We start from the raw sequence: 214321 nt of genomic DNA, 5'->3' as shown, positions 1-214321 counted from the left end.
TTTTTCTTGTGTTACATATTTTCTGTATGTTGTAAAGAAAATTAAACAAACATAATGGATGCAGTTTGCAAATGCATTACACAAAATCAGTGAGTTAAACAGTCAAATGTTAACATATTTAGTCTTTTTGGGGTTTTTTTCATTTGCTTGAAACAGGTAGATAAATGATGATACGTACAAGTTGTGATAATATTGATGATTATACAAAGCCAATTAAGGTAAGTATGCAGGTGCAGCAGGCAGTAAAGAAGGCTAATGGTATGTTGGCCTTCATTGCAAGAGGTTTCGAGTATAGAAGCAGGGATGTGTTGCTGCAATTATATAGGGACTTGGTGAGGCCACACTTGGAGTATTATGTGCAGTTTTGGTCTCCTCTGGGGAAGGATGTTCTTGCTCTCGAGGGAATGCAGCGAAGATTTATCAGACTGATTCCAGTCATGGCGGGACGGTCATCTGAGGAGAGATTGACTAGGTTAGGATGGTCTCGCTGGAGTTCAGAAGAATGAGGGGGGGATCTCACAGAGACTTATAAAAGTCTAACAGGGCAGCACAGTGGCGCAGTGGGTTAGCCCTGTTGCCTCACGGCGCCGGGGTCCCAGGTTCGATCCCGGCTCTGGGTCACTGTCCGTGTGGAGTTTGCACATTCTCCCCGTGTTTGCGTGGGTTTCACCCCCACTACCCAAAGATGTGCAGTGTAGGTGGATTGGCCACAATAAATAAATTGCCCCTTAATTGGAAAAAATTAATTGGGTACTCTAAATTTAAAAAAAAATTAAAAAGTCTAACAGGACTAGACAGGGTAGATGTTACCAATGATGGGTGTGTCCAGAACCAGGGTCACAGCCTGAGGATTCAGGGTAAACCATTTCGGATAGAGACAAGGAGACACTTCTTCACACAATGAGTGGTGAGCCTGTGGAATTCATTTCCACAGGAAGGAGTTGATGCTAAAACTGAATGTATTCAAGAGGCGGCTGGATATAGCACTTGGGGAGAATGGGATCAAAGGCTATGGAGACAAAGCAGGATTAGGCTACTGAGTCGGATGATTAGCCATGGTCGTGATGAATGGCGGAGCAGGCTCGAAGGGCCAAAAGGCCTCCTCCTGCTCCTATCTTCTATGTATCTATGTATTCTCTGCCCGGCTCCCGGCCTGCCAATCACTCCCGCCCCGCCCCCCCCAATCACTTCCCGCCCGCGGGCTCAACATGCCAATTACTCACAGCCAAGCCCCCAGACTGCCAATCACTCCCACCCTGCCCCCGGCCTGCCACTCTCTCAGCCCTGCCCACAGCCTGCCAATCTCCCACCGTGCCCCCAGCCTGTCCCTCACTCAGCCCCGCCCCATGCCAGCCAAACACCCCCGCCCCACCAGCCGGATGTCAGATTTATCAATGGCTGCTTCCCGCCCCCTCCCCAAGCAGGCGCTCACAATACCAGCTCTGTCATTTCCTCAAAAAAATCAATTAAGGCCAGCCAAGCGAGATAGTTCCTTTTGAAACCTATACTATTGCTCACCATATTGTTCATTTTTGGATGTTTTTCTATCATCTACTTAGTAAAGATTCCGTTATCCCTTCACCACCCATGTTAATATAATTCTCTGGACAGGTTCTTTCTCCCTTCTTAAATATAGGAATTACATTAGCTATCTGCCAGTTTGCTTGCATTCCACCTACCCATTACATTTGCCTAGAAATACCAAAGCAAACTAATTATGAAATGAAAAATGAAATGAAAATCGCTTGTCACAAGTAGGCTTCAAATGAAGTTACTGTGAAAAGCCCCTAGTCACCACTCCAGCGCCTGTTCGGGAATTGAACCGAGCTGCTGGCCTGCTTTAAAAGCCAGCTCTTTAGCCCTGTGCTAAACCAGCCCCAGCTCCTACAGAAATTAAGATTTCTGCCAACTCTGTTGCTACCTATACTATTGCTCACCATATTGTTCATTTCACAGCACGGTAGCCTTGTGGATAGCACAATTGCTTTACAGCTCCATGGTCCCAGGTTCAATTCCGGCTTGGGTCACTGTCTGTGTGGAGTCTGCACGTTCTCCCAGTGTGTGCGTGGGTTTCCTCCGGGTGCTCCGGTTTCCTCCCACAGTCCAAAGATGTGCAGGTTAGGTGGATTGGCCATGGTAAATTGCCCTTAGTGACCAAAATTGCCCTTAATGTTGGGTGGAGTTACTGGGTTATGGGGATAAGGTGGAGATGTTGACCTTGGATAGGGTGCTCTTTCCAAGAGCCGGTGCAGTCTTGATGGGCCGAATGGCCTCCTTCTGCACTGTAAATTCTATGATATCTATGATACCTGTGTGATTGTCTTATCGCTTGATGGTTGATTCCATTCCCATCTGCCTGGCAATGATGAATAAGTAATAAATTTCAACTTTGCCTGCAACGCCCACAACATCAGGAATAAATTGGACCCAAGTCCAATTGTTTAAATTTGGAAATGAAACACAAAATTTTGGATTGGACAGGCAGCTAAAGAGCGGCACAGTGATGCAGTGGCTAGCACAGCTGCCTTGCGGCACCGAGGTCCCAGGTTCAATCCCAGCTCCAGGTCACTGTCCGTGTGGAGTTCGCAGTCTCCCCGTGTCTGCGTGGGTCTAACCCCCACAACCCAAAGATGTGCAGGGTAGGTGGATTGGCCACACTAAATGGTCCCTTAATTGTAAAAAAAATAATTGGGTACTCTAAATTTATTTGAAAAAAAGGATATATAGGCAGCTGAAATTAATCTAACACAGAATGTGATGTATATAGAGTAATATGGAATCTTGCGCAATAGTTAGAATAATGCTATGCAGGACAGCACGGTGGCTCAGTGGGTTAGCCCTGTTGCCTCACGGCGCTGAGGTCCCAGGTTCGATCCCGGCTCTCGGTCACTGTCCGTGTGGAGTTTGCACATTCTCTCCGTGTTTGCGTGGGTTTCGCCCCACAACTCAAAGATGTGCAGGGTAGGTTGATTGAACACACTAAATTGCCCCATAATTGGAAAAAAATGAATTGGGTACTCTAAAAAAATTTTTTTAAATAGTGCTATGCTCAGAAACTAAAGTTTGATACACTGATTTTTCCCCCCAGATATGATCAAACATTTTGAACCACAAGTGATCTGGACACGTCTTTTATTTAATACAGCTGAGTAATAGCAGTCTACATAGTCAAAAATACAGTGACAGTTTTTCATCACCATCCAGTTAGTCAACATTTCCACTCGTACATAATGAACAGATCCAGTTCTCAATCCCAACCTCAAAGAGCATCATAGAAACAGTGAGTGATGGGCAAGCACAAGTGCTCGTTCCCTTTGTAATCAAGTCACTTGTCACTGCAAGGTGAACAAATTCTTCCACCATTTATGAGTTACCACAACCAGGGACGCATTAATTTCTTGGATAATTTCCATTCAGTTCATTAACATGTTTGTAATTATTTTTCAATTTTCCCTTCTCCTGAGCAATGTGTACACCAGGACAAAAATGTTGATAACATTCTCCAGTGTAAGCAATTTGGAAAACTCACATTACATTACTTTATCACATTACTCAATGTCAAACAGCTCAGTTATTTAATTCTACTGTTAAAATAAAACAAAAATAGCCACATTATAGAATTATACAACCATGTAAATAAGGGGGTAAAATCCTAGGATCGCAAATTTGGAAACAGAGGACAAGATTCCAAATTACAAATAAAATACTTGCTGAGCAACAGCCTGAAAATTCATAAATAAATAAAAATCTAATGTTCAAGTGAGCACCTCCAAGGAGTTGCTTCGTCACACAGAAAGACCCCAGATCTGTGCCAAGTCAACTGGCCAATTGGACAAGGTACAAGACGGCAACCAGCGCCTATAGAATCGAAGCAGCAAGCTTGAGGAAATGGCAAAAATCGGCACAATAAACATTGATGGCTGCTGGACAATTCACACAAAGTATCATTTAGGAATGATGTATCCTTTTTGATTTTATTGCCATTAGATCATGCCTCAGATTTTAATAGGGATTTATAAAAAATACATTTTAAAATGAAACGTCACAGTGCTTGCCTGTGACTTCTGCATCTAAGTGATATATTCTTATTCAATGGTGCACATCTCTCTGATAATGGTGCATAAATAACTTGGGATAGGCATCATCTAACAGAATAAAATTTTGTTCACCCTGATGAGATGCTATTAACAGTAGATACAAACATGTCATAATATGACAAAACAAATGACAAAGTAGATAATTAGACACTGAGATGCTACAAGACAATTTCATTTGTCCATTATCTTGTTTCCCAGAGATATCCTTTAAAAATGTATGAATTTCACAATTTTTTCATTTCTTTTACATCTGATCTACAACTGAGGTATTTGGATTTTTTTTAAAAGTATACCAGAGATCTGAAAGAACATCTTAGTGTAGTGGCATCACAGGATTAAACAAGCTTTTAAAAAAAAAAAGACCTGTAGATACTTCATCTATCATTCATAATTAACAAACAACCCTGAGCAGAAATGAACTCAAGTCCTTTGCTGCTGGTGTTCTGTGGGGTCTGATACAAAAGGGAATTTAAAAAGTGCTAACAAAATTTTACGTATCTTAAAATAATGGTGGTGTTAAAGCTAGACAAATTAAAAAATACACCTAGTGCAACAAAAATATGGCTATTAACAGGCAAAAGCCATGAACACTTTTTCCTCCCTGAACTTCTGCTGCTTCAACCGAAGCACATTTAGAATCTGCCCCAGTGTGTGAATACGCTCTGTGCTTTAAACTGCACTGATATTAGAGTTAGCTCTAAATTGAACTACAGTCATTAAAGTGGGAAAAAAGCAAGGTCACTTGATAATCCTTGGAACCCCTAAGCCTCCTCCTGTTTAACTACCTATAATAAAGAAGCAACAGCTTCAATGCATCTCTCATTTATCAGTGAATCTGCCCCTACACATCCAAAGACATTCTACATGCTTAGGTTTAATACAGTCTTCATGAGCTCAGACCAACCACTCTACGTTCTTTGCTGTTTAGTTACAGCATAAAGTGCAGGAACTGATTTAAGTTCAATCACATGTGCACTGAAGATGATTCCCGTTTGGCAAAGATCACTGTGGAACAACTTCTTTCAATGATGCTAATGCAGTATGAATGCGCACATGAAGACGGTTTTCAAAATCATAACCAGCAAACTCTTCCTGCAGAGGAAGAAAATGAGAATTAACTGCCACGGACAAAATGTATTCTCAATCACCAACATCCACAAAAGATTACTTGTATTCAATCATGATACTGATAATAATGGGATTAAATTTAATATCAAGCATTTTCACCCACCAATGCAATATCCACAAGTAGAAAATAAAACATAATTGAAAATACACCATTGAATAATAATAATCGCTTATTGTCACAAGTAGGCTTCAATGAAGTTACTGTAAAAGCCCCTAATCCCAAAAATATTGCTTCCCTCTAACATTTACACAGTCAGTATTTATTGTGTAAAGTTGCTTCAGGATTTTTTGAAAAATACAATTAAACAGAGGGGTAATATACCGTAAATGGCAAAACTCTTTTAGAAAGTCAGAGAGATCTGGATGTAAGGTACACAGATCTTTGAAAGTGGCAACATAAGTGGACAAGATAGTCAAGAAAGCATACAAAATGCTGGCCTTCATTGGACGGGGCATCGAGTATAAAAATTGGCAAGTGATGCTGCAGTTGTATAGAACCTTGGTAAGACTGCACTTGGAATATTGCGCACAATTCTGGTCGCCACACTATCAAAAGGATGTGGAGGTTTTGGAAAGGCTACAGAGGAGGTTTACCAGTATGTTGCCTGTTCAGGAGGGTGGTTTAGCTCACAAGGCTAAATCGCTGGCTTATAAAGCAGACCAAGCATGCCAGCAGCACGGTTCGATTCCCGTACCAGCCTCCCCGGACAGGCGCCGGAATGTGGCGACTAGGGACTTTTCACAGTAACTTCATTGAAGCCTACTCGTGACAATAAGCGATTTTCATTTTCGGTTAGCTATGCGGAGAGCCTAATGAAAACACTGTTTTCATTAGAACGACGGAGGTTGAGGGGTGTCCTGATAAGAGGTCTACAAGATTATGAGGGGCATGGGTAGAGTGGATGAACAGGTACTCTTTCCCAGGGTGGACAGCTCAGTCACCAGGGGGCATAGGTTCACGGTCCATGGGGCAAAGTTTAGAGGAGATGTGTGAGGCAGGTTTTTTTACGCAGAGGGTGGCGAGTGCCTGGACTGCGTTGCCCGGGGAGGTTGTGGAAGCAGATACATTAACGGTGTTCAAAAAGCATCTTGACAAATATATGGTAGGACGGGTACAGAGGGATATGGCACCAGGAAGTGCTGAGGGTTTGGGCCTAGGTTAGTATCATGACCAGTACAGGCTTGGAGGGTCGAAGGGCTTGTTCCTGTGCTGTATTGTTCTTTGTTCAGCAGCTTCTAGGTGTATCATATCTCGGGAACGGAACTTGGAGTGGGGACTGACAGCATTGTCCAAAATCTACCATGTAGAAGGACAAGACAGAAATCACATAGGAACACCATCACCAGCATGCTCTCCTCCAAGCCACACACCATCCCGGTTTGGGGATATATCGCCATTCCTTCGCTGTCACTAAGTCAAAACCCTGGAACTCCCTCCCTAACAGCACAGTGGGTGTATCCACACCGCATGGATGCAGTGTTTCAAGGCACCTTCTCAGGGGCAATTAGGGATGGACACTAAATGTTAGCCTAGCCAACCATGTCCACATCCCGTGAAAGAGTTTAAACAAAACTATCCATCCAGATTGGAGTGCATCAAGTGCGTTTAACATGACAAATATTTTGTCAACAAGTAATACATTTTGCAAGGGTAGATGGATGTTTGCTTACGGTATTGACATACATGAATTTCACCGGTCAAAAATATCGTAACTAAAACAAATATTCTTATTGGGCATGGGTTATCCAACTTACCTTGGCTTGGCACAGTAAAGTTCTGCCTTTATTCAAAGTCTATCACAAAAAAAAACACATTATCAATATTTCCTTCGACCAAATAGTTCTGTTAGAGTGCAACCAAAGGTACACTTAAAAGATTATCAATTACTTTTAAAAATTCATGGACTTTGCATGGGAGAAAGGAAGAGGTTCGATGAAAAACAGAAAAATGCCATTCAGCCCTTCAAGCACGTTGCCCCATTCAATCAGAACCTCCTAATTTATACCCTAACCCCACGCCTGGAGCGCAATTTTCAGCTTTCAAAACATATCATTTCTTTTGCATCACCAAGCTTTCTTAACATTTTGACCATGAGTAAAAGCTACGAAATCGGTGGGATAGACAAATAAAAATAAATCCTGGAACAAAGCTCAGAAAATCAATGTGACTCTCAAAACATTGCATAACATTATAAGCAGTTCTTTCAAATCCAGAAACATACAACCATAGTTACTACAGGTGGTAAAATTATTTTAAAAAAGCAATTCAGGACTTCTGGTGGCGGCCATGAGGGGAACAGTTGCACATGAGATGGCTCCCACCTGGGGATTTGTTTTTTTTTTGGCCCTTTCTGCCCAGTTGCTGCAATTATACAGGGCCTTGGTGAGGCCACACCTGGAGTATTGTGGGCAGTTTTGGTTTCCTTATCTGAGGAAGGATGCTCTAGCTATGGAGGGAGTGCAGCGAAGGTTTACCAGGCTGATTCCTGGGATGGCAGGACTGACGTATGAGAGATTGAATCGGTTAGGATTGTATTCGCTGGAGTTCAGAAGAATGGTGGGGGGGGGGGGGGGGGGGGGGGGGGGAGATCTCATAGAAACCTGTAAAATTCTAACAGGACTGGACAGTGTAGATGCAGGAAGGATGTTTCTGATGGTGGGTGTGTCCAGTACCAGGGGGCACAGTCTGAGGATATGGGGTAGACCATTTAGGACAGAGATTAGGTGAAATTTCATCACCCAGAGAATGAGTCTCTGAAATTCATTGCCACAGGAAATAGTTGAGTCCAAAACACTGTGTGGTTTCAAGAGGCAGTTTGATAGAGCACTTCAGGCGAAGGGGATCAAAGGATATGGGGGAAAACGGGATTAGTTATTCAGTTGGATGATCAGCCATATCATAATGAAAGGCGGACTGGCTTGAAGGGCCGAATGGTCTCCTTCTTCTCCTATGTTTTATGTTTCTAATTAATGGGTGATTTTTGGGAATGAAGACACCTGGGTTGGCCACTTCCCGATTCTATAATGGAGATCCACTAAGAATGCAGGGAAATTCAGTCAGGCACAGAAAAACAAGCAGGTGCAAAGTTTCCTGTGTATTAGGACTTGCAGAAACCCAGACAGAACCGAAACCAAAAACCATCTGCATATTAATGAGCGATCCCCGGGAACAATTGGATACATTAAAGTAATCGAGACCAAACCAGACTCCTCGGCGCCAGCAGGAGCCAAGACAAAGGAAGGTCAACGGACACTTAGGAACCACCCAGCGATCAGGGAACAGCTTCAGTATTGGAGAAATCGATAGAAGCGATTGGAACTTAGTCCAATCAATTGGAACCAAGTCCAGCGTCCGCCCAAAAGGGCGCGAAGCCCCGGGGGACTATAAAATAGAATCCCCAAGTTCAATTCGTCCTTCTTGGCAGGGTCTCTCAGCAGCTCGAAACAACTCTTGACCGTGACTCTCAACACAGAGAGACCTGCCTAGCAGCTGCACCAAGTAAGTGTCCAGTCAACGCACGCTACGAGATAGACTCTCCTAGCCACTAGTCCATACCAGCTTGAAGCCTGCAGACTCAGAATCGAACGAAAGGCCATTGTTCTCTGACCTGGTGGGCCTTTCCAAAGCTAAGTATTGGCCTTTTAGTGTTAGAGATAGTCTAGTATGCAGTGTTTTATGCATGAGTAGCGATTGACTGTGTATATAATAAATGTGTTTTGATTTGAACCTTACTAACTGGTGTATTGAGTTATTGATCAGCACTTGAACTTGAACCTCGTGGCGGTATCATAAAGATACCTGGCGACTCTAGAGCAAGGTGATTAAACAGAGCAAATTAAGTAAAAGCACAATGAGCAACAGGAAGACATTGCTACAGTTCAACAGAAATAGATCCCCTTGGTGAGTGATGTCTGGGGGGGTACAACACAAGGCATAAAGTTGGGCAAGGCATCTTCATACGATTCAGAAGTCCCTCGAGCCTCAGAAGACGAGAAAATGGCAGAGGTCTCAGGACGTCAAGGACCCCTCAGTGGATGACCGAGAGGTTGGTGGACTTCTTGTCCATTGAATTTATGAAGTAATGACAAACGGTTGCTGAGGATCTGATGAAGATGATTGAGGGGGCCGTGGCACCCAATTGTGTGTCTTTGAACAGGTTGGATCATCGGGTGGAGGTAGAGGGCATGACAAGAAGGTAGAGGAGGCGCTCAATGGACACAGCGATCGAGTGTCTCTTTGGAGGCAGAGCTGGCACTGTTGGTGGAGGAGCAGGAGGCATTAATGGCCAAGATCTGAAAATCGCTCCAGACGATAAGAATTGTTGGGCTGCCTGAGTGGAGGTCCAAGCAACACTCGTTATGTTTCTAAGATGTTTAGGAGGTTGATGAGGGGAGTGGGTCTTCTTGACCACTCGAGTTGGATCGGGCCCATCAATCTCGGAGACAGAAGTCCAGATCAGGGGAGCCAAAACGGGCAATTATTGTCCGATTTCATAGGTACCTGGATAAGGAGTGGGTCCTGAGATGGGCGAAGGACAATAGAGAGTGTAGATGGGAAGGCCATGCCATCTGAATGTATCAAGGTGTTGGGGCAGAGTTGGCAAGATGGTGTGCGGCGTATAACAAAACCAAGGCGGCCCTCTACAAGGGAAAAATGGGTTTTGGAATGGTATACCCGGCTCATCTTCCGGTTATCTTCAGAGACAGCTATTTCAACGTACTGGAGGGAGCAAATTACTTTGTTAAGAAACATGGATTGGGGGGGGGGGGCAGGATGGTGGGGGGGACTGAAGGGTTTGAGGACTATGATCTTTTTTGTTTGGCCATTCTGGATTTGTATTTTTGTGTGAGCTGGTTGTAAAATGGGGGAGTTTGTTGTTATGGGGTTTGTGTGTGGCTCTCTTGTTTTCTTCCCATGATATTTGGTATTAAAGTTGGGTATGGGTTAAGGGGCTGTTTAATGATTCATTATGTGAAAGACTTTGATTTTTACCCTAGATGGATTCACCCTGCTAGCGGTTTTGCTAGTTAATGAGAGCGGAGTGGTGGAGGTGGCTGCAGCTGGTTACCTATGGAGGGTGGGGGGAGGTTTCTTTGGCAGAGAAGGATATTACAGATGGACTTTGAGTTGTTGGAGATAATGGGGGTGCTCAGGAAGTTTGGTTCCTTTTCAGGGTATGTAAACCTGGGCAAGAGTGGATTTTTTGTGGTGAATCCTCCGGGACGGGTGCTGATGTGGTGAGGACACAGTTTCACCCGGCAGGACTAGTTTCCGGTATCTGGGAATTCGGGTGGCTCATGACTGGGCCCCGTTCCATAAACCTGACTTGGCCAGCCTGGTTGATGGGGCGAAGGCTGATTTGAAGAGGTGGGATGCCCTTCCCTTGACTTTGGCAGGTAGAGTCCAGACCATGAAGATTAATATTCTCCCAAGGATTTTGTTTCTGCTCCAGTGGCTTTTACTGAGGATTTTTTTGGTAGGATCAATAATTCAATATTTATTTGGTGGACCTGGTGGAATATCTGCACCTGGAGACGATAAATTATGCTATGAATGGTCGGGTTTTACTCAAGGTGGCAACTGTTCATTATCCTTTTTAATGAGTTGGTTACCGTCAGCTGTTTTGGGGGCGGGGGGGGGGGGGGGGGGGTGTTGGTCAGTAGGGTTCTCGTTTGGGGCGGGGGCAGAAGAGAGTCCTGGTACGAATTTGGGTGAGGATGGGTGGCGTTGTGTCAAGGACATTTTCTTCTAAAAATGAAAAGTTTGTTTGTATAGTCTGAATATTTTGTCTGTTACAAATGAAAATTCTTAAATAATTTTTTGTTTAAAAAGCAATTCAGCAAAACAAACAGGATGTTACATTTAGCTAAGTTAGAAACTTGCAGTTTTGACTCATGTTGGACATAGATAAAGCAGCTCCCCATACCTCTGGACTCTCTAACAACAGACATCCAAGCTCATAACAAGCATACGGCTGTATATATGCATTGTTCTGACGACTCAATTCATCTTTTATAGCTAGCTGGAAGAACTGCAAGAAGAAAAAGTTACAATGTGAAAACCATGTCACACATGTTGGTGAGTATATCATATATAGTATATGTGGGGATATGGTATATTATAACAAACTTTATTACTAATACAGTATTAAAATATCTTTTAACATCACACAAGAAAAATAATTACATTGACCCCATAAACAATACTAATGAGTGGTGACACAGTAACCCTTAACTGCTATCTTTATTCCCACTCAAACAACAAAATCACCTCAGCTCTCAATCCGCTTTCAAATACAGTTAGCACCCAGGAGTATCTGTGTACAGAGTTATATGGATATTCTACATGGAGATCTTCCGACACTGTTTTAAAGAAAGAGACCTGACCCTGTCAGAACAATGCAGGATCCCCAGCTGAAGTCTTCAGAAACTGTCCTTACATATGTTTACAGCGTGAAAACAGGCCCTTCGGTCCAGCTTGTCCATGCTGCCCAGTTTCTATCTCTAAGCGAGTCCCATATGCCTGCATTTGGCCCATATCCCTCTATACCTACCCTGCCCATGTAACTGTCTAACTGCTTTTTAAAGGAAAAAATTGTACCCGTCTCTACCACTGCCTCTGGCAGCTCGTTCCAGATGCTCACCACTCTGTGAAAAGATTTCCCCTCTGGTTTCTTTTGTATCTCTCCCCTCTCACCTTAAACCAATGCCCTCTAGTTCTAGACTCCTCTACCTTTGGGAAAAGATGTTGACTATCTTTGAACTGTGGGAGGAAACCGGAGCACCCGGAGGAAACCCATGCAGTCACAGGGAGAAAATGCAGACTCCACACAGAAAGTGAATTGAACCTGGGACCCTGGAGCTGTGAGGCAGCATTGCTGATCACTGTGCCGCCCCATAGCCCCATCTAACCTGCACATACCTGGATAATAAAGGACAATTTATCAAGGCCAATCCACTTAACTCGCCCTTCTTTGGACTGTGGAAGGAAACCTGAGTACCAGGTAGTAAATGCACGCAGACACGGGGAGAAAGGGCAAACTCCACATGCACACACACTCACCAAGGCTGAAATTAGTTTGACTTCCATCTCCAAAACTGAAACAAGCCTGCATTTCTGCAAAATGCCTGGTATGCTAGCTCCTCTCACTTATTTCATCATCTCACCAAGCAGAAACACAATGGGCGGGATTCTCCGACACCCCGCCGGGTCGGAGAATCGGCGGGGGAGGGGGGGGGTGGCGTGAATCCCGACCCCGCTGGCTTCACCGGCGGCGGAGATTCGGCGAGGGTGGGAATCGCTCCGTGCCGGTCGCTTGCCCCCCCCCCCCCCCCCCCCCCCCCCCCGCGCTATTCTCCGGCCTGTGATGGGCCGAAGTCCTGCTCGTTCCATGCAGGTCCCGCCGGCGTAAATTGAACTAGGTCTCTTACCGACGGGACCTGGTGGCGCGGGCGGGCTCCGGGGTCCTGGGGGGGGGGGGGGGGGGGGGGGGGGAGGCAGCGTGGGACGATCTGGCCCCGGGGGGGTGCCCCCACGGTGGCCTGGCCTGCGATCGGGACCCACTGATCCGCAGACGGGCCTGTGCATGGGAGCACTCTTTTCTTACGCGACAGCCGTGTGGTCCTCCGTGATGGCCGGCGTGAAGGTGAATGAAGGACATCAGCAGCCACTGACGCTCCTGCGCAGACTCGTGCCGGCCGGCGGAGTCCCTTCGGCCCCAGCTGGCGCGGCGCCAAAGGCCTTCCACATCGGCTGGCGAGGCGCAAACCACTCCGGCGCCGGCCGAGCCCCTGAAGGTGCAGAGGATTCCGCACATTTGGGGCGGCTCATGCCACTCCGGCCCGCCGGGACCTCCCGCCCTGCCTGCGCCGGAATTGGCCAGAATCCTGCCCAATGTCTAATTTTTTTTTTTTATAAATGTTTTTATTCAGTTTTCGTATTTTATATTGAACAAATTACAAATTGTTAGGAGAGAGAAACAAAAAAAAACAAACAAAAACAAACACGCAAAAATTAACATACATATTTACAGGTAAGCATCTTCGTAGTAGTAACTGCGCCCCCCCCCCCCCCCCCCCCTCAACATGTTTATTTAGCTTGGTTTTGGGCCTTAGCTAGCCATCGAACCCCCGTAACGAACCTGTAGCCCCCCCCCCCTCCCGCTACCTTCCCCCGACTATTCTTCCTCTTGTACATTGGCCACAAATAGGTCCCGGAACAGTTGCATGAATGGCTCCCACGTTCTGTGGAAGCCGTCGTCCGACCCTCGGATGGCAAATTTGATTTTCTCCATTTGGAGAGATTCCGAGAGGTCGGACAGCCAGTCCGCAGCTCTGGGCGGTGCTGCTGACCGCCAGCCAAACAGGATTCTACGGCGGGCGATCAGGGAGGCAAAGGCAAGGGCGTCCGCCCTCCTCCCCAGGAATAGATCTGGCTGTTCTGAAACCCCGAAGACCGCCACTATCGGGCATGGCTCCACCCTCACTCCCACCACTTTGGACATTACCTCGAAGAAGGCTGTCCAGTACTCCACGAGTCTGGGGCAAGACCAGAACATGTGGGCGTGGTTGGCCGGGCCTCTTTGGCACCGTTCACATCTGTCTTCCACCTCCGGGAAGAACCTACTCATACGGGTTCTTGTTAAGTGGGCTCTATGTACCACTTTTAGTTGCGTCAGGCTGAGCCTTGCGCACGTGGAGGTGGAGTTGACCCTATGCAGTGCTTCGCTCCAGAGTCCCCACCCGATCTCCATCCCCAGGTCGTCCTCCCATTTCCTCCTTGTTGCGTCCAGTACGGTGTCGTCCCTATCTACCAGTCGGTCATACATGTCACTACAGTTCCCTTTCTCTAGGATACTTGCGTCCAGTAGGTCTTCCAGTAGTGTCTGTCGTGGCGGTTGTGGGTACGTCCTTGTCTCCTTTCGTAGGAAGGCCCAATGTCTAATTAACTCTACAAGGAACCCCCTTAATACCCCCAAAGGATAGAGGAGGGAAACTGTGCATAGAGCAGGAGGAAATGGGTGTGGTATTAAATGAGTACTTTGTATCAGTATTCATCAAAGAGAAGAACTTGGTGGATGATGAGTCTGGGGAAGGGTGTGTAGAAAGTCTGGGACATGTCAATATCAAAAAGGAGGTGGTGTTTGGCATCTTCAAAAGCAAAAGGTACCCCAGGGCCTGAAGGGATCTACCCAGAGTACTGAGGAAGGAAATTGCTGTGGCCTGAACAGAAATCTTTGTATCCTCATTGACTACGGGTAAGGTGCCAGAGGACAGAAGAATAGCCTGTAAATGTACCTTTGTTTAAAAAGCGCAACAGGGATAATCCAGGAAATTATAGGCCGGCAAGCTTTATGTCAGTGGTAGGAAATTATCAGAGAAGGTTCTTAGGGACAGGATTTACTCACATTTGGAAGCAAATGGAGTTATTAGCGAGAGGCAGCTAGGTTTTGAGAAGGGAGGTTGTTTTGCACTATCTTAATAAGTTTTTTGAGGAGGATGATTAATGAAGGAAGAGGGGTGGAAGTTGTGTACATGGACTTCAGTAAGGCCTTTGACAAGGCCCCGCATGGCAGACTGGTGCAAAAGGTGAAATCACATAGGGTGAGAGGTGAGCTGGCAAGATGGATATAGAACTAGCTTGGTCAGAGAAGATAGAGAGTAGCGGTGGAAGGGTGATTTTCTGAATGGAAGGCTGTGATTAGTGGCTGGAATAGGGGCTAGTTTAGCTCACTGGGCTAAATCGTCGGCTTTTAAAGCAAACCAAGGCAGGTCAGCAGCACGGTTCAGTTCCCGTACCAGCCTCCCCAAACAGGCGCCGGAATGTGGCGACTAGGGGCTTTTCACAATAACTTCATTAAAGCCTACTCGTGACAATAAGCGATTTTCATTTTCATTCATTTCAGTGGTGTGCCGCAAAGATCAGTGCTGGGACCTTTTTGTCATAGTATATATAAATGATTTGGAGGAAATTGTAGCTGGTCTGATTAGTAAGTTTGCAGATAATTTGGGCAGCACGGTAGCATTGTGGATAGCACAATTGCTTCATAGCTCCAGGGTCCCAGGTTCGATTCCGGCTTGGATCACTGTCTGTGTGGAGTCTGCACATCCTCCCGGTGTGTGCGTGGGTTTCCTCCGGGTGCTCCGGTTTCCTCCCATAGTCCAAAGATGTGCAGGTTAGGTGGATTGGACATGATAAATTGCCCTTAGTGTCCAAAATTGCCCTTAGTGTTGGGTGGGGTTACTGGGTTATGGGGATACGGTGGAGGTGTTGACCTTGGGTAGGGCGCTCTTTCCAAGAGCCGGTGCAGACTCGATGGGCCGAATGGCCTCCTTCTGCACTGCAAATTCTATGATAGTGAAGAGGATTGTCAGGGGATACAACAGGATATAGATAGGTTGGAGACTTGGGCGGAGAAATGGCAGACGGAGTTTAATCCGTGAGGTAATGCGTTTTGGAAGGTCTAATACAGGTGGGAATAATACAGTAAATGGCAGAATCTTTAGGAATATTGACAGGCAGAGAGATCTGGGAGTACAGTATCACTGAAAGTGGCAACACAGGTGGAGAAGGTAATCAAGAAGGTAAACGGCATGCTTGCCTTCATTGGTTGGGGCACTGAGTATAAAAATTGGCAAGTCATGCTGCAGCTGTACAGAACCTTAATTTGGCTACATTTGAAATACTGCGTATAATTCTGGTCACAACACTACCAGTAGGATGTGGACACTTTGGAGAGGGTACAGAAAAGGTTTACCAGGATGTTGCTTGGTCTGGAGAGTATTAGCTATGAGGAGAGGTTGGATAAACTTTGTTCTCACTGGAACAATGGAGGTTGAGGGGCATAGAGGTTTCGAAAATTATGAGGGGCAATGACAGAGTGGACCATTAGATGCTTTTTCCCAGGGTGGAAAAGTAAATTATTTGGGGACATAAGCGAGGGGAAATGTTTAGAGGAGATGTGCTAGACAAGTCTTTTTACACAAAGACTGCCAGCAACACGCTTCCAAGTAAGCTGATAGAAGCAGATACGATAGCGCGTCAAAAGGCATCTTGACGAATACATGAATAGGATGTAAATAGAGGGATACAACCCCGGAAGTACAGAAGGTTTTAGTTTAGACAGGCATCATGATCGGCACAGGCTTGGATGGCTGAAGGACCTGTTCCTGTGCTGTACTGATCTTTGTTCTTGTTAATCCAAACAAAACTGCATTAGCCCAAGCTTTTACAATGCCTTAATTGCACCTCTGGCTACCAAAATCTTTCAAACCACGATCCTTTAAAAACACCACTGCACTAGTCATATACAGGCTAACCCAGGCATTTAACCCTTAGTGCACCAAATATCTCTAATACAATATATCTGAAATTCCTACATTCATCACTAATGTAACACCATTGCACCTATAAGGGTGGGGGGAGGGAGGAAATGGGATGAGGCTTTAAAAGCTGAGCTGTCCAATACTGTGATAAGTAATAACTTCCTAACAATGTTATTATTCTAAATGAGTGTAAATTGGTGAAGTTCCTGGTTTTAAAATGCATTTTTCTTTACATGTGAATTACGAAACACACTGAGAAAACCAGAATGAATGTAAGCTGATTTTATTTAAACCGTAAAGCAGTAACTGAGCTGCTGGCTGCCTGCGTAATTCCAGGCATCTACAAAAATACTTTTTTACTTAAAAGTTTTAGTTTCACAATCCATTATTACAATGCAGAATTGTAGATATATTTTAACCAGACGCTCCATATTGCAATTAATGTTATTGTTTGCTTTGATGCTCAATTTAAAAAGCCAACTCTTATTCAAAGGGCTACAGTTTCTTTATACAACACAAGTAGGATTGTTAAAGGCAAACTATACTATACACACCTGAATAGCACCATCTGAATTTCCTAGACATTTGTGTATTGCACCAAGGAGTAGGTGTTTTAACCCAATTGTTAATGGCTCATGCATTTCCTGACAAGCTGAATAAAAGAGCACACATTAGATTGTCTACTGTAAACATAGTCTATGCGGATTTGAGACTCAGAATCAGCAATCATTATAGGAAAAATAAATAGGAAAGGTAAATATTGTGACAAAGTACCATTTTCAAAAACTATAGCAGCTTTATTCTACATGTATTTATTGCATTAATATTTCAGATTATATTAGTGTAAAATTACAAGCACCGAATATACAGCATCAGGTTAATATTATTAAAGATTAAATATTCTCTTCCTGATAATCTCATTGCTTCATTAATTTTGTAAGGATGAGTATCAGGACAGAATTCTTAATGTACTAATCTTTCCACAGAAAGGGTTAGGTAGAGGATTGTGCTTAAATGCAAGAGGAATTCTTTCTACATACAGTAATATAACTCAGAGAGCTGGTTAAATGTTAATGTTTTACAGTCATTGAAGTTGTTTCCACAAATACATGCAATTACTCAATAATTAATAGCACCTTATACCAGCGTGTTGGAGCCCCGAACAGGCGCCGGAATGTGGCAACTAGGGGCTTTTCACAGTAACTTCATTTGAAGCCTACTTGTGACAATAAGCAATTTTCATTTCATTGTTAGTGCTGAACTCTCAACAGGTGGGTGAAAGAGGTTGCATTTTCTTTTACCCATTCTTGGGATGCGGGCATCGGTGGCTGGGTCAGCATTTGTTGCTATTCCCAATTGCCCTCGAACTAAGTCCAAAGATGTGCAGGTTAGGTGAATTGGCCATGATACAATTGCCCTTAGTGTCCAAAATTGCCCTTAGTGTTGGGTGGGGTTACTGGGTTATGGGGATAGGGGGAGGTGTTGACCTTGGGTAGGATGCGCTTTCCAAGAGCCGGTGCAGACTCGATGGGCCAAATGGCCTCCTTCTGCACTGCAAATTGTGTGTGTGACAAAAATTGTGTGTGTAAGTGGCTCACTAGACCATTTCAGAGGAGGACAGTAAAGTGTCAACCGCATGTCCTGGCCAGACTATAGATGAGTACAGTTCAGTGGCTGGGAATTCTGTTACTGTCCTCCACTCAATGCATTTTGCTGGAGGAATAATCCTGCTCAATCAGGAAAATGCTGTAGTTTCGGTCATACGTAGAGTTTGCAGTAACTGGGAGAGTGTGTTTTCAAATAGGCTCTGTTTGTTGAGAGCCCTGCCTGACCTCCAGCTGACCTAGTGGTGCCAATATGCACTCAGGTAAGGACATGAATAGAAGAGTTTGCCAAAAGTAAAGAGAAAGTGCAGGGATGGAGGGAATTATAGACTTTCTATAATGCAGAAGGAGGCCACTCAGCCCATCCAGTCCACACCGACCCTTCAAAAGAGCACCCTGCCTGGACCCAATCCCCTGCTCCAGCTGCATAATCCCACCCAACCTTTGGACACTGAGGGGCAATTTAGCATGGCCAATCCAACTAACCTGCACATCTTTGGACTATGGGAGGAAACTGGAGCACCCGGAGGAAACCCACGCAGACACGGGTAGAAAGTGCAACCTCCACATAGTCACCTAAGGCCGGAATTGAGCCCGGATCCCTGACACTGTGAGGCAGTAGTTCTAACCCCTGTGCCACCATGCCATCCGCTGTTCATCATTGTGCCTCAGCTTGCAGAGAACCCTGTGCTAATTGAACAAAATGAATCCAATGATGACTGTGTTTTTAAGGGTCACACAACAATTCACAATTTGTATTCATCTCTTATCAAATATCTTAGCCCACTCTCAAAATTATTGGAGTAGCACATGTGGGAGTAAGTATGAAAAGTACCAGTTTAGATGGGACAGATTATCTATTGTTTAGTTACATATCGGGTGGTACAAAGGTACTCCAGATTATTTATGAGACCAAACAGCATCAGAAGAATATTGAGCACAATGCTCGACTTTGTAACATGTAAATAAACCAGGATAAGCTAACTGAAACATAGTTTTAAACAGAGGGCTATCTTTGTGTAAATGAATATATTCTGAACACATATATACACAACTCAGGCATTACTCAGTTGCAAATAAATTCTATGATGTGAAACCATTAACAGAGAATTTCTTTATGAAAGTACTGTGGTATACAGGAATAAATTGTTTAATTACGCACACGCACAGACAGACGGAATACAATTACTACAGTTTCTCTAATGGATCGTGGAAAAGTATAGATTTCAATACATTTGGTGTGTGATAAGAACTATTGGGAACAGATCCGATACATGTTCTTCCAGTGAACCACTGAATTCATTCTGTAGCAATATATTGAATTGTGAACGGAGTTTAGACCGTCACAAGATTGGTTAGTTTTATCGTGCTAATGCCTGAAAACTTACTCTTAACTGTTTACCTGCCATCTTCTGGCCTTACCTGTCACTCACACTCAGGCAGATTGGGGCAGGAACGGGGGCCAGGACACAGGCAGAGGTACAGACCTGAGCAGAGGCAGGGGTGGGGACACGGGCAACGGACTAAAGTCGCCGTTGGAATTGGAAGAACATAAGAACTAGAAAGCAGAAGTAAACCATATCACCTCTAAAGTCCAGTAAGAAGTCTTACAACACCAGGTTAAAGTCCAACAGATTTGTTTCAAACACAAGCTTTCGGAGCGCAGCTCCTTCCTCAGGTGAATGGAGAGGTATGTCTCCACAAGGAGCTGCGCTCCGAAAGCTCGTGTTTGAAACAAACCTGTTGGACTTTAACCTGGTGTTATAAGACTTCTTACTGTGCTCACCCCAGTCCAACGCCGGCATCTCCACATCACCTCTAAAGTCTGCTGGAGAAATCATACGACCATAGTTGAAGTTCTACAGCAACTTCACTTTCTCACCTTACCCCCATATCCCTTGGCTGTTAGTGCCCAAAAGTCTATCAATCTTGTATCTATGACTGAATAGACAGAGTTCAGTAATTGAACATCCATAGTCCTCTTGGGTAAACAGCTCCCCGAATGAAAATATTATTTTTTAAAAGGCAAGAGACCAATAAATGTTGGAATGGAGAAAAAATGGAGGCCATTGTACAGAAAATACAGAATGACTTGCAGGCACAGCAAGCAATTAGGGAGGTGAATGGAGTGTCAGCATTATTCTGAAGGACTGGATTATAAGAGTAATGAGGTTTGCTGCAGTATGTATGTCTTTGCTGAGACCCATCTGCAGCACTGTACAGATTTGGGCCAGGATGATCCATGAAATCGGCAAAGTCCAACACTGAAATCAGTGTTTAATTCGCCAATAACAATAGAACTGTGAACCTTTTGGTATTCTCTACTCTAGAGAACTCTGCAAAGTCAGCCATAGAGAATATTCAAGATAGAGATTGATAGATTTTTGGCCACTAACAGAACTGAGGAATATGGTGGATATGGTGAGAAAGTGGAGTTGCTGTAAGTTCAGCTATGATCGTGTCCCCTTTTTGTTCGTGGGTAAAATACAATCTCATTATGATTTATTATGGACTTAGCAAAGGAGCCATTATCATTTAGTCAGCCTTCAAACCAATTTGGATGGCGCATTATCCAAGTGAATAGCAGCCCCTATTATATTGACATGAAAGATCTCAATTCACTTGCAACAATGGAAAGGACAAGCCACAAGACACGCCGGCCAAGATATTTATGTATGGAAAACTTTGGAAAATGTAAAAACCGCGTCCTTCTTCAGGAAAACTGGTATGGAGGAGGTGAGCTGGAATGGTGCCAGGTATGAGGGAGGACCTCAATTTCATAGAGAGCAGGGACAATGTGGAAGTGGCTAACACATGGAGTGGTTGCGGCTAATAGCAAAGATGTGCTGAAGGGGAAGCTAGATAACACAGGAACAGAAGTTAATGCTGATAGGGTGCTATGAAGAAGGGTGGGAATAAATTTGTGTCGACTCTAAATACTGGAATCGACCACTAGACCCAAAGGGACTGTTTTTGTGCTGAATGTAATATGAACAGATCCATGTGAAGTAGTAAGTTACCTTGATTCATTCGTTGTAGGTTTGAAGGTGAGCAATTGGCAAGTGCTTTCCACAAATACAACACTTCAATGGCAGCAAGGACACATAATTCTTTGGTGGGCTTCTCCTTCTGAAATCTTTCAGCCTGTACAGAAATGAACAAACAGTACTTCAAAAAAACTTTATTCCAGTTTCACCATACATACAGCAGGCCCATACAAACAAGAACCAAAATTGCTGGAAATACTCCACTGTGCTGGCAGCTTCTGTGAGGAGAGAAACAGAGTTAACGTTTCAGATCAATGTTCTTTCAAATATCATCACCCTGAACATTAACTCTGTTTCTAACTATGTTTATCTCCACAGATGCAGAGTATTTCCAGCATTTTCTGTTTTTATTTCAAAATTTAAATTGGCGTTTATATATCCAAGAACATCCTTTGCAAACAGTAGGGCCAGCTGGACTGACATGAAGGCAAATGTGGGTAGAGAGAGAGAGCTTTCTTGTGAACCTCCTCTGGACTCTTTCCAAGGCCAGCACATCCTTCCTTAGATACGTTCCCCAAAACTGCTCACAATACTCCATGATGTGGAGTATACAAGAATAAAGTATTCTTGGACTTTAACCTGGTGTTGTAAGACTTCTTACAATACTCCAAACAAGGTCTGACCAGTGCCTCATACAGCCTCAGAAGTACATCACAGGTCTTGTATTCTAGCCCTCTTGACATGAATGCTAACATTGCATTTGCCTTCTTAACTGCCGACTGAACCTGCACGTTAACATAGAACATATAGAACAGAGAATTGTACAGCCAAACTAGTCTGAAACTAAGATCAAATCAACCTACTCCCAATCTTAAGAGAATCGTGAACAAGGACTCCCAAGTCCCTTTGTGCTTCTGATTTCTTTATTTTCTAAATGGGGAGATGCTTAAGAATCTATGCCCCTATTTCTCTTTCCAAAGTGCATAACCTCACACTTTTCCGCATTGTATTCCATCTGCCACTTTTTTGCCCACTCTCTGCCTATCCAAATCCTTCTGCAGCCCCCTTGCTTCCTCAATACTACCTGCCCCTCTACAGATTTTATATCATCTGCAAACTTAACAACAGTGCCTTCATGTCCTTCTTCCAGGTCATTAATGTATATTGTGAAAAGTTGTGGTTCCAGCACCGACCCGAGGCACACCACTAATCACCGGCTGCCATCCTGAAAAAGACCCTTTATCCCCACTCTCTGCCTTCTGCCAGTCAGCCAATCCTTATTTTGCGATATTTACACAATTACTTTTTCGAAGAATCTAAATGATTTCATATCATCCTGAGGACACTGCGTTCAATGGCACATTATGTCCGGTGACACCACCTTAGTTGCCAAAGAAATAATTACAATGAGACAAAGGTTTGATGCCATAACATCTTAATTGTGTGTATAAATTTGTATATCATATGGTCAAAATAATTAATCATTTCGATAGAAGGAGGGAAACTATTTCTTTTGGCAGCAGGGCAGGGTGTGGGCAGTAACAGAGAATCAGAAATGAATCAGAGTGGGCAAGATGCCGAGGTCAGGGGTATACAAGTGAGCTTTTAAAAGGCAGTTTCCTTTATCTGCAAAGTGATGCTGGAAAAAGGGACTGAAGCGGTTTTAATAGTAACTTTCAAAAGGGGAAATCGGATAAATAATTTAAGGGGAATAACTTGCAGGGATATGGAGGAACAGCAGGGGAGTAGGACTCAGTTGCACAGATCATTCAAAGGGCCAGCACAGGCACAATGGGCCAAACAGCCTCTTTTTGTGCCCTTTGGTTCTAAACTAGTGAGTGGCGTAGCCATCACATGCTGCCATGCTCGAACTGTGTACAAAAGTACCATCAATATTACTGCCAGCTGGATCATGGAACCAGTAGAAACAGTTAAAAAATGGAGCGGAGTTGGGTTTAGGCTGCACCGCCATTCAATAAGATCACAGCTCAACCTATTGTGTCTCACCTCCACTTTCCTGCCTGACCCCTAAAATTCTTGTAGATCAAAATTCTGTCCAACCCTGACTTAAATATATTAAATGGCCCAGCCTCAACTCCTCTCTTGGGTAGAGACTTTCAAAGACAGAGAAGAAATTCCTCCTCATCTCATTCTTAAATGCAAGATCCCTTATTCCCCGAACTGCAGCAAACAGTTCCCAGAGCTTCTCTGAGCTGTAAACCTCGCAAGGTCCCAACTGTAACGCACAGCTTCATCAAATAGCTCCCAGGGCTTCTTAGATCCAACCTGCCTGGAGCCTGCTAACAGCAGAATCTTTTCGGTATCAAACCTCATTCCCTGCTTACAATACACGGCTGAATTTAAACCAGGGAACCTTTTTAAGTTCCGCCCATTTCCAAGGTGACATCGCCGATTCTGGTACTGAATACTTTTAAACTAATTTAGCTTCAACTCCCAACCCAAAATATTTCTCTGGGCTGCACTTCTTTGCAATCAATTTATACATCACATCCACGATCTACTGACATCATCGCACCCAACTCTGGATGCAACAACACAATTTGCGCAATTTGCATAATCAAGTGTCAGGCTCACTTGAATATGATCTCGTTGGATTTACCCAAGGTGCTGGATCGAACCCCCGCCTCTCAGAGATCTCTAGCAAGCACCATTTAGCACTGGTGTCCAACAATGTGGACCAGGCAGACCTGCACTGAGGGGTGGGGCTGGGGTACCCCTGGCGATTTAGGGCCCCTGAGGTCTCCCAGGCGATTGGGGGCCCCTGGGTGCTCAAGGGCCGAGAGATGGGGGTGCCATTTTCCCGCACTGGTGAGTGGAGCTCGTTAGTGCAGGAAATGGGACAATGTGCAGCCTCGACACGGCATTCCTCACCGACATCCCGAAATGAAGCAGGCTTCCATTTCATACCCGGGTCGTTCTCGATGCCATCAGAACCAGGAAACACCCAGCAAAACATGCTCGACACGGGACTCTTTCATTTCCGGAAAATCGCACCCCACATCTCTTGATCTCCAGCTAATACGTTTTATGGCTCCACCTCTTCTATTCAACCTTCTGAACTTCCATTTTCTGTTAAATATTCTGGCAATCTCTAAAGCTCAGCATTTTATTTGCCTTACCATCACAACAATCTGGTTTAACACAGTGGGCTAAACAGCTGGCTTGTAACGTAGAACAAGGCCATCAGCGCGGGTTCAATTACCGTACTGGCCTCCCCGAACAGGTGCCAGAATGTGGCGACTAGGGACTTTTCACAGTAGGTTCGTTGAAGCCTACTTGTGACAATAAGTGATTATCTGCCCAGAAAAAAAACATCTTTGAAACATTGACATGAATCAGATATTCGTTACACACATACTAAGTGCCATGGTCAGTTATCTCGGCAGCACGGTAGCATGTTGGTTAACACAATTGCTTCACAGCTCCAGGGTCCCAGGTTCGATTCCCGGCTTGGGTCACTGTCTGTGCGGAGTCTGCACGTTCTCCCTGTGTGTGCGTGGGTTTCCTCCGGGTGCTCCGGTTTACTCCCACAGTCCAAAGATGTGCAGGTTAGGTGGGTTGGCCATGCTAAATTGCTCTTGGTGTCCAAAATTGTCCTTGGTGCTGGGTGGGGTTACTGGGTTATGGGGATAGGGTGGAGGTGTGGGCCTGGGTAGGGTGCACTTTCCAAGAGTCGGTGCAGACTCGATGGACCGAATGGCCTCCTTCTGCACGTAAATTCTATGATCTCTAAATTTAAGGATTGCACCGATTCAAGGTTGTGAGTTTCTGTTATGGCTCTTCATGGGACTGAACAGACCAATTCTTGATCCACACATCTTTGAGCACATGGCACGGGATGTTCCAGAAGGGATCCGGATTTGCTTCCTTTTCTTTCCTTCACTGCTGCCACTCTGCCTCATCATCGAGGTACTAGGACTCAAAGCACAATGTAGCTTGATGGACACGTTGTCGCTATTTTATTAAATGATGGTGGTAAGCTTCCCCCAGTCATTAATGCCAACGATGCCAAGCTTCACCGAGACATTCAGAGTGCCTCTGAAGGGTTTGCTTTGCCCTCCCTGGAACACTGAGAAAACAGGATCTGATGGGGGAGATGCTTTCCTGCTATCTGGTCACAGTGTCCATTAAAGTTGATTTTGCAGGAGTTTTCCCGAAATGTTTGTGGAACGGGCATCAAGAAGGACATTAGCAATTGGTCAATGGTCTTCCCATTGAATCCAGAGATACAGCAGATGCATTGTTGTCTTCTAGTTCTCTTATGTTTAGTTGATACACAGTCCAGGTCTCACTGCACTCAGGAGTGCGGTGACACCAACTGCTCTGTACACTATGAGACCATAAGACATAGGAGCAGAATAAGGCCACTTGCCCATCGAGTCTGCTCCGCCATTCAATCATGGCTGATATTTTCTCATCCCTATTCTCCTGCCTTCTCCCCATAACCCCTGATCCCCTTATTAATCAAGAACCTATCTATCTCTGTCTTAAAGACACTCAGTGATTTGGCCTCCACAGCCTTCTGCGGCAAAGAGTTCCACAGATTCACTATCCTCTGGCTGAAGAAATTCCTCCTCAACTCGGTTTTAAAGGATTGTTCCTTTAATCTGAGATGGTGTCCTCTGGTTCTAGTTTTTCCTACAAGTGGAAACATCCTCTCCACATCCACTCTATCCAGGCCTCGCAGTATCTTGTACGTTTCAATAAGATCCCCTCTCATCCTTCTAAACTCCAACGAGTACAGACCCAGAGTCCTCAACCGTTCCTCATACGACAAGTTCTTAATTCCAGGGATCATTCTTGTGAACCTCCTCTGGACCCTTTCCAAGGCCAGCCCATCCTTCCTTAGATATAGGGCCCAAAATTGCTCACTGTACTCCAAGTGGGGTCTGACCAGAGCCTTATCCAGCCTCAGAAGTACATCCCTGGTCTTGTATTCTAGCCCTCTTGACATGAATGCTAACATTGCATTTGCCTTCTTAACTGCCGACTGAACCTGCACATTAACGTTAAGAGAATTGTGAACAAGGATTCCCAAGTCCCTTTGTGCTTCTGCTTTCCTAAGCATTTCCTCATTTAGAAAATAGTCTATGCCTAGATTCCCCCTTCCAAAGTGCATAACCTCAGTTGTTCTGCAGCCCCCTTGCTTCCTCAGTACTACCTGTCCCTCTACAGATCTTTGTATCATCTGCAAACTTAGCAACAGTGCCTTCAGTACCTTCTTCCAGATCATTAATGTATATTGCGAAAAGTTGTGATCCCAGCACAGACCCCTGAGGCACACCACTAGTCACAGGCTGCCATCCTGAAAAAGACCTCCTTTTCCCTACAAGGACTCTTGTTGACTTGAGGAGGTCTTTGTTGTCAAATACTCACTCCCGTAGTTTGTAGAAGGCTGAGCTGGTGCAGCTGATCCAGTGTTTAATATCCTTATCAATGATGGCCTTTGGGAACTGTCAGCCAAGGTATGGGGAGTGCTCAACATACTTGTGTCCCCTTGTAACTGACCCTTCAACTAAAGGGAACAGCTGTTCCCTATCCACGCCGCTCATTATCTTGTACACCTCGATCAGATCGCCCCTCAGACTTCTCCGCTCCAGTGAAAACAACCCAAGCCGATCTAACTTCTCTCCATAACTGAAATGTTCCATCCCAGGCAACATCCTGGTGAATCTGCTCTGCACCTCCTCCAGTGCAATCACATCCTTCCTGTAATGTGGCGACCATAGATGTACAGAGTACTCCAGCTGTGGCCTCACCACAGTTCTATATAATTCCAACATGACTGCCAGAAAGCAGCGGTAGAGGGAGCTTTACTTCCCAAATGTGTGCATGGAATCTAAAATTGAACAAGGCACCACAACTTTGTTAATCTCAGCTGGAAGACTGGCTTTCTTTTTTCAAAAAAAATATTTTTATTGGTGTTTGGAGTTAGGTACAAAAATCGTTTTGCCTGTAAAAGACAATGTAACAACATTAATAACAAAAAATAGAAACAACAATATTTGATCGCCATGCTGTCACCATGATCAGCCATGATCGTAATGAATGGCAAAACGGGCTTGAAGGGCCGAACGTCCTCCTCCTACTCCTATTTTTGCTTTCTATGTTTCTACCATAACCATAACAGGGGCTCCAATACTCTGTTGAATCACTGTAAAAAACAAACACTAAAGTTACTCTTTTTAAAATTCATTTGATTGCTTGTTGCAGCTCTTCCATCAGAGGTGGTTCACCCATGCATTCATGATTGACAAGGTGTTAAAAATGTTCTTTTGCATCATCATCTTTAAAAAGAAACACACCATCCGATGAGCTAGCTCTATAGATGACCCTGGTAGCTTCAAAAGAATCTTTGCATGTCATTGTTGGTGAACATATTGTTGGATCTCGCGTGCTTTCTCTTCCCACCACACGTCCTTTGTCTTCTGGATTTGTCTTTGGCTGTCAGCCTTGTTTTGTTGGAAGGCTGTCTCCCTGACTTGTGACACTGGGTTTTTCGGCCAGACACTGAAGGCTGCTCATTTGTGTTTTATTGCAGCATTGTTTTCGTTCAACCAGACCTGGTGATGACGATGCTCAAATCCAATGGTCTGGGCACAGGTGGTGTAGTGCAGCTGACATCATTGATCCCACTGTTCTGGGATGGAGCTGGATGTGTGAGGACTTTCCAGATTTGTCATGAATGCAGCCCCTTCAGCCAGGCTGCTTTGGGACTGTGACATTGATCACTCTTTTGGACGGTTAGGCCTCGACTCAAACAATCACATACTCCAGGAGATACCAGTGCTTGGAGATGCTTGGATGCCTCTATTTGGTTTTGTACTTGTCCTTCTGGCAGACGAGGATGTGAATTATAATGAGGCTATGCTGAGCACAGTTTGCCAACAGTATGGCACAATTTTCATCGGCATTTCCCAGCCCTATGTTCCCCAACAGTTCCTCACCAGGCATTGGAACCACAGCTAATCTGCCATTCTACCAGAAGGATGATCGTATCTTCTTTTGGGATGACGGCGATGACCTCATCATTAGACTATTGATCCCAGATTTATAATGAATCCAAATGTCACCATCTGCCCTGGTGGGATTCAAGCCCGAGTTCCCAGATCTTGCTCTCAGTCTTTGGATTACTGGCCCAGCGACAATACAACTGCACCACCGCCTACATGAGGGTTGAGACACTTTGGAATTCTCTTCTTCAATATGTGCTTGAGAGAGAGACCTTCAATATCTTTAAGGCAGGAGTAGATAGATTCACCCCCAAGTACCGTTCCCCAAGGAAACACAGTATGAGGGGAGCGTGGTGAATTTAAAGCATATATTTTCCAAGATCATAATGTACAGGACAATTTTGAAAATTATGATACAATTTTGCTGCAATACTGGCCCAGTTCTTATTTTTTTTTAATAAACATTTTATTGAGGTATTTTTGGTTTTACAACAACAACAAAATAAACAATGTGCATGAATCTATAAATATAGTGCAAAAGCAGTCTCCCTCCCTTACAGGTGCCACCTTTATTAAGCCCCTACTCTAAGCTAAACTAACCCCCCCCCCCCTCCACCCTTCTGCTGACGATCAATTTTCTGCGAAGAAGTTGACGAACGGCTGCCACCTCCGGGTGAACCCTAACATTGACCCTCTCAAGGCGAACTTGATTTTCTCCAAACAGAGAAAGATAGCCATGTCCGATAGCCAGGTCTCCGACTTCGGGGCTTTGAGTCCCTCCAAGCTAATAGTATCCGTCTCTGGGCACCCCGGGAAGCAAAGGCCAGAACGTCTGCCTCTTTCTCCTCCTGGATTCCCGGGCCTTCCGACACGCTGAAAATCGCCACCTCTGGACCCTTGTTTTTAACACCGTGGACATGACATCTGCAAACCCCTGCCAGAATCCCCTAAGCTTTGGACATGTCCATAACATGTGGCCATGGTTCGCTGGTCCTCCCGCACATTTGCACGCCTATCTACCCCAAAGAACCTGCTCATCCGGGCCACTGTCATGTGAGCCCGGTGAACGACCTTGAATTGTATCAGGCTGAGCCTGGCGCATGTTGTGGACGCGTTGACTCTACTCAACGCATCCGCCCAGAGACCATCCTCTATCTCTCCTCCTCCCACTTACGCTTCAGCTCCTCAGTCTACGTATCCTCTGACCCCATGAGTTCCTTATATATAGAAGAAAGAAAATTACAGCACAGGAACAGGCGCTTCGGCCCTCCCAGCCAGCGCCGATCCAGATCCTTTATCTAGACCTGTCACCTATTTTCCAAGGATCTACTTCCCTTTGTTCCCCGCCCGTTCATGTCTAGATGCATCTCTCTAAATGCATCTTAAATGATGCTATCGTGCTCACCTCTACCACCTCCGCTGGCAAAGCGTTCCAGGCACCCACCACCCTCTGCGTAAAAAACGTTCCACGCACATCTCTCTTAAACTTTCCCCCTCTCACCTTGAAATCATGACCCCTTGTAATTGTCACCCCCACTCTTGGAAAAAGCTTGTTGCTATCCACCCTGTCCAAACCTCTCATAATTTTGTAGACCTCAACAGGTCCCCCCTCAACCTCTGTCTTTCCAACGAAAACAATCCTAATCTACTCAACCTTTCTTCATAGCTAGCACCCTCCATACCAGGCAACATCCTGGTGAACCTCTGCACCCTCTCTAAAGCATCCACATCCTTCTGGTAATGTGGCGACCAGAACTGCACACGGTATTCCAAATGTGGCCAAACCAAAGTCCTATACAACTGTAACATGACCTGCCGACTCTTGTACTCAAAATCCCGTCCAATGAAGGCAAGCATGCTGTATGCCTTCTTGACCACTCTTATCAACCTGCGTTGCCACCTTCAGGGTACAATGGACCTGAACTCCCAGATCACTCTGTACATCAGTTTTCCCCAGGACTCTTCCATTGAATTTGATCTTCCAAAATGCATCACCTCGCATTTGCCTGGATTGAACTCCATCTGCCATTTCTCTGCCCAACTCTCCAATCTATCTATATTTTGCTGTATTCTCCGACAGTCCCCCTCGCTATCTGCAACTCCATCAGTCTTACTATCATCTGCAAATTTGCTAATCAGACCACATATACCTTCGTCCAGATCATTTATGTATATCACTAACAACAGTGGTCCGACCACGGATCCCTGTGAAACACCACTAGGCACCCTTCTCCATTTTGAGACACTCCCTTCCACCACTACTCTCTCTCTCCTGTTGCCCAGCCAGTTCTTTATCCATCTAGCTAGTACACCCTGAACCCCATGCGACTTCACTTTTTCCAACAACCTGCCATGGGAAACATTATCAAACACCTTACTGAAGTCCATGTATATGACATCTACAGCCCTTCTCTCATCAATTAACTTTGTCACTTCCTCAAAGAATTCTATTAGGTTTGTGAGACATGACCTTCCCTGCACAAAACCATGCTGCCTATCACTGATAAGTCTATTTTCTTCCAAATGTGAATAGATCCTATCCCTCAGTATCTGCTCCAACAGTTTGCCTACCACTGACATCAAGCTCACAGGTCTATAATTCCCTGGATTATCCCTGCTACCCTTCTTAAACAAAGGGACAACATTAGCAATTCTCCAGTCCTCCGGTACCTCACCCGTGCTCAAGGATGCTGCAAAGATATCTGTTAAGGCCCCAGCTATTTCGTCCCTCGCTTCCCTCAGTAACCTGGGATAGATCCCATCCGGACCTGTGAACTTGTCCACCTTAATGCCTTTAGAATACCCAAAACTTCCCCCTTCCTTCTGCCGACTTAACCTAGAGTATTTAAACATCCATCCCTAACCTCAATATCCGTTAGCACACTGGGCTAAATCGCTGGCTTTTAAAGCAGACCAAGGCAAGCCAGCATCACGGTTCAATTCCCGAACCATCCTCCCCGAACAGGTGCCGGAATGTGGCGACTAGGAGGCTTTTCACAGTAACTTCATTTGAAGCCTACTTGTGACAATAAGCGATTTTCATTTCATTTTCATGTCCCTCTCCTTGGTGAATACCGACGCAAAGTACTCATTAAGAATCTCACCCATTTCCTCTGAGTCCACGCATAAATTCCCTCTTTTGCCTTTGAGTGGGCTAATCCTTTCTCTAGTTACCCTCTTGCTCCTTATATACGAATAAAAGGCTTTGGGATTTTCCTTAACCCTGTTAGCCAACGATATTTCATGACCCCTTTTAGCCCTCTTTATTGCGCGTTTGAGATTTGTCCTACTTTCCCGATATTCCTCCAAACCTTCATCAATTTTAAGTCGCCTAGATCTTATGTATGCTTCCTTTTTCATTTTAGCAAGTCTCATAATTCCACCCGTCAACCACGTTTTCCTAATCTTGCCATTTCTCGCCCTCATTTTCACAGGGACATGTCTGTCCTGCACTCTAATCAACCTTTCCTTAAAAGACGCCCACATTTCAAATGTGGATTTACCCTTAAACAGTTGCTCCCAATCCACATTCCCTAGCTCCTGCCAAATTTTGTTATACTTGGCCTTTCCCCAATTTAACACTCTTCCTTCAGGACCACGCGTGTCTTTGTCCATGAGTATTCTAAAACTTACGGAAATATATTCTCTTTTTGCACCAGGTTGATGTTCACTCTAGTTTGTTTCGTTATTATGGTTACTGCTGTTCTATGATGAAAAATTCTGCAAAACCTTAATAAAAATACTTTTTTTTAAAAAAAAGAAAAAAACTTACGGAATTGTGATCGCTATTCCCAAAGTAATCACCGACTGAAACTTCAACCGCCTGGCCGAGATCATTCCCCAATACCAGGTCCAGTATGGCCCCTTCCCAAGTTGGACTATTTACGTACTGCTCTAAAAAACTCTCCTGGATGTTCCAAATTCTGCTCCATTTACACCTGCAACACTACACGAGTCCTATTCAATGTCGGGGAAGTTAAAATCTCCCATCACGACCACCCTATAGCTCCTACATTTTTCTATCATCTGTCTACATATTTGTACCTCTACTTCACACTCGCTTTTGGGAGGCCTGTAGTAAAGTCCCAACAATGTTACTACACCCTTCCTATTTCTTAGCTCTACCCATATTGTCTCAGTACTCAAATCCTCCATAGTGTCCTCCTTAATCACAGCTGTGATATCATCTCTGACCAGTAATGCAACTCCTCCACTCCTTTTACCTCCCTCTCTATCCCTCCTGAAGCATCTATACCCTGGGATATTTAGTTGCCAATCTTGCCCTTCCCTCAACCACGTCTCAGTAATACCAATAACATTATATTCCCAGGTACTAATCCAAGCCCTAAGTTATATATGTCAGAGACCTTCCCTTCACCCACCCACACTCTGGAAACTACCCTGTCCTGTACCCCCCTGGTGGTAGGAGTGGGAAGGTTGAGACCTGCCTACGTAGGAAGTCCCGCACCTGCAGGTACCTAAATTAGTTTCCCCTCACCAATCCAAATTTCTCCTCCAGCTCCCTCAAGCTAGGAAAGCTCCCCTCTATAAACATATCCCCCATCCTCTCAATCTTTGGATAAGTGTGAGGTTATTCATTTTGGAAGCAAAAACAGAAAGGCAGATTACTACCTGAATGGTTGTAAATTGGGAGAGGGGTGTGCGCAGCGGGACCTGGGTGTCCTCGTGCACCATTTGCTGAAGGTAAGCATGCAGGTTGCGCAGGCGGTAAAGATGGTATGTTGGCCTTCATTGCGAGAGGTTTCAAGTATGGAAGCAGGGATGTGTTGCTGCAATTGTACACGGCCTTGGTGAGGCCACACTTGGACTATTGTGTGCAGTTTTGGTCTTCTTCTCGGAGGAAGGATGTTCTTGCTCTCGAGGGAGTGCTCGCGGGACTGTCAAATGAGGAGAGATTGACTAGGTTGGGATTGTTCCCGCTGGAGTTCAGAAGAATGAGGGGTGATCTCATAGAGACTTATAAAATTCTAACTGGACTAGACAGAGTAGATGCGGGGAAAATGTTACCAATGATGAACTTCCCAAGGAAGTTGACCATCCCCAGGAAGCGGAGGACCGCCTTCTTGTCCTCCGGTGTCTTCATAGCATTGATCACCGACACCTTATCTGCATCTGGCTGCACACCGAACTGCGAAATGTGGTCGCCGAGGAACTTTATTTCTGCTTGACCGAACGAGCATTTGGCTTTGTTGAGTCAGAGGCCATGCTCGTGGATCCTCTGGACCACTCGCTTGAGGCGATCGATGTGTTCCTGCAGAGTCGTGGACCAGACAATGATGTCATCAACGTACACTCGCATCTCCTCGATGCCCTCCATCATTTGCTCCATTATTCGGTGGAACACCTCAGAGGCGGAGATGATGCCAAAGGGCATCCGGTTGTAACAATACCAGCCAAACGGGGTGTTAAATGTGCAGAGCTTTCGACTGGATACGTCCAGTTGTATCTGCCAAAACCCCTTGGAGGCATCCAGCTTCGTGAAAAACTTGGCGTGAGCCATTTCACTGGTGAGCTCTTCACGCTTAGGGATAGGGTAGTGTTCCCTCATGATGTTACGGTTCAAATCCTTGGAGTCGGTACAAATGCGCAGTTCCTCTGATGGTTTTTTGACACAAACAATGAAGTTAACCTAGTCCGTGGGTTCCGTGACCTTAGAAATGACGTCCTGGTCCTGGAGGTCTTGCAGCTGCTGCTTGACGCGGTCCTTAAGGGGCACCGGCACCCGACGGGGTGCATGAACCACAGGTGTGGCATTTGGTTTTAGAAGAATCTTGTATGTGTAGGGGAATGTGCCCATACCCTCGAAGACGCTGTGGTATCGTGCTATGATGTCATTTAATTGGATTTGGAAGTTCACATCTGGCGAGGCTGATGCCTCAGCGGGCGAGATGGAGTGAACCCGCTGTATGAGATTCAGGATCTTGCAGGCCTGAGCACCGAGCAAGGAAGCTTTGTTGGACCCTACAATTTCGAAACGCAGGGTGGCTCTTAAAGAACGATGCAATACCACAAGCTGGCATTAGCCGCTGGCAGCAATGGCATTGCCATTGTAGTCGAGAAGCTGGCAGGCCGATGGAAGAATGTTCGGCTTGACGTGGATGGTATCCAGGTCAGACTGTGAAATGAGGTTCGCTGAAGCGCCGGTGTCCAGCCTGAAGCGTATGCGAGATTTGTTGACCATAAGGGTGGCACACCACTCGTCGTCCGGATCAATGCTCATTACTGGGAGTGGTTTAGCCTTTTTTGAGGAAAGCATCGTATGCTTGGTGATGATGCCCACCCGGAATGGGGATGTGAGATCCTCGATGTCGGGATCTGGAACCATGTCGGAGTCGGAGTCTGCAATGTGTTGCTGCACTGACCGGACGTTCCTGCGCTGCTGCTGGGATCGATGTGTGGTGGGCAGTTGAGCAGATCTGCACAGGGCTGCGTAGTGGCCAAGCTCGCCACACTGGAGACAGCGTCAAGATTTTGCGGGATATTGCCGCTTTAAGTGGGAGGAGCCACAGTTGTTGCACATCATGGTGCCGACATCAGGACGCTCCGTGCGCCATCGGCCTTGTTGTCCCCTCGGTCGTTGCGCGCATGCGCAGGAGTCCGGGAAAAGCGCGCAAAATGGCTGCCCTCATCCAGACTCAGGCCCTGGAACTGTTTTACGGCCTGCACCCGCTCCGCATCGTGGGGGCCTTGCCGCGCCGTCTCTGCCGCCTTGATATGGGAGTACCAGTTAGTAGCGTGCTCATGTAGGCCGCAGGTCTTGATGGCGAGGGTAAGCTGCTTCACTTTAAGGAGCTGCTGGCGAAGGGGGTCGGAGTGGACCCCGAAAACGATCTGGTCGCGGATCATGGAGTCGGAAGTGGAGCCGTAGTTAAGGATTGCGCGAGGATATGGAGATGGGTTAAAAAGGACTAAAAAGGTTCATCCTTACTCTGAAGCCTCTGCTGGAACACACAGTGTTCAAAGCTCTCGTTGACTTCGATGTCACAGTGGCTATCAAACTTCAGCAGGACTGTTTTGAACCTGGTCTTGTCCTCACCTTCAGCAAAGGTGAGGGAGTTAAAAATGTGGATAGCATGGTCCCCGGCTGTAGAGAGGAAGAGAGCAATCTTTCTGGCATCCGATGTGGCTTCGAAGTCAGTGGCTTCAAGATACAGCTGACACTTCTGCTTAAAAATCTTCCAGTTTGCACCGAGGTTGCCGGCGATGCGGAGCGGCGGGGGAGGGTGGACGCTGCCCATGTTACCGGATGGCTGATCGCTGGTCAAAGGCAGATTATCTCAAGGTAGGTCCGTCAAACTCTAACATCACGCACTGGTACCATGATGTGTTGGGTATGCTGGGTCTGCGAGGACTGCGTTTACCATAGCAGTGAGAGAGACAGGCTTCCAACACTCGGAGAAATGCAACTCTATTTTATTGAACTGTTAACTATTAAACATACTTTAACTGTGGGTTGACACTATGCTGAGTTGACTGGAGACCTAAGGCTAACCTGACTAGACTATTTTATTACCACATGGTGGATGCTCGAGTTGTCGCTCACGGGCTCTGACTGTCTCAGAGGCTGCATCCCAAGAGAGCGGGAAAACAAGTGCCCTCTGGCTTTATAGTGGCCGTGTCCTGTCTAGTGATTGGCTGCTGTGTTCTGTGTGTTCATTGGTCATCCTGTGTGTCAATCAATGTCTGTCTGTGCACCATCATATACTTGTGTGTATATTATGACAACACCGACCCTCCCCCCACCACCCACTTCCTGATCATGTCTATATTCGCAGCCCAATAGGAGTTACTGAAGTTTGGCAGCTCTTTACTCGCGGGGTCTTGCCCGCCCATACAAAGCCAGTGATCACTTTGTTGACCCATTTAATAAAGGGCCGCGGAATAAGATGGGGAGACACTGAAACACAAACAGGAATCTCAGGAGGACCGTGATCTTCACCGTCTGCATCCTCCCAGCTAGTGACAACGGGAGCACGTCCCACATGAATCATAGAATTTACAGTGCAGAAGGAGGCCATTCAGCCCATCGAGTCTGCACCGGCTCTTTGAAAGAGTACCCTACCCAAGCCCACATCTCCACCCTATCCCCATAACCCAGTAACCCCACCCAACACTAAGGGCAATTTTGAACACTACGGCCAAGTTAGCATAGCCAATCCACCTAACCTGCACATCTTTGGACTGTGGGAGGAAACCGGAGCACCCGGAGGAAACCCACACAGACAGGGAGAACATGCAGACTCCGCACAGACAGTGAACCAAGCCAGGAATCGAACCTGGGACCCTGGAGCTGTGAAGCAATTGTGCTAACCACTATTAGAAATCGTCCTTCATTTGGTCTACCAGTCGGGCCAGATTTAGCTTGTGCAGCCGTTCCCATTCCCGCGCACTTGGATGCTCAGATACCGAAAGCTTTCCCCTACCACTCTAAACGGCAGTTCTCCCAGTCGCCTCTCCTGTCCCCTCGCCTGGACCGCAAACATCTCACTTTTCCCCATATTTACTTTATACCCCGAAAATCGGCAAAATTCCCCCAGAAACCTCATGATTTCGTCCATCCCCTCTGCTGGGTCCGATACATACAGGAGCAGGTCATCTGCGTAAAGTGAGGCTGTGTGTTCCACTCCCCCCCCCCCCCCCCCCCCCCCCCGAGACCAGCCTCTTCCAGCCCCTTGAAGCTCTCAGTGCAATTGCCAGCGGCTCTACAGTCCGATGTTATCCTATTCGTCCGTACGCTCGCCACAGGAGCCTGATACAGCAACCTGACCCAGTCAATAAAGCCCCGCCCAAATCCGAAACGTCCCAGTACCTCCCACAGATATCCCCATTCTACTGATCAAAGGCCTTCTCTGCGTCCATTGCGACCACTCCCTCCACCTCCCTACCTTCCGGGGGCATCATGATCACGTTTAACAGCCTTCTTACAGTGGCCACCAACTGCCTTCCCTTAACAAACCCCATCAGGTCCTCCACAATAACGTCCCGAACACAATCCTCAATCCGAGAGGACAAAGTTTTGGCCAGCAATTTGGCGTTCACATTCAATAGGGATATCGGCCTGTCGGACCCACACAGCACCGGGTCCTTGTCCCGCTTCAGGATCAGCGAAATCATGGCCTGTGACATCGTCGGGGGAAGCACCCCTCTCTCCCTTGCCTCATTGAACATCCTCAACAACAGCAGCCCCAATATCCCAGCAAACTGTTTATAGGACTGGGTACCCGTCCGCCCCGGGGCTTTAATGGCCTTCAGCCCCTCCGCCATCTCTTCGATCCCGATCGGGGCCCCCAGCCTTTCTACTAGCTCCCCGTCCACCTTCGGGAAATTCAGCCCCCCTAGGAAGTGCCTCATCCCCTCCGGCCCCATAGAGGGTTACGACCTATACAGCCTACTGTAGAAATCCCTAAACGCCTTATTCACCCCTGCTGAATCTCCAACCAGGTTCCCGTCTCCATCCTTTACTTTCCCTATCTCCCTGGCTGCCTCCCTCTTTCCGAGCTGCTGAGTAAGCATTCTGCTGGCCTTCTCTCCATGCTCCTAAATTGCCCCCCTCGCCTTTCTCAGCTGCTCTACCGCGCTCCCTGTGGTTAACAAGCCGAACTCCGCCTGCAGCCTCCGCCGTTCCCTTAAAAGCCCAGCCACTGGGGGTCTCTGCATACCTGCCAACACAATTGCCCGACAGAGAAAAAAAACCCCGCGAAACAAGAAAAGATCAAGCAAAAGAACCGGCATCTAGACAAACACACCTACATCCCCCAACAGTGCAAATGTAAACTTACTCACTCAGCTCTGCAACTGACCCCAAATCAACACAGAAGGCATTACAAATAACGTGCGCAAAACGAAAAACTATTTTAAACATGAACGTTGCAGCAAATCAAAGTTCTCAGTCTGCCACCAGTCCTTTCCTTTTTGCGAAGTCCAGCGCTTCTTCAGGCGACTCGAAATAAAAATGTTGCTCCTCGTACGTGACCCAGAGACGGGCCGGATACAGCAGTCCGAACTTCACCTTTTTCTTAAAAAGGGTCGACCTTATCTGGTTGAACCCTGCTCTTCTCCTGGCCATCTCCACACTCAGGTCCTGATATATCCACAGGATACTGTTGTCCCATTTACAGCTCAGTGTCTGCTTGGCCCACTGTAAAATACTCTCCTTATCCAAATACCTATGGAATCTCACCACCATTACCCTCGGGGAGTCTCCTATTCGCGGTTTCCTCGCGAGCGCTGTGTGAGCCCTGTCGTCCTCCAAGGGTCGGGAGAATGCACAATCCCCCAGCAGCTTCTCGAACATGCCCACTATGTATGCCCCAGCGTCCGTTCCTTCAAACCCCGCCGGGAGGCCGGCCCAGTTATTATTATTAGATCATCTTACTTACAAGGAAAATATTTATAAAATGAGTAAGTCATAAAAGTTATAAAATCTAATTGTTACAAATGATTTGAAAATATTTAAAAGGCAAATCCAACAAAGTAAATGTTTATATTCCAGATATTACCACCAAAATTTCAAACCAGAAATCAAACTTGGTATTAGCAAATCAAATCCACCAGCTTGTAAGTTTGTTAGGAAAACAAAGGTAGTTATAAGAGATTTATATTTCTATTGGGAAACATTAGAAACAAGGTACAGTGGAAGGAAGGGCAAACCTATAGTTCGATTTATGCTGGACAAAGGGTATATGTGTAGGAGTTTGCTCAATTCAAACTGTGCTTTTATTGTGCTTAGAGAGGATCACAGCGTGAAAAGTAAATAAACTGACAGAAGCATGTGACTGTTGCTTAGTAACTGGGAGCATTTAAGATAAAAAGGCTTGTGAGATTCCTTGTTAGCTGAATTTATCGGCAGTTGGAGACATGGCATCGGGGACTGACCATCTCTCAACCCTGCCAAGAGAAACTGGACAGGGCAAAGGAGCTGCAAAGAGGCAAATTTCCCAAAGAACCAGATACAGTCCAGATAACCAGGGAATTGGGACATAAAGAATGTTTTAGGTTGCCTGAAGGTAAGAGAATAGAAGCCAGAATTTGAATACAGTACTGTTCAGAGGAGAATTCAAGGGAAAAGCAATGATGTTTACTGAGTGAAAGAGACAGTTGCAGTAACCAGAGCTAAAGTGGGAAAGCAGAGTTCAGAGGTAAATCAAAAGTTGAGAAAGAGTCTGGGAATCGAGGGTTAAAGCAATTGTGAATATTTTGTACAATGTAAAGAGAAAGAAATCCAGAAGGAGGCGGTGTAAAACCTGGATGCTCAACTCTTTATTAAAAGTAGAGCGGAAGCCTTGCTGGAAAGAGTAATTTGGAAAATCTGGACTGGATTTTGGAATGCAAACTGCTGCTAGAAAGCATTGTTATGAATGAAGATTTTCAACCTTGTTTTTTTGGGACTTGAGTTTGGAAACTCTCATGTGACAATCATAGAACATAGAACATAGAACAGTACAGCACAGAACAGGCCCTTCGGCCCTCGATGTTGTGCCGAACAATGATCACCCTACTTTAAACCCACGTAACCCGTATACCCGTAACCCAACAATCCCCCCATTAACCTTACACTACGGGCAATTTAGCATGGCCAATCCACCTAACCCGCACATCTTTGGACTGTGGGAGGAAACCGGAGCACCCGGAGGAAACCCACGCACACACAGGGAGGATGTGCAGACTCCACACAGACAGTGACCCAGCCGGGAATCGAACCTGGGACCCTGGAGCTGTGAAGCATTGATGCTAACCACCATGCTACCGTGAGGCCCACTGAATTATGATGAGATTATGAGAATAATATGAATCATCTGGGGAGATTTTGAGCAAAAGTTCACAGACCCCAACTTGGGTTCAGAGCAGAGTGTGTGTATTTGACCACAGCCAGCTAGTGTGTTTAAAAGTGATTGGCAAATTAAGATATACTTTGTAACCATGGTAACCTTAAAATCTATGTATATGTGTGTAGCTAAGTGGGGAGTAAAGGAGCATTGCATCATAATTCAAGTTTTCATGTTTAATTAAAGTTTTAGTTCTTGTTATTAAAACCAATGAGCGGTCCTTTGACTCAGTTCTTCTGCGTTTTATAAAAACAAAGTAAAAGTTATGGTCTTTTGAGCCAAGGTTCCATCTGGGATCTCTCCGTCCAGTTATAACACCAACCGGGATCAAAACTAAACAAAAAGTCCCTTTTAATCTCAGCCAAGTTAGAAGATTGTGGACATAAACCACCATGGCAGATCTCAGGTTATAATTTATGCTCAGTCCAGTATCGAGGAAGCGCAGTGGTGTCAGAAATGCTGTTTTTAAAAAAAAAAAATCAAGGCTTAAACCGTGGTCCCATTCTGCCTCATGAATCTATCTTTTAAATGTTCAAATTATATTAGTGCTATTCAATTCCTTTGGCAATTGTGAGTGCAATTTTCATTGCTTTTGAGGCACTTTAGGAAAACAATTGGCTGGATTTGTTCCAAGCATTTCATTGATGTTTTTTTCCTCTCTTGTCTTGTCAAAATTGAAATACAGAAACATACTCTGTGCAGCGTTGCGACTGTTGAAAATATCCCTCAATGGCATCACCGGTGTTGCAATTTTCAAAGCCCCATCTATAGTATGACATGCATATAAATTTAAAATTTTCATTCCAGTATCTTATTAAAGGCGTTTATTTCACCAACAATTTGGCAAATTAAAAAACTGACCCCATCAGCCTACCTTGCGGAAGGAAAACTGCTCGATTTGATTATTCTTCCTTCTGAACAGCTTCTGGACTTCGATGAATACGTCTTGTGCCTCGTCAGTCTCACCTGTTGCTCCCTGGCATGCTTGATTAAAAATGAAACAAGACTTTTGTAATTCTATCAACTCAAAATTTCAATATGCATCAATGCAGCAAGTAAAGCAACAGTGAGACAGATGTGAAAAGGCAATCGGAAATGATGGACCATGCCCTAACTATCCACATTTTGTTTATTCATTGATGGGATGTGGCAACGCTGGCTACCAGCGTTTATGATCCACCCCCAATTGCCTCGCAAATGTGATGGTGAGCTGCCTTTCATGTGATGTAGGCACACCCACCAAGGGAAGCAGGAGTTTGACCCAGCAACAGTGGGCCACCTCTTTCCATATCAGAATGGTTTGTTTAATATACAGTAAAGTAAGTTTCAACGGTTGTTAATCTCTCACTTGTTGCAAATATCCAATGTTATGCTTCATCGGCTTTAGGAATATAAATTTTAGGTGGAGTATTGAAATTTTTTAAATGCAAGGTTTGAAAAGCTGGAAGCAGACCTAAACTAATTGCAAATAAAAAGGGTGTTTGTTTGGTTTATAAGTTCATATTGGGAAGTATTGCAAACTAAACAATGGGTTGACCCTCTAAGAGTCTTGGTGGACACGGGGCTGAATTCTCCAATTCTGAGACAAAAAAATGGTGCAAAACGGCCATCAATCCCCTGTCTCGTGGGGGGCTAGCAGACACGCAGCGTAGAGCCCCTAATTGCCGATATGGCCGGAGAATTGCCGGGTCCGCAGCTGTGCATGCACATGGCATTGGCCGTGCACGGACTCGGCCTGCCAAATAGTGCTTCCCTTTGGCCAGGCGTGCCACCACCAGACCACTCCCCACCAGTGCCCCCAGCCACTGCCGAAGCTACACCTGCCCGCGGATCGGACCCCTCCCGACTGTGGCAGCGCTGGACTAAGTCCACAGCCACCACGCCGAGTTCCCGACAAATAATAGCATGGGAGACCCACGCTGTCAGGAACTCGGCCCGTCGGGGGCGGAGCATCAGGGGAAGGGCCTCAGGTAACGTTCTGACGCCGTCCATACGCGTACGCTGTTTTGGAGGGGACGGAGCATCGCAAAATCAGCAACGCCCCTGATTTCGGCGCCAACGTGGATTCCCCAGACGATCACAGAACTGGTCAGAATAATCAGTATGAAATGAAAATCGCTTATTGTCACGAGTAGGCTTCAATGAAGATACTGTGAAAAGCCCCTAGTCGCCACATTCCGGCGCCTGTCCGGGGAGGCTGATACGGGAATCGAACCGTGCTGCTGGCCTGCTTGGTCTGCTTTAAAAGCCAGCGATTTAGCCCAGTGAGCTAAATCAGCCCCTTATAAATCTCTATCTGGGATATCTCAGGTGAGTGCTGTATGGCTAGATTTCAGGAGAGTTTTTTTTTTGATTTGGGATTTTACCTGGGTGGTTTCTCACAGAAACAGGGGGCGGGATTCTCCGACCCCCGCCGGATCGGAGAATCGCCAAGGGCCGGCGTCAATCCCGCCCCCACCGCGTCCCGAAGTCTCCGGCACACTGGAGATTCGGCGGGGGCGCCCCCCCCCCCCCCCGGCGATTCTCCGGCCTGCGATGGGCTGAAGTCCCGCTGCAGTCATGACGGTCCTGCTGGCGTGGATCAAACCACCTACCTTACCGGCAGGACCAGGCGGCGCGAGCAGGCTCCGGGGTCCTGAGGGGGGGGGGGGGGGGGGGGGGGGCGCGTTCTGGCCCCGGGGGGTGCCCCCACGGTGGCCTGGCCCGCGATCGGGGCCCACCGATCGGCCGGCGGGCCTGTGCTGTGGGGGCACTCTTTTCCTTCCGCCTCCGCCATGTGGCGCCAAAGGCCGTTCCCGCCAGCCGGCGGAGCATCAACCACTGCGGCGCGGGCCTAGCCGCTCAATGTTAGGGCTTGGCTCCTAAAGGTGCGGAGACTTCCGCACCTTTGGGGCGGCCCGAAGCCGGAGTGGTTCACGCCACTCCACCACGCCGGGACCCCCCGCCCCGCCGGGTAGGGGAGAATCCCGGCCAGGCTGTTGGAGACTGGGTCTGGAGCAGTTTCGTGGAGGTAGAGGGAGAATCTGTCAGGACAAGAGGGCCAGTAACAGAGAGCTATCAGAAACCAAGAGTGTTTTCTGATTTGAAGTCAATATGATTGCAGGAGGTCCATGCTTGGTGAAAGCCAAACTGAACATCAGGTCAGTGAGCAGGTTATTGCCAGATTTATTTTGGGTTTTCTTTTGTGTGCAAAACATACCTGGGCAATTTTCTGCATTTACAGGTAAATGCCAGTGTTGTAGTTGTACTGGAACAGCTAAGAGGCACAGCAAGTTCTGGAACACAAGTCACCAGTACTATTGTTGGAATAGTGTCAGGACCCATAGCTGCTGCAGTATCCAGTGCCTTCAGCTGCTTCTTGGTATCAAATTTGTTAAAGATACTAGAGACCTCCATAGGAGACAGAGATGGATCATTCAATTGGCATTTCTGGCTGAAAATGTGCTGGACTTCCCCATCAAGGATTGGGATGTTTGTGGAGTCTCTTCCTCCAGTGAATTGTTTAACTGTCCACCACCTTTCACAGCTGGACGTGGCAGGACTGCAGAGCTTAGATCCGATCCGCTGGCTGTGGAATGGCTTAGCTCTGTATCGCACTTGCTGCTTATGCTGTTTGTCAAACAAGTAGTTCTGTGCTGTAGCTTCACCAAGTTTGTTTGTTAGTTTGTTTTTATTTGCAACAAAGGAGGCCATTCGGCCCATCATATCTGCACCGTTTTCCGAGACAGCTACCCAGCTAGTCCGATTCCCCAGCCCTATCTCCGTAGCCCTCTAATTTCATCACTTTCAAATATATATCCAGCTCTCTTTTGAAACCTCCTATGGAATCCATCTCCACCACTCTCCCAGGCAGAGTATTCCAAACCCCAATAACTGAGTATAGAGGTTTCTCCTCGTCTCACCATCTTGCTGACCATCTTGAAATTGTGACCCTCTAGTCACGGACATACTAACCAGTGGAAACAGAATACCCTTCTTTACTCTGTCAAAATTGTTCAGATGTGGAGGTGCCGGCGTTGGACTGGGGTGAGCACAGTAAGAAGTCTTACAACGCCAGTTAAAGTCCAACATGTTTGTTTCAAACACTAGCTTTTGGAGCACTGCTCCTTCCTCAGGTGAATGAAGAGGTGGGTTCCAGAAACATATATATAGACAAATTCAAAGATACCAGACAATGCTTAGAATGCGAGCATTTGCAGGTAATTGAGTCTTTACAGATCCAGAGATAGGGGTAACCCCAGGTTAAAGAGGTGTGAATTGTCTGAAGCCAGGACAGTTTGTAGGATTTTGCAAGCCCAGGCCAGATGGTGGAGGATGAATGTAATGCGACATGAATCCCAGGTCCCGGTTGAGGCCGCACTTGCGTGTGCGGAACTTGGCTATAGGTTTCTGCTCGCCAATTCTGCGTTATCCTCGGATCTCAACTGTTTACAATAGATTTAAATGATCTGCAAGCAGGGACAGTGTGTAACATAGAAAAATTTGTGGATAATACTATAATATATGGGAAAGGAGGCAGAGAAGAGGAGATGAAGGCTGGGATTCTCTGATCCCGCGCCGGGTCGGAGAATCGGCGGGAGTGCGCGCAAATCCCACCACGCCGCTCCAACGCTGGGCCGCTGATTCTCTGGCTGCCAGAGAATCCGCGCCAATCACGCCGGAGCAGTCGCCGCGGCGCTGGTCGTTGAAAGCGCCCCCCCCCCCCCCCCCCCCCCCCCCCCCCCCGGTGATTCTCCGCACTCGACGGATCGAGTTGCTCTCTGATAACAGCGCAGTTTCGCGAATAATCAATTTCCTCAAATATTTAAAGACTCTGGAGGTTTGGTGGTGGTGGTGGGCTGGGGTGGGGGGAGGAACGAGAGAGCATAAATTCACTTCTTTAAAACTCATAACACACCTGTCGCTGAACAGACCTTGATCTGATCTTCAATTCTGAACTATGGAACCCATCGGTAGCCTGTATTTATCACTCTACAACACAGGATATTATTGTGGAATGCATTTCCCTTAAGAAAATAAATAAAATGTACCAAATTGGAACTAACCTGCAGTCAAATAGGCATAATAGCATTGAGACCACCTGGACTCATTTTTAAGTCGTGCAAAAGACTTGTGTGCATCCTTAAAATTCATTTCTATCATGCTACACCAACCTGAAAGCAGGAACAAAGCTCAAGTTAAATACAAACAAGCATAAACTGGGTCAATAACAGGTATCTTAATGTCACCTGAGGTTTTACTCTTTAAGCTAACTAATATATTGTAAAGATGCATCTATTGTATGTATGTACTTCCATGCAACGTAACAAAGTCATACTCCATTCCCAAATTCCAATCCCATTTCCCCCATCCAGCACCATTCTCCAAAAATTGTTAATTTCATGCAATGCTTCAAAATTGCGAGTCACCAGATTTCAACCAATGTACTCTTTTCAAGTATGACTCTGCTCCTCCAGTGCTGATATTTAAAAAGAACATTTTCCCTTTTCACTTCGGTCCACATTTTAGGTCCCATTCTCATCCAGTGGGCTGATGAGAATGCCTGAACTAAAAATCACAGCTAGGAAGGAGTTCAGTGAGCTGTAACGGACAGTAATTTTGGTACATCTTTGTCCTGATGGTGTACATTTAGAGGTAAATCACAGAGGACACACAAACCTTTTACAGGCTGACTAGTCCATTCTTTTAGAATATGATCTTGTCCTCCAACTCCTCAGCATGTGTGCAGGAAGTGTCTCCAGTTACAGCTCCTGGAAGCTCGAATTTCAGAGCGGCGGCTGGAGACACTGTGGAGCATCCGCAAGTCGGAGAGTATCGTGGATAGCGCTTATAGAGAGGTTGTCACACCGCAGGCTCAGACTCCGCAGGCGGGAAGGGAATGGGTGACCACCAGACAGAGCAAGTGAGCGAGGTAGGTAGTGCAGGAATCTCCGTGGCCATTCCCCTGCAGAACAGATCTACCGTTTTGGATACTGTTGAGGGGAATGGCCTCTCAGGGGAAAACAGCAACAGCCAAACTTGTGGCACCAAGGTTGGTTCTGCTGTAGAGGGGAGGAGTAATAAGTGTGACAGTGCAATAGTTATAGGGGATTCAATTGTAAGGGGAATAGACAGGCGTTTCTGTGGCCGCAAACGAGACTCCAGGATGGTATGTTGCCTCCCCGGTGCTAGGGTCAAGGATGTCTCGGAGCAGGTACAGGACATTCTGAAGGGGGAGGGTGAACGGCCAGTGGTCCTGGTACACATCGGTACAAACGACATAGGTTAAAAAAAGGGATGAGGTCCTAAAAGCAGAATACAGTGAGCTAGGAAGGAAGTTAAGAAATCGAACCTCAAAAGGTAGTGATCTCAGGATTACTACCGGTGCCACGTGCTAGTCAGGGTAGAAATGACAGGATATACAGGATGAATATGTGGCTGAAGAGATGGTGTCAGGGGGAGGGTTTCATATTCCTGAGGCATTAGGACCGGTTCTGGGGGAGGTGGGACCTGTACAAACTGGACGGGTTACACCTGGGCAGGACTGGAACTGATGTCCTAGGGGGGATATTTGCTAGAGTGGTTGGGGAGGGTAAACTAATATGCTAGGGGGATGGCAACCTACGCAAGGAGTCAGAGAAAGGGAGCAAGGACAAATGCAAACGGTAGAAAAGTGAATAAGAAAAGTGATAGGTGGAGAAACCAAGGACAAAATTCAAACAGGGCAGTAGAGAAAAATATTGGGAGCAAGACAAGCATTGTGAAAAAGCCAAACTTAAAGGCTCTGTGCCTTAATGCACGGAGCATTTGCAATAAAGTGGATGAACTAATCGTGCAGATAGATATAAATAGGTATGATATAATTGGGATTACGGAGACATGGCTGCAGGGTGAACAGGGATGGGAACTGAATGTCCCAGGGTTCTCAGTTAAAGAGGAAATTAACACAATAGTGAGAAAGGATATTAGCTCTGACAATGTGGAATCTGTATGGGTAGAGTTGAGAAATACCAAGGGATGAAAAACATTAGTGGATGTCATATACAGACCCCCAAACTGCACTGGTGATGTTGGGAATGGCACTAAACAAGAAATTAGTGATGTATGTAACAAGGGAATATCAAGGTGATTATGGGTGATTTTAATCTTCACATAGATTGGGCAAATTAAATTAGCCACAATGCCGTAGAGGAGGAATTCCTGAAGTGTATACGGGATGGTTTTCTTGACAAATATGTGGAGGAACCAACTAGAGATCAGGCCATCTTAGACTGGGACGAAGGGATTGATTAAGAAAGGGAAAGTACAGTACGAAAGGAAGCTTGCAGGGAACATAAAGACTGACATGAAGAGTTTCTACAGATATGTGAAGAGAAAGGGATTGGTAAAGAGAAATGTAGGCCCCCTACAGACAGAAACAGGGGAATGCATAATAAGGGACAAAGAAATGGCTGAGCAATTGAATACATACTTTGGTTCTGTCTTCACAATGAGGACACGAATCAGATCCCAGAAATGTTGGAGAATGAAAGGTTTAGTGAGAGGGAAGAACTGAGGGAGATCAACATTAGTAAATAAATGGTGCTGGGAAAACTGATGGGATTGAAGGCAGATAAATCCCCAGGGCCGGAGAATCTGCATCCCAGAGTGCTTAAGGAGGTGGCTGTGGAAATAGTGGATGCATTGGTGATCATCTTCCGGGATTCTATAGACTCTGAACTGACACTGCAGATTGGAGGGAAGCTAATGTCACTCCAATATTCAGAAAGGGAGGTAGAAAGAAAGCAGGGAATTATAGACCAGTAAGTCTAACATCAGTAGTGGGGAAAATGCTTGAATCAGAGTAGGGATTAATGGCAAATTTTCAAATTGGCAGTCAGTAACCAGTGGGGTACCACAGGGATTGGTGCTGGGACCACAGATATTCACAATATGTATTAATGATTTAGAAGAGGGAACAAAATGTAACATCTCAAAGTTTGCAGATGATACCAAATTAAGTGGGAGGGTGAATTGTGACGAGGATGCAGGGATCGTACAGCAAGATCTGGACGGCTTGGGCGAGTGGGCAAACCAATGGCAGATGCAGTATAATTTGGATAAGTGTGAGGTTATTCATTTTGGAAGCAAAAACAGGAAGGCAGATTACTACCTGAATAGTTGTAAATTGGGAGAGGGGAGTGTGCAGTGGTACCTGGGTGTCCATGTGCACCATTCGCTGAAGGTAAGCATGCAGGTACAGCAGGCGGTAAAGAAGGCTCATGGTATGTTGGCCTTCATTGCGAGAGGTTTTGAATATAGAAGCAGGGACGCGTTGCTGCAATTGAACAGTGCCTTGGTGAGACCACACTTGGAGTATTGTGTGCAATTTTGGTCTCCTTCTCTGAGGAAAGATGTTCTTCCTCTCGAGGGAGTGCAGCGAAGGTTTACCAGACTGATTCCAGGGATGGCGGGACTGTCATATGAGAAGAGATTGACCAGGTTGGGATTGTTCTCGCTGGACTTCAGAAGAATGACGGGGGGATCTCATAGAGACTTATAAAATTCTAACAGGACTAGACAGAGTAGATGCAGGGAAGATGTTACTAATGATGGGTGTGTCCAGAACCAGGGGTCACAGTCTGAGGATTCAGGGTAAACCATTTTGGACAGAGATGTGGAGACATTTCTTCACACAAAGAGTGGTGATCCTGTGGAATTCATTACCACAGGAAGTAGTTGCTGCTAAAACTTTGAATATATTCACGAGGCGGCTGGATATAGCACGGGGAGAATGGGATCAAAGGCGATGGGGAGAAAGCAGGATTAGGCTATTGAGTTGGATGATCAGCCATGATCGTGATGAATGGAGGAGCAGGCTTGAAGGGCCAAAAAGCCTCCTCCTGTGCCTATCTACTATGTATCCTCCTCTGAGCCCAGGACTGCTTGCACTCTCTCCAATGCTACAGCAGAGATGATTCAGATGAGCGTAAACTTCCTTCAACCAAAATATCCCTCCTTTAACTTTTACAACCATCTAGTTGCCTGTAGACTAGAATTCCATCAAACTCCATGGTGGCCACCCTCAGACTAATATGTTTGCCCAAAATGAAAATGTAGTCAGTTCCTCTTCGCCAAGCTCCGGGTGCATAGGTGATCGTTCGCAAATCCTAGGCTTTGGCACCCTCAAAAGGACACCAAAACTGCACAGCTCATCAACACCAGCTAATTAATGATCTTTATCTTAATTGTCACAAGTAGACTTACGTTAACACGGCAATGAAGTTCATGTCAAAATCCTTCAGTCGCCACATTCCGGCGCCTGTTCAGGTACACAGAGGGAGAATTCACGATATCCAATTCACCTTACGGCACGTCTTTGCAGACTTGTAGAAGCGGGGGTGGGGGGGGGGGGGGGGGGGGGGGGGGGGGGTAGAATAGCAAACTAATGGCATTAAGAACACAAAGGGCCTAAAAAAGATCTGGTCAGCAAGCTGAATTCCAGATTATTAGAATTAAAAATACATCTCGCAAATGAAATGAGTAGACCAGTATGTTAGTAGTCTCTCAGGTCTGGAGGAGAAACAAAACATTGAAGTGTTATTATGTCCAAGATAGGAAAAGGGGTAGGAAACGTCCTGCCTGTAGTGGCAGATCGTGTCTCAGGTTCCATTAGTGACCGGGCAAGCTGATAAATAACAGACCACTAGAGGTTGCAGACCTACCCGGTGAATGTACAAGATTACTGATTTGAACCATAGCTGGTTGACTTAATTCCAAACTTCCATCACCAGGCATGCCACTTCTGAGCCACCTAAAATCAAAAAAGACCTCACTCACTTACCTTTTATTATTCCTCCTTTTTTCCTTCCCCTTCCACTAAACTCACGGCAAGTGGCCATTGAATCTCTCTGGGCATGAGCACTACAGAAATGCAAGTTAAATGCTAGTACATACCCTGGATAAATTGCACATAATATGACCTCACTTCAGCTTATGCAGAGAAACACTGTGCAGGTACTAATTCATTCAAATTAAAACCGCTACTTTTAAACCCCAAATAAACCTCAACCCATGGAAATGAAACACTTACCTATCTCATACAGGCATACATGTTGGATTTCACGCTGATCTATAGCGAGTTCCAATGCAGTTTGGAATGACGCCAAGGCACTGTTAATTTTACACTAGAGAAAAGCAATGAGTGATTTTAAATCCATGCCCAATAGAAACATTTCCAACATATAAAAGGAGATATTTTGCTATTTCTGTTCCATAATGTAGCTGCATTTATATTGTTTTCAGCTGTCAGCATCCCAGGTGTATGAGTTATGCAATCAGTGGCAACAAGACAACAACATTTATATCTGTCCTAATGTGGCTAGGTGTCCAATTTCATTGATTATACTTGTGCGAAGTGCCTTGGGATATTGTACGACATTAAAATGATATATAGGAAAATAGGAGCAGGAGAAGGTCATTTGTCCCCTCGAGCCAGCTCCACTATTTAACTCGATCATGGTTCATTCTTGACTTCAGTTCCATTTCCGAAACAATCCCCATATCGTTTGATGTGTTTACTCTCTAAAATTCTTTCAATCTCCTCTTGAATATAGTCAATGCCAGAGCCTCCACAGCCCTGTGGGGAGAGGATTGCAACGGTTCACCACACGCGAGAGTGACAGAATTCCTCCTCATCTCAATCCCATATTTTGAGACTTTGTTCCCTGGTTCTAGACACGCTAACCAGGAGAAACATTTTTCCTGCATTTACCTTGTTGAGTCCTGGAAGGATTTTCCATGTTTCAATGAGATCATCTCTCATTCTTCTAAATTCTAAGAGATTAGAGTTCAAGTCTCCACAATCTCTCCTCATAGGAGTATACCGCCATCCCAGAAATCAGTTTTTTCCTAATTTAATTTATTATTTCACAGATGTGGGGTCTCTGTTTATTCCAGTATTTACCGGTCATTCCCAATTGCCACTTGAAGAGGTAGTGGGTGCCACCTTCTTGAACCTCTGCAGGTACATCCTGCAGTGCTGTTAGGGAGAGCATTCCAGGAATTTGACCCAGTGACAGTGAAGAAATGCAATAAAGTTCCACGACAGGATGAATTGTGGCTTGGAGAGGAACATGCAAGTGGAAGAAGTGTTTCCATGCATTTTGCGCCATTGTTCTTATATGGTAGAGGTCATGGTTTGGAGGGAGCTGTCAAAGGAGTCTTGATGAGTTGCTGTGGTGCATCTTGCAGATGGTACACACTGTTACCGAGCATCGGTGGTGGAGAGAGTGAACATGGAAGATGGTTAGTGGGGTGCCAATCAAGCAGGCTGCTTTGTCCTGGATGGTGTTGAGCTTCGAGAATGTTGTTGGAGCTGCACTCATCCAAGCAAGTGGAGAGTATTTGATCACATTCCTGATTCGTGTCTTGAAGGTGGTGAACAGATTTCAGGGTATCAGGAGGTGAGTTACTCACAACAGAATTCCCAGCCTCTGCTACACTTCTAGCCACAGTATTTATGCAGCTAGTCCTGTGTAATTTCTGGTCAATTTTAACCCCTCGGATTTTGATAACAGGTTATTCATCAATGGGAAGGTCATTGAACGCCATGGGAGGATGGCTTCATTCTCTCTTCTTGGAAATGGTTATTGTTTGGCACTTGCGTGGCATGAATATTAGTTCCCACTTATCATCCTAAGCCTGAATGTTATCCAGGTCTTGCTGCATATGGACACTGACTGCTTCAATATCTGTCAGAGACTGTCCAGCATTTTCTGTTTTTATTTCAGATTCCAGCCTCTGCAGTAATTTGCTTTTATCAGTATCTGAGGAGTTACTGAATATTGTGCAATGGGAAAAACATACTTGACCTCATTCTCACCAACCTGCCTGCTGCAGAGGCATCTGTCCATGACAGTATCGGTAGAAGTGACCAACGCACAGTCCTTGTGGAGACAAAGTCCTGTCTTCACATTGAGGATGCACTCCACCGTGCAAAATGGGATAGGTTTCAAACAGATCTAGCAACACAAGACTGGGCATCCATGAGGCGCTGTGTGCCATCAGCTGCAGCAGAACTGTATTCAACCACAATCTGTAACCTCATGGCCCAGCATGTCCCCCACTCTACCATTACCACCAACCAACCCTGGTTCAATGACAAGTGCAGGGCAGCATGCCAGGCATATCTAAAAATGAGATGTCAACCCGATGAAGCCACAACACAGGACTACTTGTGTGCCAAACAAGTAATAGACAGAGCTAAGTAATTCCACAACAAGCACATCAAGATCTAAGCTGTGCATTGCTGCCTCATCCAGCCTTGGGCGGCACAATGTCACACTGCAGCCTCACAGCGCCAGGCACCAGGTTCGATTACGACCTTGGGTCACTGTCTGTGTGGCGTCTGCACGTTCTCCCCTGTGTGCGTGGGTTTCCTCCAGGTGCTCGGGTTTCCTCCCACAGTCCAAAAATGTGCAGGTTAGGTGGATTGGATTTGCTGAATTGCCCCCAAGTGGGGTTTCAGGGATAGGGTGGGGGCGGGGCCTAGTTAAGTACAAAAGGGCCTATACTTTCTCAGGAAACTAAGGAAAATTGGCATTCCACATTGACTGAAAAACAGGTAACAGGTCATCTGTGTACATGGCTAAAGAACTTTCTGGATGCTGGAAGAAATTGGATAAAAAGGGAGAAGTTAGCAGCCTCAGCTGTGAGGCCTGCGAGACCAACCATCAAGACTGCCGAGTTTGGGACCCAGACAGAAGAAGACCAGTCACCTCACCCTGCAACCAGTAATATCTGAGCCCAAACCAGGAGTCTTGTGGTCCATTGTAACAAGTAATCTGTGCTTCAACCAATAGAATAAAGAGCAGTCCAGTGTTTATCTAGCATTTTAAATAGTAATAAAGAGTCAGTTGTACAAAATTACTTGTGGGAGTGTTTTTGTCTGCCACGTCAGCTGATACCTCAGTCCGAGGGCAACATTTGGCATCCCTGGGTGGGCACAAACCACCAGCCTTTGGGGCTAACGGTCAACTTGTATGAATTGAAATGGATTCACCAGCACTACTGTTATCTCCGAGGGGCTTGTTGGGCGGCATGGTAGCTGAGCCCCGTAGTTACGGAGACAGTGATGATCCCTGGGATGATCCAAATGCGGTGAGTATGCAGAGGAGCTGTCAGCCCCACTTGCACCCACGGCAATAAACCCAATCACAATGAGCCATCAGTAATAAAGCAAACAACGCATGATTGGAAAAAGCTAACTAACAATCCAGACAGAGTTTGAATTACTACATGCTGAATATACATTTGAAACACAAGGTCAGAGCTGGAGGCGGAGTTGATAATGAAAACTTGTGTTTGAGTAACCTTCTGGCTGTGAGATTATTTGCCCCCTTTGATTGAGAGTCTTGCATCTCGTGCCTGTGGCACTAAATTGGATCAGTTAACCCCCTGTGAACTGATACTGTTAGGTGTATTAAAGTTGCTTGTTTAATATGTATTTTGAATTAGGTTAAATGAGGAGAAGGTTAAGTTGTGATGAAATGATAGAGGAATTGCCTTACACTTCTCTTTAACTTTGGTTTAACGTCAAAGGCTGTCTGTGGCTGTGAAAGATTATTGTTAAACTTAGAATGTTTATAATTTATTGAGATTTTGTCTTGTTCTTTGAGTTTTAATTACAGTTTTGATGAAAGAATAACAGCTATCATCTTAACCTATTTCCCTTGTTTTCTTTGAATATTGTAACGGCCTTTCTATTGCTTCCTTTATTTCTCATTTATTTAACTTTGCCGTTATCATTTTGATCCACGGATTCTTAATGGACAAATATCTTTAAGTTGAATAGAGGAAGTGGGAATGTCAAAAGTTACAAAAGAGTACACTGTGCTCGCCTTCGGATAGCAGAACTCAGACTTTTTGGCGCCCGAGAGGTTGGAGGGCCTCAGTTCAATTGGTCCACTGGTGGCCAATGAATTGTCCAAAAAGCTGTATTCTGCCAGGTAACAGACGGTGATTGCCTGAGTCGGATGATTTTTTTTAGAGAACTAAAGAAAGCATAGTCGGGTATGAACACTGAGAGGAAAGGAGCTGCTCTCTCTCTCTCTTTTCTTTTATCCAGAAAAGTTGCATAGCGGATGTATTTCTGAAACTGCAGAGACCTGAATGGATCTACAGTGAAAATTCATTACAGAGAGAAAGCAGAAACTTCAAACTGAAAGTCTACATTAAAGGAAATGGTGCTTGAAGACAACCTTCAGAAACAAAGACACATACTTTTTACTTACTATTTTTACATCCCTCTTTTCTCCTGTGTTTGTTTGTCGTGTGTGTGTATGTGTGCGTGGTCGTGTGTGTGTGTGTGTGTGTGTGTGTGTGTGTGGTCGTGTGTGTTTGTGGTGTGTGTGTGTGTGTGTGTGTGGTCATGTGTGTGTGTGTGTGTGTGTGTGTGTGTGTGGTCGTGTATGTGCTTGATACGATGGGTGAGGGTGACTTAAGGGGGGGGGGGTTAGGAAGTAGATAATACTTAACCTATTATATTTCCTGCATATTTGATTATAGTTATTGTTATTAATTAAATTAATTGTGTTCATCCTTACAAGCCTGGTGACTAGTTATTGGGCAGCCAAGGGCCAAAAACTTTGGGTGTTTTTCAAGAATTATTTATTAATTTCAATGCGACTCCAGGTCAAGTGGGGCTGGAATGATTTTACAAGGAACTGCAGGGAAATTCTCAAATTCTTGAACTGGAACAAGGTTTGCAGTAGCTTTGAGAATTTGAGCATTTGTTTGCCGATTTTCAATATCACCGTAAAAGCTATAGACTAAAGACATATTTTTAAGAAATTTGTCATCCCAGACTGCTCAATTATGGGAAATCTTTGAAATATGATGTAATCACCTTGATCAATGAATATCCGACTTTAAAAAAAAACACCACCAAGCATGGCTACAAGAAATTCAAGGTGATGAATTTGTTTTAATTCATACAAGTTGGTATTCTTAAAAGAAAACAAATTGGGGGTCAAAAAACTGACTTTTAAAGGAATTCTAAGTAAACAATGAAAACAAATATCGTCTAGGTGGATTCTACAGACACAAATTTATTTCAAACAGGAGATAATCTTCATAATAATCTTTATTCGTGTCACAAGTAGGCTTACATTAACACTGCATTGAAGTTACTGTGAAAATCCCCTAGTCGCCACATTCCAGCGCCTCTTCGGGTTCACGGAGGGAGAATTCAGAATATCCAATTCACCTAAAAGCACGGGCGCGATTCTCCGCCCCCCACGCCGGGTGGGAGAATAGCGGGAGGGCCTCCCGACATTTTTCACGCCCTCCCGCTATTCTCCCGTCCCCCCCCCACGCCACGAATCGCCGCTCGCCATTTTTTACGGCGAGCGGCGATTCTCCAGGACCGATGGGCCAAGCGGCCGGGCCTTCACGCCCGTTTCAACACTGCAGCAAACACACCTGCTCGCTGCCGTCGTGAAACGGGCGCCAGATGCCCGTTTGGGGCCTCTGGGGGCCCGATTGGCACGGCAGTACCACGGCCGCACTTTTTTCCCTCCGCCGCCCCGCAAAATCAAGCTGCCACGTCTTGTGGGGCGGCTGAGGGAAAAGACACCAACTGCGCATGCGCGGCTGACGTCATCGGCCGCGTCAGCCGGTGTGACGCTTGCTGTGCGGCCTTGACGACCGTGGGCCGTGCTCCTAGACCCACCCGGGGGGGGAGAATCGGCCTCGGAAGTGGGCGTGAAGGCTGCCGTGGGTCACACCCTGTCCCACGGCAGCCTTTACGATAATCTCGCCCCACGTCTTTCAGGACTTGTGGGAGGAAACCAGAGCACCCGGAGGAAACCCATGCAGACACGGGGAGAACGTGCAGACTCCGCACAGACAGTGACCCGAGCCGGGAATCAAAGCCGGGTTCTTGGCGCTGTGAAGCAGCACTGCTAACCATTGTGCTACTGTGAGAATAAATTAACATTAATAGAAATCTGTCAGCCCAACACCACTGTATGAATTCGGGACAATTCTGGAGATGTGAAAAGTGTGCTGTAATTTAGCAAGTTACTTTTAAAAATAATGATGTCCTGTAAGATAAAGACCAAGCAATCAAAACACGTTGCTGCCTGGAATCAAATAGAAAGGTTTTATTTCTGCTTTACAGATACGAGTTTGGACTGCATAATCTCTCCAGTGATTGGGATAGGATAATAAACCGTGTGATACATCAAAATAGATAGGATTAAGTAATTCAGGATAGAAAATAGAAACTGGAAATAAAGGGTAAATAATTTGGATTTGAACAATTAAGGGCCTGGTAGCAAGTAAACACAGTGAAGAGTAGCCACAAAATGGGTACTGATGAATGGAGAACTAGAGAATATTTTAAGTTGTTATTAAGAATTATTAGTCTGTTGCCTAATTTCAGAACAGTTAACTGTAATTGGACATCAATTAGTTCAGATCAGGTGTATGCTTTGCTTTTGTTTAAACATTGTAAAACTAAAATGGAACGGAAGTTAGAAATGGAATTGACATGAACAAATTATACATATAACTAAATGTAACATGGCATGTACTTGAATATCTCTTGCGCAGGGTGGGGTATGAACAGGATTCCTTTGTGATCCAGTTTGCTAATGCTAAATGGATCAATGGGGGCGGGATAGTAGTCATATGGCCAACAGCTAAATGTCTGCGAAACATGATGGGAAAAATAGCCAACCTTACAACTGTTTCTGTAAGCAAGTGAGATAACATGTACACAATATGAAGTTGCTGCAGTTGCTAAGAATGCTAAAACAGAGACAGATAAAGAAAGCAAGGTCAACACATGCGTTGCTGTTTTTGCAAGCCAGAAAAATGGGTACAGGTCATCCGCGTACATGACTAAAGAACTTTTTCAATGCTGGGCGAAATTGGATAAAAACGGGCAAGTTGGCAGCGAGGCCTGAGGAACCAATCATCATGTGGGAAGAATGCCCTAAGTGCGAATACAGAAGACCAGACCACAGTGCAAGTGAAGAAGTGAGATTGGTCACCTCACCTTGCAATGGTAATATCTGAGTCAAGATGGTCTCAATCCACTGCAGTTCGCCTTACCGCGGCAACCAATCCACAGCAAATGCTATCTCTCTGGCCCTACAATCAACTCTCGAACATCTCAACAAGAACACTTGGGTCAGACTGCTGTTCATAGACTACAGCGCCACCTTCAACACCACTATCCCAACAAGACTAATAACTAAATTCTGCAACCTTGAACTTGACTCCTACCTGTGTAGCTGGATCCTTGACTTCCTCACCAACAGACCGCAATCTGTCAGGATCGGCTACAACATCTCCTCCACAGTAGGCAACACCGGGGCACCCCGAGGTTGTGTGCACAGTCCTCTACTGTACTCCCTGTACACACACGACTGGGTGGCGAGATTCAACTCCAATTCAATCTATAAGTTTGCAGATGATACGACTGTGGTAGGTCGTATCTCAAACAACGACGAATCAGACCACAGGAGGGAGATAGATCACTTGGTTGCATGGTGTACTGAAAACAACCTCTCCCTAAATGTTGGAAAGACCAAGGACCTGATCATCGGCTTCAGGAAGCGTAGCACGACACCCACCCCTCGTCTACATCAATGGCTCCGAAGTAGAGATGGTCGATAGCTTTAAGTTCCTTGGGTCACCATTACCAACAGTCTGTCCTGGTCCACTCACGTTGATGCAACAGTCAAGAAAGCCCAACAACATCACTACATCCTACGGAAGCTAAAGAAATTCGGCATGTCTGCATCGACTCTCACAAACTTCTACAGATGTGCCATAGAGAGCATCCTATCCAGCTGCATTACAGCCTGGTATGGCAACTGCTCGGCCCAAGATCGCAAGAAACTACAGAGTGTGGTGAACTCAGTCCAATGCATCACACAAGCTTGCCACCCTCCCATTGATTCTGTCTACACCTCCCGCTGCCTCAGAAAGACAGACAGCATTGTCAGAGACCCCTCCCACCCAGGCTTTGCCCTCTTCCAACCTTTCCATCAGGCAGAAGATACAGAGGTCTGAAGACTCGCACATCCAGACATAGGAACAGCTTCTTCCCCAGTTACTGGACTCCTCAATGACTCCCCCTAGGACAGATCTGCTCCCTGTAAGATCGCTATTCACAACGCCCTATGCTGCTCTTGTTTGGCCTTGTTCCGCACTGTAACCAATCACTGTTTGTCGATGTACCACTGTCAATGTACTCTGTCGATTATTCTTTTGTCTACTATGTACGTACTGTATACGTTCCCTTGGCTGCAGAAAAATACTTTTCACTGAACTTCGGTACACGTGACAATAAATATCAATCAATCAAGCCATGTGTCTTGTGGCTCATTGTAGCAAGTAATCAGTACTTCAACTAGTAGAATAAAAAGCAGTTCACAGTGTTTAATGAGTGCTTTAAACAGTAATGAAGATGTGGTTATTTCCAAATATCTTGTGTGAATGTTTCTTTGTCTGCCACATCAGTTGATACCTCAGTCTGAGGGCAACAGACATTAGTGAGTCAGATGGTTTTTTAGTTTCATGGTCACCATGATGGAGGCTAGCTTTCAATTCTAGATTTTTAAAAATTCATTGAATTGGGATTTGAATCCCTTGTCCCCAAGGCATTAGCCTGGGCCGCTGGATTACTGGCCCAAACGATCGTGTCCAAAGTCCCCGAGAGAGCGCGTTTCGGCGAGTGTTTCCCAGCATTCGCAGTGCTGAGAAACACATGACTATTCAACGCAACATGCTTTGAATCAGGGGTCTGAATGGGGAACGCGCTGTCGAAGCCGCCCATAGCCCCGAAGGGGCTCCACTCGCCGGAACGTCCCATTGTAAAAAACGGAAACAATCCCCGACTTCAATATGGGAGGGTCCCCTACCCCACCCCCTCCAAATACCCACGCCGGGCAATCCCAGCCCCATAGAGCATAAAAGAATGCCAGCATGGCATCTTGACAGTGCCCAGGGACCACCCTGCCAAAGGGCATGCAGCTGGGGGCCTCCGATCATCTTGGAGACTCCCCCACGGGTGCCATTCCGTCCAGTTCCTGTTTGTGGGGACCAGTACCAAACGGCACTCGCCCAAGGTATCTGAGGCGAATGGGTTGAATCCCAAATCTGCACATTAGAGTACTGCCTCGCTCTAATATGCAGATTTGCAAAAAAGTGGTCCTGCCCCTTGTGGGCGGGATTCATCTTGCAACGTCTCCCGAGATCGCGTTGAATCTCGCGAGGCGTTACGGGCCGGGAGCAGGGTCTCCCGGCTTTCAATGGCCACGCTGTACCACAGCGAGCTGCTTTTTTGGTGCAGTATGGCCGTAGAATTACATCCATTATTACTACAACACCAAATGGTCAATGGTGAAAGGTTTAAACTCTAGTTAAAACTAGAAAGTTATGCCACATTTGTTTATTTTTATATTAATCAAAAAATACTTGTGAAATCATTTACCATCCAGGCATTTGAAATAAGACAGGGCACATAGATTCAAGGGTATTGGCTAAATTTCTGTGGACAGAATAGATGGAAAGAAAATGGCATGAGGCAGGTCAAGTAGGGCGAGTTCCATCAACAGATTCAACTATCTTCTGTTTCTAAACATTCAAAGTTCTTTTCTATTTCTGCTCATCATAAACATTTAAAGTCTCTAAATACAAACAGAACTGTACCTCCAATCGTTGAACTCTCCCCTTGAAAAACAGAAACAATGAAGAGTCTGGATAAATGGCTTCCTTTGTCTGTAGGATTTCTTTTGCCTCCCTCAACCCAGCTTGCGCATCCACGCCGTCCAAAGCAAAGAAAGGACGCACCACGGTATGGTACCATAGCAAGGCTAATCTAAAAGATAAAGCAGCAGAGGTTTATCATTTGTGCATGCCTTAAATACGACAACTTGTTTTACGTGAGAGTGCTGCTTTCTGCAGACAAGTGCATGGTCCCAGGACCAAAATTGGATAATAAACTGAAAGCACAATCTTGCAAGCTTGAGTGAACAATCAACCGTTGATATGCTGACTGTAAATGAATGTGGGGCATTTACTGGATTCTCCACGTGATGGACAGGCACCCTCCTAATAGCTGAAAACCCACGGTGATACCATGTATGAAACATGTTTATCAAACTCGAGAACTCCTTGTGAGCTTCTCTGTCATATCACCTAGCAAGCTTTTGTTCACTTCTCCTAATAGCTCGTGTGTATCATGTCAATTTGTGTCTCTAGTGAAATATTTTACGATATTTTACTACACGAAAGACGATATATAATATAATAATCTTTATTGTCACGAGTAGGTTTACATTAACACTGCAATGAAGTTTCTGTGAAAAGCCCCCAGTTGCCACATTCCGGCACCATTTTGGGTACACGCAGATGAATTCAGAATGCCAAATTACCTAACTGCACGTCTTTCGGTTATTATAGGAGGAAACCGGAGCACCCGGAGGAAACCCACGCAGACACAGGGAGAACGTGCAGATTCCGCACAGACAGTGACCCAAGCCGGGAATCGAACCCGGGATGCCGGTGCTGTGAAGCAACAGTGCTAATCACTGTGCTACCGTACCACATACAAATCCAAGACATTGCATTGGTCCCTTCAGAAGATACTTCTGATGTAACAGTCATAGGCAATGGAAACAACTTCCGGGACAGCAGAAGGCCAGTCACATGATTGCAATAAATAGGTCTACAGTTCGACAAGGCCATGGAGAGGTTTGTCAGAAGAAGGAACTTCCACTGCCAATCAATAAGAAATGAAATGAAAATCGCTTATTGTCACAAGTAGGCTTCAATGAAGTTACTGTGAAAAGCCCCTAGTCGCTACATTCCAGCGCCTGTTCGGGGAGGCTGGTACGGGAATTGAACTGTGCTGCTGGCCTGCCTCGGTCTGCTTTCAAAGCCAGCGATTTAGCCCAGTGTGCTAAACCAGCCCCTGATCATGGCTGCTCTCATGCAGGCTCCATTTTTTCACCAACTTACTCAGCCTCATCCCAGGACCAGTCTAGTGAACCTGCACTGCACAGTCTCCAATAAATATGGAGGCCAACATTTATTCCAGATTTGGTCTCACGAAAGCCCTGCACAATTGGAACAAGTATTCCTTATTCTTATATTCCAATCCCTTTGCAATAAAAGATGACGGTGCCATTTGCTTTCCGAACTGCTTGCTGTACCTCTTGTACAAGTACACCAAAAGTTTCCTGAACATCAACATTTAAAAATTGCATGTCTTTTAAAAAGCATTCTGTTTTCCTAAATGTACTAATCAAAGTGAATGACCTCACTTCCCCACATTACATTCTATCAGCCACCTTGTTACTCCCACTCACTTAAACTTTGAAGGCTCTTTGTGTCCTGCTCATAGCTTACATTCCCACCTAACTTTATATCAGCAGAAAACTGGGATACATTATTCTCAGCCTCTTTATCCAAGTCATTAAGAGAGATTGTGAATAGCGGAGACCCCAGCACTGATCCTTGCAGCACTCCACTTTTTTCACCTGCCAAATGAGAACAAGGGTTTTAAACTGATTTAGTTGCAAAATATAGAACATCCAGATCTGTAAAAAATAAAGGTGATGAACTATGTGATCTTAAAAATAGATAGTATATGGAGTTTGCAAATTAATTTTAATCATGCCATCTGGTTCAACACAAATTAGTCAAGAAAGGGGATAGAGTTCAGAGAAAGTCAACAGAAGAGAAGTAGTAAGAGGAGGAGGAGGTGGCTTAGTAGTATTGTCACTGGACTAGTATTCCAGAGACCTAGGATAATACTCTGGGGACCCGGGTTCAAATCCCACCAAGGCAGATGGTGGAATTTGAATTAAATAGAAACCTGGAATGATGACCATGAAACCATTGTCGATTGACATAAAAACATCTGGGGCGGAATTCTCTGCTCCCCACGTGGCGTGGGAGAATCGTGGGAGGGCCTCCTGACATTTTTTATCCCCCCCCCCTCGGAAAAATCACCGCTCGTCGTTTTTCACGGCGAACGGCGATTCTCCGAGCCCGATGGGCCGAGCGGCCGGCCCTTCACGCCCGTTTCACCACGGCAGCAACCACACCTGGTCGCTGCATTCGTGAAACGGGTGCCGGATGCCCGTTTGGGGCATCCAGGGGCCTGATTGGGACGGGAGCACCGCGACTGTGCTCCGGAGGGGACAGGCCCGCGATTGGTGCCCACCGATCGTCGGGCCTGCGTCCAAAACGGACGCACTCTTTCCCCTCCGCCGCCCGGCAAGATCAAGCCGCCACGTCTTGCTGGGCGGCGGTGGAGAAAGACGGCACCGCGGGTTCGTCATCTGCGCGCTGATGTCATCCGCGAAGCGCCGTTCGGGTCTCATTTCCGGCAGCCAAGGTCGCGGCCGGGAACGACGGGGGCCCGCTCCTAGCCCGACGGGGGCCCGCTCCTAGCGCCCCGGGTGGGGATGAATTAGGTGCGGGGAGCGGGCCCCGAGGCCGTCGTGAACCTCGGCCGAGTTTACGACGGCCTCCATGATTTTGGCCACCAGCGGAGAATTCCGCCCCTGGTTCCCCAATGTCATTTAGCGAAGGAAATCTGCCGTCCTTACCTGGTCTGGCCTACATGTGACTCCAGATCCACAGCAATGTGTTTGACTCTTAAATGCCCTTTGAAATGGCAACCCCACCAAGGTTGGTTCTATTCTCATAGATCATAGAATTTACAGTGCGGAAGGAGGCCTTTCAGCCCATTGAGTCTGCACCAGCTCTTGGAAAGAGCACCCCACATAAGCCCACACCTCCACCCTATCCCCATAAACCAGTAACCCCACTTAACCGAAGGGCAATTTAGCAGGGCCAATCGACCTAACCTGCACATCTTTGGATTGTGGGAGAAAACCGAAGAATCCGGGGGAAACCCAAGCAGACACGGGGAGAATGTGCAGACTCCGCATAGACAGTGACCCAAGCCGGGAATCGAACCTGGGATCCTGGAGCTGTGAAGCAACTGTGCTATCCAATGTGCTACCATGCTGCCTTCACAAGGAGTAGTTTCTTTAACAAATTCTGGAATAAAGCCAGTTTTGTCAGGGCATTTAAGAATATTAGTACAAATTTGTTGAAGGCAAATCACAGTGATTTTTAATTTGATTTGTGTTTTTTAATGAGGTAACAGACGGGAGGGTAATGCAGCTGATGTGATGCAACGAAGTAAAACGGACACTAGCAACATGGATATGACATGATAAAACATTTGTTTGGCTTCTGCTGGAATATTATGTTCAATTCTGTGCACCATAGGAAGAATGTACGGCTTTAGAGACGGTGGTGAAAGATTTAGAACAATGATTCTGTGGATGAGGGATTTCAGTTCCATGCATGAATTGGAGAAGTTGGGATCATTTTCCTTCGAGAAGGTTGAGGGACCATTTGATGGAGCTGGTAAAATCATGAGGGATCTGGACAGAGTAGATAGAGACAAACTGTTTTCATTGGCGGAGGGGTTGAAAACAAGAGAATATTGATTTAAGGTCATTGGCAAAAGAACAAAAAAAGACAACTTGCTGTTTTAAGCAGTAAGTGGTTAGGATCTGGAACGCACTGACCAAGAACGTGGTGGAGGCAGATTCAATCGCGGATTTCACAAGAGAATGGAATAGGCACCTGCAGAGAAAATAATTTGCAGGCCACTGGGAAAGGGGGAGTTGAACTCGCTCAGTTGTTCTTGCAGAGAGCTGGCAAGGATGTTTCGATTATAACCATTCTGTACTCCATAACAACAGGTTTTCCATAGAATCCACAGAATGCAGGAGGTCATTCGGCCAACTGGGTCTGTACTGACCCTCCAAAGGAGCACTCTATCCAGACTCACTTCCCCCCACCTTAACTCGCACATTGATCATGCCAATACACCTAAACTGCACATCTTTGGACTGTGGGAGGAAACTGGAGCGCCCAAAGGGAACCCATGGACACAGTCACCCAAGGCCGGAGTCGAACCTAGGTCACTAGCGCTGTGATTCAGCAGTGCTAACCACTGTGCCACCCAAGTGTGGCGTGTGAAAGAATATAAAAGCACATTTTTTCAAACAATATTGGCATTCCCAAACATGAATTACTTGCGCCAACATAAAATCAGACCATATCAAAGACGATAAATAAGCTGAACCGTCTCAATTTTATTCATCGTGTTCTTTCCCCTGAAACACTGCATTAACATTCATAAGGTAAACAGGAAATATGTTCTAAGTACTATGACAGCGAGAGGTACATTTACTCAAATAGGTCATGCCATCAGTGCAGTATAAACATTTTTAAAAAACAGAATCTTAATACACCTACTCACGTAGCTAATGGAGCCTTCATGTCCTTACTTTCACTTGCATACGTTAGGGAAGATAATCCTTGCAGACGGTCTCCGGGAAACCCCAGTAAGTTGATGATTTTCAGCAGGTTAGGAGGTACCATTGATATACAAAGATGGAAAAGCCCGTAGCCAAAGCTGACAGCACCTTTCAGTCTACTTAGTGACTCTTCTTGTAGAGTTACAGCAGGAATATGGTTATCATTAGCCCGGTCAGATGTCAGCGATTCCTGAGACCTCTTTTGATGCATCATCTGTAGAGCATCAATTTCAGCATAACACTTATTGTAAATTTTCCATGCTTTTCGGAGGATCCACCCACCTTTAATATATGCTTTAATTTGGGAGGAGAGAAAAAAAAACATTTGTCAACCTTTGAGAAGCAACACTTTCTTTTAAACCCCTGCAACTGTGGCAATGTTAAACTAAATAATCAAATACACCAAAAAGCAGGGTAAAAACCAAAGCAGCCCTGTGAAAGAATAACTGAGTGCGGTCTAAACTGCTTCTTTTCACCAATGCCAAGCTATAAACAGATTCACAATCTATACATGTATACCTCAAACAAACTGGTCAACAGTACACTAAGGAGCTGAGCGCAGGCAGCAATATAAAAAGTATTGAAAAGGAATACTGAATATAGGCTCAAATATTTCCTTTCAAACACACTGGTGAGAATTATTATAAACAGAAATTTTCTGAAGGAAATCCAAGCCACTTTCAACACAATAAAATTAAAATTAAAATGTTCACCTGAACTCATAACATACCAGAGAGCTCCTGCTTCACAAAGGAAAGTACAGCAAGATAGACTTGACAGTCTGCAATGATGATTTGTCTTTGGAGTCTATCAACATCCAATGCACTGGGCTTCTGCATATCAACCTATTAAACAAAAGGAAAAGAACAGCTCAAAAAGCTCAATTATTGCCAGCTTTCTTTGGTATCAAGAGGAACACAAACTGAACCCTGTGAAATGCAGTAATATAGAGAGATCAAGGGTATATCAAGGAGAGAGTCACTCAACCCCAAGACACCGTGATGTTAATTCTCTTGCCTTGCAACTATCTTGCGCTGGGTACTCATGGTAGACTAATTTTCGAATAGAATTGTGTCCTTAATAATGGAGAGGATCAGTATTTATCTTACTGTCTGGTGCAGGAGAATACAACTTGAAGTATCCACCCTGCTGCGACAAATCCACATCCAGGCCTTAGTTAAAAGGTCTAGGATACAAAGAATATAGTATAATTTGGCAAACTCTGAAAAGACAAAACTTGCCAAGAAACAGCTCATCTGTTTCCTCCCTGTAATCAAACATAGGTTTTACAATCACAGTGCCAAACGGTTAAATGCTATGCTGGAACTGAAGGCGTTGACTACAACCTAGTTCAAAGTTGTGCAAAATACTGTACTCCTTGGATCAGTAAATACATCAGAACTTGCACAATAAATGGTTTTCTCAACAGATACGGAGTTTTAAAGTTTTATATCAAAGTGATCAGTAATGATCCAAATGAATTTTATAGGTCCTCAAATTATACAAATAAGTTATCCGAATTTCCCAGCACAGATTTCAACAGCAATCTGCAATTATATAATGCCTGTAGTCTAGTAAACCATGCCAAGACACTTCAGGGAGTGTTAACAAATGACAGGGCCAGTGCAAGAGTTTAAGCTTTATTCCTAAACGCTGAGACAAAGAGCTGAGTTTCAAAGAGAATGTCTCCAATGAGGAGAGAGTAGCAGAGAGGCAGATGTTTAAGAAGGAAATTCCAGAGTTAAGGAGCTAAGTCTGGATGTCGTGTGGCTTGGAGGGAGCTTGTAGGTTTCTTTATTCTTTCATGGGATGTGGATATCACAGGCAAGGCCAGCATTTGTTGTCAATCCCTAATTCCCCTCGAACTGAGTGGCCAAATTGTTGTGGATCTGGAGTCACATGCAGGTGAGGAGGCAGATTTCCTTTCCCAAAGGATATTAGCGATCCAGATGGGTTTTACAACAATTGTTTCATGGTCGCCATGAGACTTTTAATGCCAGATTTTTATTGAATTCAAATTTCACCATCTCCTGTGCTGGCATTCGAACCCAGGTCCCATGAGCATTATCCTGGGTGACAATACCACTAGGCCACCACCTCCTTGGTGGTAATGTTCCCAAGGTGCCTCCAAAGGAGTTTTAGTGAGTTGCTGCAGTGCATCTTGTAGATGGTACACACGGCTGCCACTGTGCAACAGTCATGGGGGGATTGAATGCTTAAGGTGGTTGATGGGATGCAAGTCAGTGGGCTTGTTCATCCTGGATGGTGTCGAGCTTCTCGAGTGCTGTTGGAGTTGCACTGTTCAGGCAAGTAGAGAATATTCCATCACACTCCTGACTTGTACCTTGTAGATGGTGGCAGGCTTCAGAGAGTCAGAAGGTGAGTTACTCGCTACAGAATTCCAATCCTCTGACCTGCTCTTGTAACCACAGTATTAATATGGCTAGTTCAGTTCTGCTTCTGATCAATAGCAACCATTGAGTGAGGCATTCGGTGATGGTAATGCTACTGTGCATCAAGGGAAGGGGATTATATACTCTCTTGTTGGAGATGGTCATTGCCTGACACTTGTGTGGCACAAATGCTATTTTCCCTCATCAGTCCAAGCCTAAATGTTGTCTCGGTCTCGCTGTATATGGACATAGACTGTAGATGGTATCAGCAAATTAACGGAGGCAAGGGGTGTTTATTTAAAGAAATCAGATCTTACATTTCACAAATCTGAATGAAAGGAATGGTAATGTCCGTTCATGTATAGTCTCTGCAATTCTAAATTGTATCTGACAATAAAATGAAATGTCACTATTGCCCAGAGGCTGCTCTCCCCTTTGTGAGCCGACTGATGGTGATTTTACTTCAGGGTCACCACAAGGTGAGGAGCCTTGTTGAATAACCTCAGCCGGTACGAGAATTGAACCCACGCTGTTGCCGTCATTCTGCATCACAAACCCGCCGTCCAGCCAACCGAGCTAACTGAACCCTCTTTTATCTGGTAATACAACCACTTAATTCAAAAGGCAGGAAATGCAGAAAAACAACCTTGAATCACTGTACATATCACTAGATGACAGCTTGAGAAGCATGTTCAGTTCTGGGTGCCCTTCGTCACGAAGGATGCTGCAGCGGGTAAAGAGATTTAGTAAAAATGATGCACGAGATAAGAGGCTTAGAACACACTTGAGAAGTTGAATTCTTTTCACTAGGGCATTGAAGGTTAAGGCTTTGATGAAGTAATTAGGAAAAACTATTTTCACTGGTTGGTGTGAGCAGAGACTTAAAGATCAGCACAAAGGAGCTGACACAAGAAATTAAGATGACTTTTACATATTAATAAAAGGTAATGCTATTCAGGCAGTATCATGAAGCAGAATTCATAATAGCTTTTCAAAGGAATAAGCAAATGACTGAAATGTTCAGAGCCAGCAGAGGCATGAAGGGCAGTACTAAACGTTCTTGAGATTTTATATTTCAAGGTGCCTGTGGCGCAATTCTCCCCTCCCCCCCCCGGCTCAGAAGAATCGCTGCTCGCCGTTTTTCACGGCGACCGGCGATTCTCCGACCTGGATGGGCCGAGAAGCCTGCCGCTCGCGACCGTTTCACGACGGCGGCAACCACACCTGGTCGCTGTTGTGAAACGGGTGTGGAGATGCCCGTTTGGGGCTTGTAGGGGGCCTGGTGGGGAATGAGCAGCACGACTGTGCTCGGGAGGGGACAGGCCCGCGATTGGTGCCCACTGTCGGGCCGGCGTCTCAATCGGACGCACTATTTCCCCTCCGCCGCCGGCTGAGAGGAAAGACGGCCACTGCGCATGCGCGGGTTTGAGCTGTCAGCGTTGTGACGCAGCCGCGCATGCGCGGGTTGGAGCCGGCCAACCTGCGCATGCGCGGCTGACGTCACATAGGCGGCGCCATTGCGTCATTCTTGGCGCGACGCCCCCGCGGCCGAGAATAACGGAGCGCCGCTCCTAGATCCCCGAGTGGGGGTGAATTCGGTGCGAGGAGCGGGCTCCGAGGCCGTCGTGAGACTCGGCCGAGTTCACGACGGCCTTCACGATTTTCCGCGGGAGCGGAGAATCGCGCCCCTGATTTATATATAACGAAATTGTATACCCATAATGCCGTGGAGTGTGTCTAGGCTTAGTGGTAGTATTTCCATCTCCAGTGTCCAAACATAATGGCCGGGCTTCTCCAATGGCCACACCGAAGCCGGGCCGGTGACCGGAGAATCAGCGAAAATCATGCCTGCCACCGCGCTGGTGAGGGGCCATTGAAAGCGGCCCCCGCGGTGATTCTCCGCGCTCGACGGGCCGAGTTCTGCCAGCTTGGGTTACGTATGATCACACCTGGCGGGACCTCGGAGTTCTGGTTGCGGGGGCCGTCCTGGTGGGAGGGCAGGGGGATCAGACTCGGGAGGGGATGGGGACCTCCACGGTGACCAGGCCCGCAATCGGGGCCTACCGATCGCCGGACGGGCTGATTCCGGGAGGGGGGGGGCTATGATCCTCCGCGCCGGGCCCCTGTAGGGCTACACCATATTGCCCGGGGTACAGTGCGTTGACGGCAGCCCACAAGCAAGCGCGGACCCACGCCGGCCGTGGCGCGCATGCATGGACCCGCGCTGGCTTTTGAGCGCACAGCACTCCGGCGCCGTACTAGCCCCTGAAGAAGGGGTGAATGCCTGGGCCTGGAGTCCCGTTGACGACGGCGTCGCTCGCGGCGGTTTTGACGCCGGCATCAACACTTGGCTGGGATTTCTGAGAATCCCGTCCAGTGGGTTGGACAGCAGTAAGAGAGCCTCACTGAGGATTAGGTTGCCATCCAGTGAGATACTTGCATCTAATCAAAGAGGAGTGGTACCTTCCCCACCAATCGGAATATGACGTACCATTCAATTAGTTGTGACAGGGATTCTGTCATTCGCTGACTCTTCCAGTGGGTCCATTTAATAAATTTCCATTTTACTTAAATACAAATTTTCTCTCCCTTCTTTGCTTACCTCTACCGGGTAATCGTGAACTTCAAGAGTGAAGGGGTTGTATTTAGTTGCATCTTTGTCAGATGTTGGGAGAGATGGGCTTGGGGAGTTAACAGTGAGGCTAGATGGTCTTTTCTCACTTTTCTTATGATCTCAGGAAGCACATACCATCCTGTTTACCCTGAGAATTCTTTTTAAATAAAAAGAAAAGTTGAATGCTATGTTTAAATTCACACAAGTATGGATTTAATTTGTATCTCCAGTATTTTTGGATTCTGTTCAGTGCTAACTTGGTTTCATTTTAAATCTACTTTAATTAAGGTAGAATGATAATATCCAATCCTATACAAGTATATTCTTACAGCTATGCCAATATGAGACACATTCAGTAGTCTCAAGTTGCTCCCATCATCTTTAAACAACTGTATAATCATTGCTCGTTTTATTCCTTTCAAATTCAGCTTTTATGTGTGTTTTGCCTTTAGTGGCTTATACAATATACTACATAAAACACGGTCAGTTGTTGGCTTGTCATCACCAACACACTGTTCCGCCAAAAAGACAAGTTAAAGACTTCCTGGAGATAGCCACGATCAAAGCACTGACACATGATCAACTTCGTCATTGTCTGATGCAGAGATCCAAACGATGCTCTCATCACCAAAGCGATGACTAGTGCAGATGACTGCTGGACAGGCCACCAGCTCATCCACTTCTCTATGTCCACCAAACTCCACCAGAAGCAGCGGAAGATAAAGAAACAGCTCAGAAAAAGATCAACGCTTAACGGCTTAGCCAATCATGCTAGTGAACGTCCAACAATGTCTTCACCAAAATCGCTGTGTCCATTCTAATGGAATGGAGGAAAACTGGAAAGAGCTGAAGTCAGCCATCATCTCAAAACTGTGAAGAAACCATCGGCTACAAGGTCAGGAAACACCAAGACTGGTTTGACGAGAACGACCACACCATCCAAGACCTCATCAACAAGAGGAAAGCTCTCTGTGCCTGGCAAAACAACATAACCAGAAAAGCAAAGAAAAGAGCTCATCAATCAGCCACGGCAGAGATACCAAGAACAACTACGGAAATCAAGAACCAATGGTGGGCTAAGAAAGCTAAGGAGCTGCAACTCCTCAATGATAAGCATGACACCTCACCCGGGGCTTCTTCACTGCCAAGGCAATATATGGACCCAATAACCTTAGGCCTATAACATGTGCGGAGTAAGGATAGAATCTTCGAGATTCAGAGAAAACATCGACCTTCGATCGAGAGAACACTTCAAAGAACTCCTAAACCTTGATACAACCATAGATGAGATGAGATGAGAAAATCCCAAGCCCCATCAGAGACGATCTTGGACTCCCACAAAGCGTGGGCGAAGTAGAAGCCACCATTAAACACATGAAGAGTGCACGGGATCCCAGCAGAGCTTTTCAAACTTGGGAGGAGGAGAGGTCACCCATTAGCTGCTCCTGAAAATCTGGGACAGAGAAGAAATTCCTGCTGACCTTAGGGATGCTATCATCGCCACCATATTCAAGAAAGGAGACAACGTGGACTGTGGGAACTACCAAGGAATCTCCCTACTCTCCAACGAATGGAAGATTATCACCCAAATCCTCGCTGGCCGCCTTCTCCCAGTGGATTTTGTTCAAACAGCGGGCATGATTTTCACTGCTCTGCAACCCTCCTTTTCAAATTGGTTGAAATCCAAGAAGAAAATGACATGGACATCGCTCGTGGAACTTCAATATGTAGATGACATCACCAGTCTCTCAGAAGGGAATTGCATAGTCATGCTTGAAACCTTCACAGACGCATACAAAATAATTGGTCTTCATCTCAACCTCAAGAAGATGTAAGTCGTTTATCAACCCGCCCCAGGGTAATACCCACTCTCTCCCTCCATCAAAATCAATGGCGAAACCCGACCAAACGTGGAACATTTCTCAAACCTGCAGAGCCACCTCTCCTCTAAGGCTGACATCGATGAGGAGATCCAAAATCATATCCAATCCACGAGTACCTCCTTCAGATGCCTAAGAACCAGAGTCTTAGCTGACCGTGACATCCGTGCTGACACGGAGATTCTTGTGTACCAGACTGTCGTCCTCCCGTCCATGCCATCTGTAACAGATTCTCCGCGGCAGCTGCGAGGGCAGGCATGCTCAAGTCAGTGCCTTGGAAGGAGCCAGGAGCACCAGCATCAAGGCCATGATCATCCAAAACCAACTCCGCTGAGCTGACCATGTGCTTCGGATGTCAGAGCCCCGACTTTCAAAGCAAATCTTCCACCAGCTCAAGGAAGGCTCCAAATAAGAGGAGGGACAATGGAAGGTCTTCGAAGACTCCCTGAAGGCTTACCTCAAGAAGTGCAACATAGATATCAACGCCTGAGAGACTCTTGCCAAGAAGAAACTGACTTGGAGGAACCTCCTGATTGAAGGGGCACAATTCTTCGAGAATACCCATAAGCAAGGAGAGGCCAGAAAAGGAGCCTGAGAAAGGAATACCAGCGATCTAGAATCCAAGGATCGATCCCATCTCCCGGAAACGCCTGCAAAGTGTGTGGTCGAAGTTGCAGCTCTAGGATCGGGCTCATCGGCCATGCAAAAACCTACAGAACCCATGACCAGTAACACTGAGTTTCTTAGGTGGACAATCATACTCATTAGAAGTGATCGGCGAAGAAGAATCATTGCTTGTTTTATTCCTTACAAACTCAGCTTTTGTGCATGGTTTTGCCCACACTATCTAAAATATGATCAGTTGTGGACGATTTACTTTGATGGCTTGTCATCTCCTGCCTTAATATAGATGCGGATAATCTGGTCAAATAGAATGCCAAACTGTTGACAGTCTCAACTGAACTGATCTCATCAGATTACCAATACATAAATAGTATAACTAAGCTTCCCACTGACAGGGCGGGGGGGGGGGGGGGGGGGGGGGGGGGGGGGGGGGAGAAAAGAGAGAGCGAGAGAAAGGAGGGCAATAATGTCAGTGTTCTTCGCAAGTCATGGAGTTTTTGATGTGCAATCACTATTATTTATATAGGTGACAGTTATCCAAGTGTTGTCCATCAGTGGTTTTTACCATTACTGAAGCGTCCATCTGCAGCGCGACCTGGACAACATTCAGACTTGAGCTGGTAATTGGCAAGTAACATTCACGCCACACAAGTGCCAGACAATGATGAATTCCACCAAGAGAGTGATGGAGAGGGGGCAAACGAGCGAGCGAGAGTGGGGGCTGGCGAGAGAGAGAGTAGAGAGAGAGAGAGAGTGGGGGAGAGCAAGAGAGTGGGAGAGAGCGAGAGAGAGAGTGAGGGAGAGCGAGAGAGAGAGTGAGAGAGCGCGAGGGGGGGTGGGGTGGGGGGGGAGCAAGAATATCAGTGTGCCCACCCATGCAGGCGTCTCCTCCTGTGCTGCGTGTAGTGACCATATGCTTGTGCGTGTGTGTACATGCCTCCGCCCGCTCATGCGTGTCTGCCCATCGTGTGAATCTAGCTCTCCAGCAGCATCCTTGATACTACGGGCGAGGTTCTCTGGCCACGTTTATTTTGTGCGAGAGAACAACGCAGCCGGAGAATCCCGGGTGTTTCGGAACTCCGCACAAAAGGGGCGTGACCAAACAGCACTCCCGGAAGTAGATCTTAAACCTGCTTAGGACCTGCTCACCCGGGATACACCAGCCTCACTCAATTCTCAACCTCACAGAGACACAAGCACATGGGCCAGGTGGACCGCACCCAGTAGGTCGCCCGGGCTATTCGTGACCCCTGGGTGGCTAGGGATAGTGCACAGTGGCTCCCTGGCCCTCCTCCTGGATCGTGGGCACCTGGGCACTGCCACCATGGCACTGCCAAGGGTCAGTGCTCGAGGGTTGCCATGCACATAAAAGGAGGGTGGGTGGGGAGTTTGAAGGTTGTGGGTGTGCAGGGCAGGTAAGTAGCGGCCTACAGGATGTTGGGGATGAGCGGGGGTGACAGACCCAGAAGTTCACTTCGAGATCGGGGCACCCTTTCAAAATGACGGCCCGATCTTGGAGTTCACCTCTCCAGCGCTAAACAAAATCCCATGTATAAGGTAAACCGCTGAGAAACTCCCCAGGGCCCAAAGAAGTGACTAAATGTCATTGAACAGAGGTGGGAAACTCCCTGAACAACCCGCCACAAATGAACTGAGAAATGTTTTGGGAGAACGTGCTTTAAATGAATTTCTGAGCAAAAGGAGCATCATCACACCTCCCATTTAAAATGACAAAAAGACTTAAGTATTTTGTTGAATAACAGTGCTTCCTAATTATAATATATCTATACATGCAAGTAGAAAAGACATATGTAATTCTTTTTATTGCGCAAAAACAATTGAACATCGTAATCTTGAGAGGTCAAAACAGTTCCATGGTCGGGAAAGTATGGGAATCCTGCAATAAGATTACCGTCTTCTATTCTCCAGTGGGTACATGCCCAACCTGTTCAAACATTTCTCATAAGATAGCACGGCAGCGCAAGTGGATAGCACTATGGCTTCACAGCGCCAGGGTCCCATGTTCGTTCCCTGCTGGGTCACTGTCTGTGTGGAGTTTGCATGTTCTCTCCGCGTCTGCGTGGGTTTGCTCTGGGTGCTCTGGTTTCCGCCCACAGTCTAAAAACGTGCAGGATAGGTAGATTGGCCATGATAAATTGTCCTTAGTGACCAAAAAGGTTAGGAGGGGTTTTTGGGTTACGGGGATAGGGTGGAAGTGAGGGCTTAAGTGGGTCGGTGCAGATTCGATGGGCCGAATGGCCTCCTTCTGCACTGTATGTTCTATGTCAACACTTAGACTCAGGAAGGGAGAATCCAGTCCCATATCTACCTATTATGCTACCGTCACCGATCATGTTAATTGACTCCAAGGATGAGTGGACTATGAACATAGAACATACAATGCAGGAGGAGGCCATTCGGCCCATCGAATCTGCAGAGGGATAAATATTGTCTTGGGCACCATCCCATGCTCCTCTTCGAAACAGTGCGATGAGACATTCCACATTTACCCAAGAGGTGGAACATTCCATCCCAAAAACATCATCACACAGAGTGAAGCACTAAATGAATACTGAACATCTGTTATATTGTTGGAGAGGACAGTGTGAAACAGACAGGTAAGCTAGAGGAGATACTTGTTAGGAAGGAAGATGTGTTGGGCATTTTGAAAAACTTGAGGATAGACAAGTCGCCCGGGCCTGACGGGATATATCCAAGGATTCTATGGGAAGCAAGAGATGAAATTGCAGAGCCGTTGGCAATGATCTTTTCGTCCTCACTGTCAACAGGGGTGGTACCAGGGGATTGGAGAGTGGCGAATGTCGTGCCCCTGTTCAAAAAAGGGAATAGGGATAATCCTGGGAATTACAGGCCAGTTAGTCTTAATTCGGTGATTTATGAGGGGTAGGTCTTGCCTTACAAGTCTTATTGAATTATTTGAGGAGGTGACCAAGCATGTGGATGAAGGTAAAGCAGTGGATGTAGTGTACATGGATTTTAGTAAGGCATTTGATAAGATTCCCCATGGTAGACTTATGCAGAAAGTAAGGAGGCATGGCAGAGGGGAGAACAGCCCCGGACCTCCCCGGACAGGCGCCGGAATGTGGCGACTAGGGGCTTTTCACAGTAACTTCATTGAAGCCTACTCGTGACAATAAGCGATTTTCATTTCATTTAGTGGGAAATTTGGCCAGTTGGATAATGAACTGGCTAACCGATTGAAGTCAGAGAATGGTGGTGGATGGCAAATATTCAGCCTGGAGGCTAGTTACCAGTGGCATACCGCAGGGATCAGTTCTGGGTCCTCTGCTGTTTGTGATTTAAATTAATGACTTGGATGAGGGAGTTGAAGGGTGGGTCAGTAAATTTGCAGACGATACGAAAATTGGTGGAGTTGTGCATAGTGAGGAGGGCTGTTGTCAGCTGCAAAGCGACATAGATAGGATGCAGAGCTGGGCTGAGAAGTGGCAGATGGAGTTTAACCCTGAAAAGTGTGAGGTTGTCCATTTTGGAAGGACAAATATGAATGCGGAATACAGGGTTAACGGTAGGGTTCTTGGCAATGTGGAGGAGCAGAGAGATCTTGGGGTCTATGTTCATAGATCTTTGAAAATTGCCACTCAAGTGGATAGTGCTGTGAAGAAGGCCTACGGTGTGCTAGCGTTCATTAGCAGAGGGATTGAATTTAAGAGTTGTGAGGTGATGATGCAGCTGTACAAAACCTTGGTCAGGCCACATTTGGAGTACTGTGTGCAGTTCTGGTCGCCTCATTTTCCGAAGGGTGTGGAAGCTTTGGAAAAGGTGCAAAGGAGATTTACCAGGATGTTGCCTGGAATGGAGAGTAGGTCTTACGAGGAAAGGTTGAGGGTGCTCGGCCTTTTCTCATCAGAACGGAGAAGGATGAGGGGTGACTTGATAGCGGTTTATAAGATGATTAGGGGAATAGATAGAGTAGACAGTCAGGCTTTTCCCCCGGGTGGAACAAACCATTACAAGGGGACATAAATTTAAGGTGAAAGGTGGAAGATATAGGGGGGATGTCAGAGGTAGGTTCTTTACCCAGAGAGTAGTGGGTTCATGGAATGCACTGCCTGTGGAAGTAGTTGAGTCGGAAACATTAGGGACCTTCAAGCGACTATTGGATAGGTACATGGATTACGGTAGAATGATGGGGAGCAGATTAATTTGTTCTTAATCTGGGACAAAAGTTCGGCACAACATCATGGGCTGAAGGGCCTGTTCTGTGCTGTATTTTTCTATGTTCTATGAACAAATATGTTGGGCATGATTATATGCTCGAATCTTTGAGTTGCACCAAGGTTTACTGACTCCCAGCTGAGAGTGCCACAGCTGACACCATGGGCAAGGGTGATCAGAAAGCAACAAAAGTTCTGTTTGAACTTTCTTTTTTAATTCTGCAAAGCAGTTTGTGACAATCTCATTAGCAGTGCAAAACATGGCAACAGGAAACTGAATTTGTAGAAGAAAATATACAAATGTATTTTGAGTGGCAATAAAAATGTACAAAATTCACTCCATTCAGAATACAGTGGAGCAAAATAGAAGTACTTTACGATGCACTGAAACTACTTCTTTCGGTTCAAACTATAAAAAACTCTCCCTTTCAAATCGGAGGGGGAAAAAATGCTGCATTTATATAGCACCAACGTCCCAGGATGGCCCAACATGCTTGACAACCAATTAAGTACTTTTGAAATTCACTGCTGCATTAGATTTTTGGGGCACTGAGGGAATTTACGAAATGGAGGTAGTGTGGGACAGTGCAGCTGAGTTAGAACATCAGCCATGGTCATATGAGAAACACAGATAATAGGAGAGGAATAGGCTATTCAGCCCTTTGTGTCTGCTTCACCATTCAATATTATCACAGCTAATACTCTATCCTACTACAAAACTCCAGCGCTGTACCAATACCCCTTGCTGCTTTTAGAGTCTAGAAATCTAATTCCTCCTTAAGTGTATTCAGGGACTTGGCCTCCACAGCCTAGTCAACCCAATGTCTCCTCATATGACATAACCTCACACTTTTCCACATTGTATTCTATCTGCCACTCCATTGCCCACTCTCCTAGCCTGTCTAAGTTTTTCTGCAGCCCCTCTGCTTCCTCAATACTACCTGTACTTGTCCCTCTACATATCTTTGTCTAATCAGTGACTTCAGTTCCTTCTTCCAGATCGTTAATGTATATTGTGACAAGTTATGACCCCAACGCCTACCCCCGAGGCACACCACTAGTCACTGGCTACCATCCTGAAAAAGACCCCTTTATCCCCACTCTCTGCCTTCTGCCAATCAGCCAATCCTCCATCCATGCCAGGATCTTACCCTTAACACCATCGGCTCTTAACTTATTTAACAGTCTCCTGTGCGGCACCTTGTCAAAGGCCTTCTGGAAATCTAAATAAATCATGTCCACTGGTTCTCCTTTGTCTAATAGATTTGTCAGACATGACCTCCCCTTGACGAAGCCGTGCTGACTCAGTCCTATTTAATCATGCACTTCCAAGTACTCCGCAATGTCACCTTTAATAATGAAATCTTACCAATGACCAAAGTCAGACTAACTGGCCGATAATTACCTGTCTTCTTCCTCCCTCCCTTCGCAAACAGGGATGATACATTAGCCATTTTCCAGTCCTCTGGGAACCTCCCTGCCTCCAATGATTGCTGAAAGATCATTACCAATGCCGCCACAAACTCCTCAGCTATCACTTTTAGAACCCTGGCGTGTATTCCATCCGGTCTGGGTGATTTATCCATCTTCAGACCTATCAGTTTCCCCAGAACCTTCTTAGTGATGGCCACTACACTCACCACTGTCCCCTGATTCTCCTGAAATTTTGGTATCTTCCTTCGTGAAGACTGATGCAAAGTAACTATTCAGTTGCTCTGCCATTTCTTGATTTCCTATTACCACTTCTTGCCTCTCTCTTATCATTTATATATTGAGAAAAAAAACTCTGGCTATCTTCTTTTATATTACTAACTCGCTTGCACTCATATTTCATCTTCTGCCACCCCCCCCCCCCCCCCCCCCCCCCCCCCCCGACTTTTTGCTTTTTTAGTTGTCCTCTGCTCACTTTTAAAGACTTGCAAATCCTCTGGCTTCCACTATCCTTGCCATCTTGAAAGCTTTTTCTTTTATGCTGTCCTTGGCTTCCTTGTCAGCCACAGATTCCTTGTCCTCCCCTTTGCATGGCAGATTCACCAGGATGTTGCCTGGGATGGAGCATTTTAGCTATGAAGAGAGGCTGGATAAGCTTGGGTTGTTTTCCTTGGAGCAGAGAAGGCTGAGGGGGGACCTGATTGAGGTGTATTAGATAACAAGGGGCATGGACAGGGTAGATGGAAGGCAGCTGTTCCCCTAAATTGAAGGATCCTTAACAAGGGGGCACAATTGTAAATTGAGGCAGGAGGTTCAGAGGGAATTTGAGCAAACATCTGTTCACCCAGAGGGTGATGGAATGCACTGTCTGGGAGGGTATTTGAAGCAGGAAACCTCACAATCAAAGATATTTGGATGAGCACTTAAAATGTCATAAGATTCAAGGCTATGGGTCAAGTGCTGGAAAATGGGATTATAATAATCTTTATTGGTGTCGCAAGTAGGTTTACATTAACACTGCAATGAAGTTACTGTGAAAAGCCCCTCGCTGCCACACTTCGGCGCCTGTTCAGGTACACAGAGGGAGAATTCAGAATGTCCAATTCACCTAACAGCACGTCTTTCGGGACTTGTGGAAGGAAACCGGAGCACCCGGAGGAAACCCACGCAGACAGTGCAGACTCCACACAGGCAGTGACCCAAGCTCGAACCCGGAAGTGTAGATTAGAGTCATTTTTTTTTCAATGCGGGCTTCATCGACCAACGGGTTTCTTCTAAACTCTGATTCGATTAAATCTTATGAAAGGTCATCTTTTCTCTCTCCACTGCTGATGCCTGAAACTGTTGAATACTTCACACATTTTCTGTTTTTATTTCAGATTTTAAGAAGTGTCTTGAAGGAAGGAACATAGAGACAGAGAGGGAAAGTGTTGATAAAGTTTAGATCAAGATAATTGAAAGCACTGCTGCCACTAAAGGAGTGATTATAAATCAAGATGTTATTGCTTCTGGCCTTTTGGTGAAAATCAAGCCCAAGATCAGGTACAAAGCCTTTTCTGGTCAACTTGGATCTTGTATGTCTCTCTCTTGTGGGGACCATGCATTGGATTCAATTGAATTGGAATTGGTTTTTGGAGCAAGGAGATAGATTCAGGGCTTGCCCTGTCCACTCCGCACACTGGCTTTGCAACTCTGAGAAAGGAATAAAAAAACATTTTTTAACCTGAAAAATCGGGATGTTCATGGGGCTTGGATTGGAGGAGGAGAGACTCAGAACGTTGTAGGGCTGGAAGAGGATACCGATATGTGGAGGGGTTGGAACTGACTACACGAAGGTTGGCCCCAATACAAACAATCCAATGATTTTTATTCTCTGGTGCCCTAACTGCCTGTCCCATCGAGTGGCCAGTCCATATTCTAATATTATCTATCCATGCCAACCTGGGTCTTCCTTGTATGCATTGTCGAGGCATTTTGCCTCACATCACCTCTTTTCGCAAACACAACCCTCTTGTTAGCATCACAGGCCCAAAATGTGAGCTTCCATGATATCACCTCCTCAAACAAGTTGCTCTCCACACCAGCGTTCTCGAATACCCAAGTGTTTGTCCACTTGAACATTATATCTATCTAAACCCCTTCATTTCTAATGCTCTCATTCTAGCCTCATCACTCTTCTTGGATGGTGCAGATTTCTCAGCCACACATTGTCACCAGCCAACCAGGAGCTTTAAGAAGACAAATTTTCCTTTTAGTCCAGATGTTATGGCTACCCCATACTCTCACAATCCAAGACCCTCGTTGAGTCTAGCCCGAATATCTTTGGTAGACTTTTCACCCCCCGCCCCCAACGAGCAACTCCTCAAACACAGCCACGTACATCCCCCAAGTTGCCTCGAAGCCCTCCGCTGAACCCCTTAATTAATATTTGATTTTATTCTAGCCGAAGAAACCTGACACAAAGGCCACCTGAAGCCCCTTTACCTATCAGTGTCAGTTATTGGATACTTAACATAAATGAGACAACTAATTGGAATGTCTCTTAACCCATTACTTAACAGTCTCCCCTTCCTTGGAGGAAGAAAAATAATTAGGTGAAACAAAGTTATAAGAAACTCAAAAACACACACGCAATTTCCCCCCTTCTTTTTTTTTCATTTTTGGAAGAAAATGAAAGCGCCCTTCATTAACAATATCCCAAAGTTTCTGTGAGCTAGCCCCTCTTTGTAAAACAGTCTGACAATTGATAGCTACTGTCAACCCATTTAATTTTGGCTATCTCCCTTCTGTCCAACATCTGCTTCAAACTTGCAATGTCTATCCTTAACCTTTCTTCATTGACACTTTTTGTAGCGTGCACATTTTCCCACAGGGATTTATTGTCAATGTGACAGTCAATAGCCAAATCCCCTAATCCCAAAATTTCTGTCAATATCTGAGATATATAAAAGGCCATATCCACCGCCTCTACAAGGCTCAACATCTCAGCAGCCAAAGTGCTTTTGACCTTATTTTCTTTGTTTCCCATACAAGAGGGCAACATTTACCATTGTTCCTCAAAACGAAAATTATAAAACCTCCTGCGCTTGAAACCCCATCACATAAATTTGCATAGGACACATCACTATGAACCATGAGTTTCAAGTGCCTACGGTCACCTAAAACTGGGAACATCAAAACACACACCTGCATTTTTAGTTTGACCAACACTTTATTTGCTCTTATTATGTCTTTCACTTTGGAATCATTCATTTTTGTACTCAACTCTAAAGAAATCAAAACTCACGTCTGGTCTAGTCTGTCTACCTAACCCATTCAGTTGCCCAATTAAACTTCGCAGTTGCTCTTTTTCCATCTTTGAAACCATTGCGTGTTTTTGTGAAACCCGGCCACGACTAATTGCTATTGGGCTGATGCTCTCCAAATAAGATTGGTGACGTAAAGTTGCCCCTAACTTAGTCTGTCCGATTTCCAGTCCAATATATTTAAATGCACCGGAAGCCTGACATCCAACCCTGAATTCTTTCCTCAAACCAGAGATTACAATAGCTTCAAAATCACTAGTCCCACCCCACAAAAAATCATCGACATGCATCATAAAGATGCCAGAACGATTTCCTTTATAGTGCCAGTAAAACATTGCCGGATCTGCTTTCAACTGGCAACAGCCTAACTTTAACAAAACTTCCCTTACCGAAAAGTACCAGACTCTAGAATGCATCATTCAATCCATATACATATTTGTTCAACTTCCAGAGTACTCCTTCTGTGTTAGCTGCCTCTTTCGGAGGACGGAGAAAAATGTTGCTTTGGAGCTGATGCCCCTGCAAAAAGGCAGCTTTTATTTCTATAGATTTGCATTCCCATGCCTTTGTAGCTAATAGAGCCAAGATCTTTGAAATAAAACTTTTCCTGGCGTAGGTGAATCTACCCTTAAATCCTGACCTTCTAAGTTTTCTTCAAATTTCCTTGCCACAAACCTGGCCTTTGCTTTATAAGTTCCACCCAGAAGAACCTTTTCCGTGCAAATCCATCTGTGGGATAGAGCTTTTGGTCCCCTATCCGGTACTTCCGTGTATACCCCAAATTCACTCCAACTATGCAGTTCTTGCTGTTTGGCATCTTTGACAACTTTTTCATCTAATTTATTTGAAGCCACCAAAATCTCACGTGCATGTAGGCTTCTACGCCTATTAATATTCGTAGTCTTACTCATGTTCCGAGGTGTTGATAAACTACGTCCCCTCTCCCGCCTGGTATCTCGTTCTGTACTGCTACTGCTTGATCTTTCCCTTCTGTTGTGGGATGTCCTTTCGATAGTTCTCGACCTTTTCCTGCGAACCTGTTCACTATCCGATGTACTATCTGAACTGGCACTGCCTTTCTCTGCCCTCCATTTTTGAACTTTGTTTTCCCAATCCGTTGTCTTGACTCCCTCTCCTGAATGCTGTACATTTAACCAATGTTTATACTTTCCAGTGGCCTTCCCTGCTCTACTAATAACAGTTGCATCCTTTCATTGACTAGACCCTTCAGGCAAGTATGACACTTTTGTACCAACTTTTGGCAGTTGCCCTGTCGGAAAAATGGCCTGTTCTAATTCATCAGAAGTGTTGTGTTCCTCGACAGAAACCCTGTCTATATCAGTTAACTGGTCCTCATAGTTCTGTAACACATGCGTACCAGATGACTCTGGTTCCTCATCATGTCTGCCTGCTCTGTCTAAATCTGAAAAATTGTAATCTGTACCGATTATCCTTGATGAATGTGCCCTAACATTTTGATTACCATGTTGCAAAATAATTGTTTTTCCATCCATGCCTATGATCTTCCCTGGGCCTTTCCATTCATTAGAATTGTCTCTCTTGTAGTATACCATGTCTCGTGGTTGGACCAGGACAGATTGTTGTTGATGTGCACACCTAGGAATTTGAAGCTGTCAACCATCTCCACCTCGGCCCCATTGATGCAGACAGGAGTGTGTACAATGGCTTCTGCTTCAGAGACCTGTGTGCTCTGTCCACCCCCGGGGCCTAATCCCGCACTCCCTCCGCCATCATCCTCGAAATGTACCTCGTGGCACTCATACCTTCCACTCCTTCAGGCAGGCCAGCTATTTGCCGATTCTGCCTTCTTGGCCCATTTTCCTGCTCCTCCACCTTTGCTCGCAGCGTCTTGCAAAGGTCGACTAAGATCCCCATCTCAGACTCCAGTGCCACCACGATCGCTGTGCTCCGACATCTCAATCTCTCGAATCTGCAACCCTAGTGCCTCCAGACATTTGAGGAGTTGGAGAGATTTTTAATTCGCAATGGATTGAAATCATAGAATCATAGAATTTACAGTGCAGGAAGCCATTCGGCCCATCGCGTCTGCACCGGCTCTTTTGAAAGAGCACCCTACTCTCCACCCTATCCCCATAACCCAGTAACCCCACCCAACACCAAGGGCAATTTTGAACACTAAGGGCAATTTATCATGGCCAATCCACCTAACCTGCACATCTTTGGACTGTGGGAGGAAACCCACGCACACACGGGGAGAATGTGCAGACTCCGCACAGAGTGACCCAGCCAGGAATCGAACCTGGGACCCTGGAGCTGTGAAGCAATTGTGCTAACCACCATGCTACCGTGCTGCCCATAGGGTAGTGGCAAGGTTGTGGAGAACAGGCAGGACGGTGGAGTTGAGGCCATGTTGAGATCAGCCATGATTGTATTTAACGGTGGAGCAGGCTCGAGAGGCTAAATTGCCAATTCATAGTTCTTATGTTTTGGTCTGTAGGTAATAGCACCTCAAGCACAAATTTGCCGTTCTTGATTAAGAAGGGTGTTTCTTTATTAACATGGGGATCAGGCGTTATGGAGAGAAGGCAGGAGAATGGGGATGAGGAACATACTGTCCTTGATCGACTGGGGGAGCAAACTAAATGGGCCGAATGGCCGAATTTTATGGTCAATCACGTTGACATTTATTAGGAGACTTTTTTATGGTTAACTTAATCAAGGCAATCCACCAACTCCTGTAGGTCAGACCAAGCAGAACAAGGGGATTAGGGGTTACGGGGAGAAGGCAGGAGAATGGGGGTGAGAAAATATCAGCCATGATTGAATGGCGAAGCAGACTCGATGGGCCAAGTGGCCTAATTCTGCTCCTATGTCTTACGGTCTAATGTCATTACATATTGAAGATTCGAAGCACATCGCCCACCAATCGGTATTCCACCTTTTTATTTACCAAGCGTCTTTTGCACTTTGTACTTTACACCTCTACTATCAAAGCCAAGTATCCCATTTATCTTTTTAACAGCCTTCTAAACTTGTCCTGCAATATATGTACATTCACAGGTCCCTGTTCTGGCACTCTCTTTAACACTGTACCATTTCGTTTTTGTTGTCTCTGCTCATACTTCCAACAAAATGGATCACAGAATCACAGAAAAGTGCAGTGCAGAAAAGGCCCTTTGGCCCAAAGAGTCTGTACCGCCGCATGAATGTTATGATGTGCCAAGTGCTCATCCAGGTATTTTGTAAAGAATATCACCACCCACTGGGTAAAAATGTTTTCCCTCAAATCCCCCCCAAACCTCCTGCCCCTCTCCTTTAGCTTGTGGCCCCCACATAACCAACCCTTCCAACTAAGGGGAAACAGCTGTTCCCTATCCACGCCCCTCATAACCTTGTACACCTCGATCCGGTTTCACCCGCACCCCTCCCCAAAAGTCTTTGCTCCAGCGAAAACAACCCAAGCCTATCAAACCTTTCTTCATTAACTTAAATGTTCCATCCCAGGCAACATCCTGGTGAATCTTCTCTGCACCCCCTCCAGCACAATCATATCCTTCCTATAATGTGGCGACCAGAATTGCACACACTACTCCAGCTGTGGCCTCACCAATGTTGCATACAACTTCAACATGGCTTCCTTGCTTTTGTAATCTATGCCTCGATTGATAAAGGCAAGTGTCCCATAGGCCTTTTTCACCACCCTATTAAGCTGCCCTTCTGCCTTCAGGGATCTATTTACAAATGCGCCATGGTCTCTTTGTTCCTCAGGACTTCCAAGTGTGGTGCCATTCATTGAATATTTATTTGTCAAATTACTCCTTCCAAAGGGCAACACCTCACACTTTTCAGGATTAAATTACATTTGCCACTTTTCTTCCTATTAGACCATCCCGTCTATATCTTCCTGTAACTTCCTGTGCGCGGTAGCACTGTGGCTAACACTATGGCTTCACAGCGCCAGGGTCCCAGGTTCGATTCCCCGCTGGGTCACTGTCTGTGCGAAGTCTGTGCGTTCTCCCCGTGTCTGTGTAGGTTTCCTCCGGGTGCTCCGGTTTTCTCCCACAGTCCAAAGACGTACCGGTTAGGTGGATTGGCCATGATAAATTGCCCTTTGTGTCCAAAAAGGTTAGAAGGGGCTATTGGGTTACGGGGATAGGGTGGAAGTGGGGGCTTAAGTAGGTTGGTGCCAACTCGATGGGCCGAATGGCCTCCTTCTGCACCGTATGTTCTATGTTACCACCCGGCTTATCTTTGTGTCATCCGCAAACCTAGTGATCCCCCCCCCCCCCCAAACATAGTCATCTATGTCACCACCTTGTCAAGCTCCCCTGTATCCCATGTGCATTTGCCTTCTTAAACAGTCATATAAACTACATCAACTGCACTACCCTCATCTACACACCTGGTCACATGCACAAAAAATTCAATCAAATTTGTTAGGCCTGGCCTCCCTCTGACAAAGTCATGCTGACTATTCCTGATCAAACCTTGCCTCTCCAAGTGAAGATAGATTCTCACCTTCAGAATTTTCTCCATTAGTTTCCCTACCCCAGTCATGAGATTCAGTGGCCTGTAGTCCCCTGGCTTATCCATGCAGCCTTTCTTAAACAGTGGGACCACACTTCCCATTTTTCTGCACTAAATGTCATCCTCATGAATCTGCCCCTTTCATCCATTTGCCTATGTTTCCCTGAAGTCTTGCTACTATCTTCCCTATTGTTTACTACATTTCGGAGTTTAGTGTTATCAGCAAATTTTGGAATTATGCCAAAGTATACATAATTCCATTTCTTCAATACATCGGGAAAAAATGCATTGCCCCTGAGGGACATGATTGGACACTTCCCTCCAGTCTAAAAAAACAGTTATTCACATTACTCCCTGCTTTGCCCCGTAGCCAATTTTATATCCATACAGCCCCTTTAATCCCACGGGCTGCAGTTTTGCAAACAAGTCTATTATGTGGTGCTTTTGTTTATTAATTCATGAGATGTGAACATTACTGACAAGGTCACCTTTACTGCCAAGCTCTAGTTGCCGTTGAGAAGGTGATAAGAGCTGCCTTCTTGAATCTCTGCAACCCATGTTGTGTAGGTACAGTATTATTAGTGAGGGAGTTCCTTTTGAAAGTCTACATACACATCAATTTCACTACCCCAACCTATCCTCTCTATTTCAACAAAGAACATAATCTCATTAGTCAAATGCAATTTGCCTTCAACAAATGTGCTTTAAAAAATTGTTAACCATTTTCTCCAAGTTTCAATTAATTTTGTCCCAATAATTGTCCCTGAAAGCTGACATTAGTCTGAATAGCGTTTAATTGCCAATTTTGTCCCTCTTCCCTTTTATAAATGCAATGCCACATTTGCAAACCTCCAGCTCTTCTCATATTGGATTGGAAAATTGTGGCAACAGCCTCTGCAACTTCCAACTTACCTTCCTCAGCAACCTAGGTTGCTTTCCATCTGGACTGGGTGACTCTTCTACAGTATTGCAAACTTTTTAAAATTATCTCTCCTTTAGGGTTCCCATTTGAGTTCTCTGCCACCCCTTCTTTAGAAACAGTATCACTGTAAAGGAGGAGTATGTTGCCAAAGTACTCATTTAGCGCCTCAGCCTTTTAGTACCGCAGATCCTTTTTTCGGTCCCATATTGGCTCAATCCTTTCTTTGACCATCTATCGGATTCGATTTATTTGTTTATTGTCACGTGTACCGAGGTACAGTGAAAAGTATTTTTCTGCAAGCAGTTCAAACAGATCATTAAGTACATGAAAGAAAATAAAATACATAATAGGGCAACACAAGGTACACAATGTAAATACATAGACACCGGCATTGGGTGAAGCATACAGGGTGTAGTATTAGTCAGGTCAGTCCATAGGAGGGTCGTTTAGGAGTCTGGTAGCAGCGGGGAAGAAGCTGTTTTTGAGTCTGTTCGTGTGTGTTCTCAGACTTCTGTATCACCTGCCCGATCGAAGAAGTTGGAAGAGTGAGTAAGCCGGTTGGGAGGAGTCTTTGATTATGCTGCTCGCTTTCCCCAGGCAGCGGGCGGTGTAGATGGAGTCAGTGGATGGGAGGCAGATTTGTGTGATGGACTGGGCTGTGTTCACGACACTCTGAAGTTTCTTGCGGTCTTGGACTGAGCAGTTGCCATACCAGGCTGTGATGCAGTCAGATAGGATCCTTTCTATGGTGCATCTGTCGAAATTGGAAAGAGTCAGTGTGGACATGCGAATTTCTTTAGTGTCCCAAGGATGTAAAGGAGCTGTTGTGCTTTCTTGGTGGTAACGTCGACGTGGGTGGACCAGGACAGATTGTTGCTGATGTGCACACCTAGGAATTTGCAGCTGTTAACCATCTGCACCTCGGCCCCGTTGATGTTGACAGGGGTGTGTACAGTACTTTGCTTCCTGAAGTATCCTGTTGGAACTGAGGCCCACTGAAAGTGAGAACTGAAAGTGAAACCTCGGAAGGCGACGGGCCCGGACGGGATCCCTGGTCGTGCACTCAGAGTCTGCGCGGACCAGCTGGCAGAGGTATTCAAACACCTTTAACTTGTCCCTACTCCACTTTGAGGTCCCCACCTGCTTCAAGACCACCATCATACCGGTACCAAAGAAGAACCAGGCAACGTGCCTCAATGACTACCGTCCGGTGGCCCTGACTTCAGTCATAATGAAGTGCTTCAAGAGGTTGATCATAAAGCGCATCACCTCCACACTCCCAGAACGCCTTGATCCACTGCAATTCGCATACCTTTGCAACCGGTCCACATCAGGCGCCATTTCCCTGGCCCTACACTCATCCCTAGAGTATCTCGAAAACAAGGACTCCTACATCAGACTCCTATTTATTGACTACAGCTCCGCCTTCAACACCATAATCCCAGCCAAGCTCATATCAAAGCTCCAAAACCTAGGACTTGGCTCCTCACTCTGCCACTGCATCCTCGTTTTTCTGACCAACAGACCACAATCAGTAAGAACGAACAACAACACCTCCTCCACAATAGTCCTCAATACCAGGGGCCCACAAGGCTGCGTACTTAGCTCCCTACTCTACTCCTTGTACATACACGACTGCGTGGCAAAACGTGGTTCCAACTCCATCTACACGTTTGCTGACGATACGACCATAGTGGGCCGGATCTCGAATAACGACGAGTCAGAATACAGGAGGGAGATAGAGAACCTAGTGGAGTGGTGGAGCGACAACAATCTCTCCCTCAATGCCAGCAAAACTAAAGAGCTGGTCATTGACTTCAGGAAGCAAAGTACTGTACACACCCCTGTCAGCATCAATGGGGCCGAGGTGGAGATGGTTAGAAGTTTCAAATTCCTAGGGGGGCACATCACCAAAAATCTGTCCTGGTCCACCCACGTCGACGCTACCATCAAAAGCACAACAGCGCCTATACTTCCTCAGGAAACTAAGGAATTTCGGCATGTCCACATTAATCCATACCAACTTTTACAGATGAACCATAGAAAGCATCCTATCGGGCTGCATCACAGCCTGGTATGGCAACTGCTCGGCCCAGGACCGCAAGAAACTTCAGAGAGTCGTGAACACCGCCCCAGTCCATCACACAAACCTGCCTCCCATCCATTGACTCCATCTACACATCCCGCTACCTGGGCAAAGCGGGCAGCATAATCAAAGATCCCTCCCACCCGACTTACTCACTCTTCCAACTTATTCCATCGGGCAGGAGATACAGAAGTCTGAGAACACGCACGAACAGACTCAAAAACAGCTTCTTCCCCACTGTCACCAGACTCCTAAATGACCCTCGTATGGACTGACCTCATTGACACTACACCCTGTATGCTTCATCCGATGCCAGTGCTTATGTAGTTACGCTGTATATCTTGTGTTGCCCTATTATGTATTTTCTTTTATTCCCTTTTCTTCCCATGTACTTAATGATCTGTTGAGCTGCTCACAGAAAAATACTTTTCACTGTACCTCGGTACACGTGATAATAAACAAATCTAATCCAATCCAATCCAATAGTAAACGCTAGCTACTTTCACAATTCTAATACATTTCAATGGTGCAACAATAGCAGATGGCTGGCTACTTTCTATATGCATGAGTAGAGAGGAATGTTGACAATGTGTCACTTGTTCTTTCACACAATACAGACTCCACTTTTAACGCACCAGGAAGTCCTCAGGCGGTGAAGTGCAAAGCTGGAGTTAGTGACTGAAACAGACAATACCTTTAAAAAATTCAGAACAGGTTAAACACGTGGTTGAAGGGGATAAAAAGGGATTTGGCAACAGAGCGAATTAGGATACTGCTGGTGTGGAGGATAAACATCAGAATGTTTCTAAGCGGTAAAGTTCATGTAGTTCTACACATAAGATTGGAATGCAGGCCCATCTGTTTGGTCTGGTAACAAGAATCAGAATTGTGAAGTCTGTTTTGTATGAAAAGGCAGGTGACACACTGTCAGCATTTGTACTTCCTCAGTAACGTACACACTTGATGTCACTACTCAGATATAGGAAACGGCCATCTGGTACCATTGTGTCCTTGAATTGGTTTTATTTGTGTAAATATCTTGACATTTACGATTAGGATGGGATTCATATAACCCAAACTGTAATCCCTATTTTACATGTATTAGTTATCTTGCTAAATTGTTGTTTTGTCATACTTTACCAATGCACTCCACTGTACAATTGGAAGCAGTTATCAGGGATACTTTACATACAAAGGAGGGGGAGAGAGTTAACATTTTGGTTGATGACCTTTCATCACAAATGTTAGAAATATAATAAATTATAAATGAAAGGGATGAGGATGGTATAATTTTTTTTTAAATGGAATGTCTGTGAAAGGGTGGAAGGTAGGAGAGGTTATAAACGACAAAAGAGTCAGTGATGCAAGGCTAAAGGGAATGGTAATGGGACAATGGGGGACAAGGCTTAGACTAGTGGAATGTCACAGGGTAAATGCTAAGGCCTCAGCTATTTACAAATCTATATTAAAGACTTGAATAAAGAGACAAAGAATAATTTACCTAAGTTTGCTGACAATACAAAGTTAGGTGGGAATGCCACAGGACACATAGGCAGGTGGCAAAGTAGTACGGAACTACAAGTAGGTCTTGTTAATGGAGAGGATATGGGGTTGGAACTTCAGCTCAGGATCAAACAAGTCTTCCCGATAATTAACTAGAGGAAATTCTGCTTGTCCCGGACCGGCACAGGGCTGATCAAGAAAGGTCATCAGCAGACATGAAGAAACTGAAATTGTGTTTTTGGATGATGTCGCCAAGAAGAACAACAATGAGTCAGAATACAGGAGGGAGATAGAGAAACTGGTGGAGTGGTGTAACGACAACAATCTCTCCCTCAATGACAGCAAAACTAAAGAGCCGGTCATTGACTTCAGGAAGCAAAGTATCGTACACACGCCTGTCAGCATCAGCGGGGCCGGGGTGGATATGGTTGACAGCTTCAAATTCCTAGGTGTGCACATCACCAAAAATCTGTCCTGGTCCACCCACATCGACACTATAACCAAGAAAGCACAAGAGCACCTGTACCTCCTCAGGAAACTAAGGAAATTCAGCATGTCCACATTGACTCTTACCAGTTTTTACAGATACACCATAGAAAGCACCCTAGCTGGCTGCATCACAGCCTGGTATGGCAACTGCTCAGTCCAAGACCACAAGAAACTACAGAAAGGCTCATGGAGAGGAGGACGGCCAATGTCTTGGCCTTCGCCTCTCTGACTGCATGGTGGTGAATTTTGCTGGAGTGGCGGTCGGCATCGCCACCAAGGGTAGCGGCTTGGTTGGGTGACCTGTATGACTTCCTGTATTAGAGAAGATAAAGTATGAATTAAGGGGCTCTTCAGAGGGATTTGAGGAAAGGTGGGGGATGTTTGTGACCATGTTTGAGGGGCTGTTCGTCGCCGGGGGGGGTGAAAAAGAAGACAAATCTGTACAGACTGTACAGTTGATTGTTGGGAAGCATGTTTCCCGGGGTGTTTGTTCGCTGTAACCTGTTTTGATACATGTTTGTAATAAAATACATTTTTTTAAAAAAGAAACTACAGAGAGTCGTGAACACAGCTCAGTCAATCACGAGAACCTGCCTCCCATCCACTGACTCTGTCTACACCTCCCGCTGCCGGGGGAAAGCAGGCAGCATAATCAAAGACCCCTCCCAACCGGCTTACTCACTCTTTCAACTTCTTCCATCGGGCAGGAGATACAAACGTCTGAGAACACGTACTAACACTAACACGCACTAGGGGCTGATTTAGCTCACTGGGCTAAATCGCTGGCTTTTAAAGCAGACCAAGCAGGCCAGCAGCACGGTTCGATTCCCGTATCAGCCTCCCCGGACAGGCGCCAGAATGTGGCGACTAGGGGCTTTTCACAGTAACTTCATTGAAGCCTACTCGTGACAATAAGCGGTTTTCATTTTCATTTTCAACAGATTCAAAAACAGCTTCTTTCCTGCTGTTACCAGATTCCTGAATGACTCTCTTTTCAACTGATCTGATTTCTTCACACATCTTCTCTGCTAATTAGTACTACACTCCTGTATGCTTCACCTGATGCCTGTGTCTATGTATTTACATTGTGTATTTATATATGCCCTATGTTTTTTGGTGTGTGTGTGTGTGTGTGTGTGTATATTTATGCATACGCTGTTTATTTTGATGTGCGGAATGATCTGTCTGGACTGTACGTGAACATTATGTTTCACTGTACCTCGGTACACGTGACAATAAAACAAGTACAAATCCAAATCCAAATCGAAGAAGTGAATCAATGCAAAACAGGAGGGGACAAATAACAGATCCTTGGAGACACCAGATTCAAGGGGCGAGCTGAGAAGCCGCTGCAAGAGATTCTCCCATTATGACTGGGCAAGAGTGGAACAAAGCAAGGGTATCAACTGGAATAGGGTCAAGAAAACAATGTCTCTTGAACAAGATGAGCTCAAAGAGAGCATGAACAATGAACAAAAGGAATGTTATGGAATGTGTTGAAGAGTGAACTCAGGAAATTAGAACTCCTCCATTTAGCCTGAATAAAGAGCTAAGGCACACAGTATGCTCTCCAGTACTTTCAGAAGCTCATTATGAATACAGTTAAATGTTTTCTTTCCAACTGTATAATTTGTAATTTGTGTAAGCATATGCCTACATATTGTAAGATTGAAGAAAATGTTCACCCCATTATTTGTTGTTAGATATTGAATAGAACTATCACAGCAGAGTGTACTCACATTCTTTTTAATTTTATTTCTGATTGTTTCAATGACTCCTGCTTCACTACTTTCACACAGCTTCTCCGTGCTTTTCAAATCGTCACAAGCCAACTGCATCTTTTCATCTTCAAAGGTCATCATGGCATTCTGGGAAATGAAGTTTGAATTAACAATATCCATTTTGACATGGTTAGTGATAAGTACAACTGAAATAATCATGTCTATTTTTCAAATAAGCTCACATTGGTAACAAGCATGTTCAATAAATATACTTTAAATCAGCATTAAATTACGCAGTATCTGGAACTATCACTTAACTACAGTAATTCAATGTTGTAAAACTATAAGCTAATGACTTGTCCATTTCTTATGTTAATCACAAAAAATATCCAGACACAATTCACCTCATTCTGTAGAACAATGCTTCCAGAGAAAATGGGCTGGATTCTCACTTTCTGAGTCTAGTGTTGACGCCAACGGAGAATCTGTGGAGTTTCACATCAGAAAAATCGGCGCTGCACCTGTACAGATTCCGCTACCGGTCAGGGGCTAGCACCACCACTCACACACACACACACACACCCCCCCCCCACCCCCCCCCCCCCCCCCCACCCCGCTCACGGCCAAAAAGGTGGGGCAGATTGTGCTGGAGCGCCCATGCAGCTGATGGGTCAGCTGGGGCCAGAGGGCACCCAGGGCACCGGGTTTAAAGCGGGCTGTCAGCGGCATGCGCAGCCCCATGGCTGCCTTGCCAGCTGCGGTAATGGTGTTGCGTACCCGTTCACCCCAACCCACAGGCCATCTCTTTTTTTAAAATAAATTTAGAGCACCCAATTCATTTTTTCCAATTAAGGGGCAATTTAGCGAGTCCAATCCACCTACCCTGCGCATCTTTGGGTTGTGGGAGCGAAACCCACGCAAACACGGGGAGAATGTGCAAACTCCACACGGACAGTGACCCACAGCCGGGGTCAAACCTGGGACCTCGGTGCGTGAGGCCGCAGTGCTAACTCACTGCGCCACCATGCTGCCCACAGGCCATCTTGGCCACACCCCAGTACTCACCCCGGCCCTGGCAGAAGCCCCGCCAGCCAGCGGCACGGTACAGCTGTCAGCGAAGTATGGCGGTACTTGACATTGTCCAAACCCCCTCTCAGCAGCTACCACGCCAGGCTCACGATCTGTAAGAGCACATGTGGACTGCGCCGTCGGGAACTCGGCCCATCGTAGGCAGAGCATCGCAGGTGGGCCCACTAATGAGATGCGAACGGGGTTTCAACTATGCATGGCGGGTCGCATTGACGCTGTTTTCGAGGAGGCGGAGTATTGCGATTCGGCATCAAACTAGCGCCTGCCGTGATTTTGGTGCCAGGAGCTAATCTCCGCCTAATCGCACGCCCAGATTTTGGCCAATGGAGAATCACGGCCAATGCCTTTACTTTCTTTATACATAAATAGGATGGGTATAGGGGAATATGGCACTAGGAAGTACTAAGGATTTTGGCCAAGGGTGGTATCATGACTGGTACAGGCTTGGAGGGCCGAAGGGCCTGTTTCTGTGCTGTATTGTTCTTTGTTCTTTCTATATATTGAAATCTCAAACCAAAAAGATAATTCCTGCAAACCCACAAAGGCAGAATTACCCTCACCTTCAGTTTGCAGAACCTGTGAGGTGAGAGAGACTGCCCTGGGGCAAGTGTCAAGGAGCCCGCGCAAAACCAGAATCAATGGAAATCAGGAGGAAAAACCTTGCCGGTCGGTCATTCCTAGCACAAAGGAAGGTGGTTGAGGTTGTTGGAGGTCAGTCACCTCTGCTCCTGGACATCACTGCAGAAATTCCTCAGGATACTGTCCTCGGTCCAGCTGCTTCATCTTTGACCTTCCTTCCATCATAAGGTCAGAAGTGGGGATGTTCACTACTGATTGCACAATGCTCAGCACCACTTGTGGATGACTCGGATGAAAGCAGTCCATGTCCAAATCCTAACAAGTCCTGGATAATATCCAGGTTTGGGCTGGCAAGTGGAAAGTTACATTCATACCACACAAAAGCCAGGCAATGACCATCTCCAACAAGAAACAACCATCGCCCTATGACATTCAGTGGTATTACTATCCTGGAGTTACTATTGACCAGAAACTCAACTGGACTAGCCATATGAATACTGTGACTACGATAGCAGGTTAGCGATTAGGAATCCTGCAGTGAATAACTCACCTCCTGACTCCCAAAGCTTGTCCACAATCTACAAGGCACAAGTCAGGAGTGTGATGAAAAATGCTTCCTTTTCCTGGATAAGTGCAGCTCGAACAAGACTCACGAAGCTTGACACCCTCTAGGACACAGCAGCCCACTGATTGGCACTCCGTCCACAAACATAGACCTCTTCCACCACCAATGTACAGTTGGCAGCAGCGTGTACCATCTGCACTGCAGCAAATCACCAAGGCTCCTTGGACAGAAACTTCCAAATCCACAGCAAGCACAACCCAGAAAGACACATTCAGCAGATGCGTAGGAACACCACCACGTGGAAGCTCCCACCCAAACCGTTCGCCATTCTTTCAATGTCTCTGATAAAACCCTCCAAACTCACCTCCTAACAGCGCTGGTGTAGCTAGACCACATGGACTGCAGTAGCTCAAGAAGGCAGCACACCAACATCTTCTCATAGGAAATTAGGGGTGGACAATAAATGTTGACCTAGCCAATGAAGCCCACATTCCGTGAATGAAAAGACAGGTATATTTAAATAAAAGGATGGTTTAATTTTGGTGTATAAAAGGAGGAAAGTCCCAAGGCAGCATAGGTATTCAAATCTTCTGACTTGGGAAGGAATAGACGGACTGATAATTAAAGGCCTTGTATAGTAATCTTTTTAGAAGACTTTTACAATTAGGCAATCCTCCCTATTTCAGAGTCAAGCCTGGAGAGTGAACTTTCCCTGCTATTCTCATATTTATTCCAGAATCTCTTTATGGAAAGCAGCCACTTCCAAGTCGAATCTAAAAATTCTGAGATTTTATTTGGAACAACAACCGAATGCTAGATTGACAATTTTTACAGGGAATCAGAGAGAATGGGTCTTGAAGGTGAGAGTCAATTATTGGCCCCCCCTAATGCCAAAGTCAAATGTAGCAATCCAGCTGACCCAAGCCTAACATGCAACCTTCCAATCTGCATGTTTTACAGAATCACAGAATAGTTACAGCACAGAAGGAGGCTATTCAGCCAACTGTGGTTTTGCTGACTTTGCAAAGGAGCAGTCACCTCATGTCACTTGCCCTGCTCTCTCCCGCAGCCATTTTCGGATAGGAATCCAAATTCCTCTTGAATGTTTTGACTGAACCTGCCTCTGCCACGCTCAAGCAGTGCATTTGTACCGGCGAGAGCAGGAATAGAATGCCTGTGTCTATGTATTTACATTCAGTATTTTATGTTTGCCCTATTATGTATTTTCTTTTCATGTATGGAATGATCTATTGAGCTGCTTGCAGAAAAATACTTTTCACTGTACCTCGGTACACGTGACAATAAACCAATCCAATCTAATCCAATAAATGCGTGGCTGGAGAGATAGTGTAGGAAGGAGGGATTTGGATTCCTGAGGCATTGGGATCTGTCTAAGCTGAACAGAGTTGCATCATAATAGGACCAGGACCACTATCCTCACAGGGGTAATTGTCAGTGCTGCTAGAATTCCTATAGTGCAGAAGGAAGCCATTCGGCCCATTGAGCCTCACCAACCCTCTGAAAGAGCACCCAACCTAGGCTGACTCACCTCCCTATCCCCATAACCTGATAACCCCACCAAGGGGCAATTTTAGCACGGCCAATTTACATAACTCGCCCATCTTTGGACTGTGGGAGGAAATCGCAGCACCTGGAGGAGACCCACGTAGACACGGGGACAAGGTACAAACTCCACACAGTCACCCAAGGCCGGAATTGAACCGGAACCCTGCTGCTGTGATGCAGCATTGCTAACCACTGTGCCTCCATGTCGCCCTGCTGGGGAGGATTTAAACTAGAGTGGCAGGGGGATGGGAACCTGAGTTGGTGGATACAAAAGAAGGAAACAAAGAAAGAAATAAAAGACAGAAAAGTAGAAAGTAAAAGTGGGAGGCTGAGGAAACAGCGGCTCGCAGCAAATATAGCCATAGTACAAAATACCAGGTGTAAAGATGTTAAAAAGGCAAATCTAAATGCACTGTATCTGAATGTGCGGCGTATTGTGGATAGCACAACTGCTTCACAGCTCCAGGGTCCCAGGTTCGATTCCGGCTTGGGTCACTGTCTGTGCGGAGTCTGCACATCCTCCCCGTGTGTGCGTGGGTTTCCTCCCACAGTCTAAAGATGTGCAGGTTAAGTGGATTGGCCATGCTACATTGCCCTTAGTGACCAAAATTGCCCTTAGTGTTGGGTGGGGTTACTGGGTTACGGGGATAGGGTGGAGGTGTTGACCTTGGGTAGGTTGCTCTTTCCAAGAGCCGGTGCAGACTTGATGGGCCGAATGGCCTCCTTCTGCACTGTAAATTCTATGAAATTAAGGTTGCTGTTTCTTCTTGCAATCTTTCCCAGCTACAGTGTAATACCTAACACACTCCCTCTCTTTAGAGGAAGAGCCGCCAAATGGACGCATAATGATAATACTGTTTTCTCTCCTTACAGATGCTGCCAGATCTGCTGAAGCATTCTCTGTTCTTGTGTCAAATTTCAGTATCTGCAGTATTTTACTTATTTTATGAAATACAGAGGCCTTGCTGTCTCAAGTTCCTTTAATTCCTTTTATGAATTGCAAAAAGTTGGTTTGCAGGTGCAGCAGGTGATTAACAAGGCAAATGGAATTTTGTCCTTCATTGTTAGAGGGATGGAGTTTAAAAAGGGAGGTTATGTTGCAGCTGTATAGGGTGCTGGTGGGGCCACACCTGGAGTACTGTGTACAGTTTTGTTCTCCTTACGTGAGAAAGGATGGACTGGCACTGGAGGGGGTGCAGAGGAGATTCACTAGGTTTATTCCAGAGTTGAGAGGATTGGCTTATGAGGAGAGACTGAGTAGACTGGGGCTATAGTCTTTGGTATTTAGAAGAATGAGGGGCGGGGGGGAATCTGATAGAAACATATAAATTATGAAGGGAATAGTTAAGATAGAAGCAGGGAGGTTGTTTCCACTGGCGGGTGAAACTAGAACTGGGGGGCTTAGCCTCAAAATAAGGGGGAGCAGATTTAGGACTGAGTTGAGGAGGAACTTCTTCACCAAAAGGGTTGTGAATCTATGGAATCCCTGCCCATTGAAGCAGTTGAGACTGCCTTGTTAAATGTTTTTAAGGCAAAGATATATAGATTTTTGAACAGTGAAGGAATTAAGGATTGTGGTGAGCGGGCGGATAAGTGGAGCTGAGTCCACAAAAAAATCAGCCATGCTCTTATTGAATGGTGGAGGAGGCTTGAGGGGCCAGATAGCCGACTCCTGCTCCTTGTTCTTCTGTTATATCAAGTCTTTTGGCCAAATAATGCCATAAAATACATCACTCTCTAAATCCAAAAGAGCAATGTGCAATGATAGCTACTCCTGGGCATTTCTTAAGTGAGAAAATGTACTATTAAAAAATACATTGTCCTTGTTGGAGATGATGGTTTCATTGAGTCAGCAAGGTTATACTATCAATGCGTTCAATCTTTCTGCATAAACTAAATTTACAAATGGTCTTGCAAAGCCCAGTGTACAAATGTGATCAATTAGCCAAAGTTATCGCATGTCACAGCTGTGAAATGGCACTTTGAGAAGTGTCTCTCTTCCCTTCCCTTCCCTCTCCCCCATCCCCCAATCACCACTTTCCCTAAATTTAAAGGATTAAGGTGACCCAGTAAAAAGGCAGGATAATATAGTTCTCTTCTCCATGTGACTCCTGCTTAGATAGAGTATGTTAAGATTTGGTCAAACACAATCAACATATTCTCCACAACCATATTTGGTGTCATATTCAAATTCTCATATTGTGATCAATATGCAATAGTCACTGCAGAAAAATGTGGATTTAAGCCCATTTAATTAATACGTTTTCAGCAAATGATCTAATAATCAACTGCTAATTCTTATTTGTGACTATGATTGATAAAAGACATACATACACATTACTGGCATGGTTACTCACCAAGAAACTAACAAAACTTGCTCCGAAGCTCATCAGAGGACTGTTGTTCCTACAAAGGATACATGAAAATTATACAATTAAAAACCACAACAGCACTTCTATATTCTACCCACACGTTATACTACACCAAATGAAACACAAAATCTATCTTGTTGTCCTTTTACCAAATTTGAATAATTGGTATCCAATGTCACTTATTAACACTACTATCAAAGCCTAACATCACTACCATACATTTAATCAACTCATTTCCACAACCAAAGGCCGCACAATATATGGATCGCCATGGAATTAACCATTTAACTCGAAGTGCCAGTTTTGTACAGCACACTTTCATCCTGATTAGGTAATTTAGCTCACACTCTTGCCATCATTCGGGAGGGGATGGTGCAGTGGTAGCAGTCACTAGACTAACAATCCAGAGGAAAACACTAACACGCTGGGGACACAGATTTGAATATGGTAGCTGGTGGAATTTAAATTCAATTAATAAATCTGCTCTCAGCAATGGTGACCATGAAGCCACGGTCGATTGTCGTACAAGTCCATCCGGTTCATTAACGTCCTTTAAGGAAGGAAATCTGCTGTCCCAATTTAGTCTGGCCCACATGCGAATCTAGACTCACTGCACAATGCAGTGAACTCTGAACATCCCCTGAAATGGCCCTAGCAAGCCTCTTCCACTACAAATACTAAAAGGACTGAAACTGACCGCTCAACATCAAACTCGGCACCGGAAACAAATGGCAAACCCAGCCCTGTCGACTTTGCAAAGTCGTCTTTGCTAACATCTGGGAGCTTGTGTCAAAATTGGGAGAACTGTCCCACAGACTAATCAAGCAACAGCCTGACATAGTCATACTCTCAGAAATCATACCTTACAGACAAATGTCCCAGACAGCGGTACCATGGTACACAAAGAGAGGGAGTTTCCCTCTCCAGACCCCATGAAGTCTCACTGCTTCAGGTCAAACATGGGCAAGGAATCATCCTTTTGGATACCACCTACCACACCACCCCACAGCTGATGAATCAGAAATCCAGTTTGAACACTGTTTGGAAGAAGCACCAAGGGTGGAAAGAGCACAGAATGCATACTGGGTATGGGAGTTCAATGTCCATATGCCAAGAGCGACATGGCAACACCACGACTCAATGAGCTGGCCAAGTCCTGAATGACATAGCTGTCAGACTGTGTCTGTGACAGGTGGTGAGAAAGCCAACAAATGGGGAAACCTAGTTGACCTCATCCTCACCAATCTACCCCTCACAGATAAATCTGTGCATGACGGTATTGGTGGGAATGACCACTGCACAGGCCTTGTGGAGACAAAGTCCCGTTTCCACATTGAGAACACCCTCCATCTTCCTTATTGCGTGGCACTACTACCATGATAGATTTCAAACAGATTTAGCAATGCAAAACTGGGCATCCATGAGGTGCTGTGGGCCATTAGCACAGCAGCACTGTACACAACCACAATCTGTAACCTCGTGGTCCACGAATAGAGTGCAAGTGCTGATTGGATAATCAGGGGCTTCTTCCTTGCAGGTGCCTATCTGCAGCCAATTCAATTCTCTCCAGGATATTGGATTGGATTAGAAATGGCTGAAGACACTGGATACTGCAATGGCTACAAGCCCTCCCAATATTTCAGCAATAGTACTGAAACAAATGTTCCAGAGCTTGCCATGCCCCTTGCCAGGATATCCCAGTACAGTTACAACATTGGCATCTATCCAGCAATGAGGAAAATTGCACAGCTATGTCCTGCCCACAAAAGGCAGGACAAATCCAACTGGGATCTTTCAGTTCAAAACTTTTCGGCCTTTTGGCGAAGCTCAAGCGTGAGATCAGGTGTAATGCCTGTTCTTGTCAGCTTGGATCTGGTATGTCTCTCTTATGGAGACTATGAATTAGATTCAATTTGAATTTGAATTGGTTTTTGGAGCAAGAAAGGAGATATATTAAGTGTTTGCCTCTCACTACTAGAACATAGAACATAGAACAGTACAGCACAGAACAGGCCCTTCGGCCCTCGATGTTGTGCCGAGCAATGATCACCCTACTTAAACCCACAACCCAACAATCCCCCCATTAACCTTACACTACGGGCAATTTAGCATGGCCAATCCACCTAACCCGCACATCTTTGGACTGTGGGAGGAAACCGGAGCACCCGAGGAAACCCACGCACACACGGGGAGGACGTGCAGACTCCACACAGACAGTAACCCAGCCGGGAATCGAACCTGGGACCCTGGAGCTGTGAAGCATTGATGCTAACCACCATGCTACCGTGAGGCCCGTGAGCTACTCTGCGCTTTGGCTTTGTAACTCTGAGAAAGGAATACAAAAAAGTTAAAAAGTAGGGAAGTTCGCAGATGATTACACAATGTTCAGCACCATTTGGGACTCTTCAGATGCTGAAGCAGTCTGTGCCCATATACAGCAAGACCTGGACGATAAGTGGTAAGTAATGTTCGGCCACACAAGTTTTTTTTCTTCGTTCTTTCAAGGCTGTGGACGTCGCTGGCAAAGTCAGGATTTGTTGCCTATCCCTAATTGCCCTTGAACTGAACATCCCAGAGCATAATTGTGAGTCAATCACATTGCTGTGGGTCTGGAGTCACATGTAGGCCAGACCAGGTAAGAATGGCTGATTTCCCTCCCTAAAGTGGCATCAGTGAACCGGATGGGTTTTCACAACAATCGATGATAGCAGTCATCATTCCTGAGTTTTTTTTAAATTGCATTTAACTTCAACAAGTTAGTGCTGTGCTGGGCAATGCTCATCTCCAACAGGAGAGAATCCAATTATCTACGTTGTTTAATGGCATTCCCATCATTGAATCCCCCACTATCAACAGCCTGCAAGTTGCCACTGACCAGAAGCTGAACTGGACTAATACCTTAGCTGGAACAACAGAGCATTGGAACCCTGCGGCGAGTAACTCACCTCCCGTCTCCCCAAAGCTTGTCCATTATCTAAAAGGCACAAGTCAGGAGTGTGATGGAATACTCTCCACTTGCCTGGATGAGTGCAGCTCCAACAACACTCATGAAGTGCGACACCATCCAGGACAAAGCAGCCCCACTTGAGAGCTCCCCCCTTCCACAAATATTCAAACCCTCCACCACCAACGCCCGATGGCAATGTGTAACATCTACAAGATGCACTGCAGGAACTCCTTCAACAGCAATTCCAAATTCATGACCTTTACAAGCTAGACGACCAGTGGCAGCAGACATATGGGAACACCAACATCTTCAGGTTCCCCTCTAAGCCACAAACCATCCTTACTTGGGACCATACCGCCATTCCTTCACTGTCACTGGGTCAAAATCCTGGAATTCCCTCTCTAACACCATTTTCCGCATTATTATCCACCACCTAGCAAATTACTCAACAATATATTCCTACAACAATGTTTTGTCATGTCAGCACTTCAATCTGATCGTTTACGTTAAATTTCCTTTTGTGGGGCAGCATGGTGGCGCACTGGGTCAGCCTTGCAGCCTCACGGTGCCGAGGTCCCAGGTTCGATCCCGGCTCTGGGTCACTGTCCATTTGGAGTTTGCACATTCTCCCTGTGTTTGCGTGGGTTTCGCCCCCACAACCCAAAAATGTGCAGGCTAGGTGGATTGGCTACACTAAATTGCCCCTTAATTGGAAAAAAAATGAATTGGGTACACTAAATTTATGAAAAATGTTTTCCTTTTGTGGGTAAATAAAGCTGTATTGTACCTAGGTGTTCAGAGAATTAGCTCGAGGCAAAGTGAGTTGCCTAATATGAGGGAGGTAGTGAGATAAATGCTTGCAGTGTGCAGCACAGTTTATTTAATTCAGACTATATCAGGAACCCTACCTTATCTTGCAGGCACCAAAATAAATAAGAGTCAGACATTCTGTGAAATAACGGCTACCCAGATATACCTTGCTGTATATCTGGCAGACTCAGGAATGGGCCCTGAAAATTACCCAGTCTATCTCCGATTACTCAAGGATAAGGTGCTGCATTCTCCATTATTGGGACTATGTCCCCATACCGGCGTCAAAACGGTAAGAGTTTTACTCCTGAAAATCCGGGATTAAAGGGACACAAATTCCCAGGGACCCGGAATAAATCTCTCAGCTTTTGCTGCAGTTACGGGCCCCTGCACCTCCGGATCAGAGGCCGCGCATGCACAGGCTGTGGCCTCCAGCGGCCGCACCGTGCTTCATGGCGGACTCAGACCGCGGAGGTAGACCCACAAAGGAGGACCCCCCCCCCCCCCCCCCCCCCCCGGATCGGCTGCGAGCCCGACCCTCAACCCCGCACGAACATTCCCCGGCCACCTACAAGGCCCCCACTGGCCTCCAATCCGCCCGTCCCCCACCAGGGCAGCCGCGGACCGAGTCCGCAGCCGCCTCGCAAATATCCAGACCAGCTGTAGCACATTAGTTCCATGCCGTCGGGACTTTGGCCGATCGCAGGCGGAGGATGTCGGTGCAGGCCTCAGGCGGCACGGCGTACTCCCCGGTGACGGTCCCGATTTCTTGCGGGTACATCGATTCTCCGCCCCGCGCCGGCCACGATTTCGGTGCGAGGATGCAGAGAATCCAGCCCAAGGTTTCTCACAAATCTGAGCAACTGGTGAAGGTAGAAATTTCACACTGCTGTACAGTAGCAACATGAACAAGGCATCGGCTTCAACCAAAAAGACGATCTGCCTATCACACAAATAAGCAAAAGGATATATAAATTTCAGTGTCAGTGTGATGCCAGTTATGTAGGCCTTACGTCCAACTGACTGGCAGATTGTATCAAACAGCACGTCACTTCAGTCATTCACAACAAAGTATAGACTGTGTCAAACCAGTTCGTTTTTGCAAAACACAAAACGTAGTGCCCAACATTAGATGTGCTTCCATGATTGGACATTTACTAAGCAATCCTGATTGCGCTAAGAATTACAATCAATTTAAGGTTATCAGTGAATATCAATGTACTTAATATCAGTAATATCCCCCTCAAGTCTCTCACCATCCTGACTTGGAACTAAATTGCAGTTCCTTCACTGACACCGAGTCAAAATCCTGGAACTCCCTCCCTAACAGCACCGTGAGTGTAACTATACCACATGGACTGCAGTGGTTGAAATGGGCTCACCAGAACCTTCTCAAGGGCAATTAGGGATGGGCAATAAAGAAAATGCTGGGCTAGGCAATGATACTCATCCCATAAAAGAATTAAAAAATCGGCCTACAAGATTCAAAGTGTCACACCTCATATACTACATGAGGATGTTGATGGCAAACTTGGCATCGTCTTCATAGAATCAGAGAATTTACAGTGAAGGAAGCCATTCGGCCCAACGAATCTGCACCGAGCCTTGGAAAGAGCACCCCACCTAAGCCCATGCTTCCACCCTATCCCCGCAACCCAGTCACCCCACCTAACATTTTTGGTGACTCCACCTAACCTGCACATCTTTGGAGTGTGGGAGGAAACTGGAGCATCCGGAGGAAACCCACGCAGACATGGGGAGAACGGGCAGACTCCACACAGACCGTGACCCAAGCCGGGAATCGAACCTGGAACCCTGTAGCTGTGAAGCAACTGTGCTAACCACTATGTCTTCGATGGGACTTTAATGCAGGGAGATTTATAACCCACTTGACTCTTTTTTTCTTCTTGTGCTACCTAACTTTTAAAAATGGTTCTTTCAAGATAGTCCCTCTCAAAGCAGCTTTTGCAACTGAAGGCGGGGAAATCCATTTAGGAATTCAGAAGAAATTACCCAGAGTGATGAAAATGTGGAACTGACTACCAGATTATAGTTGAGGTGAACAGCAAGGATGAATTGAAGGGGAAGTTACTTAACTACACGGGCAGAATGGAATAACGTTGATCGGACAACGCACAGAGGGGAGGATACTTGTGTGTGACATAGATCTGTTGGTCTCTCCTGGAGGGGAAAGGATGGTGGTTTGACGATAATGTCACTGACCCAGGGGACATGGGTTCAAATCCCACCATGGCAGCTGGATATATATATTAGTATATACATGGAATATAAAGCTGGCCTCAGAAATGGTGACCATGACACCATCGCCAATTGTCATAAAAATGCATCAGATTCACTAATGCCCTTTCAGGAAGGAAATCTGCTGTCCTTGCCTGGTCTGGCCTACATGTGACTCCAGACCCACAGCAACGTGGTTGACTCTTAATTGCCCCTCTGAAATGGCCGAGTAAGCCCCTCAGTTGGCGGATAAAATATTCTGAACTTGTCAGCAATGCCACATTCGGCGAAAGAGTTCTGTTTCTGTGTTGTATATTCTATATAACTGTATCTAAATTAGCTTCTGTACCGTTGACAATATTTGAAGCACATCAGAAAGCAGCTCAAACTAATACACTTCACTCCTCTGTGATTAATAAAAGGTAAAATCAGCAAATGTTGAAAATCAAATAAAAATACAAAATACAGGAAACACAACAGCGATCAGTCAGCATTTGTTAAAGGGAAAGCCAGCTTTGAACTCTTCTGATGTAACCTTTCATCAGATGAGAAAACGGACACAAATAGGTATTCTTTCAGAGGATGTGAGTGTCACTGCCAAGGCCAGCATTTCTTACCCCATCCCTAATTGCCTTGAACTGAGGGTTTTGCTAGGCTATTTCTCAGGATGGTTAGGAGTTAATCACACTGCTGTGGGTCTGGAGTCATATGTCAGCCAGACCCGGCAAGGACAGCAGATTTCCTTCCCTAAAGGACATTAGTGAACCAGATGGTTTTATTGAGACTAGCTTTATTATTCCAAATTTATTTACGTTCCAAAAACAGATGAATTTCTCAACAGTATCTGGCAAGGGAACATGCTCACATTTGATTACACAACATATTAAAGAACAAGCAAATAGAAGTGATTACCCAGAAACTACTACATTTGAAATAATAAGTAATCGACATTCCAATTCTCTTTGGGGTTTAAGTAGAGGAGAGATTTGAGGTGACTTATTTATAAATAATGGGCGCGAGTCTCCGCTCCCCACGTCAGGTGGGAGAATTGCGGGAGGGCCGGGCGACTCACGACACGCCCCCCCTGGCGATTCTCCGGCCTGGATGGGCCGAGTGGCCTGCCGTTCCCGACCGGTTCACGACGGCGGCAACCACACCTGGTAGCTGCCGTCGTGAACATGGGCGCCAAATGCTCGTTTGTGGCAGGTGGGGGGGCGGAGAGGGGAGTGAGCACCACGGCCGTGCTCAGGAGGGGACTGGCCCGCGATCGGTGCCCACCGATCGTCGGGCCGGCGTCTCAAAGCGACGCACTCTTTCCCCTCCACCCCCCCGCAAGATCAAGCCGCCACGTCTTGCGGTGCAGCGGAGGGGAAGATGGCAACCGCGCATGCGTGGGTTGGAGCCGTCGTGACGTCAGCCGCGCATGCGCGGGTTAGAGCCGGCCAACCTGCGCATGCGCGGCTGACGTCACTTAGGCGCCGCCGTCACGTCATTCTCGGCGCGCCACCTTGACGCTTGCGGCCGAGAATAACGGAGCGCCACTCCTGGGTGGAGGTGAATAAGGTACGAGGAGCGGCCTCAGAGGCCGTCGTGAAACTCGACCGAGTTCACGACAGCCTTCCCAATTCATTGCGGGAGCGGAGAATTCCGCCCAATGTGTTTACACTAAATGTTTATGCTTACACTGTATTTCCACACACTTTACAGAAAAGGTATGTGCACTGGGACAGCACTGTGGAAGTTCCAGCAATTTGTTGGGTACTGCTCAAAGTTCTAAACAGCTAGTGGGCATAACCAATAAAGTACTTTTGATGTGTAGTCTGTGCAATTCAGAAAGCTGATCAGCCCATTTGCACAGTGGGAGCTCCCAGAAACAGCAGTGAAATAAATCTCAACCATGTTGTGAGCTCTTTCAAATCCACCCGAAAGGGCAGGCATACACTCAGACCGCTTTGGAGTTCAGCAACTCAAGTAAGTGCCAGTTTAAATTAAGTGCTCAAGACTCTGAAGTGGGGATTGAAAACCCCCGTGCGGAGTGTGGAGCACGGACGGACATTAAAGCTGGATTACCCACCCCTCCCCACAATGTGGGATTCTGGACGAGGTGTCAACAGGTATTTAAACTTACATTTTTGATATTGACCAGCCAACAATTAGTTTTTAATATTTTAATGCAAAGTAAATGCCTAATGTCATGCAGTGCTTATCTACAGAGATGCTTGCTGAATGTTGACCATAAATTATGAATGAAACCCTGAGAGAGATGCAGTTTCCAGTCTATGGCATCTTGAACTTTTCCTCCTCAAAACTATTACAAAGCCTGCTTATCTCAAATATTGATTTTTAATTCAACTGGATTGAGGAATTGAATTTTGAAAAAGACTGGGTTTTTTTGAAACAGACTAAAGTGATCCCAACTTGTATCAAGAGGGTCAAATTTTTATTTTCATATTTATTCCATATTCCAATTTTTCGTGAAATCTATGGAAATCACCTACCTACAGTATCCAAAAGTTGAAGATGAACCATTCAGAGGTTAATTGCTTGGCATGGGGGATGAAAAAAATATCAGCCATGATTGAATGTTGGAGCAGACTCAATGGGCCGAGTGGCCTAATTCTACTCCTATGTCTTATGGTCTAATCAAAACCTTGATTTTTAAGGTAGCTATGGCAGATGGGCGAATGAGTTATCATTGGAATATACAATTATGCTCGAATTATTGGCAGTAGATGGCATGACCAGCCAAGTCTTTTGCGTGGCTTTAAACACATGGGTTTCTCAGCAGAATGGAACTAGCAGTTGAGCCAAGTGGAACTCTCACCTCATCTCTCGAACAAGTTTCTCCCCTGTCTCATTCTGCAGTTGACAGAGATTTTAAAGAAAGGACTCCACTCGACAGCTGTGCCTCCAGGAGAACAATCAACTCGTGTCTACATCTTATTCTGAAGCCTGAAGGTAGTAGAGACTCCAAGCTATGCATTGTAAACTTATTTGACAGCGTGTAAATAGTCAGATACTCACTGAATTGGCAAGTATAACCATTATTTTACACAAAAATTCTGTTACAGTCAAACGAGAAGAGGGAAGAGAGGGAATCCATTTGATCCCTTCTCAAATGGTTGTAACACCATATATAAAAATGTTATTGCCACAATTCCATTCATATGCTGGCACAGATTAAAGGAGAAGGAGCCATCCGTCGGAACCTGTAAAGATTAATTACCTGCAAAGACTCACATTCAAAGTATCGTCTTGCATCTTTGACTTTGTCTCTATACAGATGTTTCTGGAACCCACCTCTTCATAATAATATTGAAGGCTGTTGGCCTTGTTCTGCATTACAAGCCAGCTGTTTAGCCCACTATGCTAAACCAGCCCCTCTTTATTCACCCGAGGAAGGAGCAGAGGTCCAAAAGCTAATGATTTGAAACAAACATGTGAGACTTTAACCTGGTGTTGTAAGACTTCTTACTGTGCTCACCCCAGTCCAACACCAGCATTTCCACATCATAAGGGAATGAGGCTGGGGTGCCCCATGTCCCCCCTCCTCTTTGCACTGCCAATAGAGCCCTCTGCCATAGCACTGAGGTGCTCAGATAAACATAAGGAGATAGTACGGGGTGGGGGCTGTCTGCTGATGATCTGTTGTTCTACATGTCCAACCCGGGCTTTTCGGTGGGGGATATAATGGGGCTGCTTTGGAGATTTGGGGCTTTTTCAGGCGACAAGTTAAATCTGGAAAAGGGGTGTTTTGTGGTGTCTGCTCCGGAGGCAGGGGAAGGTTTGGGTGGTGGTTGCAATTTCAGGTGAAATAAGAGCATAAGAACATAAGAACTAGGAGCAGAAGGCGGCCATCTGGCCCCTCGAGCCTGCTCCGCCATTCAATGAGATCATGGCTGATCTTTTGTGGACTCAGCTCCACTTTCCGGCCCGAACACCATAACCCTTAATCCCTTTATTCTTCAAAAAACTATCTATCTTTATCTTAAAAACGTGTAATGAAGGAGCCTCAACTTCTTCACTGGGCAAGGAATTCCATAGATTCACAACCCTTTGGGTGAAGAAGTTCCTCCTAAACTCAGTCCTAAATCTACTTCCCCTTATTTTGAGGCTATGCCCCCTAGTTCTGCTTTCACCCGCCAGTGGAAACAACCTGCCCACATCTATCCTATCTATTCCCTTCATAATTTTATATGTTTCTATAAGATCCCCCCTCATCCTTCTAAATTCCAACGAGTACAGTCCCAGTCTACTCAACCTCTCCTCGTAATCCAACCCCTTCAGCTTTGGGATTAACCGAGTGAATCTTCTCTGCACACCCTCCAGCGCCAGTACGTCCTTTCTCAGGTAAGGAGACCAAAACTGAACACAATACTCCAGGTGTGGCCTCACTAACACCTTATACAATTGCAGCATAACCTCCCTAGTCCTAAACTCCATCCCTCTAGCAATGAAGGACAAAACTCTATTTGCCTTCTTAATCACCTGTTGCACTTGTAAACCAACTTTTTGCGACTCATGCACTAGCACACCCAGGTCTCTCTGCACAGCAGCATGTTTTAATATTTTATCATTTAAATAATAATCCCTTTTGCTGTTATTCCTACCAAATAGATAACCTCACATTTGTCAACATTGTATTCCATCTGCCAGACTCTAGCCCATTCACTTAACCTATCCAAATCCCTCTGCAGACTTCCGGTATCCTCTGCACTTTTTGCTTTACCACTCACCTTAGTGTCATCTGCAGATTTGGACACATTGCACGGTCCCCAACTCCAAATCATCTATGTAAATTGTGAACAATTGTGGGCCCAACACTGATCCCTGAGGGACACCACTAGCTACTGATTGCCAACCAGAGAAACACCCATTAATCCCCACCCTTTGCTTTCTATTAATTAACCCATCCTCTATCTATGCTACTACTTTACCTTTAATGCCATGCATCTTTATCTTATGCAGCAACCTTTTGTGTGGCACCTTGTCAAAGGCTTTCTGGAAATCCAGATATACCACATCCATTGGCTACCCATTATCTACCGCACTGGTAATGTCCTCAAAAAATTCCACTAAATTAGTTAGGCACGACCTGCCCTTTATGAACCCATGCTGCTTCTGCCCAATGGGACAATTTCCATCCAGATGCCTCGCTATTTCTTCCTTGATGATAAATTCCAGCATCTTCCCTACTACCGAAGTTAAGCTCACTGGCCTATAATTACCCGCTTTCTGCCTACCTCCTTTTTTAAACAGTGATGTCACGTTTGCCAATTTCCAATCCGCCGGGACCACCCCAGAGTCTAGTGAATTTTGGTAAATTATCACGAGTGCATTTGCAATTTCCCTCCCCATCTCGTTTAGTACTCTGGGATGCATTCCATCAGGACCAGGTGACTTGTCTACCTTTAGCCCCATTAGCTTGCCCATCATTACCTCCTTCGTGACAGCAATCATCTCAAGGTCCTCACCTGTCACACGAAGAAGTCTTACAACACCAGGTTAAAGTCCAACAGATTTATTTCAAACACTAGCTTTCGGAGCACTGCTCCTTCCCCAGGTGAATGAGGAATTTTCTTTGTCGTTGAACCCATATCTTCATGTAACAAACTGCCACATTGCTTACCATTTACGTTTTTACTTCCCGTTTTCTTCCTTTTAGTATTACTAAGCCTATTCACTGAGCTCCCTCAGTCACTGTACCTTGTACTGTCACCCTTTTTGACTTTTGACTATGGCTTCTCTGCCTTACACTTTCCCCCTTACTGCCTTTCGTTTCTGTCCCTGTTTTCATAGAATTTACGATGCAGAAGGCAGCCACTCGGCCCATCGAGTCCGCACCGGCTCCCGGAAAGAGCACCCCACCCAAGGTCAACACCTCCACCCCATCCCCACAATCCAGTAACCCCACCTAACACTAAGGGCAATTTTGGACACTAAGGGCAATTTATCATGGCCAATCCACCTAACCTGCACATCTTTGGACTGTGGGAGGAAACCGGAGCACCCGGAGGAAACCCACGCACACACGGGGAGGATGTGCAGACTCCGCACAGACAGTGACCCAAGCCACAATCGAACCTGGGACCCTGGAGCTGTGAAGCAATTGTGCTATCCACAATACTACCTTCCAACTTCCTGCATTGTTTCCCATCCCCCTGCCACATTAGGTGTCCACTTTTTGGAAGTGCAGGTGACTCGGGATTGGGCCTAGCTCCGTAAATTGAATTTTACGAGCCTGGTAACTAGGGTCAAGGCGGATTTGTTAAGATAGGACAGCCTTCCACTACTTTTGGCAGGCCGGGTGCAGGCTGTAAGGATGAATATTTTGCCTCTGGTTTTTATTTATATTTCAATGCCTTTTTGCCGAAAACATTTTTTATGGGGGTTGAATGGTTGATTTTGTCGTTTGTGTGGGCAGGAGAGGTGGCAAAGATTCAGAGGACAGTACTTCAGAGAAAGTGACAGTCACGGGGCCTGGCCCTTCCAAACCTGATGTGTTATTATTGGGCGGCGAATGTGCAGAAGGTTCAGGGTTGGAGTAAGGCTTTGTGGGTGAGGATGGAGGCAGGCTCTTGTGAGGGGCCGGGGTTGCGGGCGCTGGCAACAGCGCCATTTCCGTTTACCCCAAGGGAAACCTTTGGGGAGTCTGGTGTGGTGGCCACATTGACAATATAGAGGCAAATTCAGCAACACTTTAGGTTAGGGGGAAGTCAAAGTGGATGCCTATCCAAGAGAGCCGCGGGTTTGAGCCAGCGAGGATGGATGCCAGGTTTCTGGGATGGGTGGAGCGAGGGCTGATGGAAATGAAGAACCTTTTGTAGAAGGGCAGTTTGCGAACTTGGAGGAGTTGGGGAGAGAAGTTTGGGATCCTGCGGGGTGAGGTTTCCATGTATATGCAGGTGCAGGATTTTGCGAAAATAGTCTTTCTCAGTTTTCCCTCCTCGTTGTTGGAAGGAGTGCCGTTGGGGATGGAGCTGGAGGGGTGCGGAAGTCATCTCGGAGATCTATGGGAGGATTTTGGAGGATGATATGGCGTCTCCGGAGGGGGTTTCACGAAGTGGGAGGAGATGGGGATGGCGTTGGAGGAGTAGTTGTGGTGTGTGGTGCTGAAGAGGGTGAATACCTCGACCTTGCGAGGCTGGGGTTGATACAGCTAAAGGTAGTGCACAGAGCGCACCTGACGAGGTTAAGAATGAGCCGGTTGTTTGAAGGTGTGGAGGATACTTGTGAGCGGTTTGGGAGAGGCCTGGCTAATTACAGCAATGTTCTAGTCCTGCCCTAAACTGGGGAAAGTTTGGAGGTCGTGCTTCAGCACCATGTCAGCGGATTTGGAGACCAGTCCCCTGGGAGCTACATTCAGGGTGTCGGACTTGCTGGGGCTGCAGATGGGAGCGGGGGCAGATGTTTTAGCCTTCGCCTCGCTGATCGTTCACAGGCGGGTGCTGTTGGGAGTGAGGGTCAGCTTCCCCACCCTGTGGCTCGGTGCGGCTGGGGATCTAATGGAGCTTTTGTATCTGGGAAAAGTTTGCTTCTTTTGGGGGGGGGGGCGATTGAGGGATTCCACAAGAGATGGGGTTTGTTTGTACTACATTTCAAGGAGCTGGTCACCATCAACAATTAAACAGGGGGGTGTGATTTGTGGGTTGGTGCTGTTTTTTCTTTACTATGTTGTGTGTTTAAAGTGTTAAAATATCAAAAACAGACCACTTATTTTGAAATATCCTTTTCTACAGAAACATTAACAAGCAGCTTGCCACAGGAAATGTCACAGTCTGTATTGGCAATGTCGCCTCTTACAGTAATGCAGTCAATACTGTATTGTCAGTGATATCAGGCCATAGCTAATTGAAAGTAATTAAAGTGCATTTTGAAGTTAGCCTCAACTTAAAAAAATTCCTTCATATACCATTCAAATGCAGGACAGAGAAGGAAGCCAAAGGTAATGCTGCCTACGAATATAGCATGGAGAGGCGCCAAGGCAGCCACAATGGGACAAGTGGCCTCTTTTGGAACCATGAATGTTCTGCAACCCTATGATCCGTCTCCTCATAAACCCTCGCTAATGAAGAAATACTTCACTCTATGATGAATTTTGAATAGAGAAAGTCATGCACACAAATCTGTGGCACAAGACGGTAATTCACCAAAGCACTTATTTTTTAGAGTCATAGAATTTACAGTGCAGAATGAGGCCATTCGGCCCATTGGGTCTACACCGCCCCTGAAAGAGCATCCTACCGAAGCCCGCACCTCCATCCCATCCACGCAACCCAGCAACCCCACCTAACGTTTGGACACTACCGGGCAATTTAGCGTGACCAATCAACCTAACCCGCACATCTTTGGACTGTGGGAGGAAGCCGGAGCACCCGGAGGAAACCCACGCAGACACGGAAGAAAGTGCAAATTCCATACAGGTAATCACCCGAGGCCACAATTGAACCCGGGTCCCTAGAGCTGTGATAACCACTGTGCGACCTTGTACCCATGTGTTTTTTAACCAAACCTCCAAGATGAATCAGAAATCACTTTCATATGGAAAACTAGGTCAAATTAGAGAAAGGAAGTGAATCCAAATATTTTAACTTCACACCCTAGGAAAAACCTTAGAGAAAGTAAAATTTTTAATTTTGTTGCAGAATTGCCCACGCTATCTTAAGACTGCACTTTCGTGCGACACAGAATGAGCTCCAGAGAGTCTTCTTTAGATTACTGCAGGGATAACGGAGCAGAGAACTGATTTTCAATCTTGTGGAATCAGACCAGAAATAGAAACAGGATTTTCTTTAATTTACAGAAGAAAGCTTTCATCTTTGACTTACTTCTCACCAGCTACACTTAAACAAGAAACAGATGGCTCTGCTCTTTTGTGATCTGATGTAGTTTTTTTTCTTTATTCTTTCACGGGATATGGCCAGCATTTGATACCCATCCCCAATTGCTCTTAAACTGAGTGGCTTAAGTCAAGTCATGAATCCACAATAATCAGAGCGCAGGTGAATAGGCTTTGCACATCACGTCACAAAGTCCAGTCACTTCTACAATAAACAGGGAGAAAGGCAAATTGTTTTTAATATGTCTATGTGGGAAGATACAAGACTTAGTTTAAGTTTTGTAAGATGAAGTGTTGCTCATAGTTAAATTTTGTTAACTTTGCCTTTGTACCATTTGCAAAATGAATAAAGCCACTGAAGACTCGTGGAGCAGGATCTTCTTTGCTCTGGCGAAGAACATTTGTGGAGATTTGCTTATTTAAATCAATGGAAAAACTAGACTGCGTGCACGGGCACAGATTAATTGATTTAAATACATTAGGAAGAACAAGTCTAAATTACGTAAGCAAGTAACGAGGTTAGAAGTCATGAGTTTCTGCTTTTTTACAAACATTTAGAATAAGTTGTTTGCTTGTGCTGTGGTTGCAAATCAGCTGGAAACATTCAAAAGGGAACCGGATGAGCTTGTGGAGGAAGTTAATGCTGTTGTACAAAAAAATGGGTGGGATGTTGAGTGATGTGCCTCGTGGTTGCTTATTTCCTGAAAAACATCTTTGATCACATTTGGGGCACTAGAACCAATAGCAATCAAGATCAGTCAAATGTAAATAATAAAACGTCTACCCCAACATTGGGATTTTAGAACATCATCTATAAGTGTAGCGTGAATTATTCCCCACATTCTGCACAATCATTGCAGTGAGATTGCAAAATTGTGAATTGCCCCGCAAGGTTGGAATTACATTAAAGGTGTTTGTGCTTTACGAAAGCACATCAGAACGGTTCTCCTGTTTTGACTATACCTCAATACTGAGAACTGCAGAGAGCCCATGCGATTCTTCCTTTCCACACTCTGACATTAATAAAAACTTCTACTGTTGACCTAAGATGCTACGCAAGTTAGCTTTCATATATCTTTTTACACCCAATTATTTTCTTTCCCCATCCGTTTACTACTTTCTATAGCTGGATTTCCACTTCTCCTTCATGCGTACAAGACTTTTTTGCTTGGAGTGGAGTCTTCACCTTTAAGGGCAATGTTTTGGTTTGATACATATCAATTATTCAAACACTTCCCACTATTTCTCGGCAGATTTACTCATTTAAACCCAGTTCATTGTGGTCAATTCGTTTCTCAACCCACTGAATTCTCAGCCTGTCTCCATCATGTTAGGGGAAGGCTTGTTTCAGGCATGTCAACCACTGGTCAACTTTGCTTCAGGGGTGGGCCGGGGACGACAATCCCCCTCCCCCCCCCCCCCACGTGCATCCACCCCTAAAATTTTCCACATCTGCCAGAGTGCGGAAATGAGGCCTCAATTTAATGACAAATCAAAAAACATAGTACCTCTGACAGTACAGCCCTCCCTCAGTACTGTACTTTCTGGCAATGTAGCCTTCCCCAAGTACTGCATTGGATGTTCTGAGGTAGATCTTAAATCCACAACCCTCCGGCACAGAGTGGGAGCGCTACTTACCAACCAAGTCACAATGAGTCTTACATTCTTTGCAGTCCCCTAACATTCCCCATGGTATTTTCACTGTGTGATAACCCATTCTTTCTATTGTCGTTACTGTGCCTTTCTCAATATTGCTTCTCTCTCTCCTCTCTCCCCCGCCCACCCCTCCTCCCAACCGTCCCAATTTCCCTTTCTTTTCTTGAAGTTCCTAGCAGCTGGAATATTGAATTTAGGTTGTCGCCAGCTCTCTGCAACTGCTACTACTACAGGGGCTGGATTAGCACGGTGGGATAAACAGCTGGCTTGTAATGCAGAACAATGCTAGCAGCGTGGGTTCAATTCCCGTACCAGCCTCCCCGAACAGGCGCTGGAATGTGGTGACTAGGGATTTTTCACAGTAACTTCAGTGAAGCCTACTTGTGACAATAAGTAATTATTATCATATCTGTTGGACAATTTGTTGCAATTCACTGTTTTATATCTTCCCTTGTGTAACACATGGTTCTCTACAAAAATCCTACCTGAGCAACAGCTGCATCTGGATCTCTGTGCCTTGCGGCTCTTATCTTTTTAATGTGGTAACAGGTGTCACTGGCCATGCCAGCATTTATTACCCACTCTTATTGACCTCGGGGAGGAGGTGGTGAGCCAGCTTCTTGGCCCACTACAGTCCATGTGGTGTGGGTACAAGCACAGTGCTGTTAGGGAGGGAGTTACAGGATTTTGACTCAGTGACCGTGAAGCCACAACGATATATTTCCAAGTTGAGATGATGTGTAACTTTAGGAGAACTTGCTGGTGGTTGTGTTCCCATGTGTCTGCCATCACAGTCCTTCTAGATGGTAGAGGTCACTCTAGGTGGTTGAGACCTGGGGAGACGGCTAGACGCTGTGGAAGCCAAGAGGGGAAGTCTTGTTCCTCCGAGGGTCTAAGAGGGTCAGCTATACGACAGCCAGTGCTGCCTGGGACGAGGTGGCGGCAACTGTGAGTGCCGCGACTATGACCAGGAGGACAGGCCGCCAGCGCAAGAAAACGGTCATTGACCTATACTGGGCAGCACGAGTGAGTAGGCACCAACAAGGGCAGCGCGGTCGCCAACGCAGAGGCTGGCAGACGCTGCAGAGGTGAGGAACCACCAGGCTCCACATGGAGGACCTGTCACACACGAGCTGTTATTGCCTTACTGACTGACCCATCCCTCCCACTGACCACATGCCCATTCTCCCACAGGTCCTCCAGCCGACGGCCCAATCCATGTGGAACCCCTTCCAGTCTTCTATGAGACCACCTCGGAGAGCACCGAGGATGCCACCATAATAGTCGTGTCACAACAGTCATCCCCACCCTCCACCAACTCAGATAACCACACCTCAGTGGGAAATGTTAGTCATCAGGCTTCAGGGGCACAATCTGGTGAGCACCAGACTGCTGATGATGTACATCAGGTGGAGGCAGGAACCCCCAGGTGAGACAGCAGTCGGAGGTCTGCTGGATCTCAGGACCCAGCTAGGTCCCAGCACCATGCTGAGCTTGAGGAAGAGTTCATCCCGGAGCTGATGGTGATATTAGGGAATAGCCAAAAATTGAGAGAGAGATGTCAGCATCGCCCCAGCAGATCTGTTGCTGACAATGAGTGGCATCGAGGCCAACACTGCTAGGGTGACGACCACAGTGGAGAGCCTGGTGCACAAGTGAAGGTGTCTAAGGCGTTTCAAAGTCAGTGACGGCCATGGCTGAGGGTCTCGAGAGAATGTCCACCTCGCTGGGGGATGTCACCCAGTAACAGGCTGACCTTGATACGGTTCTGCAGGACATGTCCTGCTCTCAGATGGGAATGGCCGAGGCGCTTGTCTCAGTCGCAGGGGGGGGCACTACCAAGGCGCTGCAGAGCATGGCCCAATCACTGAGGAGCATCGCCGAGGGCGTCGACATGATGGTGCTGACCATGGGGAACCGGCAGGGCTCGCAGAGCCAGATGATGCAGGGGCAGCTGGGGCTCGAACCAGCTGCCCCTCCGTCCCAAGGTGAACCTAGTGCTCTCTGAGCACCGAGCGAGAGAATGGGTCGCTGTTTGCCTACCCAGACCCCTCCAATGGAGTGGCGATGGTGGCCACCAGCTCCCCAGAGTTCCACCCCTCTGATGAAGCCGCTTCTCACACCCAGCACACGGAGCAAAGTGGCAAGGTTATACATGTATTTTGCCGACAAGTGACCCGGTCTGGCCTCAAGAGCCCCCATAAGACGCCCCCGAGGGATATCGAAGGTCACGGATGAGGTCATCTGGCTGCCTCCACCTCAGATGCACAACCTAGTTCTACCACCTAGACGTAGTGGTAGAGCTAGGAGATCCAAGCACATTGAGGATCACTGAGGGCACCGGGGGAGGGGGGGTAGGTAGGGAGTGAGGGGGCTGGGGAAGGGACAGCACCATCGTGGGCGTGGGCAATTGTAAAACAAAAACACCTTTGTGCACCACTAGTATGATGCCTCTGTCACTTTCTTCCACAATGCAGGCCGACCTCCGAACCCTTAGCCCATCTCTCCAGGCAGCCCCCCCCCCCCCCCCCCCCCCCCCCCTCACCATCACCACCACCGCCCCGTGGCAGTTACCCACTCTCCAGCCATGGACACGTTCCTGGAGCTGTGTCCCATCCCCTGGGTGTTCAGATGTTGGCTGTTGCGTGTGGCATTGCCTCCTGCAGTGTTCAAGCATCAAGGTGTGATTAGGATGCTAGGAAATGACTCTCACATGCTACATGACCCACGCACCCACGGGAATCCACTTGGGTTGTGTAATGTGCTTACACAGTTTCCACAGTTTCCAATTCCCTATCCGCAATAGCCTTCAGATGCATGGCCAGATGCCTTCGCAGACAATGGGGGTTATGAGTGGCCGGTGGGGCAGACAGACAGGGACAGGTACACACGATCCAGGGACTGGCTTGATGGTGCCGCGTGCGGTTACCTCCTTGTTGCCCCCTACCTCCCGCCACCATGGCAGCCCACCCTTGCAGAGGGTCCCCCACCCCCAGCTGGGTTCCCGACCGAGCAGTGGGGTGGCAAGTCCAGCACCCCCGGGCTCTTTGCCTGTGAGCAAAGATGGCTAATCGCCTCCTCGGCTCCCCACAGAAGCCCTTCCACCAGGTTCACATTTTTCAAAATGAGTACTGATCAGCGCCAGGGTGAGCACCTGGCTGGGGAGGCCGCTGAATGATGGGAGGCCGTTGGATATGGGGTGGCTCTCATTAATTGTATGGAAATAGGGCTTAAGTGGTTTCTCGCCACACTACAGCAGGAATGGGCAAGTTGCATCGCAAACTGTTTGGTGCCTGGCGCGGTTCTCGTTTTATGCCTCTCCCACTATTCACTGGCCTCGCTTCGCTTGAGCAAGAGCGCAATGAGGCCGGAGAATCACGCCTTTAGTAAAAATGGTTTTGTTTGGATTAACTAATTTTCAAGTATTAATAAAACTGCACTGGTTACCCTTCCCAGCACTAAGGGCAGCACGGTAGCATTGTGGATAGCACAATTGCTTCACAGCTTCAGGGTCCCAGGTTCGATTCCGGCTTGGGTCACTGTCTGTGCGGAGTCTGCACATCCTCCCCGTGTGTGCGTGGGTTTCCTCCGGGTGCTCCGGTTTCCTCCCACAGTCCAAAGATGTGCAGGTTAGGTAAATTGGCCATGATAAATTGCCGTTAGTGTCCAAAATTGCCCTTAGTGTTGGGTGGGGTTACTGGGTTATGGGGATAGGGTGGAGGTGTTAACCTTGGGTAGGGTGCTCTTTCCAGGAGTCGGTGCAGACTCGATGGGCCGAATGGCCTCCTTCTGCACTGTAAATTCTATGTAAATCATGGAATATTTTTTATGATAAAAGAAATAGGAACAGGAGTAGGCCATTCAGCCCTTCGAGCCTGCTCCTCTATTTAATCAGATGATCTACCAATCACTAAGTCCACTCTCCTGCCTTACCTCCATAACCCTTAATTCTGCCATTGATTAAAATCTTATGTGAGCCTTAAACAATCCAGGATTCAACCTCCGCAGCTTCCTGGAAAAGGAATACCCAAGATTCACCACTCTTTCAGAACTGCCTCCAAATTATACTACATCTTTCCTTAAACAAGGGGACCAAACCTATACACGGTATTTTTAAATGTGGCCTCACTAGTACCTTGTACAGTTGCAGCAACACCTCTTTACATTTATACTCCAGCCTCCTTGAAATAAAAGCCAGAATTCCATTTGTCTTCCCTATTTCCTTCTGCACCGGTGTACCAGCTTCCTGGGTTTCATGAACATGGACCCCCAAGCCCTTTGTGCTACAGCTTTCTGCACTCTCACTCCATTTAAATAACAATCCACCTTCTCATTCTTTCTTCCAGAATGAACAATCTCACAATTTCTCACATTAAATTTCCCAATTTTCAGCCCACTGATTTGACCTGTCAATATCTCTGTAAACTATTTATATCCGCCTTACAGCCTACCATCCCTCCCACTTTCGTACTGTGGCCAAATTTGCAGATGGTGCACTCTGTTTCTTCTTTGAAATCATTAACATAAAAATAGGATTCTGTTCTATTACTCTGCCCGATTCTGCTGGCTCAGACAATTTTATGTTTGTGATTTTGCAAATGCATTTCTGCAGAAACTGGACTTAACCAGTGCAATCTACGCTGTGTCCTCAGTGAAAACTCTACATTTTTATTTTTTACCCATCTTGTTTTGAAAGTCTCCGGCATATAACTTTAACCTTCCTTTAATATTCCACCCAGCTGTGACCTGCTGAATTTGTTTTGTCTATTTTTGTTACTCCAATTACGTAGTTTAAAAATAAATTTTCCGAAGCAAGTCACACTGCAATCCAATCTTCAGGCTGTGAACATGTTTCACAAATAAAATCACATTATTAATATTTGTTCTACACGCCCTGACATTATTATAAGCTAAAAGCCATCAATTAGAAGTCAGACTAATAACATATGGAAATATTTTGGTATTTCTTGCCATTTGTGGGCAATTCAATGCAGTGTCACAGAATCACAGCAATGGATACTGAAACCACATTCAAAATAAAGGACAGCCATCCATCCAGAAACTAAAATAAAAGCAGAGTATTGGAAAACCTCAGCAGGTCGGATAGCATCTGTAGAGAGAGAAACAGAGTTAACATTTTGAGTCCAATACAAGTCTTTTTGCAACTGGAAAGGTTGGAATGTGATGGGTTTTGAGCTGCTGAAAAAGTGTTCCAACCTATCAGCCGGATAGATTGGAGGGTAGGGATGTTAATTGACAAAGATGTCATGGAACAAAAGGCAAAGGAAGTGAACAAGGCAGTGGTAAAGAAATAACCTTCCCCTTTGCCTGAAGTGTGGTGATCCTCAGGTTAAATCACCACAAGTCAGTTCATAGATCATAGAATTTACAGTGCAGAAGGCCATTTGGCCCATCGAGTCTGCACCAGCCCTTGGAAAGAGCACCCTACTTAAGCCCATGCCTCCACCCTAGCCCTGTGACTCACTAGTCCCTCCTGATTGGACCTTAAGGGGCAATTTAGCATGACCAATCCATCTAACCTGCACATCTTTGGACTGTGGGAGGAAATCGGAGCACCCGGAGGAAACCCACACAGACACGGGGAGAACGTGCACTCGACACAGACAGGGACCCAAGCCAGGAGTGGAACCAGGAACCCTGGAGCTGTGAATCAACAGTGCTGTCTCCCCCTCAAAGCGAAAAGCAGCCTATGGTATTTGGGACTATGGCAACTTTACCTTTAGTAAACAAAGCATTGGTATAGATTAGATGTTAGTAGCAAAATAAAGATCAATGTGGTCTGAAAGTAAAAACATCAGAACAAGATACAGACTGGCACTTGGGAGGTATAAAATACAAAATGGAGGACAGAGTTCATGGCCTGAAGTACTTGAACTCAATGTTGAGTGCCTAATCGTAAGATGGGTGCCGTCCTTCCAGCTTGTGTTGGGCTTCACTGGAACATTGCAGCAGGCCAAGGACAGAGATGTGAGAACGAGAGCGAGCTGGTGAACTGAAATGGCAAGCGGCAGGAAAGTTGAGGTCACGCTTCTGAATTGAGCCACGGTGTTCCGCAAAGTGGTCACCCAGGCTACACTGGGTCTCCTCAGTGCCGAGGGGAATGCATTGAGAGTAACAACAACAGTAGACTAAATTGTAAGTCCAAGTAAATTTCTGCTTCACTTGGAAGGAATGTTTGGATCCTTGAGCAGTGAGGCGGGGAGAGATGAAAGGACAGGTTTTTTTATTCGTTCTTGGGGTGTGGGCATTGCTGGCTGGGCCAGGGTTGTTGCCCATCCATAATTGACCATGAACTGAGTGGCCTTGCTCGGCCATTTCAGTGGGGGGCAATTAAGAGTCAACCACATTGCTGTGGGTCTGGAGTCACATGTAGGCCAGACCGGGTAAGGACGGCAGATTTTCTTCCCTAAAGGACATTAGTGAACCAGATGGGTTTTTATGACAATGGTCATCATTAGACTTCCATTGAATTCAAAATTCACCATCTGCCATGGTGGGATTCGAACCTGGGACGCCAGAGCATTACCCTGGGTTTCTGGATTACTAGTCAGTATGTGTTACACCTCTTGCGATTGCATGGGAAGGTGCCATGGGAAGTGGATGAGTTGTAGGTACTTAGGGTGGATCAGATTGTCACGGAGGGAGCGGTTTCTCCGGATTTCTGAAGTTGTGTTTGGTGATGGCAGAATGCTGGGATTGGCTGATATGGCATGATGATCCTTTGAATGTGGTGAGTGACAGGTGAAGACAAGGTGAGGAACCTTACCGTGGTCCTGTGTTGGAGGGGTATGGGGTGAGGGCAAAAGTGCGGGAGACAGGTCAGACATAGCTGACGGCCCTGTCAACCACAGGGGTGGAACCTTCAGTTGAAGAAAAAAAGACATACAGATGAGCCATTATGGAAGGTAGCAACATCGGAACAGATGTGATGGAGACGGAGAAACTGGGAGAATATATAGAGTCCTTTATGGAGTAGGGCGAGAGGAGTTGGCTATGGGGGTCGATGGGCTTGAATATAAGCAGACTATCTATCTATCCTCAGAAATGGAAATGGAGAAGTCAAGGAAGGGATGGGAAGTGTCAGAGATAGACTATGTGAAAGTGAGAGAGGGGTGGAAAATTGATGACTTTTCCCAGTTTGAGGTGAGAGCCAGAAGCTTCACCAATATAGCCAGCAGGCTAACTTTCACAACAATCTGGGTTAGAATATTATTTTGTAAATATAACCAAACTCAGAACTGACAATCTGGGATTGGCAGAACATAAACCGGAATAAAATGAATGACAGCGAAGGCTCTCCCGTTTTGTTTTCAGTTACTAAGATGGATAACAAAGACACTGAGTTTTTGAAAGAAAATCATCTTCATACATCTCCACTGTCCAAATCCTAAAAAACTACTTTTCCAATGAACTTTTTAAAGGGAAAGTATTCCACGACTTTTGAGACTTCATAGAGTTATGGAATAGAATCATAGAATCTCTGCAGTGCAGAAGGAGGCCATTCAGTCCATCAAGTCTGCAATGACCCTCTGAAAGAGCACCCTGCCTTGGCCTACTCCCCCACCTCATCCCCGCAACCCCACCCAATCTTTGGACACTAAGGGGAAATTCAGCTTGGGGCAAATCTACTTAACCTGCAGATCTTTGTGGACTGTGGGAGGAAACTGGAGCACCCGGAGGAAACCCACGCAGACACGGGGAGAATGTACAAACTCCACACAGATAGACAGTCACCCGAGATTGGAATCGAACCCGGGTCACTGGCGCTGTGATGCAACAGCGCTAATCACTGTGCCACACCTGCAGTCAATTGTAAGAACATGCAGTTTGTGACATCACAGCAATTTCCAGTCACCACCCGAGTTACAATTCAGTAAGTGGTAAAGAGGCAAATAGCAGCAATCAAAGATGTTACTCAAACTGCAACTTTAAGACAACGTACCATTCTTGGAGAAAAATTGCAGGTGATATAATTTAGACTTGAGCTACATATAGCCACGTAGTCTTCAAATACTTGGATTTATTTAATTAGACAAGACAACCTCCATGAGTCATACTAAAACAAAAACAGACACTGCTAAATGTCAGTTAATATAGACTCACCCCCAAATGGGTCGTATTGAAATTTTCCATGTTTCAGAATTACTCTTAATTGAGCAAACTTTAGTACCTGCACAATACACTTGGGCAAAAATTGGTGACTGCAATTCCTTTTAAAATCAATAGACGGTGGCACAGTGGTTAGCACTGTTGCTGCACAGCGCCAGGGACCCGGGTTCAATTCCCGGCTTGGGTCACTGTCTGTGCAGAGTCTGCACGTTCTCCCTGTGTCTCCGGATGTTCCGGTTTCTTCCCACAAGTCCCGAAAGACGTGCTTGTTAGGTGAATTGGACGTTCTGAATTCTCCCCGAACAGGCCCGGAATGTGGCGACTAGAGGATTTTCACAGTAACTTCACTAAAGTGTTAATGTAAGCCTACTTGTGACACTAATAAAGATTATTATTTTGGATGTGTATACAAATTCCTCACCAAGAAAATCCAAATCCAGTTAATATACAATTCACACAAGCAGTTTCTGGAAGTGCAATACGGAATATTTTGGGGGAGCTGAGCATCGCTGGCTCGGCCAGCATTTATTGTGCTTGAGAACCTTCCTGTGGAGACACAGTCAAAGCTAAAAAGCTCGCCTATAGTCAGGCTCAAAGTAAGGCTTAAGACCATAAGACATGGGAGCAGAATTAGGCCGTTCGGCCCATTGAGACTGCCCCACATTCTATCATGGTTTATATTTTTTTTTCTTTATGCATTCATGGGATGTGAGCGTCACTGGCCAGGCCAGCATTTGAAGAGTCAGCCACATTGCTGTGGGTTTGCAGTCACACGTAGACCAGACCGGGTAAGAATGACAGATTTCCTTCCGTAAAGGACATTAATGAAACAGATGGTTATTTACAATCGGCAATGGTTTCATTGTCATCACGGCTTTCAATTCCAGATTTTTATTGAATTCACATTTCACCATCTGCCCTCGAGGGATTCGAACCCATGTACCCAGAGCATTATCCTGGGTCTCTGGATTACTAATCCAGTGACAATATCTCTGCGCCACTGCCTCCCCATTCTCCTCCCTCCTCCCCAAAACCCCTGATCCCTTTATTAATCAAGAACCTTTCTATCTCAGTCTTAAAGACACTCAGTGGCTTGCGTACACCGACTTCTGCGGCAAAGAGTTCCACAGATTCACCACCCTCTGGCTGAAGAAATTCCTCCTCATCTCTGATTTAAAGGATTGTCCCTTCAGTCTGAAGTTGTGCCCTCGGGTTCTAGTTTCTGCGATCACCATTGCAGATGTCAGAGCAGCCTTCCCGAAGGTCAACCCTCGGAAAGCCACTGGCCCGGATGGGGTACCCGGACAAGCACTCAAGTCTTGCACAGATCAGCTGGCGGGGATATTCGCAGACATCTTCAACCTCTCTTTACAACAATCTGAGGTCTCTATCTGCTTCAAGAAGACGACCATCATCCCTGGACCATAGAAAAGCCAAGCAGCGTGCCTTAATGGCTATCGTCCAGTGGCTCTGACATCCATCATTATGAAGTGCTTCGAAAGGTTAGTCATGTCATGAATCAACTCCAGCCTGGATTACCTTGATCCACTACAGTTCGCCTACCGCTACAACAGGTCCACAGCAGACGCCATCTCCATGGGCCTGCACTCTACCCTGGAGCACCTAGATAACAAAAATACCTGTGCCAGACTCCTATTTATTGACTGCAGCTCAACCTTCAACACCATTATTCCTACGAAATTCATCTCCAAACTCCATGGCCTAGGTCTCGGCTCCTCCCTCGGCGACTGGATCCTGAACCCACACACCACAATCAGTAAGGATAGGCTCGACACCTCCTCCACGATCATCCGCAACACCGGTGCCCTACAAGGCTGTATCCTCAGCTCCCTACTACACTCCTTACACACCCTATACTCCTTATCCACCTATGACCGTGTGGACAAATTCCCCTCCAACTAGATTTTCGAATTTGCTGATGACACCACCGTAGTGGGTTGGACTTCAACAATGACGAGGCAGAGCACAGGAATGAGATAGAATCTGGTGAATTGCTGCGAAGACAATAATCTCTCCCTCAATGTCAACAAAACAAAGGAGATTGTCATCGACTTCAGGAAGCGTAGAGGAAAACATGCCCCTGTCTACATCAATGGGAACGAAGTAGAAAGGGTCGAGAGCTTCAAGTGTTTAGGTGTCCACATTACCAACAACCTGTCCTGGTCCCCCATGCCGACGCTATAGTTAAGAAACTCCACCAACAACTCTACATTCTCAGAAGACTAAGGAAATTTGACATGTCAGTTATGACTCTCACCAACTTTTACAGATGCACCATTGAAAGTATTCTTTGTGGTTATATCACAGCTTGGTATGGAGCCTGCTCTGCCCAAGACCGCAGGAAACTACAGAAGGTCATGAATGTAGCGCAGTCCATCATGCAACTCAGCCTCCCATCCATGGACTCTGTCCACAATTCCCACTCCCATCTATAATTTCCGCTGCCTCGGAAAGGTAGCCAGCATAATTAAGGACCCCACGCACCCCGGACATACTCTCTTCCACCTTCTTCCGTCAGGAAAAAGACCAACAGTTTGACAACAGGATAATATTCTGCAGTCTCTCCTTCCTTCCTTATGTACTGTATGCTTTGTCTGTACAGCATGCAAGAAACAATACTTTTCACTGTATACTAATACATGTGACAATAATAAATCAAATCAAATAGTTTCTCCTACTAGCGGAAATATCCTCTCCACGTTTCCTCTATCTCGGCCTCTTGTATTCTTTAAGTTTCAATGTGATCCCTCCCCTCATCCTTCTAAACTCCATCGAGTACAAACCTAGTGTCCTCAACCACTCCTCATATCACAAATCCTTCATTCCGGGGATTGTTCTTGGCAACTTCCTCTGGACCCTCTAGGTATTTTGGGATTTAACCAGAACCACAATTTACCATGTGTTCACTGAGTGTCAGCAGTGGGTCAGTTGGTATTCTTTCTTGTTGTATCACACCTTGGTATGGCTCCTGCTCTGCCCAAGATCACAGGAAATTGCAAAAGGTCGTGAATGTAGCCCAGTCCATCACGCAAACCAGCCTCCAATCCATGGACTCTGTCTACAATTCCCACTGCCTCGGAAAAACAGCCAGCATAATTAAGGACCCCACACATCTCAGATATGCTCTCTTCCACCTTCTCCCGTCAGGAAAAGGATACAAACGTTTGAGGTCGCGAACCAACCGACTCAAGAACAGCTTCGTCCCTACTGCCATCAGACTTTTGAATGGACCTACCTCGGATTAAGTTGATCTTTTCTCTACACCCTTGCTATAACTTTAACATTATATTCTGCAGTCTCTCCTTCCTTCCCTATGTACGGTATGCATTGTTTGTACAGCATGCAAGAAACAATACTTTTCACTGTATACTAATACATGTGACAATAATAAATCAAATCAAAGACATCACTGTCCATTCCAAATCAGAATGTTTTAGGTTCAAGTCACTCTCAAGAACTTGAGCACAAAAGCAAATCGAGTTTGACACTCAAATTGAATGTTTTGGGAATGCCGCACTGTCAGAGATGATGGGCTGGATTCTCCATTCCTGAGGCCGTGCCGACGGCAACGGAGGATCCATGGACTCCCACAATGGAAAACAAAATCGGCACATCGCACTAATTCCGCTACCGGTGAGGGGCTAGCACCGTGCCACGTGAAACTCCCGTGGAACACATCGACAACGGTGGGAGAATTGTTGCATCCGTGCTGGACACGCGCACGGCTGACAAGCTGCAGTCGCGCATTCACTTACAACCCCTACATACGCACAGATAGTGGCCGGTTGTGCTGGACCGTTCCATCCACCCCGACCACGCAGTCCACCTCCTAGCCACCCCCAGCGCTGGCAGAAGTCCCCCGGCCAGTGCCACGATGGTCGGCGACATACGCCGGTGCTGGACACTGTCCGTACGCCCTCTCCCCGCAGCCACCACGTCAGGCTCACAACCGTTGAGACCACGTCAGGAACTCGGCCCATCGAAGGCAGAGCATCGTGGATAGGCCCGATAACGCAATGACACCAATTTGGAGGGGCAGAGCATCGCGATTCGGCACCAGACCGGGGCCTGCCGCGATTTTTGTTTAATTGTACATGTTTGCAGGCTTATTCCAGTTAATCCACCGATGATTCAGCTTCACAATGCCGTATCACAATCTCCCTTCACAGCAGCTCGCAATTGCTGTGAAGAGGCTTCAAATACCATATTGAAGCACAACACTTTTGGATTGGATTTGATTTATTGTCATGTGAAAAGTATTTTTCTGCGTACAGTCCAGACAGATCGTTCCACACGTAAAAAAACATAAGACAGATATAAATACACAATGTAAATACATAGACACAGGCATCGGGTGAAGCAAACGGAGTAATAATAATCTTTATTGTCACATGTAGGCTTACATTGACACTGCAATGAAGTTACTGTCATTGCAGTCACCACATAGTACTACGCAGTAGAGATGTGTGAAGCGATCAGTTCAGTCCATAAGAGGGTCATTCAGGAATCTGGTAACAGTGGATAAGAAGCTGTTTTTGAACCTGTTAGTGCGTATTCTCAGACTTTTGTATCGCCTGTCCGATGGAAGAGGTTGGAGAGAAAATAAGCCGGGTGGAAGGGGTCTTTGATTATGCTGCCCGCTTTCCCAAGGCAGCGGGAGGTGTAGACAGAGTCAGTGGATGGGAGATCATGATAGACTAGGTTGTGTTCACGACTCTCTGAAGTTTCTTAAGGTCTTGGGCCGAGCAGCTGCCATACCAGGCTGTGATGCAGCCAAATAGGACACTTTCTGTGGTGCATCTGTAAAAATTGGTCAGAGTTAATGTGGACATGCCGAATTTCCTCAGTTTTCTGAGGAAGTATAGGCACTGTTGTGCTTTTTTGGTCATAGCGCAATGTGAGAAGATCAGGACAGATTGTTGGTGATGTACACACCTCGGAATTTGAAGCTGACAACCATCTCTACCTCGGCCCCGTTGATGCACTTCCACTTGGTAACTTAATAAATCTCTTTCCCAACGGGTACTTTGACAGGATCCTGTTTAATAGCTAACAGAGCCTAGTTCGGCTTTTTGAAACACTGCGTGGTAGTTCATCTTCACTTGTGATTTTGCACTTACAAGGTTCTCACAATAAAATGCTTTTGTTTCAGTCCAGCTTTTCAATGTAAAATGGTGGCCATTAAAAGGGAAGTAGAGATGAAAATCAGTCCAGAACATTTGTGCAATCTCTCTTTTGCAAGTCTGGCCTGAAATGATATAGCCAGTCACAACCTGCTTCCTCATCGAAATGCAAGAACTGCATAAAAAGGTGCCCCAAATGTGCCAAAAATGGACATCATCATAAGCACCAAGGTCATGAGCGAGAGGAGCAGGGCCGCAGGATTGCTGAGCAAATTGCTATCACAGAGGAACAGAAGAGGATACCTGTAACTTCTAGCTTTAACCAGCCTACCATGCCCTCAATTGGCTTTGTCACCTGCCAGACAGTGACTGCTTCCTTCAGCATCAATAATGTGGCCCTGAAAACAACTGCAGTCAAGTTATCAGAAGATGAGAACGACATGAAACCTGCAACTAATGGCGAGTCTCTAGTCAATGGGAGCTGAAGTGTTTTGTGCTTATACCAACATCCAAAAGCAATTAATTTTGCTTTCTATAATATACAATATAATATATATATGACACAAATTTGTATATATGTGTGTGCATATTATGTTATGTATTTTTTTAAAGAACAATATGGGGGCATCAAATTCCTGCGGACTTTTTTGATACTACAAAAGCCCTCCTGCATTAACCATTTTGACAAATAAAATTAATTTTAGTCGGATAACTAATTTAAATTCCAATGAACCTTGGAATTTGGAAATCATTCTACTTAATGCTTTAAAGTAGCTTTTTCTGAGTCTATTGTGAGCCAGTGCAGTAACTTAGCCATTCTTATTCACAATGGTGAATGTAGAACGTAAACAACTCAGTTGTTGACCAGCAGAGCCTTGCAGCAACACACCTGGTGAAAGCTAACCATGACTTTACCTCCTCTTCTGTTTCTTTTATATATTTTTGTGTACAATTCACAAAACTGTAAGAAAATAATGGCTTGGAAAACTGTATTTTCGAGCTGTGATGGTAACATTTAGTTTCATGGCATTGTTGCATTTTTATAGGAAACTTGTTTTGTTAAATGGTGGAAGGAGCATACTTTTAACTTTTTAAAAACAAAATGCATAATAGAGTTTCAAAATACAGTTTCCAACAGCCTCCATAAACTGTGATAACACTGAACAATTAATATCCCTAGCTAAGTCTTTTTAAATGTACAAAGCAAACATTAAACAGGATGGAGTTGCTAAAATATTGCCACACAGCCACTTATCTGCCTAGGTGTGCCTCTGAACAGAGATGAAAGTATCCTGCAAGATTAACCAATGGTCAATGGGGCTGGTTTAGCACAGTGGACTAAACAGCTGGCTTGTAATGCAGAACAAGGCCAGCAGCACGGTTCAATTCCTGTACCGGCCTCCCCGAACAGGCGCCGGAATGTGGCGACTAGGGGCTTTTCACAGTAACTTAATTGAAGCCTACTTGTGACAATAAGCTATTATTATTATTATTAAATTAACATCCAGCTGAGGAAAGGGAAAGTGTAACAGTGGGACAAGACTGCAGAAAGATTGGGGGAAAGTACAAAAGTTTTATTCTGCAGGGAATTGTCATGTTTTTTGTTGAAGGATGCTCTTCTCCTGGCTCTTGCAACAGTTGCCTCAGTCTGTGGTTGTGTTCTTCTCGTGTAGTTCCCCAGACTGGCACATTGTTGATATAGGTTCCCGTACCCTCTAACCCTCCAAACAGCTATTTCACTGCTCTGTGGAACATCTCAGGAGCGGAATTAATACCACAATGTAAGCATTAAAACCTATAGCGCCCAAATGGTGTGACGGCACAGAGATAGAAGCTGCGTTCATCCAGGTTGGCCTGTCAGAAGCCTGAACTCACACCAGGACTGAATAGTATTTAGCATCCGCTGGCTTATGTGTGATCTATTCCACTGTGGGCAACGGAGAATGCTCTCTTTGTACTACCTGGTTTACATCTAGACAGATAGTAGATTCCCATCTGATTTTTCGCCTGCAAGGGCCTTTTCTGTTGATTCCCTTATTTCCTACTTTGTCATTTTGATCCATGGATATTTACTGGACATATACCTTTAAGTCAAGCAGAGGAAGTGAGCAACTCAAAGTTGCAAAATGGTACATTGTGCTATGGAGGTTTAGCTTCTGAACAGAAAAACTCAAGACTTTTCGACACCCAAGAGATCAGAGGGATTTGGTTTGATTCGCTGGCTGGTGGCCACAGTCATTATTCTGCCTGGCGACAGGCAGTGATTGAGTCCTACCAGAGTGAGATGGCTTTCAGAGGTCGCAGGAAAGGACAGTCAGATCCTGGGAGGAGCAGCTATGAGTGTTTGTCTGTCTTTCCCACTCTCCAGAAATACTGCCTATCTGTTTTTCTGAACCAGAGAATTCTTGAAACCTGGATGAATCTAGTGAAAACCATGACAGACTGAATGAAAAAACTCCACCTGAAGGCCGAGATGGAAGAAAAGATGTCCATCTGAAACAAGGGCTCATAGCTTTTTACTTTCATCATTATTTTACACCTCTGTTTCCCCTGTGTTTGTCTGTCATGGGTATGTGCACAGGGTGGGGCGAGTTAAAGGGAAGGATTAGTAATTAGATAGTTAACCAGTTGTATTTGTTACATATTTAATCATAGTTATTAATAAGTGTTTAATTTTACAAACCTGGTGATGTAGTTATTGGGCAGCCAAAGACCAGAGATTTTGGGTATTTTCTGAGAATTAATTGCTAGTTTCAATTATGTTGCTACTCTGCGTCAAGTGGGCTGGAATTAACCGCGCACTAGCCCAGGTGTCTAACACTACAATTACAGCTGGCATTAAATCACTTTGTCAGATCTTCAATTTTCTTGACGTTTTTCAATTCTGTCTAGCTCTGCTTTCAGCATTACTGGTACTTTGCTGGGCCGATGTATTTTGGGTGACAGTTTTGTCAATCTTGATGGTGTGCTTTCCCATTAGGTAACCAATCCCCTTGAACACATCTTTGTACTCACTCAGGATGTCATCAGTGATTACAGTCATTATGCTCTTGATTAACTTCAGATTTTCACAAGCTTTGATTCCAAGAATGGGTGTCGTATCATTTTTCACTACAAATGGAAGTGCTCAAGGCTGTTTTTTGTAATTCACTCTCAGTTTTTCACCTGTATAAGTAGACAGTTTTCCTTGTCTTTTGGTTAGCTGTTTTCTTTTACTTATCTTACGATACAGGCTTGGGAATGCCATTTGCTTATGCACCTATGTCAAGCTTGAAATTCACCAGCATGTTGGCAAATTATTAAATCAACTTTCCATTAGTCATCTTTCGAATTTGCTGTTACTGCACCAATGAAATGTTCAGATTCTAGGACTGCATCATCACCTGCAATTATGTGCACTTAGAATTACACATGGCAAAGTGATTTAAGTTTTCCACAAGTTGGGCAACTATGTAGTAAATGCTCTGTTCCACATCAACTGCATTTAAAGGTTTCCTTCAGGCTGTCAATTTGTTTTTCCCTGGCGCTGTTTCTGTTCAATTGCATCAGATGGGGCGGCATGGTGGCATAGTGATTAGCACTGCTGCCTCATAGTTCCAGGGATCCGGATTAAATTTCGGCCTCGGGTGACCATCAATGTGAAGTTTGCACTTTCTTCCCGTGTCTGCGTGGGTTTCCTCCGGATGTTCCAGTTTCCTCCCCAGTCCAAAGATGTGCAGGTTAGGATGATTGGTCGTGCTAAATTGCCCCTTACTGTCCACAAGGTTAAGTCGGGTTACTGGATTTACGGGAATAGTGTGGAGGCATGAGCTTAAGTAGGATGCTCTTTCCAAGGGCTGGTGAAGACTCGATGGACCAAATGGCCTCCATCGACACTGTAAATTATATTATTCATTGATAGATGCTTGACTGTGTCAGGCATCCCCGTCATAACCTAAAAATCAAAGCTTGGGTGTCAAGGGTGATGTCAAGAAGCACTTGTTCACACAAAGGATAGTGGAAATTTGTGATACAGAGTTTTTCTAATCATGGTAAGGGTATTAAAGGCTGTGGAAGCAGGAGTAGGTTTAATGGATTGGAGATGCACATATTCCTAATGAATGGCAGAACAGGTTTGAGGGGCTGACTCTGCCCCCCCAGCCCTCCTTCCTGTGGTTGGGGAGTGGGTTTAATCTTTGAAGGAAGCAACTACAACAGTCTAATTCTTTACATAGAGAATGGAGAGTATGTGGAACATGGTACCACTTGAGAGTTTGAGATAAATAATAAATAATACATATATTTAAGGGGATGTCAGATAACTGCATGAGGAAGAAGGGAATAAATGGATACACTAGATGAAATAGAGTGGAATGATGCTTGTATGGTGCATAAACAGACAGGGTAAGATGCATGCAGCACAAAAACAGGCCAGACTCTTGAGCACACTGTTACAATCCCAATTGGTGCATAACAGGACAGGGCTCAAAGACCGTAACTATTTTAAAAATAAAATGTGGAAAAAGAGAGTCACAAGACTGCCAAGTACTTTTTAACAAGAAAAAATATTTATATTAAACAATAAAAGTTTGACTCCTTCACTGGCATGTATTTTCATGAAGGTACTCAGAATTCAAGGATAGCACTCCACTTGGAAATTTAGTGGCAGATGCTACTCATCTATCTCCTGTCGGTGTCTCCTCAAATTCCCCCAGATGATTGTCACACAAATGTTTCTCTACTCTCAAAAAGACAGGCTTTAAAATCTTCTTTCAAACAATGCCTTCCCTCAGCCGTTTCCACTAAGGATCTGCCTCCAGGCTTTCCAACTCTCCTTTGACTATTTTCTTTGTCTTGATCTGCCACAGTAGCCAAATTTCTGCATCAAAACTCAGGTACTCAGTCCCAAACAGAAAATTATCGTTTTTCTCGACTGGAAATAAGGACACCAAACTTATGACTGCTTCCAATCTCTTGTTTTTCCTCTAGCCAATTCCACCCACATTTGCAATTCCAGCTCTGTCTTAATATAAGAACATAAGAACTAGGAGCAGGAGTAGGCCATCTGGCCCTTCGAGCCGGCTCCGCCATTCAATGAGATCATGGCTGATCTTTTGTGGACTCAGCTGCACTTTCCCGCCCAAATACCATAACCCTTTATTCCTTAAAAAAAACGATCTATCTTTATCTTGAAAGCATTTAATGAAGGAGCCTCAACTGCTTCACTGGGCAGGGAATACCATAGATTCACAACCCTTTGGGTGAAGATGTTTCTCCTAAACTCAGTCCTAAATCTACTTCCCCTTATTTTGAGGCTATGCCCCTTAGTTCTGCTTTCACCCGTCAGTGGAAACAATCTGCCCGCATCTATCCTATCTGTTCCCTTCATAATTTTATATGATTCAAGATAATTGAAATTCCAACGTGTACAGTCCCAGTCTACTCAACCTCTCTTCGTAATCCATCCCCTTAACTCTGGGATTAACCTAGTGAATCTCCTCTGTACACCCTCCAGCGCCAGTACGCCCTTTCTCAGGTAAGTACTGAACACAATACTCCAGGTGTGGCCTCACTAACACCGTATACAGTTGCAGCATAACCTCCCTAGTCTTAAACTCCATCCCTCTAGCAATGAAGGATAAAACTCCATTCGCCTTCTTAATCACCTGTTGCACCTGTAAACCAACTTCATATACTAGCACACCCAGGTCCCTCTGCACAGCAGCATGTTTTAATATTTTATCATTTAAATAATAATCCCTTTTGCTGTTATTCCGACCAAAATGGATAACCTAACGTTTGGCAACATTGTATTCCATCTGCCAGACCCTTGCCCATTCACTTGACCTATCCAAATCCCTCTGCAGACTTCCAGTATCCTCTGCACTTTTTGCTTTACCACTCATCTTAGTGTCGTCTGCAAACTTGGACACATTGCCCTTGGTCCCCAACTCCAAATCATCTATGTAAATTGTGAACAATTGTGGGCCCAACACTGACCCCTGAGGGACACCACGAGCTACTGATTGCCAACCAGAGAAACACCCATTAATCCCCACTCTTTGCTTTCTATTAATTAGCCAATCCTCTATCCATGCTACTAATTTACCCTTAACGCCATGCATCTTTATCTTATGCAGCAATCTTTAGTGAGGCACCACGTCAAAAGCTTTCTGGAAATCCAGATATACCACATCCATTGGCTCCCCATTATCTACCGCACTGGTAATGTCCTCAAAAAATTCCACTAAATTAGTTAGGCACGACCCGCCCTTTATGAACCCATGCTGCGTCTGCCCAATGGGACAATTTCCATCCAGATGCCTTCACTACTACTGAAGTTAAGCTAACTGACGTATCATTACCCGCTTTCTGCCTTCCTCCTTTTTTAAACAGTGGTGTCATGTTTGCTAATTTCCAATCCACCAGGAGCACCCCAGAGTCTAGTGAATTTTGGTAAATCATCATGAGTGCATTTGCAATTTCCTTAGCCATCTCTTTTAGTATTCTGGGATGCAATCCATCAGGGCCAGGAGACTTGTCTACCTTTAGCCCCATTAGCTTGCCCATCACTACCTCCTTCGTGATAACAATCGTCTCAAGGTCCTCACCTGTCATAGCCTCATTTCCATCAGTCGCTGACATGTTATTTGTGTCTTCCACTGTGAAGACTAACCCAAAAAAACCTGTTCAGTTCCCTTCTCATCCTCTAAAGGACCAATATTTACCTTAGCCACTCTTTTTTTGTTTCATATATTTGTAGAAACATTTACTATCTGATTTTATATTCTGAGCAAGTTTACTCTCATAATCTATCTTACTCTTCTTTATAGCTTTTTTAGTAGCTTTCTGTTGCCCCCTAAAGATTTCCCAGTCCTCTAGTCTCCCACTAATCTTTGCCACTTTGTATGCTTTTTCCTTCAATTTGATACTCTCCCTCATTTCCTTAGATATCAACGGTCGATTTTCCCTCTTTCTACCGTCCTTCCTTTTTGTTGGTATAAACTTTTGCTGAGCATTGTGAAAAATCACTTGGAAGGTTCCCTACTGTTCCTCAATTGTTTCACCATAAAGTCTTTGCTGCCAGTTTACCTTAACCAGCTCTTCTCTCATCCCATTGTAATCTCCTTTGTTTAAGCACAAAACACTAGTGTTTGATTTTACCCTCCATCTGTATTTTAAATTCCACCATATTGTGATCACTCCTTCCGAGAGGATCCCTAACTCTGCGATCATTAATCAATCCGTTCTCATTACACAGTACCAGTTTCAGAGATCAGCAAGTACCCTGTTCTAATGGCAGTTTCGTCTGTTCCTTCAACTTCAGACTTTCTGGAAACTTCTAGTTTCTTGAATTAACTGTTCTTTAACTTCTGTGGAGCTTGCTTCAGTGCCCATTACTCTGCTTCTAGCAGAGTGTTGGCGTCTATTGTTTGCGATGCAGGGAACTTTATTTCAAAAATATCATCTGTAGTTGAAGAAACGCTCAGAGGGGCTATAGGGGAAATTGAGTGGAGGGTGCTGGATCAACAACCGCCAAAGATTTCCTGTGTGGGGTAGCCACTGCTAATATTGGCATAGTTTTTTTCTTTTTAATTTGTTCATGGGATGTGGGACGCCCACATCCCATGAACAAATTAAAAAGAAAAAAACTATGCCAATATTAGCAGTGGGCCAGCATTTATTACCCATCACTGAGTGCCGTTTTAAGAGTCAACCACATTGCTGTGGATCTGGAGTCACATGTCGGCCAGACCAGATGAGGGAACCAGATGGTTTCAGGGTCATCACTTTTTATTACAGATTTTTATTGAATTCAAATTTCACATTCTGCCATGGCGGGCTTCGAACACAGGTCCCCAGAGCATGACACAGGGTCTCTGGCTTACTAGCCCAGCGACAATACCACTGCGCCACTGCCTCCCCGAGTGTCATTATGACCTGTTAGTCTAATTTCCAGAGGTATAAATTGACCCAAAGGAAAACAATGCAAGATTTAACTGTAATCTACAGTAGAAGTAATACAATGCCAAGTCAAGTACAGAAATTACTCAAATTGGCGATGTAAATTGAGATTTCTATCCATCTTCCATTGCATGTAAGAAAACCAGTTTCTAAACATTTGGACAGACTTTGGATAAAAGCCAGAGAAATTGTAATAAATCTGGAAATATTCAACTCAAATTTAATAAATTTATTAACTGTGCCAGGCACAATTAGATGCAGCGACTATTAATACATAACACTCACAAAGAACTTAGTAGATGTCAATCTGACTAGTTCTTTGTTTGACACAAGCGGAGAGATTTTACAAGCACCTGACATTGTTTCCATCTTATGACTGGTTGTTGATTGCATCATGCAAACTACTCTCTAGGTCCCTCCTGTGTTGTAACACTCTTCTGAACGCAAGCCTACTCACGACCACACTTCTGCATTTTCATATTGCTGCAATGCATTTTCAACCCGTGTGCATGTTTGACCATTCAGGAAGAAGAAACACAACCAGAAGGTCACCAGTAAAATGTCCCTTACCAACATTACAAACCCCGAATGCGACAGTCATAACTATTGCATTCATTCATGTTCAGAAGTGCAAATACCCCGAAAAATCAGAATTGGCTATTTCGAGACATGCCTTGTATAATTTATTGCCTACTCTGTATTCTGCAACATTCAGTTAAATCAAAATCTCTTTAAGACTCGCAGGCTTGTAAAACAACCGCAGCAGAAGCAGTGCAACAGACCAAATGATTTGAAGAGAGCGACATACACAATTAACCTCAGAATTAAAACATTCTGCAAGAACCTAATACATGCCTCAAATACTGCCCTGACTCACACCCCAAAAACCCAATAAAAAGATAAAGGAGACACAAATTTTGATATAAAGTCACTTTGTTCCTTCAAGCCAAGGCACGTGACAGAATGACGCTCAACATTAGAACAACTTCTCAAAAAAAAAACACTCTTAAGAACAGAAAATGAAAAGCCTACCTGGGGACAGGAATGCCACATTCAATAAAAGAACTGTGACGCCAGACAATTCACTTTAATGCATGGGTATTCGCCAAACACTTCAGTGAATCATTACAAACTGGCTTCAATTTAAAAATCTCAATGCAAGAGTGGTTTGAAATCACAAAGAAACAGCAAGGTGCATCATCCTTAGTAAGAAGTCTTACAATACCAGGTTAAAGTCCCACATGTTTGTTTCAAACACTAGCTTTCGGAGCACTGCTCCTTCCTCTGACCTCTCCAAAAGCTAGTGTTTGAAACAAACATGTGGGACTTTAACCTGGTGTTGGAAGACTTCTTACTGTGCTCACCCCAGTCCAACGCCGGCATCTCCACATCATGGCCAGCATCCTTAGGTGTGCTTAAAACAAAATGTTTCTCTCGATGGTTGCAACCTCAAGTGCTTTATGCCAATTTCCTCCAACCTATTTGACACGAAGTATGACTTTAACTGTTTAACTTAATTGTCCAACCAAGCACCTGTTCGTCCTTCATTACGCAACTGGCCTATTTACCATTACAACATCACAGACTCACAGGAACTCATTTCCTTCACAGTAACATTCTTCTGTGGACTGAAATGGACAGTTGCAATGGTACAAGTTGGAAAGCTTCCATGATCAGCTTACATCTTAAAACACTAGAATAAACTAAACATGTTTAACCAAAACCAACATTCATTTAAACAAGAAAGAAGTCGGCCCTTTAGGTTTTAGCTGGAATTTCGGGAGTCATACTTTAGGAAGGATGTTCAAGAGGACTAACAAAAGGAGATTGATTAGAATGGTATTAGGCTGAGAGACTTTTCATTAATGTGGGAAGACTGAAGAAAGTGGGATTGTTCTTCGGAGAGCAGAGAAGGTTAAGGAGAGTTTGACAGAGATGTTCAAAAGTATGAAGGGTAGATTATGAGAGAAGTTATGAGCGTAAATAAGGAGAGATTGCCCAGTGGCTGCAGGGTCAAAACCCAGGTATTAACAATAATAATCTTTATTATTGTCGCAAGTAGGCTTATATTAACACTGCAATGAAGTTACTGTGAAAATCACCGAGACGCCACATTCCGGCGCCTGTTCGGGTACACAGAGGGAGAATTCAGAATGTCCAAATTACCTAACAAGCACGTCGTTGAGGACTTGTGGGAGGAAATCGGAGCACCTGGAAGAAACCCACGCAGACACGGAGAGAGTGTGCAGACGCCGCACAGTGACCTAAGCCAGGAATCGAGCACGGGTTTCTGGTGCCGTGAAGCAACAGTGCTAACCACTCTGCCACCGTGTCACCCTATACATATGTGGGGAGAGCTGGCTACAGTTGAATGGGTAAATAGATTGAAAGGTATTGGCAGCGATTAAACATTAAATGGGGCTGGTTTAGCTCACCAGGCTAAATCGCTGGCTTTTAAAAAGCAGACCAAGCAGGCCAGCAGCACGGTTCGATTCCCGTACCAGCCTCCCCGGACAGGCGCCGGAATGTGGCGACTAGGGGCTTTTCACAGTAACTTCATTGAAGCCTACTCGTGACAATAAGCGATTTTCATTTCATTTCATTTCAACAGTATGAAACATACAAAGAAACAACTTGAAATGTTAAAAAAAATACATTCCATTGAAAAAACAAAATTTAATGAGAAATATCCAACCCTGGCTTACAAACGAGGATAATAATAGTATCAGATTAATAGGAGAGGCTTATAATGTGCGTAATATAGAACGTCTGAGGATTACAGTGTTTTAGAAACCAACAAAGGGCCACCAAAAAGTTGATGAAAGGGGGAAAATAGAACGAGTAAACTAGACATGAATATAAAAACAGATCATCAGGTCTTTTAGAAGTATATAGCAAGGAAGAGAGTAGCTAAAGTAAACATCAGTCTCTTAGAAACAGGGACAGGAGAAATTATGATGGGAAATGAGGAAATTGCAGGGACATTGAACTAATATTTTGTGTCAGTCTTCACAGTAGAAGACACAAGTTACATACCAGAAATACAAGGCAACTTAGAGTGAGGAACTTAATGTGATTAATATCAGCAGAGATAAAGTACTGGAGAAACTCAAGGAACTAAAATACAACAAATCCCTTGATGGCCTACATTTCAAAATTCTAAAAGAGATAACTGCGGAATTAGTCGACGCGCTTTAAATGATTGTCCAAAATTCCAAGGTTTCCAGATTGCCCCAACAGGTTAGAAGTTAGCAAATCTAACAATATTATTCAAGAAAGGAGGGAGAGAGAAAACAGGAAACTACAGACAATTTAGACTGACATTAGTCACCGGGAAAGTGCTGGAATATATTATTAAGGAAGTATTAACAATGTACTTTAAAAAATCATAGTATGATTAGAACAAGTCTACATGGTTTTATGCAAGGGGAATTGTGTTTGAGAAATTTATTTGGAGTTTTTTGTGGATGTAAGCAGTGGGGTAGATAAAGGGGAATCAATAGATGTGGTATACCTGGATTTCCAAAGGGCATTTGATAAGGTGCCGCATAAAAGGTTAATAGGCAAGAGAAGGGCTCATGGAGTTGGGAGAATATAGTAACACGGTCAGAAGACTGGGAACATACAGGCAACAAAGAGTAGGCATAAATGGGACATTCTCAGGTTGGCAGGCTGTGACTCGTGGAGCACCACACGAAGCAGTGCTGAGGTCTCAGCTATTTACAACACATATTAATGACTTAGACAAAGAGACAGAGTAATGCATCAAAGTTTCCTGATGGTAAAAAACTAGCTGGAAATAAAAGTTGTGAGGAAGACATAAGCGAGGCTGCAAAGAGATATAGGCAGGTTAAATATCTGGGCAACAGATGGAGTATAATGCACGGAAGTGAGAGATTATTCAGCTTGGTTGTAAGAACAGAGAAACAGAATATTCCCTAAAAGGTGTGAAACTCGCAAATATTGACGTTCAGAGCCACTGGAGTATGCTCATAAAAGAACCCAGGAAGTTACATGTAGGTATAGCAAACGATTAGGAAGGCAAATGGCATCTTGGCCTTATCATATGGGGGTTGGAGTATAAGAGTAAGAAACCTTGCCACAGTTGTTCAGAGATTTGGAGAGCCCATGTCTGGAATACTGCGTGCAATTTGGTTTCCATATTTGCATTTCAATCTGTCCAGTAAAAGTTCCTTAGATTGGCTCCTGACATGACAGGTTGGTCTATGATGCGAGGCTGAATAAACTGGGCCTATATTCTCCAGAGTTTAGAAGAATGAGGAGATCTCATTGAAACACAAAAGATGCTGAAGGGGCTTCACGGGGTGGGTACTGAGAGGATGTTTCCGTGGATCAGGCAATCAAAGACAAAGACTTAGGATAGAGGGCCACTCACTTTGGACCGAGATGAGGAGAAATTAATTCACAACCCAACGGTTATGAATCTTTGGAATTCTCTACCCCAGAGCATTGTGGATGCTCCATCATTGAATATATTTAAGGCCGGGATGAGAGACTCTGGTCTCTGAGGGAATCAAGGGATATGAGCAGCAAGCGGAGAAATGGAGCTGAAGACTAAGATCAGCCATGATCGTGTTGAATGTTTAAGCAGGCTCAACAGACCAGCTACTTCCGCCCCCATTTCGTGTATCTTTATATTGATGGTAAGAAACTGCTGTTAGGGAAGATCTTTAAATTGCTGTAAATTTGGAAAGTGTAATCTTTTTAAAGAAGTAGTTATACTGGAATGTAACTGAGAAGACCAGGAATAAGGGAAAGTCAGGGCCAATATAATAAAATAATCTAAAGTAGAATAAAGTGAACATAAGGGAAGTAAATTTAAGGCATAGCAGGGCAACTCAGTTAAGTGGAATGCATGGCATGTAATTGGTGGGAGGTATGGGCGCTACTGGTGTCAGACAGCCATGTATGCAGGACGTGCTGCCAGCTGCAGAAACTTGGGTTCTGGGTTTTAGGGCTCGAGTGGTAGCTGGAGTCACTGTGGCAGATCCACGATGCTGAGAGCTACATGGATAGCACGTTCAGAGAGGTGATCAAAAAAAAAACATTACTGGGGAATACCAGGGTGCGCAAAATACTGAGAGATAAAGACAGAACTAGGATAGAGGATAATAAGGCAATCATAGAATTTACAGTGCAGAAGGTGGCCATCAGCCCATCGGGTCTAGAAGGCAAGGTTGGAGTAAGATGAGAAATTAATGAAGGCTAAATCAGGGTTACTGTCCATGTCAGTGAATGCACGGAGTATACTAAATAAGATTGGTGAGTCACAGCACAAACTGCACTGTTGAAATATGATGTTGTGATGATAACAGAGACCTCGAGGAAGGGCAGGACTGGGTGTTAAATATTCCCGGGTACAAGGTGTCCAGAAAAGTTAGGAAAGGGGGAGGGGTGGTGATATTGGTTAGGGAGAGCATTGCAGTGCCGGAGAAAGAGGATGTCATAAGAACATAAGAACTAGGAGCAGGAGTAGGCCATCTGGCCCCTCGAGCCTGCTCCGCCATTCAATGAGATCATGGCTGATCTTTTGTGGACTCAGCTCCACTTTCCGGCCCGAACACCATAAACCTTAATCCCTTTATTCTTCAAAAAACTATCTATCTTTACCTTAAAAACATGTAATGAAGGAGCCTCAACTGTTTCACTGGGCAAGGAATTCCAGAGATTCACGACCCTTTGGGTGAAGAAGTTCCTCCTAAACTCAGTCCTAAATCTACTTCCCCTTATTTTGAGGCTATGTCCCCTAGTTCTGCTTTCACCCGCCAGTGGATATAACCTCCCCGCATCTATCCTATCTATTCCCTTCATAATTTTAAATGTTTCTATAAGATCCCCCCTCATCCTTCTAAATTCCAACGAGTACAGTCCCAGTCTACTCAACCTCTCCTCATAATCCAACCCCTTCAGCTCTGGGATTAACCCAGTGAATCTCCTCTGCACACCCTCCAGTGCCAGTATGTCCTTTCTCAAGTAAGGAGACCAAAACTGAACACAATACTCCAGGTGTGGCCTCACTAACACCTTATACAATTACAACATAACCTCCCTAGTCTTAAACTCCATCCCTCTAGCAATGTCCCAGAGGATTCAAGGACAGAATCAATTTGGCTCGAGCTAAGGAACAAAAAGCGTGAATGACAATGCTCAGTTTAGTCTATAGATCACCAACTAGTGGGGAGGATGGAGAAAGGTCGCACAGTGGTCAGGGACCTGGGTTCAATTTCGGCCTTGAGCGACTTTCTGTATGGAGTTTGCACTTTCTCCCAGTGTCTGCGTTGGTTTTCTCTGGGTGTTCCAGTTTCCTCCCACATTCCAAAGATGTGCAAGTTAGGTGGATTGGCCATGCTGTTGAATAGACTGCAGGTACTGACGGTTGACACGGCACGGGGACCAGATGAGATGTACCCAAGGATATTGAAGAAAGCGAAAGTGGAAATTGCAGGGGCACTGGCCATAATTTTGCAATCTTACAGGTGAGGTGCCAGAGGACTGGAGAATAAAAAAGGCTAAGGATGAACCAAGCAATTACAGACCAGTCATTTTAACATAAGGGGAAGCTTCTAGAAAAAAATATTCAGGTTAGAATCAGTAGTCACAGTGAAAAATGTGGGGTAATTACTTAAGAGCCAGAATGGACTTCGAAAGGGGAAATTGTGTTGAACTAAATTGCTGGAATTTTTTGAAGTAGCCAAAAGGGTCAATGAGGGTAATGCTGTTGATGTGGTATACATGGACTTTCAAAAGACATTTGATACAGTGCCACACAACAGACTTGGTTTAGCACAGGGCTAAATCACTGTCTTTGAAAGCAGAACAAGGCAGGCCAGCAGCATGGCTCAATTCCCGTACCAGCCTCCCCGAACAGGCGCTGGAATATGGCCACTAGGGGCTTTTCACAGTAACTTCATTTGAAGCCTACTTGTGACTATAAGCGATTTTCATTTCATTGAGAGACGAATTATAGCTCGTTGGAAAATTTGAATAATAGGCAGCAGAGACCAACTGTTAATGGATATTTTAAGGCTGTGGGAAGGTTCTCCAGGGGTCAGTGGGCCTTTGCTTTTCCTGATATATTTTTATAATCTCGGCATTGGGTGTGCAGGAGACATGTCCAAAGTCTACTGATGGCACAAAACTTGGGAGTATTGTGAAGAAGACAGTGTAGAACTGCAAAAGGACATATACAAGTTAATGGAGTGGGCAAATAGGTGGCAGATGAAGTTCAATGCAGAGAAGTGTGAGGTGATACATTTTGGTAGGAAGAAAATAGAGAGACAATATAAAATAAGGGGTAAAACTCTTAAAGGGGTGGAGGAGCAGAGCGACCTGGGTGCATATGTGCATAGATCGTTGAAGGTGGCAGGACAATGAAGAGGGCAGTTCATAAAACACATAGTATTCTGGGCTTTATTAACAAGGGCACAGAGTACAAGAGCCAGGTTATGCTGAATTTATACACAATGCTATTCAGACCTCAGCTGGAATACAGTGCACAGACCTGGGTGCTACACCAATGGAAGGACGTGAATGCATTGGTGAGAGCACTGAAGAGGTTTTAAGAATGGTTGCAGGGAAGAGAAACTTCAGTTATGAGGATAGATTGGGACTGTTCTCCTTGGAGAGAAGATTTGATTGAGATGTTCAAAATCACGAGGGCACTGGACAGAGTAGATAGGGAAAGACTGTTCCTGTTCATAAAAGGATCAAGAATGAGAGGGGACAGATTTAAAGTGCTTTGCAGAAAAAGTAAATGTGATGTGAAAAACAAAAGTGCAGCAGAGGCAGGTTCAATCAAGGCATTCCAGGGGTCATTAGATGATGACCTGGCCTCCTTCTGCACCATAACAATTCTGTCAATTTGGGAAATTATTTTAACGATGTGAGTTGTGGTCTGGAATGTGCTGCCTGAAAGGACGGTGTAATAGGAACTTTCAAAAAGGAGAAACCTTAATAATAATCTTTGTCACAAGTAGGCTTTCATTAACATTGCAATGAAGTTACTGTGAAAAGCCCCTAGTCGCCACACTCCGGCACCTGTTCAGGTACACAGAGGGGGAATTCAGAATGTCCAATTCACCTAACAGCACGTCTTTCGAGACTTGTGGGAGAAAACCGGAGCACGCGGAGGAAATCCATGCAGACATGGGGAAAACGTGCAGGGCGATGGGGAGACAGCAAGGGGAGAGGGACTGACTGAAAGAACCGGCACTGATTCAATGAGCCATATGTCCTCGTTCTGTAACAGAACAGAAAATGCTGGGAAACCTCAGCAGCTCCGGCAGCCTCTGTGGGGAGAGAAACAAGAACTCCTGCTCAGAGTCTGTGTGACTGAAGAGAGGGAAAAATGTGATGAGATGAGATTCTGTACCGGTTTCAGAGGGTCGGGGTGAGTTGGGAGCTCAGGGAGAAGTGGCCTCTTCCTATGCCTCATTAAAGCAGGGAAGGAGGAGAAGCAGAGGCAAAAGAAGCAGTGAGTGGAGAGAGGCCAGAGAAAGAGAGTGGCCACAGAGAGGGAGAGGAGGCAGCCCCGGGGGGGAGAGGAGGCAGCCCCGGGGGGGAGAGGAGGCAGCCCCGGGGGGGAGAGGAGGCAGCCCCGGGGGGGGGGGGGGAGAGGAGGCAGCCCCGGGGGGGGGGGGGAGAGGAGGCAGCCCCGGGGGGGGGGGGGGGGGAGAGGAGGCAGCCCCGGGGGGGGGGAGAGGAGGCAGCCCCGGGGGGGGGGAGAGGAGGCAGCCCCGGGGGGGGGGGGAGAGGAGGCAGCCCCGGGGGGGGGGGGGGGGGGGAGAGAAGGCAGCCCCGGGGGGGGGGGGGGGGGGGGGGGAGAGGGGGCAGCCCCGGGGGGGGGGGGGGGGGGAGAGGAGGCAGCCCCGGGGGGGGGGGGGGAGAGGGCAGCCCCGGGGGGGGGGGGGGGGGGGGGGAGAGGAGGCAGCCCCGGGGGGGGGGGGGGGGGGGGAGAGGAGGCAGCCCCGGGGGGGGGGGGGGGGGGAGAGGAGGCAGCCCCGGGGGGGGGGGGGGGGGAGAGGAGGCAGCCCCGGGGGGGGGGGGGGGGAGAGGAGGCAGCCCGGGGGGGGGGGGGGGAGAGGAGGCAGCCCCGGGGGGGGGGGGGGGGAGAGGAGGCAGCCCCGGGGGGGGGGGGGGGGAGAGGAGGCAGCCCCGGGGGGGGGGGGGGGGGAGAGAGGAGGCAGCCCCGGGGGGGAAGAGGAGGCAGCCCCGGGGGGGGGGGGAGAGGAGGCAGCCCCGGGGGGGGGGGAGAGGAGGCAGCCCCGGGGGGGGGAGAGGAGGCAGCCCCGGGGGGGGGGGAGAGAGGAGGCAGCCCCGGGGGGGGGGGGGGGGAGAGAGGAGGCAGCCCCGGGGGGGGGGGGGGGGAAGAGGAGGCAGCCCCGGGGGGGGGGGGGGGGGGGGAGAGGAGGCAGCCGCGGGGGGGGGGGGGGGGGAGAGGAGGCAGTCCCGGGGGGGGGGGGGGGGGGGGGAAGAGAGGAGGCAGCCCCGGGGGGGGGGGGGGGAGAGGAGGCAGCCCCGGGGGGGGGGGGGGGGGGAGAGGAGGCAGCCCCGGGGGGGGGGGGGGGAGAGGAGGCAGTCCGGGGGGGGGGGGGGGGGAGAGGAGGCAGTCCCGGGGGGGGGGGGGGGGGGGAGAGGAGGCAGTCCCGGGGGGGGGGGGAGAGGAGGCAGTCCCGGGGGGGGGGGGGGGGGGAGAGGAGGCAGCCCCGGGGGGGGGGGGGGGGGGAGAGGAGGCAGTCCCGGGGGGGGGGGGGGGGGAGCCCAGTGGATCCCAGTGGATCTCAGGTCCGGGCGCGCGATCTCAGTGGATCCCGGATCCCCGCAGCCACGCGTTCCCAGTGGATCCCAATCCTGCTGAGTGGATCCCCAATCCTGCCGAGTGGATCCCGGATCCCCGCAGCCGGTGGTCCCAGTGGATCCCGGATCCACGCAGCCGGTGGTCCCAGTGGATCCCTGCAGCCGGCGGTCCCAGTGGATCCCGGATCCACGCAGCCGGTGGTCCCAGTGGATCCCGGACCCCCGCCGCCCCAGTGGATCCCCGCAGTCGGCGGTCCCAGTGGATCCCGGACCCCCGCAGTGGATCCCGGACCCCCGCAGCCCCAGTGGATCCCTGCAGCCGGCGGTCCCAGTGGATCCCGGACCCCCGCCGCCCCAGTGGATCCCTGCAGCCGGCGGTCCCAGTGGATCCCGGACCCCCGCAGTCGGCGGTCCCAGTGGATCCCGGACCCCCGCAGCCCCAGTGGATCCCTGCAGCCGGCGGTCCCAGTGGATCCCGGACCCCCGCAGCCCCAGTGGATCCCTGCAGCCGGCTGTCCCAGTGGATCCCAGATCCCAGTTTACCGGTATTTTTTGAAGAGCTGGTCTGATTGGCGGAAGCCGTTGTTGAGCAGCATGTTAATCCCGGCCAGCGCTAACTCCGCATCGTCCAGGGGCAGCGGGGGGCCTCCCGCCGCCGGCCCCGAGCCCGAAGCCTCCCCGCGGCGGCGATCCATCCAGCTGGGGCCCGGCCCTGCCCCGGGGCCCGCTCCGCACTGTCTCCGCGGCCGTTCGGGTCTCCCCGGCTCCGGTCACTCCGCTCGGGTCACTCCGCCTCTCCGGTGCCTCCGCTCCACTCGGGTCTCTCCGGCCGGCCGGCTTCTCCAACGCGCACCTCGCAACGCGCACGCGGTGACATGGCAACGGTGACCCTTCCCTCCGCCCGTTCAGCCAATCAGCCGCAGGCTCCTCCCGGAACCGCCCCCTTCCTCCAGGGTTACCAACCCCTCCCGGATTGCCCGGGACATCCCTGCCAGTTGCCAACCCTCCCGGATTGCCCGGGACATCCCTGCCTGTTGCCAACCCCTCCCGGATTGCCCGGGACATCCCTGCCTGTTGCCAACCCCTCCCGGATTGCCCGGGACATCCCTACCTGTTGCCAACCCTCCCGGATTGCCCGGGATATCCCTGCCTGTTTCCAACCCCTCCCGGATTGCCCGGGACATCCCTACCTGTTGCCAACCCTCCCGGATTGCCCGGGATATCCCTGCCTGTTTCCAACCCCTCCCGGATTGCCCGGGACATCCCTACCTGTTGCCAACCCCTCCCGGATTGCCCGGGACATCCCTGCCTGTTGCCAACCCCTCCCGGATTGCCCGGGACATCCCTGCCTGTTGCCAACCCCTCCCGGATTGCCCGGGACATCCCTGCCTGTTGCCAACCCCTCCCGGATTGCCCGGGATATCCCTGCCTGTTGCCAACCCTCCCGGATTTGATTTGATTTATTATTGTCACGTAGTAGACAGTGAAAGTATTGTTTCTTGCATGCTATACAGACAATGCATACCGTACATCGGGAAGGAAGGAGAGACTGCAGAATATAATGTTACAGTTATAGCAAGGGTGTAGAGAAAAGATCAACTTAATACGAGGTAGGTCCATTCAAAATTCTGATGGCAGCAAGGAAGAAGCTGTTCTTGAGTCGGTTGGTACGTGACCTCAAACTTTGGTATCTCGTTCCTGACGGAAGGAGGTGGAAGAGAGTATGTCCGGGGTGCGTGGGGTCCTTAATTATGCTGGCTGCCTTTCGAAGGCAGCGGGAATTATAGACAGAGTCGATGGATGGGAGGCTGGTTTGCCTGATGGACTGGGCTATATTCATGACCTTTTGTAGTTTCCTGCGGTCTTGGGCAGAGCAGGATCCATACCAAGCTGTGATTGCCAGGGACACACTCCTCATAGAATTTAAAGTGCAGACAAAGGCCATTTGGCCCATCGAGTCTGCACAGGCCCCTGAAAGAGTCCAAAGACGTGCAGGTTAGGTGCTTTAGCGCTGATAATTTGCCCTTAGTGACCAAAAAAATTTAGGAGGGGTTATTGGGCTACGGAGTGGAAATGAGGGCTTAAGTGGGTTGGTGCAGACTCAATGGGCCGAATTGCCTCCTTCTGCACTGTATGTTCTATGTTCTTACCTAAGCCTGCACCTCCACCCTATCCCTGTAACCCAACAACCCCACGTAACTTTTAGACACTACAGGGCAATTTAATAATAATCTTTATTTAGCTTCTCCAATTCACTAACAGCACGCCTTTGCGGACTTGTGGGAGGAAACCCGAGCACCCGGAGGAAACCCACGCAGACACGGGGAGAGCATGTAGATTCCGTACAGACAGTGACCCAAGCCGGGAATCGAACCTGGAACCCTGGAGCTGTGAGGCAACAGAGAAACAGTGCTAACCACTCTGCTACCGTGCTGCCCTGGTGCATTCCCACCGTTGGGTTTCTCATCTCCCGCTGTCAGCGCCGCTCCCCCCCCCCCCCCCCCCCCCCCCCCCCCCCCCCTCCGGTTGCCTGCAGCAGCCTGGGGTGGTTAAAGGGAAATCCCATTGACAAGCAGAGGGAATAGGGAATCCCTCCATCAGCGAGCAGCTCGCCACTGAGAAACTCATGGATGGGGGACCGGAGAATCCTGTCCGTTATTTCCCTACACACGTTCCCACCAGTTACCAATTCTCCTGGAATCTTGATCCATTCAGGATCAAGTCCTCTCAGGATCTTGATTGTTTCAATAAGATCAACTCTTATGTTCTAAATTCCGATATTTACAGGCCCAACCTCTCCTCGGGAGATGATCCCTGCCCCCGTTCCAGGAATCAGTCAATCTCTGGACTGCTTCATTCAAAGCATGGTGGCGGCATGGTAGCACAGTGGTTAGCACTGCTGCTTCACAGCACCAGGGTCCAGTGTTTGATTCCTGGCTTGGGTCACTGTCTGTGCGGAGTCTGCACGTTCTCCCCGTGTCTGTGCGGGTTTCCTACGGGTGCTCCGGTTTCCTCCCACAAGTCTCGAAAGACGTGCTGTTCGGTGAATTGGACATTCTGAATTCTCCCTCCCGAACAGGCGCCGGAATGTGGCGACTAGGGGCTTTTCACAGTAACTTTGTTGCAGTGTTAATGTAAGCCTACTTGTGACAACAAAGATTATTATTATTATATCCATTCTGAAATAAGAAAAGAAAACTGTCCACAGTACATATGGCCTCACCAATGCCTTCTCAGCTCCAGTAAAACTTCCCTACTTTATATTCCATTCCCTTAGCAACAAATAATATGATGGAACCATCAATTCAGTGAACACGTGTAGTTGGATCTGAACAGAGGCTTTAATATACTTACAACAGAGCCAGCCTATTCATCGTTGAATCTCCAGAGCACTGGCAGGCTGGCTCTAAGGCACTGATCTTTATACATCGGTCCCAGGGGGAGGAGTCCTGGGCGGAGCCAAGGAAGGAGCCCTGTACAAACTCTTGCGTACTCCCAGAGTGACTCCCCCCTGGTGGTCAGATAGTGCAACTGCACTTACAATGGTGGATAGTGAACATATACACGGAGTTATATTGGCAACTATATACAGCATTGATCTTACAACGGGTAGATAACAAACATATATACATGGAGTGATATTGGCAACTATATATAGTGTGAATCACATTCACCACATAATAATATCCCATTTGTCTTGTAATGTTTGATTTGAGACTAAATGCAAACTGGGTGACTGCTTTGTTCAGTCTGCAAACATAAGGCGAACCTTCCTGGCGTTTGCCATTTCAACTCAGTGTCTTGTTCTCATGTCCATCCTTGATCGGCTACAATGCTCCAGTGAAGCCCCACGCAAGCGGGAGGAGCACTATTTCACCTTTGGATGAGGCACATTACAGACTTCGGCACTCAATTTTGAGTCAACAACTTTGGACTGTGAGCCTTCTCCTCTGTGGTGATCACAAGTTAACCAGATGCAACACAACAGAGCAACCACTAGAGGGAGCACGGGAGAGCCATATAAATAGATCAGGACAGGAAGTGAGGACACACTTCACTAAGGGCAGAACTTGGAGCAACACAGATACAACACTCCACAGCAGGCGGGCTGGTAAGCAGGACACACACAGCAAGCAAAGCTGGTAGTTAGCACTGGAAGGTCGTTCTAGGTCGAGCTCTGGAAACTGAACGAACTCACAATAAAGCATCTTCTCCACACTTGAGACTACGAGCTTTATTAAGACACGAGTAACAACACATCCTCCATCTTGACCCTGTCTTTATCTTATCCCAAATATTTTTGACCTAACAAACTCCACCCCCCCCACCCCCCCCCCCCACCCCCACCCCCCCTCTCCCACTGAACTATCTGTCACTTATTCTTTAGTATTTGTTTCCCTGAGTAAACCTTCGCTGCACTCCCTCCATAGCAAGAATATCCTTCCTCAGGAAGCATAGTACTGTACACACCCCTGTCAGCATCAACGGAGCCGAGGTAGAGATGGTTAGCAGTTTCAAATTCCTAGGGGTGCACATCACCAAAAATCTATCCTGGTCCACTCATGTCGACGCTATCACCAAGAAAGCACAACAGCGCCTTTACTTCCTCAGGAAACTAAGGAAATTTGGCATGTCCACATTAACCCTTACCAACTTTTACAGATGCACTATAGAGAGCATCCTCTCAGGCTGCATCACAGCCTGGTATGGCAACTGCTCGGCCCAGGACCGCAAGGAACTTCAGAGAGTCGTGAATACCGCCCAGTCCATCACACGAACCTGCCTCCCATCCATTGATTCCATCTACACCTCCCGCTGCCGGGGGAAAGCAGGCAGCATAATCAAGGATCCCTCCCACCCGGCTTACTCACTTTTCCAACTTCTTCCATCGGGCAGGAGGTTCAGAAGTCTGAGAACACGGACGAACAGACTCAAAAACAGCTTCTTCCCCACTGTCACCAGATTCCTAAATGACCCTTTTATGGACTGTCCTCATTAACACTACACCCTGTCTGCTTCATCCGATGCCAATGCTTATGTAGTTACATTGTATATCTTGTGTTGCCCTATTATGTATTCTCATGTATTTTCTTGAATTCTGTTCAATTCCCTTTTCTTCCCATGTACTGAATGATCTGTTGAGCTGCTTGCAGAAAAATACTTTTCACTGTACCTCGGTACACGTGACAATAAACAAATCCAATCCAATCCAATAATGACACCAAGACTGCACACGATACTCCATGGTCTGGATTTTCATTTTCTGGGAGGCCGCCGCAGAATTCGTGGACGTTCACGACAGATGTGGCCTCACTAATGCCCCATACAATTGCAGTAAAATATGTCTATTCCTATACTCAAATCGCTATGAAGACCAACATACCATTTGCCTTCTTTACTGCCTGCTGTACCTGCGCGCTTACTTTTAGAGACTGATACACGAGAGCACCGAGGTCTCGCTGAATATCCACCTCTCAATTTATGCCCATTCCAATAATCTGCCTTTCTATTTTTGCCACCAAAATGGATAACCTCACATTTATCCGCATTATCTTGCATCTGACATGCATGTAACCACTCACTCAGCCTGTCCAAATCGCACTGAAGCATGTCCACATCCTCTTCACAGCCCCCCCTCCCACTCAGCTTTGTATCGTCTGCAAATTTAGAGATAAATAATTGTGTTCCCTCGTCCAAATAATTAATATATGGCTAAAGGGGTGAAAGGATGTGGGGACAGGTTATTGAGTTGGATGATCGTTCATGGTCATAATGAATGTTGGATCAGACTCGAATGACCTCCTCCTGCTCCTGTTTTATATGTTTTATAATCCATCACATTTTTCCCTCTCTGTAGCTCTGTAGAAGATTCATACGGATTCTAAATGGTAACTGTTTCTGCACAGATGCTGCCACACTGAGTTTTTCCAGCAATTTCTGTTTTTATATCCGTTTGCAGACTCCCTGTGTCTTCTTCACAGCTTACCCTCCTGCATGTGTTTGTGTTATCAGCAAATTTACCCACCATGTATTTACTGAGCACTGACCTTTTCTCTCCCATCAACACATTCTGCGATCTTTCCTTCATGTTGCAATCTCCCCCAGCTCTCACCTAACACTGACCTTCTTCTCCTCTGTTCCAGCCGCTCTGCCCCCTCTTATGCAGTTTCCTTATCTGAGGAAGGATGTTCTTGCTGTAGAGAGAGTGCAGCGCAGCTTTACCAGCCTGATTCCTGGGATGGCGGCACTGACATCTGAGCAGAGATTGAGCCGGTTAGGATTGTACTTGCTCGACTTTGGGAGAATGAGGGGGGATCTCATAGAAACCTTTAAAATTCTAACAGGATGACACCGAGATTGGTGGTGTGGCAGATAGTGTTGAGGATTGTCAGAATATACAGCAGGACACAGATAGAACATAGAACATTACAGCGCAGTACAGGCCCTTCAACCCGCGATGTTGTGCCGACCTATGAAACCACTCTAAAGCCCATCTACACTATTCCCTTATCGTCCATATGTTTATCCAATGACCATTTAAATGCCCTTAATGTTGGCGAGTCCACTACTGTTGCAAGCAGGGCATTCCACCCCCTTACTACTCTCTGAATAAAGAACCTACCTCTGACATCTGTCCTATATCTATCTCCCCTCAATTTAAAGCTATGTCCCCTCGTGCTGGACATCACCATCCGAGGAAAAAGGCTCTCACTGTCCACCCTATCTAATCCTCTGATCATCTTGTCTGCCTCTATTAAATCATCTCTTAACCTTCTTCTCTCTAACGAAAACAGCCTCAAGTCCCTCAGCCTTTCCTCATAAGATCTTTCCTCCATACCAGGCAACATCCTGGTTGGAGATAGGTTGGAGACTTGGGCAGAGAACTGGCAAATGGAGTTTAATCCGGACAAATGTGAGGCAATGCATTTTGATAGGTCTAACATAGAGGGGAAATATACCGTAAATGGCAAAACTCTTAGGAATAGAGAAAGTCAGAACGATCTAGGCGTGCTGGTCCTTAGATCTTTGAAGGTGGCAACACAAGTGGACAAGGTAGTCAAGAAAGCATACGGAATGCTTGCCTTCAATGGACGGGGCATCGAGTATAAAAACTGGCAAGTCATGCTACAGTTGTATAGAACCTTGGTAAGGTCCCACTTGGAATATTGTGCACAATTCTCGTCGCCACACTACCAGAAGGATGTGGAGACTTTAGAGAGGGTGCAGAGGGGGTTTACCAGGATGTTGCCTGGTCTGGAGGGTGTTAGCTATGTGGAGAGGCTGAATAGACTCAGACTGTTTTCATTAGAAAGACGGAGGTTGAGGGCTGACCTGATAGAGGTCTACAAGATTATGAGGGGCATGGATAGAGTGGATGGGAAGGCACTCTTTCCCAGGGTGGAGGGGTCAGTCACCAGGGGGCATAGGTTTACGGTCCGTGGGGCAAAGTTTAGAGGAGATGTGCGAGGCAGGGTTTTTACACAGAGGGTGGTGAGTGTCTGGAACACGTTGCCAGGGGAGTTTGTGGAAACAGGTACATTAACGGCGTTGAAAAGGCACCTTGACAAACACATGGATAGGACGGGTATAGAGGGATACGGCACAAGGAGGTGCTGAAGGTTTTGGCAAAGGTTGGTATCATGACCAGTACAGGCTTAGAGGGCCGAAGGGCCTGTTCCTGTGCTGTATTGCTTTTTGTTCTTTGTTAGTACTCGACTGGGTAGATGCAGGAAGGATATTCCCGATGATAGGGGTGTCCAGAACCAAGGGGCCCAGTCTGAGGATACAGGGTCGGCCATTTAGATCAGTAATGAAGGGAAGTTTCTTCACCCTGTGGGTGTTGAGCCTGTGGAATTTGTTAGCTCAGAAAGTTAGTTGAGGCCAAAATATTGTATGGTGCCAAGAGGCAGTTAGATGCAACTGTTTACGGAGTAATTGTAAACTATTTTCTGGTGTAATGTTGAAGATATTTTAATACTGTGTCAGTAATAAAGTTTGTTTTAATCGACCTTTTCCCCTATTTTGTGTGAAATCACTCCGGAAGCGAGGAATCCTTTCCTCACATTCTTACAAAATTAAAATATCGGGGTTTCTGTCCGTATCCCAGAACCTGTTGGGATCAGAATAATTTAAGTTGTAAATAGTTGAGGATCCCTGTGATACTCCACTCATCAGATCTTGTCAACCCAAATATAGCCTGTTGACATTTTCCAGCGTTTTGAGTTTTTATTTTTCTTATCATCTGGTCTGGCAGGGGTCCTGCTCACGCTCTCTCCATCTGTCTTCATGCAGGACAAGCTGGCACACTAACAAAAGGGATTCCCAGTCGGATGAGGAGCCTCTGGGCCCTCTGGGGCTCTGGAGCTGTAAAGACAAACCTTGGACATCTCAGGAAGTGATCTCTGCCACACTCCTCATTGCAGACTCGATGGAGGAGTCTGTCTGCCTTCACTCTGAAGTGAAAGTGGCAACACACCGAGGCCAACACTGGTAGGGTGGCAGCCGCAGACTTTGGTCCAGGACACCAGTTTGGCACCAATGCGGGGGCTGCACTCCATCACTCAGACATCTATCAGTGTCAATGCCATGGGGGAGGCTTCTCAAACTCACTCCAGCTGCCCCTCCCTCTCAAAGTGGCAGCCAGGGAACCTCAGGCACTCGTGAGGAGGAGGAGGAGCAGCTGCTGCATTTCCCGGGGTCATCCACCCAGGTGACATTAGGAGTGTGCGGCCCATCTGAACCCCCTCTCCCTGTGAACCATTTAGCTCCAGCTCGACAGGCCGAGAAAGGTGGCACTGCCACTTAGCATGACCCCGAAACCCAGGTCTCAGCCCTTCAGAGGACACCCACAAAATTCAACCCCAACAACAAGCCATGGCAGCCAACAGGTTGCCTCCACCTCTGCTGTGGATGTTGGAGATGCACCAAGACATAGTGGCAGGGTTAGAACGGTCAAGAAGGTGTAGTTGATGGGTGGCATGTGACACGGAGGTTAGCATTGCTGCTTCACTGCATTGAGGATGCTGGTTCGAAACCCGACCCTGGGTCACTTTCCGTGTGAAGTTTGCACATTCTCCCAGTGTCTGCGTGGGTCTCACCCCAACAACCCAAAGATGTGCAGGTAGGTGGATTAGCCATGTTAAATTGCCCCTTAATTGGAAAAAATGAATTGGGTACTCTAAATTTATTTTAAAAAGGTGTAGTTGCACAGTGTGAGTACGGGTGTTAATCATTGGTACACAGGGTTTCAATGAAGTTACTCACACGCAACCACGATGGGTGGGAGAATAGCGGGAGGTTTTAGCTGTCCAACCCACGCATGCGCGGCTGACGTCATTAGGCGCCGCCGCGGCATCATTCTTGGCGCGCGGGCCTTGAAGCCAGGGACAATGCCCGGCGGCCGAGTTTCCCAGTATGGCCCTCCTATCCCCCCGGGGAGGGGAGAATAGGGGGCCGGGAGAGGCTTCCGACGCCGTCGTGAACCTCTCCGGGTTTCACAATGGCGTCGGGCCTTGCGGAGAATTCCGCCCATAATGTTAATTAGTGTCAAGGGACATGGGCGCTGCTCTCTTCGCCAGTATTGATTGCCCATCAGCTGAGTGGCTAGTGGCTTGCTAGAGCATTTAAGAGTCAACCACATTGTTGTGGATCTGGAGTCACATATAGGCCAGACCGAGTCAGAACGGCAGATTTCCCTTCCTAAAGGACATTCAGACATTTTCGACAATGGTTTGAAGATCATCCAGATTTTTATTGAATTTGAATTTCTGCCATGGTGGGATTCGAACCCAGATCTCCAGAGCATTACCCCTGGGTTTCTGGATTACTGGTGCAGTGACAATACCGCTCTGCCACCGCCTCCCCTGTCACCCTGTCTATGGCTCCTGCCTGTCTACGGGAAAGCTTGGTTCCTGCACAAGACAAAGATTGGTGTGTCAGTCCAGGGCCTCCTCAGTGTGCTGGGTGCAATCTTCCCAGCACACCGATGGTGCATCTTCACTGTCACTGGACACATCAGTCATGCCTGCATCTCAATGGGACTTATCGCTACTGCCAGAATATCCTGGGCTGGTGTTACAGAGTTATGTCATTCTCCTCGTGGCTCTCAGCACCTCAGAGGTGTGGCTGGTCACCAATCTCATCAACTTCTGTCTCCGGTGACCCTGCATCCGTGAAGGGTTCAACTCACACAGCATGTCGCGGGTTAAGGAGAAGTTTCCCAGCTGCATCCCCCCCATGCTATGACCCTGTTTATTGAGAGTAAGCGAGCTGACATCAGCCAGGCAGGAGTCAGACATAATAATAATAATACTCTTTACAGTGTCACAAGTAGGCTTGTGTCACACACGGCAATGAAGTTACTGTCAAAATCTTCTAGTTGCCACATGTGTTTGAGTACACAGAGGGAGAATTCAGAATGTACAATTCACCTAACAGCACGTCTTTCGGGACTTGTGGGAGGAAACCGGAGCACCCGGAGGAAACCCACGCAGACACAGGGAGAACGCGCAGACTCCGCACCGACAGGAACCCAAACCAGGAATTGAACCTGGGACTCTGGCTTTGTAAAGCAATAGTGCTAACTACTGTGCTACCGTGCTGCCCCAACTGAGGGGGCGGGGCACCCCTTTCTACATCCTGTACAAAACCAGAGGGCTATGAACTGTGAGCTGGCTCCTGTAGTAGAGTAACTGCTCTGTACTCTTGTTCTGTTGCATTAACTCTTTTTCCTATGACTCAACCTATTTGGCTTGGTGTGGACTGCTCTCCGGACCCGATAACGCCGGAGTTCCCTCACCTCCCTTCTCCTCCTGCAGCGTTCCGCATGCCCCGGAGTTCCCTCACCTCCCTTCTCCTCCTGCAGTGTTCCCCATCCCGGGGTTCCCTCACCTCCCTTCTCCTCCTGCAGAGTTCACCATCCCGGGGTTCCCTCACCTCCCTTCTCCTCCGGCAGTGTTCCCCATCCCGGGGATCCCTCACCTCCCTTCGTCCCTGCAGCGTTCCGCATGCCCCGGAGTTCCCTCACCTCCCTTCTCCTCCTGCAGTGTTCCCCATCCCGGGGTTCCCTCACCTCCCTTCTCCTCCTGCAGAGTTCCCCATCCCGGGGTTCCCTCACCTCCCTTCTCCTCCTGCAGAGTTCCCCATCCCGGGGTTCCCTCACCTCCCTTCGTCCCTGCAGAGTTCTGCATGCCCTGGGGTTCCCTCACCTCCCTTCGTCCCTGCAGCGTTCCGCATGCCCCGGAGTTCCCTCACCTCCCTTCTCCTCCTGCAGCGTTCCGCATGCCCCGGGGTTCCCTCACCTCCCTTCGTCCCTGCAGTGTTCCCCATCCCGGGGTTCCCTCACCTCCCTTCTCCTCCTGCAGTGTTCCCCATCCCGGGGTTCCCTCACCTCCCTTCGCCCCTGCAGCGTTCCCCATCCCGGGGTTCCCTCACCTCCCTTCTCCTCCTGCAGCGTTCCACATGCCCCGGGGTTCCCTCACCTCCCTTCTCCTCCTGCAGTGTTCCCCATCCCGGGGTTCCCTCACCTCCCTTCTCCTCCTGCAGTGTTCCCCATCCCGGGGTTCCCTCACCTCCCTTCTCCTCCTGCAGTGTTCCCCATCCCGGGGTTCCCTTACCTCCCTTCTCCTCCTGCAGCGTTCCGCATGCCCCGGGGTTCCCTCACCTCCCTTTTCCTCCTGCAGCGTTCCGCATGCCCCGGGGTTCCCTCACCTCCCTTCTCCTCCTGCAGTGTTCCCCATCCCGGGGTTCCCTCACCTCCCTTCTCCTCCTGCAGAGTTCCCCATCCCGGGGTTCCCTCACCTCCCTTCGCCCCTGCAGAGTTCCCCATCCCGGGGTTCCCTCACCTCCCTTCTCCTCCTGCAGCGTTCCGCATGCCCCGGGGTTCCCTCACCTCCCTTCGTCCCTGCAGAGTTCCCCATCCCGGGGTTCCCTCACCTCCCTTCTCCTCCTGCAGTGTTCCCCATCCCGGGGTTCCCTCACCTCCCTTCTCCTCCTGCAGCGTTCCGCATGCCCCGGGGTTCCCTCACCTCCCTTCGTCCCTGCAGCGTTCCGCATGCCCCGGGGTTCCCTCACCTCCCTTCTCCTCCTGCAGCGTTCCCCATCCCGGGGTTCCCTCACCTCCCTTCTCCTCCTGCAGAGTTCCCCATCCCGGTGTTCCCTCACCTCCCTTCGTCCCTGCAGCGTTCCGCATGCCCCGGGGTTCCCCCACCTCCCTTCTCCTCCTGCAGCGTTCCGCATGCCCCGGGGTTCCCTCACCTCCCTTCTCCTCCTGCGGCGTTCCGCATGCCCCGGGGTTCCCTCACCTCCCTTCTCATCCTGCAGCGTTCCGCATGCCCCGGGGTTCCCTCACCTCCCGTCGTCCCTGCAGTGTTCCCCATCCCGGGGTTCCCTCCCCTCCCTTCTCCTCCTGCAGAGTTCCGCATGCCCCGGGGTTCCCTCACCTCCCTTCTCCTCCTGCAGTGTTCCCCACCCCGGGGTTCCCTCACCTCCCTTCTCCTCCTGCAGTGTTCCCTATTCCGGGGTTCCCTCACCTCCCTTCTCCTCCTGCAGTGTTCCCCATCCCGGGGTTCCCTCACCTCCCTTCTCCTCCTGCAGAGTTCCCCATCCCGGGGTTCCCTCACCTCCCTTCGCCCCTGCAGAGTTCCCCATCCCGGGGTTCCCTCACCTCCCTTCTCCTCCTGCAGTGTTTCCCATCCCGGGGTTCCCTCACCTCCCTTCTCCTCCTGCAGTGTTCCCCATCCCGGGGTTCCCTCACCTCCCTTCGTCCCTGCAGCGTTCCGCATGCCCCGGGGTTCCCTCACCTCCCTTCTCCTCCTGCAGCGTTCCGCATGCCCCGGGGTTCCCTCACCTCCCTTTGTCCCTGCAGAGTTCCCCATCCCGGGGTTCCCTCACCTCCCTTCTCCTCCTGCAGTGTTCCCCATCCCGGGGTTCCCTCACCTCCCTTCTCCTCCTGCAGCGTTCCCCATCCCGGGGTTCCCTCACCTCCCTTCTCCTCCTGCAGAGTTCCCCATCCCGGGGTTCCCTCACCTCCCTTCGTCCCTGCAGCGTTCCGCATGCCCCGGGGTTCCCCCACCTCCCTTCTCCTCCTGCAGCGTTCCGCATGCCCCGGGGTTCCCCCACCTCCCTTCTCCTCCTGCAGTGTTCCCCATCCCGGGGTTCCCTCACCTCCCTTCTCCTCCTGCAGAGTTCCCCATCCCGGGGTTCCCTCACCTCCCTTCGCCCCTGCAGAGTTCCCCATCCCGGGGTTCCCTCACCTCCCTTCTCCTCCTGCAGTGTTTCCCATCCCGGGGTTCCCTCACCTCCCTTCTCCTCCTGCAGTGTTCCCCATCCCGGGGTTCCCTCACCTCCCTTCTCCTCCTGCAGCGTTCCGCATGCCCCGGGGTTCCCTCACCTCCCTTCGTCCCTGCAGCGTTCCGCATGCCCCGGGGTTCCCTCACCTCCCTTCTCCTCCTGCAGCGTTCCGCATGCCCCGGGGTTCCCTCACCTCCCTTTGTCCCTGCAGAGTTCCCCATCCCGGGGTTCCCTCACCTCCCTTCTCCTCCTGCAGTGTTCCCCATCCCGGGGTTCCCTCACCTCCCTTCTCCTCCTGCAGCGTTCCCCATCCCGGGGTTCCCTCACCTCCCTTCTCCTCCTGCAGAGTTCCCCATCCCGGGGTTCCCTCACCTCCCTTCGTCCCTGCAGCGTTCCGCATGCCCCGGGGTTCCCTCACCTCCCTTCTCCTCCTGCGGCGTTCCGCATGCCCCGGGGTTCCCTCACCTCCCTTCTCATCCTGCAGCGTTCCGCATGCCCCGGGGTTCCCTCACCTCCCGTCGTCCCTGCAGTGTTCCACATCCCGGGATTCCCTCACCTCCCTTCTCCTCCTGCAGTGTTCCCCATCCCGGGGTTCCCTCACCTCCCTTCTCCTCCTGCAGAGTTCCGCATGCCCCGGGGTTCCCTCACCTCCCTTCTCCTCCTGCAGTGTTCCCCACCCAGGGGTTCCCTCACCTCCCTTCTCCTCCTGCAGTGTTCCCTATCCCGGGGTTCCCTCACCTCCCTTCTCCTCCTGCAGTGTTCCCCATCCCGGGGTTCCCTCACCTCCCTTCTCCTCCTGCAGTGTTCCCCATCCCGGGGTTCCCTCACCTCCCTTCTCCTCCTGCAGTGTTCCCCATCCCGGGGTTCCCTCACCTCCCTTCTCCTCCTGCAGCGTTCCGCATGCCCCAGGGTTCCCTCACCTCCCTTTTCCTCCTGCAGCGTTCCGCATGCCCCGGGGTTCCCTCACCTCCCTTCTCCTCCTGCAGTGTTCCCCATCCCGGGGTTCCCTCACCTCCCTTCTCCTCCTGCAGAGTTCCCCATCCCGGGGTTCCCTCACCTCCCTTCGCCCCTGCAGAGTTCCCCATCCCGGGGTTCCCTCACCTCCCTTCTCCTCCTGCAGCGTTCCGCATGCCCCGGGGTTCCCTCACCTCCCTTCGTCCCTGCAGAGTTCCCCATCCCGGGGTTCCCTCACCTCCCTTCTCCTCCTGCAGTGTTCCCCATCCCGGGGTTCCCTCACCTCCCTTCTCCTCCTGCAGCGTTCCGCATGCCCCGGGGTTCCCTCACCTCCCTTCGTCCCTGCAGCGTTCCGCATGCCCCGGGGTTCCCTCACCTCCCTTCTCCTCCTGCAGCGTTCCGCATGCCCCGGGGTTCCCTCACCTCTCTTCGTCCCTGCAGAGTTCCCCATCCCGGGGTTCCCTCACCTCCCTTCTCCTCCTGCAGTGTTCCCCATCCCGGGGTTCCCTCACCTCCCTTCTCCTCCTGCAGCGTTCCCCATCCCGGGGTTCCCTCACCTCCCTTCTCCTCCTGCAGAGTTCCCCATCCCGGGGTTCCCTCACCTCCCTTCGTCCCTGCAGCGTTCCGCATGCCCCGGGGTTCCCTCACCTCCCTTCTCCTCCTGCAACGTTCCGCATGCCCCGGGGTTCCCTCACCTCCCTTCTCCTCCTGCGGCGTTCCGCATGCCCCGGGGTTCCCTCACTTCCCTTCTCCTCCTGCAGCGTTCTGCATGCCCCGGGGTTCCCTCACCTCCCGTCGTCCCTGCAGTGTTCCCCATCCCGGGGTTCCCTCACCTCCCTTCTCCTCCTGCAGTGTTCCCCATCCCGGGGTTCCCTCACCTCCCTTCTCCTCCTGCAGAGTTCCGCATGCCCCGGGGTTCCCTCACCTCCCTTCTCCTCCTGCAGTGTTCCCCATCCCGGGGTTCCCTCGCCTCCCTTCTCCTCCTGCAGTGTTCCCCATCCCGGGGTTCCCTCACCTCCCTTCGTCCCTGCAGAGTTCCCCATCCCGGTGTTCCCTCACCTCCCTTCTCCTCCTGCAGTGTTCCCCATCCCGGGGTTCCCTCACCTCCCTTCGCCCCTGCAGCGTTCCCCATCCCGGGGTTCCCTCACCTCCCTTCTCCTCCTGCAGCGTTCCGCATGCCCCGGGGTTCCCTCACCTCCCGTCGTCCCTGCAGTGTTCCCCATCCCGGGGTTCCCTCACCTCCCTTCTCCTCCTGCAGTGTTCCCCATCCCGGGATTCCCTCACCTCCCTTCTCCTCCTGCAGAGTTCCGCATGCCCCGGGGTTCCCTCACCTCCCTTCTCCTCCTGCAGTGTTCCCCATCCCGGGGTTCCCTCACCTCCCTTCTCCTCCTGCAGTGTTCCCCATCCCGGGGTTCCCTCACCTCCCTTCTCCTCCTGCAGTGTTCCCTATCCCGGGGTTCCCTCACCTCCCTTCTCCTCCTGCAGTGTTCCCCATCCCGGGGTTCCCTCACCTCCCTTCTCCTCCTGCAGTGTTCCCCATCCCGGGGTTCCCTCACCTCCCTTCTCCTCCTGCAGTGTTCCCCATCCCGGGGTTCCCTCACCTCCCTTCTCCTCCTGCAGGGTTCCGCATGCCCCAGGGTTCCCTCACCTCCCTTTTCCTCCTGCAGCGTTCCGCATGCCCCGGGGTTCCCTCACCTCCCTTCTCCTCCTGCAGTGTTCCCCATCCTGGGGTTCCCTCACCTCCCTTCTCCTCCTGCAGAGTTCCCCATCCCGGGGTTCCCTCACCTCCCTTCGCCCCTGCAGAGTTCCCCATCCCGGGGTTCCCTCACCTCCCTTCTCCTCCTGCAGCGTTCCGCATGCCCCGGGGTTCCCTCACCTCCCTTCGTCCCTGCAGAGTTCCCCATCCCGGGGTTCCCTCACCTCCCTTCTCCTCCTGCAGTGTTCCCCATCCCGGGGTTCCCTCACCTCCCTTCTCCTCCTATAGCGTTCCGCATGCCCCGGGGTTCCCTCACCTCCCTTCGTCCCTGCAGCGTTCCGCATGCCCCGGGGTTCCCTCACCTCCCTTCTCCTCCTGCAGCGTTCCGCATGCCCCGGGGTTCCCTCACCTCTCTTCGTCCCTGCAGAGTTCCCCATCCCGGGGTTCCCTCACCTCCCTTCTCCTCCTGCAGTGTTCCCCATCCCGGGGTTCCCTCACCTCCCTTCTCCTCCTGCAGCGTTCCCCATCCCGGGGTTCCCTCACCTCCCTTCTCCTCCTGCAGAGTTCCCCATCCCGGGGTTCCCTCACCTCCCTTCGTCCCTGCAGCGTTCCGCATGCCCCGGGGTTCCCTCACCTCCCTTCTCCTCCTGCAACGTTCCGCATGCCCCGGGGTTCCCTCACCTCCCTTCTCCTCCTGCGGCGTTCCGCATGCCCCGGGGTTCCCTCACCTCCCTTCTCCTCCTGCAGCGTTCTGCATGCCCCGGGGTTCCCTCACCTCCCGTCGTCCCTGCAGTGTTCCGCATCGCGGGGTTCCCTCACCTCCCTTCTCCTCCTGCAGTGTTCCCCATCCCGGGGTTCCCTCACCTCCCTTCTCCTCCTGCAGAGTTCCGCATGCCCCGGGGTTCCCTCACCTCCCTTCTCCTCCTGCAGTGTTCCCCATCCCGGGGTTCCCTCACCTCCCTTCTCCTCCTGCAGTGTTCCCCATCCCGGGGTTCCCTCACCTCCCTTCGTCCCTACAGAGTTCCCCATCCCGGGGTTCCCTCACCTCCCTTCTCCTCCTGCAGTGTTCCCCATCCCGGGGTTCCCTCACCTCCCTTCTCCTCCTGCAGCGTTCCGCATGCCCCTGGGTTCCCTCACCTCCCTTCTCCTCCTGCAGCGTTCCGCATGCCCCGGGGTTCCCTCACCTCCCTTCTCCTCCTGCAGAGTTCCGATTGCATCCTCGTGCTTGGGCAGATGCCCAATGGTTCTGCCTGTGTTCATTCTCATTTTTTAAATATAAATTTAGAGTACCCAATTCATTTTCCAATTAAGGGGCAATTTAGCGTGGCCAATTCATCTACCCTGCACATTTTTGGGTTGTGGGGGCGAAACCCACACAAACACGGGGAGAATGTGCAAACTCCACATGGACAGTGACCCAGAGCCGGGATCGAACCTGGGACCTTGGCGCAGTGAGGCAGCAGTGCTAACCCACTGCGCCACCGTCATGCCCCATGTTCATTCTCATTTAATCTGGTTTAGCACAGCGGGCTAAGACAGCTGGCTTGTAATGCAGAACAAGGCCAGCAGCGCTGTTCCAGCCTCCCTGAACAGGCGCCGGAATGTGGCGACTAGGGGCTTTTCACAGTAACTTCATTGAAACCACTTGTGACAATAAGCGATTATTATGATTATTAATCTGCCGGGTAGTGTGCCTCAGGCCTTCAGGTGATATTATCTCACTGAACTGGTCGGCCCCGATTGGGCACGCCATTGATCTCGACGGAAAGTAAAATTGGATGGGGGTATAAAATCACATTGACGCCCAATCCTATCACTGGAAGGTTGGGTTAAAATCCCCCCAATAGAACAGGTTCTAAAAACAGTATTCTGCTGAACCTGTGGGTCCCCACCCAGCGAGTTAAAATCCTCACTCAGAGGTGAGAGTCCAACCCACTCGTTATCTGTTCACCTTCAATTAAAATAAAGTGTAGACACATATGACAAAAAACAATCAGCTGAAATAACATACTTTTTATTGCATAAATGAGAGAAATGATACAAGTTACCAGCATCAGCAAAACATGGATAAATGAAGATGCAAACACACCTTGAGGTTTCACATTGGTGTCATTTTCACAGCTCAAAACCAAAATCCAAACTAACCGTCCACTTAAAAGTTAGTTTGTAGATGTAATGGATTAATAAAATGTTATAAATAAAAGGGGTGTATGACACTCTTCTGGCTGATATTTTAATGAAGGATATACCACATTGAAAACAAAAGGGTTAACAATTGCATTGCAGCAGCAGAACAGGTTAAAGCTTCCATGTTTCCACAATTCACCAAGTGGTTTGAAATCAAAGTTTGGGTTAATTTGAATCATCTGGAGGCAGCTCGGGGAGGTTCATTTTAATTCGTGAATAATGTGGGACTTCCATATCATTACAGTTAAGAACAAAACCCAAACCACTATTGATCTGCATTCCTCAGAAAAAAAAATCATTATGAATTCTAAATAAAAAAACGAACTAGAATATGTTTTTTAAATTTATTACCCTGAAAAGTGTGATATTTTGTCAATGAAGTTTTGACGGTTTTCTAATTAAGCAATAATATTGGAGCAGTTGTATATCAAGTAGAGAGTAACTTGAGTTGCGATGCACCTTTGGACATGAAAGGGGTTAAATATATGAAATTTCTATCTTCAGGCATTTGACTAAAACAGAGAATATAATTAGAGATGACTTTAGTCCAGATTGCGTTTGCCGCCAGTAGATTTCAGCACTTGGCAGAGGCAGAACTAGGATAGTCACAGCAATTTTAATAAATTTAAAGTATCCAATTCTTTATTTTTTCCCATTTAAGAGACAATTTAGCGTGGCCAATCCACCTACCCTGCACATCTTTGGGTTGTGGGGGTGAAACCCACGCAGACACGGGGAGAATGTGCAAACTCCACACGGACAGTGACCTCGGCGCTGTGAGGCAGCAGTGCCAACCACTGCACCACCGTGCCGCCCCTTAGCCACAGCAATTTTAACCAATGGGCTTTGCTTCATCGATGTCAGTTCATTTCCCACCTGGAACAAGCCTGAAGAAGGCGGAGAGCTGATGTCAGCAGGCAAAGATTAGGTGGCTAAACTGGAGTTGAGGAGATAGGATGAGTGAGGTTTCAGAGAAGGCTGTGACTTTCACAGTGGGGTCTGGAGGTTTGCTAAAGCTTTCACCTGAGGGGACTTGATGGGATCAATGCTGATAGAACGTTTCCCCTTGTGGGAGAGACTAGAACTAGGGAACACAGTTTAAAAAGGGGATCTCCCATTTAAGACGGAGATGAGAAGAAATGCTCTCTCTCTCAGAGGGTTACGAATCTTTGGAACTCACTTCCAAGGGGTTGAGGGGTTGGGGAATGGCCAACGAATATTTTTAAGGCAGAGGTAGATAGATTCTTGATAAAGAATCCCTTGGTTATCAAGAATCTATCTACCTCTGCCTTAAATTCAATGGTTATCGGGGGTAGCCAGAATGTGAAGTTGAAGACTCAAACAGATCAGCCATGACTTTAATGAATGACAGAGCAAGCTCAAGGGGCCAATGACCTACACCTTCTCCTGGTTCATATATTGGTATGTTCACACACAGGTCCTGGAGAAAATTGTGCAAGCGTCCCAATTTGCATTGATTTACGTGACTTTAGCCATATGCCTCATTTCCCCTCTCCTCCTTAACATCTCAAACAGTCAGGATCTAACTGGTGAAGTATCCTGATCATTTTTAATTGTTGGATGGCTGGGATTAAAATCGATCCGTAATGTTAACCCACTCCTTTCCAATATGTTGCATGCATTGCCATTAGATCATGGGCTCATCAATGTTCTTATTTATATTTTTTAATAGTTTATTTTCTGTTTCTGTATCTGATCCTCCAGACCCCGATGCAGCAGCATGAGCAGCGAACAGAGCAATGAACACGTTGGAAACATTCACATCGGGAGTATTTCATGGTTATGAAATGAGCCAGATTTGAACCCTGTAAATGAATGGATTTTGAGCGAGCTAAAACCTCGCCCAACGATTCTTGCAAGTTGTTATGCCAGGAAAACTGCGGCCTGTTTGTGTGTACAGCAAAATCCCACAGAATGCAATGTGACAGTCAGATCATACAGTCATGTAAATTACATTTCTGTGGTTATAGTTTGGTGTGATCATGTGAATCCCTCCATATTTCCTATCACAGATGTGATATCGCGATGTGAGATCTGGCATTCTAATGATGTAAACACCAGGCAAGGACCCAGTGACAGATCATGCAATCAAAACTATATAAACATAAAAATATTCGAGGAGATGGTGGAAATGAATTTAAACTAAAGTGTTCTCCAAGAGTAAGAACTTGCATACAAGTATGTTGCTCTTTTTGTTGATTTGGATCAACACGCTTCATTGTAATCATGTTCACATAACGGGGAATCATTTTAATCTTACTTGTCAGGTGGAATGGTGGCACTACATCCCGTCCAATATTGACATTAATGGAGAGTGAAACCAGCATTGCTCCCAATCCTTACAGTTTCCTTTTTTTTTAAATTAAGAGCACCCAATACTTTTTTTCCAATTAAAGGGCAATTTAGTGTGGCCAACTCACCTACCCTGCACATCTTTTTGGGTTGTGGGGGTGAGACCCATCAAACACGGGGAGAATGTGCAAACTCCACATAGACTGTGACCCAGGGCCAGGATTGAACCTGGGTCCTCGGCGCCGTGAGGTAGCAGTGCTAACTACTGCGCCACCGTGCTGCCCTCTCTGACAGTTTACTGATGGATGGGTCAGGGTAAGAGTTTCCCCCAGTGTCCCCACCTGAATATTAGTCTGTCGTTTCTCGTCAGATCCCGACATCTATTCCAGGCATCTTGTTTTCTTTTTAAAAACAGTAAGTTCCATTTACATATAATTACAAAGTGTACACAACACAACAGGCCATTCAGCCCAAGTCGTCTCTGCTGGTGTTCAGCCTACATCTCATTTAATCTCAACCTATCGACATGGCCTTTTAATTCCTTTCTCCCTCATATGCTTCTCTATTTTTCTTTTAAACGCATCCACACTATTCACTTCAAATACCCAGGGCTGGATTCTCCGTCCCACCGCAACCCTGGGATTCTCCATCTCGCCAGCCGGTCAATGGGGTTTCCCATTGTTGGAAGCCCCATACCATTGGCAAACTACCGGGCTGCCAGCGCAACGGAGAATCCGGACAGCGGGGAATCCAGCCGCCAACGTGGTACCAAGTTCCACACACTCATTGCTTTCAGCAAAGCCACTTCTCCTGAATTCCAAAATTCTTAACGGGAGTTTGACAGTGTTATGTTGAAAGGTGTTTTCCTTGGTTGGAGAACCCAGGGCCATAACCTCAGGATAAGGGATCGGCCATTTAAGGCTATGCAGAGACGATATTTCTTCACTCACAGGGTTGTGAATCTTTGGAATTCTCTTCCACAGAAGGAATGCTCCATCTTAAGTAGATTCAAGACCGAGGCTGATAAATACTTTTCTACTCGAGGAATCGTGGAATATGTGGAAAAAGCAGGAAAGTGGAGTTGAGGGAATAGATCAGCCATGGCCTTACTGACTGGTGGAGGAGCAGAGCTCGAGGAGCAAATGGCTCCTTCTTCAGGTCTTAATTTGTTGGCCTCTCATTTTGGCAGAGATTTCATGGGGCCACGAATGTATGGTGCCAGAGTTACAAATCCCAGGCTCTGGCTTGCTCCATGAACCATATTGATGTTCTGAGGAAGAGACATCATCTATACTGCGTCTGCATTCCATGTTCCCTACCTGGCAGAGCGGGCGGGGGGGGGGGGGGGGGGGGGGGGGCAAACATTCCCTTGTTAGAAGATTGTGTACTCTCATCCAAAAAATAATTTAAAAAGGCTTTTAATAATAATGTTTGAATCTTATTTATTTTAGAAATATGTTTAGCATATTAATTATTCAAGTATAAAAATATAAAATAGCAGCAAAATTTAGTAATGTATTTGGCCCCTGGAATATAGCACCAGTTAGGAAGTAAAGTATTGGCACCACAAAGTTAGTGGGTCATTTTTCATTTAATAGTAAAGGATTGCCACTATGTTATACCAAACATAAATGTCAAATTGAATTGACTGAAATGAAAAGAATACAAAGTCCAAGTTACAATAAATTAAACGTTTTTGCATTTTGGCAGAGGTTCAGTTGTCCGTTGCAATCAGGTGCGGGAAGGTTGAAATATCTTTGCAGTTACAGGGAGTAGACGGGGTTTACATGACGGGGCACCGAGTCACACTAACAGCACCATGGACAGCCACTGCTTTCTTTAACGGCATTGGCTTCGCATTGATCAGTACATTCCCCATGCAGCCGGTGAATGGATTACGAGTTGGGAAATGAGGTAACTGTACAGTATCTGAAAGTTCAAAAAGATCAACAGGTTTCAGAACAAAACAACATATAATATGCAAAATACCTCAATCAAAACCCTGTATGAACGGTTTGAGCCAACAACTGTTCCATTACTAAAATACATTCGGGTGATATATCCTTCCATTATTACGGTTATGGGATCTCTTTTTTTTAAATTTCATGCTTTGTGGAATACAGCACTATTTAAAGAAGAAAAGGGCGTTTTCCCTGGTACGCTCACCAATATTTATCACTCTCACATTATCTGGTCATTATCACTTTGCTGTTTATGGGATCTGTCTGTGTGCAAATTAGCTGTCATATTTCCTATATTACAACAGAGACTACACTTCAAAAGTTACCCTATGGCTGTAAAATGCTTTAGTGAGGAAAGGAGTATGAATATTCAGCTATTTCTTTGACATCAGTGACTTTTGTGTCCCCTTTATTGTGATTACGTAAAATCACCCTAGTCCCAGATGACCATAGGCTGCTTTCCCCTTTGAGGGGGGAGAGCTGACTGGGGGTGATTTAACCTGAGGATCACCACACCTCAGGCGAGGGACGAGGTTGAGAAGGCGGGGTCTTTATAAGTAACCTCAGCCAGTACGGAAATTGAACCGGCGCTGCTGACCTCGCTCTGCATCGCCAACCAGCTGTCCAACCAACTGAACTAAACCAACCTTTATTGTACATATCCTCCAAACCACATTCCCTTCTCCAGCCTCAGAAGGGACTCTTTAACGTCAGTTGCTCATTGAGGCACTAACCTCCATGTCTCAACCTGTTTTTTTTCCTTTATTCGTTCATGGGCTGAGCCAGGTTTATTGCCCATCCCTGAGGGCATAAAAGAGTCAACCAACTCGTCTGGAGTCACATGTAGGCCAGACCAGGTAAGGATGATAGATTTCCTTCCCTAAAGGACATTAGTGAACCAGATGTGTTTTTAAGACAATTGACAATGGTTTCATGGCCATCATTAGACTTTTAATTCCAGATTTTTATTGACTTCTACCCTGGTGGGATTGGAACCTGGGCCCCCGAGCATTTCCCTGGGTCTCTGGTCCGACATTACCAGTATAGCCACAATACCACTTTGCCATTGCTTCACGTTTTCCGCTATGAGTTTAATGATTGAGCAGTATTGACAGTGGGTTGTGCAAGAATTGCCTCAGAACTCCGAGGATGTTATGGCGAGGTGGGGGGGGGGGGGGGGGGGGGGGGGGGGGGGTTGTTGAATGGGGCACCAGCTCAAATGTTTGCTGTGCTTATTATCACTGAGAATTCTCCATTTTCTTGCACAGCTTTTGCCATATACAGCAAGCCCCACTATCTTATGCGCTTTGAGACTTTGACTACATTAATGGGTGTTTCTCTGGTTGGAAATCAGTAGCTAGTGGGTCCCTCAGGGATCAGTGTTGGGCCCACAATTGTTCACAATTTACATAGATGATTTGGAGTTGGGGACCAAGGGCAATGTGTCCATGTTTGCAGATGACACTAAAATGAGTGGTAAAGCAAAAAGTGCAGAGGGTACTGGAAGTCTGCAGAGGGATTTGGATAGTTTTAAGTGAATGGGCTAGGGTCTGGCAGATGGAATACAATGTTGACAAATGTGAGGTTATCCATTTTGGTAAGAATAACAGCAAAAGGGATCATTATTTAAATGATAAAATATTAAAACATGCTGCGGTGCAGAGAGACCTGGGTGTGCTAGTGCATGAGTCGCAAAAAGTTGGTTTACAGGTGCAACAGGTGATTAAGAAGGCAAATGGAGTTTTGTCCTTCATTACTAGAGGGATGGAGTATAAGACTAGGGAGGTTATGCTGCAATTGTACAAGGTGTTAGTGAGGCCACACCTGGAGTATTGTGTTCAGTTTTGGTCTTCTTACCTGAGAAAGGTCGCACTGGTGCTGGAGGGTGTGCAAAGGAGATTCACTAGGTTAATCCCAGAGTTGAGGGGTTGGATTACGAGGAGAGGTTGAGTAGACTGGAACTGTACTCGTCGGAATTTAGAAGGATAAGGGGTGGATCTTATGGAAACATATAAAATAATGAAGGGAATAGATAGGATAGATGCAGGGAGGTTGTTTCCACTGGCGGGTGAAAGCAGAACTAGGGGGCATAGCCTCAAAATAAGGGGAAGTAGATTTAGGACTGAGTTTAGGAGGAACTTCTCCACACAAAGGGCTGTGAATCTATAGAATTCCCTGCCCAGTGAAGCAGTTGAGGCTCCTTCATTAAATGTTTTTAAGATAAAGATGGGTAGTTTTTTGAAGAATAAAGGGATTAAGGGTTATGGTGTTCGGGCCGGAAAGGGGAGCTGAGTCCACAAAAGATCAGCCATGATCTCATTGAATGGTGGAGCAGGCTCGAGGGGCCTGATGGCCGACTCCTGCTCCTAGTTCTTATGAACATGAATAATTACAAAATGTGCTCGTAAATAGCAAAGAAATGTTGATCGTGGGTCAGATATATTGAAAATACTGAAGTGAAACAGGCCATTCAGCCCAAGGGGTATGTGTTGGTATTTATACAGTCCACAGTCTTTTCTTATTCCAATCTACCTCATGCCATTTTTACTTTGACGTAACATTTTGTTTCAATGACACTTCTCTGTGAAATGTCTTTGGATGTTTTACTCCATCAAAGGTGTCATAGAAATGCACAATGTTGCTGCAATTGGAACGTATGCCATTATTTGAGAGAAACAGGTGGAAATTAAAATGACCAGGGCAAATCTCAAAATGATCATTTTTTCTCCCTCTAACAAGCTTCTTACCTGGGATGCCTCCAACATAGAGAGGGTCAGCAGTGTCAGTGGAGAGCGAAGCAGAAGGTCCTACAACATGATCGCGTTCTGCATCCACATCAAGTTGCACCACATTATTTCTTTTAATTACTATTAGAGTAAAAAACACGCAACAATTGTTACACTTCAAAGAAGCATTTCATTGGCTGTAAAAACATTTATTTTCTTGCGGGATCTTAGAATCTCTACAAGGAGGCCATTCAGCCCATTGACCCTGTACCTGCCCTCCGAAAGAGCACACTATCTCGGCCCAGTCCCACACCCTTTCCCATACCCCGTGCATTGCCCATGGCCAATCCATCTTTGGACTTCCTTCTAATCAGTGGCGACCATTCTAGAATCTTGTCAATTGAAACTGAGGCCTGGGTTTTCCAGTCCCATCAATGGCAGGAACCGGCATGGCCAGGACCGGAGAATTTGGTGAGCAGCCAAAAGCCCATTGACTTTAGGCGGGATTTACCTGTGGAGAGTGGAAAATCCCACCCTGAGTTCAAAGGTTTTTTGTTGAGTAAGGATATTAATGGTTCTGGAACCAATGTGGCTAAATGAATTTTGGAAACGGATTAACCGTAGTCTAATTGAATGAGTGGCTTCCTCCAGTTCTTGATTTTCCTAATGTGCTTCGACACATCCAGAAGTTGTGAAAGATGAATAAACGCACGGCTTTCTTTTATATATTTGGGAAAGCTATAACTATTTCGGTACATGTTCATTTTTATCAGCATTAAAATAGATAATGATTTAATATTTAATTTCTCCATTGCCTTCAGCCAATTTTTATCATTCTGCCAACATAACAAAAACAGATTATCTAGTCATTATGGACATTTCTATTTATGGCATCTTGCTGTGCACAAATTGGCTTATGTGGTTTCACCAGAACACAAGAATTAAGAAGAGGAATATACCATTCGGCACCTCCAGCCTGCTCTGCATTCAATAAGATTGGATTCAGCGGCCTCGACACCTGGTGACACTTGGGCCGCGATTCTCCCAACGGGAGACTGAGTGCCAACGCCGGAGTGAAACCCGGAGTGTTTCACTCCGGCGTCGGAGGCCGCTCCTCACCCCTATTCTCCCCCCCCCTCCCCCCCCCCCAGGGGGCTAGGAGTGGCGTGAATCTCAAACGCCCGGCCTTGATGCTTGCGTCAAAGCGGCGCGCCTGGAATGACGTGGCCGGCAACGCCGAAGTGACGTCAGCCGCGCATGCACAGGTTGGCCGGCTCCAACCCGCGCATGCGCGGTTGCCGTCTTCCCCTCCGCTGCCCCGCAAGACATGACGGCTTGATTTTGCGGGGCGGCGGAGGGAAAAGAGTGTGTCGTTTACAGACGCCAGCCCAATGATCGGTGGGTACCGATCGCGGGCCAGACATCTGCTGAGCACTCCTGTGGTGCTCGATCCTTCCTCCGCCCACCACAGGCCCCACACTCACCTGCCGCGCGCTGTTCACGCCGGCAGCAACCTGGTGTGGTTGGCGCCAGTGTGAACTGGTCGGGTTCGGCAGGCCGCTCGGCCCATCCGGTCCGGAGAATCGCCGGTCGCCGTGAGAAACGGCGAGCGGCGATTCTCCGAGCGGCGTGTTGAAAAACGCGACACGCCATTTTGGGGCGGGGGGGTGGGAGAATCGCGGGTGGTGCCAGGGCGGCGTGGCGTGATTCGCCCGGCCCTCCCGCAATTCTCCCACCCGGCGTGGGGAGCGGAGAATCGCGCCCTTGGTGTCAGGATGAGGCCATTGAATCCCACTAGAGGACTGCATCGGGATTCCTGAGGCTCGAGAAATCTAGTGAGATTTAACGGAATCTCGGGGCGCGTCACAATCTGGATCTCGCTGGGCAAGATCCAGGCACTTACATTTAAATAAGTCATTGGGCTCATTTAACATGTGCTCACCAAAATTCACCTCGGGCCAGGGGTTCAAAATCCTAATTCAGTCTTGAGAGCGAGATTCTCCGCAAATGCGGAGAATCGTAAAGGCTGCCATGGGACAGGCCGTGACCCACGGCAGCCTTCACGCCCACTTCCCGGGCCGATTCTCCCCACCCCGGGCGGGGCTAGGAGCGCGGCCCCGTGAGTCACGGCTGCGCGGCCTTGACGATGGTTGTCAAGGCCGCATGCCAAGCGTCACGCCGGCTGACGCGGCCGATGACGTCAGCCGCGCATGCGCAGGTTGGACAACGCCAACCCGCGCATGCGCAGTTGACGTCTTTTCCCTCAGCCGCCCCGTAAGATGTGGCTGCTTGATCGTGCGTGGCGCCGGAGGGAAAAGAGTGCGTCCGTTACGGACGCACGGCCCGCGATCGGTGGGCACCGATCGCGGGCCTATGCTCCCGTTTCACGACGGCAGCAAGCAGGTGTGTTTGCTGCCGTGTTGAAACGGGCATGAAGGCCCGGCCGCTCGGCCCATCGGCCTCAGAGAATCGTCGCTCGCCGTTTTTTACGCCGAGCGGTGATTCGTGGTGTGGGTCGGGCGTGGGGGGGGGGGGGGAGAGAATAGCGGGAGGGCGTGAAAATGTCGGGAGGCCCTCCCGCTATTCTCCCACCCGGCCTCCATTGCTATCTGGGGAAGAGAATTCCACAGGATCTGAGGGAGAAAGAAATTCTCCTCATCTCAGTCTTAAATAGGACAGCCTTCATTTTTAAACTATATCCGCTAGTTCTAAAGTCCCAAACAAGGGGAAACATCCTCTTGGCATCGGTCTCCTACACTGCAACAACAAGTGCACTGCTGTAAAGTGCTTTGGAGGGTCCTGTAAGGTGCTATATAAATGCAACTGTGTCTTCCTTTCTATCTCTTGTGCCTTTCTAAGACAAAAGCTATGATTTCTGCAACAAACACAAAGCAATCTTGGAACTTTTGTTTTCGGGGTTATTTATTTATTTTTCATTTTTCCCAGGAAGTGGCAATGTAGTGCGGCCAATCCACCTACCCTGCATGTCTTTTGTTTGTGGGGGTGAGACCTACGCAGACAGGGGGGAAACGTGCAAACTCTACGTGGACGGTGACCCGGGGCCGGGATTGAACCCGGGTCCTCGATGTCACGAAGCAGCAGTGCTAATCACTGCGCCGCTGTGCCACTCCTGTTTTCGAGGTTATGATGCAAACGCTGTGATTTTTTAAAAGTAGACCTTTGTGTGCGGCGAGTGCAGAAATATTACTCTCACTAGAACATCACTGGATAATTGTTTTTGTTTGTTTGAACTTTCTATGGGCATCAGCCCAGTCTTCCCATAAATCTGTACTTTCATTTGCAATTTCTATACATTTATTTGATGGAACGAAAAAAAAAATTCTGAAAAAAGACATGGTTCAGAGAATAGCACAGAAGGAAACCATTCTACCCATCGTGCTGGCCCCATGACAGACCAATCCAATTTGTCCCATTTCCCCGCATATTAGAGCTCCCTCTGATCTCAGAGGAATCTTTGATCCTGGAAAATTCCTCATGATTTGAGACGGTTGGGAACCCTTATCCCCCAAACCCTCACCCGACTACAGCTTCAGGACATATGGCTCATCTCACTTCTTTCCAAAGTTTTTTATCCCCCAATGAACATTGCTAAGGGACGGGGCTGTTTAGCACAGGGCTAAATTGCTGGCTTTGGAAGCAGACCATGCAAGCCAGCAGCACGGTTTGATTCCCGTAACAGCCTTCCCGAACAGGCGCCGGAATGTGGCGACTAGGGGCTTTTCACAGTAACTTCATTGAAGTCTACTCGTGACAATAAGCGATTTTCATTTTTCATTTCATTTCATTTAAGGTGACCATCATTGAGTTCTGGCTGAGCTGATTCTCCAAAATCAGCTATTGCCAAACCTATCAGATCTCGACCGACTGTACTGCTGGATAATATATCTGCTTTCATCCTTGTAAAATAAATATTGATTTTAAAAAATGCTTTCTGATAAATATTGTGGTAGATATTCCATTTGATTCCTAAATTGCCTGCATTAAAGATATTCCTTGGCTGTTTGTTACTGCAGTTAAGAAAGACTTAGAACTAACTTAAAAGATTCTCACCTGATATTTTGTGCAACTGTCCATCACACAGTGATTGAGGTGTGACTGATGTGTTGAAATCACCAGCTCCATTGTTTACATGGACAGTAACCTGAGAATAAAAATTAGAACGTGTTCCATTACTTATAGAACATATTTGGATTTTCCTTTATTTTACCCACCAGTGCTTTCTCATGCCCCCTCTTCGCTCTCCTAATCTCTTTCTTCAGTAACCCCCCTGCACTTTTTATATTTCTCGAGGGCTTCTGCTGCTTTGAGTCCTCGATATCTGCCACAAGCTTCCCTTTTTTCCTTATCCAAGCCTTATCCTATGGGAGCTACGATTGCTACAAGACACCTGAATCCTATCTGGATTATTAGCATCTGTCTGAGAATTCAATGTACCCAGATTACTTTGCCAAGCGAGTGCAGGAACAAACTGCAACTCCAGTGTGGGCGAAAGAGGTGAAGCAACTGCTTCAGGAGGAAGTGACTGATCATCCTGGGAATGAGGCTCTGTCCCTTGCTCATAAGCAGGGTATCCTTCCTCCACCGCAACACTGTCACAAGACTCTGTGAACGCCCAGCGGCAGAACCGAAAGCGGTAGAAAAGAATGGTCCCAGGGTTGTAAACAGCAGATTATTCATCAAGAGAGCTGATGTCGACACAGTTTTGAAATATTTCTGTAAACATATTGAAGTCTAATAAACAGCTGAAAAGAAAAGAAAAATCTTGTCTAACTCAGCCTGGAATGATTCAGTAACCCAGCCTCTGCTGGTTTCTGGGTAAGAGAATTCCACAGACAGATGACCCTCGGAGATAAAAATAAATTTTCCATCATAAAATGGAGCCCTCTTATTCTTAAACTGTGGCCACCTCCACCAGAGGAAATGTCTCCCGATATCCTTCGTATCTGAAACCTTGTATCTTATCTATCTTTTATATTTCAATAGGATCATTCTTCTAAATTTCAGTGGATGCAGGCCCAATCGGTTCAACCTTTCTTAGGATAAGCTCTTCATCCCAGAAATGAGTTGAATGAACCTTCTCTGAACTCCTTCTATTGCATTTATAGCCGTTTGCAAATAACGAGAGCACCCCAGTACACCAAGCTCCAGTTGTGCCGCTGGATTCTCCGTCGGCGGGTCCTCTGCTCCGCCGGCAGCGCACTTCCCAACGGCACGCGGATTTCCCAACGGCGTGGGGGTGCCCACAATGGGAAACCCCACTGACCGTCTGTTGAGATGGAGAATCCTGCTGCCGGTGGGAGCGGCCGCACCAGAACATGGGTGTGAAGGGATAGAGAATCCCGCCCGTGGTCTCACCAAGGCCCTGTACAGCTGCAGTAAAACTTCCCCACTTTTATATACCATTCCCACTGCACCAATGTTCCATTTGCCTTCCTCGTCACTTGTCCCTGCAGAGCAACCATTCCAGAATCTCCAAAGCGCCCACCATCTCCCCAGCCACCTCTTTCAACACCCTGGGATATAGATCATTGGCTCCTAGGCATTCATCAACTTTCAGCCCCATTAATTTCTCCGATACCTCTTTTCTTTAACTAGTATTAATTTTCTTCAGTTCCTCATGGGGGCTGGTTTAGCACACTGGGCTAAATCGCTGGCTTTGAAAGCAGACCAAGGCAGGCCAGCAGCACGGTTCGATTCCCGTACCAGCCTCTCCGAACAGGCGCCGGAATGTGGCGACTAGGGGCTTTTCACAGTAACTTCATTGAAGCCTACTCGTGACACTAAGCGATTTTCATTTCATTTCATTTTTTCATTATAGCTAGCCCCTGGATCACTGTTATTTCTGGGAGACATAATATATTTTTCTCTGTAAAAATAGACACTTCCCTGCCATTTCCCCGTGTTCAAAATTATAAATTCTCCTGCCTCTGCCAGTAATGGACCAACATTTATCCTAATCTCTTCCTTTTTACATACCTCCAGAAGCTTCTGTCGTCCATTTTTATGTTTCTTGCTCATTTCCATTCATATTCTATTCTATTTTTAAAATGAGTTCCTTAGTCCACTTTACTGAATTCTAAATACTCCCCAACCTCAGCCTTGCTACTCTCTTGACAACTTTTTAAGCTTCTTCCTTTGATTTAATACAATCTTTAACTTCCTTTTCTTTTTCTGTTGGGTTTCGTGTCTTAAAAAAATGTATATTTGTTGTAAACTGTTTGTTAATTCTGTAAATGCTAGGCACTGCCTGTCTACTGTCATAACGTTTAATATGTTTGCCCAATCCACTGCAGCCAACTTGCCTCTCACACTGTTGTTATTCCCTTTGCTTAGATTTAAGACCCTAGTTTTGGGTTGAACTATGTGATGTTCATACATGGTGGCGAATTCTGTTGTATTATGGTCCCTCTTCCCTGAGGGTTCTTTTGCAACAAGATGATTAACTATCCCTCTCTCGTTGCATAATACTAGATCTAAAATAGCCCGTTCCGTGGTTGGTTCATCGACATACTGCTCTAGAAACATGGAGTACTGGCTGTGAATTAGCAGCCTGTGTTTTTGCCCAGTCTCTGGTGTGTGACTTCAAGCCACAGTATTGCCCAGTGAGCCACAGCTGACACTGTGGCAGAGATGAAAAAATGAAAAACCGCTTAGTGTCACAAGTGGGCTTCAAATGAAGTTACTGTGAAAAGCCCCAGTCGCCACATTCCGGCGCCTGTTCGGGGAGGCTGGTACGGGAATTGAACCGTGCTGCTGGCCTGCCTTGGTCTGCTTTCAAAGACAGCATTTTAGCCCAGTGTGCTAAACAAGCCCCTAGATTATAACAAATACATAAAAGGAGGTTATAAAAATGATTAAGAAACTGCTCGCACTTTCAATCACGCTGGATTTGATCAGCTCTCACGTGTTTCATAGAACATAGAACATAGAACAGTACAGCACAGAACAGGCCCTTCGGCCCTCAATGTTGTGCCGAGCCATGATCACCCTACTCAAACCCACATATCCATCCTATACCCGTAACCCAACAACCCCCCCTTAACCTTACTTTTATTAGGACACTACGGGCAATTTAGCATGGCCAATCCACCTAACCCGCACATCTTTGGACTGTGGGAGGAAACCGGAGCACCCGGAGGAAACCCACGCACACAGGGGGAGGACGTGCAGACTCCACACAGACAGTGACCCAGCCGGGAATCGAACCTGGGACCCTGGAGCTGTGAAGCATTTATGCTAACCTGCTGCCCCAAACTGCCCCAGTTTCGGGCTGATAGCATTCTGCAGGCTGAAAAGACTCAGCTCTTTGCTGATGTTTTATTTTTAGGCAAAGCGAAAAATGATTGTGCAATGCTCCTCAAAATGCGGTTTTCTAGCTGCAGATGTATATTTCTCAGCCAACTGCTCTTTGCAAACTTGGTGATAAATAATTAATGCAGGTATTGGAAAGATTCAAAGGAAGCCAAATTTGGAGCAATGGATGAGGCTTGTGCTGTTTACCAAAGGCCTGAAAGGAACATGAGCTTTCAGTCTGAGTGCCAGATGTGGTAAAAGTGGTTGCAGTTTGGAAATTGGTGATCAGTGTTGATCTACATTGGGGTGGGGTAAGTGGAGAACTCAGAAAATAAGCTTGTGGCGGCTACAGTGACACCATCGCTCCTGGCTGCAGTGGAGGTGATTGGAAGCTACAAAGGTGTAAGTGAATGGGATTGATTTCACTCACAGAATTTGTATTCTGTAACCACACTCACTGCATTTTGCAAGGGAAATGACCTTGCGACACTAGGGAAACTCTGCTGCAGGTTATACATCAATAGTCTCGGTTTGCTCCAGATTCTCAGTAAATTAAAACGAAGACCTGGATTTTCAGTGCGTCAAGATGACTCAGGAGCCCTTCAGAACCCCAGGTGGGTCCCGATTCCGGATTCCCCACATCCCAGGCCATTGGATTTTTAGAAACTTAGAAAATAGGAGCAGGAGGAGGCCATTCGGCCCTTCAAGCCTGCTCCGCCATTCATTGTGATCATGGCTGATCATCCAACTCACAAGCCTAATCCTGCTTTCCCCCATATCCTTGGTTCCCCTTTCGCCTAAATGCCATCTCAAACTCCTTCTTGAAAGCATTGCAATGTTTTGGCCTCAACCACTTCCGGTGGTAACAAATTCCACAGGCCGACCGCTCTCTGGGTGAAGAAATTCCTCCTCATCTCTGTCCTGAATGGTTTACACCCCCATCAGGAACATCCTTCCTGCAGCTACCCTGTCTAGTCCTGTTAGAATTTTATAGGTTTCTATGAGAACCCCCCTCATTCACCCCGCGTCTGTGTGGGTTTCCTCCGGGTGCTCCGTACAGGTCCCAAAAGATGTGCTGTTAGGTGAATTGGACATTCTGAATTCTCCCTTAATGTACCTGAACAGGTGCTGGAGTGTGGCAACTAGAGGATTTTCGCAGTAACTTCATTGCAGTGTTAATTTTAGCCTACTTGTGACACTAATAAAGTTTATTATTATTATTATGAACTCCAGCAAATACAATCCTAACCAATTCAATCTCTCCTCATATGATAGTCCTGCTCTCCCAGGAATCAGCCTGGTAAACTTCGCTGCACTTCCTCCATGGCAAGAACATCCTTCCTCAGATAAGGAGACCCCAAACTGCACACAATACTCCAGGTGTGGCTTCACCAAGGCCCTGTATAATTGCAGTAAGACATCCTTGCTCCTGTACTCAAATCCTCTTGCGACAAGGTCAACATACCACTTGACTTCTTTGCTGCCTGCCGTTCCTGCATGCTTACCTTCAGTGACTGGTGTACGAGGACACCCAGGTCTCGTTGCACATTCCCCTCTCCTAATTTATGGCCATTCAGATAATAGTCTGCCTTCTCGTTTTTGCTAAGTGGATAAACTCGCATTTCTCCAAATTATACTGCATCTGCCATTCATTCATTCATTCACCCACTCGCCTTTAAATGCCTCAACCACACTTTCAGGTAATGCACTGCAGATCCTACCCACTTGCTGTGCAACAATATTTTACCTAATGTTGCCTTGTTTTTTTCTAATCACCATAAATCATTGACCTCTGGTTTTTGACCCCTCTTGATTTTGAACACCTCTATCAAAATCTCCAGTCAAACTTCTCCTCTCTCAGGAGAACAGCGACAGCTTCTGCAATCTATCTGAAGTCTCTCATCCCTGGAACCATTCTCAAAGATGGTCTCTGCACTCTTTCCAGTGTCCTCATATTCTTCATTTGTATGCTGCACAGAAATGGATACAATGGGTGGAATCTCATGGAGGTGAAGGGGGGTGGAGACCGCTGCATTGCCTCTTTTTGGGAAGGCCCATGTGTCAATGAGTCACTTGATATGCCAGCATCATGCCTTCTCCAGAGATCAGGGACCAAGAGGGCAAAAGTGCCACTCGCCAAAAACTGCTGGCCAATCAGAGTCTGGCAACTTTATTGAACAGCGAAGCCACAGGGGAGGCTGCTTGTATGACATCCACTAAGTCTAGGTCCGTTGCTGGATGGTAGGCTAGAGGTGAGTGATGGCTGGAGAGTTTCAGAGGGTGGAGGGTTTCATAGGGGAGTGGAGAGGGCAGTCTACGGGCAGTTCCCTGCCTTCATCTGGTGGCAGCAGGAATGTGGCAGGGTCCCTGCCAACCATCTGCCTGATTAAATGCCCCCTTGACACAAAGCCCACCATGGGGTGGGCACACGATTCTGTCCAGTACTTCAGTTGAGACTCAAACAGTGTTCGATACAAGTCAATCATAACCGGCTTGCTTTGGTGTTCTGTGTCCCTATTTATAAAGCCTAGGATCGTCCCTGGCTTCCAAACTGCTTTCTCAAGCTGCCTTTCCATCTTTTTGTACACATATATCCCCAGGTCCTGCTGCTCCTGCATCCCCTTTAGAATTGTATCATCATTTATATCATCACAGCTACAGAGAGTCGTGAACACCGCCCAGTCCATCACGTGAAACCACCTCCCATCCATTGACTCTGTCTCCATCTCCCGCTGCCTGGGGAAAGCGGGCAGCATAATCAAACACCCCTCCCACCCGGCTTACTCACTCTTCCAACTTCTTCCATCGGGCAGGAGATACAAATGTCTGAGAACACACACGAACAGATTCAAATACTGTTTCTTCCCCACTGTCACCAGACTCCTGAATGACCCTCTTATGGACTGAACTGATCTCTCCACACATCTTCTCTACTGTGTAGTGCCACACTCTGTATGCTTCGCCCGATGCTTCTGTCCATGTATTTACATTGCGTATTTATCATATGTCCTATGTGTATAGAACAATCTGCCTGGACTGTATGCAGAACAATACTTTTCACTGTACCTCGGTACACGTGGCAATAAATCTAAATCTAATCGAAATCTATTTTATATTGTCTCTGCTCTTTCCTCCTACCAAATGTCTCTGCATTAAATTTCATCTGCTTATAACAACAGCCTGGTCTATCATTACTCTACTAACAGTTACAGTACATCAAAATGTGTCATCTGAAGATTTTGAAACTATGCCGTACAAACACAAGGTCAGTTCATTAATATCGATCAGGAAAAGCAGCTTCCTGGGGAAACCCATTCCTGCAGCTGGAAAAACAAAACGTTTAGCACTATTCTCGTGTTCCTTTTCATTCAACCAATTTTGTACCCATGCTGCCACTCTCCCGCTACTGACAAGCCTGTTACGTGGCATTTTTAAAATTGTTTTTTGGAATAATATATATACCACATCAACGGCATTACCCTCATCAACCCTCCCTGTTACTGCGTCTACAAGCTCAATTGTGTGCAAAGAACATGGCCGCGATTCTCCGCAACCACGATGCGTGGGAGAATAGCGGGAGGTCCGCTCCCGCACCTCCCGCTATTCTCCCACCCCCCCAAAATGGCGTGTCCGGTTTTCCGACACGCCGCTTGGAGAAACGCGGGCCGCTGTTTTTCACGGCGGCCCGCGATTCTCCGGCCCGGACGGGCCGAGCGGCCTGCCGTTCCCGACCTGTTCACGACTGCGGCAACCACACCTGGTCACTGCCGTCGTGAACATGGCGCGCCAGGTAAATGTGGGGCCTAGAGGGGGCGGATCGGGGATCGAGCGCCACGACCGTGCTCAGGAGGGGACTGGCCCGTGATCGGTGCCCACCGATCATCAGGCCGGCGTCTCAAGGGGACGCACTCTTTCCCCTCCGCCGCCCCGCAAGATCAAGCCGCCACGTCTTGCGGGGCGGCTGAGGAGAAAGATGGCAACTGCGCATGCGCGGGTTTGAGCTGTTCAACCCGCGCATGCGTGGCTGACGTCATTAGGTTCCGCCGCGGCGTCATTCTTGTCGCGCCAGGCCTTGAAGCCAGGGACAAGGCTCGGTCGCCGAGTTTCCCGGTACGGCCCGCCTATCCCCCCAGGTAGGGGAGAATAGAGGGCCGGGAGAGGCTTCCGACGCCGTCGTGAACCTCTCCAAGTTTCACAACGGCGTCGGGCCTTGCGGAGAATTCCGCTCCATGAATATCAAGTTCAGATCACATGGAGAGCTACAGCTGAAGCTCTCCGTTATGTATTTCATTGGATAATGGATAGTCCCAGAGCACAGGTTGCAACAGGAATGATGAGCGCTAATTAACCCAAGACGATACTTGCAATAAGACTATAAAGCTGTAACAACCACAAACAAGGCAAACACACTAACATGTCGTGGTGTTTAGCTAATTGCATAACAGTCATTCCTACCTTTCCCTTGTACATATATAGACTGAGATAATCTCCCTGCGGGCTGTTGATGTGAAAAAGGACACCATTCTGACTTTGAGGGCGCACATCAAACAGGAGCTCAAAATCCTTGCCCACCACAAACGAGTTATCTGAAAATAAGCATTCAGGTATCAGCAATGAGGGATTTTGGGTTACAACATTGGATATGATAGTTAAGGCAATGTGTTGAGTTAGTGGACAACAGGGTGCTTGTAACTTGTGATTCCTCACCAGATTAACCTCTTCAACCAGTCTAACAAAGGAAAGTGCTTAATAGAGTAAAGTGGAAAACAAGAAAGAGTGAAAGAAAGTATTTTCTTTTAAATCAGAGTCAGTATTGCAATCTAGGAACTGTAACAGTTAATTTGTGTACAGCAAACATCCACAAACAGCAATGTGATAACGCTCTGTCTGAATGAAATGAGTTGAAGGATAAATATTACACAGGACACAATATCCCTCAGTACTGCCTCACTAACCGTAGAGAGCTCCTTTGGCCTGGCCTGCAGACGGTACATAAGAACTAGGAGCAGGAGTAGGCCATCTGGCCCCTCGAGCCTGCTCCGCCATTCAATGAGATCATGGCTGATCTTTTGTGGATTCAGCTCCACTTTCCGGCCCGAACACCATAACCCTTAATCCCTTTATTCTTGAAAAAACTGTCTATCTTTATCTTCAAAACATTTAATGAAGGAGCCTCAACTGCTTCACTGGGCAAGGAATTCCATAGATTCACAACCCTTTGGGTGAATACGTTCCTCCTAAACTCAGTCCTAAATCTACTTCCCCTTATTTTGAGGCTATGCCCCCTAATTCTGCTTTCACCCGCCAGTGGAAACAACCTGCCCGCATCTATCCTATCTATTTCCTTCATAATTTTATATGTTTCTATAAGATCCCCCCTCATCCTTCTAAGTACAGTCCAGTCTCCTCAACCTCTCCCTGTAATCCAACCCCTTCAGCTCTGGGATTAACCTAGTGTATCTCCTCTGCACACCCTCTAGCGCCAGTACGTCCTTTATCAAGTAAGGAGACCAAAACTGAACACAATACTCCAGGTGTGGCCTCACTAACACCTTATACAATTACAGCATAACCTCCCTAGTCTTAAACTCCATCCCTCTAGCAATGAAGGACAAAATTCCATTTGCCTTCTTAATCACCTGTTGCACCTGTAAACCAACTTTTTGCGACTCATGCACTAGCACACCCAGGTCTCTCTGCACAGCAGCATGTTTTAATATTTTATCATTTAAATAATAATCCCGTTTGCTGTTATTTACCAGGATTTACCAGCTGTTCATGCCGGCGGGAAAATCCAGTCCGACGCCGGCGCACAATTGACAATGACATGACCGCTAGATCCTGCTGCCAGACCTCCACCGGAAAACAAGCGGCGGGGTGGTCGATCAATCCCAACCTTAATTCCAGATTTTTTATTGAATTTAAATTTCACCATCTACCAGGGTAGGATTCTGATCCAGGTCCCCAGCGACTGTGGATTACGAGTGCAGCGACAATCCCACTGTGCCACCATCCCCTCTTCCTGATCTTCCAACAATGCAGTACGCCTTACTGACGCTCCGAAAGGGTAATGCTTGCTCAGTACTGACCCTCTGACAGTGCGGCACTCCCTCAGTACTGACCCTCTGACAGTGCGGCACTCCCTCAGTACTGACCCTCTGACAGTGCGGCACTCCCTCAGTACTGACCCTCTGACAGTGCGGCACTCCCTCAGTACTGACCCTCTGACAGTGCAGTGCTCCCTCAGTACTGACCCTCTGACAGGGCAGCACTCCCTCAGTACTGACCCTCTGGCAGTGCAGTGCTCCCTCAGTACTGACCCTCTGACAGGGCAGCACTCCCTCAGTACTGACCCTCTGACAGTGCGGCACTCCCTCAGTACTGACCCTCTGACAGTGCAGCACTCCCTCAGTACTGACCCTCTGACAGTGCAGCACTCCCTCAGTACTGACCCTCTGACAGGGCAGCACTCCCTCAGTACTGACCCTCTGACAGTGCAGCATTCCCTCAGTACTGACCCTCTGACAGTGCAGCACTCCCTCAATAATTTAAAGATTTGACTTACCTAAAACAACATATCCTCCTTTGGCTGAGAAATAAGCTCCTTGCTCAGAGTTGCTATCGAAGCATGGCGTGACTCCCAGTGTGCGTAAAGGGGAATTCAGCAGAGTACCATCCAGCTTAAAGTTTCTTAGACATCCCTGGAAACTCTGTCGTGGCAGCTGGTTGGCAAGTAAAAGAAAATCAGTGGAATAATATTATTACCACAACAGTAGTTTTTGGCTAACTTGTCAACTGAACCGTCTCTATTTAAGTGACAAGGCCCTCGATATTTTCAGCAGTTTATACTTATTTTCCTTCGGACCAGAAGCTACAGTCAGTTTAACTCAGGCTTCATTCAATGGGCCCAGTATACCTGACATTATTACATAATTGAGAACTGAACATTCTGATCATGGGTTTTTGACCTGAATTATTTAGCACAGAGGTGACCAGCCTATCATGCTCCCACCCGGCTTACTCACTCTTCCAACTTCCATCGGGCAGGAGATACAAAGGTCTGAGAACACGCACAAACAGACTCAAAAACAGCTTCTTCCCCGCTGCTACCATACTCCTAAATGACCCTCTTATGGATTGACTTCATTAACACTACACCCCTGTCTGCTTCACCCGATGTCTATGTATTTACATTGTGTACCTTGTGTTGCCCTATTATGTATTTTCTTTTCTGTTCTTTTATTTTCATGTACTTAATTATCTGCTGAGCTGCTCGCAGAAAAATACTTTTCACTGTACCTCGGTACACGTGACAATAAACAAAAATCCAATCCAAATCCATTGTCTTTTAACAAGAACATAGAAACAGCAGCACGAATAGGCCAACAGCTCCTCGAACCTGCTCCCCAACTCCATTTTCCTGCCTGTTCCCCACATCCCTGAGCTTCCCCATGTTTGAAAATGTGTGTGACTTATCCTTGTATATATTCAATAAGCTGCTCCCCTTCAAGTATTTATCCAATTCCTTTTGCAAGTTACTGCGGAATTAACTTCCATCACTGTTTTAGGCAGCACGGTAGCATTGTGGATAGCACAATCGCTTCACAGCTCCAGGGTCCCAGGTTCGATTCCGGCTTGGGTCACTGTCTGTGCGGAGTCTGCACATTCTCCCCGTGTGTGCGTGGGTTTCCTCCGGGTGCTCCGGTTTCCTCCCACAGTCCAAAGATGTGCAGGTTAGATGGATTGGCCATGATAAATTGTCCTTAGTATCCAAAATTGCCCTTAGTGTTGCATGGGGTTACTGGGATAGGGTGGAGGTGTTGACCTTGGATAGGGTGCTCTTTCCAAGAGCCGGTGCAGACTCGATGGGCTGAATGGCCTCCTTCTGCACTGTAAGTTCTATGTAAATCCAAGATCAGATCTCACTGAATTTTTTACTGGGATATTACTTATAAACCCTGCTTCATTGCTCAATATTTGGTCTAAAATAGCTTTCTCCCTAGCTTGTTCTACAAAGTGTTGCTCCAATATGAAGATTGGAGTCCATATGAAGATTGAAGTCTCCCACAACTGCTACATTGCCTGTCTTACAAGTTCCAATATTTTTTGTTTAATGACCAGTGTAACAGCATAATTACAATTCTAAACTATTCCCACTGATGTTTCCTGACCCTTGCTCTTCCTTATCTCCACCCATACTAGTTCTACTTTGAGTGAATATCCTTTCCTACTGGTCCTTGTGTCTTCCTTTATTATCAGGGGTACCCCTCCTTCTTTACCTTTCTGCCTGTCTTTTCAAAATGTTGTGTAGCTTGGAATTTTTAATTCCCAACCCTGTTCATCTTGTCCCTCCCATGACAATTAGATCAAAATAATTTATCCCTATTTGTGCCACCAGTTCATCCATCCTATCGTGGATGCTCTGTGCATTCAGATGAAGTGACTTTGCTGCTTTAACTATTACTCACTGTCCTGATCTTACTCTGAAGCACTGTTACCATTAAACATTCTGTCCCTCCCTGTACCACTCAGCTTGCCTTGTTTTTTTCCAAACAGCAACATATTTTCGTATTTGTCAACTTTTATCTTTGAATTTCCAATCTCCCGTCATCCAAATACTCTTTCTTTGTCAGTTTAAAGTAATTTTTCCCCAGTCTGAACAATATTTGCTGGTGCACATTTAAGGTTGCATTCTCAGATCCTTTCTCTCACACTCTGGTTAGTATTATCCTTATTGCTAACCTGCATTTAGCTCACTGGGCTAAATCACTGGCTTTTAAAGCAGACCAAGCAGGCCAGCAGCACGGTTCGATTACCGTATCAGCCTCCCCGAACAGGTGCCGGAATGTGGCGACTAGGGGCTTTTCACAGTAACTTAATTGAAGCCTACTCGTGACAATAAGCGATTTTCATTTTCATTTTTCCCTTGTCCTTTCTCTTTAACATTCCAAATCTCCCCTCACTTGCAGACTCCCGTGCCCCTCAACCACACTATTTAGTTTCAAGCTCTCTTCACAGCCCTAGTTGTACAAGTATACAGCAAGCAGAAACTGGCTCTTAAGACCTTATTTATATCTAGTGGGGATACTTGATTGCTATGGGTTCCCCATTGTGATGGGGTAAATGAAGCTCTTTAGATCATCACAAGGAATGTACCAGTAAATTTAACTAGTCCTCCTTAGCAAATGACTCAAGAATCACACGTGAAACTTGAGTTAAAATCTACCCAACCACAATTTGCATTTATATAGTTTGTTTAATGGAAGGCACGGGAGCATAATTGAATAAAATCTGGCGCTGGACCACATGAGGAGTTAGTAGAACAAGTGACCAAAAGCTTGTGACCAAAATGTCATAAACAAGTACAGCAAATGAATGCTGGCCTTTATGTGCAGAGTACTAGAAAACAAGGGGGTAGAAACATTCTTCAGTTATACAAAGCCCTGGGAAGCCCACACCTGTGAACAGTTCCATGTACTATCGTAGGAAGCACATATTGACCTTAGACAGTAAATGTATCAGAATTATAACTGGGCCCAAGAGTTAAATTACAAAGAAAGAAAGTTAAGAGGTAATTTGATCAAAGTTTTCTACATACTGAGGAGAACAGATGGGGTAGGTAGAAAAACTCCCTCTGCTGGTTGGAAAGTCCAGGATTAGGCGGCATAGTCTAAAGATTAGAACCTGGGGCTGGATTCCCCAAAAATGGGGCTATGTTCCCACGCCGGCGTAAAAATGCTGGCGTTTCACTCCAGACTTTCCTTACAAAAGTTTACAATTATTCTCCCAGCTGCTGGGGGCTGGCAGGGCCCCGGAGTGCTTCTCGCAGCTTCAGCTGCGGATAAGGGCCCCGGCACCTCTGGTTGTGAGCCGTGCATGCGTACGACAGCGGCATGCAGCGGCCGAGCTGAACGCGATGGCAGACTCAGCTGGCGGACCTGGACCAACAAAGGAGGTGCCAACGATCTGCCCCGCGCCGCTCAATCTAACCCACCCGATCGCTGCCCCGGCTGCCCATAAATCCAGCCCCTCCCCGGTACTTGATCCCCCCCCCCACCAGGGCAGCCGCGGACTGAGTACGTAGCCACCGCGCATGAGTCCCGACCGGCCAGACGTGGTTAGAACCACGCCGCCCGGACTTCGGCCTGTCGGGACCGGAGCATTGCTGGGAGGGCCTCTGCCAATTGCCCCCAGCGCGGGAGCGATTCTCCGGCAGCGACACCGGGCTCAATTCAGGCGTAAAAGTGGATTCTTTGCCCCCCCCCCCCCACGCCAAACGCTATTTCGGCGTGGGGCTGCGGAGAGTTCAGCCCTCGATCCTTCAGGAGTGAAATTAGATCCCATCTGCCACCAGCATCTTCCGCCCTCGCCGAATGTCATGGCACGGCCAGAAAACCCTGGCCAGAGGGTCTCAGAAGTTTGGAACTCTCTTCCGCAAATAATAATTGATGCTAGATCAATTTTTAATTCAAAATCTGAAATTGATCAATTTTTGGTAGAAAGGCACAGTTGTTAATGGTGGTTCAATCACAACCCAGGGATGTGCAGAAAGCCAGAAGCGGAGAATTGCACAGATCTTGGTGGGTTGTATGACTGAGCGAGGTTGCACAGGTGGGGAGGGGACAAGGCCATGGTGGGATCTGTAAACAGGAACGCAAATTGTCAATTTACCTTCTTTTTGTATCGCCTTTTGCCTGGAGGTAAACCACCCAGATAAAATGGAGATTCAACTTTCAAGAGTGGATTACTGGCCATGCTCTTCTGTTGTATCCGGAGACCATCAACGATGAGCTTTCCTCTATTATTTTCTCTGCTAAACACCACCTTAGAAAAAATGGCAATAATAATGGTAAATTTTGCAAATAGCAGTCCAGGAATTCATAGCAAATAATACCTAGTTATTCAATGCTTTTTAAAAATTGGATTGCAGTGTGAACTTTCTTGAATCCAAGTCAAATTTTCCATGTTTTTAAAAAAAATTTAAATTCAGGATTGTGAAACTTTAATAAACCTGGATGGATTAGATCATTTTCATGCAGGGTATATAAGATGCGTTACCACAAAAAGGTGTTGCAGCTAACGCAGTTATGATGTTAAAGTGGAATTAAACGGTTCTGTCTCTTTGGATGTTGTTGTTGAAAAGTGTTCAAATTATAAATGCCTCAATAAAATATTTTCTAAAAACAAAAGTGGAATTAAACACCCAGAGAAACATTATAAAGTGTTGGTAAAGAGCAGGGATATGCAATTACTTTAGGATTCTCCAGTTGGGAGGATTGTTGGATGGGTTGATTGGCCTTCTTCAGCCCTCAGTTTTGATCATTCAAATTTCTATGAAGAAGTCCGATTGTTTATTGTGAAACCCAATGTACAAATGATGTACTAGTTCTACTGATCTTTTGGTGGTAGCAGCTTGGCGTAAACATTGCAGCTTGCCTTTTGCATTGCAGTGGCCAAAGCATCAACAACAACTTCCACTTATCTGTCTTGCAGACTCAAGGCTCTCCATAGGAACGTTATCAGACAAATTTGCACAGCAAACCACACAAGGAGATTAGGTGTCCAAAATTGTGCAAAAGTTTGTTTTTAAAAGATCTCGAGAGGTGACGAGACAAAGAGTTTAGGGAGGGGATTCCAATGTTTGGGGGCAAAGCAGCTGAAAGTATGGCCACGGATGGTGAGAAACAACTGTGGATTTGCAAGTGGCCAAAGCTGGAGGAGTGTCTGGATCTCAGAGGGTTGCAAGGCTGGAGAAGATTACAAAGATAATAAGGGATGAGATAATGATTTTAGACAAGTGATAAACTAACAGTGCAGTTTGATTAATTTGCAGCTACTAGCTGCTGTCCTTTTGTGATATACTTAAGAGCAGACGTTGAAAGGATTTGGGGTTGGCTGCATGAGGGAGACCTGCTGGAAATACTTCTGGGCTGGGAGAAGATGCAGTTTGACTGATTAACCAGAAAAGTCTTGGGCTGTGAAAAGCAGTCTTGTTTCTGAAAGTTTCTTGGATTTACGCTGCAGAGTGGAAGTGAGTTTGAGAAGTTGTGTGGTATACCTTATTAAAGGATTGGAAATTAGCAAACGTGACACCAATGTTTAAAAAAGGAGGTAGGCAGAGAGCAGGAAATTACAGTGAGCTTAACTTCGGTAGTAGGGAAGATGCTGGAATCTATCATCAAGGAAGAAATAGCGAGGCATCTGGATAGAAATTGTCCCATTGGACAGACGCAGCATGGGTTCATAAAGGGCAGGTCGTGCCTAACTAATTTAGTGGAATTTTTTGAGGACATTACCAGTGCAGTAGATAGCGGGGAGCCAATGGATGTGGTATATCTGGATTTCCAGAAAGCCTTTGACAAGGTGCTACACAAAAGGTTGCAGCATGAGATAAAGATGCATGGCATTAAGGGTAAAGTAGTAGCATGGATAGAGGATTGGTTAATTAATAGAAAGCAAAGAGTGGGGATTAATGGGTGTTTCTCTGGTTGGCAATCAGTAGCTAGTGGTGTCCCTCAGGGATCCGTGTTGGACCCACAATTGTTCACAATTTACATAGATGATTCGGAGTTGGGGACCAAGGGCAATGTGTTCAAGTTTGCAGATGACACTAAGATGAGTGGTAAAGTGAAAAGTGCAGAGGATACTGGAAGTCTGCAGAGGGATTTGGATAGGTTAAGTGAATGGGCGAGGGTCTGGCAGGTGGAATACAATGTTGACAAATGTCAACAAATGTCAAATCCATTTTGGTAGCAATAACAGCAAACGGGATTATTATTTAAACAATAAAATATTAAAGCATGCCGCTGTGCAGAGAGACCTGGGTGTGCTAGTGCATGAGTCACAGAAAGTTGGTTTACAAGTGCAACAGGTGATTAAGAAGGCAAATGGAATTTTGTCCTTCATTGCTAGAGGGATGGGGTTTAAGACTAGGGAGGTTATGTTGCAATTGTATAAGGTGTTAGTGAGGCCACACCTGGAGTATTGTGTTCAGTTTTGGTCTCCTTACTTGAGAAAGGACATACTGGCTCTGGAGTGTGTGCAGAGGAGATTCACTAGGTTAATCCCAGAGCTGAATGGGTGGGATTACGAGGAGCGGTTGAGTAGACTGGGACTGTACTCGTTGGAATTTATAAGGATGAGGGGGGATCTTATAGAAACATTAAAAATTATGAAGGGAATAGATAGGATAGATGCGGGCAGGTTGTTTCCACTGGCGGGTGAAAGCAGAACTAGGGGACATAGCCTCAAAATAAGGGGAAGTAGATTTAGGACTGAGTTTAGGAGGAACTTCTTCACCCAAAGGGTTGTGAATCTATGGAATTCCTTGCCCAGTGAAGCAGTTGAGGCTCCTTCATTAAATGTTTTTAAGGTAAAGATAGATAGTTTTTTGAAGAATAAAGGGATTAAAGGTTATGGTGTTCGGGCCGGAAAGTGGAGCTGAGTCCACAAAAGATCAGCCATGATCTCATTGAATGGCGGAGCAGGCTCGAGGGGCCAGATGGCCGACTCCTGCTCCTAGTTCTTATGTTCTAAAGCAACAGCAGCTTAGCATTGGGTAATATTGCTGAATTTTTATAGTTAAACACCTATAAAGGAGTGTTGCCTTGGAGGTGTTTACTTGTGGGTCTGACCAAGTAGGGTCTTTTGGGGAGAATGTTTTGTAATATATATCTATTAATGATTTGGATGAGGGAATTAAATGTATTTGTCCTCATCTGAAGATGTATGTTCTTGCTGTGGAGTGAGTGCAGCAAAGGTTTACCAGGCTGATTCCTGGGATGGTGGGACTGTCAGACGAGGAGAGACTGAGTCGGTTAGGATTATATTCATTGGAGTTTAGAAGAGTGAAAGGGGATCTCCTAGAAACTTATAAAATTCCAACAGGATTAGACAGGGTAGATTCAGAAAGAATGTTCCCAATGGTGGGGGAGTCCAGAACTTGGGGTCATAGATTGAGGATAAGGAGTAAACTGAGGTGAGGAGAGATTTCTTCACCCAGAGAGTGGTGAATCTGTGGAATTGACTGCCATAGAAAGTAGTTGTGGTTAAATTGTTGTGTAATTTCAAGAAGGAATTAGATATCGCTCTTGGGGGCAAAAGGAATCAAGGGATATGGTGGTGGGGGGGAGGGGGGGGGGGCGGGATCAGGGTCTTGAACTTGATGATCAGCCACGATCATAATGAATGGTGGAGCAGGCTCGAAGGGCCGAATGGCCTCCTCCTGCTTCCATTTATATGTATGTTTCCATGTAACTTCTACGTAAGACTAAATTCAACTGTGTGTCTATAATCGTGTGTGCTTAAATTTCCTTTCCTTTCTATTAATAAACCTTTTTGCATTTAATTACTTTTTTAAAAATCCCCGAAAGTATTACTGCATTTCTGCCGGGATCAGTATGTTCTCATTGTCAGAATACGAGAAAAAAGGTGACATGGCCCGTAAGCCGAGGATCGCCCTGGGATTTGGTTTGCTCGGGAATTCACATCTTCTGCCATCTTAACACTTTACTTACTGTGTGCCACTGTCCGTCATTGTACTTAGTGTTGCACCTAATTCGCAGTTGTTTTCCACCAACAGCAAAGGAAAAGAAGATAAGGCCTCTTGAAACATAAAGAGCCATGTAAGATTTCCCTGACTTATCTGCCACATAAAAGATGGTTCCTTCTGGTGCAAGTGTTCGGATATCGATGGAGAATTTTGACCTGAAAAATGGAAACGTCGCGTTTTAAATATATTTGTGCCTTTTGTAGTGTTGTTCAGTGAGAGTCAGGTGGGACTCTGCTTCCCAACACAGTATCAAGCCACACTATACACGATTTACTTTCTTTTAAACACGTGCCGTGCTCGGGAACTACGTAGCATGTGAAATTTAAACATTCACATAAATAGATCTGTAACTAAAATAGGAGTGTCTCGTTTTACCTCTCTTTAAATGACTCAGGAGAAAAGTCATACTCCAGTCTGCTATCTGGTGAATCTCCAAATTGATAGGCGCCACTGATCGCTTTTGGTTGCCATGGCAACTGACACCCTTTTGAGTCTTGACCTGCATTTTCCTTCATTGAATTATCAGGAACAAATTTATGGTTTTTTCCATTCTGTGACAAAGGAAACATTTTATCAACATTAATCTGTTTACTGATTTTACTCAGGCTACTGTCAATACCAAGGATGTTTTCGCAGCTTATTCACCTTAACTGTCTCTTGACCATTCCATCTTCTGCCTTCTTTCAACATGAGCATCTCTGGGGCTCTCTGTTGGGGACAGGTGTCCAGGAATACTCCAGCACTCTCAGTAGAAATTGCCAAATTTTCAACTTTGGGAGACTGATTAACCCTAAAGGGAGAGAGTGGTGATTAACTATGTCTTTTCCAGTCCCAAATCATACGTTTAACGCAGCAATGTTATCAGTGGACTCTAGAAAATCAGCATTATTAATTTTCCACCTTTTAATGGATTCTCCGGGTAAACCAGTGAGATAGCTTCCTGTGTAAAAAAGCTGGAATGTACATACTTTCTAATACAAACTAACATTACTCATCCCTATGTCAGATTAGCACTGCTGCTTCACAGCGCCAGGGTCCCAGGTTTGATTCCCGGCTTGGGTCACTGCCTGTGCGGAGTCTGCACGTTCTCCCCGTGTCTGCGTGGGTTTCCCCCGGGTGCTCCGGTTTCCTCCCACAAAGTCCCGAAAGACGTGCTGTTAGATAATTTGGACATTCTGAATTCTCCCTCTGTGTACCCGAACAGGTGCCGGAATGTGGCGACTAGGGGGATTTTCACAGTAACTTCATTGCAGTGTTAATGTAAGCCTACTTGTGACAATAATAAAGGTTATTACTATTTGGATAATTTTTATCACCACGTAAAAGTTCCACACCCAAGACTGTCTTATCTAAGCACAAACATAATGACAGAAGTATAATATGGTCCTGTTCTGTGGAATCATGGAAGAAATCTTGGGCGAGATTCTCCCATCCCTCGGCAGAGTGTCCACGCCATCGTAAACGCCGTCCCGTTTTACGACGGTGTGAACGGGCCGCTGCCAGGAGTAATTCTGGCCCCTACAGCACGGTGCTGGAGGGGTTCGCCCTGTTCCAGCTGCCGATTCCGGCGCCACCTGTGCGCCACGGTTTCCGCGCATACACAGTGGCGCTGGCGCCAACGCGGACATGCGCAGTGGCCTCCTTCAACGCGCCGGCCCCGGCGCAACATGGCGCAGGGCTACAGGGGCCGGTGCGTGGTAAAGGAGGCCCCCAACCAGAGAGGCCGGCCCGCCGATCGGTGGGCCCCGATTGCGGGTCAGGCCACATCGCCCCCCCCCCCCCCCCGACCCCCGAGGTCAGACCCCCCTTCCCCTCCCCCCACAGGCCCCACCCGATCCTTCCACACTAAGGTCCCGCCGGCTTAGAGCAGGTTAGAACAGCGCCAGCAGGACTCGGTTTCTTTCTTACGGCCGCTGGGCCCATCCGGACCGGAGAATCGGCCGGCCGGTCCGTGACCGGTGCCACGCCAGCACGGGCCAGAGAATCGCGTGCCAGCGTTGGGGCGGCGTGACCCGGCCGGGTGGGAGAATCCTGCTCCTTATCTCCATTGGTAGCACTGTTGCCTTTGAATTCGGAGGTTGTAGGATGGTCTACCCGGTCTGGACTACATGCAACTCCAGACCCACAGCAATGTGGTGATTCTCCGTTTTGCCGGCCCCCCGGGGGTTTCCCGACGGCGTGGGGCTACCCCACAATGGGAAACCCCATTGACCGGCCGGCGTAACGGAGAATCCCGCTGGCCGGCCGGGGCAGAAATGTGGTGCGGCGGGGCGGAGAATCCAGCCCCCGCTTTTCTTAAAAGGTGGGAGAGTGAGACTAGCTGAAGTAATAATAATTTTGTTAAAAATATTTGATTATTAATGCAATACTGTCCATTCATTCTAACATTGCTGTTCTCAACATCAACCAGATTTGAACAGTATGATCACAGGCTCTTTGTACCAGTCAATATTCAATTATATACAATTAAGAGCACAGAAACAGGCCATACTGGTCTATGTTGATGTTTATGGTCTACACAAACCATCTCCCACTCTAGTTCGTCGAACCATATCAACATAGCCTTTCTCCTTCATGTACCGTTACCCAATCAGTGCATTATTGCGATTCACCGCAACAACTCAATTTCAATGTTTGTTGAAATGAGTTACAATTTTCCTTTGCCGACTAATTGAATGTGTGAGAGAGTAATTTACCTTAGTAAGAAGGCGTTGCTGATACAGCCATCAAAGTTTGCTCTGTCTTTGTCTCCACCCAGGTATAGGATATTTTTGGGGGAGGGCTGGGCCGCTTCTACTCTTGCTGATTTTCTATCTGAATCGTCGATATTCAGATAGACGATGGAATTTGATCTAAAAAAGGATAGAGTTGTAAATTGAACAGCAGAAGTAATGAGCACAAACGTGATGATCATTATTTAAGAACATTACATAGAGTGCACAAGTCAGGCCTACAGCCGAACAGATTTGAGTTCCCTCCCTCTCCTACACTCCCCTCTCTCCCCTGTGTGCCACTCTATCAGCATATCCGCTCTCCCTCTTGCAGCCTCCCCTCACAAGCATCTATGATATTCACCTCAACCACTATTCGATGTGTTCACATTTACTCAACTGAGAGCGAATCAGGAAAATAGTTATAAATCATTACAATCAGGAATGTATCTACAAATCATGAATTTATAAATAACAATTTATATTTTTAAATCTATTTTAACCAATTTTAGTTGCTCCACCATTGATGCCTAAGTTTAGCCTTCAGTTGCCTAAATCCTAAGCTCTCCTCCCACATTTCTCCACCTCTCTAACTTGCTTTCCCCCTGTACGCACTCCTTAAAACCTACTTCCTTGATCAAGCTTTTGTCATCTGACCTAATATCTTCTATCATTTTGCATAACCCCCTCCCTGCAGGCAGAGACCTAGGTGCAGGGATCACAACACAATGACCCTATTTCCTCTTAAAGTATGTACGCAACTCCCTTGTGCAAGTTACGACTGAATCTGCTTCCATCACCCATTCAGACAGCCTATTCCAGATCACAACAATTTACTGTGTAAACACTTTCTTCTTATCTCCCTTCTGGCTGCATTGCAAATATCTTCAATCTCTATCCTCCCGTTAGCGACCTCTCTGCCCCCTGAAACAGTAACAGAGCCTGATTGTAACTCTGTGCGAGTGGATGGATTTTGAGTAAGTTAAAATCTCCCTCAGTTTCTTAATGTTCTCTCACTCAAAATCCTTCATTGTTTTGAACACCTCTATCAATCTTCCCCTCTGCCGTAAGGAGAGCAATTCTAGCTTTTTCAGTCTCTCCACGTAAGTGAAGTCCCCTCCACCTGGTATCACTCTCCTCTTCACAATCTCTAAAGTCTTGATATCTATGACTATGGCTATCCTTCTTATAGCATGGCGCCCAGAATAGTGCCCAATACTCCAACTGAAACCTGACCAGTGATTTATAATTCTCAGCTATTATGCAATATAAAATTGAATAAAATGTTTTGAAAACAACCTATGGGGGGTATTTCTCCTGCAGGGAGCATACCTCTTGTGCACTATGGGGGTGTAGATTGTGGTCTGAGAGTCTATCTTTACTTATTCGTTTGTTTGTTGCCCATTCCTAATTGCCCAAGATCTGAATGGCTTTAGGGGCGATTTCAGAGGACAGTTAAGAGGATCTGGGGCGGGATTCTCCCCTACCCGGCAGGGCGGGGGGTCCCGGCGTAGGGGGGTGGCGCCAACCACTCCGGCGTCGGGCCTCCCCAAAGGTGCGGAGAATGGCCCGTGCCGGAGCGGTTGGCACCACGCCGACTGGCACCAAAACCGGCACCAGCGGCCTTTCACGCCCGCTGCCCGGGCTGGCCGAAAGGCCTTCGCCGGTTCGCGCATGCGCCGGATGCGCCGGAGGCAGTGGCGGCGGCGGCGGAAGAAAAAGAGTGCCCCCACGGCACTGGCCCGCCGGCCGATCGGTGGGCCCCAATCGCGGGCCTGGCCACCGTGGGGGCACCCCCCCCCCCGGGGTCCGATCGCCCCGCGCCGCCCCCAGGACCCCGGGGGCCTGCTCGCGCCGCCGATCCAGCCGCCACCAGAGGCGGTTTAAACCTCGGCGGCGGGAGAGGCCTCCCAACGGCGGGACTTCGGCCCATCGCGGGCCGGAGAATCGCCGCTGGGGCCTCGCCGATCGACGTGGGGTGATTCCCGCCCCCGCCAATTCCCGGGTGGCGGAGAATTTCTGCCACAGCGGGGGCGGGATATTAAGCAGCCCCGGGCGATTCTCCGACCCTGCGTGGGTTAGGAGAATTTTGCCCCTGGAGTTACATGTTGGCCAGACCTGGTAAGGATACATTGCCTTTTCCTAAAGGCAGTAGTGGACCAGATACGTTTTTACAACAACTAAAGATAGTTTGATGGTCACCATTATGGATTCAATTCCAAATTTTATTAATTGGATTTAAATTCCACCAGCTGCCATGACCTCAGAGCATTCGCCCAGGCTTCTGAATTACTATTCCAGTGACATTATGAAAGGAGAGGGATCTCTGAATTGATAAAATGTCAAGAAAGCTGTTGTGTTTCGTGATCTTGTCTTGCAATGATTCTACAGAACTGCTGGTGACTTAGCCAGAACTATGATTTATTAATGTACATGTGGTAAGGTAACGATCAGATACAGACCGAGTTATCATACAGTTCATTAGACACTCCTGGAACTACCCTTATGTGTGGCTGTCCTCATGTACGCCTTACAACCCTCTGCTGGTAGCTGGATGGCATCTGACTGATGTCGGACGCCACCTGCTGGTGGAAGGTCACACTGCGGAGTACATGTAATATCTGCAACATGTCACCACAAAAGCAATTGTAAGATACATACCCAAGTCCTTTCCTCTGGACTGATACATAGTGGTTGGCATCATCATTCCAAGAGTTTAGAGATGTCAGGACTGTGCCCAGAATTTTAACCTTCACTTTGCCATTTTCCAGTAAAACTTCAAAGTTATCCTACAAAATGAAAAAAAAAATCTTTTATTTTGATTAATAACCTATGGTGCCCATAAACTTAAAAATCTCATCAAAGCGCTTCAGAAAATGGCGTACTTAGAGACCAAGGCCTCGACTTTGCGTCTCCTCAGTCACCTCATTGGTCAGGAAAATGCTGGGTCAGGAATTAGAATCCTGAAATTAAATAGCTCCCCCTCCAAACCCACCGTTCTTCAGGCCAGCAAATTATTAATAAATACAGATGAGGCTCCCATTAATAGCAGGCAGAGACCTAGATGCAGGGATCACAACACAATGACACTATTAGACTGAAAGTAATAGCAATGAGTTAGAGGATGTGAGTGAATGTTGCGGGGGAGGCTCCACAAACCACGTTCATATGTTTTGGTCCTGTCCAAAGCTGGAGGATTACTGGAAGGAGGTGTTTAGGGTAATCTCTAAAGTGGTGCACATGGAACTGGACCCGGGCCCTCGGGAGGCCATATTCGGGGTGTGGGACCAGCCGGGGCAGAAAACGGACGCGGAGGCAGATGTTGTAGCCTTCGCCTCATTGATCGCCTGAAGGCAGATCCTGTTAGGGTGGCGATCTCCACCCTGAAAATGAAATGAAATGAAAATCGCTTATTGTCACGAGTAGGCTTCAATGAAGTTACTGTGAAAAGCCCCTAGTCGCCACATTCCGGCACCTGTCCGGGGAGGCTGGTACGGGAATCGAACCGTGCTGCTGGCCTGCTTTAAAAGCCAGCGATTTAGCTGAGTGAGCTAAACCAGCCCCTGGCTAAACTGTGCCCTGGCGTGGCGGGGTGACCTGCTGGAATTCCTTTTTTAAAAAATAATTCGGTCCCACACCCCGAATATGGCCTCCCTCCACCCCAACAGAATCCGTCTCCGGGCCACCAGGGAGACAAACGTCGGCCTCCCTCCCTCCCTGGGCTCCCGCATCTTCCGACACTCCACATATCGCCACCTCTGGGCTCGGAGTCACCCTCCCTTCCATGCCATCCACCCTCTGACATGACATCCGAAATTCCCTGCCAAAATCCACAAGATTTCTTACCTTTTCATAAGAAAACAGTAGACTGTTCATCTGGCTTGTTGCGAAACCAAATCCAATGTGGAACTCGTCAGGGAAGGCGAGGTCGGCGGCAGGAAGGCTCAATAATCCACTGCCATTAAAGTAGGCAGAACGGACCAGCTGCCAAAAGGAACATTAGAAACATTTCATTAGATAATATACAACATAGAAGGCCATTGGCCTATCGCACCTATTATAGCTCTTCAGGGAGATATCCAAATTAGTTCCATTCACCTTCTCCCTCCCCAGAGTCCTGTAATTTTTCCGTTCCAAGTATTTATCCAATACCCTTTTGAAAGTTACTGTTGAATCTGCTTCCACTGCACATATGACAGTGCATTTCAGGTAGTAATGTTCTTGAATTCTTTAACTGATTATATATGATGCAACTTTGTACAATTATTTTCCATAAGAAGAGGACAGATAGGAACAGGAGTAGATGATATTGCTCCTCAAGCCTGGTCTTCCATTCAATATGATCATGGCTGATTTTGAACTTCAACGCCACTTTCCTGCCAGCTCCTCATATCCCTTGACAGACCATAAACCTGTCTACTCCAGCCTTGTATGCAGCATTCCTCAACCCTCTGAGGTAGGGATTTCCAAACATTCACAGCTCTTTGAAGAAGTGACTTCTCCTCATCTCAGTCCTAAAGATTGCCTTCTTATGTGAAATCCAGTGTGTTAGATTCTTCAGCCAGTGAAAACCACCTCTTGTGTCTACCATATGCCAAGACCCTTTATATGAATCTTTATATTAAAATGAGATCATCTTCCATTCTTCTGAACTTCCAAGAATATAGGCCTAGTTTACTCAGCCACTCATCATGGGGAAAACTTCTCAACCATGGGACCAATCTATTAAATCTTCTTAGCCAAGCCTTAACAAATAATAATAATCTTTATTATTGTCACAAGTAGGCTTACATTAACACTGCAATGTAGTTACTGTGAAAATCCCCTCGTCACCACGTTCTGGCACCTGTTCGGGTACACAGAGGGAGAATTCAGAATGTCCAATTCACCTAACAGCACATTTTGCGGGACTTGTGGAAGGAAACCGGAGCACCCGGAGGAAACCCACGCAGACAAAGGGAGAACGTGCAGACTCCGCACAGACAGTGACCCAAGCCGGGAATTGAACCTGGCACCTGGAGCTGTGAAGCAACAATGCTAACCAATGTGCTACCATGCTGCTCATAAAAGTTATAATTAAGCTAGAAGCCTATGTTTTACAATTCATGTGCTTCCTCTAATTTTTCAAGATTTCACAAACATTTTGGTCTTGTGTGATTACCAAGCTATTACCCAAATTAATTGCTCAGAGTATAACAATGTTAATGTACCAATTAATCATTAAGATTATAACTGAAAAGACTTGGATGAAACATGCAGTGATTAATGAATCAAATAATTAGGAAATTGAAGAAATTAATATTAATATATTTTTATGAGGACAGAAGAATTTGAAGAGAGAGTAGGCCATTCAGCCCTATAGCAAGCCTGCTCGGCCATTCTATAAGATCATAGCCGATCTGGTTGTGTCTCAAATGTATAATCCTTTTGTTAACCTTGAACAAATTCAAATACCCAGCTTCCACTACTTTCTGGGGGAAGAGAATTCCACAGACTAACACTCCTCAGCGAAAAGCAAATCCTTCATCTTAAAAAGGATAACTTATTATTAAATGGTGTCTCCTCCAAGGAGAAACATCCTCTCTTCCTCCACCCTGTCAAATCCTTTCAGGATCTTACGTTTCCATAGGATCTTTTCCCATTCTTTTAAACTCCAATGAGTATAGGTCCAACTTGCTCAACCTTTCTTCAGGAGATATACAATAATTTCAAACCTTTTCCTTTAATAAGCTTAGCAGAGTTGGTGGCTTCATGTCTCTTCCTCAATCATTATCATTAAAACAGATTATGTGGTTACAATCCAATTGCTGTCTGTTGGAGCTTGTTGTGCATAGAGTCATACCCTGTTTACCGCACGGAAAGAAACTCTGGCCCATCATGTCTGCGCCGCTCATCAAGCACCTATCTACTCTAATCTCATTTTCCAGCACTTTACCCATAGCCTTGTATGCTCCGATGTTTCAAGTCCTCATCTAAATACTTCTTAAATGTTGTGAGGGTTCCCGCCTCTTACCACCCTTTCAGGCAGAGTTCCATATTCCAATCACTCTCTGGGTGAACAGGGTTTCCCTCACATCCCCCCTAAACCTCCTTCCCCATAGCTTAATTCTATGCCCTCGAGTTATTGACCCCTCTGCTCAGGGGAATAGTTCCTTCTTATCCACCGTATCTATGCACAACTTTTTACACCTCATTCAGGTCCCCACCTAGCCTTCTCGGTTTGTTGTAGTCACCACTGTTTGTATAATGTGTATATGAGAGGTAATACGGTAAGGCTTCTGTACTACAGGTACGGGAGTAGATTCCTGCCTGAGGGCTCCGCCCAGTAAGCGGAGTATAAATGTGTGTGCTCACCGAGCTGCAGCCGTTTCGGCAGCATATCTCTGCTTAATAAAGCCTCGATTACTCTCCACTCTCATCTCGTCGTAATTGATAGTGCATCACTGCTCTAAGGAAAACAACCCCAGCCTAACTAGTCTCTCTTGATAGCTGAAACGTTCCGACCCAGGGAACATCCTGGTGGATCTCTTCCACATCCTTTCTATTGCAATCACTTCCTTCCAGTCGTTTGGCAACCAGAACTGCACACAGTACTCCAGTTGTGGCCTAATGAGCATTTGGTACAGCTCCATCAAAAGCTCCCTCCTATGCCACAGGAGCCAAGTATCCCATATGCCACCTTAACCAGTTTTGCACAATTTAGCTTCCATATTTTCCTGTGTTACAACAATGACAACAGTTCAAGAGCACTTAATTGGTTGCGATGCTGTGATGTTGCAAAAGGTTTCAAATAAAATAAAGTATTTGTTTAGATTAAAAAGTCACTGGGCGGGATCCTCTAGTCCTGCCAGCAGAGGGCATCATCCTTGGTAGGATCGAAAAATCCTGGCCGCTGATTTGTTAGCCAGAGGTGATTTCGCATTTTATTTAGAGATATTCATTATTATTGATCATTAGCAGGAAATTAATATTAAAACTCACCAAGAGTGCATCCGAGCAGCCTTTACTAACACCAACAGTGGATTTGCTGGACAGATCGATGTTCCTGCCATTAGCTTTCGGGCTTGTAACACAGGCTCGCATCGACGTTTTGACAGGCATGTTTAATCTAGAATGAAAAAGCCAAATGGAATTACACAGAAATACAGGGTGGCAAAAGAACACTTGGCCCAACTGGTCCATGCTCATGATGATGCTCCAATAATGGTGCCATCCTACTCTATCTCATTCAACAACATCGCTTTTCACTCATATTTACAGGTTAACAAATGCTGGTAATTCTCAAGTGCAACATGGCTGTTGTAATTTTGGAAGGTGAGATGGTGCAGCTTTTAAACATCTCAGTGAAATGTAAAAAAGCATAGCGTCTTGGCTAATCAGTACGACTGAGAATAAAGAGAAGGCTCATTACGTCCCAGCTGACATCGTAATTTCATTTTTTAAGTATTTTCTTCTCTCCCCAACTCCATTTCTTTTCCTTTCACACCTGAAGGTGATAACACTTTGGGGTATAATTATATTGCCAGTGCCATTCACTGCCCATTGTCTTTCTGAGTGTATGAATCTAGACAGCACTGAGAAAGCTGCAAACATTCAGCAGGTCTGGCAGCATCTGTAGGGAGAACAAAGAAAATTACAGCACAGGAACAGGCCCTTCGGCCCTCCCAGCCTGCGCCGATCCAGATCCTTTATCTAAACCTCTCACCTATTTTCCAAGGATCTACTTCTCTCTGTTCCCCGCCCGTTCATATATCTGTCCAGATGCATCTGAAATGATGCTATCGTGCCCACCTCTACCACCTCCGCTGGCAAAGCATTCCAGGCACCCACCACCCTCTGCGTAAAAAACTTTCCACGCACATCTCCCTTAAACTTTCCCCCTCTCACCTTGAAATTGTGACCCCTTGTAATTGACACCCCCACTCTTGGAAAAAGCTTGTTGCTATCCACCCTGTCCATACCTCTCATAATTTTGTAGACCTCAATCAGGTCCCCCCTCAACCTCCGTCTTTCCAACGAAAATAATCCTAATCTACTCAACCTTTCTTCATAGCTAGCATCCTCCATACCAGGCAACATCCTGGTGAACCTCCTCTGCACCCTCTCTAAAGCATACACATCCTTCTGGTAATGTGGTGACCAGAACTGCACGCAGTATTCCAAATGTGGCCTAACCAAAGTCCTATACAACTGTAACATGACCTGCCAACTCTTGTACTCAATGCCCCGTCCGATGAAGGCAAGCATGCTGTATGCCTTCTTGACCACTCTATCGACCTGCGTTGCAGAATTAACGTTTCCAGTCGGCATGACCCTTCTTCAGAACTAAAGAGATTGAAGAAAGTGATTTTATGTGTAAGAGGGGATGGAACAGTGATTATAGGGAACTGGGAGAGCTGGGAGAGATTGCAACAAAGATGTAGCGAAACTTGAGAACAAGTGAAAGATGGCCCAGTGGGGAGGAGAAGGAAAGCAGAGCACTTGAAAACAGTGGCAGAATTAGACTGGGTCAGCATGAAAGGGAAATCATACTTGACAAATCTATTGGAATTCTTGGAGGATGTAACCAGTAAAGGTGATGAGGGGGAGCCTGTGGATGTGGTCCAACATGAGCCATTAGCATGTAAAATTAAAGTTCATGGGATTGGGGATAATGTATTGAGATGGATAGAAAACTGGTTGGCAGACAAGAAACAAAGAGTAGGAATAAATGGGTCTTTTTCAAATTAGCAGGCAGTGACTAGTGGGGTACCGCAGGGATCGGTGCTGGAACCCCAGTTAGTCACAATGTATATTAATGTTTTAGATGAAGGAACAAAGTGTAATATCTCCAAATTTGCAGATGACACAAAACTAGGTGAGAGGTGAGCTGTGAGCAGGATGCAGAGTTGCTTCAGTGGGATTTGGACAGGCTGAGTGAGTGGACACATGCATGGCAGATGCAGTAGAATGGATAAATGTGAGGTTATCCATTTTGGTAGCAGAGGTAAAAAGACAGATTATCTGAATGGCCATAAATTGGTAGAGGGAATGTGCAATGCATCCTGGGTGCCCTTATACACCAGCCATTGAAGGTAAGCATGCAGGTGCAACAGGTGGTAAAGAAGGCAAATGGTATGTTGGCCTTCATAGCGAGAGAGATTCAAGTACAGGAGCAGGGATGTCTTACTGCAATTATACAGGGCCTAACTGAGGCCACACCTGTAATACTGTGTACAGTTTTGGTCTCATTATCTGAGGAAGGATCCTCATAGAATCCCCACAGTGCTGAATGAGTCCATTCGGCCCATTCGGTGTCTGCACCGACCCTTCGAATGAGCACTTTACAAGTGTCCACCCTGCCCTGTCCCCGTAATCCCATAATCTAAACTGCACATCCTTGGACATTAAGGGGAAATTTAGCAGGGCCACTCCATCTAACCTGCACATCCTTGGACGATGGAAGGAAACCCATGCAGACACGGGGAGAAAGTGCAAACTTTACACAAAGTGACCTGAGGCCAAATTTGAACATGGGTCCCTGGCGCTATGAGGCAGCAGTGCTAAGCACTGTCCCACCATAATGCCTGATGTTCTTGCCCCAGAGGGAGTGCAGCGAAGGTTTATCAGACTGATTCCTGAGATGACGGGACTGATGTACGAGGAGATTGAGTCGGTTAGGAGTATATTCGCTGGACTTTAAATAAATGAGGAGGAATCTCATGGAACCGCAGGGTTCTATGCTCGGATCCCAACTGTTCACATTTTATATTAATGATTTGGACAAAGGCAATAAATGTAATATCCCCAAATTTAGGTTGGAGGTTGAGCTGTGAGGAGGATGCAGAGATGTTTCAGCAGGATTTGGACAGGCTGAGTGAGTGGGTACATGCACGGCGGATGCAGTATAATGTGGGTAAATGTGAGTAAATGGCAGTAAAAATAGGAAGGCAGATTATTATTGGAATGGGTGTAAATTGAGAGAGGCAGATACTCAGCGAGACCTTGGTGTTCTCGTGCATCAGTCGCTGGCCTTCATAGTGAGAGGATTTGAGTCTAGGAATAGGGATGTTTTATTGTAATTGTATCGGTAAAGGTAAACATAAAGTCACCATAGTCCCAGATGACCATAGGCTGGTTTCCCCTTTGAGGGGGGAGAGCTGACTGGTGGTGATTTAAGCTGAGGGTCACCACACCTCAGGCGAGGGGCAAGGTTGAGAAGAACGGTGCCTTTGTGAATAACCGCAGCTGGTACGGGAATTGAACCCTCACTGCTGGCCTCGCTCTGCATCGCAAACCAGCTGTCCAGCCAACTGAGATAAATCAGCCCCCAAACTGCACTAAGCTGGTGCCTAATTGCATAGGGCATTGGTGAGGCCACACTTGGAGTATTGTGGGCAGTTTTGGTGTCCTTATCTGAGGAAGGATATTATTTCTATGGAGGAAGAGCAGACAAAGGAATCCCAACCCAAGGAAGACACCTGACCTGAACCTCACCAGCACAAGTCCCCTGACCCCCATTTCCCAGGAAAGATCCCCGTGTTGAGAGGGTACTGACCACCGATCCACCCCTCAGACTGCAAGCCACTAGGTACAGGCCCCTGAACGTTTTTACTAATTCACGCCTGCGGCACTCTAGGCTGGGGGGGTTGGGGTTGGGGGGGGGGTGGGTCCGAAGCATCCCACCTGGCTTGTGGATGGTATGTCCTGCCGCACAGAACACAGAAATGCGCTATTTGCATAGTTCCGCCAAGTTGGGGTGGGAAGCCCGGCTGGAGTGTTAGCAAACCCGCTATGGCCAGCAGGGCCGGCACAGAGAATCACAGCCCGCCCGCTGCCTGGCGCAATTGCCAACTTTGCCCCACCGCGGGATTCTCCGCCCGAATGAGATTCCCAATCTTAGTGGCAGAGAGCGGAGATTCCTGGCTATGAGGTCTGATTTTGTGACCGGTTTGTCAAGTCAATTTCACTCATTGCTGTCCTGCGGCTGGGGAGGTTGGGAAGTTTGGGGAGTAGAGGGGGTGGAGGGTGGGGGTGGCTGGCGCAGGGTGGTTGGGGGGGTGGAATGTAGAGTGGGAGTGTTGGGGGAGGGGACTGGGGATTTAGGGATGTTGGGGGAGGGATGGAGAGGGGGTTGGGTGGGGGCACTAATATTTTTAACTTAAAAGGCATAATTATACTGACCTTTAGGGACTAGAACTATTAACACAAACGAAAACAACCCAAAAGCAGATTTACAAATGATACGGCCAACACATTTTCCCAGAGTTCCAGCACCTCTACATTTGGTGAAGAGTTGGAAACAGTGATGAGAGAATTTGTGAATTTCAGTCCCCTTGGAGCAATTTGTCTCTACTGCAGGTACAGCTGGAGATACTATCAGACCTTCAAGGAAGTTGAGGGACCAGAGTTTAATTTTCAACTTGCACAGTTATCTCAATGTAAGTTGAAACTATGCTCGCTGTGGAAAAAAAACTTGTACAGGAAAGAACATTTTGATTTGAAAGACATTTTTATCTTTCATCCAGCTTTCCTTAAAAAGCTCATGTTATCAACATACCCTTCTTTATGGTCTTCTGGTATTCCTCCAAGGTAATATTCAGTGAAGTCCACTGTATCGAAAGTATTCAACAGGTCCAGAACTATATTAGCGTTGACAGTTACAACAACACGCTTGAGCTTTTTGTACATTTTTAATCTGATCTTAAATTAAATGGAAGTAGAAAAATATTGTAAGTTTGAATAAATACAACAGAACTTACTAACTGATAGATAATGTTTGAAACCTAAGAATTATTAGTTTCCCTTCAGGTGAAAGTATATTTGAAAACTTTTGACTCTGCAGAATTAACTTTTGCCTCTGAAAAGTATTTTCAGATTCAAGTCCTTCTAAAATACATTTGGAATATTGTCAGGAAACAGAGTAACATGTAAATGCCATTTAGCACCTCACAAACTGTGGACATGGTGCTAAAGCAAACTCTTCATTTGCAGGGAACATAATGCATTGGATATGGGCAGCACGGTAGCACAGTGGTTAGCACAGTTGCTTCACAGCTCCAGGGTCCCAGGGTCGATTCCCGGCTTGGGTCACTGTCTGTGCGGAGTCTGCACGTTCTCCCCCGTGCCTGCGTGGGTTTCCTCCGGGTGCTCCGGTTTCCTCCCACAGTCCAAAGACATGCAGGTAAGGTGGTTTGGCCATGATAAATTGCCCTTAGTGTCCAAAAAGATTAGGTGGGGTTACTGGGTTGCGGGGATAGGGTGGAAGCATGGGCTTGGGCAGGGTGCTCTTTCCGAGGACCTGTGCCGACTCGATGGGTCGAATGGCCTCCTTCTGCACTGTAAATTCTATGATTCTGTGAATAGAAGATTACAGAATCACAGATCAAATACTACTCAAAAGCAGAGAAGTTACATGAAAACGATATGGAAAACTGGTGAGACCGTAAAGGACACTGTGCACATTTCAGATCTTCATATTGCAAAAAGAAGAGCAGCACTGAAGAAAGGACAAACATTTACAAGGTTAATACCAAAGCTGAGAGGTAGAACGATCATAAAATATTAAGCAGGATGAGGTTCCTTTATGAGAAGTGCTTTTACAGAGGTCTTTAATTCTATGAAGGAGCTCGATAGACTAAATGTAGAGAACAGAATTAGGAATGAGACCAGAATTAGGGGCCATCATTATAAGATGGTTAAAAATAATTTATTTACTTCGAGTGGTTGAAATGTGGAGATTGTTACCAATGGAGTGGTTGAGGTGAATAACAAAGATGCATTTAATGGAAGTGAGAGATATACATGAAGGAGAAAGGAATATGAAGATATGCAGAAATGGTCAGCTTTATCTCAATTGCTAGCATTCTTGCCTCCTGACTCAAACAATTTTGGGTTCAGTTTCTACGCCAGAATTTGAGCATAAAAATCAATTGCCACTCCACTTCAGTACTGAGGGGGGTGCCGTCTTTTGGATGCAATGTTAAAGCCAGACATGGTCCAGGATTTTCCACTCCATTTTTCTTAAATGCAGATTCACAAGGAGAAAGTAGATTTTCGTGAGCTGTCCAAATCACATTTCACACCCACAAAAAAGCATGATTTAAATGTCCCCTCCCCCTGCCAGTGATGTAACGTGCTTCTCCACGTTGACTTCCGCACATTAGCATATACCATCAGGCTTCTAAGCCTGAATCTCCACCCCCACCCCATGAGAAAGTCCGAGCACGCCGGCTTGGGCAGATTGGTGTGAAACCCAGCTGGTCTCCCAAGACGTGCACCTGGTGAGCAGATCTCCCCGAGGAGCTCAGTTAAGTGCATCGCTCAGTGGGAAAGAGTGTCACGCCCGGGTACTACCAAGAGGCAGCTCAAGGAAGCAGTGCCCAGGCAGTGCGGGGGAAGATTGGATGGGGTGGGGGTTCAAGTGAACCGTTGAGCATTGGAGCCTCTTTAATAAATGGTGACCAGATCGTCAAAAAAACCACGTTGCTGGCAGGGCGGGCTGAACCAGAGTCTACCCCGTCAATGTGAAATCGTGGGACCGCACCCTGATTTTGTTTCCTCTATGTCCCAAACGATATGCCGCAGAAAGCCGCCGTTGGTACCGGCAGCTTCGACACTGCTTTACCCACATGCTATCGGTGAATTCTGATATTCAGGAAAATGCCATCCCCCGTCTGCCCTCTGGTGTAAAATTGCACCGCCACGATTACAAAGAGGAGAGGTGGGGGTGAGGGTTTTCCCAGGCGGTCAGGCCTGTAGGGGGTTCCCCAGGGCGGTCAGGCCTGTAGGGGGTTCCCCAGGGCGGTCAGGCCTGTTGGGGGTGGGATTCCCCAGGGCGATCAGGCTGGTTGGGGGTGGGGTTCTCCAGGATGGTCAGGCCTGTTGGGGGTTCCCCAGGCGGTCAGGCCTGTAGGGGGTTCCCCAGGGCGGTCAGGCCTGTTGGGGGTTCTCCAGGGCGGTCAGGCCTGTTGGGGGTGGGGTTCCCCAGGGCGGTCAGGCCTGTTGGGGCTTCTCCAGGGCGGTCAGGCTTGTTGGGGGTGGGGTTCCACAGGGCGGTCAGGCCTGTTGGGGGTGGGGTTCCACAGGGCGGTCAGGCCTGTTGGGGGTGGGGTTCCCCAGGGTGGTCAGGCCTGTTGGGGCTTCTCCAGGGCGGTCAGGCTTGTTGGGGGTGGGGTTCCACAGGGCGGTCAGGCCTGTTGGGGGTTCCCCAGGGCGGTCAGGCCTGTTGGGGGTTCCCCAGGGTGGTCAGGCCTGTTGGCGGTACCCCAGGGCGGTCAGGCCTGTTGGGGGTTCCCCAGGGCGGTCAGGCCTGTTGGGGGTTCCCCAGGGTGGTCAGGCCTGTTGGGGGTTCCCCAGGGCGGTCAGGCCTGTTGGCGGTACCCCAGGGCGGTCAGGCCTGTTGGGGGTTCCCCAGGGTGGTCAGGCCTGTTGGGGGTTCCCCAGGGCGGTCAGGCTTGTTGGGGGTTCCCCAGGGCGGTCAGGCCTGTTGGGGGTTCCCCAGGGCGGTCAGGCCTGTTGGCGGAACCCCAGGGTGGTCAGGCCTGTTGGGGGTTCTCCAGGGCGGTCAGGCCTGTTGGCGGAACCCCAGGGCGGTCAGGCCTGTTGGGGGTTCTCCAGGGCGGTCAGGCCTGTTGGGGGTGGGGTTCTCCAGGGTGGTCAGGCCTGTTGGGGGTGGGGTTCTCCAGGGTGGTCAGGCCTGTTGGGGGCTCTCCAGGGTGGTCAGGCCTGTTGAGGGTGGGGTTCCCCGGGGCGGTCAGGCCTGTTGAGGGTGGGGTTCCCCAGGGCGGTCAGGCCTGTTGGGGGTGGGGTTCCACAGGGCGGTCAGGCCTGTTGGGGGTTCTCCAGGGCAGTCAGGCCTGTTGGGGGTTCTCCAGGGCAGTCAGGCCTGTTGGGGGTTCTCCAGGGCGGTCAGGCCTGTTGGGAGTTGGGTTCCCCAGGGCGGTCAGGCCTGTTGGGGGTGGGGTTCCCCAGGGTGGTCAGGCCTGTTGGGGGTTCTCCAGGGCAGTCAGGCCTGTTGGGGGTGGGGTTCCCCAGGGCGGTCAGGCCTGTTGGGGGTTCCCCAGGGCGGTCAGGCCTGTTGGGGGTTCTCCAGGGCGGTCAGGCCTGTTGGGGGTTGGGTTCCCCAGGGCGGTCAGGCCTGTTGGGGGTTGGGTTCCCCAGGGCGGTCAGGCCTGTTGGGGGTTGGGTTCCCCAGGCTGGTCAGGCCTGTTGGGGGTTCTCCAGGGCGGTCAGGCCTGTTGGGGGTGGGGTTCCCCAGGGCGGTCAGGCCTGTTCACTTGTTCAGCCTCAGCTGGGGGATTGCATCTAGTTCTGAACTTCACCATTTAGGAAGGAGCAAGATTCATGCGAATGGTTCCAGGAATGAGGAAGTTTACCAATGAGGACCCATTGGAGAAGTTAGATTTGTTTCCCTTTGAGAAAAGAAGGCGGAGAGTTGATTTCGTAGAGATTTTCAAACTCATGAGGGGGTCTGGGTGGAGTTTATCGGATGAAAGTGTTTCCATTGACGACAGGCTCCAGAACAAGAGGGCTTAGGTTTAAGGTGATGGGCAATGGAGATGTGAGGAAAACTATTTTCAGGTAGTGAGTGGTTAGGGTATGGAATGTGCTGCTTGAGAACATTGGTGGTGACAGGTTCAAATGAGGCTTCAAAAGGGAATTAGATGGCTATTTGAAGTGGGAAATGGTGCAGAATTATGGGTAGAAGGTGGGAGAATGGCACTAAATGAATTGCTCACTCGGAGAGCTAATGCAGACACGATGGGCTGAATGGCTTTCTTCTGCATTGCAACCATTGTGATTCTCCCGGTCAATATTTAACTACAGGGGTCAGTGTTCGGACCACAACTTTTCACATTAACAATCTGGAAAAAGGAACTGAAGGCACTGTTGCTAAGTTTGCAGATGTTACAAAGATATGCAGAAGGACAGGTAGTATTGAGGAAGCAGGTGGGGGCTGCAGAAGGACTTGGGACAGGCTTGGAGAGTGGGCAATGAAGTGGCAGATGGAATACAATGTGGAAAAGTGTGAGGTTATGCTGACATCCCATCCAGCATCTAAAAGTTTTGACTGGTTTCCAGATGGACCAGATGAACCCAGCATACCCGGCTGTATTGTGTTCAGCACCCACTTGTCTTCTTGTCTTCACTGGAGGAGGTGGTCACTTGGACGAGTAACCCAGAGACCTAATTAATGCGTTTGGGACCCAGGTTCAAATCCCACCAGCCTCCTGCCACTGCAGATGGTGAAATATGAATTCAATAAAAATCTGGAATTAAAAGTCCGATGATGACCATGAAACCATTGCCGATTGTGGTAAAACCCATCTTGGTTCACTAATGTCCTTTAGGGAAGGAAATCTGCCGTCCTTACCATGTGACTCCAGGTCCACAATAACGTGGTTGACTCTGAACTCTGGGCAATAAATGTGTGTCCCAGCCTGCGACACACACGTCCCATGAACAAACTTTTAAAAACACCCGCCCCTAAGGGGGGCTGTAAAAGTTAAGCCCCAAAGTATATGTGTAGATATATTTTATAAGGAATATTAAGGATAAATAATTTGACTTTTTATGTATTTCTAGCCAACAATTATTCATTTTCACTTATTTACATTGAAAGCTGCCAAATAACTCAGCAGTAATATATTCACAAAGTAGCAGATTTTACTGAATCTATTATTTATAAGGAATCATATTTGTCCTTAATATAAATAACAATAAAAAAATAATTACCACATTGTCCTTGCTGATCTCCATTGGCTGATCTGATTCAATCATATGGGCTGTATTGGATCGGAGGTGATATCTAAACACCAATTTTCCACCCTCAATGGTTAGAGCACAGCTCGCATTCTAAAACAAACAATAAACCTGGTTATAAATCACAACATTTAAATTTGATTCTGCAGATTCAGGCGACCAAAACCTTGGTCAAAGAGGTAGGGTTTTAAGAAGGGTGATCAAGGCAGAGAGATTTAGGGAGGGCATTTCGGAGCTCAAGGCTGAGGTGAAGTTGAATTAAATATGGAATTAAAAATCCTAATGATAACCATGAAACCACCGTTGATTGTTGTAAAAAAAATCCATCAGGTTCACTAATATCCTTTGTTACCTGGTTTGGCCTACATGTGTCTCCAGATCCACAGCGATGTGTTTGCTCTTATACGCCCCTCTGAAACGGCCCAGCAAGCAGCTCAGTTCAAGGGTAATTCGAGATGGGCAATAAATGCTCGCCCAGCCAGTTACATGCCACATCCCATGAATGAGTAAAAGAAATAGTGGATACGTAATGGGTAACATTGGAACAAAGAGAGATTGGAGAATTAAAGGAGGTTACAGAACCACGAAGTGTCGATGCCCTGAAGGATTTTGACAGGATGAGAATTTTCAAATCGAGGCTTTGCCACATCTGGAGCCCACGTAGTTGGAGAATGGACAGAAAATTTTTGGATGGGTTCAAGTTTTTTTCAAAGAATGAGGGTGAGGTTGGCATTTACTGCCCATCCTCGATTGTCTTTCAGAAGGAGACAGTGATCTGCTGTCTTCAATACAACTGAGCTGCTAGCTCGGGCAGTTCAGAGTCAACCTCATTGCTGTGGGTCGGGAATCACATGTAGGACATGATGTGTTATCCGTGTTGGTCTAACATCGACTGCAGCTGGATGCAGTAAAACGAGAAACAGGCTTCCGACACAGGAGATGGTCCAACACTGTTTTATTGAACCTGTTGATTGTTGTACATAATCTGCTGTGGGTTGACACTCTATTAACCTAACTGATAACCTCCTACTGGCTTGACCAGACTAGCACTCTACCACATGGTGATGATGTTCATTGGCCTGTGCTCTGCAACTATCTCCCTAGCCGTGTCCTGTGAGAGAGCACCAGCTCTTGGAAAGAGAACCCTACCCAAGGTCAACACCTCCACCCTATCCCCATAACCCAGTAACCCCACCCAACACTAAGGGCAATATTGGACACTAAGGGCAATTTATCATGGCCAATCCACCTAACCTGCACATCTTTGGACTGTGGGAGGAAACCGGAGCACCCGGAGGAAACCCACGCACAAACGGGGAGGATGTGCAGACTTCGCACAGACAGTGACCCAAGCCGGAATCGAACCTGGGACCCTGGAGCTATGAAGCAATTGTGCTAAACACTATGCTACCGTGCTGCCCGATAGGACAGCGATGAAGAGACATTTCTTCACCGAGAGAGTGGTCGGCCTGTGGAATTCTTTACCACAGGAAGTAGTTGAGGCCAAAACATGTTTCCAAGGAGTTAGATATAGCTCTTGGGGCTAAAGGGATCAACGGTTATGGGGGGAAGATGGGGACAGGTTACTGAGTTGGATGATCAACCATGATCATAATAAATGGCGGAGCAGGCTCGAAGGGCCAAATGGTTTACTCCTGCTTCTATTTTCCATGTTTCTATATTAGCATGGATAGAAGATTAATTAACAGATAGAAATCAGAGAGCTGGAACAAACAGGGCTTTCTCATGCTGGAAGGCAGTGAATGGTGGAATGCCACAAGGATTGGTACTTGGGCCTCACCTATTTATAGTCTATATTGATAACTTAAATGAAGAAATAGAAATAGATCTGGTCTGATCTCGTGAGGGGTAACGGCCATTGGGAGTCCCGGGTAGGCCTCTCCCGGGATGTATCGGCCGCGTCTCGCCCCGGTTCTGGCGGGATGCGGCTGGTAGATCGTGACCACAGACAGATTAAGTGAGTAGGTAACATGGTGGCAGATGAAACACGTTTTAGAGAAGCGTGATGTTATTCACTTTAGCCGTCAGAATAGAAAAGCAGAATGTTTTTTTAAAGGGGGCAAACCTTTTACGTGCTGATTTTCAAATAGATTTGGGTGTGTTCATACAAAGAATGCAGGACGTTCGCATGCAGGT

General features: G+C 46.9%; 2 protein-coding genes across 2 annotated transcripts in view; both read right to left on the bottom strand.

Annotated features, from left to right (window-relative positions):
* Positions 1-3115: 3115 nt before the first annotated feature.
* On the bottom strand, positions 3116-146503 carry ttc39c (tetratricopeptide repeat domain 39C). The gene is made up of 14 exons (XM_038808550.1): positions 146262-146503; positions 98180-98228; positions 92042-92170; positions 65081-65195; positions 64293-64644; positions 59648-59816; positions 50013-50106; positions 45007-45114; positions 40836-40945; positions 21175-21298; positions 17105-17202; positions 11153-11257; positions 6981-7019; positions 3116-5189 (listed from the first exon to the last, which is right to left on the bottom strand). The coding sequence occupies exons 1-14, from the start codon at positions 146411-146413 to the stop codon at positions 5100-5102; spliced, it is 1734 nt and encodes a 577-aa protein (XP_038664478.1). The 5' UTR covers positions 146414-146503; the 3' UTR covers positions 3116-5099.
* Positions 146504-167730: 21227 nt separating this feature from the next.
* LOC119972898 (laminin subunit alpha-3-like) overlaps positions 167731-214321 on the bottom strand; it is a 412206-nt gene continuing 365615 nt past the window's right edge. The window contains 15 exon segments of the mRNA XM_038810443.1: positions 167731-168087; positions 170867-170986; positions 174917-175007; positions 182615-182745; positions 184725-184881; positions 188831-188983; positions 192676-192865; positions 193086-193261; positions 193356-193500; positions 195407-195562; positions 198083-198210; positions 199268-199405; positions 202403-202529; positions 206961-207103; positions 212138-212257. Coding sequence (XP_038666371.1) covers positions 167942-168087; positions 170867-170986; positions 174917-175007; positions 182615-182745; positions 184725-184881; positions 188831-188983; positions 192676-192865; positions 193086-193261; positions 193356-193500; positions 195407-195562; positions 198083-198210; positions 199268-199405; positions 202403-202529; positions 206961-207103; positions 212138-212257 — 2121 coding nt within the window. The 3' untranslated portion in view covers positions 167731-167941.

The sequence above is a fragment of the Scyliorhinus canicula genome, chromosome 10 (assembly GCF_902713615.1).
Source record: "Scyliorhinus canicula chromosome 10, sScyCan1.1, whole genome shotgun sequence".
In the NCBI taxonomy this organism is placed as follows: Eukaryota; Metazoa; Chordata; class Chondrichthyes; order Carcharhiniformes; family Scyliorhinidae; genus Scyliorhinus; species Scyliorhinus canicula.
Note: the sequence above shows the minus strand (reverse complement) of the source record. Positions and strands in the feature narration are given on the sequence as shown.

Coding starts and splice junctions, on each gene's coding strand:
- ttc39c (XM_038808550.1), bottom strand. CDS start 146,413: ATGGATCGCCGCCGCGGGGAGGCTTCGGGCTCGGGGCCGGCGGCGGGA. Junction 92,171..98,179: donor CAAGTTTTGTTAGTTTCTTG/GTGAGTAACCAT, acceptor TTCATTTCCCAG/AATGCCATGATGACCTTTGA. Junction 40,946..45,006: donor TTATGCCTATTTGACTGCAG/GTTAGTTCCAAT, acceptor TTTTTAATCAAG/CATGCCAGGGAGCAACAGGT.